Consider the following 288358-nt stretch of genomic DNA (forward strand, 5'->3'; position numbering starts at 1 on the left):
GCCACGAGCCCGTCGAGTCATGTGACTTCTTTCAATGTCCGGACCGCTAGTCCCCCTGCCCCCATCCCACCTGAGTCTCTTCCCTCTCTCTGGGCTCAGAGATCCGGCCTCTTCCCCTCCTGCCTGGCTATAAGCTGTCCAGCCCTTTACGGCACAATCAGAAGCGGGTGGAGAACAGCTTTTTACAAAACACTGAGTCAGGAAGTGCTTCATAGTACTAACAATGCTAAAGTCTGGGCTACAACCAGCTCTCCCTCCCGGTACAGAAATCAGCATCTGAGTGCACAGTGCACAAAATACACACACACACACACACACACACACACGTGCGCGCGCGCAAGTGCACATTCATACAAAGCAATGAACCCACGTGGCGCACCCCTGCCTCAATGCAGGGCAGCGCGGTGTGCAGGGCCTCTTGTTTGCTCAGAAAGCAGCATGGAGCCCCACTGTTCCGAAGAAAAGCTCCCGGGAAGCTGCTGCAGTTGCTGAGTTAAGCTGAAGTCAGAAACTCCAGGAAGATGCATATCGTGGGTCACACATGAAAGCACACCAGGAGACTCGTGAGCCACGCGGGAAGGCAGATCCCATGGCTGGTCTAGTGGGAGGAGGCAGAGAGGGAGAGGGGACACCAAGAACACACACACACACACACACACAGAGAGATGGAGTTGTGGATGAGTCCTTTTTATCCACAGCACACACCTGTAGCTCCTGGTGGTGGCAGCAGGTCACACTGTAAGCAAGTGCTGGGTCCCTGAGGGCAGGTCAGAGGAATCACCTCTGTGCTAGCTAACAGGGAGCCGACATGAGGTGACAAAAATAAAAAAGAGCGCCTCTTTACCACCCTGCCATCATCTACCCACGTCCACCTCAGGCTGCATCATTGGTGGTGGCAGCGGAGGGAGGAAGGGATGGGGGCCTATGGTTGTCTTCTTTCAAGGTAACTGACTCTTCTTTCCACCAACTCAGAGCGTGTGAGGGCAACGTGGGGACAGGGCCTCAGAATCGCAGCAGGCGGAGTCTGAGCAGTCCTTGAACGTTGACAGGTACTGACCCCTCACTTCTGTGTCATTCCTCGCAGGCAAAGCTCCAAAAAAGTGCTGATTGGCCAAACAAGGTCACGTGGCCCCTTCCTGGCCCGTGCTGATTGGCCAAACAAGGTAATAGAGGCTCTTGGGTAAAGAGGTTGGATATTAGATAAATCAGTGAGATGCAGCGATTACAGGGACTGCCCTTGAGTTTGAAGTGTTAAAGTGTTGAAGATATGTAAAATGTGCGGGGGGTTGATACACCATGGAAGACTGTCTTAGTTAGGGTTTTACTGCTGTGAAGAGACACCATGACCAAGGCAACTCTTATAAAGGGCAAACATGTAATTGAGGCTGGCTGATGGGTTCAGAGGTTCAGTCTGTTATCATCACGGTGGGAGGCACGGCAGGGTCCAGGCAGGCGTGATGCAGGAGAAAGGGCTGAGAATTCCGCATCTTGATCCAACCAGAAGAGAGACTCCCTTTAACAGGTAGCTGGGAGACTCTCACAGCCCACCCCCACTGTGACAAGGCCATACCTGTTCCAGCAAGGCCACACCTCCTAATAGTGCGGGCCTTCCCGCGGGCCAGGCATATTCAAACCACCACTGAGACTCTTAGAGAATTCTTCTTAAAGAACAAAGGAGGACTCAGCTTAATAAGATGGACAGCAGTGCAAAACTGTACTGAGCTGATGAACAGAAGGAAGATTCTAGATGCAGAGTGGTGCTTGCCACATAGGTTCGGATCCTGATATGGTCCTTGTGAACTCACAAGTGAAGAGATGGGCGGTGAAAGGGCAGAGAGTGAAGAGTAAATGAGTTGTGTCTGTTTTAAATGCTAAAACAGTGGCTCCACCCTCAGGACGCACCTCCACCCCCTGGACTCGGCTCCACCCCCAGGACGCAGCTCCACCCCCGGACTCGGCTCCACCTCCAGGACGCAGCTCCACCCCCGGACTCGGCTCCACCTCCAGGATGCAGCTGCACCTCCTGGATTCAGCTCCACACTCAGGACACAGCTCCACCCCCCATCCCCCCACCCTCCCCACCCCCGGACTCAGCTCCACCCCCAGGATTCAGCTGCACCTCCTGGATTCAGCTCCACCCTCAGGACACAGCTCCACCCCCCGGACTCGGCTCCACCCCCAGGATGCAGCTATACCCCCTGACCCCCACCCCCACCCCCACCCCCACCCCCATCCCCATCCCCGACTCCGCTCCACCCCCAGAGGACGCCGCCCTAACCTCTGGATGGCCTAGGATGCTCTAGGAAACCCTGGCTGTAGGTACTGTTAAAGCCATGTTAGTCCTTCCTTCCTACTGCGCCTCAGGCCACATCTCCTCTTGGATGTACAAATCATCTCTTAAATACTTCAGGGGGCACTGAGAGTTCTCAAGAGATGTGCTGCGCCCAGGTTACCTGACCCTCAGGAACCAAGGCTTTGCACAGGAAGAAGCAAGATCCACTGACATCCACATTTTTGTCACCTATGGGACCTCATCAGCACCCTCAGTCTGATAAAGAATTCACCGTGTTCTCCAAAGTTGCCCATTCAGAGGGACGGCCTCTGGACTCTGAGGCTGCTTCTTCTCCTAGCTGAATCACCCTGAGCAAGTGTCGTTGAGGTTCCACGGTAACTGTAAAAGAGAAACCCTGATTCCAGGGATTACAGTAACAATCACAGAGATGGCAGATTCAACCCCACTGAGCACGCAGTAGTTAGCGCTCAGGGTATCTGAGATCAGGATCTGACAGCTCTACCCAGTGGAGCCCAGCTCTCCACTAGATAAGTGGTTCAATCCCTGCACCATCCACACCGGAGCCCGCTGCAGGCCTCTCTGCCAGCTGTTAGCTCATGCGACAGCCTTGACTGTCGACTTGACAGGGCTAGGACAGGGTCAGCTGGGAAGCACTGCTCTGTTGTGGACATTTCTAGAGGATGAACTGAGCAGACAAGGCCTGTCTTCAGTATGGGTAGTAAAGGAAAAATAAAGAAATAGAAAGGAAGGACATGACTGCTCCTAGGTATAGTGGAGGAGAAAGCTTTCTATAGGTGTATGGGAGAGTCAGGAGAAGACGTGACCAGACTGAGCTGGACATGTGGAGAGGGAGGAGGGAAAGGGAGAGAGGAACCGGGTGCAGCCACCCAGAGGCCAAAGGTACAAAAGGGGCAGGTAGCCAAAATGGCTGGGTTCTATAGGGAAGAGCTTCTGTGGGAAGGGCAGCCAACCCCCTGGGATGGAGAGTTCGTGGGACATGGTGGGATATGTGAGCATCGGGTATGGACTGAGGGATTCTGGGAGAACCTAGAGGCCAGGCGTGGATATGTTTAGCAGGCACCTCAGCCTTACGTCCAGGTTTGAGATATAACAGGTAGCCCCACAAGCCAGTGAGCAGCACAGACAGATCGTGGCCCGAGGAAAGGCAGTGTGCGTGTCTACCTATGCGTCCTCTCGCCGAGCGAGCAGTCTGTGCTTGCTGCTGGCTGCTTCCAGTAACATCGGACCCCAGGTTCTTAGGCCTCCAACGTGTATTGAACACCAGGGAACCCCTAGACTTTCAGCACTGGATTTAGGCAGCATCTGACAGTGTTGCAGACTGACATGGTGGGGCTGACAAGCTCCTGTCATAGGAACCAATCTAATAAGCATCCGTAAATAAATGCACCGACGTCATGTTCCTCTTGAGGGCCCAGCCTAAAGCGAGGGCTGGGGTGGAGTGAGCCGGAGTTGGTCATGCACAGGGAAGATGCAAGCACACACGAAGTCTTCCGTAAGTGTGAGGTGCAGTCGTCGAGACCCTCCCTTTTACGGAGTGCCACCGGAGAAAGGGTCCGAGGCGCCCTCGCCTGATACGGTGTGTGGCTGGAGCTGGAGGAAGAGACGGAAGATGCTGGTGTCACTGAGTAGGGAGGAGGCAAAAGCAGAAGGAAGGGGACTCAAAGCACGTTTAGTGTATGGATATCTGATCTGGAAGATGGGCTCTCCAGTCATAGCCACGCCCCTGTGGTAATTCTAATACATTCCACCTAGGAGAGTTTGGGTTTTTTCCAGGTTTGTTTGTTCATCATTTTGGAGAAGGGGAAATCATGTGTTAACAATCCATGATGCCAACCTCCTATGGAGGTAATTTTCTCAGCCAAGATAGGACAAGTTCATCAGCTTCCTTTTACCAGTATGGATGAAGGTATCAATGAAGAGGTCAACTCAGAAACTTTGGAAAATTCCACCACACCCCTCCCCTCCAGAAGGGAGGCACTGAACTACATTCCTTAGACCACAGGGAGGAGGGACCAACAGACTGCCCCTTCACAGAGCCGACCATTGGCTACCTACCTCATTCCCTAGAGACCAATCAGTCTACAGTCACACTGTTCTGCCAATCACATTGTGCCTTATGGCAATGGCGGCTGCTCGCGGTCAGTCTCTCTCTCCATGTGCGGGGCGACCCCAGCATGCTGGAACAATAAATTCCTCTTGCTTTGTGCATCAATTCCCCAATCCGCGGTGTTCACTCAGGGGGTCCCCAGTAAGCTAAGGCTCTCCAGTGTCTTGCCTGTACAGACTAGTCCTCTCTTGAGAACTGACCTGACCTGGGAGAGAACCAGTTCAAGTGTGACAGGCGTAGCACACTCTGAGGATGTGGAGCAGCGATCCCAGGGGGCAGTAGACACTGATGTCTACAAACACGCTGTGGCAACAGTGGCTCAGCGTCACGGCTCCGCATGTCCTTCAGTCCTCAGCAACTTGGCTGGACCACCACTATGGGGTGGCTGTACCGTTCTCCTGTGGAGACAGGAGACATCACCGTCTCTCACCCAGTAAGGTCCACTACAGAGCACTGTCCAACCATCCAGATAGTTGCCCTCACCTCCTTCGCCAAAGGCACTCACTTCCTGGTTTCCAGGGAGCCGTGCAGTGAAGTGGTGGCAGTGCAGGTTCCCGTCCGTCCATGTGGTGTGTGTTTGTCGGGGGTCCCCTCTCACACAGTGGCAGTTTTCCTGTGCGCTCCAATGACTGCCGCAGCTCTCCACAGAGCTTACACCTGCCAGTGGCTGCTGCCCACTCCCTGAGATCTGAGTTTGGCTCTGTTCCATGTATGTCTTCATGGTGACTCCTCCTGGTCCCTCCATGTCGGGAGAGTGTTCTTAAAGTGACATCACCTACACGTGCCTGGCTTTCGGGGGAGACAGACTCTTCATGAGAGTCCGCGCAATGAGCACCGCCCTAGGAGCACAGGTAGGTGAAGTTTGAGAAAAGAGACCCGGCCTGGACAAGGGTGACCCAGGTGGTTATCGCTTACAGAAAACCATCTGTGTACGAGGTAGCCCCACCGGTGAAGCAAGCTTTAAACATTCTTCCACCGGCATACTCCTGTGTTCACAGTAAAAGGATAGAAAATAATACAGCCTAACTCTAATGACTCCAAGAAGTCAGAAGTTTAAAATGCTATCTTGCTTTGTTAGAAACTAGGTAAAAGGTCACATTCCAGAGCCTACCCTTTGTTTAGACCTAGCAGAAAGGCCTTGAATAGGTGATCCTGGCCCCATAAGGTAACTGGAAATGGGCTAAGCTTATCTTGCTTCTGTAAATTGCTTACACCATTACCCCTATGCAGGAGTTCACGCAGCTATAGACATTCAAGAAAATAGGAAACTAATTGGTCCACTGAGCGCGGGCTCCGGGCTTTGTCGTAAACTTATAAAAGCTGTCACAGTTCGGCACTCGTGGTCCACAGTCCTCTAACCCTGTACGGTGTACGGCTGTGGAACCCAGAACTCTGGAATAAAGAAACCCTCATGTTATTGCATCAAGACCGTTTCTCGAGAGTGATTTGGGTGTTACCTTCCAGAGTGTGGGGTGCTGGGGCACCCTCGGTTTTGGGGGGGCTTACATTTACTGGTGCATTGGCTGGGAAGTGCGATTTTCCTTCACATGCGAGAACCAACTTGGAGGTAAAGGGGATACCCTCTGGAATGTGTGTGTGCCGGCTGGTGTCGTGTCTGTGTCCTGAGCGTCTGTACTGCTCTGTTTTCTGTATCTGAGGAGACACGTGTTTTTGGTGGACAGTTGTCCTCTCGGGTTCATGAGAACCAGAGGACTGTGGTGGGAAGACGTGCTCTGTCCCATGGGCTGCGACCCGGGGAGATGTTACCGGGTATTTTGGGGGACTTCCAGAGACCCTGAAAGATTCCCGTCTGAATTTCGGAGAGGACACGGTAGTTCTACTGAATTGGAGAACTTATACGCCCTCCCGGCCGTCTGGTTTTCTGATCTGGTTATGTTCGTCTCAGTGGAGGTGAATACTTGTCAGTTTTGTGTGTCTTTGTCTACAATTTGACCACTAGACGGGTGCTGCAGTTTGTTTTCTGTCTGTCTCACTGTGTGTCAAAGTCTGAGTCTATAAGCCTTTCTGAAATTTTCGGTTTTGCTTGCAAGCTTCTGGTGTGGTGCGTTCGACTGGCAGTTCCTAGAGTTGAGACCATGAGGGTCTGGAGGAAGCTTTAGACCCAGGAGAGAGCTGAATAAGGCTCTCCTCCATCTGTAAACAGCAAGTCAGGAATGGTGGAAGCCATGCTTTGCTGAAATCTGTTTTATCTGATCCCTGCTATGTGTGCAGGGACGCCTGGTGTCTGAAACTGGGCCCCTTTAGGGGCAAATTGTGTGATTTTCTTTGCTCTGTGTTCTTGAATCTAGAGGCCTGACGATGGCAGGGTCATGCTATCTATGTGGTGTTGTTTTGTATCGTGTTTTGTGTTCTTGGACTTAGACGATATTGTTTTGACTTTGACTGAAAAGCAACTCTGTGGCGTCAAAGTCAGGTCACATGACTCAAGAGCACCTCAAACACGACAACTTAGAAGAAAAGGAGAGACAAAATACTTGGGCTCTGAAGCCCCCTGAAAAGGAAAATAAGTCTTAACAAGACGCTCAATGTGGCAGGTGCGAGAATTTTGGGTTTAAGTTGATAGAGATGGTTTATTTCTTTTATTTTAAATTGTTTAAATTACTATGATCGATGTGATGTTAAACTTTGTGATTATACTGTTCCTCTGGGGGAGAGGTCAAAATAAGGGAGACCTCCAGAAGACTACATTCTAAAATATTAAGTGAAAAAAAAATCTGTCCTTGTGATACTAAAATCTTTGTAATTGGTATTAAGTTCAAGGCATAAGTTCTTATTTGATAAAGGTTTTATTTTGATACAAAATCAAGGTTTTCATTGCTATAAACACTAAATTTAAAAGTACAGGATTTACACCCAGTTCTTTGTTGTTATTATTACCGATTTAAGATGTTTAAGCCTGTGAGTTTAGGGCTAAGTAGAAATATAAGGCTCTGAGTTTATTGTTAGGGTGTTTTCTAGGTTTTAATCAGAAATAGCTGAAGATAGTTTAATAGACAACAGTCCACATTACTTTACATAGATAGTTGGTTTTTAAAAACATCAAATCCATGGTATATGATGTTTATGTCTTAAAAGCTATGTTAAGCTTTCTCTATATTTTCAGTTAATATTGGTCACTCTTAGATTTCTGATGGGGTTGAAGACTGTTAGTCTCACAGACAGCCCAAGCTGTTTAATCTTGAGAAAGCTGATATAAATTTAAATAAATGATTTTCAGGTGACATAAAATTTAAAGCCAGAACATGAGTCAATTCTTACAATGTTAATTCTTAAGTGTTAATTCTCGCAGTCTTTTAAGATAATACAGATGAAAAGGGTTCTGTTTAATTGACAGGGATGATAAACTAGGTGTTATGTCTATCTTATAGTTTATAATTTACAAAATGGTAATAATTATGCTCAATTGATATTTAGAGAGGACCTGAGACCACCTATCCTGATACTATGGTAGCTCTCTCACTAAGGGTATATTTCCCAAGAGACTAATTAACCTCTTTGAGACTGTTTTATTTGTAATACAGGAAGCCAAAAAGATTACCCTCAGACAAAAGGTAAGAGGCATCTGACAGACCAACACCAGACTCCATTGGCAGGTCTCGAGGGCATGGCAGCCCACGAATTTGACCAAGGTATGTAAGGTTAATCAGGGACCAGATGAGTCACCTGCAGCTTTTCTAGAGCAGCTCATGGAGGCATTCTGCCAGTATACATGCTATGAATCCAGGAGCTTGGAATATAAAGCTACTATGACAATGGCTCTTATAGACAGGACTAGTAGAGATATCAGGAAAAAGCTTCAGAGTCTAGAGGGATTTGGTGCAGGTTGCTGAGGTCTGTAGGAGGATTTAGTAGTGTAGGTTATTGAGAAAGTCTGTAGAGAGGTTTAGTACAGTTTACTGAGACAAGGAGACAGAGGAGGAGAAGAAACGGAGAAAAAGAAAAAAAAAATGACAGAAGGAAGGAAGCTACAGAGAATCCTGGATATAATAGTTAAAAGCAGAAAAGGGAGACAGAAAAGGACCAGTGTGCATACTATAAAGAAAGAGGCCACTGAGCCAGAGTGTGCCCTAAGAAATAGAAGTCGGGAGCAGGTCTTGGGAAAAGTGCCCCCAAATGGCAAACCCAAGTGTTAGCCCTGGGTGAAGACAGCGACTAGGGCAGATGGGTTTTCTGACCACCTCCCCCAACCCAGGATAACTGTGGGAGTAAAAGAAAAACCCACTCAGTTCTTGGTGGACACAGGGGCTCAACACTCGGTCTTCCAAGCCAATGGCGCTGTTTCCAAGAAAAGATCTTGGATCCAAGAAGCCCCTGGCACCAAACTGTATTCATGGCTGTGGAACCCAGAATTCTGGAATAAAGAAATCCTCATGCTATTGCATCGAGACCGTTTCTCGAGAGTGATTTGGGTGTCGCCTTCTGTGGTGTGGGGTGCTGGGGCACCCTCGGCTTTTGGGGGTCTTACAACAGGAAAACAATATGGTCAACCCATAAGTGGACAAGGCTGGGATCAAGGCTGTTAAAAAAAGGCTTCCCGACAGATATGTAGGAAAAGAAAAGGGAATCACCGAAGCTTAAAGAGGGTTACCTTTAACATTGCAAGAGCTTGCAGGGAAACATCTGCTCATTGTTAAGGGGTCAGCACTCCTGCAGCAGGAGGCAAGGAGAGGAAAGAATAAGAAAACTGTTTGAACCAGGCAGTGGTGGCGCACACCTTTGACCCCTGGACTCAGGAGACAGAGGCAGGTGAATCTCTGTGAGTTTGAGGCCAGCCTGGTCTCCAGAATGAGTTCCAGGACAGCCAGGTCTACACAGAGAAACCCTGTCTTGAAAACAAAAACATAGGAAAAGAGAAAGTTGTTTGATTGATCTTCGGTTGATATGACTCACAAGCCTTCAAGTTGAAAACCTGAAAAGCCAGGATAAGCTTTGCCTTTTATGCTACAGTTCTATAAAGACACTCAGAAGTGTGATTGACTAAAACAGAGCTGTGAGAGGCAGCAGAGCCTGTCTGTTCAGATTCTTCCAGAACGCTGTGGAGCACACATTCCTTCTGGGCACAGGGCAGGATCCTTCCTGGAACATGTTAGCCGGGTAGGTTAGGTCATTTTGCAAGGAGCAGTGGTTAGGCAGAAAGTCAGGAAAGGCAGGGTCATGTTTAGGGGTTTATGTCTGGTTTTAGAGAAAGGGGTTCTGGTTGCTACTGTCACACTGCAGGAGCGGGAGCCTAGCTTCTGCAGCTCGTGGAGGGGGCGTGGTCAGAGAGGCTGGAGAAGCTTCATGGACAACCCTTGCTGCTGAGGGCTGCCCTACGGGCTGTCACTTTCCTGAGCCCCAACAATAACCCAAACCCAGGCATTTGCATATTTTTCAGGCATTTAAGTAAAGGGTGAAGGAGACACTTAGAAGCAGACAGTTGAAAGAAAAGAAGAAAAAAAAAGTTCCAGACAATGGCAAAAGTACTAAATGTATCCCAGATTCAAAATGGAGAGCATGCAAAAAAACATGTCATTTAGGAATCCTTGGGTGTCTGTTGTCTTGAAAGTCTGTGAGGGATTCAAGTAGACAGCAGGCTCCCAATCAACTCATCTCCACAAGCAGACTGATATTCAAAGAGGAGTGGAGCAGAAGTCTTTGTTAATCATAATAAAGAATTTGCTGCATTCAATGAAATACCACGAAGTGGAGGCGAGCCCAGGCGACACCAGTTTCCCCCCAGCAGGAATAAAGGCAGCTCGGGAAATTATAGAGCCTTCAGCTCAATGTCTGTAATTTGCAAACTAATGGAAACAATAGCAGGGTAAGTTTGCCAAATACATTTACAAATGAGGATCATTCCCTTTAATCAAGCTAGAGAGAACCAGCGAGGCTGCAGGGGGTGGGGGAGGGGTCACCCCCCCCCCCCACTTTCCCCTCCATAAAGCCTATGACACCATGAATACATTAGACTTGACTTGCTTGACTTTAGTGTCCAAATGAAGTCTCATCCAAATGTGATGGTTAATACACACCATCAGCTTCACTGGATATGGAATTACCTAGGAGACACACCCAGAGGCTGTGTCTGTGAGAGCGTGGAAGGCTTAAAGGACCAGGAAAGATCCACCCTGGGTATCTGTGCCTCCTTCCCACTCACTGAGATCCTGAAGGGAAGACAAAGGTTTCAAACCAGCAGCATAGTGAGTGGTACACTCACCTCCTCTGCTGTGGACTCCCTGTGTGACCAGCCTCCCCCTGCTCCTTCTCTGCACTGCGTGACAAACTGCACACTTCAAACCAGGAACCCAAGTCAACCCTTCCTTCTTTAAGTCTCTCTTGCCAAGTGTTTGTCACAGCAGTGACAGAAGCGAATGATTCACAATGATTCCTAGTGCAGCTGTTACAGATGAGGCTAAAACAGCAAGGAAAGAGCAAAATAGTCTCTGATAAATGAAGCCTCCCATGAGTGCTGTCTGTCTGTCTGTCTGTCTGTCTTTGTCTTTGTCTTTATCTCTGTGTGTGTCTCTGTCTATCTCTGTCTCTCTCTTTCCTTAGAGCCCAAATGAGACATAAAATTATAGGGGCATTTAAGTCACATAAACTTCCTAGAACTAACGTGGACGTGCTCGCAGGGTCGCCTGGCAGGCTCTCCTGCCAAGTCCAGCAGTGCCTCCCTCAGCAGCTGCTGCTCCAGCCTCTCTTCCTGCTCTTCTTCCGGGGAGCTGCAACTCCAGAGCGAGTCCCTTACAGGACTCTCACAGACATGATTTTTCCACACTTCTTGGATTGCATTTGATTTATGTAACTTGAATACTTAGTTCATAGAGGGACAGGGAATAGCAGACCTGGCCCCAGAACTGGAGTCAGGGAAAGATGATTGATCTTCCTAGATGCTGGGCCCCAGTGCCTGGGCTTACCTGTAGCTTCTGGGTGGTTCCAATGCCCTCAACTAGTTCCTCTCACAAGTTCAGTTCCATCACTGTCCATGTAGATTTAAGAGCCAGTGGCTCCTCTCCTCTGGTTTTCTCCTTTCTTGATTCTTCAACCTGAAATGCCGTTCATATTTCAGTAATCCAGGACAATGGGCTAAAGTCTCTCAGTTTTACACAGGAGACTCCTGTTTTCCTCCGCCGCTATTGTCACAGCTCGAGGCGTGTGTTCTTCCTTCTGTGATCAGTATCCCCAAGCCTGTGCTGGAATCCACACACTTCTGTCTCTGCGGAGACCACACATCCATCTACGCCAGATGCTTAACGTCCAAGCCAGCCCTTGAGTCCAGTGCTGCTTCTAGCTCACCCCATTTCTCCTACTGGCTTCAGACTTGACCTTCTGAATGGAACCACCTGCCAGGCCGGCTCCTCACTCCTTAAACCTCCCTCCTATTCCAACAGTACAGAAGATAGTGTCTTTCTAAAGGCTTCTAACAATTCCCTCATTTCTAAATCATTGCCTTGTTACTTCTCAAACCCTGGGACAGATGAGTGAGGTGCCTACTTCATATAGCAAATCAGACTTGACCTCCAGGTTCTCCCAGCATCCCTCAGTCCCATTACAAGGTGTGGGTGTGAATGGCATATTGTCCCCTACCCTAAACTTCAGCCCAGGGCCCAGGCTGCCCTTCCCCCAGCTGCCCTTTCCTGTATGATCATTTGGTTACCCATCCTCTAGGCTGCGGCACAGGTCCACCCTACCTTCTCCTCAGTCTGGACTTTCCCAGATGTCTCTGCCTCTGGCTATGCCCTCCCGCATATCCACAATAAACCTTCTTCCTCTCTCAGTAGCGACTAACCCTTTCACCAGTGTTCTCCATGCAAATTTCCTGTGAGCAAGTCACTGTCTGGTGACTTTCTTGACTTTCCGATAATCACTTTGCCCAAAGGAACCAACAAGGGCTGTGTTGTGTCTTGGTTTCTTCTGTATTCTCATGATTTGAGCCTCTCCCTTGGTTCAGACACTTAGAGATTTCCTGTTTGTGTTTCTGTTTTGCTTCTTTCTACTCAAGACAGACCCACCTTTCTTCTGAAAACTTCCCACTTACATGTCTAACTCTGCAGCCTGCTTCCCTGTTTCTCCTCTGTCCTTCTCCTTCTGTATTGGGAGTTGATGTTTTTTCATCATTTACCCAGCTTTCCTGAGGCAGAAAGCTGGGATCAATTCCAGACTTCCAGTGTGCATGTGCTTGTGTGTGTGCATGTGCTTGTGTGTGTGCATGTGCTTGTGTGTGTGCATGTGTTTGTGTGTGTGCATATGTGTGTGCATATGTGTGTGCATGTGCTTATGTGTGTGCATGTGCTTGTGTGTGTGCATGTGCTTATGTGTGTGTGCATGTGCTTGTGTGTGTGCATATGTGTGTGCATATGTGTGTGCATGTGCTTATGTGTGTGCATGTGCTTGTGTGTGTGCATGTGCTTATGTGTGTGTGCATGTGCTTGTGTGTGTGCATATGTGTGTGCATATGTGTGTGCATGTGCTTATGTGTGTGCATGTGCTTGTGTGTGTGCATGTGCTCGTGTGTGTGTGTGTGTGTGTGCATGTGCTTGTGTGTGTGCATGTGCTTGTGTGTGCATGTGCTTGTGTGTGTGCATGTGCTTGTGTGTGTGCATGTGCTTGTGTGTGTGCATGTGCTTATGTGTGTGCATGTGCTTGTGTGTACATGTGCTTGTGTGTGCATGTACTTGTGTGTGTGCATGTGCTTGTGTGTGTGCATGTGTGTACATATGTGTGTGCATGTGTTTGTATGTGCACATGTGTGTGCGCATGTGTGGGTATGGGTGTACACATTTTTACACTGTGCATATGAAGTCAATGTCAGGTATCTTCCTCAGTTGCTTCTCCATCTTATATTGGAGACAGGTCTCTCACGTAACCAGAAACTCACCAGTTCTGCTGGACAGTCTTGGCCAGTGTACATCAGGGACATTCCTAGCTTTCCTGGAACTCACTCTGTAGACCAGGCTGGCCTCCAACTCAGAAATCTGTCTGCCTCTGCCTCCCAGAATACTGGGATTGAAGGCATGTGCCACCACCGCCCTGCGGTAAAAGCATGTTTGGAGTAAAAGAAATGACAGCAAATTTCATGTAACAAAATGCTGGGGGAAAAAAAACAAAAACGGCAACTCTAGAAATGATAACTTCCTTAAAACTGTCAGCTCATAACATTAACCTATATTTTCTCCGAATCTTTTCTTCATTTAAAAAAATGAAAGTTGAAGAATATTAAGTTTACCATTTCAAAGTGTGCAGTCTAGTGTTTTTTCTATCACCTCAAAAGGAAACCCCATATCCACTCCACAGTTATACTGTTTCCCTCACAAGCACCACCTCACCTCCCATCCACTTCCTGTCTGTGTGGGAGGGCTTAGCGTTCCGTCCTCCGGTTTGGGGCGCCTTGTGTGTGGTGGTGAGTTTTCACATCACTGTCTCTCCTCTGGATGGACAGTCTCTGTCACCCTACCTTCAAATCACCAATTCTTCTACCTGATGAGATCCAGTGAGGTATGAGTTTTAGATAATACATATCTCAGCTCCAGAATGGCTATTGGACTTAAAAACAACCAAAAAACCAAAACCCAAAAAAGCAATCTGACTCAATATCAATACTCTGCACTTAGAAAGTCTGATGCTTTTCAAGTTTTTGATGAAGAAACTGAATATTTTATTATTTCCCTGTAAATCTGTTGCTTAACCAGTAAAACAGAGCCAGCAGATCTGGCGCACTGCATAATTAAGATAACATTGTTCAAGGGTCCCTATTCAACTAAAACACTTTCCTCCACACCCAGTTGTTCCAGCAGGATGATCATTAAATATCTTGACCTAGATCCAGAGATAAAAGTAAACAAGTTACAATATTATGTAAAGCTTCTAACAGGGGGCCATTGCTCCCTCGGACCACCACAAGCTGCAGGTGTAGCTAACCTCTGAGTCATTTCTCCAGCCTGCTCTCCTCATTTTTATTTTTAGACTTGGCTCTAGGCTCCTGTATTCAGAATTCATGGGATTATCTGAGATAAAACTGTTTTTAAGAAATGACACATTTCACAGATAACATTGTTCAGAACCTCTGAACTTGTAAGCCAGCCCTAAGTAAATGTCCCTTATAAGAGTTACCTTGGCCATGGTGTCTCTACTCAGGAATGGAAACCCTAAGACAATGCACTAACAAATGGTTAGCATCCTAAAGACCAACCTTCCCTACAGTATAATTTACATTGTGCTTTTGATCCAACACCTTGTGGGTCTTTCTAGTCAATCATGAGGAGATGGGGAGAAATACACTAAAAGAGAACTCCATTCCACAAAGATTTGGGAGGGGGAAAAAATAAAACCTTACTTCATGAATATGTATGACCATAGTTCATACATATTCATGAAGTGGCTTTAAAGTCCTCAACACGGAACCTGCTGTACTGTTTCCCTCTTTGGGTGCAGCCTACTCCAGTCTCTGGAATGCTTGTTTACTTGGCTAAATAAATTGCTTAAACTGTCTTTTGATTGGCATTTTCTTCAAGAACACACAGACCCCTGAAATAATCGAGTCATGTTTCTTTCTGACTTCACACACTTCAGACCCCACAGCGTGGGTCCCTGCAGTATTCGCACTCACATCCCAGCTCAGCAGCCTACACTGCGATGGACACGCCCTGCTAGGCACCTAGCTTGTCTGTGGGTTGCAGTCTAAGGCTTGCTGGCCCCTCCCACTCTGCCATGCGCACAGGAACCTAGAAGGTGGCCTGGCTCCGTGTTTATTTTCTTACGTCTGTTTTCCTTCCTTCCTTTTTTTTGTTTTTTGTTTTTTGTTTGGTTTTTTGAGACAGGGTTTCTCTGTATAGCTCAGGCTGTCCTGGAACTCACTCTGTAGACCAGGCTGGCCTCGAACTCAGAAATCCTCCTGCCTCTGCCTCCCAAGTGCTGATATTACAGGCGTGTGCCACCGCCGCCCAGCTCTTTTTTTTTTTTTAAATACTTCAGTTGTTTATTTAAGATAAGTGTCCAATCACTCCTCAAAGACACTCTGGTAATCTCTTCATCCCTGTAAATTAGATGCATCCCTCTTTGTTGCCTGTCCCATTAGACAGAAAGAGAGAGAGAGAGAGAGAGAGAGAGAGAGAGAGAGAGAGAGAGAGAGAGAGACCTATGCAGGATTGTATGACTTTAATCTCAGTACTTGAGGGAGGCAGATCTCTGATTTCGAGGCCAGCATGGTCTACAGAGCGAATTCAAGAACAGCCAGGGCTACACAGAGAAACTGTCTGTAAAACACACCTATACACAGAAAGAAAGAAAGAAGGAAGGAAGGAAGGAAGGAAGGAAGGAAGGAAGGAAGGTAGGTGTGGGAAGCCATAATGGACCCTCACTAACAGCCTGGAGGGCTGGCAGGGCAAAGGTCCTGAGTAAAACAAAGAAGAGCCTCTCCTCATGAACTGCCGGTGAAGGGAAGTTCTGAGATAACCGCAGGATGCTCCAGACTCTGCAAACATCAGATGTCTCCACCAGAGGACCCTTATCTCTTCCTGCTGAAACTGCCAAGAATGCTCCTCCCTCCTTTGTTCTTGCCTCGAGGCTAGCTCTTCCTCTGAAAGCTTAAAACCTGTGTACCCCGAAAATTAAACGAGATCTCGACAATTGAACCCCCCTTGCCTGGTCTCCTTTTTCTCTCCCCCCTTTGACCCTCAGGTAGCACCCCTTCGGAACCCTGAATAACTGGACCTGCTGGGCAGGTCAGGAAGGAAAGAAGGAAGGAAGAAAGGAAGGTAGGAAGGAAGAAAGGTAGGAAGGAAGGAAGGAAGAAAGGAAGGTAGGAAGGAAGGAAGGAAAAAAAGAAAGAAAAAAGGAAGGAAAGAGAAAGAGAAAGAAAAAAATTCACTCACTTCTCCCAGCTACCATTTGTAAATGCTATTTTTAATATAAATATATGTATTAAATTAATATGGTGCATGTATTTCTTTATCCTAGCAAGTTCCCAATAACAAGACAGAGAGACCAAGATTTGTTTTCAAACTTCAATTTCTGGTCAGTCTGTCTTAACCCCCTAATCTAGCTACTTCCAGCCATGATCCCAATAATACTCACATTACTGCTTTCCATTCTGCTGAACGCTGTGAACTCTTTACTCCCTCTTCTTCACCACATATCTTAATCTCCCTGCCCCCCCCCATTCTCTCTCTCTTCTTTTCCTAGCTAGTGGAAGTTCTGCCTAGCCAGTGGGCGATCAGCTTTTATTGACAATGCAAAAAAAAGAAAATGCTAAGAATTGTCTAAACAGGAGAGACAGGAGATTCTAGACATAATTATTACAGTGCTGTGTCTGGATTGAAACAAGATATGAGGACAGAGAAACCAGGACTAAAAGGGAGGGACCTTAAGTGAAATCCCTGACAGTAGAGAGAGGGAACTTACAGAGCCCCACCTCCAGCAGGAAGACAGGGCATCAAATGAGGTGGGGGCATCCCACAATCACAGTTCTGACCCATAATTGTTCCTGCCTGAAAGAATTACGGGTATGGAAATGGAGAGGAGCCTGAGGAAAAGAAGATCCAGCGACAGGCCCACAGTGGGATCCAGCTCAAGGGGAGGTCAAAGGCCTGACACTATTACTGACACTATTAGGCTCACAAAAATGGACTTAGCATGACTGTACTCCGGAAGACCCATCAGGCAGCTGAGAGAGTCAGATGCAGATATTTGCACCCAACCAATGGACAGAAGCAGCTGACTCCTGTTTTTGAATTAGGAAAGTCTGAATGAAGCTGAGGGCAACCCTGTAGGAGGACCAGCAGTCTCAATCTGGACCCCCGGGATCTCTCAAACACTGGTCCACCAAACAGGCAGCATGCACCAGATGATATGAGGCCCCCAACTCACATACAGCAGGGGACTGCAGGGTCTGTGTTCATTGAGATAATGCACCTAACCTTCAAGAGACTGGAGGCCTCAGGGAGTTTAGAGGTCAGGTGGGGGTGGGGGGCATCCACATGGAGACAGGGGAGGGGAGGAGGTATGAGATGTGGAACAGTCTGAGGCTGGGCAGAGGTTGGCGGGGTGGGGAATAAAATATGGAATGTATAAAAATAATAAAAGAAAATGGAAATACATTTTTTAAAAAAGAAAGAAAGGAAAAAAAGAAACCACGAAACAGATACTGTGTTGGGCCAAGCCTCCTTCTGATCTGCGGGCCGCCTCACCATCCTCTTCCTCCACGTCTGCAGGTGATTTCCCAGAATGACTGACCAGTAGAATAAATTATCACGCCGTGGCTAGAGAGCAGGAACAGAAACAAATGAACCATCTCCATGTGCACCCTGGACCTCCGTTCTTTCTTCTTTCCAGCCACAACAAAAGCAGTTCCTAGGTCAATGCAAGCAAAGCAGTCACAGACTAGAGATGCCAGCGACACCACGACCACAGGGCCGTGTCCACAACGCAATCTCCCTCCAAGGACGTACTTCATTGCATTTGACTTCAGTGCTTGCAGTTCTGCCTGTGGGGACTAGTGCATTTTTCACTGGTATCACAAAATAGCTGAGGCAAGGTTGAAATAGCACATCTAGCTATAGCCATATACCCTATGAAAAATAGCAGAAGTGTGTTTTGGAAAAATAACACCTTTAAACACAGGAAGTTAGAAAGCCTTGGTCCAGGAAATCTCTCCTAAGGGAGCATTTCCCAAGACCTAAGGATCGCCTATTGGCATCCCTATGGACCTAAGGATCACCTGTTGGCATCCACGTAGACCTAAGGATCACCTGTCGGCATCCCCGTGGACCTAAAGGATCGCCTGTCGGCATCCCTGTAGACCTAAGGATCGCTTGTGGGCATCCCCGTGGACCTAAAGATCGCCTGTCGGCATCCCTGTAGACCTAAGGATCACCTGCCTGCATCCCCGTGGACCTAAGGATCGCCTGTGGGCATCCCCATGGACCTAAGGATCGCCTGTGGGCATCCCCGTGGACCTAAGGATCGCCTATCGGCATCCCTGTAGACCTAAGGATCGCCCGAGTCTACCCTAAGGGCTAAGGCTCATCACATGACCCTTTGGGGCCATTTCCAATCCATCCCTTGTCTCTGCCGGCACACAGGCACTTTAGGTATTAAAATGAACTGCTGTGTAACAAGCTACCCCTAACTCCAGTGGTTTCAGTTAGCAGACACCTGTGGTGGCACGGTGAGCTGTGGTGGCAGAACTCAGGCATGGTGCAATCACGTGCCAGCCAGGACTGCGGCGCCCTCAGGGCACAGGCTGCCGGAGAACCCGGCACCCTTCACTCTCTGGTGGCTGGTGGCAGCCTTTCAGTCACTGACAGTCGTATGTCTGCAGGTCCCGAGTCTCTCCTGGGTGCTTGTGCCTGAGGTCACCGGCCAGTTGGTTCTCACCTTAGAGTAGATGGCAGCAGCATGGCTTCCCTCAGCGCCAAGGACACACAGCCAACCGCGGTGCTCAAGGCTACCCAAGGGGCGCTTTGGAGCCTAGTCTTAGGGTTCCCTTCCGTCACTGTGGCCGTGTTCTCACAGTCACGTTTGCTTAAAGCAAAGAAGAGATTACGAAAAGGGCATGGATGCCAGAATGCTGCCCAGTATATCACTTTACGTGACTTTTTATTCCAGATTTGTGGGCGAATTCACCCTTTAAAAGTCTTTAAAGCTGCATTGACCCTTATGGTGGCAACTAAAATTACATAAAGCTAAAAAAATCGATTTTAGGGCTAGAGAAGTGGCTTGGGAGTTAAGAGCACTCGCTGCTCTTACAGAGGAGCAAGGCAGCTACCAGCTGTCTGTGATTCCAGGTCTAGGCAGATCTGAAACAGCATTCTGACCTCCTCTGACACTGGCCATGCATGTGTACACATACATACATGATACATACAGGCAAAACATACACATACATGCACACAAAAATATATCTTGTTTGTTTGTTTGTTTAAGACTGGGTTTCTTAGTCTTAACTCACTTTGTAGACCAGGATGGCCTCAAACTCAGAGACCCACCTGTCTCTACTCATTAAGTACCGGGGATCAAAGGCGTGTACCACCACCATCTGTTATCTTCTTAAAAAAAAAGAAGAAAGAAAGAAAGAAAGAAAGAAAGAAAGAAAGAAAGAAAGTTCCTTGGTCGTACTGGCCATATTAATTAATTCAGTTATGTCTGGTAACCCCCATTTCTGAAAGGAGTAATTATACTTTACACTTAAGTTTCAAAAACTATCTTTTCTTTCTTTCTTTCTTTCCTTCTTTCTTTTGTTTTTTGTTTTGTCTGTTTGTTTTGTTTTTTTGGATTTGGTTTTTCGAGACAGGGTTTCTCCGTGTAGCCATGGCTGTCCTGGAACTCACTCTGTAGACCAGACTGGCCTCGAACTCAGAAACCCACCTGCCTCTGCCTCCCAGAGTGCTGGGACTACAGGCCTGCGCCACCACTGCCCTGCTAAAGACTATCTTTTCATCTCCTTATTTCTTCAAGTGTTTTCACTCCAGCAAGACGACAAGAATGAAATTCCAGCTGGAGAGATGGTGCGGCCATTAAGGCCATGGACGACTCTTGCAGAAGCCCGGGGTTCATAGTTCACAATTCCCTGAAACTCCAGTCTCGGGGAATCCAATACCTCTCACCTCAACCACTCACCTGTCTATTCACACATGGACACTGACAGACTTACACATATACAATTAAATTAAAATGGGGTTGAAGAGATGACTAGAGGTTTAAAAGCACTGCCTCCCCCTGGGGATCTGGATTCAATTCCAGCGCCCACATGCGGCTCCCAGACAGCTCTTACTCAAGCCCTCTTCTGGCCTCTGATGACATTAGCGCAGGCACACACATACACATACAGGAGAGAGAGGGAGAAGGTGAGGAAAAGGGAGGGGGAGGGGAAGGAGAGAGGAGGGGGAGGGGGAAGGAAGGGGAGGGGGAGGGAAAGGGAGGGGAGGAGGGGGAAGAGGGAGGAGAAGGAGAGGGGGAGGGGGAGGGACGGGGGAGGGGAAAGAGAAGAGGAGGGGAGGGGGAAGGGAGGGGAGGGAGGGGAGGGAGGGAAGGGAGGTGGAGGGAAGGAGGGAGGGGAGGGAGGGGAGGGAAGGGGAGAGAGGGGAGGGAAGGGAGGGAAGGGGAGGGGAGGGGAGGGAAGGGGAGGGAAGGGGAGGGAAGGGAGGGAAGGGAGGGAGTGGAGGGAAGGGAGGGAAGGGGAAGGGGAAGGGGGAGGGAGGGGGGAGGGAAGGGGAGAGAGGGGAGGGAAGGGAGGGAAGGGAGGGAAGGAAGGGAAGGGGAGAGAAGGGAGGGAAGGGGAGGGAGGGGAGGGAAGGGGAGAGAGGGGAGGGAGGGGAGGGAAGGGAGGGGAAGGGGAGGGGAGGGAAGGGGAGGGGAAGGGAGGGAAGGGGGAGGGAAGGGGGAGGGAAGGGAAGGAAGGGGAGGGAAGGGAGGGAGGGGGGGGAGGAGGAGGGAGGGGAGGGAAGGGAGGGGAGGGAAGGGAGGGAGGGGGAGGGAGGGGGAGGGAGGGGGAGGGAGGGGGAGGGAGGGGGAGGGAGAAGGAGAGGGGAAGGGAAGGGAGGGGGAGGGGAAAGAGAAGAGGAGGGAAGGGAGAAGGGAGGGGAGGGAGGGGGAGGGGAGATGGAAGGGGAGGAGAAGGGAAGCGTGAAGGAGGGGGGAGGAAGAAAGAGGTGGGGAAGGGAGAGGGGGAAAGAGGGGGAGAGAGGGGAGGAGGGAGAGAGGGAGAGGGGGAAGGAGAGGAGAGGGGGAAGGAGAGAGAACACATATAAAAGAATTAAATATTAAACAATTAAATTTTAACAGCAAGACTTGAGACATTCCCTCTGCTGTAACTTCAAGCCTCCAAAAGTGATGGGACTCACTTCTAACCTACCTGGCTTTGAAATTCAACTATGACTTTTCTCCAGGTGCTGTGTGACTGGGTATAAATGTGTTCCAGGCATCCTGGAGGTGGAAAATTAAACTAGGCCTGTGAGGTGGCTCTGCAGGTGCAGAGCTTGCTAAGACACCTGGGAAAACAGAGGACAGGCAGGCTGTTGAGCACGTGCACGCTACATAAATAAATGTTCCTTTTCTTCCCTAAAAAAAAAAGATTAAGCCAACAGCAGTAGAATTTGTTCATAATTAGGGTCTGCAAAACTGGGTAAACTGTTACACTACACAGTGCCAGAATTTCCCTCCTGGAACAAAGGAATCCGAGTTCTAACTCGGTCCAGGCGGAAGGTAGCCTTTCAGTCATGGACGGGAACAACTTTTCAGACAAGAGTGACAAGTGTCCTAAACGCCCTAGTTGCCAGCAGCAACCTGCTTCCCCCCTGCGCCAATGCTGTCCTGAGCATCTGTTGCACTCCGCGCTCCTTCCGGCTGCGCCTGTGTGGCTGGGGTGCGCACCCTGGGCAGCATTTTGGTTGTGCGGTAGCTGTGGCTGAAGGCAGCTCACAGACACTTGCCGAGGCTCTTTTCTGCCTGCCTGGGCGGGCGCGGGAGCAGAGCCAGTCAAACCTTGTTTTTGCTGTGAACAAAAGCCGCACTTCCAGTTGTGGCGCCAAATTCTAGCTCGCCCTACAGAAGATCTGGCAGCTCCGCGCTGGGCTGGGAAGCCAGGCTGGCTGGCTGCTCCCCGCTTGTTTACTGTGACCAGCAGACACGGGGAGCCCCCAAAACCCGGACACGGAGCGGCTACCGGGAAGAGCTCCAGCAGGAAAGAGAAAGCAGAAAGCATCGTACCACCCCAGCCAGAAGTTGCCCTGGCAACTTCCTCCTGACTTCTTGGCACCAGCTTTAATTGCAGACTGTGTTCCCTTATCCCCAGGCAGGGCTAGAGATGACCATTAAGTCCTCAATCCCCAGCCCGGTGCTCAGAAGTCACACAAAGGCACAAGAAATGGGCCGCCAGGATGCTTTGCTGGCTCCTGAGTCAGAGGCACGGATTCTTTCCTATAGATTCAAGGCAGCGGGTTTTTGAGCAGGAAGCAAAAGGGGGCAGCACTCACAGGGCAGCTGCTCACCTACACACTGTCACTGCCCTGCACACCTGGCTGTGTGACACCTCTCCAAAGTGCCCACAGATACAGTACACCCAGACTCACCGTGCTGATGCGGAAACCGTTCGCCGTGCCTGACGATTAGCAAGCACACAGCCAACAGGCAGTAAGTATGTCAAAATACGGTCAAGAGTCTTCTAGAGATAATCATATGCTGAGGAGAAGCTCAGGCCAGGGAGCTAACTTGTCTATCAAGTATAGGGCCTGTCTTACAACATAATGACATGAATCTGATTCCCAGAACACATCTTGCAATACCAGGCCTCAGAGGAAGAGACTGGGGAACCCTGGGAGTCACTGGGCAACTTGACTTACTAGGTGAGTCCCTCCAGTAAGAAACCCTGGGGAAGGGGGTGTACAGTGCTTGAGGAATGACACACGAGGTTATCCTCTGACCTACACACACACACACACACACACACACACATGCACCTTGCCACCCACAAACACACAGAGAGACTCCAGGGCAGTTTGCCATGCACAGGGTGAGCATTCAGTCTTGGCACTGATTCTGTTCCTGAACATATCAAGTACCGTTTCTGCTGGTTTCTAGTGTTTTCTTAAACCTCTCTGTGCCTTGCTCTCTTTGCGTAAACCGAGCGTCACAGCGGCACCTGTCCAAAGGACCATCAAGAGCATCCGCTGTGACAACAAGCAAAGAGACTGGCATGTGGCAGCACTTAATAAATACTAGCAACTGCTACTGCTGCTTTCAGCCTCTGGTCGATGATCCTGCAAGCATTTATGACTTGGTGAAAGAGGATGTTCTTCTGAAGGCATCGCGTTGGCCAGGAGGAACACGGCTTTCACACAGCGCTTCCCTGTCTTCTGTTCTTTGGAGAGAAAGGTAGGATCTCTAAACATGTGATGTCCGTCCACAGCCATCCAGAACCCAACAGTCTGGTAGCTACTGGGCTCAGCCCCTCTGCCGCACTTCCTTTCAGATGTACAAGTGCACTGTAGACCCTTAGGCACTTGTAAGAACACAGAGAGATCCTCTAGATTCTTAGCTTCAAAAGTGCCATCTTGCATAACTCTGGACCGTATTGTAAACGGGACTTTGGCATCCATACAGATTACTTTATTAACACTTTGTCAGCTTAACCTGCAGAGAGTGGATGGGGAAATAATTCTATGTGTTTCTCCTGCATAGGCTGTTCCACATCACCACCCCGGTCAAATACAGGACACCTGATGGTCCACGGCTTTTTTGACTTCTGAACCCGCGCGTTTTACTGACATACAGCCTGTTTCCTGTAAATGATTTTTCTCTTGGGTTAAAAACTTGCTAAGAACTTGCTTAGTGCATCATAAGTAAATTCCAGTGAGCAGTGACTGAAGAACAGGCCACGCCCCCAAGATGTCTGCTTTCTTAAGGCCAGCAGTAATGCTGTCATTGGAGAGTAACAGAAGACAGGGCGAGGAACACCCGGCCTTCATTGCCACTCCACTTTAAATGTGCATAAGAAGTTGGTGTAGCTGGGAAGTAACGGCCCACGCCTTTAATACCAGCATTGAGACAGAGACAAGCGGATCTCTGTGGAGACCAGCCTGGTCAACAGAGTGAGTTCCAGGACAACCAGGGCTACACAGAGAAACCTTGTCTCAGAAACACCAAAACAAACGAAATGAAACAGAGGTTTGTATAGCAAGAATTCCTAAAGGAAGTGGAGTTCTCTAATAAAAGTTAACACAGGCCTTGGAAAGGAGAAGCCGTTCTGAACTGTCCGCTCTTGACTCAGCCATGATCCACTGGAGGGAGCAAGAAGCCCCCTTTCTGTGGCTGGAGCCCTGGATCTTATTTCTTCTCCCTCTAAGTAGCCCAGGGCAGAAGTTCCACCTCAGCCAGTGCCCAGGCTCCCTGTTGCTGGGGCGAGCCCTGCTGAATTATCTGCGGCGAAGCACAGCCTTCCAGTGAGGAAGCCCCGACATGCTTTCTAAGCTGCAGAAAGCACAGGCCGGAAGCCTGGCAGAATATGAGGCTGAGACACGTTTTCTTAACAAACCCTGGCATTACCAAACTGTGATAGTCCAAACATTTCCCTAGTAAGCACACTTTTTTGGGAGGCCAGTAACTATGGAGTATTGCAGAATACAGGTTGGCCCTGGATTGCTTTGTAATCATTTCTCCTTGTGGTGAGGAACAACTAAAACTCAGGCCACTGGTTTCCTTAGACGCCACTGGGAAATAGGTAATGATGTGTCATGGTGTAGAGGTTTTTCCTCACCACCTTTGTGAAACTGCACTCCAAACCTGATGCTCCAACTCCACCCCAACGTTAGAGCATTTTATCAGGTTCTGACTGCTGAGATGCGGTCAGGGCCTTTGTCCTTGGCTCCTAGAATAATTAATGTCTTCCATCTATCAGTGCTCAAGAAGTTGTTGAGTTTAACTCAGTAATCCACCTCTGCTTCAATAAGAATGATTAACACTCCCAGCACGACAGCAGTCTGGGTTTTGCACCTTTTCGTTGGAGGGCCAGTGGCCCTTAGACTACACGTGCATCAGAGCCATCGGGGAGTCTGCGAAAACGCAAGTTAATGGCAGGAACACTGCGTTCTTTATTCTGAGATGTGGGGCGGAATTGCAGAATCTCCACTCTAACAGGTTGCATGCTGCTGCTGGTTTCCCAGGGCAGAAGCCCCACGTGTAACATTCAAGAGCACTGAGCCAAGTGCTGCGCTTGTTTTGTGTGCCTCTCTCTACACCATGACACATTGTTACCTATTTACTCAGAAATCAGGCAGAACGTGGGGAGCAAGGCTCCATAGCTTCACTTGTGAATGTCAGTTGGGTACTTGCAGACTCTTGTATCCCTGGGGCCAACCAGGTCTTGGGGGCTAGTATTTAGCACTACAATATAAGCAAAAGACCAAACCTCAGCACTCTGGAGCTAGTAAGACCATGAGAGCCAGGGGCAGGCGTTCAGGCAGAGGGCTCTGGAAGGAGACAGATCAAATTGGTATAGGAGACAGGTTGGTATGATCCTGGGAGATTGGGGTACCCACAGGAGGAGAGGGGGGCAGCCAGAGAGGATAAGGAGCGATTTCAGGGGCCTCTAGGCTGGGGAGAAGTTTCTATTTTCCATGAGTGTGATAGAAAGCTACTGGAAGCTCCTGTCACACAGTGTGGCTGCTGTGTAGACATTTTCCTGTGAAGGCAAGAGCTATAGGAAGACTAGTGAGAGGCTTGCCTGGCATCCTGTTGTCCACAGAGAAGGCGCAGGAAGTGGGCGTTTAATTAGCTTTAAATGGTTTTGAGCAGGCTGGGGATGTAGCTCAGTTGATAGAGTGCATGCCGAGCACAGGAAATGCCCAGTCCCATCTCCAGCACCACATAAAGAGACATGGTGGTGTGCATCTGTCTGTTACCCGAGCACCGACGTGGAGGCAGGAGAATCAGAGAAGTTGAAGGTCATTTTGCTACATGGTGAGTTCCAGGCCAGTCTGTGACACAAGAAACATTATTTCAAAACAAAAGAAATAAAAAGTTTTTTTTCTTTTTTTTTTTTTTGTTTTTGTTTTAAAGCAAATCCAGGGTGTGGGAGAAAAATAGGAGGTAGAAGCAGTTGTTAAGGTTCTATCCTCAGCTGCAGAGTTGTGTTGTCACGTGTTACAAGTCACTAAAATTGTGAACAAATCTCAAGAAGAAACCAGTGCTTGAATCATATTAAGTTTGAGATGCCCATCGACTATGCAGGTGTGTAATGGCTTATTCCGGAGTCCACAGCAGACTGAATTGAACTGTAATTCCCTACAGAATGGTTAACTGTGTGATGAACTATTCATTAAGAAGCTGTAGACCACTATTTAGGAGCAGTCATTTATGAGACCGTTTAGGCTTTGCTTCCTCTCTCCTGGAGCTCCCCGAGTCTGCCGAGCTCATCTTTGTACACGGACCTCTTCTCTCGGTCTCTTCCATCATTAGAACCCCTTCTCCAGTCGTCCAAGCCTCCAGCACAGTCACTGTTCCTGTTTGGAGTCCTTCTTCGATCTCCGTGTGTTGCCTCTGGATTCTTTATCTCAATCACAGGAGATCCATTTGTGCATGTGAGGTCTGCACCTCAATTCTTCACATTTTGGTTTTTGAGATGGATTTTACTTTCTAAATTATGTGTACGTGTGTCAGTAAGTGGGTGTGTAGTCATGAGAAATGGTGCCTTTGGAAGCCAGAGAGGGTGTCAGATGCACTAGAGCTGGAGTTACAGACTGCCGATGAATGGCTTGGTGTGGATATCTGACCCCAGATCCTCTGGAAGAGCAGGATATTTTCTTAACCACTGAGCTGTCTCTCCAGGTCTACATGATGCTTTGAAACATCATGTATGAAACAGGTTATGTACACAGTCTTATTTCCACTAACATCCAGTCTGGCTTCTGGATTGAGAGGAGAGAGTGACATGGACTGGGCTTTCTAACAGTTTCAAAGGGTAAGTCCATGGCCGTCATGAAGGAAGAATAGCGACAGACAGACATGGGATTGGAGCATTAGCTGAGCGCTTCCATCCTGAAACACAGGCAGGAGGAGGTGGGCAAACCGGGCCTGGCTTGGGCTTTTGAAACTCCAAAGCCCCACCTCCAGTGACACACCTTCTCCAACAAGGCCACTCCTCCACATCCTTCCTAAATAGTCCACTTACGTGGACCCAAACATTCAAATCCATGCACCTATTGGGCCATCCTCTTTCAAGCAACCATACTGAAAGTTAGGGCTAATCTTCAAATTGGAAACACCAGAAAGGATGGGTATTTTAACTAGCTAGATCCTGGTTTCCACCCTGGGGTAGGGTCCCCAAGCTCTCTCTGACACCCCACCCCTTTGCTCTCTTGGCTACCCCCCCCCCATGCACTTTCCTTATATCTCACTTTTTGCTAAATCTCCAGGGTCCCATCAGACAAGCACTCCTTGACTCCCTTTGGCTGTCGACATTCCACTTCTGTGATAAATGTCTTGGAGGAAAAAGGAAGGGACTGGAGAGATGCTTCTGCTGGTACAGTGTCCTCTGTGCAAGTATGGTGACTTTTGTCTGGGTCTGTAGCATCCTCATGGACTCTGGGCACAGTAGCATGCATCAATCCGCCCGGTGCTAGAGGCCAGAGGAGACAGGTGGATCCCTGGCGCTTAGTGGCCAGCCAACATTGCCAACCACTGAGCACCTGGTTCTGTGACAGACCCTGTCCTGAAAACTGAAGTGCAGAGTGATCAAGAAGATAGGCAGTGACACCCACCCATCATGCACATGCATGGGCACGCATGTGCATGTGCACCCCAAGGACATGTACACCAACCCACACAAACATGTCCATAAGCCACATAGACGTATACGTGCCCAAAATAAGAGAATCAAATCTAACCTGTCAGTTTTGAAGCTTGCAGTCTAGCTCCCTCACCATGGGGGAGGGGCATGGTGGAGCAGAGTTGCTTACCTCTAGGCAGCCATGAGGGAGGAGAGGGCACTAGAGAGGAAGGGGTGAGGGAAAGGGAGAAGGAGAAAGAGGGAGAGGAAGGGGGGAGTACAGTGGGAAGAATACAGACCCTTTAAAGTCAGGCCTATGCCCATGAGCCCACCATTGGATTAATCCATTGATTAGGCAGCACCCTCACGATCTAATTGATTGCCCCAAAGTCTTGCCCCTAAATTTTATATTGGAGAGTCTGATGATAATATGGATTGTCAATTTGACTGGATCTAAAGTCACCTAAGAGATACATCTCTAGACATGACTCTGAGGGATGTCTGAAGACCTACTCTAAATGTGGGTGTTGCCATTTCATGAGATGGGGTCTGGACTTAATAAAAAAGAAGACCTGCACCCCAGCATCCTCTCTATCTGTCTCTCTGTCTCTGTATGTGTCTCACTGTCTGACTGTCTCTATCTTTCTCTGTTTCTGTCTCTCTGTCTCTATCCCTCTGATCCCCCTTCCCCTTCCTAACTTTGGACACAATGTGACCAGCAGCTGCCTGGAGTTCCTGACGCCTTTTCTGCCACAATATACTGAACTACCAAATCACCAAACTGTGATAGAACCCTCCCTTCCTTAATTGCCTTTTGTCAGGGGTTTTGGTGATAGCAACAGAAATGAAGTGTCTACACTTCAGGAACTGGACCACAACACGAGCCTTCTGGGGAACACTTTATATCTAAACCATAATATTTGCCAGATGGCTCCTTTTTTTCCCTCCTTGACCCCTGACTTGCACATCAAGTCATGTCTGTTCGAGTCTTGTGTAATGTGTTTATCATCCGTGTCTTCTGTTGGATGGGAGAGTCCGAGCATGCTTTGGGCACCATCAGGAGGCAATCTGTGTTAAAACCGCAATGTGCTCAGAGGCAGCTCTGCAGGGAAGGTGTGTGAGGCACATCAGAGTCCTCCCAGGACCTTGGGACACACGGTGGACGCTCAGTCTTTGTGAAAGTACATACACAGCCACGTCTGTATTTTGTGCATTTTTAAACATAATTTTACATTTATATGCAATCTATTGGTCCTCTCATGAAATTTAGGTATAAATAAAGGAAAAGAAGCATGCATAATTAAGCAGTCTAAGCGAATGTATGGTCCCATCATTGACACATAGCTGTCTGGGCTCCGATCTGTCCTATAGGGTTGTCTGAGAAGTTGTCGGGACTGTGTTTTGTTGGGGGAATGAACGCATCAGAAGGTTGCTGTTATAAAAATGACCTGTAAAGGGTCCTGATGCTCCGTCTGAGGTTTCAGTCTGGTGTCAGCTCTCCAGTTTGCTGTCATTGTTCATGGTGTCTGTCTGTCTGTCTCCTCTTCAACAAACTGCCTTCATTTCTACTATGGTCCAAATGTCCCAGAACCAATTCTTTGTTCTGGGACACAAGAACCTGGCGATCTCAGTGGGGGCCTGCCAGACTCTGACCATATCTGTAACTATTGGAGAGGAGCTCCCCTTGGACTGGTCTAGGCTTCTAGCCCTTTTCTTCTCCCAGCATGAGAGTCCTGGGGAAGTTCTAAGCCCTCGAGAATCCATGGTATCAACAGTCTGAGAGCCAAAGACTGGAAGCACGAGCATCTTTAGAGGATCTTTATTCACTCCCTGGCCTCTGCACAAGTGGAAGCTCTTTCCCTCGAGGAGACAAACAGCATGTTCTATCTGCGCTCTGGACCGTGATCTACCACCTACCTGTTCCTCTCCGAGACCTGTTGCTTCACTTAGCATTAATTCCTGTTCTAGTTTTTTTTTTTTTGTTTTGTTTTTTTTTTTTTTTGTTTTGTTTTGTTTTTTTGAGACAGGGTTTCTCTGTGTAGCCCTGGCTGTCCTGGATCTCACTCTGTAGACCAGGCTGGCCTCGAACTCAGAGATCCACCTGCCTCTGCCTCCCAAGTGCTGGGATTACAGGCGTGTGCCACCATGCCCGGCTCCTGTTCTAGCTTTTAATGATATAGCCCATCTCCCCTTCTTCAAAACTTTCTCTCTGTCCTGCTCCATTGTTCCTTCCTTTAACCACCACACTTCTGGAGAATAGAAACAAGAGCCCTGAATGTGTGTTGGCTGCGTCCCGATTCTGTCATTTTCATGATCCACTGTCACCTGGTTCCGACGATGCCCATCTATCCCCCTTCCTACCGTCACTGCCACCTCGCCAACTTCACCAGCAAGCTTCAGCTCTCAGCTCCTTGAAGTGTTGTTTACAGTGTACATTGTGTGTGCACATGTGTGCCTATGCCCACATGCCCTGGCATGTGATTGGAGGTTAGAGAAAACTTGTGGGAGTTGCTTCTCCCCTCCCACCTTGTAGGTCCCAGGGGTTGAACTTGGGCTGTCAGGCTTGGTGGCAAGTGCCTCTCCCTGCTGAACCATCCAAATCCCTTACAGTCTTAACAATACCAACCCTCACTGCATGTTCATGTCAGTCATTATGCACATAGAACAAAAATGTGCCTAAAGATATAAGGAATTGAATCTCCATGGGTGATAGAAGAACAGAGAAGAGATCAGCTCAGAAACTAACAAGGACAGGAAGCTGCTTGTCTCCTAGGAAAGATAAAAGAAGAGGTGGGACCGCCATAGCCAATGGCTCTCTGACCTGTGGGAATGAGGCCCTGGTGTAGGCGGGGCTGAAGTCTGGGAGGAGATAAGAATTTGGGTGGGTACCCTACAGCACAAAGACAAGGAAACCTGCTTCCTCCCTTGAGCAGCCACTGAGGAGGAGCCCAGGAGAAGCCACCTCCTCATCTTGACGACCTGCTACAAGAGGCAGAGTTAAGGATCATTGCCTGTGGGCTGAGCACAGGGTCTCCTGCGTGTTAGGCGAGTGCCCTGTCCCTCAGCCGGATCTCTCTTTTAAACACTGGAACTGCTGGACAGTGGTGGTGCACACCTGTAATCCCAGCACTCTGGGAGGCAGAGGCAGGTGGATTTCTGAGTTCGAGGCCAGCCTGGTCTACAGAGTGAGTTCCAGGACAGCCAGGGCTACACAGAGAAACCCTGTCTCGAAAAAAAACAAAAAAAACAAAAAAAAAAACAAAAAAACAAAACAAAACAAAACAACAACAACAAAAAAAAAACAAAACACTGGAACTACAACAGGCCTCAGCTTGGATACTCAAAGGGATCTAGAGAGCTAACTTTTACCATCCCCTCCCCCAACCTGCTGCTTCCTGTTTAATGGCTGCTTAACAGTCTGATGAGCTCCAGTCAGACTGCCGTCCTGGGTTCACCTTTTCTTGTGTGGATGGTTGGGTTTGATGCTTAGGAAAGCAATGGAGAGTCTTCTGGTCTCTGCCGCAGCTTCAGTTCAAGCTCTCCCCGCCCACCTCACCTCAGGACGCTTGCTCTCCTGACTCCCGGACATTTCTTCCTTGTCTAACTTGTCGCATACAGCTGCCAGAAGGACCCATCTAAGTCTAATGGCGCACCACGGACCTTACCTGCTCAAAATTCTAGAGTTCCTTTAACAAAATTCAAAAGCCTCCTAGGACCAGTGGCTCCTGAATTCCCATGGCTGCTGTGTGACAAGAAGCAAAAGAACAGGCAGCTGGCAGCAAGGACTGTCACTAGGGAGTAGCTGGAGCTGGCTACCCAGGCTGTGAGAACAGTGGGGCTCACATGCAGAAGCTGCCCCCCCCCCCCCGCACCTACGCTGTGATTTCAGACGAAGAAGAACCATTGGTAAGTAACCTTTGCACACTCAGTGAGACATGGAGGTCACAAGGCTTGCTTCTCTTCCATCCTTGCACGTGTGGGCCAGGAAACCATCCAAGTTGAGGTAAGGACAATCTGCACTGCAGGAAGGCCTGTGAGCACCGAGGAGCTCTTACACGCTGGACAATGTTCCTCTCAGCCTTGCCTGCCCCCTTGCCTGTCCCCTTCCTCTTGTACAGGTATAACAACAAAAGGAACTCACAGCTCTCAAGAAAGCCCGGGAGCATCTGTGTCTGCATGTGCACACGCCTTGCTCTATTTCTTGGTTACTAGAATCAATTTAAGCTATCACCCCACCCCCAGCCCAGCATAACCTGAAAATAAGTAACAGAGGAACTAAAATGGTGTAGAAAAAAGTACCATCGAGGGCAAAACACAAAGACTGAGAGTTTCTGGTATCGTAGCCCCCTCAAACTGGACAGTAGCCTAACTGGGGGCCGTGCAGGTGATACGAGAATTGTTCAAAGTAGGCCACATTAAACTAAACCAAACTATCAACAAACCAAAAAAAAAACTCTTCAAAACAAACAAACAAACAAACAAACAACCAAACAACAGCCTTTCTTTTTTTTTTTTTTTTTTGGGTTTTTTGGGTTTGGTTTTTTTCAAGACAGGGTTTCTCTGCGTAGCTCTGGCTGTCCTGGAGTTCACTCTGTAGACCAGCTGACCTCCAACTCAGAAATCCGCCTGTCTCTGCCTCCCAGAGTGCTGGGATTACAGGCGTGTGCCACCACCACCTGCAAACAACAGCCTTTCAAGTATAGGTAGGTGTGAAAACCCAGTGATGGATATTCAGACTGACAGTTGCAGTAAAATATCCCAGGGTCATTACACAACTTAATTATCCCAGTTGGAGTTGTCTACAAATGGATCTGGGAAGTAAAAAGACCCTTGGAAGTCTATACTTGCATGGAGGTCCCTAGCCCCATGTAGCTCTTGGGCTTAGTGAAAATGAAATAAAATGTAAATTCAGTTGATTATTCATATTGGTTACAGTTCAAGTGCTCTATAACACCATGTGGCTGATGGCTGGCCACTGGAATTGTGGGTGGCCCTGATTCGGGCTGATTCCTTCACTGTGCAAAGACCTAGCAGGTGAGCCATCTCGCTGATGCTTTTAAATATACCAAAGGAGCTATGTTGGAAAGCATTGCTTATTAGAGATGTTATGATGATGATTATCAGGTTCCTTTTTGAGATTTATCTTTGTGTGTATGGATATCTTGCCTGTACATATATGTCTGTACCCTGTACATGCTAACACAAAAACATGGATTCCTTTGAACTGGAGTTGTGGGCAGTTCATGTGGGTTGTGGAAATCAAGTCTGGGTCCTCTGGAAGAACAGCCAGCCATCTTAACCACTGTCCATCTCTCCAGCCCTATAGTTGTTGTTATATAAGTATAAAAATACTTATATTGTGATGGAGGGTTATTTGCTAAAATATACAGGCAGGCATGTACCCAATAGCTAAGTGAGTAAGAACGCGTCTGGAAAGTGTAATCTGAGCATCCTTCCAGAGTGCCAGGTACACTGGGGCATACCTGTGATGACAGCGCTCAGGGGATGGAGGTTGGAGCACAGTGGCTACAAGGCCAGCCAGGACCACTTGGTAAGACCCTGCAGTCCTCACGTAACTGCTCTCTAGGGTATCCTGTTACTTTCTCATCACTGCGACCACATGTCTGACAAACACAGCATAAGGGGCAAGGGCTTGCTTTGATGCACAGTTTTTTTTTTTTTTGTTTTGTTTTGTTTTTTGGATTTGGTTTTCTCGAGGCAGGGTTTCTCTGTATAGCCCTGGCTGTCCTGGAACTCACTCTGTAGACCAAGCTGGCCTCGAACTCAGAAATCTGCCTGCCTCTGCCTCCCAGAGTGCTGGGATTACCGGCGTGCACCACCACCACCCGGCTTCTTGAACTTCTTTATACTGTTCTTTTCCATATTTTTGGAAATGTAATTACATCATTTCTCTCTTCCCTTTCTTCCATACACTCCTCCCTGCTCTTTCAAATTCATGACTTCTTTTTTCATTAATTACGTCGTTATTTGGTACATGGATGTCCTAACTGTAACTTGATCGGTCTGTATAACGGTGCTTGGATGTGTGGATGCAGGGCTGACCGCCGGTGCTGGAGAACCAGCTGGTGTGCTCTCCCCGGGGACAGCCTGTGCTCGCACCGCTGGCCGCCTTCCTTCATTGCATAGCTCCTTCTTGGTGCTCCTCAGGGAGCTGGCTGTCAGCTCAGCTCCAGAGGCTGGAAGGAGTTACAGTCCTTTGGGTCCTGTGTCTGAAGTGCCAGGTGCCTTAAGTAAGAGTGGCCTACCTTCCACCCCTGGGGGTGGGGGTTGGGAGAGTGGAGACTGAGGACAGTAGCAGTAGCCTGCATACGGTGGGGGCCTCTGTACAACCTTGACCAATGACACAAGGAGTCTCATGCCTAGTACTGTGGAAGGTTTGGTTGGATGTTCTTGGGCTCTTGGACTGAGTATTGGCTCAGATTTTGAGGGTGTGGTCCATCATGGTAGAGAACTCAAGGCAGATGCCACACTGTATACAGTGAGGCTGGAGAAGGCTGCTGCACTGTATCCAGTGAGGGGAAAGGCTGCTGCCCAGCTCCCACGCTTTTGATGCCTCTGAGAGCCACTCCAGCCCATGGCTTGGTACTGCATAGCATAGTGCTGCCCACCTTCAGGGAGGGGCTTCCGCCTCACTTAAACCTTTTTGGGAAAGTTCTCCAGACACACCCACAGGTGTTTCCATGGTGATTATAAACCTATCAAGCTGAGGAGCACACACACAGAATGGCACATCCTTGTATAAGGAAATTGTAATATTATATCAACATGATTGAAACACAAATCTTACTTAGGGGGGGAGGGGAAGAAAGGAAACAGGAGTTAAAAGTACAAAGGATACGTTTACACCCCACTACAAACACAGGGGAATAAGGGCAAGACTTTGTGGGGACAATCGGCAAAGGAGGGAAAGGAAGGCTGGAAGGTAAACCTAAAGACTGTGGGGAAAACATGACAACTTTTAAAGACAGGCAGCAAAGCTAAGGAAGCACACAGTAAAATAAATAAATAAATAAATAAATAAATAAATAAATAAATAAATAAATAAATAAATAAATAAATGTGAGCCCGGAGCCGAGCGCTTAGTAAATGTGAGCCTGGAGCCGAGCGCTTAGCGTAGCATGCGCATGCGCACACCTGTGGAGACAAGCCTTCACTCTGCTGGCCACAGGGACAGAGGTCAGTGGACCTGCAGCCCAGGAAGTAAAAGCTGGACTTGAAAGGGAAATTCTCCAGAGATCCAGGAATCGAGTGAAACAAGATGGGTTTGATGGGACACTGAGCACAGTAGACTGGCGGGAAGGGTCCCTTCAAAGACGGGAGTGTGTGGGAGAGCACGAACATGCGTGTGACACACACACTCACATGCACGCACATCACATGCACATATCAGGCCCTGAGTCCAGGCCGCTCTGTCAGGGATCCATATTGGATAAATACGTGGAGCAAACGTGCACACACTCCCACACACATTTCGTCCTGGCACTGACCACAGGAGAATCCCTAAGCAGTGTTCTGCTTCCTCTACGAAGCTGGCAGGGCTGGGCTTCAACCACAAGGCAGGGTGGGATCACAGCCCCACAGTGCGCCCTGTAGTAAAAACCCCACCCTAAGGAAGGATCTTCGCTCTGATTAAAACCGTATTTAATGTGCATGGGTCTTTTGCCTGCATGCATGCAGGGGTCATGGAGGGGCTGGAGTTACAGTGCGTGAGCCACCCTGCGGGTTGGTTCCACTGGGAGTGGAACCCTGGTCCTCTGGAAGAGAAGCCAATGCTCTTAACTGCAGAGCCATGTTGCCAGGCCCCTCTGTTAAAACATTGTACTGGTGCCATCTGGCATAAGGCTTAAGAGTTTGTGTGTGTGTGTGTGTGTGTGTGTGTGTGTTTAGCCTTTTGCTCTGGCTTCCTGTCAGGTTTTAAATGGTCATTTCTCAGAGTTTATGAAAACATATGTGTACTCTTCCTGACAACATTTTTGTGACTTTCTTTGTCACGGTACCTCTAGAACTCATCTTCGGGTTACACGTCCTCTGTGAGAATAAAGCTCACCAATACCAAGCTGGGTGAGTGAAAAGATGGTGGATGGAAACGAAAGCCAGCCTGGCAAAATAGCTGCTGCAGGTGGCCCTGGGAGGGGCATGACCTTCGTCCTAACGGCAGGCACGCTTCACATCGTAGCTAGAACCGTACTATGTTCCTGAGCGCTGGTGGCTTCATCTGCTCTTCCTTTGCCCAGTACGCAGCACTCTCCTCTTTGCCTGGTTGGGTGAAGGGCATCCCTGCACATGGCCACAAGTGTGGCCTAGGACGAAGACAGAACCCAAGCAGAGCAGCGGGACTTCTCTTAAGTACTCCAGACATCAGAAACTCCCCATCCCCTCATCACGGGACTAAGGGTGTGGTCCCAGATATCTGCAGACCCGGAGGAGCAGACAATGAGACCTGTGCAATCTGAGAGAGGCAACCACTTTGTCTTAGTTATTTTGTAGATTTGGTTCAAGAAAGGATTACCTGGGAGGAGGGAAAGAAACTCCTCTGTCACTGGGCCTGTAGACAAGTCTGTGGGGTGTGTTCTTGATAAAAGCTGGATGTGGGAGGGGCAGCCCTCTACAGATAGTACCGCCCTAGGCAGGTGTCCTAGATGTAAGAAGGCAGGCTAGAGCAAGCCATAAGCAGCAAGCCACTAAGCAGCGCCTCTCCTTGGTCCCTGTTGAATTCCTGCCTCCACATCCTCGCTTCTTACTTGAAAGCAAAGCAGGACAGACAGCAGTGTGGCCAGCCACACACCAGCTCCCTTCCTTCAAGCTCTCCCAGGCTCAGCTGACCTGTGGCTGAGTTCTCTGAACCGGTCTATCCTCCTCTCTCTTGCTCTGGAAGTCCCCAGTGGTAAAGATGTGCCTGTGTTAGACTAAGCACTCTCAGCCGGACAGTGGTGGCACACGCCTGTAGTCCCAGCACTCTGGGAGGCAGAGGCAGGCAGATTTCTGAGTTCGAGGCCAGCCTGGTTTACAGAGTGAGTTCCAGGACAGCCAGGGCACGGGAGAAAGGTGGGATGAAATGTCCCAATGACTCTGTGCAAAGCCACCAGGCATTTCAGCAGTGGACAACCAGTGACACAAGACTATAGCAGCCAAACCATAATTTCCCAAGTTCTGTGTCCCCAACCACACACGGAGGGCCATGAAAGGGAAAGTCAGTTTCCTAGACACAGAGGTAAGCGGGTGGCGTTAGAGAACACACAACCTCAAGTAAATGTAGGAGGTACATATTGTGGATACATATAGGGCTAATATGTGAGGGCTAATAGCGGGCAACTGCTCCATCTGAGCATGTGTCGTGTTGATACCACCCTCTGTGAAAGTGGGGAGCACATCTCAGCCACCCTGAGTTGGGAGCTCCTCAGAGAAGAGGGCTTTAATGAGCGTCACATGCAGAATCCAGGCTAGGCATCTAGAATCCTGCTCAGGTGTTCTTTGTACTGCCATCCAAATGGCAAACAAAGCTGCAGATCACACACACACACACACACACACACACACACACACACACGTACAACAAACATGGAGAGATGGGGAAAGGGAGAGTAATATATGCTCTCTGCCCCAATAGCAAGTCTCCAGGAGGTGTTACCTAGACCTACAGTAAAGTACAGTGTCTTTGCAGGGTTGAGCTGTTCACAGGAGAACTGTCACATCTTACTTTCATAACCTTTGTAAAGGCCAAAATATTACTTTTCATTTAAAAATAGTTTTAGAAGAAGCTACCATGGGGGCTGGAGAGATGGCTCAGGGGTTAAGAGCACTGACTGCTCTGACAGAGGTCATGAGTTCAGATCCCAGCAGTCACATGGTGGCTTACAACCATCTATAATGAGATCTGACACCCTCTTCTGGGGTGTGTGTCTGAAGGTAGAAGGAGCTACTACGATCAATAGACCTAACTTCTTAAGGTTGATAAAGATGCCAGACTGCTATAAGTGGTGGGTGAGGCTGTTGTGTTTCTGCACAGGATATGGTTAGACTTCATGATTTGGGGACCATGATTTCTATTTTTCTGAATCTTAAAAATATTTGAACAAAATGTCAAAGCCAGGCAGTGGTGGCGCATGCCTGTAATCCCAGCACTTGGGAGGCAGAGGCAGGTGGATTTCTGAGTTCAAGGCCAGCCTGGTCTACAGAGTGAGTTCCAGGACAGCCAGGGATACACAGAGAAACCCTGTCTCGAAAAACCAAAATAAATAAATTAATAAATTAATTAATTAATTAAAATAAAATAAAAAATGTCAAATTGAGCCTTGTTTTCTTCAATCATTTTTTAAACACATCCTTTTGCATCGTTGGTACCCAAATGTCAAAGGTTTAAGGATCACTGTGGATCACAAGAAACCAGACAGGAGATGGCAAACTGAAGTGGTCCCTGTGCATCAACACATCACCCTGCCCAGAGCAGAGCAGAGCAGACTGGAACAGCCTACAGGACAGAGACCTGGGCCATGGCATGTTCTGATTTGAGTCTCACCGTGTGTTCCAAGCCTTTCTTTAAGTTTGTTTTGATATAACACAACTTCTTGGTTTCTTTTATTGCGTTTATGCTGTGATGTGTAGACAGATTCTCCTTTGGTAGGCCAGCAGGCTGGCCTTGAACTTGTGGTGCTGTGATCTGCTATAGCCTTCACAGACCACCAAGCGGGGAGCACATCTCTGTATGTTAATGCACTGCCACTCTACTCCCTTCTGCCTTCTCTCTCGCACTCCCTCTACCTCTAAGCCACATTCACTTGCCTTTCCTGGTCATACTCTGCTTCCCACTCCAACAAGGGCCTCGCCTGGGGGAAAGATCAGAGGGATCGGAGTGTGATCACTATACCCCTGAGGGAGAGGTAGGTGTGGATGAGGGAGACAGGTTATTAGGTAAAGGTGCTAGCTGGGCAAGCCTCAGCCTCTAAGTTCCATCCCAGGAACCCATAGAATGCACAAAAAAGCAGGATGTGGTTTCCTACTAAACTGATTGCATATAAGACGCTAAAAATGATTGTATATATTAACTCGTTAGCCTATAAAATAAGAATTGAGACTTTCATGCAAGGTATTTTGATAATATTCACCCCCAACTCTCCTCCTGGACTCCTTCCAGATCTACCCACCTCTTAACTCCCTGACTTTGTGACCTGTTATGTCTGGAATAACCCACCAATGTTAGTCTTTGCTGTTCATATATTTACCCCTGGGTGTGAAGCTCGCCTCTCTAGAGTCACACCATTAAAGACAACTGCCTTTCCCTCTCTTAGAAGCTGTTACCTTTCGGTAGCTTTTTAGGGCTGCAAACTCATGACTCAGTTGAGTCAGCCATTCCTGCTCCTGTAAGAAACCCTTGCCCATATTCCTAGTGACCCAATAACACTCATTCACTAAGTTCACCAAGGTAGACTTTGGTGGTATCTCCACTTCAGTCTGTCACCGGCTCCTATCTGGGGTGAGTTGATACGTGTGTTTTGTCTCCCTAGGAAAAGTTTTGTCACATGACAAGATGATGAATGAAAGCACAGTCCCATTGAAGTCCCCTTAGGGAACCAGTGACTTTATTGGGCTTACTTACGAACAAGAGGGAGGAGTTACGGGAACAAGGGTGAGCCCAATGTAGTGGGTTGTACCACCAGAAAGTCTTCCCCCTGCATGAACGACCATTTACCCAAACTGCATAGATGGAGTCTCCTCTTCAGTTAGCCTTCCACACTCTGCAATCCAGCATCCGTGCGGGACAGAGCCAAGTGCGATTAGGGCAAACTTCCATCCAAGCAGCTAGGGAACAGCCGGAGTCTCCTGGGACAGGCTTTGTGCCCACTCTTCCTAAGGACAGCCAGCCAGTCTGACGTCATGCAAATACCAGCGATTCTGATGACCACGGCAGCTGTTATGTTAGTTGAAACAGTCTATAAGATCTCTTCTGCACCCCTACCACAGGTCCTTGAGCCAGCAGCTCACCTTTGCCAGAGACCCATATACTCAGCTGCCACTCTCCAAATCTTCTCCCAAGGTCTACAGGAGGAGAGCAGCCTAGATCCTTGCCTGTGGCTACCCTTCCTAGTTAGTGCTCACTAAAACAATTCACTTTCTTCTGGGAGGAACTGGCTACATCCAAGACACACCCATAAATTACAATGCTCCAATTACAATGTTTCCTCATTCTAAATTCCTGAACTGGATATTTGCAGATGAAAAGTTCACTAGAAACTGTGTGTTCTGAATGTGTTAGAGGGGGCTAAATCCTGGGGTGGTGTCTGAAGTGGGGTAGGGGGGAGGCGTGAGCGCACACCTCCTCTTCCTGAGTAGGCGCTTCCACTTTCACTGGGCTGAGGTGTTATCAGAGCTTTGGGAAGTGAAAGGAAGGGCTGCTTGGAAAGGCCTTTCAGAGAGAAGGAGGACAGGAGCTGTGGACTGGTTGGTGCCTTACTAAGAAGAGAGAACAGGGCGACTTTAAAGCACCCCACAATTTTTGAGTGTTACTTAAAACAGGCATTTTCTGGACCGTAATCAGTTTCTGGGAGGACAAAGTTCAATTTAGAATCTTTGTTTTCATCCCTATTTAGCGGTTGGAAGGCACCCCAAATAAACATTTAATGAGCGTCATCACGCGTCTAGCAAGGCACGTGACGGTCATTCTCCAACAACAATGGGCAGATCATGTGAACACCCTTTTACTCGACAGCTCCCAGCCCTAGGCAGAACCTGTAGAATTTAGGGGCACGGTTTGGATACAAAATTTTACTACAAAATACAAAAAATTTTACTACAAAATACAAAAATTTACTACACGGGCAGTAGTAAGGTGGCAGTCATTCATCACATGGCAAACTGGCCTTCTGCTAGCTTACATCATATAAAAAGCTGGAATAACAATCTTGGCCACTTGTGTGTTGCTTCTTCTAGACTGGGACAATGCCAGTAGGCCAAATCAAGATCAAAAGCTTTTTGGAATTACGCCGATCACCAGATCATCAGGTAAGGTCCTCAGGTGGAAACTGGAAGAAAAACGTTGGAGGGCCAAACTTGCACAGAGCAGAGAACATGAGGCAAGGCCTATAACCTGCTGCTCAAAGGAGCCTGGTAGAGAGGGTCATGAAAATGTTGCAGGACTATCGGTGACTGAGGATTCACGATGGAAACTGATCCCAAACCTCGGATTGCCACACCTGCTTGGACTCCACTTGAGAACCAGTCTGAGCGAATCTCTTAAGCAAACACCTTCCTGCAGGCTGAACCTACGCTCTTCCCACCAGAGGGAGATGTGGGCCCAGGGGCAATGGTGGCCTCAGTGTCCCGGCCAACGGCAAGGAAGCCGGCAGATTTTCAGAGAGCGCGGGTCTGGGAAATAAATCCAGTCCGGGTTTTGAGTGAACGGCAGACCGGGAAGGCTGCGAGGACGGGGAAGAGGGGGGGAGGCGGTGAAGACACGACACAAACAGCTCGCGCCCAGGACACGGCGGTAGGCCCTGAGCGCGCGGGCGCAGGGCCCGGAGAGGCGCGCGCCGGCCGGGCCGCCGGCCGCATGGAGCGCAGCGCAGCCCGCGGCTCCGGGGCGGCGCAGGCGGAGGTAGCGGCAGCGACAGCGGTAGCGGCGCGCTCGCTCACACCCACCCCCGCCCGCGGCCGGCGCGCCGCCCCGCCGTAGCCTCCGGCGTCCCCGCGGGCCGGGCCAGCGAAGGCGGCGTCCGCGCTTCTGCCAGCCAGCAGCCGCGGCCAGCCCGGGAGGCCGCCCCGCAGCCCGGCAGCCCCGCAGCCCCGCAGCCGCGCGTCTCCGGGCCCAGCCGCAGCCCGCGAGGAGCCCGGCGCCCCGGCCGGCGAGCCCGGCGCAGGCATGCAGGCCAGGCGTCTGGCCAAGCGCCCCAGCCTGGGCAGCCGCCGCGGGGGCGCTGCGCCCGCTCCCGCCCCCGAGGCCGCCGCTCTGGGGCTCCCGCCCCCCAGCCCCAGCCCGGCCGCCGCTCCGGGAAGCTGGAGGCCGCCGCTGCCGCCGCCGCCGCCGCCGCCGCGCGGGACCGGCCCCTCGCGCGCAGCCGCCGCCTCGTCGCCGGTCCTGCTGCTGCTGGGAGAGGAGGACGAGGACGAGGAGGGCGCGGGCCGGAGGCGCAGGACGCGCGGGCGGGTAACGGAGAAGCCCCGAGGGGGCGCGGAGGAGGAGGACGACGACGACGAAGAGGACGAAGAGGTGGTTGTCGAGGTGGTGGACGGCGACGAGGACGACGAGGACGCTGAGGAGCGCTTCGTGCCCCTCGGACCCGGCCGTGCGCTTCCCAAGGGCCCGGCCCGGGGCGCGGTGAAGGTGCGTGCGAGGTGCCGGGCTTCGGTGGGGGGCGCAGCGGGCTCGGCGGGGCGCCGGGGAGGCCGAGCGGAGCGGCGCGGCGCGGCGCGGGCCGGGAGGGGTGTGTCAGGCGGCTGTGGGCAGCGCGCGGAACTGCGGCTCAGCGGCGCCCGGCGGCCTGCGCTTGCTCAGAGGCCGGGTGCCTCCGCGGTCCCGGGTGCCGGTAGAGAAGGAAGGAACGCTTCTCCGGGGAGCGTGGGGAACTCGGGAGCTGGACGAGGTAGGCGTCCCTATCGATCGGCAAGGCATTGACATTGATTGTGCTCTGGGGACGCAGGAGTCTTCCTTCCCCTGTTCGAGCTTCTGGAAACTAGCCAGCAACCTGCAACACCTCCCTTCACCTGACAACAGTTGTTGGTCGGGTTCCAACACCGGCACTTGTGAGGAGCCGCGAGCCTGTGCAGCAGCAGCAAGACCTTGGTTTCCGCGTGCTTCTCTCCCCCACCTCCCAATCCCCGCGCTTTTCCTCGCCCTCCTTACACTGGGCATCCTAAGCACTGCCCACCCCCGAACATTACAAATGAGGAAAGAGGAAAACAGGAAAGGTGGCTGTGTTGGGGGAGGGATAGGGTGGCTTTTAAAATGAATGTGACTTTCAGCTGAGAATTCTCACCAAGTCCCCATCCGCGCTAAAGCAACCGAGCGATCTTGCTTTTTTGTATCTTCAGGAGATAAAGGGTTTATTATTACACAACTGTCTGGCTTAGCTTCCAAGCACGCTATTGGACAAAGCAAAGAGCGTCGAGGTTCATGCACCGTGTATGTTGCTAAGAAGTTTTGAGGGCGAGCGGCAAGTGGCAAGCGATGGAGAGTGGTTTCTCGCCAGTGTTTCTTAAGACAGCAGGGTAGCCAAAAATTCCTGGAGTGTTCAGAAGAAAATACATATAAACAAGTGATCTTGATAGAGGTTGTTGTTGTTGTTTAATATCTCTGTGGCCACTCTCAAAATCGTCTGGAAGCTTGTAATTATATTTACAAAGAAAAGTTAAACAGCCGTTAGCATTGCCCGGCAATAGATGTGGGAACGCGCGTTTCTTTCCTAGACCACCCTGAAGCACGACCAGCTCTCTGTCTGTCTTGAGCAAATGGTCATTTGGGTGATTGTTTTTGACAGCTGCTTGTTGGAATCCCGACTGTGCCCACACTCATTACTGCTGCCTGCTGAAAGGCCTGCTTTGTGCGGCAACAGGATATAGCCGGATTTGAATTAAGTTCCATAGCGTCAGTGACACTGAATAAGACAGGGCCCTCCGAGCAGTGTTGTTAATACACGCGCAACATGTGTCTGGGGGTTTGAACGGTGATTATACAAATTGAGATAGAAAAATTAATGTTATGCCCTGTGATCCAAGCAGGCCCTGTGTAGGAAAGAAAGCTGTTCTTTAAACTCAGAATATCTAGGGTGTGATTGTTAGCATTAGCAGAAAAGATTTTTCACATCTCCAAACCGAAATCTTTTCAGATTTCTAACACATTGCTTTGCTCACAACTTTCATAGCACATTGCTTACAACTTCTTAGCAGTAATGTGCTGACGATTCTGTGCTATGATTTATCCTTTTTCACCACGTTAGAAATATCCTGATACTGCATCTGAAGAAGAGCCGAAGAGATTATTTTTAATGGAACGTAACAAATAAATTTACATTTCTTTTTTTTTTTTTGGATTTGTTTTTTTCGAGACAGGGTTTCTCTGTATAGCCCTGGCTGTCCTGGAACTCACTCTGTAGACCAGGCTGGCCTCGAACTCAGAAATCCTCCTGCCTCTGCCTCCCAGAGTGCTGGGATTATAGGCGTGTGCCACCACCGCCTGGCTATAAGTGTACATTTCTATATGTTCATGTGTTCCACAGATACTTATTGAGCACCTACTTTGTGCCAGGTGCTAATCTAGAACACAGTAGGCCATGACTTTAGAACTCTCACACATAATGCACTTTGTCACAGCAGCTGACAAATGGGTAAGCGTGACTCCAGGGGCCATAATTTGTGCAGTTGCTATAGCCTCTCACCGGCCTTCCCGAGTGGGTCCAGTGACCACACCAGAGCTGATGAAGGCAGGCAGGCATTAGTGGCCGGCTCAGCAGGTCTCCTTTCTTCCCCTCCCCCACCCCCTTAACAAGTGACAGAACTGAGGCGCCCTGTCTCCGGCTGGGGAGAGTCCTGCAGATTGTCAGTGAGCGATACTTACAACCCTTAAGTGCGTGCGCGAGCCATGGAGCACTGTGGGCAGTCGGAGGACAACTTTGTGTGGTCTGTTTTGCATCCACCTTTCTGCTTCCCAGAGTTCAGACTCAGGTTGTCACGCTTGTATGGCAAGTGTCCTTGCCTGCCGGGGCGTCTCAGCTGGTCCCATGTACGACCTGCAGGGAAATACCTCCGAGAACCCTGCTTCTTTCCTGTATCACAGTGTTTGTGTGCCCTAGGAGCTGTCACAGAAACTGTCATGGAGCTGGTGTGTGGGCTATGGGTGTATTGCCGTGAGAGTGTCTGGGCGTGGAGGGCAGCCTGGTTCTTCTGCCCACTGCATCTGTCTTACAGGTCAAGTGTACTCGGTGCTGGAACTGATCCAGCTGAGGTGCTGGGATCAGGACTCAGAACCGGAAGTAAGGGTGGGGGATGGGAAAAGGAAAGACAGGATTGCCTGACAGGCCTTGGGTAACACCAGGAGGGAAACAGTGCTATTTTAGCTTTTAGAAAGAAAAGGCTTCTACGGGGGCGCCCTTCTTGGGAGGGGACATTTGATCTTCAAGCACAGGATCCGAGGCAGGCCAGGGTCAGTGAAGGAACCCGCCCTTAAACGGAGAGTCTTTGAGAACTTTCCACCAGGAAGGCCTGCCAGGCGTTGGTACTTCTCAAAGCCGGCGCATACATACTGCGGGGAGGATGGAGGCCGGCAGGGGGAGCTGGGGAGGCCGTGGGTACTGTAGTAGAGACCGCTCTCAGGGATGTGAGACCCACGCAGCATCAGCAGCTGGCGAGACGGGGGTCAGGACAGAGTGGACCACCACGTCCGAGAATCAGAGAATGGTTGATGGCCTGGATGAGGGCAGGGAAGGGAGAGGGGAATTCAGAGGATGGCCGAGTGTGCCATTTGCTGAGACTGGGGAATGACCCCGCTGAGCGCTCGGTTTGAACACACTAGGAATGAAGTGACGGGAAACTTTTACGTGGAGGTCGTTGTCGGCAGGCTTAGGGTGTGGATCAGAAGGGGGGACTTGAAAACCAGCAGCATGCTGAGGTCAGAGGTCATACAGTAGGCTCCTACAACAGCACGTTGGGCCAGGCTCAGAGGCACAGCACCAGCTCAGTGGGTCCTAGGAGACGCTGGTGGAGATAGTCGGAGCAGCATCAAATATGCACAATGTGAAGTTCTGAAACGCAGAGAAGAAATAGCTCCTACAACGGAGGACGAACAAGCAGGGACAAGTACTGGGACACGCCCTTAGTAGAGAGGCGCTCCTGCGTGCTGAAAATAAGGCACTCAGTGCTATTCTTTTAACGTCCATTCCTATTTTAAGTGTGTGGGTGCTTTGCTTGCATGCCTGTGTGTGTGTGTGTGTGTGTGTGTGTGTGTGTGTGTGTGTACTGTGTGTGCGGAGCCATGGAGGCCAGAAGGAGGTGTCGGCCCCTGGATGGCTGGTGGTACAGGTGGTTGTGAGCCATCCTGTGGCTTCTAGGAATTGACCCAGGATTTCTGAAAGAGCAACCAGTGCTCTTAACCACGGAGCCATCTCTCCACCCCCCACCCCCACTGTTATTCTTGATAGAATCTTAGTTAGTTAGTTAGTTAGTTAGTTAGTTAGTTAGTTAAGTGGACTGAGGTGTGAAGTGCAGGTTTGCTAAGTTTTGTTCAAGGAACCAGAAGAAAGGTCTATTTTGATTTTTCCAGATGAGATGCAGTGAGCTTTGGGATAGTAACCCCGATACCAGGCCTTTCCCCGGAAGAGGTCACACCTGCTAGTTTTCTGTTACTGTGTAACAAATTACCAGTCATTTCTCCCCTCAGAGACAGCAACGTCTTGTCTGAGTTAAGAGTCCGGTTTTAGCCTGACCTTTGTCTGTTGCTGAATCTCACAAAGCCCCTGGGTTAGATGGGTTAATTTCTCGTCTGGAGGTTGGCCAAGGAAGAATTCTCTTCTGGGTTCAGAATGGAGAACCGAGGAGCCCGAGAAGCCCGAGAAGCCCAAGCTTCCTGCTGACTGCATGCCCTGAGTGCTCCTGGAGGTCATTTGTCCAGGGCCCGCTTCCTACAGATGTTCCTCACGTAGGCCTCCTCAGCATGGCCTCTCGCATCATCAAACAAGCAGGGAGTCTTGGAGCCGCCAGTGGCATAGGGCTGTCTCCCACGGGGGAAAGAAATGAGCTCCGTTGCCATTGCCTTACTGTCTTAGTCAGGAACAAGATTCCATGTCCACCCTGTCTGAAAGGCAGCACTTGTACAAGGGCCAGAGTGTGTGAGGTGCGAGGATCCCTGGCATCCCTGGGTGCCCTGGGAAGTACGGAAGAGAGAAGGGGGTGGCTGCATAGGGCAAGTCCTGTGGTGTGGAGCCCAGGGGAAGAGGGCTGCCCTTCAACTCTTCCGATGATTTTAAGGTGGGAACGGGAGCCCAGCTGAGGTCCATTCTCTGTCCATATGATGTCAGGGATGCAGTGCATGCCTAATAGCCTCTTCTCCATGCAGCCGGAGAGCGGGGCGGAGGAGGGAGAGGGGGAGGAGGGAGAGGGGGCGGAGGAGGGGGGAGGAGGGAGAGGGGGCGGAGGAGAGCATTTGCAGGCGATGTGAAGACCTGCCCGCAGGTGTGAGTGATGTATGCAGGAAAGCCAGTGTGCTAGGGAGACAAAGTGGAGTTGCCAGATCTTAGAGAGCCCGTCTGGGGTTCGTGGTTCTGTGTTTATAGAGCACGCAGCCTCCCTGGGCGGGTGGTTTCCGGGCTTCCTGCTCCTGCACAGAATGCTAATCAAAGAAGGAGCCCTGGCCAGCACAGTGGGCTGATTCCCATGGCCAGTGCAGTTGCAAGGTGCACACTTGTTTTAGCCTTCCCATAGTCCCCGAAGCTATCTGTGACATGAACGTCAGATGTTACCATTCTTTTTATAGAAGGGACAAACAGCTAAGATGCACTGCTGCTCAGTGGTCGACCGGGGGCTGAAGTCCTGACCCTTGTCCCTGCTGAGCTGGCTGCCTGTGGGGAAGGAAGAGCAGGATTAAACAGGGTTGGGTTTCTGTGTAATGGAAAGAAGGAGAGGCACTGGTTCTGGCTGGTGCTGCCTGGGCTCTGACTGTAGGGAGGGACAAGGGGAGAGAGAGAGAGAGAGAGAGAGAGAGAGAGAGAGAGAGAGAGAGAGAGAGAGATCAGGAATAATAAGGGTGGAGGGGAGGGGAGGGCAGGGCGGGGAGTAAAAAAGTTGAGGAGGAAACTGGTTAAATCCATAAAGCTGTGACAATTGGATGCCAACATGACAACTGAGTGTTCACTGCATCCATTTGAAACAGGAGTTCTCAATATTTCATCTGAAGGAGGACTTCCTGAGAATGTAAGACTTGAATTAGTGGGCCCCCAGTCCCCTCCAGAGGATACCAACTTAGGCACTATCCTACTTCAAGATAGATGCTTGTAAATACAGTCATGGCTTCGCACCCATAGCCCTGGCTTTTAATCACACCTGCTCCCTGCGGTCTGCCTGGACCTGATGTTTCTAGGTTCTTAGCATTATATTCAAATAACTGGAAAAAATGCACATAAATAGTAAAGTAGCAAGAAGTCTTACTTAATTTATTTTTAGTTAAAAAGTATTATGGTGTGTAGTGGTGTGTGTGCGCGTGCACACACGCATAGGTGCACATGCTGCTGTGTGTACTTGTGGGAGTTGGAGAACAGCCTTGGGGAGTTGGCCCTCTCCACGGTGTTGTGGTAGGCCTCTTGTCGGTGTTGTGTGTGTGCTCTGGGCTAGCTGGTCTGTTGGCTTATAGGAGAGCCTCTTGTCTTTGCCTTTTGTCGTGTAGGAAGCATGTTATGTCCACCGCATTTATTTATTTTTAAAATCTTGATCCTGAGTATCAAACTCGGGCTTTGAGGCTTCTGCCCAAGTGCTTTCACCCACAGAACCTTCTCACCGCCCCAGTATGTTTTCTTAAGAGAATGTAGATAGACTACAAGGAACTATGGGCTCTTCAGCTAGAGTGGCTAAGAGGAACAGGTTCCTGTTCCTTTTATGGCTTCCAGGTTGCTAAGGGGAATAGTGTAGTGATTTCCTGTTTTGATTGACAGGCTTCAGATACTGTCTTTCTTTAGTGTGTATACCTTTCCCACGATGCATCTGCTTTTGATCATCATACGGTGGGAAAATAGGGGGTTTCCTCCCTAAAAGTTAACTTGGGGGGATATCGTTTGCCTTGCTGTACACGTAGTCTGAACTGGTTTAAACTGGACTGGCCCCCTGCTCAGAATTCCCATACATATACTAGGATATTTTTGAGTGGAAACTAAGCCCCAAAGGGGACAGCCAAGGATTTGCTAAAGAGTGGGAGACCCATTCCATTTTCCGCATTGGAAATCAGGGTGTGCGCGGCTCCCGGCAGGTAGGGTCCCAGCGCTGACTGGCTGCGTTGCTAGTAAAGGGGTGTGGTTGACGTCCAGCCTTCTAAGCTTTCCATTCACTCGGCTGTTCCAGCCTGAAACCTCCTAGTGTGCATCTGCAAACTACAAGGCCATTTTGTGCGGAATCGTTGAGAATGGAGAGAAATTGACGCTACTTAGCTGTCGGTGCTGTAGTCCTCTAGTACTATAGTGCCCCTCCCCCAGTTTAGTCTTTAATTGAAACAAGAGACATTTGTATTACATGCTGATTTCCCATCGGTCAGATGCCCTTGTGTACCTGGAACCCTAACAGCTCTCCCGAGAGAGTCTGTAAAGTACTAAGTGACACAGTGAACAATTCTTCAACTAGCGTCTTACTAACAAACAGTAGAAGGACAGTGTGAAGCAGAGAAGGAGTTAATAATATTTCAATATTTGGCAAAGACAGACCAGCTGGGAGCTTAGATAAGAAGGCCCAGGATGGTGCTTTTTAATGCTGCGTAGAAGTTTAACCAAGCAGAACCTAGAAAGATTGATAATTCACTGATCTAATAAATTCAAGAGGAACTTGGACACAAAAGATTGCTGCAAGTCCACCAAGATTTCCTGTATTGAAAAACTGGGGAGAGAACGCTTTCAAATGAGGTAATGTGTGTTGCTAGCATTGCAGTTCTCAGTGGCTGAAGTGTCCACTGGCCGTGGTATGTGGCTGCGTGCCAGCTCTCCAGGGGTGGCTAACACACCCTGCAGATTATCTGTTGACCATCAGATGATGCAAGGGGCCTTTAGCAGTGACCCTGTGCCCCACCCCACCTTCTAGTGTTCTAACAAGTGCATGCTTTGCACATTGTGTTGGCTCACACAGAAAGTGTGTGCTAAAGGTCCTACACAAAGTTGTCATTCACAGACCTGTAGACTGCTGCAGTTGGAAGGGGTGCAGATACTATCTAGTAATCTAACTCCCTGCCTTGTCTGTGCAGGATACAGACCTTGCAAGAAGAAATCCCTGCCCAGCTCTGGCTTCTGATACAGTGCCTCCTGCTGCCCACCCCAGCCACGCCCCTCCGTCTGGGATTGTTCCTTTATGCCCAGGGATGGTCTTCATCTTCACACCACTCTGTTGGAGTTGTGAATAGAAATGTCAGTTTTCCAAAGTAGTCTATCAATGCTGCTTGTTAGCATCCAGCTTTGAAAAGTTCTTCTCCTGTGGCACTGCAGGCGGGGTCTGCCTGGTTTCCCCGTTGGTATGAAGGGCGGAGCTCCTTCTCTGTGAATCCTGCCTGGGCCTGTCCTTGTCCCCTTAGAAGAATGATGACAAGCAGAAAGTGCACTGTGACCTTGTGCAGTGGGTGCTTGGGTACATGTGTGCTTGGGTGCAGTGTGTTCCCAGGAAGCTTGCCCAGAAAAGTAGTTACTAGCCACAGACTCGGTTTCCCCGTTAGCGCTTGACTGTGGTTGCATAGAATGGTCCACACCTCAGCACTAACAACAAAGGGGAAGAAACACGGTAACCCAGGTGACCCTGAACCCTCTCACCTCTTCATGGGGAGCCCGAGTGAGGCACACCCTTGCACAGGCCTGAGCTTTAAAGCCTGGGGCTGGATTCAGGCAGCGGCCCATCTCAGTCAGATGAGCATGCGTGGGGTGGGGTGGGGTGGAAGAGTGGGGGGCTGGAGATCAGAACGGGGAGGAATACCTGTCCTCCTCCCTCCCTGCCCTGCTGCACTTGCAACATAGAACTTCAGTCTTGACCCAGTGACACTGTACTGTTTGCCTAAGTCAGATCTTCAGCTGCCTCCTGCAGTATCATCGTGAGGCAAATACATGGTTCTGTCTGGGTTTGTTTCTGAAGAAGTTCACAGTACTGGAGAACTCTCACAGCCAGCCTCGTCACAGCCAGCCTTGCGGCTTAGCCACATCTGGTTGTAAGTAAGGACAGCTGCAGGGCATCGATGTTGTTGTCCCTCCTTAGGAGATGGTTGGTGTGCACTCGGAGCTAGCAGCACACAGGCTCACAGGCTGCCTCTGCTTCCAGAGAGCCTGCAGGGCCGCACGCCTACCAGACAGACACGTGCGGGGAGGTGTGAAGGCCCCTGTTCTCGCTCTTTCTAATAAGATCATGACTAGTTCTCCCAAGCCAACGTACTGAGTCACAGCTTGGCATGTAATTTTGATATATACCTTAAAACAATGGCAACCAAACAATTTATGTAAAGAAAATTATATGGTCTGGCCAGGAGGTAATTCCTGGACTGAATTTGGCAAGTAAGCTCAGTTGTTGCTCTTGAGTGGGTAAGCAGGAACAGAATTCTACTCTGAGTATGGGGTGGTACAATTAGAATGATTCAATTTTTCCGCTTCACTGAAGGCACTGTTTTGGAAAACCATGTTAGAATTTGTGGGAAAGATTTGATCTTGGAAGCTGTGTTTATGTGTATGTGTGTATTCATGTATATGCACATGAGTGTGTGTTCTGTGTGTTCAGGTCAGGTTAGGTATATTATTCACTATTAAGTCAATTAACTTTAAAAACGAATATATTTATTGTGGGTTTTTTTGGGTTTTTTTTGTATTGTGTATTTTTGGGGGTAGTGCATGTATGTCTGTATACCATCCACTCCGGGATGGGAGTGACAAACTATTGTGAGCTGCCATCTGGTGCTGGGAAACAAACCCAGGTTCCCGGAAAGAGCCGCCAGAGCTACAAAGCCCTAATCCCAGCGCTTTCTTTTTTGAAACAATGTATCTTACTGAAGGTTGAGCTCTTTGAGTCCGCTGAACTGATCCACATGTGAGCCCTGGCGTGACACGTGTACTGCCATGCCTGCCTTCCCGTGTAGGTCCCGTGTGTGTATGTGTGTGTGTGTGTGTGTGTGTCTGACACCCCATAGGTCCCTGAGTGTTAAGAAGGGCCGTCTGTGCTTGCCCTGTAAGGGCTCGGTTCCATGTGTGTACCAGGAGACTCTCGGGACATTTCCTGCTTCCCCTATGTGCAAGGACAGTACTGTTTCCAGTTTAAGAGACTGGGTAACCAATCAAAATGATGTGAATGCCAGATGTGACAGCATTTTAAACTTAATTCGTCTTCCCTTCCTCCCCTCCCTCTTCCCTCTTTTCTTTCTTTTTACAGACTGTATAGCATACAGTTTTATCTGCTAAATCTTGCAGTTGGGATTACTGAGCATCAGTGAGGCCTTCACTGTCCTTTTCTTAGTAAGACCCACAGGAGCAGGCTGGAGCCCGAGCAGAGGACCCTGCAGTGCTCCACCTGACTGCCTGCTCTTTCTCCCTAAGTCAGGACACATGCAGAACAGGGCTCTGGCTTCGAGTGTTGCCTTTGCTACGTGCTGTGCTGGGTGTGGCCTTTCCCAGTGGCATTACTGCTCTGGGCTTCAGAGTCCGGGTTGAACTTTTGGGGCAACATTAGCCCATCATTAGCAGTTGGTAAGGAATGCAGCTCCCGAGACCTCCCAGAGTGGGTGTGGATGGAAGTGTTATTTCTTTTATGGTGTTGTAAAGGGTCAGTTTGCAAGGTTTTTTAGAGTCCCAGTCCTGCCCTCGGTGTTCTGTGCTCCCAAGGTGTTCAAACTTCTTGTCCATCTGAGCTCCTGGTGACTTGGGTTTCCCTTCCAGCCCAGAAAGCTGCCAGTCAGTTATCCACGCATCTCCTGGCTGTGTGAACTATAGCTCTGTCCTGCAGACATCAGCAGTCCCGCAGGCTGGGGATCCCCCAAACAGCCTCTGTAGACGGCTAGTGATGTCACTTCCTCTTCTAATTGTCCTGGCTGAGAGTCTCTGGACTGTGGGCTTGCCCGTCCTAGGTTTCTGTGTTGGTCTCTTGCACTTGGTAAAGGAGTTATCCTTTGTTGATGGAGGAGACGGATAATTAGCCGAAAGCTTCCTGGTCCTGTCTCTTTTTCCTCTTGTGTGGGAGCTGCTCAGCAGGGGAGAAAGGACTCTGAGTGAATCATTTCTAGAAAATAGTAAAAAACAGATTTTTTTCCATTTACAAAATACTTCAAAGGAGAGACTGAGCGTGTGCACTGCTGATTCCAGTTTCTAGGATAAATACAGGGTGGGCCACTTGTATATTTATTGTATGTTTTCTTTAGACTGCCTGCTCCTTCTCCATTTCCAGAGCGCGGTTCCTTTGGGTGGGGTTTGGGAAATACTGATTTATAATTTCCCTTTTCAGTTGGAAAGCCAGAAGTAAGTGCCTATTGGCTTGAGATAAAGAGCTAAAAACCTGGGCCAGGGAGAAGATGGTTCTGCAGGTAAAATTGGATGCTTGTCTTAAGTTTGATGATCTGAGTTCAACTCCCAGAACCCATGTTAAAAAAAAGTCAAGTGTGTTGGTGCACATCTGTAATGCAGCCTCTCCGTGACGAGGTGAGAGGCAGACACAGAAGTCACTCGGAGCGGGGGGAGCTAACCTGGAGTGCACACTGTGCAGGGACAGGCACGAGAGACAAGCAGCAAGGGGAGAATGGCTCCCGGAAATTGTCCCCTGCCCCCCACATTCGCTATGGTACACATCCCACCCCCGTCATTCATACCTCACAGGACACTAAGCTTAAAGATTTGCTGCTGTTGTTGTGAGATGAGGTCTCACTGTATAAATAAACCTGGCTATCCTGGAACTCACTGTGTAGACCACAGTGGCCTTCAACTCACGGAGATCTGTCTGCCTCTGCCTCCCAAGTGCTGGGATTAAAGACCTGTACCACCACACCCTGCAGCCGTGTGTGTGTGTGTGTGTGTGTGTGTGTGTGTGTGTGTCGTGAATGGAGTTACCTGCAAAAGCCACAAAAGGATGTCAGATTCCCTGAAACTGGAGTCACAGGCATTTGTGAGTATCCTGACATGGGCGTTGGAAACTGAACTCAAGTCCTCTACAAGAGCAGTGAGTGCTTCTGACTAATGAACTCTTTCTCTGGTCCATTTTAAAAAGAGGATGAGAACCATCATTACCATCATCACAGTCACCATCATCATCATCATCATCATTTTGAGGCAAGGTCTCATATATAGATAGCCCTAGCTATCTAGAAACTCATAGAGATCCACCTGCCTGTGCTTCCTGAATGGTGGGATTTAAGGTATATACTCCCACACCCTGCTAAAACTGTGTTGTTAAGAAAGTAAATTGTTATCAGGCATGGTGGCACACACCTGTAGACCTGCCTACTCAGGAAGGTTGAGGCGGGAGGCTCACTTGAGCCTAGGAGCTGGGGACCAGCTTTGGCTAATATAGTGAGATCCCCTCACACACACTTCACAAGCACAAAGAAAACATGCGCGGGCCTGACAGACAGCTGATTCTGTAGTGAGTTTCTAAGGGAATTATTTCATCCGGTTCTTTTTGACTTTTAGAATGATAACCCCACCCTTACGTGCAATGTAGAGAACCTAACTTTCTTGGCCAGATGGGCTCAAAGATGTAGGATTTGACAGGGAGATTTGAGAACTACAGTTGAAATGGGATCTAAAATACTGAGAGAGCAAAACCACAAGGCACTTACATCTAGGAAGGTATAATTATTAGTTTGTGCTCATGTCCCCAAAGAAAATGATTGAAATTCCAGTGCAGCATAAATGGAGGGACTTGTGTTCACTGAGATACCGGCGGACAGCACTGCCAGCACTGACCGCTGAGCACTGTGGGTACAAACTCCGGGATGCTGTTTCTGTTCTCTCACACTCACCGCGTTATAGCTCTTCGCGTGGCTAGCCTCATCTGACCCTCTGATAAATGTGGAGCTTGATAGCATGTTTCTTGTTTTACGGATGTGGAAAACAAGAGAAATGGCAGCTTCTGTGGAAAGAAATGCACATGAGGTAATTTCATTTCAAAATACACGGATATTTGTCAAACATTTCAGAAAACAGTTGGGACCAACAGATTTAAAAAATAATTGGAATCGGTACCTAAGCAACGACGGGAATTCAAGGAGAGAGGAGGCTGTCTGAAGCGATGTGAGTTGCCGTGTTCATGAGTTGTCAAGCCACACGCGGCGGTGCCGTGCGAGTCAGCTCTGAGTCGCTCACTCAGCACCGACTTGGACGGTTTCTATTAATTTGGGTCATGATCCAAAGTTTAATTAAGAACATGTTCTTCAAATGCATGTTTTGGACAGTTTTTTTTTCAATTAGTAGATTCATGTTCTTCCAACTCAGAGTAAATCTAACAAAATATTAGAAGACTAGTAAAAAATCTGAATGACAGTCTTAAAACTTAAAAAAAAGTGAATTCTATTTGAAAGAAAAGTAGCCTTGTTTTTCATACATTGCTTGTAATAAAAAGTTCTCAGGGACACAGGGATAGCGTGTTGGGAAGGCGCTTGCCATGAAGGCGTGACCACTGACCCATCTGCAGACGGGGGTGGGGTGGGGTAGGGGGGAAGCTGGCGTGCTGATGTGTGCATACTGCCGTGCTGGGAATCAGAGACAGGTGCCCCCCCCCCCCCAGGCTAGCGCTCAGCCAGCTTTGCCTGAGTACCAGACCCCCCCCCTCCCGTGCCAAAGTGAGGGACTGGAAGCTCACTGAGTGAGAGCACCTGCAGTTCTGCTAGAGGACACAGGTTCAATCTAGCCTTCCACATGGTTTTCTAACAGGACTTATTTTTATTACGATTTCAAAACTGTGTGTGCAGGTTCCTGCAGCGGCCTGAAGAGGGCATCAGCTTCACCTGGCCTTGGTCATGGTCTGTCCAGTGTAGGTGCTGGCAACTGAATCTGAGTCCTCCGCAATAGAAGCAAGTCTTCTTAGCCCTCTGAGCCATCTCTCTAGCACTCAGATGACTTCCGGTTTAATTACACGTACACGCGTAGCATCTACACGAGTAACATGGATCTGTGTTATTCACGTTCGTGCTGGTGCCTATGAAGAGAAGAGTGGGTCCTTGGAAGCTAGAGTACTGGAACTCAAGTCCTATAACACAGCAGTAGCACTTTTTGTTGTTGTTGTTTTGAGACAGGATCTCACTACAGAGCTCATCTGTCCTGGAACTCACAGTGTAGGGAAGGCTCCACCTGTCTCTGCCTCCCTTGTACTGGTATTAAAGGGAGAGCATCACCCCGCCCCGCCTAGCCGGAAGCACGTTAGCTGCTGAGCTGTTCCTCCTGCCCGTCCACTTTTTGAGATAGTCTCTCACTGGGACCTGGGCATCTGCAGGCTAGGTTAGGCAGCTGGCCACGACTCTGGGACCCTCCTGTCTTCCCCGCATTGGGATTGCGCGGATGCCACCTTGACTCACTGTTTATGCGGGTGCTAGGGATCAAACTCAGGTTCTTAAACTCAGCAGTCAGACCTGTACCAAGTGAGCCTTGTCCCCGTGCCCAGCTCTCATGCAGATATAGTCCTGGGCTCTGAATCTGACTTGCAGCTGTGCCAGTCTGCACTGGAGTGTGCCACTGCACAGACACCAGCGCCCGTCTGCCACTGCACAGACAGACACCAGCGCCTGTCTGGAGTCACATTCAAGGTTCCTTGTAGCTGCCACCTAGGGATTCCTGTTGTGTTCAGTGCCACTAAGTCTTTATGATTTCTTAGGGAGAAAGATGGAGCGAGAAGAGAGTTAGATGTTAGAAAGCTCTAGGAACTGAGGGAAAAGGAGGCCGGGTAACAAAGCAAGCCATTCAGTAAGTGCCCAAGTGTTAGGTTGACCGGGACTTAGCGTCGAGGACGCATCAGATGGGTTCCCATCCTCTTCTTGTCTCTTCCTTGTTAATTTTGGTGTTGAGCAGTAACTGTAGAGTGGACTTACATCCAACTGCATTGCTTTTTGATCCTACTGTATAGCTTTAGGCTGGCCTCAGACCCTCGCTGCCTGCTGGGAGGGCTGGTAAGCACCTTGACACCTGCCTAGCTTGTTGGGAGTTCTTGTGGACGTGGGTTTCTTCTGGGTGGGTCAGGTAGACACTGGTCTTCCCTCCTCAGGTTTCTGTGTGGATGACCGACCCCTTCGCCCTTCATTCTCCATCCTGGAGGATTTGGGGTAACCCCACAGAGCAGGTCTGTAGCTCTAACAGTCTAATGCTTGCCACGGAGACAGTGAAGAACTGACTTTCCCCAGAGGGCAGTGGATGGGGAACAAAGGTAGAGAAGTCTAACTTCCTGTAGGGTTTCGCAGAACTCGGGCTGTATCACCCCCGGAGTTAAATATGTATGTGTGCTTTGTTGTAGGTTAGGGTTTTACTGCTGTGAACAGACACCATGACCAATGCAAGTTTTATTATTATTATTATTATTATTTTGTTTTTTCGAGATAGGGTCTCTCTGTGCAGCCCTGGCTGTCCTGGAACTCATTTTGTAGACCAGGCTGGCCTCGAACTCAGAAATCTGCCTGCCTCTGCCTCCCAAGTGCTGGGATTAAAGGTGTGTGCCACTACCGCCCGGCCCAATGCAAGTTTCTTTAAAGACAACATTTAATTGGGGCTGGCTTACAGGCTCAGAGGTTCAGTCCATTGTCATCAAGGCAGAAACATGGCAGCATCCAGGCAGATATGGTGCAGGAGGAGCTTAGAGTTCTACATATTCATCTGAAGGCCGCTAGTGGAAGACTGACTTCCAGGCAACTAGGGTGAGGGTCTTAAGGCCACACCCACAGTGACACACCTACTCCTACAAGGCCACACCTCCTTATAGGGTCACTCCCTGGGCCAATCATATACGAACCATCACATAAGGGGGCAGGAGCTTTGTGAGTGGTGAGAAAAGCCTTCACTGGTGACGAGTGCCCTGGCTTGCATTTCAGGTGCCTTGCCTTGCATAGGATTTCCTGACAAATGGTTTTTATTTGGGCTCGGTGGTTGAGGGAGCACTTGGTGGTTGAGGGAGCACTTGGTGGTTGAGGGAGCACTTGGTGGTTGAGGGAGCACTCGGTGGTTGAGGGAGCACTCGGTGGTTGAGGGAGCATGGCTGCTCCTGCAGAGGGTTCTCAGCACCCATGCAGTGGCTCACAACTGTCTGCAGATCCGATCAGAGGGGCTAGTGCATGCTTACATGCAGGCAAACATTCCTGCACACCAAATAAAAACAAACGAAACTTTTAGAATGCTCTTTATTTTTCTTTCAATACACGAAGAGGTTTGTAAAACCAAAACAGATGCCCTAAACCATGAAAAAAGAGCACTGTGTCACACACAGACACCAACTTGACGGCAGAGTGGGCACCTTGTCCCTTTGTGATGGAAAAGGCTGAGGTTAGGCGAATCACAGACCCGTAGCACGGGAGGCAAGGTCTGGGGAAGACGGAATGGGGTCATGGCTGTCTCATTTCAGTGTCTAGTGTGGGTAACAAGGCTGGTGTGCACCGGCCAAACACAGTGGCCAGAGACCCCTCCTTACTAGCCACCCAGAAGGGGGCCCTGGCATCCCAAGGAAGTTGTCATTTATACTTTAAGCCACGAGACGCTTAGAATTAGGTTTTGCTTTAAAAAAAAAAAAAAGTCCTAAGCAGCATTGGCATAAAAAAAAAGTCATTCTTAGACAATTGCTTACCCACAGCTCCTCGTGAGATTTCTATATGAACGAGTATGCATGCATGTATGTGCATATGCTAGACTTAGAGTGACAGTGTCCCCCAATTGAAGCATTTAGTAAGGAATTCTTACCATCATCTTCTTAAAAACATTGATTGATTGATTGATTGATTGATTGATTGATTGGTGTAGGGTATTGGATATACCAAGGCTTGCAAGTGAAGGTCAGAGGCCAGCCTGCAGGAGCCCACCTTCTCACTCACCGTTTGAGATCTGGGGATTGAACTCCGGCTATCATGATTGGTTGCAAGCACCATTAGCCACTGAGCCACCCCATTGGCTCCTTGTCACTGCTTTAACCTGTTTGTCACTTTCTTCCTCAAACTGATTTTCACTCGACTAGTCAAAAGAGGTGAGGTCAAAGTCATCGTGTGCGGTAAATATATTCCTGCTTTATAGCTGTGGAGTGCTGGTGGCTCCGTTATTAGATTGCTTATAAAGCTAAGAGCATAATAGATTCATTTCAGATTAATGTACTGAAAAAGATAAAATAAAAATATGCTAAGAGAAAGCCACAACAAAGCATTTTTATGTACCTGTGGCTCTTGGTGTGATATAGGACACACAGTCTAGGTCATAATGGGCCAGGACGGCATGGGAATGAACCCTCCAGGCAATGGATCTGCACTGCAGCCCCAGCACCCATCTTGCTGCTGCCAGGAGAGTTCTGGGTAGAGACAAAACAGGGAAGGACCTGGATCTGCTTGTGACGGATTCCCGTCTGCAGTGTTTGGAGTCTTATCAGTTTGCTTTCGAGATATGTCTTTTTATGTTACCACAGGAAACAAAGGTATTTCAAAAAGAAGAGTGCTGGTGGTGGCTGGTGCCCATGAGCTGGGGCCTGCATGCGCCATAGTGATCGCCTGAACGTGGGAACTGAGCCAGTAGCACGGCCCATACACAGCTTACAAACAGACACACCAGCCACACAGACACCACATACAACAGCTTCCTTATGAAGGTCACTTTCTTTTCTGCGAGCTTAAACCTGTGAGCAGAGATTTAATTTAAGAAAATTGGGTTTGGGGAGGAGAGAGCAATGCTAAGAGAGTTCTTTTAGCCAGGCATGGTGGCGGTGCACTCTTGGAAGAACAGGCAGGTAGATCTCTGTGAGTTCAAGACCAGCCTAGTCCTCACAATGTCCAGGGCTACACAGAGAAACCCTGTGTTTTCACAAACACCAAAAAAGAAAGCCAGACAAAGAGTCAGTTTAGAGGACAGTGAGCTGGGTCAGTGGGGCATGGTGCCTGCTGACCACCAGTTTCATCCCTGGGTACACCTGGGAGAGAAGGCCTCCCTTAGGCTGGCCTCTGCCCTCGCCCTCCGCCTGAGCACACACGCGTGCACACTCAGCATGAAAAACACAGATAATTTTACTGAACAAACATCATCCTAAATATTTGTTCACTTCACAGAGTTTAAAACTGTATGAAACAATAGCCAAAAAGAGAAATAGACAAATGAAGTGATTGTTCAATATCTTTTTTCTATTTTCTTTTTTTTCTATACTCTGTTTACATTCCAAATGATTTTCCTTTCCCAGTTCCCCCCTCCCCATAAGTCCCATAAGCCCTCTTCCCTCCGCCCATTCCCCAGTCAACCTCTCTGTCCTGGTAACCCCCTACAATGCTGCATCAAGTCTTTCCAGGACCAGGGCCCTCTCCTTCCTTCTTCTTGGGAATCATTTGATATGTGAATTGTGTCTTGGGTATTCAGAGCTTCTGGGCTAATATCCACTTATCAGTGACTGCATTCCATGTGTATTCTTTTGTAGTTGGGTTGCCTCACTTAGGATGATATTTTCCAGTATCAACTATTTGCCTAAGAATTTCATGAATTCATTGTTTTTAATTGCTGAGGAGTATTCCATTGTGTAAATATACCACATTTTCTGTATCTGTTCCTCCATTGAGGGACATCTGGGTTCTTTCCAGCTTCTGACTATTATAAATAGGGCTGCTATGAATATAGTGGAGCATGTGTCTTTACTGCATGCCGGGGAATCCTCTAAATATATGCCCAGGAGTGGTATAACAGGGTCCTCCGGAAGTGACATGCCCAGTTTTGTGAGGAACCGCCAGACTGATTTCCAGAGTGGTTGTACCAGCTTGCAATGCCACCAGCAGTGGAGGAGTGTTCCTCTTTCTCCACATCCTCGCCAACACCTGCTGTCTCCTGAGTTTTTAATCTTAGCCATTCTGACTGGTGTGAGCTGAAATCTCAGGGTTGTTTTGGTTTGCATTTCCCTAATGACTAATGATGTTGAACATTTCTTAAGGTGCTTCTCAACCATCTGAAGTTTTTCATGTGAAAATTCTTTGTTTAGCTCTGTACCCCATATTTTAATAGGGTTATTTGGCTCTCTGGAGTCTAACTTGTTGAGTTCTTTGTATATATTGGATATTAGCCTTCTGTCGGATGTAGGATTGGTGAAGATCGTTTCCCAATTTGTTGGTTGCTGTTTTTTCCTTTTGACAGTGTCCATTGATTTACAGAAACTTTGTAATTTTATGAGGCCCCATTTGTCAATTCTTGATCTTAGAGCATAAGCTATTGGTGTTCTGTTCAGGAAAATTTCCCCTGTGCCCATGTGCTCAAGGCTCTTCCCCAGTTTCTTTTCTGTTAGTTTCAGTGTGTTTGGTTTTATGTGGCGGTCCTTGATCCATTTGCAGTTGAGCTTAGTACAAGGATATAAGAATGGATCGATTTGCATTCTTCTGCATGCTGACCTCCAGTTGAACCAGCACCATTTGTTGAAAAGGCTATCTTTTTTCCATTGGATGGATTTAGCTCCTTTGTTGAAGATGAAGTGATCATAGGTGTGTGGGTTCATTTATGGGTCTTCAGTTCTATTCCATTGATCCACCTGCCTATCACTGTACCAATACCATGCAGTTTTTATCACGATTGCTCTGTAGTATTGCTTGAGGTCTGGAATACTGATTCCCCCAGAAGTTCTTTTACTGTTGAGAATAGTTTTAGCTATTCTGGGTTTTTTGTTATTCTAGATGAATTTGAGAATTGCTCTTTCTAACTCTATGAAGAACTGAGTTGGGATTTTGATGGGGATGGCATTGAATCTGTATATTGCTTTTGGCAAAATGGCCATTTTAACTATATTAATCCTGGCAATCCACGAGCATGGCAGATTTTTACATTTTCTGAGGTCTTCTTCCATTTCCTTCTTCAGTAATCTGAAGTTCTTGTCGTATAGATCTTTCACTTGTTTGGTAAGAGTCACACCAAGATACTTGATATTGTTTGTGGCTATTGTGAAGGGTGTCATTTCCCTAATTTCTTTCTCAGCCTGCTTATCCTTTGAGTATAGGAAGGCTATTGATTTGCTTGAGTTGATTTTATAACCAGCCACTTTGCTGAAGTTGTTTATCAGCTGTAGGAGTTCTCTGGTGGAGTTTTTTGGGTCACTTAAGTATACTATCATATCATCTGCAAATAGTGATAGTTTGACTTCTTCCTTTCCAATTTGTATCCCTTTGAACTCCTTATGTTGTCTAATACTCTAGTTAGAATCTCAAGTACTATATTGAAAAGATATGGAGAGAGGGGGTAGCCTTGTCTAGTCCCTGATTTTAGTGGGATTGCTTCAAGTTTCCTCCATTTAGTTTGATGTTTGCTACCGGTTTGCTGTATATTGCTTTTACTATGTTTAGATATGGGCCCTGAATTCCTGTTCTTTCCAAGACTTTTACTGTGAAAGGATGCTGAATTTTGTTACATGTTTTTTCAGCATCTAATGAAATGACCATGTGGTTTTTTTCTTTGAGTTTATTTATGTAGTGGATTGCATTGATGAGTTTCCTTATATTGAACCATCCCTGCATCCCTACTTGTAGAATGAAGCCTACTTGATCATGGTGAATGATCGTTTTGATGTGTTCTTGGATTCAGTTGGCAAGAATTTTATTGAGTATTTTTGCATCAGTTGGTCTGAAGTTCTCTTTCTTTGTTGGATCTTTGTGTAGTTTTGGCATCAGCGTAATTGTGGCTTCATAGAACGAGTTGGGTAGTGTTCCTTCTGTTTCTATTTGTGGAATAGTTTGAAGAGTATTTCTGCACTAAAACTATCTGGTCCTGTGATTTTTTTTCATTGGAAGACTTTCAATGACAACTTCTATTTCTTTAGGGGTTATGGGACTGTTTAGATGATTTATTTGATCCTGATTGAATTTTGGTATTTAGTATCTGTCTAGGAAATTGTCCATTTCCTCCAGATTTTCCAGTTGTGTTGAGTATAGGCTTTTGTAGTAGGATCTGATGATTTTTTGAATTTCCTCAGTTTCTGTTGTTATATCTCCCTTTTCATTTCTGATTTTGTTAATTTGGATACTGTCTCTGTGCCCTCTGGTTACTCTGGCTAAGGGTTTATCTCTCTTGTTGATCTTCTCAAAGAACCAGCTCCAGGTTTTGTTGATTCTTTGTATGGTTCTCTTTGTTTCTATTTGATTGATTTCAGCACTGAGTTTGATGATTTCTTGTCTTCTACTCCTCCTGGGTGAATTAGCTTCTGTTTGTTCCAGGGTTTTCAGGTGTGCCATTAAGCTGCTAGTGTATGCTCTCTCCAGTTTCTTTTTGGAGATACTCAGTGCTATGAGTTTTCCTCTTAGCACTGCTATCATTGTGTCTCATAAATTTGTGTATGTTGTGCCTTCATTTTCATTAAATTCTAAAAAGTCTTTGATTTCTTTCTTTATTTCTTCTTTGACCAAGGTATCATTGAGTAGAGTATTATTCAGCTTCCATGTGTATATGGGCTTTCTGTTGTTTTTGTTGCTATTGAAGACCACTCTTACTCCATAGTGATCTGATAGCAGGCATGGGATTAGTTAGATCTTCTTATATTTGTTGAGGTCTGTCTTGTGACCAATTATATGGTTGATTTTGGAGAAGGTACCATGAGGTGCTGAGAAAAAGGTATATTCTTTTGCTTTAGGATGAAATGTTTATATATATATATATATATGTATGTTAAGTCCAATTGGTCTAAAGCTTCAGTTAGTTTCACTGTGTCCCTGTTTAGTTTCTGTTTTCCTGGTTGGTCCATTGAGGAGAGTGGAGTGTTGAAGTCACCCACAATTATTAGGTGCAATGTGTGCTTTGAGCTTTAGTGAAGTTTCTCTTACAAATGAGGGTGCCCTTGCATTTGGAGCATATGTGTTCAGAATTGAGAGTTCTTCTTGGTGGATTTTTCCTTTGACCAGTAAGACGTGTCCTTCTGCCACTCACAATTATTGTGTTAGGTGAAATGTGTGCTTTGAGCTTTAGTGAAGTTTCTCTTATGAATGAGGGTGCCCTTGCATTTGGAGCATAGATGTTCAGAATTGAGAGTTCTTCTTGGTGTATTTTTCCTTTGACCAGTAAGAAGTGTCCTTCCGTGTCTCTTTTGATGACTTTAGGTTGAAAGTCAATTTTATCTGATATTAGAATGGCTACTCCAGCTTGTTTCCTGGGACCATTTGCTTGTAAAATTGTTTTCCAGCCTTTTACTCTGAGGTAGTGGTTGTCTTGACACTGGGGTGTGTTTCCTGTATGCAGCAAAATGTAGGGTCCTGTTTATGTATCCAGTCTGGTAGTCTATGTCTTTTTATTGGGGAATTGAGTCCATTGATGTTAAGAGATATTAAGGAATAGTGATTATTACTTCCTGTTAATTTTGATGTTATTTTTATGTTTGAGTGGTTATCTTCTTTTGGGTTTGAAAAAAGGTTACTATCTTGCTTTTTCCAGGGTGTAGTTTCCCTCCTTTTTTTTTTTAATTTTTAATTTTTTAATTTTTTAAAAAAATTTTTTTATCGATTTTTGGATTTGGCTTTTTCGAGACAGGGTTTCTCTGTATAGTCCTGGCTGTCCTGGAACTCACTGTAGACCAGGCTGGCCTTGAACTCAGAAATCCATGTGTCTCTGCCTCCCAGAGTGCTGGGATTACAGGTGTGCGCCACCATGGCCTGGCAGTTTCCTTCTTTGTATTGGCGTTTTCCACCTATTATCCTTAGTAGGACTGAGTTTGTGGAAAGATATTGTGTAAATTTGGTTTTATCATGGAATGTCCTGGTTTCTCCATCTATGGTGGTTGAGAGTTTTGCTGGGTATAGTAGTCTTGACTGGCATTTGTGTTCTCTTAGAATCTGTATGAGATCTACCCAGGATCTTCTAGCTTTCATGGTCTCTGGTGAGAAGTCTGGTGTAATTCTAATCGCTCTTCCTTTATATGTTACTTGGCCTTTTTCTCTTACTCCCTTTAATATTTCTTTGTTTAGTACATTTGGGGTTTTGATTATTATGTGACGGGAGGTATTTCTGTTCTGTTCCAGTCTGTTTGGAGTTCTGTAGGCTTCTTGTACATTCATGGGCATCCCTCTCTTTAGGTTAGGGATGTTTTCTTCCATAATTTTGTTGAAGATATTTGATGGCCCTTTAAGTTGTAAATCTTCACTTTCATCTATACCTATAATCCTTAGGTTTGGTCTTCTCATGGTGTCTTGGATTTCCTGGATGTTTTGGGTTACAAGCTTTTTGCATTTTGCATTTTCTTTGACAGTTGAGTCAGTGGTTTCTATGATATCTTCGGCATCTGAGATTCTTTCTTCTATCTCTTGTGTTCTGTTGTTGATATTTGCATATGGCCCCTGATTTCTTCTCAAGGTGTTCTATCTCCAAAGTTGTCTCCCTTTGTGCTTTCTTAGTTGTTTCTACTTCTGTTTTTAGATCCTGGATGGTTTTGCTCAGTTCTTTCACTTGTTTGTGTTTTCCTATAACTCATTAAGAGATTTTTGTGTTTCCTCTTTCATGACTTTTCTGCCTGTTGATCCAAGTTCTCCTGTATTTCTTTAAGTGATTTTTGCATTTCCTCTTTATTGGCTTCTATCTGTTGACCCATATTCTCCTGAATTTATTTAAGTGATTTTTGTGTTTCCTTTGTAAGGGCTTCTACCTTTTGATTCATGGTCTCCTGTATTACTTTAAGAGATTCATTTATGTCCTTCTTGTAATCCTCTAATATTATCAAGATATGTGCTTTTAAATCTAGATCTTGTTTTTCTGGTGTGATGGGGTATCCAGGACTTGCTGTTGTTGGAGAATTGGGTTCGGCTGCTGCCATATTGCCTTGATTCCTGTTAGTAACAGTCCTGTGTTTGCCTGTTGCTATCTGGTTATCTCTGGACTTAGTTGGTCCTATTGTCACTGGCTGGTGCTTGAACCTCCTGTGAGCCTGTAAGGCTATTTCCACACCTCTGGGTGACTGGGTTTCCCCTGGCACAAATTGTTGATGGTCTGCCCTACTCTTGGGTACCGTTGAAGCCCTGGTGTGCCTTGCCCCAAGCAATGTACCTGTGTACCTGGTGTTGCCTGTCTGGGCCATCTGAGAGTGAAGATGGCAGATGCTGTGGGGACCCCTTTCAAGTGCAGGTCATTCTGCAGGGCAAACGGCCCAGGTCTGGGCTGGCATACAGACTACCCGCAGAGCTGCCCAGGCCTTGGGCGCAGGCAGAAGCCTGGCAGGCAGTGTCCTGCGTAATGTTAAACTCGGGATATCTCTATGTATCTGGTGTTGCCTGCCTGCTCAATCCAGCGATTGTTCAATATCTTAATTATTGATAGACTTGGTAGTCAAAAATTAAGAAAATAGAGAATATTCCGAAAGCACTATTTATGAAATTAATCTAATGTTCATAAAATGTTTTGTCATAGGAAAAAACCTGAATGGCTTAAAAATAAACCTATTTATTATATTCATATCTATAAAATGACCTGTTTTTGCCTGGATTTGAAATGCTCCAGAAGGCCATGTGTTACAGGGTTGGTTGTCAGCTGAGAGGGGTAATGACTGGATCATGTGGGCTCTGATCTGATCAATGGATTAAGCTACTGATAAGTTTAGAACTTGAGGGTCTGGGTACAATGGGCTAATTCTTTGAGAAACATGAAATTAACAGAATCCATTGTATGAAGTAGCAAGATATTTATGCAACTATAGCTTTGAGAAGCAGAATTTATAGTTGCGATTCTTTCACATGGCTTGCTGGCCTCACCAGTGAGGTCTGCTAAATAAACACACTTCATGTGGTGGTTCGCATAGGTTCAGCCCTCATGGATTCATGTGTTTGAATGCTTGGCCAGAGGGAGTGGCACTTTTCAGAGCTGTGGTCTTATTGGAGGAAGTGTGCCACTGTGTAGGCGGGCTGTGAGGTCTCCAATGCTCAGGCTCCACCCAGTCCTGGCTGCGTGCAGGAGACGGTGTCATCCTGGCTAGCTCAGTACCAAGATGTAGAACTCTCAGCTCCTCCAGCACCACGTCTGTCTGCATGCCTCCAGGCTTTCTGCCATGATGATAATGGACCTCTGAAACTGTAAGCTACCCTCAATTAAAGGCTGCCCTTATAAGAGTTGCTTTGGTCACGGTGTCTCTTCACAGCATTGAGACCCTAAGACACACCACATCAGGATGTTTCAGGCAACATGGGCCACATTTCCTCCAGTGGTGGATCTAGACCTAGATTATGGCGTCTGGCTGTCTTTGTACACAGATACTCTAGGATGTTTGAATAGCTTTAAAACCACTGGGAAATGCATTCTTCAGAGTGTAACACATAAGAATACATGAAAGAAATAATACCAGTCTTACAAAAGTCCTCGTCAAAAAGAGTGAGATTTCCTTCCTAAGTGTATGAGTCTTCCACTGAAATTATACAGTGTTATTACAAATAAGGGATATTATAGACTTTCATATCTACAGATAAAAAATGCTAAAGATAGCAGTGAATAAAATCAAGTCATGGAAAATATCATTTTATGACTGGCTTCTTCTCTCCTTTACAAGTGTAAGGTTGGTTAAATATTTAAAAATCAGTAGGTGCAATTTACAATATTAGCAGATCGAAAGGGAGTATTAAACATCATCTGTGGTATACAAGATGCTTGGCAAACAGTAGACGTTCTCTAGGCCGACTTGTTAGGTATTGGAAACCTGTAGCTACCTTAATGCATGTGACGAAATACCATTCAGCGAATGACAGGAATCACTTAAAGATGTCTGATCTAACCCATTGGGGTAAAACTGTCATGGAGGCTTGAGCCATTGTGATTGATGGAAAGTAAGAAAAGAAAACGTATTAAGATTGGAGAAGAAGAAAACTGTTTGCTCATGGTTTATGCACAGAAAATCCCAAGGAGGTGGCAAAAAATGCTAAAATGAGACTTCAAAAAAAAAAAACAAAAAAAAATATGTTGACAATTGACACTAACAGCTTCGTAAAATAAACTTTCTGGAAACCTACTACAGTAGAAGCTTCTTAAGATACGCACTCATGTGAAGATTAAGTGGAGTTATACTGTAACAGAGTCACACCCCACAGGCCAGGAATCGGCTCCCTCTTTTGGAACTGTTGACCACTGGGTTTTAATAGACCAGGCCCCACCCCACCCCACAACCATTACAGGCTGTTACCATGGTTCTTGGCTACCCTCCAGAATTGACAGTAAACATTATCTATTGGTGAAGACCAAACATACTTAGTCATAAACATGGCGAAATCAAGCAGGTACTGACCTGGAAGGTTCTTCCCTACTGTCTAGCTTTCACTGTGTTTGATGCGCTATGCATATTATCCTGGAGGAAAAAAGTTATTGGTCTCAGTCTCACCCAGCCGCGAACCCTAAAAGCTACAGTGGTGACTGACCTGGTGCAATGCGGTATGACCATTGTGGGCAGGCACCAACCACTTCATTACTGGAGTTACGGCCAACACCACAAGATGGAACTTATCCCTGGCACTGCTAGAGACCAGGAGCTACGTGGGGCATGACTGGGTAGAGCACAGGCCCTGAGGGACAGTGCAGTATGATTCTGTTAAATGTACAAAGTGTTAAAATAACTCCTGATGACTTACTACGGTACCTAAGGATCAGTCCATTTTCAGTGATCATCAGAGAGGCTTCTTCTTGAAGTAGATGGCAGTTGACACAGAGGCCTAACGCTGGTCAGCACGCAGAGAATAAAAGACCGGCGGGCTCGGTGCTCAGTGAAATGTCTGTTCACTGCCTTCTCCTCAAGGCTTAGGGATCTTCAAAGAAGGAGGGCAGGAGAGAATGTAAGAGCGGTAGTGCTAGATGACACACCACGAAACAGCGCTCAGGTTAGAACTGAGCAGTGCGTGTACAAACCCACAGTGATTGAAGGCGCACACAACCTGGGCAAGCTCAAGCCGGCAAACTCCAGCAAATAGGTGCTGGGCCTGCAGTCCCGCCCCTAGCTGAGGAGCTATTGGTGTTTGTTTGCTCCTGGGAGAGGGAGGATCTTTCTTTAGTGCTATAATCCTTGGTATGTCAACCACATTTCAACACCCCAGGCCCTTCTTTCTCCTAAGGGTAATTGGACAATACAGACTAGACCTGCCCTGGGTTGGGGAAGAAAAGAGTCAACGTGAAGTTGGGTGAGAAGGATGGGGGTGGGGGGTGAGGGAGAATGTGATAAAAATGTTGTATGACATCCACAAAAAATAAATAAAACATTTAGAAAATGTACACTTGTGAATTTAATAAAGCCCTTTACTAAAGTGTTTTCTATTGTGGACTGCTGTTACCCACCAGCCGCCTAAGTAATGACGGGGACGTTTTATTAGTTCAAGCTCGGCCTTAGCTGGCTTGCTTCCAACCAGCTCCTGTAACCTGAATTAACCCTAACCCTGTTATTCTCCTTCAAGGTCTGCATGTGGCGGAACCACTCCGCAGGGCTAACACCTGTTTCTTCCTCCTTGTCTGCTGGCAAATCCCATGCTTGATTCTTCCCCAGAGTTCCTATGTCTGCCTGGAAGTCCCGCCTATCCTCTCCTGTTTTGCTATTGGCTGTTCAGCCCTTTATTAAACCAATCAGAAATGAGATGGGTGATATTTCATAAAAATAACTCTCTGCCAGTACAGAAATCAGCATTTGAATAATACAAAGACAACCTTTACACTGATCTGAAGACATTACCTCAACAGCTTTAATAATACCACGAAAAACTAAAGAAGTGTTGGTAAAATTAATGAAAACCTCAGACAATTTATGTATATTCTCTTGAGACATTGAGGACGGTACTTGAAGGAGATGTAGGGGAATACATGTGTCCAGTCAGAGACCCTGTGTGCTTGCACTAGCAGCTCTCCACAAGTTTTATAGACTCCACAGTGCCAATCAAAACCTCAGCAGTTAGCTTTGTTTGTTTGTTTGTTTGTTTGTTTTGTTTCCAGTTTGTTTTTTTGTTTCTTTTGATAGAGTCTGTATATACCTGACTGGCCTGGAACTTGCTCTGTAGACCAGGTTGGCCTCAAACCCATCAAGATCTGTCTGCTTCTGCTTCTGCTTCCAGAGTGCTAGGATTGAAGGTGTGCACTATGCCTTGCACAGCAGATTGGTTTTTTTTTTTAATAGAGATGAACAAGCTAGTTAAAGTATATACAGCACTTAAAATAATTTTGAAAAATAAAAGTTGCGTTATTTATTTCTAGACTAAATCAACAAAGACAATCAGTGAATCCTATATAAATCTATGTATAGTTACATATAATATACATATAATATTATAAATATATTATACACTATAAAATTATAATATAATAATTATATATAATAGGATTATATAAAACTATATAAGTAAATGTGCATACATGTAATTTCAGCTAACACACTTGGAAAGACTGTCCAGATGAAGGGTAGACCTGCCTGTACCTGGGTGCTATGGAGGGCATTTGTAAGGAAGTAAAGGAACCCATCTTGATAACCAAAAGTGTACTTTAGAGAAGACCCAGACATCCAAACAATACTAATTATAAAGCAGTTGTTAATTGTTACCAAAATGAAAAACTTTTGCTCAAGAAATACAATTAAGAAAACATTAAATAAATTACATTAAGGTGAATTAATAGATTAAACAAATTCTCTGTCTCTTTTGGGGTATATAAAAACAAGGTACTCAAGTACAACTTTCTGCTTCGCCACTTTGAAAAGGCTTTGGGAGCCGGGCGGTGGTGGCGCACGCCTGTAATCCCAGCACTCTGGGAGGCAGAGGCAGGTGGATTTCTGAGTTCGAGGCCAGCCTGGTCTGCAGAGTGAGTTCCAGGACAGCCAGAGCTATACAGAGAAACCGTGTCTCGAAAAAAATCAAATCCAAAAGAAAAGAAAAGAAAAGGTTCTGGGATTGTTATGCAAACAAGCAACTGTGCTCTGAGATGCAAGGCAGGGCATGGAGCACTGGTCGGGGAGCACTGGATGGGGAGTACAGGACAGGGGGGCACAGGGCATGGAGCACAGGATGGGGGCACAGGACAGGGGAGTACAGGTCATGGAGCACTGAACAGGGAGCACAGGACAGGGGAGCATCGGACAGGGGAGCACAGGGCATGGAGCACAGGAAAGGGAGGGAGCACTGTCTTCACCTTTGCAGCAGGGAAACCTGGCAGTGAGCAATTCCTTTCTGACTCAGACAGCTGCGCTCAGCTTGGACGTTTCCTACTTCCTGTCTTGTCTACCTACTGCTGTTGTATGGGCCTAGTTAGGGAGTTGCAAACACCCCCTAATCCCTTGTAGAGCCCAGCGTGGGAGCGCAGCTCAGGCTCCTGCCTGGGGCTTTGGTTTGTTTGTTTGTTTGTTTGTTTTGCATTGGAGGGTGGAGGGGAGGAGAGGACAGGAGAGAGAGAGAGAGATGGAAAGAGAGAGAGAGAAGCAGTCAGCAATGGTGGCAGGATGGCACTAGGGAGCAGAAGCTCAGGACTTCCCTTGATTGCCCTGCAGGAGGAGTGGTGTCTGCACTTGATTCTCTGTGGGTTCCTGAAGACAACACCGAGTGTTTCTTGACTTCCCCAGTGCTCTGTGTGTTGGCATCCTTTCTCAGTGCAGTATCACGTCTTCAAACCCTGCTGTCATGGCTCTATGGTAATGGCGAGCTGCATGGCCACAGTGTGGTAGTGGGTTATGTAAGGTGACAGCAGGCGGCCATTGATGGACCCACTCTCATTGTGTCCCTTTCTGTGTGACACGCCATACCTTTACGGTTTTCCCATTGACATCTTTCAGGATAACTTTTTTCCTTCGTTGCGTGTGCACACGTCTGACACCTATGACACCTTTTCTGGTGACTTCCAGGCCACCCCCTCGCTGTTGACACTAGCTGGTCCCTGCCCAGCAGCTGCCGGTGCTTGGAGGCATCCTCGCGGTTTCAGGAGCAGCGGTGGGAGAGCAGTGCATCCTCGCACACGATCGATCGATTGATCGATCGATTGCTGTTTAGTTCCCAGGCCTGCTTTACTCCAGTGTTTTCCTTCCTCAGCATTGATTCTTAACTCCAGCGGTTTCCTCTTCTCCTCCCTCCCTCCCTTCTCCCTCCCTCCCTCCCTCCCTCCCTCCCTCCCTCCCTCCCTCCCTCCCTCCTCCTTATTTAAGACTGTTCTACAGCACTGTTACAATCATCGGGGCTTTATGTAACCTTTTCTTATTATAGAAACTGTATTTGTAGAACACTCCAAGGTCCTGGTAAGAATAAAGGAGCTAATAATAATATGGGATTTCTCTTGTCTTCCAGCTCGGTCTATCCTGGGCTTCCAGAGCAGTGTCACAGGGATCACAGCAGAACACTTATTGGCTAACCTCTACTCTGTGATCCATCTTATAGCAAAGAAGGAAAGCTAACAACAGTGCTTGAACAACCAAAGCAGATGTCAAAACCCAGCACATGTACTCGCTTAATTCAAATAAGGGCGCTTTTGTTTGTCGATATGTTATGCAAAACTATTAAAAAAAACTATAAAAAAGTGCACACTACACAGTTGTACTCCCATTCAAGAACTGAGTATTTCTTGTAGGAATTTGTATCAGTTACTATTGCTGTGCTAAAGTGATCTGACAAAGAATGTAGGGGAAAGGGCTTTTGGTTTACAGGTCTGTAAGGATGGAGTTGTCACGGCTGGGAAGACATGCCAACAGGCAAGGAGGCATGGTGGCAGGGTAGATCACACTGCATGTGCATTCCTCAAATCAGAGTCCAGGAGTCAGGCCTGCCTGGACCCCAGAGCCCACCCACCCTCACCTCTTCCAGCAAGGCTCCACCTCCCAGAAATTCATGGTTTTCCCAAACATCGCCTCCATGTGTGGGCCAAGCACTCAAACACGTGAGCCTACAGACAGTTCATATTCAAACCACAACATAGATCTCAGCCTATTAGAAACACCAATGCAGTGTCCTAGTCTCTTACTGGGGACTCAGTTCTAGCATTACATATGTTGTTCGGCCCACAATACACGCAAAGTTGGACATTTTCAGGGAAGAAAGTAGATTTCTCTACTTAGGATCAACATCCTAAGAGTAACAAGCATGAAATTGGTGTTGATGGAAACTGTGTGTGATGTGCACACACACACACACACACACACACACACACACATACATTCAGGTCCATTTTATGTAGCATGCAACCCTGAGGTTGGGGTGGGACAGGCCTCATGTAGCCGTGCTGGCCCTAAGCTTGCTGTGTGGTGAAGACTGACTTGACCCTCATCCTTTGTCTCCTGTCTTAGTCAGGGTTTCTATTCCTGCACAAACATCATGACCATGAATCAAGTTGGGGAGGAAAGGGTTTATTGAGCTTACACTTCCACGTTGCAGTTTATCACCAAAGGAAGTCAGGACTGGAACTCAAGCAGGTCAGGAAGCAGGAGCTGATGCAGAGGCCATGGAGGAATGTTTCTTACTGGCTTGCTTCCCCTGGCTTGCTCAGCCTGCTCTCTTATAGAACCTAAGAGCACCAGCCCAGAGATGGCACCACCTACAAGGGGCCCTTCCCCCTTGATCACTAATTGAGAAAATGCCTCACAGTTGGATCTCATGGAGGCACTTCCCCAACTGTACCTCCTTTCTCTGTGATAATTCTAGCCTGTGTCAAGTTGACACACAAAACTAGCCAGTACATCTCCTGAGTGCTGGGATGAGAGGAAGATAGATGCTATGCTACTATATCTGGCCATGGTATTGTTTAAAGAATTATTTCTATTTTTATTTACTTGTATCTGAGCATCCTTGACACGGTCTTCTAACAGCAGCCTTAAATGTACACTGGGCATATAATCTAGAGCACTGTCTTCAGGGCATACAGGCTGCTGGGCCTGGACCTGCTTCCCTTTCTTATGTTGCTGTCAGGCTGTCTGGTAAGCTAAGCCTCACTGCTTGAGGCTATTGACACCCATGCTCCTGAGTGAGCTCAGCTGCCCTTGCACCTTTCTCTTGAAAGGGAAGAGCTGTCTGTTTTAGAGTCACTGGGGATGGGGGTCGCGACACTGTTCTAGCTTTTGTTGTTGACCTACAACTTTTCTCTAGACCATGGGAATAGATTGAGCTTCTGAAAACAAAATAGCTCTGTGCAGCAGGAATGGCGCGAGCTCTGTTGGTGACCTGCTCCTGCCAAGCACTGTCCCATGGTTCCTGCCCTAGGTGTTGGGGCAAAGATGGATGCAGATATTTGCAGCCCAGGCTTCTGGATTCTGTGGTAAGAAGCTCAAACTATCCTGGTGACCGATAGGAGAAAGCTAATTGTGGAGGGGAGGCCAGGAAGGCCGTGGAGTAGATAACTCTGTTAAAGGCTGACCACAGGTTGTAAAATACAGAATGGGGTGACACCCAGACACCGTGACTGACACCCAGCACCACAACCGAAAGCACAGACTGCAGAGAGCACAGGACGGGGCAGATGGGCAGGGACATGTGGCGGGATGGAGTGACGCAGCTGCTTGTGCCACTCCTGCATCAGTGTCTTCAATGGCGCTCACCATGCTTGCTTGTCCATCCCGTAAGGTGCGCTTCAGTGCCGAAAGGCCGTGCTGCTTGGGGGAGGCGGTCATTAGGTGCTGTGTCCAAAGCGGCTTCGAAAGCAGAATTAAAGGGAGATGCGCACGTGCAAACAAGGAGACATGGGAAGAGCAAACCCTTCAGTCTGTGGTGAGCTTAGTCCCACTCCATGCATGGGACACAATCACTGCAGTTGTAGTGTGAACCCGTATATAAATTGATTAGACATGTGTCTCTGCCCAGGACAGGAAAGACAGCAAATGTAAAGAAATGCTCTAGGCAGCAACAGTAAATCTGTGTAAACTCCTAAAGCAGACACCATTGCCTGTGAGTACAGGAAAATACTTAGCAAAATAGGCATGAAATATAGTAAAACAAATTGAGTCCCAGGGCTGGACATGGTGCAGTAACACCACATTTCATCGGGAACAACAGAACGTGGTACTCTAACGGAAATACAGGTGGATGACTGAGACGACTAAGATTTGAAAATGTAAAAATGTGTCCAAAAATAGAAAAATGTCTATCCTAAAGCTTTAAATGTTCCCTCTCAGACCTTAAAAATTATCCTCTCCAGGGCTTAAAACCCTCATTCTTGTCAGAGTCTTTCTGCAGGAACTCACGTGTCAGTGGCCCAGAGGGTAGACAAGGCTAGGCCTTTCATTTCTCTCAAGCAATATGAGTGATTGTTGGGTCTTATGGGAGGTGTAGGTGATGTGGTGGTTTGAATATGCTTGGCCCAGGGAGTGGCACTATTAGGAGGTGTGGCCTTGTTGGAAGAAGTGTGTCTGTGTGGGGGTGGGCAGTAAGACCCTCCTAACCATGTGGCAGGCCTTGAGATGAAGATGTAGAACTCTCAGCTCCTCCTGCACCATCACTGCCTTGACATTGCTTTGTTCCCACCTTGATGATAATGGACTAAACCTCTGAACCCATAAGCCACCCCCAATTAAATGTTCTTATAAGAGTTGCTTTGGTCATGGTGTCTGCTCACAGCAGTAAGACCCTGACTAAGACAGCAGGCTTACATTTTGTAAGAAGTTGCCACAGTTGGTTATACAGTAGCTGTGTTTTTTATCTTCATAGCAGCAGTGTGTCTTGGGTTAATTGTTATAAAGTATGTAAGGTTTATGTTCCTGTCCGTTGATGCCTAGTAAACAGTGCCTCTTGGTGAACAGGTGTCTTACCATCACTGAATCGCCTTCCTACCTCTGACAGAGCTCAGTTGGCTACTGCTGTGTGGGTCTGACCTCCGGTGGCACTGGCTTCAGCAGGCTCCTGGTGTACTAAGCCTCAATAGGGTGGAGCGACTCCGTTAGCTTTATTGTTTCAGTTATTTTGGTCATGTGCCTCTCCGTATACATTTTAAAATAAGCTATTTAAGCTCTACAGAAATCCTTTTATTGCTTTGTTCTCTGAGCCAGGGTTTCTCTGTGTAGCCCTGAGTGTCCTGGAACGCTCTGTAGACCAGGCTGGCCTCAGACTCACAGAGATACTCCTCCCAGTAAGCCCACAGGGTCCTTCAGCCCTTGTCTCCGTCCCTGGGATTATAGGCCTTGGTTGGGGTTACTGTTGCTGTGATGTAACACCATGACCAAAAGGAGCTTTGGGGAAGAAAGGGACCATTTCACTCACAACTCCATATGGCAATTCATTATTAAAAGCAAAGAGGGAAGAAACTGGAGCAGGGCAGGGGCCTGGAGGCAGGAGCTGGTGCGGAGGCCATGGAGGGTGCTGCTTACTGGCTTGCTTCCCCTGGCTTGCTCAGTCTGCTTTCCTATAGAACCCAGGACCACCGGCTCAGGGATGGCGCCACCCACAATGGACTGGGCCCTAGTTAATCACAGCACAGGCCTTGAGGCATTCTCTTAATTGAGACTTCCTCCTCTCCAGGGACTCCAGTTCAGGTTGGCACAGAGCCAGGCACACACAGGTGCAAGCCCAGCGCTGCTGTCTGGCTTTTGTATGGACGCTAGGGCTCTGAGCCCAGGCTGCCCGCTTGTTTATAAAGCACTGTTGCTCTCAGCTGTCATCTCAGTTCTCGTGCACGCTCCCACTTTATTCTCTCAGGAACATTTTTTAAAACTAAGAGAATTGATTGTCTGCACATGCACATTTGATAGCAGATTGTGTATGGATGTGTGCAAATACTTGTGTACATGTCTGTACGCTTGTGTATGGAGACCAGAAGTCAACCTCTGATGTCATTCCTGCCCACCTTGTTGTTTGGAGACAGGGCTTCTCTGCGTAGCCTTGGCTGTCTTGGAATTCCCTCTGTAGACCAGGCTGACCTTGAACTCAGAGATCTGCCTGCCTCAAATGCTGGGACTAGGTGTGCAGTACTACTGCCTACGACTCTCTGTCTGTCTGTCTGTCTATCCATATACTTATTTATTTGTGCTTGGGTGATTTGCCTGTATGAATATTTGCACACCAAATGAGTACAGTGTCCATGGAGGTCAGAAGAAGTTGTTGGATCCTCTAGAAATGGAAGGACAGACAGGTGTGGACCTCCATGAGCGTGCCGGGAACTTCTGCAAGAGCAAGGAGTGCTCTTAATGGTTGAGGTCTCTCAAGCCTATATATGTATGTATGTATATATGTATGTATGTATATATGTATGTATATGTGTATGTATGTATGTATGTATTATTTTCAAGGGAGCTTATCTATTATGCTAGGCTGGCTGGCTATCCAGCAAATCCGGGAGTCCATCCGTCTCTGTCTCCCCAGACCTGGCTTTACAGACACACCTGGCTTCTTACCTGACTGCCCCGGAGCTCACGTTGTCACGCCTGTGTGGCAAACCCTTCCCTGACTAAGCTGAATCCCCAGCCCTCCATAGCAAACTTTTAAACTTAAAATTTCCAAAATGAGATATAATATGAGATATGATAGTAGCTAATTTTATTTTCAAAACATGTTGGCTCTTGCCTCAGGGTTTTCAATAATGGCTGTATCCTGACACAACAGTAAATTCACTGCTGTCTCTATGCTGGAAAGGGTATGGGTGATATTTATAACACTGACAAGTTCATATGTGAAGCCTAATCCTCATGCTATGGTTATCTGGGGGTGGAGGAGTGGGGCTGGGGGAGGGGGAGAGAAGGGGGGAGGAAGAGAGGGAGGGAGGGAGAAGGGGCGAGAAAAACCACTTTCTCTGAGTCTGAAGCATTCTCTCCTGCAGGGAAGCTCCTTCAGCAGGAAGATAGACAACTCCAAAGAGCTTCAGGAAGTCCCTGAAACTGACCGTTTTCACTAGACCCTTCTCGCAGGTCAGCAGTCAAAGCTGAGTCCTTCTCATCAAAGGCAAGCTGCCCCGCAGACCCCCAGAAGCCCGCTGAGCTCCCGGAAGAGGTAGACCAGAGTTCTCTGGAAAGGACAGTTCAGTGTGTTGAGAGGCCTGCAGGCTGTGGTGTGCGCCAGGTTCCCGCTTTGTGAGCTGGGGTGGGCTTTAGTGATGCAGCTGTCTGTGAGTCACATCTGCTCCTGTAAGGAACCCCAGTGACACTCACCAGTTCCCCAAGGGCTCTAGCGGTATCCATACTTTGGTCTGTCACAGCCTGCCTTTCTGCAGTGGGTAGATGTGCTCTGTCGCCTCAGGAAAAGTTTTGTTACACATTGTTACACAACAGCAACTATTATACTATGTTGCCGACAATACCTACTGAAAATATTTGTTGAATGAATAACTTTGCAAGTGAACACTTTTTTCAAAGGCTTAAAAAAATCTTTATTCCTTATTATCTCTGGGAAAATGAAACTGGTGTATGTGTGGGTTGGAATAAATATTCAAGCTTTAGAATTTTTACCTTCTTTGAAATCTTCTTTATAATTCCTTTGATGGAGAATCCATTGAAAACGATCTTTAAATAAGAAAACTGAGAGGTGTTTTAGCTGGGAATTAATGTATTAACATATACCGTGGAGTCATGTGCTCCACAGAGATGCAGACGCTGTTTATATAGAGTCTGTCACTCCTGTTGGCCTCCTAGAAGGACGCACACGGTTCTGGCTGTACATAACTTATTTGCCTTTTGAAGCCAGACAGTAATGTTTGGCTTATGCATATCTTACTTCTGGTAGAATATCTTTCAGACAGCCAACGCATTTGTAAAAGGCTTCAACTTGTTTTAAACAAGTTTCGCGGCCTTTGACATTCATAAACACATTAATCATTCGCTCTGTAGAGGATATGTGGTGCGTGTTTGGCAGGCAGCCAACGGCCATTGAAATGCTTGGGCTATGAAGAGTCCGTGTTTATGCTTTTTAGAGTGCTGCTGTAGAAAGTCTGTACAGTTACCCTAGAAATCCCACTTCCAACAACTTCTGAATGAAATGGAGCCCTCCTGGAATCTCTCAGTGCATTCTGTTCAGTAGCTGAAAGAGACTACCACAGATGGATCACGTGTAATGAAATGAAATATATTTCTTACATCTCTGAGAGTCGAGAAGTAAACGGCGGAGGGACGCGTGTGTCGAGAGCCTGCTTGTTGTGTCATAGTGTGGGTGGAGATGACAAAACCAACCAGTTCCAGAGAGAGTGGCTTTCGTCACCCACAATCCGCTCATTACCCAGTACCTCACAGGGACCCTCGAGTTCAACATGTGTGGTGATGCACAGGTGAGGTGTATTTCTGTGGCTATGACGTCCAACGGTCTCTGGCTCTTGCGATGGAAGCAGGACTTAGCTGGTGCTAATGGAAACACTGCTTTCTAGCTGGTCGTGTGTCCTCTCTGGAGGACACTGACATATGGGCGCCCTGATTTGATAGCGGTGAAAAACGCAGGGGCAGAGGGCAGGCTTCTCCTCCTGGTTCTCAAACCTATGTCCACTGTAGAGCCTGATTCCCGTGTGCAGCTTGAACTCGGCAGTGGGAGGATGGATGGTGACCGAGGCACCTGGTGGCCTCTGTTGGGTTTCCTCAAGGCAAAAGCGGTTATGACTGTGAGGAGAGTTCTGCTCTCTCATCTGTGTGGGTTTTCATTAGTCTTCCTCTCTCTCCCCTACAAGCCTAATGCTACTATTCTTTGTGTTATGGTGGTGGATTTTTGTTTGTTTGTTTTATTTTGTTTTTCCCAGACAGGATCTCATGCTGTAGCGTTGGCTTTCATTGCTATTTCTGTTCAGTCAGAGCTCATGCCCAGGTTCTCGGAGGCCTCACCTACCTTCAGCTACTGCTGGTGGTGTGCACTGTGTGTGTCCTCTAAGCTGAGTCCCTGCTGTGTGTGATTCCTGTGACCTTTGAGCCTGTGTGAAATTGTACCCTCCCTTTTTCGACAGTCCTCATTGTTACAAAGTAATTCTTGGTAATTTATTGCAAAGAGTATTTGTTCACTGACTACCATTTAGTCCTTTAGCTTATTTACCATCCCTGTGGAATAGGAGAGGGCCTGACCTTGAAGTACAGAGATAATAAAACAAGAAGAGACCTTCCATACCAAGGATTTGATTCCAGCCTTATGTGCAGCAAATGGACTCCTTTCCATGAGATATTTATGGTTTAACCAGGCTGCTGGATTAATGGTATAACACCACCACTGACCTTCCTAGAATTATCCTAGACCATGGGATATATAGTTCTCCTAGTGCTCTTTCTAATACCTTAAATTCATATCAGGGCTTTCATGCCACAACTTAAATTGCGTGTTTAAGAGTTTTAGTACTTATAACAAAGAACAATAGTTTTGAGTAACAATATTCAGTTCAGTATGGAAGTTAAAAAGTCCTTTTCCTTTGATTGTCTCCGTAGCTTTCGGCTTGTGGGGGCTGAAGTGGGTGGATTAGCCAGGGGCTCCTGCAGCAGGTGGAGTAGGAGACTCTACATGATGGCGACATGAACCATCATGCAGAGGCGGGAAAGTGGACACAAGAGCTGCATACGAAAATCAGTCCAGATCATGTCAGGTGCAGAAGTAGCAGCTTGGTCATCCGACACTGCTGTCGTCTCTTCTGGAGCATATCCCCTCATTGCTGTAGCTAGAATTTCCCAGCATACCTTGCAACTAGAATGATATGGTGATTTAGGTTCTACCAAGACAGTGTACTTCCTGAAGCCTGTGACAAGATGCAGGTAAGGCAGTGAAGGCTTAGTGGTGTGCCGAGGAGTCTGCTTCAGGACTGTCCCTGCCTACCTGCTAGCTTTAGGTTCCGTTGCCATGGGAATTGAGTGGCGGGAGGTTTAGACTTGTGGTGGGTCCAGACTTGGCTCCTGGTCTGTGCAGTTCTGTTGCGCACCATGACGTGCTCTCTCAGGTTCTAGAGGGAGCTGCCAGGAGTCTTCATGGTTAAACTGGCTAGGTGATGGTGTCTGCACACCGGCACTGGAACGGCTTTGCTGGTTCAGAGCCCAGGAACTGAGGCTGCTTGGAAGCCAGTACTGACGAGAAGAGACTGAAAGGAGTTTGCTGTTGAACTGTTAATAATTGAAGTACCATCACAAGTGACTCAGGACGCTCGCAAAAATACACTTGCTAGTGGTGGTGTTGCTTTGGGAGGAGTAGGAATTGAACTGTTCTGAAGAGGAAATAGAAGCAGTGGAGAAAAGACAGCCTGAGGAGATGACTCTGGAAGCCCGATCGTGACAGGGACTGGGTCTGAGTCTGTGATCAGAATCAAGTCATATGAAGTCTTTATAAACCGTGGGCACACGTGTGCTTGCCAAGGAGAAGAGTCCAAAGGGGAGACCGTTAAGAGAGCACAAGGTGAGACAGATCTGAAACTGAAATTCTGCCACCAACCTGCCCTGTGCCTTGAAGGTCTCCTTAGCTGTGGCATTTGGGTAGAATGCGCCCCTTAGGAATTCTGGGATTGCTGTTCATGATGCATGTGAAGCAAATTTTAATACAGTGTCTTTGACAAAGACTTAGTAACTATAGCCAGACACCTGGCCCACCCTCCGAGTTCTTCAGGGCACTGTGGATGTAGGCTTGCAGTCACTTTGGACCCGTTCTTAACAGGTCTTTCTTTTTAACCTCTTTGTTATATAACCGTTATTTAATGACATTAAGCCAATGTTTATGAACTAGTGTGTGCTAGATAAAAATAGATGATGGGCCTCGGATGGAGCATTGAGGAAAACTCATTCTCTGTCACCAAGTTTTTAGGACGCTGAGGGAAGAAAGGGAAAATAAATACATTTTTTATCCCAACATTGTATCTGGTACCAGTCAGCTGTAGAGAGATGTGTGTGGGTTTGTATTTGTTCATTTATACCTCCATGCACACACATATGGACAAACACATTTGCATATTTAGTATAGTTTAGCAACTCAACGTCTACAGGAGGAGGAGGGTAAAACCTCCTGTACTGGCTGGTTTTGTGTGTCAACTTGACACAGGCTAGAGTTATCCCAGAGAAAGGAGCTTCAGGTGAGGAAATGCCTCCATGAGATCCAGCTCTAAGGCATTTTCTCAGTTAGTGATCAAGGGGGGGGAGGGCCCCTTGTGGGTGGTAGTCCTGGGTTCTATAAGAGCAGGCTGAGCAAGCCAGGGGAAGCAGGCCAGTAAGTAACATCCCTCCATGGCCTCTGCATCAGCTCCTGCTTCCTGACCTGCTTGAGTTCCAGTCCTGACTTCCTTTGGTGATGAACAGCAGTGTAAATGTAAATGATGGAAGTGGAAGCTGAATAATAAACCCTTTCCTCCCCAGCTTGCTTCTTGGTCATGATATGGGTACAGGGCTAGAGACCCTGACTAAGACAACTCCCATGTTTCTTATTTTTTTCCTTTGGCCGAGTTAGGGAGCACACAAGGCTCTCCGTTTTGCTCAGCCTCTGCTCTACCACAGAGCTCTCCTGTCCTGAGCCTTTGTCCACCAGTCAGCTCAGAGCAGGCAGCTCAGGCTTTAGGCCTTCCTCTTCATGAGGTCTGTTAAAGGGATGCTTCCTGCTCGTTTCCTATCTGTCTCCTCCACACGGTCAGACCTGTATTATAGAGAGTTACACTCATCATGAGCAGATGCACAAATTTATTCTAATGTGTATTGTTTAATTCTTTGAATTCCCTAGCTGCATTGATTAACAGATTTTATTTAGTCATCTGTTCAGCAAGTAAAGTGCTCAACGAACTGTGAATTAAGAGCACACTCTAAGCTGAAATGCGAATTCATTAGTTTTCAATTTGTTTTAAAATTCATTTGCTGTTTACTGCCCAGAAAGATGATAAATCATATTTAAAATGAAGTGTGTATTGAAAGAGGAAACTTTAGAAACCCACATTCTCTTTTACTAATTTTGGTTCTAATGTGGTCTGCAGGTTTAAAATGGTGTGTGAGGCTCTAAGAATCTTGGGTGGATTTGAGAGTCTATTTCTTGTTCTTTATGAGGATGGACACTGAAGCCAGCATCCTGAATGCTAGGGAAACACTCTACTACCAAACTAGGTGGCCTGCGCTCTTGGGCTAGGGGCTCGCTGTGTAGCCTGCCTGGTCTGCAGTACTCTGGAGACGGGACTGGCCCTGACTCGCTGGGATCTGCATTTTGAGAGCTGAGGTCAGAGATGGGTCGTCTAGATGCTTGGGCCTCTTTAAAAATAGAACAAACAGACAAACAAAAATCTTATTTTGAGAAACGATCTTTTGAAGTTACTCGGGAAGGTCTTGAACATACAATTTTCCTTTCTCAGCCTCTGAATGGCTGGGATTTTCAGGCCTGCACCACCAGGCCCGGCTTATTGCCAAGTAATTTAAGTTAGGCTAGGTAGTCCAGCTTTTGGGTAGAAGCTGAGACCAGCTCTCCCTCACTCACCCCACCCCTCTTTTGAGGGAGCCAATCTAAATTTTGATAAGGAGAGAGTCGTGTTTGAACCTAGACAGCAGCCTGTAGCCAGGGAGTCCAGTGTTGGGAGTCCGCCTGTCTATTTGTCTGGGTCCTGTGCCTCCTTTCCCAGGCCCTCTCCTCCTCCCTCCCCCTTCCTGGTCCCTGAGTAACGGTGTCCAAATAGCTTCAGCTGTCAGGTCGACATAAACCTGGAGTCACCCTGGAAGAAGCAGCCTCAGTTTGAATTATTGCCAAGGTCAGATTGGCCTGTGGCCATCTCTGTCTGGCATTTTCTTAATTACTAATTAGTACAGGAGGGTGTGGTCTGTTGTGGGCAGTGCAGTCCCTATGCAGGCAGTAAAAAGCGTTTCTCCGGAGTGTGGCTTCTTTCAGTCCTGTCAGTGCTCCTCTGACAGCTGGTGACCTAAGTAAGCCGCGCCAGCCAAATAGACGCTTCCTTCCCCTGCCTTGCTTGGGGTAATGTCTTCTGCTCTGTGTAAAGGTTGTCTTTGTCTTATTCAAATGCTGATTTCTGTACTGGCAGAGAGTTATTTTTATGAAGTATCACCCATCTCCTTTCTGACTGGCTTGATGAGGGGCAGGAAGGCAGCCCGGACATCCCTTCCTTCCGAGCACCCTTCTGCGGCCTCCTCTCCCTGACTGTTTCTGCTGCGGAGCCTTGCCTTGTCTTCTGTCTTCCGTCTGTATCTAAGATTGGAGCCTGAGTCTCTCCTTTCACTTGGAGCTGTCTATACCCAGGAAAACCTTGCTGTGTTCTTAGCAAGCCTGAGGCCCCAGGTGGGGCTTGCTTTGACCTTTTATTTTATGTATCAGAAGTAGATTTGTCCCTGGGTGTGGTGGTGCATGCCTTTAATCCCAGCACTTGGTAGGCAGAGGCAAGTGGATCTCTGTGAGTTTGAGGCCAGCCTGGTCTACAGAGCTAGTTCGAGGATAGTCAGGGCTACACAGAGAAACCCTATCTCACCCCCCACCCCCCAAGAAAAAACAACAAAGCCCCAAACAATACAAAAGTGCTATCTGTCAGTGTGTAGTTTAACCACGGCTCTGAAATGTGTGAGTTGGTGAAAGGTGTGTCTTGGTGATCTATGGCCAGCTGCAAATGTCTGTTTGGCGTTTGAAACTCTGGTCCTCCCTCAGTTCTAATAAACTTCCTTTCTGTCTGTGTTCATGCCTAGGATTGGACTGGACGCCACAGAGGAGTGCAGACTGGCAGCCAATGAGTAGGAAGGGCCCTGGGGAGACAGCGACTCTCCCAGGGGCTGTGGAAGCGTGTGCTCCACTGCTAGGGAGTTGTGCAGGCTCCTGGGAGAAGGAAGAGGTGCTGGGGTCCGGCGCCTCGGAAATGGCTGGGCTGCCAGCAAAGCTCTATATAGTCTGTGAACAGCACTCGGTAGACTAGCTGCCCCCCAGTTTCTAGAGAAACAGTGGCTCGGTTTCTCTAGAAAGACATCTACAAAAAATGTAAACCTTTAGGGCATTAAGTAGCTCCTACCATACAAATATCATAAACATACAGATGGCTTTTATTATCATTAAATTTATTGATTGCAAATGTTGGAACACATTTGGGGAATGAATGGGTCCAATTGACTGTTAACCACAGACAGGTGGGCAGAAGGGGAGGCCCGACCTGTGCCCCAGCTGGTCCCTATGCCCTCTGAGCACCTCACACTGGGTGGTGGGGTCGTTACCTCAGGGCTTCGACGTCTTTATTAACTGTGACTTGTTCTGAAATTCTGCCTTAATAATTCCCTAAAGGTTTGTCCTGGATTAACCTGCTGGGACTTGTGGAAAGAAGGTTGAGAATCCTGTAGCTTAACAACCAAACAATTGTATGTAGATTTTATTATTTATAAAAAAGAAGGCCAGCAGCCCCAATGATGAAGTTCTGCATAAAATGAAGCTGAAAAGTTACAGAAGGAAAGGTAAGATGGCGGACAGATGGCTCTCTCGGGTGAGTTCACTCTTCCTCACTTGGCAGCGTCAGCTGTTGCTTTGAGATGGAAGAATTCTGAGACCTTACACTTGTCCGCTGCATGACTGGGACTTTCATAGGCGGGCTGCTGGGTGATACTGCGGTCACCTGGAACTCTGCTTGCTTATCCCGTAGAAAGATGGCCCTGCTTCGGACATTCTTCTAGTTCTAGGCTATCATCTGCCCCTGAAGTTAAATACACATACCTACTGTCCTCTCTGCACAGAGCTCCTGTTCTGACAGAACAGCTCAGACTCTAGGCTATTATAAACGGAAACACTCGAATCCACAGGATGGGGCAGCATTGGGTATGTAACTGAGAATGAAGGACTGCAATTTTAAACAGGGTGTCAAGGCTGACATTCCCTGGAGAGATCTGAGTAAGGGCAGCAGGACAAGGGGGCAGCACTATATTCTGTGTTAGAAGGAGCGCCACCTCTGGGACAGTTGGAGCAGCATGCAGGTCCATGCAGTTCTGTGGCTGTGCTCAGGCCAGGGGCAACGCAGCCTGTTGGCCAACTTGCCATTGCTAACAAAGCACCTCAAGAGAGTCAGGTTCGTTTCTTTAAAATGGGCTCTTGCTATGTGACCTAGCTGTGCCTAGAACTCTCCGTTTTCCTGCGTGTCCTTCCCAGGGCCGAGGGCTCCAGAGTATCCAGTGAGGGAAGAGATTTATTTACTGTTAAGGTGGTATCAGTCCATGAGCGGTGATCCTCTAGTTTGGGTCATCGTGATGGTTTGAAAGATTGTGGCAAGTGTGCCCAACGGAGCCTTTTCCTGTCAGGCAGGAATGGGCAAGAGGCAGCAGGAGGAGGAGGCAGACCCGGACACCAGGTTGACCTTCAGAGGCTGCCTCCAGGGAAGGCCTTTCATGACACCCCATCTCTTAAAGTTTACACTTTCTCTGTGGTGCCTTTCAGGTATGGGCCTTTGTGTGACAGCACAGATCTAAATTACAGCAGGCTTAGAGGAGAGCAGGCAGGGGTCAGGTAAATGTCGGTTCATGTGACGGATGCCTTGTGCGAGTTTGGTGGTTATTCATTCTGGGACAGGGGTGGGAACAGTGCTCCGAGCAAGGGGAAAGGTCACCTGCCGTGTTTAGGGGTTAAGGGAAGAAAACTGGGGACACAGGGAGGGCACAGGTGGAGCAGAGACCCAGGGGGCAGCGTGCGTATCCAGGCGGGACACTGGCTGCGGGACTGAGCGCCGACTGCAGAGGTGGTGGGAACTACATTCTAGACTTGTTCTGAAGGCCAAGTGCGTAGGACCGCCACTCGAGCACCTGTGACCTGAGGCTGGTCCATTTAAACAGCAAGTTAAAGCAAGCAGAGCATCTATTTAATGTGGCAAGGTCAAATTTCTGCATTCCAGAGTCAAACAAGGTTGGCCTGTAATAATACCGATTTCCCCTTTGTCCTTATAGTTGGCTGGATAAGAGAAACAGATCAAGTTAGCCAAGTGTAAATTTAATGTTGGACTTTACAGAACTTTTTTTTTTCTTTTTAAGGCTTATCTAAAAGGAACTTAAAAAAAAACCAAAAAATCAAGTTGTGTGTTCTCACTTACATAATGTTAATAGAAGGCCTGAAACTTAGCCAAGAATTTTCCACTAGAAAGCTGTGTGGTAGCTTCCCATCCTAAGTATGTTGCTGACTAATCTCTGAGTGAGCCAAGTCATGCTCTACTGGATAGTAAACTGTCAGGATATTAATACGAGCACACGTGACAGTAAACTGGGACCTGGCTACACTAATTCCGGAGAGAGTGGCGTGCATGACTCCAGACCTAACACAGCTTCCAGCCTCACCCCTCAGTTTGACCTCTAACTCTGTGGACACCGGACCAAACCAGGCCGGTGGTCACAGGTCAGTTACGCTGTCTCCGTGTACAGCACGCAGCAGGACGCAGAGGGCCAAACGATTGATAGAAGCCAGGGCTACTCTGCAAGCAATTAGTTTTAAAAGTGCTTTTACAACAGATATTCATTAAAACTGGGTGAATTTGCCATCCGCAGCATAAACTTAAAAGAATTTAAAGTAGGAGATAGAGGTCTGTTAACTATTTTTAGCGGTAGCTTTTATCCATTCTCTCAAGACGGACAAATCTTACATCTTACAGTCGTGTGTATTTTCTTCCTCCTCCTCCTCATTCTTCTTTCTCCTCCTCCTCCTTTCTTTGTCGTTGCGTCGTCATCGTGTTTGAGTGTTTTGCTTGAATGTTGTATGATGAACGTCTGGTCCCTGCAACGAACAGGAGGAGGAAGTGGCGTTAAGGACAGTTGTTAGCTCCTGAGCTGGCATGGAGCCCTGAACCCAGGGCTACTGCAGGAGCAGCCCTAATTGCTCTGAACTGCTGAGCCATCTAGCTGGCCAGGCAGTAAACATTTTAAAGCAACAGCTTCATCGTCCGTCTTGTTAGTGGAAGCCTTTTGTGATCTATTTTTCACTCTTCAGGCTGATGACGGCTGCCACACAGTGTGTGATCTAGCCTCTTTAGATACCAAACATGTGAACTGTGTGTGTTAGGAAAGAAAGTTCTAGAAATAAATCCAAATGTACAACCTGAACCTGAGCTAGGAAGAACTCTCTTTAAGAAGCTGGCCAGGGGTCCTTGTGGCTTTCTGGAGGAAGGCGAGGCCCCCGAGGGCTGCCCGGGACCCACTCAGGCGCCCCCAGGCCTGGTCCCCAGCACTGCTCTCCTTGTGGCTTGAGCTGCACGCTGTGCCTCAGAATTCTGTAAGACATTTTATTGTGCGGAAAGCCTCCCAAGGCAGCTAGCTTTCTACAGATTATTCCTGGAAATGCTCCTGCTCTCGAGCCAGTGCCTCCCGTCTGACTGGGTGGGTGAGTAACATCATTTCAAGTCAGTGTTGACACATGCTTCTTGGCATCTTGGTTCTGTAAATGCGGAGGGGACAAACCTGTCTCAGAATGGGCGGGTCAGGGGCGTGGGCAGCGTTGGCAGCACCCCCTTGATGGTGTGGGCCGGAGCATTGCCCCAGAGTCCAGATGATTTGTTTTTAAATCAAGAAAGACTGATGTGCCAAACGGAGGACATCATTCACAGACATCCAACACGTAAACAGATGCTGTGAAGTTTTGTTTAAAGTTGTGATTTCTCCAAATGCATTATATTATACACGCACTGATTATTTTCTTTAGAACAACCAAAGCTGCTCATTGGAGTAAAGATTCGGAGTTTAATTTGTCAGTTGGTAATTGGTAATTGGTAGTATTTTCATATAATTGAACACTGAAGCTTTGTTCCCTTGTAAGACATTACCCTGGGTAATGTGTGTGCTGTGCATGGAGGAATTCTGTCTGAGGAGGGAGGGAGGGGCCGGACAGGCTTCTGTGGTACCAGGTAACTAAGGGGCGCTAATGGCCAGTGGGCCTCACCGCCAGCGGGCTCACTATTTGAAGTGATTTATTGTTCCCATTAATCATGGAAAACTAGTAGAAAAAAATATTGTATAAATGCCAGAGTATAAATATAAATATAAAAATCTCGTCTTCATTGTAGGTTAATACAAGTTTTAAAATACCAAATTGGGTGTTGATACTGAAAACTATAAACAAGATAGGAAACTTGGCCTATACAAACATCCGTTACTAATGAACACATTTGTTAGCATTTAAAGAGTCCTTTCAAAATAATTCCTCTTTTATCTATACATATTCCTCTTCTCTGAGCTCATATTACATAAAATCATTTGTGACGTCCTTTTTATTTTATATTTTCAAGTTCCATCCATTTGCCTGCAAATTAATAGCTAAGTAGTACTCCACTGTGCAAATGTACCACATTTTCTGTATCCATTCCTCCACTGAGGGACATCTGGGTTCTTTCAAGCTTCTGGCTATTATAAATAAGGCTGCCATGAACATAGTGGAGCATGTATCCTTATACATGCTGGGGCATCTTCTGGGTATATGCCCAGCAGTGCTATAGCTGGGTCCTCAGGTCCAGTTTTCTGAGGAACCACCAGACTGATTTCCAGAATGGTTGTACCATCTTGTACTGCCAGCATTGCTGTCACCTGAGTTTTTGATTTTAGCCATTCTGACTGGTGTGAGATGGAATCTTGGGGTTGTTTTGATTTGCATTTCCCTGATGACTAAGGATGTTGAACTTTTCTTTAGGTGCTTCTCAGCCATTCATGTTTCCTCCGTTGAGAATTCCTTGTTTAGCTCTGTACCCCATTTTTTAAATTGGGTTATTTGATTCTCTGGGGTCTAACTTCTTGAGTTCTTTGTACATATTGGCTATTAGCCCTCTATCAGATGTGGGGTTGGTAAAGATCTTTTCCTACTCTGTTGGTTGCCATTTTGTCCTATTGACATTGCCTTACAGAAGAAGCTTTGCAATTTTATGAGGTCCCATTTGTCGACTCTTGATCTCAGAGCATAAGCCATTGGTGTTCTATTCAGAAAAATTTCCCCTGTGCCCATGTGTTCCAGGCTCTTCCACACTTTTTCCTCCGTAAGTTTCAGTGTGTCTGGTTTTATGTGGAGGTCCTTGATCCACTTGGATTTGAGCTTTGCACAAGGAGATAAGAATGGGTTGACTTGCATTTTTCTACATGCTGACCACCAGTTGAACCTGCACCATTTGTTAAAAATGCTGTCTTTTTTCCACTGGATGGTTTTAGCTCCTTTGTCAAAGATAAGTGACCATAGGTGTGTGGGTTCATTTCTGGGTCTTCAATTCTATTCCATTGATCTTCCTGCCTGTCTCGGTACCGATACCATACAGTTTTTATCACTATTGTTCTGTAATACAGCTTGATGTCAGGAATGGTGATTTCCCCAGAAGTTCTTTTATTGTTGAGAATAGTTTTCACTATCCTGTGTTTTTTGTTATTCCAAATGAATTTGCAAATTGCTCTTTCTAGCTCTATGAAGGATTGATTTGGAATTTTGATAGGGATTGCATTGAATATGTAGATTGCTTTCAGACCATTTTTACTATATTAATCCTGCCAATCCATGAGCATGGAGATCTTTCCTTCTGAGATCTTCTTCAATTTCTTTCTTCAGAGACTTGAAGTTCTTGTCATACAGATATTTCACCAAGGTATGTAATATTATTTGTGACTATTGTAAAGAGTATTGTTTCCCAATTTCTTTCTCAGCCTGTTTATCCTTTGAGTTGAGGAGGGCTACTGATTGGAGTTAATTTTATATGCAACCACTTTGCTAAAGTTGTTTATCAGCTTTAGGAGTTCTCTGGAATTTTGGGGGTCACTTAAGTATATTATGATATCATCTGCAAATAATGATATTTTGACTTCTTCCTTTCCAATTTGTGTACCTTTGAACTACTTTTGTTGTTTAATTGCTAGAACTTCAAGTACTATATTGAATAGGTAGGGAGAGAGTGTCTAGACCCTGATTTTAGTGGGATTGCTTCAAGTTTCTCTCTCCGTTTAGTTTGATGTTGGCTATTGGTTTGCTGTATATTGATTTTACTATGTTTAGGTATGGGTCTTGAATTCCTGATCTTTCCAAGACTTTTATGAAGGGATGCTGAATTTTGTCAAATGCTTTTTCAGCATCTAATGAAATGATCATGTGTTTTTTCCTTTTAATTTGTTTATGTAGTGGATTACGTTAATGGATTTCCTTAAGTTGAAGCATCCCTGCATCCCTGGGATGAAGCCTACTTGATCGTGGTGAATTATCATTTTTATGTGTTCTTGGATTTGGTTGGCAAGAATTTTATTGGGTATTTTTGCATCAATGTTCATAAGGGATATTGGCCTGAAGTTCTTTTTCTTTGTTTAGTCTTTGTGTGGTTTAGGTATAAGTGTAATTGTGGCTTCATAGAATGAATTGGGTAGTGTTCCTTCTGTTTCTATTTTGTGGAATAGTTTGAAGAGTATTGGTATTAGGTCTTCTCTGAAGGTCTGAAAAAATTCTTCACTAAATCCATCTGGTCCTGGGCATTTTTTGGTTGGGAGACTATTAATGATTGCTTCTATTTCTTTAGGGGTTATGGAGCTGTTTAGATGATTTATCTGATCCTGATTTAACTTTGGTATTTGGTATCTGTCTAGGAAATTGTCCATTTCATCCAGATTTTCCATTTGTGTTGAGTATAGGCTTTTGTAGTATGATCTGATGATTTTTTTTTAATTCCTCAGTTTCTGTTGTTATATCTTCTTTTCATTTCTGATTTTGTTAATCTGGATACTGTCTCTGTGTCCTCTGGTTAGTCTGGCTAAGGGTTTATCTCTCTTTTTGATTTTCTCTTAAGAACAGCTCCTGGTTTGGCTGGTTCTTTGTATTGCTCTTTTTGTTTCTACTTGGTTGATTTCAGCCCTGAGTTTGATGATTTCCTGCTGTCTACTCGTCTTGGGTGTATTTGCTTCTTTCTGTTCTAGAGCTTTCAGGGGCACTGTCAAGCTGCTAGTGTATGCTCTCTGCAGTTTCTTTTTGGAGGCACTCAGAGCTATGAGTTTCCCTCTTAGTACTGCTTTCATTGTGTCCCTTAAGTTTTGGTATGATCTATCTTCATTTTCATTAAATTGGTCTTTAATTTCTTCCTTTATTTTTCCTTGACCAAGTTATCATTGAGTAGAGCGTTGTTCAGCTTCCATGTGTATGTGTGTTTTCCCTTGTTTTTGTTGGAATTTAAGACCAGCCTTAGTCTGTGGTGATTTGATAGGGTGCATGGGACTATTTCAGTCTTCTTGTATCTGTTGAGGTCTGCCTTGTGACCAATTATATGGTCATTTTGGAGAAGGTACCATGAGGTGCTGAGAAGAAGGTGTATTCTTTTGCTTTAGGATGAAATATTCAATAAATATGTTACATCCATTTGGTTCATAACTTCTGTTAGTTTCACTGTGTCTCTGTGTAGTTTCTGTTTCCATGATTTATTCATTGCTGAGAGTTGGGTATTGAAGTCTCCCTCTATTGTATGGGGTGCAATGTGTGCTTTGATCTTTAGTAAAGTTTCTTTTATGAATGTGTGTGCCTTTGCATTTGGAGCATAGATATTCAGGATTGAGAGCTCATATTGTTAGATTTTTCCTTTCACCAGTATGTAGTGCCCTTCTTTATCTTTTTGGATAGCTTTTGGTTGAAAGTCGATTTTTATTCGATATTAGAATGGCTATTCCAGCTTGTTTTTTGGGAACATTTGCTTGGAAAATTGTTTTTCAACCTTTTACTCTGAGGTAGAGTCTGTCGTTGTTACTGAGGTACGTTCCTATATGCAGCAAAATTCTGTGTCCTGTTTACATATCCATTCTGTTAGTCTATGTCTTTTTATTGGGGAATTGAGCCCATTGATGTTATGAGATATTAAGGAAAATGATTGTTACTTTCTGTTATTTTTGTTGTTAGAGGTGGAATTATGTTTGTGTGACTATTTTCTTTTGGGTTTGTTGAAAGATTACTTTCTTTTTCTAGGGTATAGTTTGCTGAGAGTTGGGTGTTGAAGTCTCTAAATTGTGTTGGTGGTTTCCATCTATTATCCTTTGTAGGGCTGGATTTGTGGAAAGATATTGTGTAAATTTGTTTTTGTCATGGAATATCTTGTTTTCTCCATCTCTGATAATTGAGAGTTTTGCTGGGTATAGTAGTAGCCTGGGCTGGCATTTGTGTTCTTTTAGGTTCCGTATGACATCTGCCCAGGATTTTCTAGCTTTCATGGTTTCTGGTGAGAAGTCTGGTGTAATTCTGATAAGTCTGCCTTTATAAGTTACTTGCCCTTTTTCCCTTACTGCTTTTAATATTCTTTCTTTGTTTAGTGCATTTTGTGTTTTGATTATTATGTGCCATGAGGAGTTTCTTTTCTGGTCCAGTCTATTTAGAGTTCTCTAGGCTTCTTGTATGTTCGTGGGTATCTCTTTCTTTAGGTTAGGGAAGTTTTCTTCTATAATTTTGTTGAAGATATTTACTGGCCCTTAAAGTTGGGAATCTTTGCTCTCTTCTATACCTGTTATCCTTAGGTTTGGTCTTCTCATTGTGTCCTGGGTTTCCTGGATGTTTTGGGTTAGGAGCTTTTTGCCTTTTGCCTTTTCTTTGACTATTGTGTCAATGTTTTCTACATTATCTTCTGCTCCTGAGATTATCTCTTCTATCTCTTGCATTCTGTTAGTGATACTTGCGTCTATGACTCCTGATCTCTTTTCTAGGTTTTCTATCTCCAGGGTTTTCTCCCTTTGCGATTTTATTGTTTCAATTTTCCATTTTTAGATCTTGGATGGTTTTGTTCATTTCCTTCACCTGTTTTTTGTTTTCCTGTAATTCTTTAAGGGATTTTTTGTGTTTCCTTTTTAAGGTCTTCTACCTGTTTACCTGTGTTCTCCTGTATTTCTTTAATGGGGTTATTTATGTCCTTCTTAATGTCCTCTGCCTTCATCCTGAGAAGCGATTTTAGATCTGATTCTTGCTTTTTCGTTGTGATGGTATCCAGGACTTGCTATGGTGAGAGAATTGGGTTCTGATGATGCCAAGTAACCTTGGTTTCTGTTGCTTATGTTCTTTTTTTGTTTTGTTTTTGTTTTGTTTTGTTTTGTTTGGGGGGGGGGTTGAGACAGGGTTTCTCTGTATAGCCCTGGCTGTCCTGGAACTCACTCTGTAGACCAGGCTGGCCTCGAACTCAGAAATCCACCTGCCTCTGCCTCCCAGAGTGCTGGGATTACAGGTGTGCGCCACCACCACCAGGCTTGTTGCTTATGTTCTTATGCTTACCTCCCGCCATCTGATTATCTCTAGTGCTACCTGCCCTCCCTATATCTGACTGGAACCCGTTCTTCCTGTGATCCTGGTTGTGTCAGAACTCCTCAGAGTCCAGCTGTCTCTGTGGTCCTGCAATTTCAGGATCCCGTGATCCTGATATCCTGGGTGTGTCAGAGCTCCTCGAGTCAAGCTGCCTCTGGGGCCCTGAGATATTGGTGTGACCAAGCTCCTGTGATCCTGTGATCCTGTGATCCTGTGATCCTGGCCTTGTTAGGGCACCTAGGAGTGGAGTTTCCTCTGGGTGTTGAGGTTTGGGCCCAAGGTAAACCAGCCCAACTGGAAGGTACCTGTGCCACTGGTTGGGTGGGATTCCTGTAACCCTTGATCCTGCTAGTCCCAGTTATGCCCTGTGGTGTTGGGACAGATATTGTGTCGTCCTCACCTCTGATCCTATGATCATGGGCATTTTAGAGTACCCCGAAGTGGAGCCTTCCCTGGGTGTTATGGGACTGACTGTAGAGTTCACGCCCAAGGTAAACCAGCCCAGATTGGAAGGTCATCGTTGTATGTTTTTATTTGTAGAACTGCTGTATTTATTTATACACTGATTTTGCTTCATTATTCTAGGTTCGCCTTCTAACGTTTGATGTTCCTATCAATGGTATTTAAGAATTCTACTTAACCCCTCACGTCAGAAAGAATAAAGAAGGGCTGGGATATAGTTTGGCAGTGTGCTCAGTCTTCCATGCTCAAAGCCGTGGGTTCAAGTCCTAGCAGCACATGAACTAGGTGTGGTGGTGCAGACCTGAAATCCTAGCTCTTGGGAGTGGGGGAGGACAATGGCAAGCTGGAGGTCATCCTTAGCTACATTACAAGCTGGAGGCCATCCTTAGCTACATTACAAGCTGGAGGCCAGCCTTAGCTACATTACAAGCTGGAGGCCAGCCTTAGCTACATTACAAGCTGGAGGCCAGCCTTCGCTACGTTACAAGCTGGAGGCCATCCTTAGCTACATTACAAGCTGGAGGCCATCCTTAGCTACATTACAAGCTGGAGGTCATCCTTAGCTACATTACAAGCTGGAGGCCATCCTTAGCTACATTACAAGCTGGAGGTCATCCTTAGCTACATTACAAGCTGGAGGCCATCCTTAGCTACATTACAAGCTGGAGGCCAGCCTTAGCTACATTACAAGCTGGAGGCCAGCCTTCGCTACATTACAAGCTGGAGGCCATCCTTAGCTACATTACAAGCTGGAGGCCATCCTTAGCTACATTACAAGCTGGAGGCCATCCTTAGCTACATTACAAGCTGGAGGCCATCCTTAGCTACATTACAAGCTGGAGGTCATCCTTAGCTACATTACAAGCTGGAGGTCATCCTTAGCTACATTACAAGCTGGAGGTCATCCTTAGCTACATTACAAGCTGGAGGCCATCCTTAGCTACATTACAAGCTGGAGGCCAGCCTTAGCTACATTACAAGCTGGAGGTCATCCTTAGCTACATTACAAGCTGGAGGTCATCCTTAGCTACATTATAAGCTGGAGGCCATCCTTAGCTACATTACAAACTGGAGGCCAGCCTTAGCTACATTACAAGCTGGAGGCCATCCTTATCTACATTACAAGCTGGAGGCCAGCCTTAGCTACATTACAAGCTGGAGGCCATCCTTAGCTACATTACAAGCTGGAGGCCAGCCTTAGCTACATTACAAGCTGGAGGCCAGCCTTAGCTACATTACAGGCTGGAGGCCAGCCTTAGCTACATTACAAGCTGGAGGCCAGCCTTAGCTGCATTACAAGCTGAAGGCCGGCCTGGGTCACATGATATCTAGTCTCAGAATACCAAACACAAAAAACTAAAACCAACCAGTCGCCCCTGAACCAAAGTGAAGCTATCCAAAGAGCAGAAACAATTATCATTTTTGTGAATTTCTTAAGCAAAAAAGCCAACTTCATCATTTAATTTTTCTTGTTTTTAATGTAAAAAAGAATTCTTACGATGTTATTAAATTATGTGTGTCTTTTTGTAGATGTGTGTGCTTTGCTATATATGAAATAAGTGAGCCCTCTAGGCCCATGGTCTTCAGGTCTGCAGGCTCTGTGACTTTAGACATACTGTTTTGATCTTTAAAGTCAGAGGAGTCATGTCCGTCGAGGGCTGTACCCTATGTGCGTCCAAACAGGAGAAAAGCCAACGTGTTCCCTTTAGAAAGAATGTGGGTGCATTGTGATGCCCACTGTGTGAGGGCGTGCTGTGTGAGGGGTGTGGTGTGAGGTGTGCTGTGTGAGGGGTGTGGTGTGAGGTGTGCTGTGTGAGGTGTGCTTGTTCACTGTCAAGGTTAGGTTGTTTGATTCAGCAATTCTCTTCAGAGAAATTTCCTACAAAATTTATAAGCACATAAAGATACTTGTATAGACTTGCTCATTAATTTTAATAATGAAAAAACTAAATAATGCATTGACAAAAAGATATTGTATGAAGTACAGTGTTGAAAATACAGAGATATAATGGATCCATCAGTCGTGCAGAACACATCCTCAACACCCACAGCAGCTTGTGCAGGCAGCCTGTGGCCTCACCCAGCTCTCCATGGAGTGCGTGTGGACACACAGTCACAAGCCTAGGCTTGTGGGTGAGGGGACGACTGGGGAGCGAGGAGCAGTCCCTTCTGTGCACTGTAATCGAAACCTTCACAAGCGCATGTTTGTGGGAACCAATCAAGGAAAGGTGCATCTCAGGGCTGCAGGAGCTTCGAGGAGTCAAGGGTTTCAGTGGCGAGAAGCTGTGGCCATGCCCTCAGCTTAGTGAGCTTCCGTCTTCCTAGGATCACAGTTGAATGTAAAGATTGATTGTAGGTTGAGGTGCTTTATTCACTCGGAGAGAGAATACAGTGGGGAGAGGAAGAAACAAGGAGGAAGCAGAGTCATCAAGAGGGGAAGGCTCAGGTGGGCTCCACAGGTCCAGGGAGAGAGGGGGGAGGGGAAGGGGGAGGGAGAGAGAAGGGGGAGAGAAGGGGGAGGGAGAGAGAAGGGGGAGGGGAGGGGAGGAGAAGGGGAAGGGAGAGAGAAGGGGTAGGGGAGGGGAGGAGAAGGGGGAGGGAGAGAGAAGGGGGAGGGGAGGGGAGGAGAAGGGGAGGGAGAGAGAAGGGGGAGGGGAGGGGAGGAGAAGGGGGAGGGAGAGAGAAGGGGGAGGGAGAGAGAAGGGGGAGGGGAAGGGGAGGGAGAAAAGGGGGAGGGGAAGGGAGGGAAAGGGGAAGGGAGAGAGAAGGGGGAGGAGAAGGGGAGGGAGAAAAGGGGGAGGGGAAGGGGGAGGTAGAGAGAGAATCCCAGCCAGCCCCAGACCCCCTGTCCTTCCAGGCAGGCCCTTGGCCACACTGTCTCCTTCTCCTTTCCCAGTTCATAGTGACATTTTAAGATGGCGCCCTGAATCAAATATTCCAGGTCGGTTGTCTCCCATCTGAAAGAAAGGCTCAGGGCTACAGGGGTTTTGGCTTTGGACTGGGAGGGGTTTCCAGTATTTGTGTATAAATAGTGAGATATCATAAGCAGACCTCCAGTCCAGACACAGCTCATCTACAGAACATTCTGGGGGTTGGATTCTGGGCTGCGGACGCCCACTCCGTTCATCCTCTGCTCCCACCTCGTCCCTGTGCAGCAAGCAGCCTGTAGCCCTCTCTTGTGCAGGAGAAACTGTCCCTAAACTTCTGCATGACAGTTCCCCCAGGGTCTCTGCTCTGTCTGCTGTGCCCCAACACTTGCTGCCTCTCAGGGTCCCAGTCCGGTAGCTTTACACAGACCCAGATGTCTCTCCCTTCAGCTCAGATGCGGGGCTAATTCTGATCGCAGGCCAGTGATGCCTTGCAGGAAAGCTCTTGTCCGCCTTGCATGGTTTCTGCAGCAGGCAAGCAGTGTATGGGTCTGTGTAGCGAATCAGATCGTTGCCTGTGTTGCCAGTCATAGCGTGTGACGCCTTCCTTTGCCTTTCAATTTTTCATATGCTAAAGGGGAAAAATTAATTCTGACAGCTTAGCTTTTCCTGGATGAGTATTTAAGGCTGCTCGGGTGATCATTAGTGCATTTCCTGTAGTTATCCATTCAGAGCTGCAGTGCTGAGGAACCAGGAGGCTTGGGAAATACTTAGACTCAGCAAGATAAACAGGCACATGGTTTTGAGGGGCTACAGCTGGTTCCTGCTAATTAGGACCCTTTCTGGAAGCAGCTGTCCTTTCTACCCATTGTGGTCACTACTGGATGCACAAGAGATTCTAGCTCACCCTTCTTGGCACATGCATGTGGATGCATGTGTATGTGCGCACGGGCGCACACACACACACACACACACACACACACACACCATTGATCCTGCTTCTTGCTTCTCTGCACTCACATTTTTTGTTACTTGTTGTCATAAAATCTCCATCCCAAATATTCCCTGGGCAAAGGAAACAGCTCAAATAATATGAATACAAGCTGTTGGCCTAGACTGGGCAGATTCCCCACTGCGCTGCCATCTTCCCATCTGTGAGTACCTTGATAACTTGCAGTATCTCCAGGCTCTCCCCAAACCTTCTCCTCCTGTCCTCTCTTCCTCTCCTTCTCACCTAAAACCTTCTCTCCCAAAACCACCTTCTCCTTCTGTTCCTCTCTTTCCTTCTCCCCCCAAACCTTCTCCTGCCCAATCACCAGCTCTAGCCTTTATTTATAAATTAAGTGGGAAGAAGGTTTACAGGAAATCACCTGAGTGCCGACTGCTCCTTGTTTGGAGCCCCTCACTGGAGAACAGAATTAACATCAAATACAATTAGCCCCAGGGCTATCTGCAGCAGTTCCTATTGTTTCTAGCTGTTGTCTGTCAAGCATTTGTCTGTTTAGAGCCTAGTATACTGTAGTTTCTCTGACTGCGCCATTGAGAGAATACAACTGGCTTGTATTTATGAATCACCTACTTGACCATAAATACATCGGCTTCAAAGAGTGAGACAGCCTAGACCTTGCAGATCTCCAGGAACACTAGGCTGAGAAAATATAATGGAGAAATGTGCCTTTGAACAGATGAAGCACAAAAAGTTCATTTCTGGGTGAATGAACCAGAAAACTGGTCTTCGTGCCCAGAAGAGGAACCTTGGAAAGGCGGGTTCAATGGCTCCAGATTTGAGCCCTGTTTTACCAATGCTGGACACAGCCATGCCTGGCGACGGCTTGGAGCAGTGTGTCAAAATATGCGTAGCAGGTGCCTGTGTTACATTTATGCCTACATCTTTGCCTCACAATTTCCAAATCCTTTCTAGGGGTTCTTGGGTACTTCCTCTACACAACAAAGTCACTGCTGGTTTGATTGTTTTCCTCTGTGGCCTTTTCCGTGTTAGATTGATGTCATTGTAAGTACAGTGGACTTCTATAAATTTACTGCCACGCAGATGCCGGTGTGGTCTGTGGTAGAGCATTCCCACCAGCTCCTGCACTCCCTCGCCCACTCCAGCTCCTGCGTCCCTCACGACCTGTCACTCTTAGCTGCTGCGCAGGAACTCTGGCCATTACAGGTTTGCTCCATGGCCCCGTGAATGGGACCCGTCTTTCCTCTGCTTCTCTTACATCACAGAAGGACCAGTTCATGCGCAGGGCTAAGGGTGACAGTGTCTCTTCCAATCAGCGATTCAACATCTCATTGCTCACTTTAGTGGTTATTTTTGGTCTTTTGATAATTTCTAGTCATTTTAAAATGAGGACTCCGTTGTCTCTGAAGTTCCTTCCTTTGCTGAAATGTCTGTTTCCTACGAGTGTTGCAACTTGGGAACAGGCCTCACAGAATGCAGATAGCAGCTTCCTGTCGCCCTTCATGTTGAAGCAAAAAGAGTTATGTAGAGTATTGATTAGTGATGTTTGGAATCTTTGTAATTTGTTTACTTTCCCAACTATAATCTTCTTAGAGAGTGTCTTACCTTTGGCAATAAATACACTCATTCTCTCTGTCCCCTGCAGAATGAGACTGTCTTCAGAACTTTAAATCAACACTCAGTTTTGTAGGGCCCTTGCTGAACATCACTAAATCACTTGAAAACCTGTGGTGACTTGTTGCAAGTAGACCAAGAATAGCTGGCCTGCTCCTCTGGAGCTGCGTGTGGACCTGCTGTGCAGGCCGGGCTCTATCCCTGAGAAGGCTGAGGAGAGGGTGGAGCGCCTTGGAGCCCTGGGAATTAATTACCTTATCAGAAAGACCCTGAGACTGGCATGTATACATTTAGCTGAGATTTTATTTGGTTTGGGAATCAACATTTTTATTTTATATGAAAATGTGTCATGCTGTGGAAAGTCTTCTGGTGAGGTTACTTTAAAATGTGCTCCATTGAGTGGTGAGATTCCAGATTAAGAATAGTCTGACCCTTCTCGCTGGACCTCAGTTAATTTGCTACTGAGTTGATTTGTAAATGCTAATTACCTTATAAAATTTTCTTTTTCTGGTCTCTCCAGAATTGGGAATAATGGGATTTTCTTCACTGAGTTTTGACTTCATATTTGTCTCAAACCTTATTCATTAAATCTAAGGTCAGCATTAATAGTCAAAAATAGATTGCCTTTATATATTAGCTGTCTTCTATTAAGTGTGTTAACAGCTTTAAAATATAAAAGTACATAGACTTAATGTGAGTTGGTGATATTTTGCTACTTTGACACAGGGTCTTGCTAGGTAACTGTGGCTGTCCTGGAACACTCCACATAGACCAGGCTGGCCTTGAACTAGCTTTGCAATGCTACTGTTTACTTGTGTGTTACATTTCTCCCAGTTAAACGATGAGAACACGAACAGGAGGAGTGAGTAGTCTCTGTTCACCACAGCCCTGCAGAAAGAAACGTAGACTCTGTGTTAAGAGTTTCTGTGTTGTGCTTTGCAGGTGGGGAGTTTTAAGCGGGAGATGACCTTCACGTTTCAATCAGAGGACTTCAGACGGGACTCCAGTAAGAAGCTGTCCCATCACCTGTTCCCACTGGCCATGGAGGAAGACGTGAGAACAGCAGACACCAAAAAAACCAGTCGGATCCTTGACCAAGAAAAGGAACCCCGGTCCATTTGTCTTCTTGAGCAGAAGCGGAAAGTAGTTTCCTCCAACATTGATGTCCCTCCTGCAAGGTAAGGCGGCATCACATCCCACTGCCGTGGGAGAGGGTGGAGAGCAGGCCCGCCCATCCTGTCTGTTTCACAGGGTCTAGACTTAGCAAGAGCTGTTGGCTCCATTCCTTGTGTGAGGCAGAACCAACTTTGAAGCTGCTATGGTTGAAATTGTTGTAGCTATAGAAAAAAATGACTGGATCTTTTTGACAGAAGTAAATGTGAAACCATGAACAGAATTGACCATTCTGTGTAAGGTTGATGGTGCGCGAGGGCAGATCCGCTCAGGTCCTAGGTGAGGGGTGGCAGATTCCAGCTGTAAGCTGATTGTAGGAAGCCTTGGCCTCTTTCCATGCAGACTATGAGGTAAGAGTTTACCAAGTCAAATGATACAAAAAAGGTGATTGTGACACAGGCCATTGGTGTCCTGTAAAGTCTTCAGTGTGTAAGTGTTGGGTGATGTCTAGTTGATGTCATTAATATCTTTATAAGATTTTTCTGGGCAAAGGAGATGGCTGAGTGGATAGAGAGCTTTCCCTGAAAGCATAAGGACCCGAGTTCAAATCCTCAGAGGCAAGTAAAGTTGGATGGGTGCTGTGACATCTGTAGTGCTGGCTCTCCCAGTGTGATTGACAATTGCCAGAAGTTCGTGGGCAGCCTGCCTGGTGAGTGTGTCAGTGACGTCAGAGAGGGTAAAGCGAGGCCCAGCACTCGGCTTGTCTTCTGGTGCACACATGCACTCTGTGGTGCACACATCCAGTCTGTGGTGCACACATGCACACACACACTTGCATGATTTATGGCAATTAGAACATAGTGGAGTTTATCACGTGATTCTCTTTCAACGTGTTTTCAATTGTTCTCTCATACAATGCATCCCAACTGCAGTTTCCCATCCTCGTCTCCCTCCCTTTCTTCCACCTCTTACCTAGCACTGCTGAAGGTAGCTCATGGCAGAACGGAAGCTGAGTAGACACACAGAGCCTGTCACTGGCTGTCCTCTATCAGGCCCCTGCAGGAAACCCCTCGCGTCTCCCGCCCCAGTCGCAGTGCCTAGAGTCCCTGTTCACGCATGCTCTGTCTCTGGCCTGGAACAGTGCCTTGCGCCCTTCCTGAGGGCCTGTGAGGAGGGCATGGGGGCTGTGAGGAGGGCGTGGGGGCTCTGTCTGCACGACAGCTTGCTTAGTTTATGTGCACTCCAATTTAATGCCAGAAATGATTATGATGAAACTTTATAAGCAGTTGATTCAGAAGTCTTGCATTTATTCACATGTTTCTGGCAGCTCGTGAGGGGACGTACCTGTCGGCCAGGAAGGGACGCCCCTTCCACCCCTGCTCACCGTAGTAAATCAGCACTGTCATTGTTTTCTCTGTTAAATAGAGGGACTCTCTTCTCCAGAAAATTACATGTTACTCTATTGGGCTGCCAAATTGTCAGGCTTTCTACAATTATAGGCCTCTGTCTCCCTTAACCTCTAGCTGCCAGTTTTGGATTTCTCTTATTTCTGTTCAACTCTTTGTCACTGTTTGCTCTTCTATGATTTTTGTATTAAATAATTAAATTATTAAGGATTAGTTGTTACCGTGGTTTCACTGTGAAATGCTTTAAAGCACCCTGAAGCAGGTAGACACATCCATTCATATGTGTAGTTTGGCTGATTCATAGGACAAATGTCCTGCTAGTGGCTTGGAAGGAGAGAGCTGTGCTGTGCTGTGCTGTTCTTCTCAGACCTCTGCGAAGCGGCGCGTCTGGGAGTCCAGTGCCGACGTGGAGTTCTGCAGGACCTACCGTACCCCCATTCCCGCGTCAGGACAGTCCTGCACTTACTATGTCCTCACAAATTGATGCAGGCTGTATCTTTGGCTTGGTGTTACCCAGGCTGGCCTAAAGCTCACTGGGTAGCCATCTGTGATCTTGAGCTTCTGGTCATCCTGCGATCCCTCCTACGCACAGGTCATAGGTCATAGGTATGCGCCGCCATGCCCAGCCCACGCCAGGGTGGACTAGAGCCTTGGCTCCGCGCACACTAGACAAGCCCTGCCCACCGAGCTGCGTCTGAGCCCTGTATACGCTGCCCTCGTCCGAGCACTGTATACGCTGCCCTCGTCCGAGCCCTGTATACGCTGCCCTCGTCCGAGCACTGTATACGCTGTCCTTTAGCATGACTTCGCCTCCAGAAACAGTGGAAACAGAGGGGAGGAAGACTATCTTCGCTTTTCTTTGTAATGATGCTGGTCTACAGAATATTTAATTCTTTGCAATCATTAGATACACACAGAAGCACACTGCTCAAGCCGGTGTTATTGTGAGCTTTTAAACAGTAGAGAGAAATTAATTGGGTTTGAAATCATCAATATGCAGGAGAAAATTCCCTACTGACACGGTATAATTTAGATGAATTAATGAGCTATGAGAAGGCTACCTAAAGTGTCGTTGTCTGGGCTCCGCACTAACACACTCATCTTCATTGTCACAGTAAAAATGTAATCTTCATAAACATGCTAACACTTGGAGAAACAAATTGCTTTTTTAATTAAATACTCATGAAGGAATCAAGTTATGCAGAATAATCTAATTTCCAACATTTTCTTCTGTTTGTTTACAGTCATTAGGTTATTTAGTAAATGCCAACTTTTGACTATCTAAGTAGATTGATATTTTGTTGTAAGGAAACTTTCAATCACATGGTAGGAAGGAACAAGATTTTTCTTTCTACTTACTAAAGGGAAATATAATTATAGCTGTCATCAATAAGCTGTTGTTGCTGTCTGAGTAAATCTGGAGTGTGGTGAAATGTATTAGAATAGGGAAGTCTAGATCTGTTATTAAATATGACCTGTAATTAAAGTGTCTATGTGTGTGTAATTCACACATGTACCTATATCCACACAATTTCCTACAACTTCCAGACTTTGTGTTTTAGGTACTCCTCAGAGGCAGGAGTCTGCTTTAGGCTGGTACTATCAGTCCACAGAGCTCCTGGGCACGTTAAAAATAAAAATCACCCCTAGGATTTCTCTCTCTCTCTCTCTCTCTTTCTCTCTCTCTCTCTCTTCCTCTCTCTCTCTCTAGATCTATTCATTTATTATATGTAATAAGTACACTGTAGCTGTCTTCAGACAGCCCAGAAGAAGGCGTCAGATCTCATTACGGATGGTTGTGAGCCACCATGTGGGTACTGGGATTTGAACTCGGGACCTTCTGAAGAACAGTCAGGGCTCTTAACCGCTGAGCCATCTCTGCTAAATAAGCAGGATTTCTTATTTAATCTTTTCCTTACTTTCTATAGTTTGTGAAGCTTGAAGTTCATTTCCTGTTGTCCATACAATACAGACAGTATGTGTATGTTAGTTGTTTTTCCATATCTCCAGGGGATCTGGGGATCCTGCCCTGCTGATCCCTGGGATCCACTATTTCACACCTGGGCCATCAGCAGGCAGCTGTTGAGTGCTTGCTGCTAGTGACCTTGACCTTGTTAAAGCAGGAATGGCAGAGGTCTCCCCCAGAAGCTGCGTGCAGTCAGACAGATGGACGCATACACAGCTAGTCCAAGAAACTGCTTAGTACTGTTTGCCTTCTCATCAGAACTAGGTGCGTCTATAACTAAAGGGAAGGCTTCGCTCTCAGGAGACTGACTGTTGAAGAGCCGGATTTTCTGTTCTCAGTGTCCCTCTGAAGCCACAGAAGCACAGAATGGGGAAGGAGACACTTCAAACCTCGGAGTTTATTTTACAAACTTACAAATGCCAGTTTTCTGGGGCCTGTTTGAAAGTTGCTGGTTTCAGAAAGGGAAATTGTATTGCTCCAATTTGGCCATGTGAGACGCAAGGGCCCAGACTCAATTAAGCATACAAGCAATTTATTGGGGGGAGTCCTTGAGATCGGGGAGCAGGGCAGTGCAAGGGAGGAGCAAGCCAGGGAAGGGGGGAGAATGAATGGGAGGGTGGGTGACACAGCCCATGAGGAGGACCGCCTTAGGTCATGAGGAGGACCGCCTCGGGCCTATGAGGAGGACCGCCTTAGGTCCATGAGGATGACTGCCTCGGGCCCATGAGGAGGACTGCCTTAGGTCCATGAGGAGGACTGCTTTGGCTCCATGAGGAGGACTGCCTTGGGTCCATGAGGAGGACTGCCTTAGGTCATGAGGAGGACTGCCTTAGGTCCATGAGGAGGACTGCCTTAGGTCCATGAGGAGGACTGCCTTAGGTCATGAGGAGGACTGCCTTAGGTCCATGAGGAGGACTGCCTTAGGTCCATGAGGATGACTGCCTTAGGTCCATGAGGAGGACCGCCTTAGGTCATGAGGAGGACTGCCTTAGGTCCATGAGGAGGACCGCCTCGGGCCCATGAGGAGGACCGCCTTAGGTCATGAGGAGGACCGCCTCGGGCCCATGAGGAGGACCGCCTTAGGCCTGTGTTGGGTGCTGCTCTCTGCTGGGAACAGCTTATGATACTTGGGATCTAGGCAAGTATTAGCAGATGCTTTTGAGTCCTAGCTCTGGTCCTGGACCAGTCAGCACTCTTCTTCTGGATGCCTCTCCTGCCTGGAACACAGTTCTGAGTGTTCCCTGCGGTGAGGCTGGGGCGGGGGCTGGGCTCTGGCAGCCTGAATTTTTAGTGCAGGCCCCTTGCAGGGCTCCTTATGGTAGAGAACCAGCTTCCTATGAACAAATGTCTGTTGCTTCAAGCATCCCAAGAGACTTGGAGCCACCTGCAGTGGGTAAAGGTGAGGTTAGTTTAGGAGAGTCCCCTTGCTGTGGGACCTTAACCAGTGTGGCCTGATTGGTTTCAGGAAGAAGCTGTGTTTCTTTGGGAGGACAAAGGAGGGTTAGAGTCGATTGAAAATGGAAGTCCTCTGAGTATTGGTCATTATTCTTCAGTGGATGAAGGTAACCTAGGACTGTGAGGGTAGGTGGAGACCGGGCTCAGTCCAGTCCGATGGTTTGCATCGGGACCAGCATGTGATGAGGTGAGGCAGCCATTGAAGGACTGATTCTGCAAACCTTCCCTCAGTTAGTGCATTCTCGTCACAGACATAAGACCGGGCCTCTTCCAAAAGCAGGGAAGAAGCAGCAGGGAATTAGCTAAGGATGCACTCCTAAATGTTTCGGGTTTCTCTGAGAGAAAGTACAAGCTTTGTTGATCTTTATGGAAAGCTGAAGAAAACAAGGGGGTAGAGAGATGGCTCAGCAGTTAAGAGCACTGACTGCTCTTCCAGAGGTCTTGAGTTCAATTCCCAGCACCCACATGGTGGCTCACAACCATCTGTATATTTCATTTATATGTATATTCTACACATGTAAATCTTACACTACAGACAGGACTTTATAGTCATGCTTTTGGGTTTCATCTGTACTGTAGCTTTGGCAGGGCTTTATTTTTGAGCATGAGGTAACTTCCTGTTCCATGGATGTAGCCCATTTTCCTTGTTGTTCAGCAGTGGCTGGGTACTTGAGACTAGAGAGTCAGGAACCAGGTCATATTGGGTTATATTAGTTATGCTACATTCTAAACTTATATTTTTAAGTGATCAATAGGTTTTTTTTTATAGGCCAGGTGGTGGTGGCGTGTGCTTGTAATCCCAGCACTCTGAGAGACAGAGGCAGGCAGATTTCTGAGTTTGAGGCCAGCCTGGTCTACAGAGTGAGTTCCAGGACAGCCAGAACTATACAGAGAAACCCTGTCTTCAAAACACACACAATCCCCCCCAAAAAGATTTTTTATAGATTTATTTATTTCATGTATGTGTGTACACTGTAGGTGTCTTCAGACACACCAGAAGAGGGCATCAGATCTCATTACAGATGGTTGTGAGCCACCATGTGGTTGCTGGGATTTGAATTCAGGAGCTCTGGAAGTGCAGTCAGTGCTCTTAACCACTGAGCCACCTCTTCAGCCCTGATCAAAATAGTGGGCAATGTTAGGCATTCTTTAGCAAAGGCCCCGTTAGTTGTGTAGAGTAGGTTCTCAACCTGCTGGTTTCTGTTTTTTGTTTTTGTTTTTGTTTTTTTGGTTTTTTGGATTTTGTTTTTTTGAGACCGGGTTTCTTGTGTAGCCCTGGCTGTCCTGGAACTCACTTTGTAGACCAGGCTGGCCTCGAACTCAAAAATCTGCCTGCCTCTGCCTCCCAGAGTGCTGAGATTACAGGCGTGCGCCACCACCGCCCGGCCATAAAATGATTTTATAACTGTGATTTTGCTACTGTTATGGATCATAATGTGAATATCTGCTGTGCAGGAAGTCTGACATGCAACCCCTGTGAATGAGTCATTTAACCCCCAAAGGGGTCGTGACCCACAGGGTGACAACCACTGATCTAGATGGTTGGACTGCAGGCGTTTGTTCGTCTGTTCCTCGTCAGACATTGCCTTTTCTGGAGTACTGTTGGACTTCACCCAAACAGCAATTACAGTTTGCTCTTGTAGAGTAATAACTGACTTCTAATTATAACTCCAGTGCCAAGGAACTCTGTTCCCAAGCCAGTCATACTAAGGAAAGGAGAAAAAACTGACCCCCCAAACTCGTAGACCTAAGCGCAGCGCTTCAGCATGTGACAGATCATTAGCTGCCATTGTAAAGAAACAAAAGTATCGTGGTGGTGATTGTTCTGGGGAGTTCTAAAAGCCAGCTATTTAATACTTGCTGTATAAAATGGAATAGCCCTATTAGATGGCAGTCTGAAAATGGTCTTCAGAAACTCGTTAGCCTTTGAAGATATAGTTCAGTATTTGACAAGTGGCCGTGTGTGTGTGTGTGTGTGTGTGTGTGTGTATGAGTGTGTGTTGTCTGTTTTATCTCTGAGAGACTGTGTGTGTATATGTATGTTGTTTCTGTGACAGTGTGTGAATGTATGTGTGTATGTAAATATAAGTGTGTGTGTTGCCTGTATGTGTCTGTGTATGTGTGTACATGTTGTCCTTTTCTGAGTGTATGTGTGTGAATATGAGTGTGTGTTATCTGTCTGTCTCTGAGGGAGTGTATGTATGTATATGTGCATGTGTGTATGTGTATGTATATACTTTTAAAAACGTGTCTCGCTTTGTAGACCAGGGTGGCCTCAAACTCCAGAGATCCTTGTGCTTCTGCCTCAGGAAGAGAGGGATCAAAGGCCTGGGCTGTCATATCCAGCTTCTCGGCCACCTTTGAGGTCAGAGTTAGAAAGTAACCTAAGCCATAAGCCGTGCTCCATGCATACAGAAAAGCGCAGAGCTAGTCTGGCTACCGTTTCTAGCACTGACAGGTGTAGTTTCTCCAGTGTCCCTTAGAGCACGGTCTCCTGTGGCAAGTCTGGCAGTAAATGAGATAAAGCGAGGTTCTGTCACGTGTGTGTTCTTTGAGATAGGGTCTTGCTCTGCAGCCCAGGCTGGTCTTGAACCTGCACTGTTCCTTCCACCACAGCGCCCCAGTCCTCATGTGAGTCACCATACCCGGCTTCAGAATTGCTGTCTTTTATTTCTGAATCTCAATTAAGATCACCAGTTCCTGGGTGAAATATGTAATATTTCATACACATCAGGGACTTGTCAGGTTCCCGACTTGGTAGCTAATATGAGACCACTGAGAAAGGCCACTTTGACATCCTAAATTGTTTTTAAACACATTTTCTTTAAAACACATGCCTAAGAATAATATAAATATACTCATTCATTTGTAGAAACACTAAGACTATGACGTGTGGCTCTCTTAGGCCACTGGCATGATGGCCATAAAGAGAAAAATATCTGTCCTAAGACACTCCTTCCTCCCTACTCTCTTGTCCTGCCGTCTGAGAAACTCCAGCCTGTGCGTGCCTGTAGCCTCTGGACGCTACACAGAAACCAGAAGGCTGCGTGGAATCTGCACACGCCTGCCTGATCGTGCTGGCCACTGAGCAGAGGGAGACCAGCTAGAGACAGTTGTGCTTTCTAAGAGTCTTCAGTCACCAGAGTCAACCTTCCAGGAAAGCCTAGAGGTCGGAAACCACACGGAAAGGGAAGTGATTCACAGCTCTCTTCTGACACAGGAACAAATCCCACTGACTGAGCGCAGGGCTTTCCATTGTTAGTTTAAATACCTCTTCCTGTCAGATGCTCTAGATGATTTCTGAGATTCACGTGTAGCGCGGCTGCCTCCACCGGTGCTCACAGGAAGCAGCGCCACAGAAGCCGGTGATGTAGAGGATCCTTCCTGCTCACACAGCCCTTTCTTCTCCCACAGTGACGGCACTGAGATGGCCTTCATTTTCTTATTTGTAACTTAAGAAAGCCTGTGCTTTGTGATCCAGATTGCCTTATGAAGTTTTGGGTAGACGCTGGCGGGTGTGTTTAAAGAGCTTTACACCGCCCTTATTGCTCATTGTAAATATAACTTACTAAAGCCACCGTTCTCCAGTAACTCTGTACTATAACCATTTGGTCTTGAATACAGATTGCTACCAAATTAGGATTTGCCACCTGCTGAGAATTGTGGTTTTGAGTCAAGAACATTAGGCTCTTCTCTCTGGATCAAACTGAATAGTTATGAAGCAAAATTCTGAGGAGTGGAACTCAGGAGATTTGCAGGCATCGTTTCCAAAATGAGTAACTAGTAAAGCCTTCTGTGCAATGTCTTTGGCGGTAACTATAACCATCCAAGCCTAGTGGACCAGGAGCCGGGGGCAGGCTGGGCCCTTGGCCTTTTGCAGATGCCAAATGGGAATACCCCACAGCTCAAGAACACCTCCACTCTCTGGTGCTCTGTCGTGGTCTTCATCTGCACATCCAGTTCACAGAAATTTGATGCAACATCTCTTATCTCCTTACCCAAGTTCAAATCTTGAATAATAAGGTGATAGTAATAATTGGATTCTTTTACCTCTATTCCCCACATAGCCTGGATAGCAGAAAGTTTGTAACACACACACACAGTACAAGTATAAATTGATATGTATTATTGATATTGTTTGGTTCTAGACCCCAGGACAAGACTGCAGTGCAGTTTTTACCTACCAACACAGACCTGGCCTCCAGGATCTCCCAGAATCCCTCAGTCTCTGCCTGACATTCCCTGCCCTCAACCCTGAACTGCAGAGGCTCCTCCCTATATCATCCCAACATTTTGTTCTCTCTCTCTCTCTCTCTCTCTCTCTCTCTCTCTCTCTCATTTTTTTTTTTTACTTACACTTGAAGAACTGGTGATATAACTGAGTAGTATCATGTTTGCCCTGGGTTCAGTATCTCAGAAAGAAAAACACAGTATTCAGTAACACTGGCCAAAAGAAATTTCACTTTCAAAGGAAGCACACACTTTCACAACTTGTAATCACTACATAAAAACAGGAAAAAAAATCAGCTAAAATAAACAGAAGTACTAAATTTAGTTAAACATGTCTCGAGAGTTGGAAGGATGTCTCAGTTGTTAAGAGCACTGACTGCTTTTTCAGAGGTCCTGAGTTCATGGTTGCTCGCAACCATCTGTAATGGGAAGTAGCTTCTCAACAGGTGATGACACTGTTAGAGGGACGCTCTGCTGTCCTCTACATGCTGTTCATTCAGAAACTGCCCTGTGGCCTATAGTACTTGTCAGCCATCAGTGCTGCGCACACGTGGCTGGTGGCGACTGGCAGCGGCGAGCCTCACGGGTAGAGCGGAGTGTTGGCATCTCATCCCGACTTACTGCCTCTCACCAGGGCACCAGTTTCTCCCTTTTCATCTCTTCTGCTCCCTCACACATGAGGAAACTGCCTCACCTCCTGTTAGGAGTAGAGTTCTCTCTTGGTGTCAGTGCATGAAGCCTGGTAAGTAGGGAGCAGAGGCAGCGCCATGAGTGTGTGGAGCTCGGGGGTGAGGGCCGTGGAATTACATAGCCTTGTTGGAAGTCTTCAGCTGACTGTGGCGTGGTCCCTAACAGGTTATAGTTTGTACATTTCTTACAAGGCTGTTTAAGTTCCATTTGAGTCCGATGGCTAGGAAGATGTCAGTCCAAGTTCGGTTCTTTAAAAACATAGAAGCAGGCTTGAGAGAACTTAGTTACCATGCATCCTGCTGTCCCCACAGTGGTGACCCTTACAGAAGTATTTATACATCCGGCTAAATTTAAGGCACCACGCTATGCGTGTATTTGTTTTTCCTTCATTTACAGCAGTAAGAAGAGTTAGTGACTGCGGATGCCTTTAGAACTGGGAGATGCAGCCTGTATATCCTCAAGCTCAGGGCTTCATGTTCTTACTGGCTTCAGCTGTTACTGTGCCTTTAAATGTCAGCTCCCCCTTCATTAGGGAATTAATTCATTAGCATTCTGGGGTGGGGAATTAAGGGATACAGGGCTGGAGAATTAGCATTAACTTGGGTTACTTAGAGAATTTGATGATGGTCTTTAGGTAGTGATGCATTTTAGCTGATACCACTTGATTGGCATCTTGTAGGGATGAGAAGGTGAGGAGGAAGAGCAGACATGTATTGTCATGAAAACGGCACCGATAGTTAAGAAGCACTCCTCCACTGCTGGTGGGGCTGTAAGACGGTACAACCACTTTGGAAATCAGTCTGGCGGTTCCTCAGAAAACTGGATATGAGACTTCCGGAGGACCCTGCTATACCTCTCCTGGGCATATACCCAGAGGATTCCCCAGCATGCAATAAGGACACATGCGCCACTATGTTCATAGCAGCCTTATTTATAATAGCCAGAAGCTGGAAAGAGCCCAGATGCCCCTCAAAGGAGGAATGGATACAGAAAACGTGGTATATTTACACGGTGGAATACTACTCAGCAATTAGAAACAATGAATTCACAAAATTTTTAGGCAAATGATTTGATCTGGAAAATATCATCCTAAGTGAGGTAACTCAATCACAAAAGAATACACATGGAATTCAATCTCTGATAAGTGGATATTAATTATCCCAGAAGCTCTGAATACCCAAGGCACAAATAGAATAAAAAATGACTCCCATGAAGAAGTATGGAGAGGGTCCTGATCCTGGAAATGATTGATCTAGCGTTGGGGGGGAATATACGGACAGAGAAAAAGGAGAGAAGTGATTGGAGAATGGGTGGAGAGAAGAAGGTTTATGGGACATATGGGGAGGGGAGAACTGGGAAAGGGGAAATCATTTGGAATGTAAACAAAGAATATAGAAAATAAAAATAGATATATTTGAAAAAAAAAAGCACGAGAGAAATCCAGGAGACGTAATTAAGAAGCCTTTATCAGAACAGAAACTCAAGAGGGGAGGTGGGACTGGGACGCTGCAGGAGAGATGGAGCGCCCTGTGAGGACGCTGCAGCCTGCTCAGAATGGCTCTAGAAACTCTAGCTCAAGCATCTCTTTGGACAAAGCAATCTGGGAGCAGTCCTTGAGAAAGTAGACATGGCTGGTGGGAACATGTTAGGGCTATGTAGTGTCTCAGCGTCTCCTAGCAAAAACGGATTGGGTGATGGTTTTCCACCAAGGCTTGAGGACTTTCTGTAAAAGTCAAATGGGAGTCCGTCTGTTTACAGACAGCAGTACGCAGACCACCTTAAGTAGTCAAATTGTAATGTAAATAATTGTACTTAGACGTGCTCGCCATTGTAACATATTTTGTTGAAAAGTAAATAGCCACCTGTCTGGAAGTCCGTGTTCAAGTGTTTGTCTTCATGTGAACTTTACACGCTTACCTCTGTCTCTATACAATGAGAAGATACGCCTCGTTCCTTCACACTCACACAGGGCTTTGTTTGACTGTGCTTGGCAAACATTTGCATCTTGATTGGAGATTGTGATGTCAGCTTTTAAAATTACCCCACCTCAAATAAAACCCATCTCGTAATAGATTTGGTTTGTTTTGTTGCCCCCTTCTTAGAAAGCACAGCTTGTAAGATCATATGCTTTTCCCTACATCCATTTTGCTGTTGCATTTAAAATACATAGAGTGGCTTTGTCTGTAGGATGTGAGAGTCCGTCAGGTGCAGTTAGAAACTTGTATCTGGGGCATACTGCACCGGGATAAGTAATCTTTAATGGTACTGAGTGTGTCACATTTAACTGAGTTCTTCTGAGGTTCCTGAATGAAACAGACTGTCTTGTACATTCTGGTAGCTGCACCCTGTTCTTTCTGGTCCCACTTGGTAAGCACATTAACTCCACGGCTCTCAAGATGTCACTCCAGCTCCCTGTGCATGCGTATAGTTTCAGAGGGCAGGTGGTGTTACCACAAGTTCTTAAGGCTGAGAGTGCGAGACAGCTGCATTTGTCAGGGCGGGCAGGCCTAGGTGCGGCGGCTGGTGAGCACCTGGTGTCTCTCCACATAATAAACAGGATCGTCACCCACTGAAGACTCCCACTGAGAACCTGCTCTCCCTTGTGCTTATCTCTCAAGCTTACACACTTTCCCTTTTGGTTTACTCCTGACACACAGTACAGTTGTGTTTTCCACATGCCTGCAGATGTTCCAACCTGAAAACTCACATTTGGAATTCATCCTACTTTGTTCCCATTGCTGTGATAAATATAGTGACCTAAAGCAGCCTTGGAGGAGGGGAGTCATTTGGCCTATACATTTGTCACTGAGAAAGCCAGGTCAGAGCTCAAGCAGGGTAGGAACTGACGCAGAAGTCACAGGAGACTGCTGCTTAATCACTCGCCTGCCTGCCATTGCTTGCCCAGCCAGCTTTCTTGTACAACCCAGAATTGTCTGCCCAAGGATGGCACCGCCCAGAGTGGGCTGGACCCTTCACTTCAATCATTAATCAAGAAGTTGCTTCACTGAGCCATGAAGACCAGTCTGATGATAGAGGCCTTCACCGAACTGTGCAGACCATTCTGATGATGGAGGCCTTCACTGAGCTGTGCAGACCATTCTGATGATGGAGGGCTTCACTGAGTTGTGCAGACTAGTCTGATGATGGAGGCCTTCACCAAGCTGTACAGACCAGTCTGATGATGGAGGGTCTTCACTGAGCTGTGCAGACCAGTCTGATGATGGAGGGTCTTCACTGAGCTGTGCAGACCAGTCTTATGATGGAGGCCTTCAATGAGCTGCACAGACTAGTCTGATGATGGAGGTTTTCACTGAGCTGTGCAGACTAGTCTGATGATGGAGGCCTTCAATGAGCTGTGCAGATCAGTCTGATGATGGAGGCCTTCAATGAGCTGCAGTTTGATGATGGAGGTTTTCACTGAGCTGTGCAGAACAGTCTGATGATGGAGGGTCTTCACTGAGCTGTGCAGACCAGTCTGATGATGGAGGCCTTCAATGAGCTGTGCAGACTAGTCTGATGATGGAGGGTCTTCACCGAGCTGTACAGACCAGTCTGATGGAGGCTTTCTCTCAGTTGAGGTTCTCTCTTCCCAGATGACTCCAGCTTGGGTCAAGTTAACAAGAATCTGATATAGAGCTGAAGGAAAGTGCTGCTGTGTGTCAGAAAGATGTATTTGCAATCAGCACCAGTGTGTTGGACCTCAAATCTGCCTCCTATTCAGTTACTAACTGGGCCTTCCTTTGCATACAGTATAAACAAAGCACAATCCACAGTGGAGAAAGTCCACTTGCATTGCAGAGGGATGCCATTTCAAAGTATAAGAGTACGTGCAGTGTGTCTACACCTGAGAAGAGATAGCTCAGGCAACAGCCGATGGCCAGGGGAGGCCCAGTGCCGGCTCTGCTGCTGTCTGCTCTCAGGTGTCTGCCTTTGTGTCTGCTTACGCTGTACCTGCAGGGAAGGCACTTCTCATGCCCTGCAGTGTGGGACCAATGTCAACCACGCCTGCCTGCTCTAGTTCACTACCAAGCCTCCTTTCCCACACGGCTGTGAGACTAAAGCCACTGGTTTCCCTCTCAGAATCACACTTGGTCTTAGAAAAAGATTAAAAAGCAAAAGGGCAGTGAGGGGCACACACTCCACAAGTGTGAGCCACCAGAGTGTGAATCTTAGCACTGTGATAGAGACTGGATACTTGCACAGATCCCTATGACCTTAGCTAGTGAGAGGGGGATGGGAAGGTCACCGCAGAGTGCTGTCTGCCAGCCTGGCTTCAGGCTCAGTGATAGAGCCGTTGTGAGGGAGAACAGTGCAGAGATGGACACCTAACCGCCGCCTCTGCCCTCCACATGTGTATTGTATACAGGTGTGTGCCACTGTGCGATAGACCACACCCTCACATGCAGACAGGCAGGCAGGCAGACACGAAAGCAAAACAGAAAAAATGCATGTTTGTAGAAACATTCACCCGTTTTCTTGGTGTTTGCTCCTTAAATGACAAAGTTAGTGAGTATATCTGGTTAGTACCTCTACGTAGGACACATAAGAAGAGGTTGTCTCTCATCAATATTAGGAGTTTTGTACCTCCGCTACTCTGAGAATGAAAATATACCAATCAGGACCGACCCTGTAGCTGAGTTCGCGCATGCATTTCCTGCTCCCAGTGCTGGCTTGTCAGCAGGCCAGGTCTTTATATTGCATGGTTCATTGGAGAAATCCATTGGATGTCCACATAGAAGTAAAAGTTGTGCTGTGCTGTCGAAGGCCTCTATATTTAAAATCTATGTTTCCTCATTATTTTAAAAAAAATTAAAACAAAAACCCTTCTCACTGGAGACGTGCTTACCTGTATGATGGACCAAGTTCTTGACTGGCACAAGAGACTTTGAGGGATTCCTGTCTTATTTATCTTTCGTATGAAAAACTTCACACAGCACTGGCCAACTAGTTGATAGACCACGGAGTGTGGCAGCTGGGTTGTCCTCTACCCCCTGGACAGGAGGAGGCCAGGCTGGCCCATCCCTAAGGAACAGGTTTGCAGACCTTGCCCCCGATATGGGCAGTGTCTGGGACTCAGAGTTTAGCATGAAGGCCCCTCGTGTTGCCATCTTTGGGAGTGGACGGATGTTCCTCCCTTGGCATTCCAGTGCTTGCTGTGGAGACGTGCCCAGTGAAGGCAAGCGGGCATGACTTCCTTTGCTCTCAGAAGTGAAGTGCACCAGTCTGGAAGTGTGCTTGATTGCTTAGCAGACCTGTAGCATGCGGTTTCTCAGTTCTTGGCATTCAGGGAACTGTGCAAAACTGGGAAACCATTGTTTTGTGTATGCACAGTGTCTGCCAGATGCCACACCTACAGTGACCCAGCAAAGGATGTTGCTGCCGGGTGCCGCTCCTATTCTGTGTCAGGCCAGCCAGCGTCGGGCAGAATTCTCTCACTCCTGTGTTGGTAGCTGGGCATGGGGGTTTTCTCTCCACATTGTTACAACTCCGTTTGCTCTAACTTAGCTTCAGAGGACCCAGCCTTCATGGGAGGGGAAAGGTGCATTTTCATCAAAACAGAAATGGTAAACACTTGATGTCCAAATGTTTGTTGTCTTTACTTCCCAAGCCCTGAGTTATTTAATGATATTAATCTTATTGTGTGTAAATACCTACATAAAAAACCCCACAACCATTCTCAACTTCCTCCACACTGGGCTGCAGGAACCGTGGGACTCCGTCTGTCTGTGTGCCGGGAGGTGCGTCATGGAGGTACTGTGTCCTGGCAGAGTGATGTGACCCGATGCAGCACTGTCCAAAGTCATCCTGGATCCCAGAGAAGAGAGCTTTGTGAGCGTCTTAAAGTCATCTGCATCACCCCTTTATTTAAAAGATGGGAAAACTGGTGTGAACAAAGTCTTTGCGGAATAATGGACTCAAATGTTTTTTCAAATGTTACTACACTGTGCATAACTCACTGTGCCAGTGTGCCCAGAGCCTCCCTTCTTGTTAGGACAGAAAAGCTGCCGTCTGCCACCTGCCTTGTGGGCTTTCTCCACTGAGAGGGACCCTTATCTGCAGCCAGAACGCGGCAGTGCTGTTTGACGGTGACAGTGACGACGGTGGCTAAGGATCAAGCAAAGGTGGAAGGAGTGGCAGACGGAACCTCGTGTGGTGCGTTGCCACGTGCAGACGCCTGAGAGCTGGGTGGGCCGTCTGGAAGGCCGGACAGCTACAAAGGAAAGCCAGCCTGTCTCCATGTCTCTCTGGCCATGAGGAAACCCAGCACTCTTGCTATAGTCAGATTCAAGTTTTGCCTTTTGGAATGTGATGCTTAATCTGAAGAATGCAACATCAACCCCCACTCCCAGAGAAACAGGAAGTTTGTTGTAAGATTGCATCTCCTTAGAGTGTCGGAGATGCTACTATACCCATGAAGTCTCTTCAACATGGCTGTCTAAACATGACTTGGACAAAGACACTAACACTAGACATTCTAACATGGGGAGAGTGGCTCTTGAGGCCTCAAAAGGACTACAGGCAACTAAGGAAACTGTGAGGGGGGGAAATGGTCTTACCCCGGGAAGAGCACGCCGATTGGTTTTATAATACCAAATGGTCAGCCCTGAACACATACATACAAGTGACATTATACAGCCTGAGCAAGTTGAGCTTATATATTTAGAACATGGACACATATATGAGTAACTAACAATTAAAGAAAAATAACCCACGAATATTCATGAAAAAGCAAAACACTGAGAAAGATGCTGTCTGGTTTTATGTTCAAGTCTAGACTCTCCGGGACTTGTTTTTTTTTTTTTTTTTTTTTCTGTAAAGTCAAATCGCTCACAGATGATGTCTCCCATGACTTACGTCGGGTCAGGCTTGGGGTCTCTTGATGGCCCAGTGCCTTGGCACCTGCAACAGAATTGGGCGGGGAGGGCTGAGCTGCCGAAGTGCCATGAAATCTCCGTGTTCCCCGAAAGCCTGAAGCCCAGAATGTCACCCAAGTGACAAAGCTGGAAACGTCCCCCTCCCGTGGACTGGCTGTAGAGTTTTATCTAGTTTGACCTACTTGAGTGTTATGCTATTTAACTTTATAGCTTGGTAACGTTATTTAGGGATACATCACTGTAGTACTTTGGGACTGTGGATAGGGATATGATCTTGGTGTATAGCCAAGGCTGGCTTGCATGGAGTCAGTAAACAGCCTGGCTTTGAACTCCTGACAGTCTTTCCAAGTGCTGGAATTGTAGGAATAAAGGTCTACCACGGGACCTGCGGCATCATCCTAAAAGTAACAATTATTGGCCCTTTTCACCTCGATATCGATAGTGGTGGCTAGAAATAAGGAGTATCCACAGCTTTAGAGCTCTGAACGTACCCAGTCTTGTCTGGTCTCCACGTTACTGTGCAGAAGGGAGAAATGAGTGAGTGGGAAATCCAGGAATCCGGTGCGGCTGCGCATGCCTGTGGTGGTGGTGTGGATGTGACACTGGGAAATCCAGGAATCCGGTGCAGCTGCGCATGCCTGTGGTGGTGGTGTGGATGTGACACTAGGAAATCCAGGAATCCGGTGCGGCTGCGCATGCCTGTGGTGGTGGTGTGGATGTGAACTCCCTCCGCAGGCTTGTGCATATGAATGCTTGGTCGTCAGCTCCTAATGCTGTCTTTAAGAAGGGCTGGAAGCAGACCCTAGCCTACCGCCTGGCACTGCACCCTGCCCTGTCTTTGCGTCTGGCCTGTTAGCCTCCCATTCTGCTGTGACCTCTGGGAACAATGCCTGCCTCCAGGTTTCCCCTCTGTAACAAACTGCAGCTTCAGACTGAGGGTAAAGTATGTCCATCCTCAGTTAAGTCGCTAAGAGAAGCATAGCATCTGTGCATTTGTGGGGTTGGCATGTTCCTGTCCTATGTGACACCATGGTGCCAGGTTATGGGCAACATAAAACATAGCAGCTTTCTATTGCTTCATAACTCGTTGGTATGTTGAAGGTCTCAAAATCCTAACATGTAGACATTAGAGGCAAAGACAGACCCTCCAATAAAAAGATGGGTTAAACTCTTCTTATGATATATTATTGGTAAAACCAGAAACACATCCTATGTTTCTGTTATTTATTTTGTGTTTGTCACTTACAACCGGCAAGCTTATAAAAGTGCTTGCATGTGTACAAATGAGACACCAGAATTCATCCCTAGCCATGGCACAGCCTTGAGAGAAAGCAGGACTCATTTGAAGGTCTGGATCCGTAAAGTAAATTTAGCTCTGAAATGGTTCAGCATTTAAAACTGCAGCATAGCACTGTGTTGATATTATTCCTTGAAACTTTTTGATATGAATTACTAGATAGCATCTGACAATCAGAAAGTCCCCACTTCCTGTATACGCTAATTAACTTTCTCTTTGTTGTGACAAAATAAATGGAGTGAATAACCTTGGTGAGAAAAGAGCTGTCTTTACTCATGCTTTGTGGTAGTCAGCCCCTCAGCCCCACCGCACACTCGGACAGAGCTGGCTGGTGGCTGGCTGGTGGCTGGCTGGTGGCGGGCTGGTGGCTGGCTGGTGGCGGGCTGGTGGCTGGCTGGTGGCGGGCTGGTGGCTGGCTGGTGGCGGGCTGGTGGCTGGCTGGTGGCGGGCTGGTGGCTGGCTGGTGGCAGGCTGGTGGCTGGCTGGTGGCTGGCTGGTGGCTGGCTGGTGGCGGGCTGGTGGCAGGCTGGTGGCTGGCTGGTGGCTGGCTGGTGGCAGAGGAGCTTCTTCAGTGGCACTGAGGCAGGTGGACAGGAAAAGAGGAGCCAGGACAAGGCAGAGTTTCCAAAGCCCCCTTTTTATAGTGACCCTCACGACAGGCTCCCATCTCCAAATGTTCCCAGGATGTCTCAAAGTAGTACCATCAGTTAGTAGGCCATTCAAGATTCAACACCTGGGCTAGAGGACAGATTCCGAGTTGGAACGATAACACCCGCTGGGTGTCAGTTTTTCCAAGGACCATCAGAGATGCAGCTTGCCATTTAAAGAGCACACGTTTTATAGCAGCCAAAATGAATAGTTTTCTGTGAATAGTAAGTGTTAACACTAACACCACACCCTGATCTGTCCGTGACCAGCATTCGGAGGTGTTTGGGGGCAAGCACTTCCACCCAAGTCCAGAGGACCCACTGAGAACAACTGCTTCCCTTCCTGTTTGTTTTTAAGCAGTGGGGTAGCCATTGGCTACAATTCCTTTATTGCATTAACTGCAAGCATTTATCCTTATCCTAGAGCTGGAGGCAGCATCTCTCAACGCAGGCTGAGCCGACCGACTGTGAGGCAGACACTCATTTGTGGCACTGCCTGCCTTCCTTAGGGTAACTTGATATAAAGTTGTGTCTTGAACAGTCCAGGCAGTGCCGGATGTATCTAGCCAGTACTTTGGAGACAAAACCTTCCTGCAGGCTCCAGTGATTAAAATAGAACCACCCACTCACTCACCTTGTTACATCCTGCGCAGCGTTTTTGAATGAAGGTCTAAATATTTTAATTGGACTCAAGCTGATTTATAACCCCTTGTTTTATGTTTCTCATTTTATATCTAAAATTTACAAGTTATGGTGCCATTTTTATTCAATGCCACTAAAACTGTACAGACAGCACTTGAAACAAAGCCAGGCTCTATTCAGAAACCCCAGGGCCGCTCTCGGACGCCAGGTGTCTTGTCTGACCTTCCTAGCTTCTTCCTGTCAGCTCTCTTTGGAGTGCAGTAGAGTATGGAGGAGGAGTCCCCCACATCTGTCAGCAAACAGGCTGCCACTCATCTCCTGGCTGGGACAGACTCAAAGTATTGTGTCCTTTGACCCCCATCAAGTGCTGCAACTTGAATATGAAGTGCTTCCTGTCGACTCACGGGGCCGAATGCTTACTGTAGAGTTGATTCGTTGCATACAGCATATGCCTACTCTGGCCTCGTCTGTGGAAAAGTTTCCCAGGGTCCCAGAAAGATGATGAGGAAAATAATTCTTGTTTCTCTCTCTAGCAGGCACTTCGCCTCAACTTTGGTTGCACATTAATCTTTCTGCATACCACCCATGGCTCCCTTTCTTCCCCGGCATTTGGGTGTGTCTAAAGAAACAGAGCCAGCAGAGAGCTGTTTGTTTGCAGAGGCAGGTTACTGTTGGATGCTCTCCTCAGAGAGGCTGGAGTCATGTTATACCACTTCCTCCCTGGAAATAAGTCAGACATGTGGAGCAGCTGAGACCGCTTTGTAGCTTGCTGCCCAGAAGAGAGGCTTGAGGGGTCTTGTACAGAGTGTCTTATACATGGGAGGGGCATCTGACATGGTGAGCTGCAGGGTGCGCTGCAGCTTCTCTGGTCATCCGTTGATCCAGTTGTTCTGTTTACTGAACTGTCACTGAAGTCGAACTGCAAATGACCACTCCAAGGCTTTCTCCCCACAGAGCCGGATAACTGCACCCGGGTTCTGCTCCTTTTCCTGCTTCTCCACAGAGCCAGTAGAACTGAAGTCTGGATTCATCCCTTCTTTTCCTTTTTGTATGTATGTGGTGTGTGTGCATATATTTGTATGTGGATGCACAGGTGTGTGCACATGCATGTGTATGCACATGTGTGGGAGACCCAGACGTGACATCTGTAGTCTCCTGATTTGACACGTCATTGAACTGAGTCAGGGTCTCTCAAATGAAACCAGAGCTCACCAGTTCGTCTAGTTTCAAGCTAGCCGGCTTACCCCATTAACCCCTCGTCTCTGCCTCCTGAGTGCTGAGGTCATAGGCAGGCTGCCCTGCCCACCAGGCTTTTACGTAGGCCCTGGGCATCCAAACTGTAATCCTCAAGGGTTTGTCTGCTGTGCCATTTCCCTAGTTCAAGGTGTCTATAGTCCCAAGAAATAGATTAACTAAGCAAATTACATCAAAACTATACTAAAATCTTTTAAAATAATGCATTTCTCTTCCCCTGCAGTGTATAGTGCATAGCTGATTTCAGTGCTTGTATAATCTCACTTGTGTAGCATTGTTATCTGAGTTTTGTTCAGTTAATGTGAATTGTCTCATTTGTAATGAGGTTATATTTTATGAGAGTGATGTGCTACCTACTGCCCTAGTGGGACACTTATGCCGTTGTAAACTTTAGATGCTGATCGGGCGGTGGGCTGGGTAGGACTATAAATGCACTTGTCACAGTGTTTTAAAACAATCTGTTTATATCAGATGTGCTTTTGCAGGTAGGGACAAATCACACACACACACACACACAGATAAACACACTAATGAAGAGACCGTGTGCTGTGTTAGGTAACTAGTTACTCAGTGACACATACACACATACACACACACACACACTAATGAAGAGACCGTGTGCTGTGTTAGGTAACCAGTTACTCAGTGACACACACACACACACACACACACACACAAACACACTAATGAAGAGATCGTGTGCTGTGTTAGGTAACCAGTTACCCAGTGACACACACACACACACACACACACACACACACACACACACACAAACACACTAATGAAGAGACCGTGTGTTGTGTTAGGTAACCAGTTACTCAGTGACACACACACATACACACACATACACAAATGAAAAGACCGTGTGCTGTGTTAGGTAACCAGTTACTCAGTCACACACACACACACACACACACACACACACACACACACTAATGAAGAGACCGTGTGCTGTGATAGGTAAGCAGTTACTCAGTGACACACACACACACACATAAACACACTAATGAAGAGACCGTGTGTTGTGTTAGGTAAGCAGTTACCCAGTGACACACACACACACACACACACACACTGATGAAGAGACCGTGTTCTGTGTTAGGTAACTAGTTACCCAGTAACACACACACACACACACACTGATGAAGAGACCATATGCTGTATTAAGTAACCAGTTACCCAGTAACACACACACACACACACACACACACACTGATGAAGAGACCGTGTGCCGTGTTAGGTAAGCAGTGTCTCTTTCTGGTGGATCATTCAAGCGTCTCTTCCTGCGTTCTTTCCCCTGGCACACAGGAAGCGAGCAAGAACCTGCAGGACAGGATCTGCTTGGCGAGCGCTGCACTCAGAGTTGTGGGGATCCCCTTTTCTATTTCCTTCATACATTTAAGTTTTCACCAAATGGAGCACTCTTACTTTCAACAATTGGCGAATTCAGATAAGCAGATGAACAGGAAGACAATAAGCCAGATATTTTCATGACAGTAGCCCTAATGCCACAATCTGAATTATTCATTTATATTTGCATGGACAGAGCATTCTTATTCCAAGCAATCAGTTACATGGCATATGTTTTGAGATTTTAAAAACAAAATCAATGTATTATGAACATATGCTATATTTATTCACTCTAGGATATAATTTTAATGTATAAAAATTTATATCATATGTGTATACACTGTATATTTAACAAATATCCCAGCAGACTTTTCTACTTCTGTTCCTATGTACACACACATACACACACATACACACACATATTAAAATAAACTACTCCATAGATATTACATTAAAGCAAATATATCATTTTCTGAAGGGCCAGGAGTCTGGGTATGGTCTCATTGGGTGCTGTGTTTTTCAGGATGTCTCAAATGATAGCAGTGCTGATTGGGTTAAGTTCTTAATCAGAGAGCCCAGCTAGGAATGGATCTGCTTCTAAACCTGTGCTTGCTATAGCATCATCCACCTAAAGGCTCAATATGGGGCCTCCACTATGAGATGTTGGCTGCAGGTAGCCATGTGGGGCGTCTACTACGAGGTGTTGGCTGCAGGTAGCCCTCAGTGCCTTGCCACAGGCCTTTGAATGTGCCATTTATTTCAGTACTGCTAGCAAGAGGAATCTTCTAGTGTTGATGTGTTGAGGCTGCCAAGGAGAAAGTCGACTAGGTAGATGAAAACTACAGTCCTCCGTATCATCGGGCAGGTCCCCACTCCAGGGGAGACACTGAGTGCCAGGAAGCAGGGGCCAGGGGTCCTTCTCAGTATGCTGTCCCGTGGAACATCCTGTAGGTGTAACTCATGAACATCCTTTTCTATTTCCAAAATGTGTTAAGTCTACATTTGCATTCCTTAAACTCCAGCAGTTCAGAGAGACCTATGCATTTCCCTTTCTATTGTTGTTGTTTAAAGTCCTTGCTCTAATAGGTGAAGTGAGACCCCCTGACTCTACTTCCTTTCGTGCCGCTGATCCCATCTTTTTCAGTGCTTTTGTTCTACTTGAGATGTAGTCCAGATTTCTGCCTCCTGTTTTCTTTCTCTCTGTGAACTTGCAGGCTCTTAGGGGTCAGCCATTCGAGTGTGTCTGAGCTGACTGCCCAGATTTCCCTGGTACGACGGCTCTCCCAGGCCTACCACAGTCCAGCCACCTGTACGTGTCTGGGGAGGTGGCTTAGAATCTCTCCAGTTTACTGTTTCTGTGTATATATGTGGGCGTGGGTGTGTACGTGCGCTTACGCACATGTATGTATGTGTATGTCCCAAGCACCTTCCAGCCTCACTGTAACCGTGTTTCTGTCTATCACCTACTCTGCCTAGTGTGGCCGCCTCCAGACCAGGTCCTTCATTTCCGCCAGGACAGCTACCTCGTACCTTTGAGACAACGTGCTATTTGTAACTTCTGGACCCTCACGTGGGCTTCTGCACGTCTACACTCCTGCTTGGTGGTGTCTTCAGCCAGAGGGGATGATGCAGCACCTGTTATGCCAGAGATCAGGAGAATCATAAATTTGAAGGGCTACATAATCAGACCCTATCTCTAGAATAAAGACAGGATTGGCGAGATAGCTTAGTGAGTACTTAGCATGAACAGTGAAGTGAGTTTCATCCTAAAAACTCCAATAATCAAAGAAAAGCTAGGTGTCGTGGTGACCACCTCCAGTCCGCGTGCTGGGGAGGAGGCACCCAGAAGGCTGGGCTGAGTTTCAGGACAGAGTGAGCCCCTGCCTCAGAAAGTTAAATGGGAGTAACAGCAGCGCAGCACACTTCAGTTCCAGAGCTTGGGAGGGGAGAGACAGGAAGATGGCTACAGCTCAGGCCAGCAGGCTAGCCAATCAGAGCTACGGCTCCAGAGTGTCTCAAAAACTGAAGTGGAGTCAGTGGGCTGGCTCACTTCTTAATCTCTCCCTCTCTAAGACTGAGGCTAGCTTGGTCTATTAAGGAGTTCCAAGTGGTCTTACTTAGGAGTTCCCACTGCTGTGATGGAACACCATGACTAGAGTAACTTGTGGGGGAGGGTTAATGGACTCCCATGCTGTTCGTCACTGACAGGAACCCGCAGCAGGGAGCTGGTCCCCACTGGCTTGACTCCCATGGCTCGCTCAGCCTGCTTTCTTGAAATACCTGGACACCAGCCCAGGGGTGTCACCCCCACAGTGCAGCTGCGGCTGAGGCGCCCGTGACCTGCAGCCTCACACAGCTGCCAGAGAAGCTTCTTTTGCTTTCTACTTGTGATTTTATTGAGTCTCTTTGAATGTAAATGCAGACAATTACATTTGCCCTGGTTACATTTCATCGTCATTTTGAGTCTTCCAGCTTGTCTTTCTGTCGTGGGTTTCTGTGGTGGCCTACGTGGAAGTGTCTTCGTGGAAGAGGAGGCGGTGAACAGTTGTATCTCAGCTGCTAGCTCACACTAGAGATACAGAAAGGAACCAGGTCATTTCCAGGAGTGGAAAAGACCACTGTCCATTCTCAGTGCCTAATGTTCTGAGTTGCAGCTCACAGGCCAACCTAAAGTCATTATTGTTAATTATATCTAACAAGCTGAAAAATGTTAAGGATGCGTTGACTGAATTGGAAACTGACGCTGTCACTCCCCTCTTACATGGGGATGTGACTCATCTGGACCCCTTGTGTTCTGGCAAGGGTTCGCTTTGAGTGTCCGGTGTGCCCAGAGAGCCCTGTCACTCCATGAGCCCCTCAGTGTGCTGGGCAGGTGCGCTGGAGGGTATCCTGATCCTCAGCCACCCACTCTTCCCTCCTCTCCTGCTGGTTTATACACCTCACCGGTGGGAAAAAGCCTGCTTCTCCACTGGAAGCTGTGAATTGTAAACAATACCTCAGGTTGACAAACTGTGGCCTGTGGGCCAAAGCTGGCTTCATCACCTGTTTTCTAAATTGTTTATGTTTGGTTTTGAGATGGTCTTACTGTGTAGATATAGCTTTGGCTGGCCTGGAACTCTCTGTTTAGACCAGGCTGGCCTTGAACTTACAGAGATCCCCTGTCTCTAGCTCCTGACTGCTGAGATTAAATATGAGCATCACCCTGCTTGGCTCTCTTAATTGGTAAATGGCTGGGGGCGGGGAATCAACAGAAGATGAATACTTCTGGTACATGAAAAATAAATGAAATTCAAATTTCAGAATGTGTCAAAATGTCATTGAAACCAAGCCTTTTCCTTTCTGTAGTGTCAAAGCTATTTTTGCTTCAGTAGCCCCAAGAAAACACTTCCTGTCTGGGTTTTTAGAGGAAGAGCTGGCCAGATAGTGCATCTCCTACAGACACGTGTGGGCAGCACACCTGTGTTCCTAAACCCTACTCTGAAGTGGAGGTCTCTAGTTTCTTTGGAGACTCAATTGTGTCATGTGATATTTTTTCTGGAAACTGTCATGAGAGGATGTTTTGCTGAGAACAGACATGCTGTCTTGGAAGAGAGCGTGTGACATTTTGCTGAAGCAGACATTTGAGAGGGCGTGTGATGTTTAGAAAGAATGTAAGTATGCCCCCACAGTCAATGAGGGGCTGCTCTCGCATTGGTTCGCCTTGCTAAGCTTGGCTGATCTCTCCGACTATGCTCTTGCAGTGGTTCACCTTGCAACACTTTGCTGGTCTTCACTGATCTTCGCGTGTCCTGAGTTAATAGAGAAAAACACGCCAGAGAACTTCTTGAGGTATTCCGTTTGCTTCTTGATGCTTCCATGGACATGTGCTAATTAAGTGGAGCCTCGTGGTTTCTTCTGGTACAAGCCATAGCTACTGATTCATGTTTGATGTTTTAAACTGGACTGTTGCTATTCTGACAATGAAGATTAGAATCACCCCAAAGATCTATTTCTAAGTAGGTCCACATCCGCCTTTTCCTATTGACCATCTTTCTCCCCTACCTTTGGTCAGTGGGCTGGAAGGGAGGTTAAAGTGTTTAAGAACCCTAATTAAAGTAGGTTTTGGAAAATCTATAATACCCCAGATGGCACTGTCAGAATCTTTGGAACTGTGCTTCAAGAATATGCATGTTAAGCAGACTCTTGAAACTCATGCCCAGATAAGCACTAAGACCTGTGTTTGTGACCCATGGACCGTGAAGGCAAAGCTGCCGCTATGTATTCCCGCACCTCTTAGCTGGTGCATGTGGTAGCTTGTCTACCCACTGGGGGGTTGGGTCAGACTCTAAGCACTATCTGCAGATCGTGGGAGAAGGTCACATTAGTTTCTTTGGCCCACTGTTAACATAATGAAATATTAGCAGAACACACAGGAATTTATTCTTCCTACAGTCCTGAAATCAGGAGTTCAGAGTCCTCCAGGGCTATGCAACCCTTCATGCCCGTGCATGCGTTCAGCACTTACCGAAGCCTCTTATCAATCAATCACACTATGGCCTCTTATCAATCAATCATACCGTAGCCTCTTATCCCAATTATGTCTCTCCCTGCTAAGGATGCTTCTCACTGGATTATCAATTCAAGATGACTTCCTTGAGATGCTTAAGAGTTACTACAACAGCAAAAACTCTTTTCCTAATAAGGTTATTACGGGTTTGGGAATTAGGATGTGACCATAGCTTTGGGACCACCACTCAGCTTGGAACTAATGCCATTATTCTTTATCCCTGTCTAGTTCCAAGTTGTAAGGATTCTGTGCCTCCATCTCTATTCCCTCTTGTACCATTTGGTTTCCTTCTGCAACTGAATCTTATTGCTAACAGGTAAAGTATTGTCCAAGGGCAGTAGGGCACCTAAGTGGCTTTGAGAAATTACTTAATTCTGTTTTTACACTGCAGTGACATATCTGTAAAGAAAATAAATAGTATGGGAGAATAATTCAAATCCTTTGTTTCTAATTAGAAGAACATTTGATAATAAAGTTGAAATACCAAGAAAAAAGAAAAAAAGAAATCCCTTACTTACATTCATGATGTTTTCCCACTTGGACAACTCTAGAATGTGTTTCTGAGGCAGGAATTGGGTTCTCTGCAGTAATGTTGCCTGCACGCTGTCCTTTCTGCCCCTCTTCTTCCCTTCCCCCCTGGCTGCACTGCTCTATGTGCCCTGCGGCTCGCGCCTTCTGCCTGAGCCTGCACACCGCCCTCCCTTCTGGAAGACTGGCTGTGCCTGCATCTTCATTACCTGCTCCTGCTGTTGCAATCTCCTGATGCGTGCTGTACCTGCCAGAGCTGGTTTAGCGATGGCCTTCCCATGAGACCTCCGATGCTTTTCTGTGTTGTGTGGGTCTCCGTGCGAGCCTTCTGCATCCTCGCCTGTCTCTGAATGCGCTATCCTAGCATCTGAAGTCAGGGACTGAGAGACACAGTGTCGCATGGTGGTCAAGAGCCTCCAAATCAAACCCTGAGACCTCGGCTAGATTAGTCAGCCCCTCAAACACATGTGTAAAGACCTGCAATATTTGTTATGTTACTATTGATTTACCTCCATTTCCTGATGGCTGATACAAAGGTTTTGTAAGTGTCACTAAGTAAATACTTGTATTTATTTACTATACTAACTTGTAACAAGCTATAATGTATTTATTTACTATGCTATTCTTGTATTTATTTACTTGTATTTATTTAGTACACTAAATAAATACTTTAAAACATCACCTTCAAACCCAGGACCACAAGGGGCCACAAAGCATTTTTCTGTTCTGATACTGTATTTAGAAGCTCCAATACTTTGGTCACCAGTAAGAATGGATATAAATCAACCAACTTTTCTCATTTGTTGGATGTTGGTATTGTTATGAATCCAATTTTGTCGGTTTTGATTATATTCCTTTTCATGAAGCCATGATTGAGAATATACTGCACTGGCTTTATATTTACTGCTTACTGTCATATGAATTAGCTATAGCCAAATACTCACCTCCCCGAGGTGGCCACTGAGTGCAGACTCTGATGCCCTTTGAGGGGAGCAAGAGTCTGGAGAGGAGCAAACTAGGAATCCTGCAGATGATAGTGATATTTCCACAGACGATTCCCCCGTGATAGATTCCACTGAGGTTGCCTCAGGGACAATCAATTCCCCTGTGACTTGTGATCTCACGAGCACCGCTGTGAGGCTGGGGCTTTTCCGAACTCACAGATGGCTTGTAGCATGTGCCCAGTTCTGTAAGGCTCAGGATGGAACCCCGAGGAGGCGGGCACCCTTGGGGTGCTAGGCCAGTGTTTGTAAAGATGAAAACACGTGACCCTCCTTCCTGGAGGCAAGTCCCATGGTCTGTGAGCTTTCAAGTCATCAGGCTGGATATCATGATGGAGTCAGGGCGCAGTCCTCACAGGAGCTGCCGTCCTGTGTCTGTCGTGCGCGAAGCAAGGGCTGACTCCACTGCAGAGACCTCGCTGCTGCTGAGCCTTGGCAGTCCCATTTTGGGCTTTCTCTCTTGAGTGCAGGCTGTGTTTTAAATGTCCTCTGGCTTCTTACTATGCACAAAGCCACAGCTAACGTGTGACCTCCTACCTTGGCTCCCGTGTACTCTGTCCTATAATGTTAGCCTCCAGGGAGTTTAGCTTGTGATCTAGTCCACCCACGTACTCTGCATCATCAATAAAAACAATTTTAAAGACACAATTGTCTTTAAAATGAGTCTTGTTTCGTCCCCAGCTATCCACAGGGTCGTCTTGGTACCAGCAGCCATCCTGCCTCACAGGCCCCACGACCTGTTGGCTGAAGGCTGCAGTGCCTGGATTGAGGGCTGCATGATGGAGACTTCTTTTAAAGCGGCCCAGCTTCTGGTAGATGTCATTGCTTGTTCATCTGATATGGGACCACCCATGCCGAAGTAACTACAGCAGCAGCAGCAGCAGCAGCAGCAGCAACTTTAGAAAGCAGAGCCAAGCCTGTTCCCACATGCACATTTCCAGACGACCTTGCCCCCTCTGTTTCTCTGGCACTCTTTTACCTGTTGTAAATTAGTCATCGTTTTGCTGTTTTTTATTTTTTTTAAGTTTGAACAAAACTTTCCCCTTTATCATTTTTGGTCATCTTACTAAACACTGGAATTACTGCTGTTGATTTCCTGTCGTTTTGTTAATTCCTCTAGGTAGGTATTCCAGATCGCTGGACATGTCTATACGGAGTTTCTGCTCTCCTTTTTAACATGAGCCAGCTCTGTGTCCATGTGCTGACTGCTGCTCGACAGCAGGACAGCCACTGCTGCTGGTGGCGTGTGGCTGGCCATAGGCCCAGGAGTTTGTCCTTCTTACTCTTCTAGAATTTCCTGAGTTAGTCTTTCCGAGTCTGGCTAATGACTGCGAGGAGATGCTGCTGCCACTTCCTGATTCACAGGAAGGACGGTTTTTATTTATTTATTTATTTATTGATGTATTGAGACAAGGTCTTGCTACATAACCCAGGAAGTGTTCAACCTTGACACCCCCAACCTAGCTGTTGCTGACAGACTCTGGAGTATACACACACACACACACACACACACAGTTTACCGTACCTAGACTGTGGCCCTGTAGTACTTTCTGTTCTAGCCATTGCATGTGTAAGGCGGCTCTAGAGCTCGGGAAACATCAGGACAAAAGGAGCAGCTCTGGGAAGGTGGACAGTGACAACAGACTCCAGTGTGTGCCAGGGCCACAGCGGCCAGCGGTGTGGACAGTGACAGCAGACTCCAGTGTGTGCGAGGGCCACAGAGGCCAGCGGTGTGGACAGTGACAGCAGACTCCAGTGTGAGCCGGGGCCACAGAGGCCAGCGGTGTGGACAGTGACAGCAGGCTCCAGTGTGCGCCAGGGCCACAGAGGCCAGCGGTGTGGACAGTGACAGCAGACTCCAGTGTGCGCCAGGGCCACAGAGGCCAGCGGTGTGGACAGTGACAGCAGGCTCCAGTGTGAGCCGGGGCCACAGCGGCCAGCAGCAGACCAAGCAGTGGAACGGCAGGTGATACTCAGCCCCTGAGAAGGGACCACATGTACAGCTTAGTTTCCTAAAGATAGAAATACGGCGAACGGGGGTCACTACAGCAGCGCATCAAAGCGGGCAGGGAAGAGTAAGTGTCTGGGGCTAGACAGCCTGGTTCGAACCTTACCTCCTGCTTGCTCTCGACCTGTCAGGTCTTTAGTGCTTTGGCTGCTTCATCTACAGATGACACATTCGGTTAGTGATCCCCAGTTACTTCTTTTAAGAGTTTAAGCTAGAAAGTGATGGTTGGGAATCTGAATGTTGGTAGTGACTTGGATAATAGTGTAGAAGAGGACAATGCTATCACAGTCAGACTTTGGTGAATTATATCATAAGATTATAGTAAGTTAAACAGACCACAAAAGACTCAGAAAGTACTTAACCATATAAAATTATAACATAATATCAGCAGATATTAAGATACTGATTTTGAATCTCATTTGCTGGGTATTAATTTTATTATCTTTTTTTTTATTCACAATTTTACTTTTTTAAGTCATCAAAATAATTTATAATATTTAAATACCCCTTAAATATACATATCTTCTGAAGCTAAAAGTAATAGGCACTCAACCAGTTTTTGAAATGTATTTGGAACATTAGACATGATAGAGAAGTAGGAAAAAAATCTCTATGAAGTCCTCTATGAAAGCATAATTTTATTATCTTAAGAGTCAATTTTCTGAAAATCCCAGAGAAGAAGTAGCCAAAAGTCAAGAGCAGGCAATTCAGCAGAGAAATAGAGAAACGTGGGTAAAGTCACTACAAATTACCTGTGCTGACTGGCTCAGTGCTCAGGCTTAAATAGTCTTAACACTTCCAAGGATAAATCATAGTAATCACTAACTCTAGAACTCTGCCTTACAGACTAAACTCCAAGTAAATGTAGGTGAAACCGTTGTTCAAAAGACTTGACAATTATGTTATTGATGAGAGAGAAACATTGCAATAACAGGCTACATAGAGAACTGTGATGTGATGACCCTTCCAAAGGACTGTCATGAAACCATTAACGGTGACAATGATGACTACGAAGACTGATGATGGGGACTCTGGCCATCAAGGGTGATGATACTCACAGACATGGCATGGAAAACGTGTTTTGAAATGTAAAGTTAAGAAGATGAAAATAAATGCATGTAATAACGCAAGGGATAAAGATTTTAAAACTAATGTTGTGATTTACTTGGTCGTTTATGGAAACACCTCTTGGGTCTGCTGCTCGGTGCTGTTAGCCGCCCTTGAGAAGCTAGGCAGAGTATGGTGTGCCCTTCAGGCCAATCTGGACCGGTTACGGTTACGTAGCAAGACACTGTCAAATAAACAATGACTAAGTAAATAACAAATACGGTATCTTTAATCTCCTTCAGCCTGCTGAAGTCTGCCTTCTGTCTCATGTCCCCACCCCAAGAGCAAAGATGGTTCTGTGCACTTTCCCTCCTAAGGAGTGTCTATGAATTATGCATTTCTCTGTAGAGTTGTTTACAAAGTATTGTCGTTGTGAATGCAGTGTTCTCCCCTCGTGTTTCCATTCTGTCATTATTACCACACTCTGAGTGCACCGTGAGGACAAGGACAGGAAGCAGTTTCCGCAAAGGAATCACTCAGGATATTTGGTGGCTGCTCTGAAATTTTCACCGGCCTTAATCTGACCCCTTCTCGTCACAGTGTGCACAGGTCTCCACATCTCAGTGCAGGGGAGCGTAGCTTGCCGGCTGCACTTTACCGTGTGCTTGGCCTCCAAGCCCTCCCCGGGGTTTCTCAGCGGTCACCATTATAGACGCAGCAGGCCTGGCCAGTGAGGTGGACAGCCACCAGCCTCCGTGCTGCTCCCCAGCTGCACGGAAAGAAAGCTATTGCTTATCTTCATGTAAACAGAAAATGAATCAAAATCACAAGATTCGTGATCTTACATACATTCTCAAAATTCTTTGCAGTTGATGTAGGCTGAATTTTTTTAAGGTTAGATATTTTATGCTTCATAATTATAGCAAGAATATCAACTGCTTTGTTTTTTCCCTCCCTTCCTCTGTCTGTCCCTCCCTCCCTCCCTCCTTCCCTTCTTCTTTATTATCTCTAAGATGACAGGGACATTCCATTCGGGGAGGCTGTGTAGACAGCTTCCTCTGTAGTCCTACTAACCTGAAGCTAAAGCCTCTAGAGACTGTGCATAACCACACTAGTGGGAGATGCAGAGAAGACCGCAGACTGGTCAGAAGCCTCGGTCCGTCGCAAGTTTCCTTTTGGGAAGTAAATTCCTGGCTTTTGATTTTGTTGCATAGTCTAAGCTGAAGAAGCTGCCCAGCTCCAGGGAAGCCTGTCTTTGCCAGGAGGTGAATTCTTGCAAGGCAAGCTCTTATACAGTGTCCACACCACAGAATGTGTGGGTCCATCCTGCCTGTGCCAGAAGAAAGTTTGTGGGGAGCCCAGATGTCTGCTCTGTGAAGCCGTGAGGACGCCTTCCAGCACTCCAAGGGCAAAGCGTAGTGTTTCCGCCCTGCTGGGAAGTGTGGCTCCATGGAGCTCACAGAACATTCAGGTAGGCCTCCTTGCCTGCTGCTGGCAAGCCTGGGGACCTGGCAGCTACAGGACAATATTCTCCACTCCACAGACAGCGGGCTCTGCTTCCTGCCGTAGTTACCTTTCTATTGCTGTGATAAGGTAAATTGCCATGACCAAGGCAACATTTGGAGTTCACAGTTTGAGAGGGTTAGAGGGCCCATACCATCATGGCGGCAGGCATGGTGCTGGACACAAGCTGAGAGCTCACATCCTGATCTGCATGCACAGGCCAAGAGCGATAACAGGAATGGCGTGGGCTTTTGACACCTCAGACCCCCATCCCACCCCTAACTCCACAAGGCCACACCTCCTGATCCTTCCCAGACAGTTCTACCCACAGGGAACAAGTATTTAAATACATGGCTCTGTATATGTCAATCACCACCACAGTGCCCATCAAACGATAAACGGTGGTATGTATGCACAACGAAATTGTCAAAGAAGAATAACATCATACCATTTGTAGGAAAGTGGATTAAGCAAAGTAAACCAAATACAAATACATCTTTTCTCTCATATGTAGAATCTAAATTAAGGGACAAATAGCGAGAGAATGCTGAGTCGTTTGGGAACAAAAAGTAGAGCAGTGGGAAGGAGAGGGGAGGCAGGAGATGAGGAAATAGTGCAAAGGACACGCATACATGAAAACTTAGAATGAAACTCACGATCTTGTACAATTAAGAGGCACTAGTGAAAGCCCCAAATAAAAAGTTTTCAATGACATTTAGTCTCACAACTGGATGTAAAAATGGTTTTAAATAAAAATCACTCACAATACAAAAAGCCAAGATGATCTCAGACTGACCAGTTTTGATCAGGACAAACCAACACTAAAAGAGATGTGTGAATTACCCAGTGTGTTTTAAAGGTGCTAAAAGGGTTTCAGTTAACAATTAGGAACATACTTGAAACAAAGGAAAGGTTGGCTCAGCAGGAAAATAACTTCTACTGAGAAACTGCGAGTCAGGAAAGAGCAAATATTCCTCATGTGCTCAAAGAACTGTCAATCGATCCTCCACAGCCAGAGAAGGACTGTCAGTCCGTCCTCCACAGCCAGAGAAGGACTGTCAGTCCGTCCTCCACAGCCAGAGAAGGACTGTCAGTCCGTCCTCCACAGCCAGAGAAGGACTGTCAGTCCGTCCTCCACAGCCAGACAAGGACTGTCAGTCCGTCCTCCACAGCCAGAGAAGGACTGTCAGTTCGTCCTCCACAGCCAGAGAAGGACTGTCAGTCCGTCCTCCACAGCCAGAGAACATAAGCTTCAGTGATGAGTCGAAAGTCAGGACAGCCTCAGATGGAGGAGTGTGTCCCACTAGATCTCTCTGAGGGTAATGCCTGAAAGCTAGCCTAACAAAGAAGAAACCTTGGAATGCCAGGAAAGATAGGCTGTGTGGCATGCAAAAAATGTGTGTAAATAAACCAGTTCCCCTCTCTTAAATGTACTAAATTATGTTTGGTTGAAACAAAAAGTATGGTATCTGATATACTAGGCTGCTCAGAGAAAACATCTGAAATACTTGAAGAAGTATTCAGAAGTCTTGAAGAAGAGCCAAGACTTCCATATTTCATTTAAACTAGGAGTAAGCCAGTAGATTCTGATAAAGTAGCATACAGTTAATGTAATAATCTAGATCAGCAAAATCTATACTAACTGAATAATTAAAATTAAGATTCTTAGCCAGGAGGTGATGGCACACCCCTTTAATCCTAGCCCTTGAGACAGAGGCAAGTGGATTTCCAAGTTCCAGGCCAGCCTGTTCTACAGATCAAGTTTCACAACAGCTACACAGAGAAAAAAACAAAAAGTAATAGTAGTGGTGGTGGTGGCAGCGGCGGCGGTAATTACATTATATTCTAGTCTGTAGGGACCCATATACCCATATAGGGATGGTGGGCTCCTGAGTACCCGTGGAGGGAAAGTTGCCTGGCTAATGGGGGGGGGGGGGGTCCTTGCTCAGAAGGTGGAGCCATTCTGGGGGTGGGGGTGCACCTGTAGAGGAAGTTGGCTGGGCAGGAGAGTCCTGGGTCCTTTCTGGCTGCTGGAGATGCCGAGGCCTGTTCCATTGCTCCTACACAGTGGGTTTTGTTAATAAGAAGAGGCAGTCCATGAATTCAAAGCTTTATTATAGAGAAGCAGGAAAAGAAAAAGAAGTAAAGGGAGAAAGAAAAAAGAGGGGTGAGAACTGGCCATGACCTCTTGGAAAGAGGGGGAAGAATGGAGAGGGGAGAACAAGGGGACAAGAGTGTAAGGGCAAGAGGGAGAAGCAAGAGAGCTGGGAGGGGCCGGCATCCCCTTTTATAGTGGGCTGGGTATTGCCAGGTAACTGTGGGGCGGGGAAAACCTGGCTGTAGCCAGGTGACTGCGGGGTGGAGTCCAGCAAGAACACCAGGGGCCTGTCCCTGCCTATGACTGATGGCCACAGGATTGTGGAGTTGAGGAGTCAGGAGTATGAAGTTGGTGTCAGGAGACTGAGTGTCTGGGAGCATGGCTCACGGTTCAGTCCCTTGTAGAATATTCTTCTGAGTCTCCGGAGTAAGCCTCGCTCAACAGACTGCCTTTCATAGTCTCACACTAGTCCATTAAACAAACCCCAAAATACTTTAAAGACTAAAATCACATACAGTATGTTTTGTGACCATAATAAAAGTGAATTATAAAAAATAGAAAACTGTTTTGATACTTGGAAACAATGGCTAACTCTCTTTTCTATAACCCGTGAACCCACGCGGGATCCTCTCGGGAAAGCTTAGAACGTATTACATTAAGTGAATGTGAAAATAGAGCATGTGAAAGTTTGCAGGGTACAGCTGATGCAGTGCTGGCAGGAAAGTTACTGTAGTGAGAGCATTGCTAGTGAGCCCAGTGCACAAGGGCTGGGGCACACCACAGTAAGGAGCTTGCCCTGCAGGCATGGGAGCCTGAGGCCAACCTCTAGAACCCACATTAAAAAGTAAAAATAAAAATCCGCACATGGTAGTGCATGCTTGTGATCCCTACATGGTAAAGATAATTTCACAACCAGCTGTTGTGCAAGCTGGCTTCTGCAGGGTCACCAATCACACGTTCCGGCTGTGTCTTGGTTCTGAGTTCTACTTCACTGTAGGCAGGGGCCCTAGCACACAAGCTAGTGTGTGCTGCTGGGGTAGGGGCGGGGGCTCTAGCATACAGGCCTAGTATGTGGTTAGCATGTAGAGACTATGCATTTCAATCTCCAGCAAAATAAAAACAAGAAAACGTTCCACTTAATTGTTTTCACAGAACTTACTGGAATCTAAGGTTCTAGCTTCATCACAGACATCTCATCTTGCTGGGAAAGAAATAGATTCAAGGTGGTTGATTGGTTCACATGTTTTAGAGACCTGAATTTTTATAACATGGAGTGCATGTTGTTCATGCAGTTGTAGGGCTTATCACAATGTCCAGCTAGAGGATGTTAGATTTCAGTAAAGACTTTAGATGGTAGGATGAGTGGGTGGGATAGTGGTGGGCTAGCAGATGTTTACAGCTCACTACCCAGAAGAGAACCCCAAACCTCCCGTTGTGTATATACACTGGGTAAGTGTCGTCTCAGCCGGTTAGCCCACTCTCCAGTTGGAAGGAGGTGGTAACCACTGCCTGCCAGGAACCAGTGTGCGCTGGCCACCACCAGCTGAGGATGGAACTGATTTAAGTAGCCATTAGCTCAAGTCTTTATTTTCTGACGCCAGACTTGTGTAGTCTACTTAAAACTATAAATGAAACATGGGCCTTGGGTTACTGCCCAGTCCCTTTCCGGTTGTATCGGTACAGAGATCTGGTGAGAATCAGGAGTTGGCATAAAATAAACTCATAGCTTTCCTAGATAATATGGTTTTTTGCCAGTGGAATGGCACAGGTGACAGTAACTTACTGCTGTCTGACTCAGGGTGAGCTGGTTAACTTTCCTTGATCAGTTATTGTATTTCCTCTTGAGGATGATTGCTTTTGAGAGATATACTGCAAAGGCCACCACATCGAAAGGAAGCCTTAGTTTTGTAAGGACGGGGGATCGTTTCCAGGGGTTTTACACCATGGCCTTACTTCTCAGTGTAGACATGTCGTTTTGATCCTGAGGACACAGAAAGCATTTTCCCCTCACTCTGCCCTCAGCTGCTACAGAACCAGCCTCAAAGCTGTGGCGCAGCGTGTGCCCTCGGGCCACAGTCCCCTCCTGCTTTGGCAGGGTTTATTTATTCCAAGGATTGCTGTGCAGTTTTGTTGCCATAGAGATCTCAGGTGAGCCAACCTGTACAAGAAACCCTCAGGGGATCCAGTCTATCTGCTAAAGCTCGGCGGGATCAGGAGTCCCATGTAGCCTTATGTGTTACTCTGTTAGTGAAGGGACCCAGGCAGCAGTGGTCAGGTGCGCCTGGCTCCAGAGTCTTGAAGCAAAGTAGTGTGGATAAAGGGCTGAGTGGAGGGGGAGGAGGGGCTGGGTTATTAGTTAACCTACTGAGGATTGTTTTCTTTGGGACATTAAATTGTAGCTTCTTAGTGACACTAACAAGTTTACAAAGAGCAGACAGCAAATTAAAATGAAAGCCGTCATTGATTCCCCCTCAGACGTGAAGGGCGATCGATCGCCTTCTGTCTCACTGTTTCCGTAGTGTCTGTGGGATGTATTGTCACTTTCACGACCAGGAGTCACACACGAGTGGGAAAATGAAGCAGTTTTTTTATATATATAATTTAATCACTTTTATGTAAATAGCAAATACTATGTAGTCTAGAACTTAAATTGAACCACAGTACAGTAGTGTCAACAAACACAGCCACCATAAATGGATTCACCTAACAGTAGTGACCATGTGTTTTAGTGTGGCTATGTTGAAAACAGACAAGCATTTCTATGTGTGAAATTGAATTAACTAGGCTTAATTATCATGAATTATTAGTCAACCAAGTTAATTACAGATCTTCGAGAAATGAAAGGTTTGTGAGAAATCATAACACAAAGGTCAAATTCTCTAAGCCTCTGGGATGTTCTGGAACCTTGGGGCTACTGGTATATGACAGTGGTCACTGGAATGAACCCAGAAGGCCAGGTTTCAGGAATCCTGGTGTCAACCTCCATCCTGGAAAAGGACTTCCCTCTGTATAGTACAGCCGCCTCACAAGTGACACTCAGGCCTCAGCACCCACGGGCCCTTCTCACTCCCACACTGAGTTTCAACAGTCAGCCGAGGGTGGTGTAATTTAGTAATTCAATGGTCATTTAAAACAACTGTAAGGGGCCAATGTAGTTAAATGTATCAGCGATGTAGGTCAAGAGTTATTAAGTCTGTTTAACTGGAGACACCTGAAGGTAAATTTCTTTCTTCAGTTCCAAAGGTAAGACACAGCAAGGCATGTGTGACCCCATAGTGGTGCAGGTCAAGGCCGATGGCCGACTGAGTGGGGGAGAACTGCCCTCTGCCTCTGCCTCTGCCTCTGCTTCCCCTCAGGATCCACAGATTCCTTACCTGGAGGGAGGCTCTTGGCACACAGCGGGGCTTTTGGCCGCAGAGACACTGTGTGACTCGCCCCAAGCATCATTCTGTCCAGCCATGAAGCCCTGGTGCAGGAGCCTGCTGCCTGTCTGGGTGGCCTTGGTCAGCGCTGTAAAGGAGTCTGGATCTTAGAAAAGGAAGACCCAGGGGAGAAGGTGACTGGCATTAGGGGAGCAGCCCACTGCTCGAGGGCAGCAGAACAGTAGTTGAACAATAAATAGCAAAGCCCACTGAACTTTTTTAAGTCACTAAATGAAACTGTTATTTAGTATCTCATGGGACTCGAATAGTTATACAAGTGATTTGTTACATGGCAAATGTGGCCATGATTTCACTAGTGTGTATCAGGATTTACCTGACCTCCAATGGACACTAAATAAATTATCATATCCATACTATACCTGAGAGGTTGAATTCACAATTAGAATGTTTAGTATGAACCGTTCAAGAGTTTCACAAATGTCTGTGACACACATACATCTTTTCTTTATCTCAGTGTGTCTGTGCTGCTATAACAAACACCTGGCAGTGGGCACCTTATCAGACTTCCCTGAAGGTCTGGGCATGGAGGATCCCAAGGTCAAGGCGCTGGCCATGTTCACTCACGAAGGCGACTGTATGCTCCCAGCTTGCCATGGTGTTTCTGTGTCCTTCTGTCACAGGACAGCAGCAGGGTGAGTGTGTGGTCGTCCTGCCTTGGCCTCCGTCTGATAGGACCACATGGTTCCAAGTCCCAGGCATAAGACGCCTGTCACAGGCCCCGAGTCTTAGTGCTCTTACAGTGTGCCTTAGTTCCAGCGTGTATATTGGGGACCACAATTTAAAGCCAGGTATATCATTCTTGAGTTTGGGGTATTTTCTTCTCTCTTTCTCTCTCTCTCTCTCTCTCTCTCTCTCTGTGTGTGTGTGTGTGTGTGTGTGTGTATGGAGAGTTATCCTTAATGTCTCTTCTCCTGTGTTCAGGGGATCTCTGATAAACTATTGCGAGTCTCCATCCCAGCTTGCTCTTGGGTTCCCCATCTCTGCCTCCTGAGGCTTGAGCTCAGCCAGGCCGCCATGCCCACCCAGTATTTCCCTGCGTTCTGGAAATCTAACCTCCAGTCCTCGCACTTGTGCGGCAAGCTCCTCTCCAGGACAGATGTATAGCTGTTAGCGCACAGCAAACTGTCATAGACACTTAACATATGTCTAGTGTCTTAGTTTCTCTGAGTCTAGAATCCAGGCGCAGGCTATCTCAGCCACCCACTCACTCAAGGGCTCCCTCATAACTCTGAGGAGAAGGTACATCCTGAGGCAGGCTTTCTCTGGTCGCCCACCTGGGGCGGGGTACTCCTCCAAGCTTATTTATTGATTATTGGAATGGTTCAGTTCTCGTTGGGTGGGTGATCTGAAGGTCACAGACAACCTCAATTTCTTGCTACTTGAGTTTCTCCAGAGTGGTCATGTGGTTTAGGAAGCCAACCTTGTCACAGGAGGATAGCCACAGTCTTCACCTCATCACAAAACTGACATCCTATCCTGTGAGTTCTTGCCCCCTGGGATTGATGGAGAGGAGTGTCATCAGGGGCAGTCTTACAGTCTGCTGCACTCTGACATATGGGACTATTTCACTAGAGGAAAGAAAACAAACTGCCCTTGAGTAGGGGCTCATGGGAACGCCACAGCGCATCGAAATCTGTAAGCTGAATACCACTCCTCAGTGCGTACCTGGGAACTCCAGGCCAGTGCGCACCGACGGCCTTCCTTCCACAGTAGCCAACTTGTGCGGTCAGGCCAGGTGTCCATCGGCGGAGGGGTCAGTAAAGCAGATTAGTTCTGTACGTTCTGGAGTATTACTGGGCCAAAAGAACAAAATCAGAACCTTTGCATGAATGTGGTCTGGAGTGTAGACCATGCTGAGGAAGGCTAAGCAAAATTCATATAGACGGACGCCACATTCCCTCTCCTGTGGAAATCTAGGCTTAAAGGAGGACAGACCAGAGGAAGAGGAAATATTGGGGTGGGAGAGGAAGGAGCCCAGTGGGAAGTAGGAAGTAGAAAGAGTAATGAGGGTTGGGGCAGGAAGTATGATCAAAGTAAAGAAACACGGGTAAGAAGACACGACGACAGTTCCTTGTGCAGTTACGTCAGTCACCTTGTGCAGTTAAGACAGTCACCTTGTACAGTTATGACAGTCACCTTGTACTGTTAAGACAATCACCTTGTATTGTTAGGACAGTCTCCTTGTACAGTTACGACAGTCACCTTGTGCAGTTACGACAGTCACCTTGTACAGTTAGGACAGTCACCTTGTACAGTTACGACAGTCTCCTTGTACAGTTAGGACAGTCACCTTGTACAGTGACAGTCACCTTGTACAGTTACGACAGTCACCTTGCACAGTTAGGACAGTCACCTTGTACAGTTAAGACAGTCACCTTGTACTGTTAAGACAATCACCTTGTATTGTTAGGACAGTCTCCTTGTACAGTTACGACAGTCACCTTGTGCAGTTACGACAGTCACCTTGTACAGTTAGGACAGTCACCTTGTACAGTTACGACAGTCTCCTTGTACAGTTAGGACAGTCACCTTGTACAGTGACAGTCACCTTGTACAGTTACGACAGTCACCTTGCACAGTTAGGATAGTCACCTTGCACAGTTAGTACAGTCACCTTGTACAGTTACGACAGTCACTTTGTACTGTTAAGACAATCACCTTGTATTGTTAGGACAGTCTCCTTGTACAGTTATGACAGTCACCTTGTGCAGTTACGACAGTCTCCTTGTACAGTTACGACAGTCTCCTTGTACAGTTACGACAGTCTCCTTGTACAGTTACAATATATCAGTAAAAGCTGAAGAAAGTCAACACGGCCCGACATTGCAGCTACTCAGGGACCCGAGGTCCCTAATGAGCTGGTTCTGAAGCCTTTGATACCCAGCATTCCAGGTTGAGGCGACTCACCATCATTGGATGTCGAGTACTGGATGGGTGAGGGTTTGTCTGTCGCGTGAAAGTGGACTGGACCAACTTCCAGCCAGAGGAATGCAGAGTCACACACGTGCTTTGGAGAAAAAGTCAGAATCTCCAGACGTGTCAACCATTATGAGGCTAAGGCACCATGAAATTTAAAATGGCACTGTTTTCCATATGACTCACAGAGAAAAACTAGCTGATTGCAGGAAGTGCAGGAAGCTGATTGGCTATAAGATGTACCCGTTTTTAAACAGATCAGAGACTGTTGTGTTTGTGACGTGTGATATGGATAACACCCAAGGATGACCTGCCTTAGCTGATTTGGATTTGAAATCCAAGGGAGATAGCATTCCCACAGTTCTGCGTGCACAGCGCCTTTCACACGGCCAGAGCAAAGCGAAGCCTGGCTGTTTTGTGATTGGCAGTTAATGGTGGTCATCCTGCACGTTCCTAAAATGAGCTATTATGGATTAGTTTTTTGTTTTTTTCTTTTATATATATATTTGAAACTGGATTTATGGAATGCATGCTCAGGGCTATTGTCAGTTTTGGTAAAGGACTGGGTTATCAGCAAAATGACTGTCTCAGACAGACGTAATGACTTGCAGTTCTCTCTGAAAGGCTTGACGAGGGTGACGCTTGACAAAGGCCCTTTGGTGGAGAGTGGGCAGCCGACTCCCTCAGGTGAGGGAGAATAACGCACAAATTGTGCTTCGTGGTCGGGCAGGTCCAGAGGCTTTGACAGCAGCTCTGTTCAGCTCGCCTGCGCCGGTGATAACTGATAATTTGGTGACTGGCTGAGCAATTGGTCTGCAGTGAACTGAGGGAGGGCCTTTATTCATGAGGCTGGCAGTACTTCAAAGGGCAGTGAAGAAGTATGTGAAGCAACATGATTCCCGCAGTCGCGCAAAGCTCGGTTAGACTAGAGCACTGTAGTAAGCCGGAATCTGCCAGGCAGGATCGCTGCTCACGGGGCCCAAAGCCCGGTGTGGTGAGGAAGGCCAGCCGGCCACTCGTGTGATCCCTGGGAGACCCGAGGGACTTGAAAACACCGTCCTGCCTTCCTCATCGCACGCCCTGACTGCTGTGTCATTGTGTGTGTGCCTTGTGACTTGAGCTGCCCTCTTCCCCTTTCGTCTGCAGAAACTAGTGCTTAGGAAGGAAGCCGCCGACTCCTCATTGATCAGTTGGAAGAATTCAGATTAGCCTTTGATGGAGAGATAGAACACTGTCAAACTCTAGAAATGATTTAACAAAAATTACCCTTTTTGCACTTGTCCATTATGAATAAGGCGGGCTCTTCTGGGTGGTAAAGTTGATTTCCAGTTCAGCATCATGGCGCTGGTAGAGACACAGGGACGTTGCCTAAGCCCGGAGTTCCTCGGTTTTACTGTACATCTGGGGCAGTGCGGGTCTTCTTTCTTTTTCGCTCTTTTCACACGCATAAGCATGTGTCCGAGCCAGGCTGTTACCCAGCCCGTGAGGCAGAAACAGCAGCAACGCCTCCTCCTGAGATTGCGCACGGAGAACAGGGACTGTATCTTTGCATCCTGATGATGTGCTTGTGCCCAATGAGTGGTAATAGTGCCATTAATTAGACATTCATGTGGTCATCTGCCAGGGTGCGGAGACCTGGCTTGCTCTTGGGAGCTGTGAGATGCCTAGGAACCTTTCTGTCTGGTACCTGAAAGACTTGAGTTTCTGACACAGCTGGGTGTGTCCTTGAAGGGGCCCCCAGGACACTGTAGCTATTCAGCTGCATTTTGCTACATGGCCTTGCTGATTAAGGGTACTGTTATGTGTGCATTTCTTCTTTGCCTAAAATAGTTTATGTTCTGGGACAGAATTTGGAAAGATAGTAACCCCATCAAAGAAGACACTGTTCTCAGAACTGTGCACTGCATCTCTGAGGGAGACAGGAAGCAGGCAGACACCTGCATTCCCCTGTCGAGGACAGACTGGGAGAGCACTCCATGTTGAGAGCCACAGGCTTAGAGAAGTTAGCTGTGCATCTCTTAGCAGTATCGTCTTTCCTTCCTTCCTTAGCTGGACCTGTTCTGTTCCGGGTTCGCCTGAAGTGTTCCGTGTGACAGCTTCAGGAGAGGTACTGAGAAGAACTGTGGAAATCAAGTAGATGAAAATCTCACACCTGCAGTGACTCACTCAAACTTCTGATGGGCATAATTATGTTTTGCTAATTATTACTATTGATTTTATTTTTAATTAATATTCATTATCAGCAGATTATACTGAGTTTGCTAAAGTGACCAGCATCCCCCAAATTTCAGAACTTGCCTTGTATCCGCTGAGAACTCAGGAAAATGAGGGAGATCATTGAGCACACAGTGGTCTCTTCTCACACCTCACTGACTGATGCGCACCATCTGGCCATGACTGACTTTGGCAGAGCTGAGCTGACAGTCCTACCTTAGATCCGGGTGCCAGTTTCTGTTGCTTTAACAAAACCTGAGTTAATTTATAAAGACAAGGCCTGCTTTGGTGTATGGTTTTAAAGGCTCGGTGCAGGGCCAGCTGGCTCCACGCTTTGGCCTGTGTGTGTGTGTGTGTGTGTGTGTGTGTGTGTGTGTGTGTGTGTGTGTGTGAACAGCTCAGATTCCCCAGCCAGGAGGCAAAGAGGGGAAAAAGGTAAGTAGGGCAGGGCCAGCATCTCCTAATTCCTGTCTAGGGCTGTCTCGAATTCCTCTTCCCTGTACTTCCCTGTAGTACCACCCGCTGGGCATAGACCTTCCAGCACAGCCAGGAGGGAGGGAACCTGTGAGCAGTTTCACATCTGGAGCACCAAGGCTGTTTTTTATTTTGCTCTTATATTGGCTAATTTACAAAATCCAGTACGGGAAGAAATATTGTACTCACTCCCCTGGAGCCCTCAGAGTCCATATTTCATGTCAGATGAGGTCACTTCACATCTATACAAAACCATTTAGTGTTTTCAAGTTTTGTGAAGATTTTTTAAAAAGAAGTAATCAAGTTAATTTTTTGCTATAATTTTATCATGGAAAGCGTGGCAGCAGACTGTAGATCCATTTGTTCTTTCGTTTTGTGTATTTCTTACACTGGTTAAAGGTGACTCTGCATTAGTTTGGAGGAAGTGCCCAGACCACTAAGTACCCACCCTGCTGGGTCCCACCTTCATGGGCAGCCTTGGCCATGGTTGGGAACACTTTGGCAGAAGTGTGCTGTAAGCACAAACCCTGGAAATAAAGAGTCCGGAGGACAGGTGTTGGGTGGGGAGTGGTCAGGAGACATTCGATTTGCTTGTTTCTGATAATGCGGTGTGGCTGGCGTTGCAGTGGCGAGGGAGACCTGCAGCAGTTTGCTTTAGGCTGCATTGCATCCGTGCCTCTGTGTGCCTCTTCTCTTCCTGATGCAGAGCCTGATGGATCCTGATTGCAGGAGAGCAAGGCCCTGCAGCCGGGAGAGGGCAGAGCTCCCCTGGTCTTCACAGGTTCCCATCAGCTCTGCAGCTAGTGTGGGGAGGAACTGTGTCCTGGGGTTACTCCCTCTGGGAATGCTGGCAGCCCCAGCGCGAATGGTATTATTTTTTAAAATTCCAAAACATTGTGGCCTCTGTTTCATTGCTTCCTTCTTTAGCAAATGCCTCCTTAGAGAGTGAAATGCATTTTCCTCCTTAGAGTGGGGGAAGAAAAACATTCTTCAGAGCTGCGTCCAGTCCCCGCTGCTTTTGAAGAAAGAGTGACCTTTGACACAGAAAGGCATCGAGAAGGAAAGCTACACTTAACATTTGTTGTTTGGACTAAGCACTGGAACAAGACCAAACCGGTTGTGTGTGTGTGTGTGTGTGTGTGTGTGTGTGTGTATGTGTGTGTGTGTGTGTGTGGTGTTTTGTCTGAGTGGCACTAAGCCCAGAAACATGTTTGCATTGCCAAGAGATGGCTCTAAATATAGTGTGCGGTGGGGAAGATTGTTTCCTCGTGCAGGCAACTGGTGTGCTTGCCGCCCCAGGAGGAAGCTTGGCTGGGCTGCAGACTGCACTGAGGGCTGTGGGAAACTGAGCCTGGGCAGGTCGGCTCTGCACACGTTGCTCTAGACAAAGTATGCAGATCAGCCTTGCAGGCTGTTTTGAGTCTTTCAGATTTAGGAGTGTAATTAAACACACAACAATGGCCAGCTTTGAGAGACTGGGAAAGAAGCACTGTATACCCTGCGTTTAAACACAGACTGTTTGTGAAGGTATAAAACACTCCCGCCATGCCTTGTGTTCGCAGCCTCCCAGCCAGCCGTGGAACTGGAGCCCTTCTCACCTGGCCTCGCAGGCGCAGACACACGCAGACACACGCAGCAAACAGACAGCAGTTTGTTCTTTACCTGTTTAATCTCCTGCAAGGATGCAGCTGAACAGCAAGGAGGCCGTGGGGCCTGTTTGAGAATGCTGACTTTAAAAGATTGCTTTCTCCAGAAGCAGAGCCAGGCAGCATCACAAAGAAAGAGGTTCAAAGCCCCTACTGTTCTCTTGCCTTTAGCAATTAAGTAAACTAGACTTTGAAAGCTCAGCTCGGAAATCTGCTTGCACCAAAGGTTGGATTGCAGTTTTGGGTTGGGTTTTTGGTTCACTTTATCTCAGTTTTTTCTTTTTATCTTTTTTCTTCGGCAGTGGACATCCAGTGACACCATTTGCAGATTAATGTTGATTTGGTTTTTGTGGTAAAAGCTTATTATGCCTCAGGAAATACTACAAAGTAGCCAGTCCACATTCCATAATGAAATCATCTGAGCTGAACATGTTCCTGAGGAGCAGTTAAACTCAGCAGGGAGGTGCTTCTAAACTCCAGCTTCAGAACAAGACTCTTGACTCGGTAACAGAGCTCCGGTGCGCACCAGCCAGCTGCAGAAACTTACAGTTCTGACCCCAAAGGGATGACGGCTTACTCTGTAGACAATGTGAATGGCCAGGGCCAAGGACACAGATTTAGGTTACCCCAAATTACATGCTCTCACATGGAAGCAGTTTAACCAAGCCTTTGTTCTAGCAGAACAAAGCAAGCCATAAATCAAGGCGCCTCTCACAGACATTGGTGGAAATGTTAGCTGGGCAGGTTGAGGCAAAGTGGAGGTCCTCCGCTGGAGGCCTCCGAAGTTAGTTAATGACCGACTAGCCTTTGGTCTGCCAGTGTCTTAGTCAGGGTTTCTAGTGCTGTGAAGAGACACCACAACCACAGCAACTCATAAAGGAGAACATTGACTTGGGGCTGGCTCACAGTTCAGAGAGTTAGCCCATTATCATCATGGGGCTAAGCACAGTGGTGCCCAGGCACACATGGTCCCGGAGGGGAGATAGCCAAGATCTACCTCTGCATCAGCAGGCAGCAGGAAAGCCCACCTCTGGTGACACGCCTCCTCCAGCAAGGCCACGCCTACTCCAGAAGAGCACACCTCCTAGCAGGGCTGTGCCCTGTGAGCCTGTGGGACCATTTTCATTTTCATAACTATCTTTGCAGCATGTTCAGTAGAAGCTTCAGCTTCTTTTCAAGAACCCTTCACATGCTGCATGAAGCAATATATCTGAGCATGGATGTCAGGGAGTCTTCACGTATACTACTATTATCTTCAAGACATAGTTGGAAAACAATAGAAGTACATTAAAGGCTCTTTCTCCATCCACAATGATTGTGTGATTTATTTTATTTGTTCCTTGGATCTATTGATATGCTTGTATTGACAAGTCATCCTGTATTCCTGATCTTTTCATGTTGTAAACTTTAGATTCAGTTTGTATTTTTACTGGTGTGTGTGTGTGTGTGTGTGTGTGTGTGTGTGTGTAGATCACAGGACACTTTGCAGGAGTGGTTTCTTGGAGATTGAGCATATTGGGGATCAAGTCCTAGACAGTAGACTAGACAGTAGACCAGACAGACAGTAGACTAGACAGTAGACTAGACAGACAGTAGACTAGACAGTAGACTAGACAGACAGTAGACTAGACAGTAGACTAGACAGTAGACTAGACAGTAGACTAGACAGTAGACTAGACAGTAGACCAGACAGTAGACCAGACAGTAGACTAGACAGTAGACTAGACAGTAGACCAGACAGTAGACTAGACAGTAGACTAGACAGTAGACTAGACAGTAGACCAGACAGTAGACTAGACAGTAGACTAGATAGACAGTAGACTAGACAGTAGACTAGACAGTAGACTAGACAGTAGACCAGACAGTAGACCAGACAGTAGACTAGACAGTAGACTAGACAGTAGACCAGACAGTAGACCAGACAGTAGACCAGACAGTAGACCAGACAGTAGACCAGACAGTAGACCAGACAGTAGACCAGACAGTAGGTGCCTTCAGCCCTCTCATCAGCCCTTCAGCTCCTCAGTTTATTCACATTTTGTTGAGGATTTTTGTATTTGTGTGCATCAAGGAAATTGGACTATAATTTCATACTGGTTTTCTTGTTAGGGTAGTACTGGCTTTGGAAAGTCAGTTTGGCAGTATCCCTTTGATAAAGCATACTATTATCTTCAAGACATAGTTGGAAAACAATAGAAGTACATTAAAGGCTCTTTCTCCATCCACAATGATTGTGTGATTTATTTTATTTGTTCCTTGGATCTATTGATATGCTTGTATTGACAAGTCATCCAAGTAGTATTATCAAACAGGCAGCCTTCCTGTTTGATAAAGCATTTTAAGAATTATGTCTACCAGTTCATTATCTAGAGTTTGCAATCTGAGTCAGCTAGGGTAAACGGTCCTTAGCTGAGGAACTGCCCAGATCAGATGGTCCGTGGCCCTGTCTGTGAGACTGACGGTTGGTATGGATGGACTTAGCTCACTGGGGCTGGCATCAGTCCTAAGCAGTGGGGCTGGGCGAAAGGCTAGCTGCACATAAGCCTTCTTACAGCAGGGGAATAGTATTCTTTCATATTTTCTGGTTTAGTTTCTGCCTTGATTTCACTCAGGATGAACTGTGACATGGAAATGTGACCAGATAAACTCTTTCCTGCCTCAAGTTGCTTTGGTCGTTATGTTTCTCACAGCAACAGAAAAGCAGACTAGAGCATGGTTGGTTGTTGTAAGTTCTTCCTACATGGTCTGATGACTAGTAGTCAGTCTATCAGACCTAGGGGGCAGCCTGACCCAGGGTCTGTGGCTCTGAAGAGGGCACGGTGTCCCAGCCACCCACTGTACCTTTGTGATGTGACCAGAGGGGAGAACTTAAAAGTCCTGCTTCCCCACCCTCAACCCCTTCCCTTCCACTGTACATTAGTAGTAAGATCTGAGGAAGCAAAGCTTCTCTCATAGTTACACGTTGTGACATAAATATTTTCTCATGTGGGATTTGTTGGTTGATAATTTGCCAGTACTACAGTATTTTTCGTGGATTATTTTCAGAAGGTTTATTTTGGGACAGTCACCCAAAATGTTCTCAGAGATTCCACTTAGCCCCTCAAGGGTACATTGGCCTACAGGTGCATAGCTGCCCGCTACATGTAGCTGTTAAGACTTGGCTTATAATTGGGATATGATTAAGTTTAGGGTATGAGATAGGTTTTGACAATGTGGAGAAAGTGAAGTAAAATATATTGTTAGTACTTTCATATTAATTCCACACAAAAATGAAAATTTCCATGTCTTGTGCTCTGTGAGATGCACTGTTAATGTTTCCTGATCTTTCTTGTTTCTTGTGCAGTGTCTGCAAGAGCCTGCAAGGCTTGCTGTGCCGTGGCTTCAGTGATTTCTCTTAGGCAGGACTGTGGGATCTTCTTCCTGGGTCACGAGTGAGAAACAGCCCTGGCCAACTCTATTGGCAGTGCCTGTCTTCTGAGCAGACGGTTCTGTTGATGTCCCAGCTGCCTGGGAACTGTGCCTAGAAGAATCTCTTAGGTGGGCCTAGTCTACGTGGGAAAGGATACCCAGACCCATGGTTGGAGTGTACTTGCCCACCCAGGGGCATCAACTGTAAGGTCTTAGACTGTTCATGGAGTTTTAAGGCATGTAAATTAAGTGGCGGGGACCCCCGGGTGGCTCAGAGGCAAAGGTGCTCGCCACAACCTAGGTGTCAGCTTGACAAACCTAAGCTTCAGCCTCAGAGGCTCCGTCAGGGCAGAAAGAGAAAGTTACCCACACACACGAGTGCACACATGCACACATACAGTGGGGAACACATACACACACATACACACATACACACACAAGTGCACACATGTAAACACATACACACATGCACACACATACACACATATGGTGAGGGACACATACACATACATGTACACATGCATACATGCACACACGCACACACACGAGTGCACACATGCACACACGCACACATGTACACACATACACACATTTGGTGGGGGACACATACACACTCACACATACACACACACTCACACACATGTACACACATGCACACACACGTGAGTGCACGCATACACATACACACATGCACACACACATACATGCACACACATACACACATGCACACATACGGTGGGGGACACACACATACTCACACATACACACACACAAGTGCACAATGCACACACACATACACACATATAAACACACCATACACATATCAAACATTTTAACAAATTCAGACACCACAGAACTAATGTGAGCTGAGCGCTGTTTGTGCTGAAATCTCTATTTAAGTCTCACAAACAGAACTTTTCAATTAAACTGAAAACAAAATATTATGAAAGCATTGGCATGTTCCAGAGTAGCAAACATCTTGCTTCCTTTGGGAGGTCTGGTTCATGCTCTGAGGCCAGTGAGGCCTACCACAGAGCTAGGCCATAAACTGGATTTAGCAAGTCCCAAAACTTAACTAGATGTCAGAATTGGCCCCAGGTGACTAAAAGCAATTCAGTCAATGACCCGCTTTCTTCAGGCAGAACCTGAGCAGGACTGGCATGAGGAAGCAGATGTGGGAAACCCAGCGCCAGCATGTGTGTTATGAGGACAGACGAGGATTCTGGCACACTGATGTCCTGAGCCAGATGCGCTCCAAGCTCTTCCTCAGGAAACCTTCCCTCCCTCACTCCTGTGACCACTCTCAGGCCCGCGCCTGCTGTGCACTGCCCCTTGGATATGACAGCAGACTGTCCCCAGTGTGACTCGGTGTGTCAGAAGTGCAGAACTGACTGGAGTGACAGGCAGAGCCAGGCTCAGAAGCATCAGCGTCTTGCTAAAGGCTCTAAACTGCTCAAAGCTAGGGCAGCAGCATGTCCAGGCTTAGACGGTGCTTAGCTCAGCAGGTCTCCGGAGAGTTGAAAGGGGTAAGTGAGCTCACTGTAGAGCTGTGGCGGGAACCAGGGCTCAGCTGGGCAGTGCTCGCTGGTGAAGTGCCTGCCACTGTAAGAAAAAACTAGGTGTGGCACTCGGTGTCTGGGGACTAAACAGGGCAATCCCTGGGGCCTCTGGCTAGGTGCTCTAGCCGGAATGGTAAACCCTAGGTTCAAGGAAAGACTGTCTCAAAGCACTGAGGTAGAAGTTGATCCAGGAAAATAACTGGTGTCTACCTGTTCTACACACAGTCGTGTGCCTGTGTACACACCGCCATCCCTACCGTGTGTGTACGCGTGAAATCCCATGGTCTATCATACTTAACATGAAAGAAGATCACATTTCACTTCCTGTTCCCGGGTGCACAGTTCTTCCAGCCACTGTGGTGCTCCAGGACCCTGCTGAATCTTCATGCCTTCCTGGGCGCACGCTTATGTGAGCTACAGTCCTCCTGAGGGAAACCCCAGGAGCCTAGGGTTGGTCTGCTCTGAGTGACGGGAGGCTGCCAAGTCATATCCCAGCGTCATTGCCCAATTTACAGTCGTCGCCCAGGCCTCAGAAAGCTCAAGTTAGCAAAGTGAGGTACAAAGAAATTAAATCTGCTTTCCCTGGGCAGAAACACATTTGTGATGCTTTCTGCCTCTTTCCCCAGGGCTGACTGGTTCTGCTCTGGGGGCCGGTCTCCTGTCAGTGAGGAGCCCAGCAGGGCGTGCCCGCAGTCTCAGCACTTGCACTTCCACATGCTCCTGTGTGTCTGCCAGAATCCAGAAGCGAAAACACAGCTTACAGAAAGAGATCTGCACAGTGGGTGCTTTGGAGGGCACCCTCTCATTCCGGTTCTGATGTGATATGCATACTTGCTGACAAAACTGATTATGAATTTTATGTGTTCTTTTTTTTCTTAACAGTCTTAAGATGCATCGTTTATTTAAAACATTATTGGAGATAGGTGGCCAGTCTGTTGATCCTGGATGTTCAATCCCAGCCTCTAAAATTACTTCAGCAAGATGCCAAGTCCCAGCCTGGTTAAATCTCTCTCTGCAGAGGTCTTTCTAGACCTGGGGATTCAGCTGTGCAGTTGGCCTAGCCGCTCTAACCCAAACTAAGGAAGTTCTCTCTGCCTGGCAATTCTGAGAGTAAACACATACATACTCTCTCTAGCCCACCCCCCACCTGTCTTGACTGTCTTTATACAGTAGAAAATAGCAGGAGAAGCAGGAGCTGCCATCAAAACTATGTTTTAACATGGCTTGAAAACTCCATAGGACCAGGGCCTCAGGAGAACAAGGCAGAAGAAGGATCATGAGTTCAAGGCCAGCCTGGGTTACACACCAAGACCCCTAACTGAAAGAAACGAAGTATAGAATAAAGTTTAAGATTGCCCACACACCTATGGTCACTTGATCTTCGACAAAGGAGCTGAAAGCATCCAGTGGAAAAAAGATAGTCTTTTCAACAAATGGTGCTGGTTCAAATGGTGCTGGTGGAGGTCAGCATGCAGAAGAATGCGAATCGATCCATTCTTATCTCCTTGTACTAAGCTCAACTCCAAATGGATCAAGGACCTCCACATAAAACCTGACACACTGAAACTAATAGAAAAGAAACTGGGGAAGACCCTTGAGGACATGGGCACAGGGGAAAAGTTCCTGAATAGAACACCAATAGCTTACCCTCTAAGATCAAGAATTGACAAATGGGACCTCATGAAACTACAAAGTTTCTGTAAGGCAAAGGACACTGTCAAAAGGACAAAACGTTAACCAACAGATTGGGAAAGGATCTTCACCAACCCTAAATCCAACAGAGGGCTAATATATACAAAGAACTCAAGAAGGTAGAACCCAGAGAACCAAATCCCATTAAAAAATGGGATACAGAGCTAAACAAAGAATTTTCACATGAAGAACTTCGGAGAGCTGAGAAACACCTTAAGAAATGTTTAGCATCATTAATCATTAGGGAAATGCAAATCAAAACAACCCTGAGATTTCACCTCACACCAGTCAGAATGGCTAAGGTCAAAAACTCAGGAGACAGCAGGTGTTGGCGAGGATGTGGAGAAAGAGGAACACTCCTCCACTGCTGGTGGGATTTCAAGATGGTGCAACCACTTTGGAAATCAGTCTGGCGGTTCCTCAGAAAACTGGACATGACACTTCCTGAGGACCCCGTTATACCACTCCTGGGCATATATCCAGAGGATTCTTCAGCATGCAATAAGGACACATGCTCCACTACGTTCATAGCAGCCCTATTTGTAGTAGCCAGAAGCTGGAATGAACCCAGGTGTCCTTCAATGGAGGAATGGATACAAAAATGGATACAATGGAGTACTATTCAGCCATTAGAAACAATGAATTCATGACATTCTTAGACAAATGGATGGAGCTGGAGAACATCATACTAAGTGAGGTAACCCAGTTTCAAAAGATCAATCATGGTATGCACTCACTGATAAGTGGATATTAGCCTAGAAACTTTGAATACCCAGGACATAATCCACAAATTAAATGATGTCCAGAAAGAATGGAGGAGTGGCCCCTGGTTCTGGAAAGACTCAGTGCAAGAGTATAGGGGAATTCCAGAACAGGGAAGTGGGAAGGGGTAGATGGAGAAACAGGGGGAGGGAAGAGGGCTTATGGGACTTGCAGGGAATGGGGACCCAGAAAAGGGGAAATCATTTGAAATGTAAATTAAAAATATATCAATAAAAAAATAAATTAAAAAAAAAGATTACATTTTTAAAAACTCCATGGAAGTTCCAAAATATAAAAATAATTTAGTTCTTAACTTGTGAAATTTGGAATATCAAGTTTTTATGTCATGTATATTGAATTTTGCTATACATATTACAACTATATATACATATGCATAAAGTCAGAGTAGAAAAGGAATGTGACAGAAATAAAAACAAGTGCCCTCTCTAGAGGCCCTGGGTCACCTGAAGGCTCGATGTCCCCAGTATTGGGGACACATGAAGGCTCAATGTCCCCAGTGTGGGGGAATGTCAGGACAGGGAAGCTGGAGTGGGTGGGTGGGTGAGCAGGGGGAGGGGAGGGGATAACATTTGAAAAAAGATTAAAGCAGCTCAGGAAGAAACGAGGCCCTCTCTGCACTGAAGTTTATCGGCACGGGGCTGTTTATTTTCATCTATTTGTTCGTTTATTTAGTTTGTTTGAAACAGAGTTTCTGTGTAGAACAACCCTGGCTGTCTTGGCACTTACTCGAAACCACAGAGATCCACCTGCCTCCGCCTCTACCTCCCAAGCAGTGGGAATACAAGGCATGGGCTACCGCATGGCTTTTTATTTATTTATTTTTATAGTTTAGATTTCTTTTAATAGAAACTGGCTATTGCTATGGAATAAGTAAAAATTTAGAAGCTACTCAGCTCAGAAGACTGTAAGAAACTAAAGTAGCATCTGCGTGTCTCCGAGATTAAACCAACCATCTAATTAGCTACTTGAGTCTTGAGTATTGGTTAGTTTGTACGTGTCTTCTCATTACTGCGGGCCAATGTGATAATCCATCAGTTAAGCACATTAGCGAGCAAAGAGCACCCCCCACCACCCACCCACCCCCCCCCAACCCCCCACCCCCCCACCCCCACCCCCCCACCCCCCACTCCCCCACCTCCGTGAATACATCAGGGTATTTGTGCCAGTTGACTGAATTCCTGAATTGTGAGAAACACCGGACATTAACACTGCACCCAGATTAGATCATGACGTATTAGGCAGGGGTGAGAAGATTCCTTGAATGGTGTTTGAAGTTTGCCCAAAGGCCCCCCCCCCCCCCAGCACTTTGCTTCCGTAAAGGATTACAACCCAGGACGGGGGACTGTCCTTAATGGTGTGATTAGCTGTTTGTGACACGCTTTGCTTTGTGTTCTCAGTAGTATCTTGGGGAGACACATTAGCGCTTTCAGAGTCCTGAGACGAAATGCAGTGAAGCGATTGTCTTCCACTTCAACAGTCTATAAGAGTAAAGTCTAAAAAATACTGAGACTCATGTAACTACGGTTCCTAGTATTCATACTTTAGAAAGCGAAAACAAACTGGTGATGCTGACTTCCTGTGTGTGGCACTGGGGACTAAACGAAGCGCCTACTGCGCGCTCCCCAGTGCTCTGACGCTGGGGTACACCCCAGCCCTGCTCATAGGAAGTTTAGTGATAGAATTTATTTAACTTGTTTCTGTATGAAAACATTTCAAAATGATCAGTATTTTAAAATATTAATGATTTATTTTATGTTCCCTTTTAAATAAATTTTACAAATCTCTAAAATCTGACACTTCAGAACCAGCCAGTATACACGCATGTATGTGTAGTGGCTATTCCTGGTTGTCAACTTGACTATATCTGGAATGAACTACAATCTAGAATTGGAAGGCTCACCTATGACCCTAATCTGGAGGCTCAGAGATACAAGTTTCTGACCTGGATCTTGGCATGGAGATCTTGAAGCATAGTGGCTATGAATTCCAGAAGATTAAGACATAGAAAGCTCTGAGTTCAAGGTCATCTGAGATTAAAGGCGTGGAGGCATGTGTAATCTGGGCCACACCCTCTGCTGGAGACCCACACACCTTTAATCTGGGCCACACCCTCTACTGGAGACCTACAGCCTTTAATCTGGGCCACATCCTCTGCTGGAGACCCACACGCCTTTAATCTGGGCTATACACTCTGCTGGAGATCTATATAAGGACATTGGAAGAAGGAAGATTTACTCAGTCTTCCTTGCCTGCTTGCCTCGAGGGACTGAACAACTGCTAGATCCTTGGACTTCCATCCACAGCTGCTGCTGCCCATTTTTGGGGAGTTGTACTACAGGCTGTAAGTCATTGACAAATTCCCTAACTATATAGAGACCGCCCATACATTCTATGACTCTAGAGAACCCAAACTAATACAGTATGTGTATGCATATATTCGGTCTGTAAGTTCCTCGTATGTATCTTTTCAGGGCTAACCGTTTGGTGTGCTCTCCCTGGGAGGCCGAGTTCTCCACTCTCAGTATCCCTAGTTGCTTGGAGTTTTCTGTTAGTGTTGGGGCATTGTGGGCATAATTATTTTAAAGATTTCTACATGCATGATCCATACCCAGCTAATAACCGAGATCACAAAGAGGACAGAATAAAATGGAAAGGGGGTGTTGGGAATTATAGATAATAGGAATATAACTTTCTATAATAGAAAAATTGAGTTTCATATCATTTATGAGGCAGATGTTTTAAAAATTAGTACTTTCTATAAGATATTTTGGAAGACTAGGCATTTACAAGTGAATTGGTAGCTATCCAAATGAGCTACCTGAGACCTTAAAGAACAGAAAGGAAACCTTACTGTGAGAGGCAGAGACCCCACAGCTCCCACCCACTCGCGTTCCTGCGAGTCAGGAATTCAGATGCTGGGTTTGTTTAGTTCGTACTGGCCGTCCCTCTAGGCTTCGGTCACAGCTAAGCAGAGGACGGTCGGTCACAGAACGATTTTACTCACTGGAGCCAGCCAAGGAAGCCCATGGGCACGGGTGTGTCAGGCTGGCATCTGGCGCTACCCCAGCACAGGCCCAGGGTGAGGCTACGCAGTCCCAAACTCAGCGTTCCACACTAAGACAAACAGTGAAACAAAATGTTTTCTCGTTAGGAGCCGATTGTCTTTGGGATTTTATTATAATGACACAAAGGCTGACTGGCCTCATGAAAATATTTTAAGTCCCTTCTAGTCATCAAATTATGATGCTTTTTGTTTCTTCGGAGTTTACTCAAAACTGGAGCACGTGAGATACTGATGTCACATCCTTTGTTACGTGAGATACTGATGTCACATCCTTTGTTACGTGAGATACCGATGTCACATCCTTTGTTACGTGAGATACTGATGTCACATCCTTTGTTACGTGTTTGCTGGAGTGATTTCTCCATGATTAACTTTGCCAAGACAAGGCTCGGCATCGGAGCTGTTGGAGGATAAATCTCCTAGAAACTTAGCTGTGGTCCTGGTGGTGATGTTCTGTCACCACTAGGTAGGTGCACAGTGTGAGGCGAGTGGAACCGTGCTGTTCACAACCGTCTTTTCTGGACGTTCACTTCTCCTTGTCTTTACAAGAAGAAATCGTTTCACAGGAATTGTCCTTTTTAGTCTAGTTCCTTGACGTGTGACTGGAGTTTGGCACTTCTTTCTTGGTACCATATAACCTGTCTTCTGGTGTGATCTGCACCTAGCATTTGTGTCTTGTCAGTTTGCTTTGTAGGTGTGAGAACTGGGCGTGGGGATGTGTCCCAGCACTCTAGCTCAAGGGCAGCCGGACCTCGTGACAGGGCCCTGTTGACAAATGCCAAGAGCTGGATGGGCTGGAGGTGTTCCCTGGGTTAAGAGCCTGTATGTCTCTTACTGAGGCCAGTTCCCAGCACCCCTGTCAGGTGGCTCAAAATCACCTATAACTCCAAATCTAACTCCCCAGACACATAAAGGCACATAATTTAAAAAAATCTCAAAAATGTTTTAAAAAAAGAAAATAGAAAAATATTGAGAATCAGAATATAGCTTAGTCATAGGGCCACTTGCCTGACGTGTGAATCTCTGGACTTGGTTGCCGTTATTGAAAATAAATAAGTAAACTGAACACTTTATGGACAGATAGCAAGCACAGGAATGATAATGATTTTATCCCCCTGCGTGTTACCGTCAGCGTGTGGCCTTACCACAGGCCCAAAGTACGGGAAGCAAACACTGGACTACATATCTAGCCTTTACCTGTCCCTGTCTGGGAGCTTCTCTGTGGTGAAGCCAATCAAAAATCTGGTCCTGGCCAGACATTGTGGCACATGCCTTTAATCCCAGCACGCGGGAGGCAGAGGCTGGTAGATCTCTGAGAGTATGAGGCCGGCCTGTTCTACAAATGACTCCCAGGACAGCCCGAGCTACACAGAGAAACCCTGTTCTGACCAATGAATGAGTGAATGAATGAATGAAGTCGGGCCCTGGTTCCCGAGGGTTCCAGAAGCAATCAAATACTGTTCTGTATGGGTCAGCTGTTACTATACCAGACACCTTTAATGAAATCTCACATACGGAGGACAGTCTGTCTCCAAACGGTATTCCTCAGAGCTTAGGTCGTGCACTCCTGACCATCAACACTGGAGCTGCCGATGGAAGGGACTCAGCTACTTAGCCACGCTCTACACCCCTAGTCTGTGACCAGGCCTGGATCTAACATGCTCCAGAGAGACTCAGGAGAGGCCAGGCCGTGCTGGGAAGTTCAGGATGAACACGGAGCGTGGGCTCTGACTCACTGCAGCGAACCTGCTGTATCCTGTGTGAGTTGGGGATGCCAGGTTCAGAGGCAGGCATGGGTTTGAGGTCCCCAGTTCCTGTTCCATCCAGGCTCCCCGTGTACCACACACTAGGTCAGAACTGCTCTCTCTCTGATTGCAGTTTCCCTGTGGTGCGGTGAGGATTTGTTATCGATCACCCATTTGCCTGAGGCGACCCCACTTCTGAGCTTGCCCCCACTCTCCCCTCTTCTGCCCACCCTTTCTTTCCCTTTGTTCACGTTCTCTCCTTTTTGCAGAAGCCCCAGTTCCGGTTCTGAGTTTGACAAAGGCCATTTGAAATGATAGGGTGGGAATGTTGGAAAGGCAGGCTGTTCATGTCGGCCGGTCTGTCTTCAGGTGTGTCACAAGGTAGTTTCTGTTTGTGCAAAGGAGGGTGAAGATCTTACCACGTAGTGGGCTTGGGGCCTGCTGTGTTCCTAGGCGCTCAGTGGCTGATGTCTGCATCCCTTTGTTATTTCCACTTCTCTGGTGAGAAAGCTGAGATTCCCGGTGACTAAAGACATCTCCAACATTATAAAGCAGTCCTGGGGCAGCAGGTAGATGGTGCATGTGTGTAACAGCAGCCAGCGGGGAGATCTGGGGGCAAAGTTCAAATAGTGAGTGAGAGGCTGTTTCAAAAAACCAGGGCTCAGGCCATAGCTCACTAACATAACGTTTGTCTCTGTTTGTAGAACCCTCAGTTCTGTTGCCCAGTATCAAAAGAAAAGGAAAAACCCCTAAACTTAGAAGCAAAATAACTCCAAAGCTCAGCGTGCTGTACCACGCACGGCAAGCTGCCCTGGGTCAGTTACTTTTAGGCAGTTACTTCTTTGATTTTTGTTTTATTTTGTTTGTTTAGTTTTGAGACAAGGTCACACTATGTAGTCCTTTCGACATGGAACTCAAAGAGATCTAGGTACCTCTGACTCCCAAGTAGTGGAGTTAAAACTGTGCACCACCATACTCAGCTTGGTTAATTGTGTCTGTAAGCTAGGATAATTGGTGACTACATTTATGTCAAATGGCTGCACGGTGCACAATCCCTGGCTCGTAGTCAGCCTTAGGAACCGTGCTCCCTCCACCCGTCCTCACCGGCGCAGAGTGCTCTCACTCTCATGATCTGTGAATTCACAATCAAATGGTCCTTTTTTCGGTATTTTATTTTACTTGTGAGACAGGGGCTTACTCTATAGCCAAGATGGCCTCAGACTTGAAGCAAGGCTCCTGCCTCAAGCTCCTCCAGTGTTGGAATGTCTGACTTGTAGCTTAGTTCCGGTTATTTGAGTTATCAGTAACCGGAGCCACGTGGCCCACAGAGGAGTGTGGCGTATTGATCCACAGCTGTGCGCTGTCGGCCAGGGAGCCTGGCGTTGTCCTAGTGTCCTGTCTGTAAGGTCTGTGCCCGTGTGCAGATGGCAGTGCTGCTGCTTAGCCTAAGAAAAGGAGTAAGCTAGACAATGTATGTTCTGCATTTAGCATAGTTCCCAGCTTAAAGCAAATGCTAAATAAGGGCCTAGAGGAGGCGCTCGGGTGACTTCTAGCCCCGGAACATGAGAAACTGGGTTTGGCTGCCCACACCTGTAACCCTAACACTAGAGAGGTGGAGACAGGAGAAGGATTTCAAGGTCATCTGCTGCCACATAGAAAGTTTGAAGCCAGCCTTGGGTTCACAAAGACCCCTGTCCCCAAACAAAGGAGATGTGCATAAATAATGATCAGCACTGTGTCCTAATAGTATTGGTGTGGAGATTCTTTATACTCTTGGGATAACGTCTGTGAAGGAACACGGCTTGGACTGCAGCATTGAAGAGGGCCTTTCCTTTTGAGCCTGTAAGGACGGCGTTTGCCGTTTGCGAGTTGCTCTGATAGGCTGGGAGCTGATAGTAAAACAGGCGATGGATTCTGCACCCCACCGCACACTGAAATAACATGCCATTTCCTTAGGAACAGCTAGAAATACTGATGCTAATTTTTCCTGTGCTCAGGAAAAGCAAGCACGCGCACCACTGCAGTGGGCCAGCAAGAGCTCTCCAGAAACATGATGTCATCCTAATCTGTGCCGCCAAGGGATGAGCTCATCCGGGCGGGGCCTCTCCTCCTGGCTGCAGCTGTGCCAGCTCCTCACTTGTGATGTTCCTCTTCCAGGCCTCCCTCCCTCCCTCCCCCCCTACACCGCCCCCGGCCTGCCGGTGCCAAAGAGACGCTGAAAGATGAATTATTTAAGACCCAAGGTGAACTCCTGCAAAAGATAACCAGTCTTCAGAAGGCACTCAAAAAAAGAGTTGAACTGCATGGTCTTAGAAAGAGACGTGGTAAAGCGGTTTGTAGAACGGCTGGCTGTCGTGAGTGAGAGGACAGTTATGTTGGTTACCTTTGCCTCGACTTGATCTACTTAAATAATAGCTGGGTCTGCTGCTGGATCTGAGCCAGCACAGAGCTGACCCTGAGCCACACAGCTTCCTAGATTCCTGTTATGCATCGCAGTGACCTTGGTTTATATGCCTGCTGTCGTGGTACAAGGAAATGTAGGTCACCATGGGAGCAGTGTACTCTGTGTGACCCTGAAAACTGTCACCTCTACAGACCTTAGTTTCTCCATCTATATAGTATGGTAATGCAGCCAAGCCAAGATCTAAAAGTGACTGTAAGCATGAGGTGAAGGTTGGGTGGCTATCATCCAGCATGGTGCCTGGTCCATACCCTGTCCTGAAGCAACCAGTGCTCATTAATCAAATACCCATATTCTCAAACAGTGCTCATTAATCAAACACCTATATTCTCAAGTGCTGGGGGGGGGGGGGCATTAAAAGGAGACTATAAAGCAGTCATATAGTATATTTTTCAGGAAATTATTTACACGTAAGAAAGTCTGTTTTGTTTTAGATTTTATGGAAATTTCAAGCCAACAGTGAAGTAGAGGCAGCCCGCACTCCCACGCCCGCCCGCCCTCCCACAGTCCCAGCTCAGCTCAGGCGCTGTTTTCCTCTGCTTCCCTTTTTTAAGTGCAGTATTTTAAGAGCAGATTCCAGACATTATATCATTGTTCTCATAATCCTTGAGTGTGTTCTACCAAAGAAAAGCAAGCCTAACCACTGTCGAGATGAATCCCCGGCCCTGGAATGGGTACCCACTATTTTCTTTTCTCGTTTTTGTTTTTATTTCTATATTTTTCCAAGACAAGGTTTCTCTGTTTAGCCCTGGCTGTCCCGGATCTCCCTTATACACCAGGCTGGCCTTGAACTTGCAGAAATCCTTCTGCCTCTCTGCCTCCCGAGTGCTGAGAGTACCGAGATTAAAGGTGTGGGCTTCCATGGTCTGCTCCTCCGTATTTTCTGTTCTGATAATCCCCAGCATTGAAATGAGTCCACACTGCCATCTTGTATGATGAGACCCCACACTGAAATGGGTTCCCACTTCATCCGGTAACCCCACATACACTAAAATGGGGCCGAGTTATTATCTGCTGTCCTTCTGCATCTTCAGACAGTTCTAGTTGCTTAAAAGTATGTATTAATAACTTTTTTTCAAAATAATCACAGATAGAAATATTCCTCAGCACTTAAACTTTTATAAAAGTGGTTTGTAAACATATCACTTGAATTTTTGTTTTTTTCAGAGCAGAATGTCAACTGATTAAAAATAAAATATGCTTTTATTTATGTAAAATTGCTAATTTGCTTTGTCACTGCTTATTTGAATGATTGTTTAAAAGCAAAAAGCTTCATTAAGATCATGAATAATAAGGATGTTCATTTTTAACTATAAAACTGTAGTTTTATATCTATACTTTAGATGGCATTTTAATGTTCTTTTTGTATGAACACATTTATATAAATAAGATGATAATTCATCGATTTGTTTCTTGCTATATTTATTATCTTATTTTTATCTTATACTTGCTGATTGTAAATCACAATTTTGGAACTTTTTCTAGAAAAATGATTACTCTGTAGTATTGTCAAGAGTATCTTTTGTTTAGGTGTAAACATTTATTATATATAACATATAATTTATATATTATATAATATATTTTATATATATATATAATTTAATTTTTAGAAATATATTTCCTCATTCTTAAGCCTCTGTAAGGCTCCAGATGAAGCCACAACTCCTGTGATCAGAGTTAACAGCACGGCCCCAGAGAGACAGGAGTTAGGACTATGAAACCGTAGCCACACCCTCTGAAAAATGGCGCTGCTTCTTTAATTGTTGAATGTTTCAGGATGGCATCATGTCATTCTGTGACACACAGGGTCATTCGGAAGCCAGCCTGTCTGACAGGGCTTTCTGGTCCCTGTCCCAGCCGTGTCCTGGGCCGTGTCTCCTGGCTCCGAGCGCCCACCCCTCAGCCACCTCGCCTTCTTCTTATGTCCCAGCCGTCCTATACACTTAGAGTGCTGCTGCTACATTTGTAAAGAAAATTGCAGAAGGTATCCAGACATGGTGCCACATGTCTATAATCTCAGTACTTGGGAGGTAGAGGGAGGAGTTCAGGAACTCAGCACACATGTGCATATGTGTACACGTATACACACACACACACACACACACACACACACACGACAGGGTTAAATGTGAATTTCCCATGAACTGACTATAATCTGTCCAGATACTGCACGGACCATTGTGTACCATAGACACCACAGCCTATATCCAGAGCCTTAGGATCTAGCATTTGCACACGAGTAAAGATGGCTTCTTAAAGCTGGCGGAAAGGGAGTGCTGTGTCTACTAGTTGTGCTTAGAAGTGAAAATTTCAGTGATAAACACTGGAGGATGATGGGAAGTTTTCAGACCTGGGATAGCATGATTTCCCTGAGCTTCTGGGGGGCCTGCATACATGGTGTTGTAGTACATACTTGTCTGGAGTTGTGGGAAGGGCGACTTCTCCAGTAAAGAGGTTAGGGCTTCCGGAGGCAGTACCCATCAGAGATGCTGAGAACTCAGAATGCAGCAGATGAGGTTATTTCCCACACAGTCTTTGGGCTTTTGCTTGGCTGTGTTTGGAGCAGAGATGAGTGAGGCGCCTAGATGCCTCCTCAGCTGCGTCTCTGGCTTCTATAAAGCTGTCGAGTGAAGGTTCCCACTTTGGAAAGGTCTGGGCAGCAGAGTTGAGCCAGACATCATAGAATATTCAAAGTTAAAACCACAGCAAATAGTGAAGCAATCCAGAGGTAGAGAATAAAATTAAAAGTAGAGAGGGCCTTGGATGGTATCACCATACAGATTCAGTCACAAGGAGGCTGAAGACACTCATTGAATGTCTTTAACTGGACACCAGCTTGGGAATAGAGTCGGACTCATTAGGAAGATCTGTTACTCTTAGTTACTGTACCCCGGATGTTTCCATGAATAGGGCTGCCTGTCAGCTCTGTTGGTGTCATCTGTGACCGACTTGTTTTGTGGCCCCCTTCTGATCACCTCCTTCACATTTCACTGGCATTTAATGAAGATGAATTGAGGATACTGGGTAGAATTGTAGGAAAAGGAACGTGAGAAACCCCCCTGCATGACCAGATCCCTTGATGGCGGCACCCTACTCTGGCGGTCCCGTCCCCACCCTTCCGACAGGCTCCCTTTGCCCTTGCTCCTGTAAAGATAACCAGGTCCTTCCTGGAGACATGGGTTGGTTTAAAAAGCCACTCATCAGACTCTCTGAAACCAGGGCCGTATTCTTTTTTAGTTTTATCATTTATTTTATGCTGAATGTATTCCCATGCCATGGGTTTTTGTTTCTTTAGTTTCTTCTGGAATATCATTTTGTTCTGCGCGACCTCCTCTTCTGGCTTTGGAACGATCTGTTCCTTCTCAGGGAGGATCCTCTCTGGGTGGCGGGGGGGGGGGGGGGGGGGGGGGGGGGGGGCTCAGGTCTGGGTAACCCAGCCGTGAGCTCTGTAGGCGAGTCTCCGGTGCCTTGGTCACCTGGATGTGCTCAGTGACTGGAGAATCCCGTCTGAACCCTTGAGTTCTCTCTCTGCATTTTTAAACATGTGCAGCAGAAACTCAGCACTTGTCTTTGGCCACCATCCTGGTGTCCAGATCCACTGTTTGTTTGCCCTTGGCACACTTACTGACTCCGCTAATATACTACCTGAGTGTGGGGTGGCACACACTACCTTTTTAAAGTGACAGCCCTCAGGTCCATAGGTGGCTTTGTGGTTTATAAAGGGAACACAAAGGTTTAAACCTCTGTATTTTCATGATTTTGTGTGGTGTCAAGAGAATATCAAACCATCTTCACAGGTCACCTCTGGCCGCTTACAAGAAGAGCTTCCTTGCATTCTTTACTGATCTTCCCAGCCCCTGATCTGAGCCTGGTTGGACTCTGTTCTCCACTGTGGCCTGGAACGAGCCAGCCCTCAACCTCCCGAGCGCTAGGATTACAGGCCTGAGCCACTACACCTACATCCCCAATAAGTAAACACAAAGACATTGGCCTTAATTAGATTTGTACATTGAGTTTAAAGTAGATAAAGTCAGGACTGGAAGATAATCAGTAAGTGCTTGATGGGCAGGCACAAGACCCCAAGTTTGTCCCCAGCACCCACATAAACAGCCAGGCCCGTTGGCAGGTGCTTGTAGGCCCAGAACTGGGGAGGTGGAGACACATTGGCCTCTGGTACTTGCTTACCACTTGGACTAGAAGAATTAATAGTCCCCAGGTCCCAGTGAAAAGATCCTCTAAGAACACAAGGCAAATAAATGGATGGCCTACATTTGCATGCACACAGGCATTTACCAGCACCTGTGGACACATATGCCTGTACACACACACACACACACACACACACAAGGGAAAACCAATATATTTAACATTCTGATTGTTTTCCTCTTTAAAAAGCTTTGTTAATAAACAAGCAGGCTAATTAAACTAGTCAAGCAAATGTGTAATGAGCTCTCTACTGGACCACAGAATTTCAATAATAGAAACCATAGGCCAGAAATATCTTATATAATTATCTTTTATTCTCCAAAATGTGCTTGGTTGGTTTGGTTATGAAAGCATAGTAAGTCATTTTTGATATACTGTAGAAATGGATACTGAAAAGCTTTTAAGGAGATCCAAACAGGTTTTTCTAACCAATTAAAATCTCTGCTCATGAAAAACAATTCCCAAATACTTATAATATACCTCAAACTGATGGTAGACATGGTGGGACAGGCCTCTAATCCCAGCTCTCAGGACACAGAGTCAGGCAGCTCTCTGAGTTCCGGGCCAGCCAGGTCTACATAGCAAGTTCCAGGACAGCCAGGGCTACACAGAAAGACCCTGTCTCAAAACAACAACAAAACCAACACCAGCACAAAGTAGAGTAACATTATATAAATACCAGTTTTAAAATTGTTCATGTGTATAGGTGTTTTGCTTACATGTATGTCTATGTGCCACATGCGTGCCTGGTGCTCATGGAGGCCACAAAAGGGTGCCAATCCTGTGGAGCTATAGCTGAGATGCTCCCGTTAGTGCTGGACTCAAACGTGAGGACTCTGCAACAGCAGCCAGTGCTTTTAACACCTTAGCCATTTCCCTAGCCCCAGAATCAGTCTATTTTAATCCTGTGCAGCATCTCAGGTAGAGAATCTGTCCACACATCTCCTCAGCCTAGTGCCCAACCCCTTCCAGTTTCCTGTGCTTATTCAGCACTGCTGAGACAGTGACCCTGGTCATCTTTGACCTCTCTTCCTTTATATAAAGCAGTCTGAAGCTGTCCCCCACCACATTATTCTAAAGTATGCCCAGTTGTCTGGGGACTTACTGTTACAGAGGCCTGTCCCTGTTAACACAGCCAGTGCAGACAGAACTGGGTTACCTGTGAGAGCGGAGTAGCTCAGAGTTCCTTTCCTCACACCCCGAAGAGCTTGGAGGGGGCCACCAAGCCCAGCATGCTGAATAAGGGGGAAGGGTGATGGCACAGCAGGGACACAGAGGGCTGGGATTCACACAGGCCTAAGGCCTTGGTGAGGGGCCGGGGAAGAGCCTACCCTGTCAGGTGCTTCAAGTCCTTGACCTCTCTTTTGTTGGTTGATTGACTTCTTGGCCGCCCATGGGATACATTGCTAACCATCAGGCAGCTGTGTTGGTTTACCTTCTGAGAGGCTGTGGCAGACTCCTAGGGTGTTTTGTTTTGTTTTGTTTTTTAAACATTTTCCCCTTTTTGATGAAAACAAGCTGTTTTCTCATATAATATAGTACATCCTGATTACGTTCCTTCTCCCTCGACTCCTGCCAGTCCCTCCCCACCCACCCCCTTCCATCAGGATCCACTCCTTTCTATCGCTCATAAGAAAAGAACAGGCTTCTAAGGGATAATGAGAAAATATGAGAAAATAAAGTATAAAGACAAGACAAACAGAAGGAAAAGAGCCCAAGAGAAGACACAAGAATCAGAGACCCACTTGTTTGCACATGGAAGAATCCCATACAAACACTAAACCGGAATCCATAATACCCACTCAGAGGACCAGGTGCAAACAAGGCAGGCCTCAGTCCCTGAGCTCATAGGAGCTGTGCTCACACGGATTCACAGCACCTGTTTTCCCGTGCCCTCCATCCCCTCTGGATCTGATTCCATTCCTTCTTCCTTGGGTTCCGTGAGGCCTGAGGGGAGGGATTTGGTGAATACATCCCATTTAGGGCTGCGTGTTCCAAGGCCTCTTGCTGTCTTCACAGGTCAGGCCGTGGGTCTCTCTGTTCCCATCTACTGCCAGAGAAAGCCTCTCTGTGGATGGCTGAACAGGCGCTGCGCTATGGGGATACATATAGGAATATCATTAGGAGTCATTTTATCACTGTTTTTTACATCAGCATCATCATAATCATTATTATTTAGACCAGTATTATTTGGATTTATTCTAGGTCTCTGGACTATCTAGTGTCATTTTTTTGGTCACCCAAGCACTGTTGGGTATGGGCTCCTTCCTGGGGATGTGATCCGTAAGTTAAGTCAGATATCGGTCAGTCACTCCAGAAGCCTTGTGCCGCCATTGCACTAGAATACATCACAGGCAGCTTTATGCCACAGAAGTGTGGCCTGTGGAAATCCAGGCTTTTGCCTGGGTGTTCCTCATTCGTCTTACTGGGGAATGACTGAAGCTGTCTGTTGGTTTTCTCTTCCCTGGTGGCCTTTGGCAGCTCCTGCTGCTGGTGAGACCATAGCTTGGAATGAAAAAGGGCCCACCCCCAGCATTCCGAGTCAGGCGGCGCTTACAGGAAGGACTCAGTAGAAACAGCACTTAGTCAGGAAGATTCACCTCATACCAGTTTAGCATTTCTCATTTATAAATACTGTGGAGTCCAAGTTAAGTTCTCAAATGCCGGATGGTGGTGTTGCACGCCTTTAATCCCAGCACTTGAGAGGCAGAGGCAGAGGCAGAGGCAGGCGGATTTCTGAGTTCAAGGACAGCCAGGGCTACACAGAGAAACCCTGTCTGGGGGTGGGGATGGGGGGGGGGGACAAAAAAAAAAAGAGGAAGTTCTCGACTTAGCCTTGACCTTGGCTGTGGACCGGGAGAACGGGAGGAGATGATCTGACCTTCCACAGAGGGTGGCTCAGAAATAGAGCTGGGAGCAGTGGGCGTGGCCAGCAGTTGGCAGTAAAGGAGAAATCCCAGGCATCAGAGACTCTGCAGGAGTTGGCAGAGGGAGAGACAGTGGTGCCCTGGGAAATGTATGGCTCTGACATGGAATTTAAATTCTGGCTTTACCACTTAATGGCTCTGTGACTTGGCCACATTGATATCTTGAAAGCCCCGGCTGTTCTCCCGACATGCGTGGAGTATCAGGCGGCCTCTGCGTGTCCTCAGTCCAGGGCCGTTAACGGATGTCCTGAGGATACACCACTGGTGCGGTGAGACCAGACCACCACGGATGGAGAGCAGATTCAGGTCTGCGTGGAGCACTCTCCTTTCTCAGCACTTAGTAACCTGCTTAGTGACTGTAGTGGAGACCTGTGTCCTGCCAGCCGCAGCTCCCAACACATCTAAGAGCCCACTGACACACCCTGGTAAACAACCACTAAGTAGCTGAGATCCTCAGTAGCCAGGCAGAAAATACTCCTTAGAAAGACGGGTGGGAACAAGAGTCCCTCTGAACCTACAGGACAGGCCCGAGCTCTGCTGTTCACCAGAAGAAAACACTTTTGTCCTAGCTCTTTTTGGCTAATTGACCTGTGTCACATTTGAAAAGTGTAACCTGCCATTATCGCCTAGTGACTAATAGTTATTTGCACAGTGCTCCGTGGTTATTGTTACTTCAATTTTGCTGGAAGCTTTTCAGGAAGCCTGTCAGCTCGTGTTGATGTTCTCGTGGGAGGCACAGGAAGTAGATTTGGGATAATCAAGCCATCACTGACTAGCGACCTCCCTTGGGGATCACACCTCAGTAAATTATTACCCGAGTACAGCCAGCACAAATATATATTGCGTTCATGCTATGCAAGCAAGGACTAAGTCACTGCAGGACAAAGATACAGTGTGTCTCTGCGCACCAGTCATTTACAGTGGGTGGAGCAGGTTAGTCACGTGCAAGGGAGCTCAAAAGAACACGAGCGCCCATTGGTTAGCCGCGTGCACAGTAGTGCTAGGTCTAGGAACACCCCAAACATGGGGAATTAAAACAAGATTTATGTGCCATCCCCTGTTCTCCTGCAGGCCAGCTGCAGGTCAGCTGATCTCGACCAGACCCGGCAGGTCTATAGTAGGCAGGGTTCAGGTTTCTGTCGCCTGAGTGGCATGTGCCTGGGATCAGCAGGCAAAGTCAGTGTGTGTCAAGTGCCAGTGTGTGTTCTCCTTGTGGTAGTACCGCAAAGCAAGACAGACAGACACACCTGCTGTGAACACAGGACAGCTGCCGCCTGAGGGATATGCCTAGGTTCAGTGATTAGATCAGCTTACACTGTCATAGGCAACGACAGCGTGGTGAGGATGATCCTCTCTTTCTAAGGTGTGACGCTGAAATTCCAGCTGATGGAGATCATGAACACAGAGTGTGATGCTAGTGATGTCACCAAACCTCAAAGTGTCGAGAGGTGTAATATAGACATTAATTCATTCTGATGGGAGAATCTGTTAGCTTGTGGAGAACATGGAATTTGAGATAACCTTGAATGACCGAAATAAAACAAGCTGAGGTTTTGTTTCCATTAGAGCAAACGATGCTTCCATGAGGTAATGGATATCCCATTAGGGTTCGAGTGACCGAGGGCCTCAGGCTGGGATCTTTGGAAAATGGGAGCAAAGGCCAGGAAGAAGCATGCTAGTTGCTTGAGAATTTGTTGAATGCTTCGACGCCATCATGGGAGAATGCATGTGCATACATACACTTGAACATGTGTTTATATGTTCAAACCCCACTGGTGAAGGAGAGGAAACGGTTTGAATGCCCTTGACTGCACACCCAGGGGGTTAGACTTCATTTCTTCTGTAATATGGAGTCATCAAAAATTTCTGGCTTAGAAATGTAGAAATGATGAAAATGTAGTCTTTGCACTATCTCAGAAGAAACAGCGTGAAGGGTTAAGAGGTAAAAAATTGGGACGCAAAATGGCGTCCAGGCAGCCATTAACTATTGCAACAGGAAGGCCTCCCTGAAAAAGGAGGCAGGGAAAAGATGGGAAAGACAGTTCAGGTTAACCAAGAGTAAAGAGGAGCACAGGGGGAACTGAGCGCTTGGTCACCTCACGCCGCCCCAAGAGGCGGGTACCTCTGTTGTCAGTTACAGTTGATAAAGTTGAGTTACACCCTCACTCCAGCCTGTGCAGCGTGGGCGTTCTGTTCTACTCCACCCCGCTCAGGAACACTCTCACGAGTGTGACCTGCTGTTCACTGTGCCCTCGGTGCCTAGGAGAAACCTTGTACGCTAGGCATAAACGTGTAGAGAAACCTTATGAGACTCGCACGTGGGTGTGCGTTCCTCGTGCGTTACAGAGCTACCTTGCAGAATGGGACACAGGAAGTCATTGTAGTCTAGGCTTCCCTGCGCAGGCTTCCTGCCAAGAACGTTCTCCGTTGGCTAACGTGTCAGAAAGGCTTTAAATACTGGCACTGTTTTAAGAGTCCAGTGTGTCCTTGCAATTCAGGATGGAGAGTGTGGTAGAGTTTAAGCATTTTTTCATTGGCCTTTCCTAGTTCCCCTAAGGCAGATAAGCCTAGTTCCCCTAACGTGCGGATGATGCAGCGCTGGGAGCAGATCTTGCTGCCTGATACTCAGGGACAGTTCTGCCGTCACACATCCTCCATGTGAATCCAATATGGAGCCGCACAGGTACATCAAGGCTGATCAACACAATGTGAACAGATTCCTGAGTTGTGTTTCAGACTCTGGGCGTATTCTGTATCGTAGGATAGAAAATGGAGACCAGTGCCCCAAATCTGGCTGGCTTGCTTGAAATTGCTAGCTTATGAATAGATGAGCTAATGACTCCGGTCACAGTAGACGGACATCTTCGGGCCTCATGGTTGGCGCGTCTGCAGACACTGCCAGTTGGTCTGTATCTGAACCATAGGTCCCTGGCACGAAGCGTAGATTTTAGAAAGCAGGGGTCTTCCTGGGTGTGGCCTGCGCTGTGTGCAGCTCTGGGAGGATGGCCTTGAGTGACTAAGGCTCCTTCCTGGGGCGTCCATCTCTTTGCACGGTCCCTGCTGCCTCGAGCCCTCATAATGAGAAAGAGGTGGATTGGCGCACAGGCCCTGAGAGGAACTGCTCTTACTGGGGGTGCTGGAGAGAATCTCGAAAGGATCTTAACAGGAAAGCACCAGGACCTGTGAGTTAACCCCTGCTGTACTCATAGGTTGTGTGCTGTGGCGAATGCTCCTCACCACAGCAGCAGTAACGAGGCTTGGACATGGGCCTCACGGAGAGCCCCTCCCCAGTCTGGTCAGGGTCACTCAGAGTTCACTCTGGAGCTCCATAGTTGCCATCAGAAACTGGGGGGGCTTTAGAAACGTCAGTGCCCCAGCTCTACCCCGAAGACTCATGCTTAACAGGTCTCAGGTCTGTTACCGGATAGGGGTCTTGGCATACAGATGGCTTTGAAGACTGAGACTCAACAGTCCTACAGGCCAGACACTGGATGGTAGATCTGGGGAGCACCTGTTCCCACACCAGCTGTGGGCCTCACTCCCCTCTGTTTCTCCACATCTCCAAAGCAGAAACCTGGGGGTTTGGAGCATGCACTCTGGTTCTGACAGCAAGTTACCCTGTGTTTGTAGCCATTGCTGAGGAAGCTGCCTCAAAGCATCAGAGGTGCCTGTAGCCTTACCCCAGGTCTCCAGAGGTTCCCTAGGGAAGTCAGTCTGGAGGAAGAAAAGAATAAGATGCTCACTTTCGGAGCTGTGCACACATCCACCCCAGATACTCTAGCTGGGAACAGAGGCGAGAACCTGTAATACTCATCTCGTGTAGGCTTCAGACAGTAATAGTGAACCCAGAGTGTGCAGTGTGAGTTGATTCAGTAGGTCAAGGTGCTTGCTGCTCAGTCTGACCTGAGTTATTCCAAGAACCGACATGGCCAAAGGAGAGAGCAGACTTCTGCACAATCTGTACTGAGCTCCAACACATGGCTTTTCTCTCTCTCTCTCTCTCTCTCTCTCTCTCTCTCTCTCTCACACACACACACACACACACACACAATAAATGTAAAAATTTAAAGAAATTCTTAGAAATTAGTGATTCTAGCTATATCTGGTTTCTGTGGGGGGGAAGGGCTGGGGGGGGGCAGGGGGGGGCAGGGGGGGCAGGGGGGGGCGGGGCTCCAGCGATCCCACTGCAGCATTACCTCATCTCTGTCTGGCGGCTTCAGTACCTAAATGCATAGTAGAGTTGCCTCACTTGGACCTTAATGAGTAATTTAATTTGATGAGTCAGAGTTTTGATTTTTACAGCCAAGAAACAAAACCAGCGTGCATCCATCCGTTATTCTTTTCATCTTAAAACTCACTGTTGTTGCCATGGAGTCTGTTCAGCTGATGAATATTAATTAAGCCTGACTTCTGTTGGAGGCAATTGGCAGAATAGAAAGGCAGTTATAATAGATTTGTTGTTATTGTTGAGCAAAAGATTTATGCTGAAATACCAGAGTCCAGGCACTGTCCCCTTCCCGGCGCTGCCCAGTGTGACCTGCAGCAGGTCCAGTGTGCTGCCCGCGCACTCAGGAGGAACTGACAATCCAGCGGAATGCACTGCTCCCGGGGAAAACTTCAAGTTTTGGAGGAATCTTTTTTTTTTAAGAATACAGAGAGCTGGCTAGAGGGGTCCATTAAGGTGGCTGTGACTCAAGCTTGTGCAGAGGTACCCCAAGTTCATAACACTTGTTGATAAGTCTTAGTCAATGGCTTATCGATCATGAAAGAATTAAAGCAAGATCAAACAACAACCACAAAACTCAGTTTGGTACCCCAGCATATCATGCCTTCTGCATAACTCACACTTTCTCTCTCTGTCTCTGTCTTACACACACACACACACACACACACACACACCACCTATAAAAATCCTATAAGAGAAATAAAGTTTTGAAGGGTGCAGAATTTGCATTGATTTGCCTGTTCGTTACCCAAACCCTTGTTGGTTCCCCATGTCAGCTTCTGGTTTGGGCGCTAGCGACAGGACTGTTCTCACCCACGTCAATCCATTTTCTTCTCGGCTGAAAAGAAAAGATTTTCTTCTGGCACATTTCAAATAATCAAACATTTATCTCCTCCGGCTGATCAAACCTGCAGACGTCAGTTCTTAAGGAGGGGACGAGATGGATCTGACTGTGGCAGCTCTCAGCAGCGTGGACCCAAACACCAGCAGTTAGCATCATTTACACGGGGGAAGTCATAGCAATGCTAGGGGCCTCTTTTTAATCCGTGTTTTTAGTGATTCTTAGAGAATCTCGCACATTGTATTGTACTCGTAGTCACCCATCGCTCCTCCCAGATGGAGGCCACCTTCCAGTCTCACCCTGCCACTTGGCATTCTTTTTTAAAACAATGACTCATTGAGCCCAATTTGTGCCGCCTTTGGCTGGGAGTAGGCCTCAGTAGTGTAACAAATGATCAGTTGGAGTTTGTCTGGGGTCTTAGTCTGTGTTCTGTTGCCGTGAAGAGACACTGAGACATCGAGACCACGGCAGCTCTTCTAAAGGAAAGCGTTTCATTGGGGCTGGCTTACAGTTTCAGAGCTTTAGTCCGTTTTCATCATGGCAGATGTAGGCAGACATGGTAGCTGAGAGGTCTACATCAGGATCCACAGACAGCAGGAGAGAGAGAGAGAGAGAGAGAGAGAGAGAGAGAGAGAGAGAGAGAGAGAGAGAGTGTCACCATGCCTGGCTTGGGCTTCCAAATCCTGAAGCTACTCCCCTTATGACACTCTTCCTCCGACAAGGCCACACCTCCTAATCCTTCCCAATAATGTTACTCCCTGAGGACTAAGGTCTCAAATATGTGAGCCTGTGGGGAGTGTTCTTATTCACACCACCACTTCACGCCTTTCACCAAAGCCTCAGGGCAAGACCACCATTGGCTGAGGCCCACGGCCCTCACAGAGCACAGCCCTCTCAGCAGTACTGAAGGGGTGACCTCCTTGATGTCACTATCAGATGTAAGGAGGCTCCCTGGAGTACAGGCCTCACTGAAGTAAATCTTAAACAACGATCTGTAGACTCATCTAAGGCGACAGTGAAGACATAAATGCTGTTACTGACAGGACTTTAATGGGACTCCTCGACGTGACGCCTGACAGTCTGAAACCGTCTTGCCCATGGCTTAGCATTGTATCATCTGTCATCTCCATGTCCGCCTCACGGTGGCAGGCATGGGATCTAATTCTCCAGTTCCTACTTGGGTAGTCTGACACGAAGTTGACTGGTATCCTGTGACTGATGGGGTGATGGAGAATACAGAGGATGGAGTCTTAGAATGCTGGACTTTAACCCTTCTGACGACAAGGTGATATTCAGCAGTAATGAAAGTGAAAGCAGTGAACCGGGCCCCAATTACCTGTACAAGGGCAGAATGGATGGAAACCTGTTTAACAGAGACACCTTTAAACATTTAAGAGACCCAGGGTACCACAGTCAGCACGAGCCAGCAGCTCAGGAAACAAATGTATAATATCCTTATTAGAAACGGGTCACCTGTCACAGTTCCTGTTAACAAGGAACTGTCCCTTAATGGGTGGTGCTGAGGCCATTGGCGAGCTATAGACGAATGAACAAGGTCTCCTGTGTGGAACTGTACACTGAAGTAACTCAAAATACACCAAACGCCTAAAGGTAAAAGATAGAACTATTCAGCTCTAAGAGCAAAATGGTAGTAAATTTAATGACCTCGGAATTGCTTGTGGCATCTTAAATATGGTCTAGAAGCTTAAGCAACAATGGGAAGACAACAGAAACTTTACTTTATTCAAGCTTAAAACTTAATTCAGGAAAGAAAATAAAGGTAGGCCATAGGCAGACACAGAGAGTATGTGTAACATCCAGAATATTTAAAAACACCCAAAACGTTAAAAAAACAACCCAATTTTAAGAAATGAGTGAAAGACTTAAGTAGCTTTTCTGTTAAAGATAAGCAGTTAGGAATGAGGCCGCCCGGCCGGCGTGGAGGTGCCCAGCACTAGCAGTCGTCAGGTCAGGGCTGGGACCGATGATGGAGCCCAGCAAACGTTGGAAAAGATGGCGTGGGACTGGAACCCTCCCGCACACTACCGGGAAGAAGTGCGGCTGCTGTGGGAAGTAGTTGAACAGTTCTCCGAACGATTGAACTCAGAGTTACAATGTGACCCAGCAATTCTACTTACATTTGCCCCACGCAGATTTCTACACATTCACAAAGTACAAGTAGAAGTAGCTCCGATGTCCACCACCAACGTAGGGGTGAATAAATAAAGCATGGCTTGCATATGGGAGGGCGTTGTGTGGCCATGATATAAGTGAGGTACTTGCATATGGGAGGGCGTTGTGTGGCCATGACACAAGTGAGGCACTTGCATATGGGAGGGCGTTGTGTGGCCATGATACAAGTGAGGCACTTGCATATGGGAGGGCATTGTGTGGCCATGACACAAGTGAGGTACTTGCATATGGGAGGGCGTTGTGTGGCCATGATATAAGTGAGGCACTTGCTTCAGCACAACGGACCCCAGAAACTGATCACAGGTTATCTTATGCTAAGAATTCGTGGAAGAATGCTAAGACTGCATTCTTGAGAACTATCCGGAGTAGGCAAATCTGTAGAGACCGTGAGTGGATGGAGTTCACAGAGGCTGGAGGATGGGCGGCCTTTCTGGGATGATGGAGATGTCTTAGAAGAGGTGACAGTTGCAGCACTCTGTCAGTATGCTACAAGCCACTGACTTCTGTGCTCTAAAGTTGTTGATGTTTATCTGTATAAATTATACATAGATCTCAATAAGTCTATTGTTAAAAACTTATATCCCACATGCACACAAACCTTGATTGAATAGAGGCTCCTTCATAGAGCCTAGGCCCTGTCATGTTAGCAATACTGGGTTCCATTCTGCGTATAAGACAGAAGTAGAGTGTATTTCACCCATAGAAATCCAACACGACTCTTAGACATTTAGACTGTTCGGGAAAAACATTCAAGACATGGGGTGGTTAGCACATTCGAGAAAGAGAAGGGTGTACAGGCATTCTGCTGTCATTTTTGAGCGGTGCTTTCTATGGAAAAGGGATTCAAGCTGGTCTCTGTCATCCTGGACTATACGGAAGACAGTGGTGTCCTAATGCAGAGAACTTTCTAAACAGCGGATCATCTAAGAAAGGAGGGCCTCTCAGGGAATAGTGAGGCCACAGACTCCTCGAGGCCAGCGGCAGAGCGAGCGGAAGGCTCCGGCGCCTTGGAGCCAGGCCAGTCCTGATGACTCTTCTGACTTCTCTCATTCAGCTCTCGCTCGCTCGCTCGCTCGTGCCTGGACCTTCACGACACCTGTCTCCTTTCATGACATCGAGCCTCCCAACAGTAAAATACATCAGTATTTTTGTCATTTAGAAAGTGGCTATCACAGGGAAGAGTTGCCGATGGGGCCGTTACTTTTACTGTTCCTTTGACTGCCTCCTGGTAATCTGCATGCCTGTTTATCCCAAATGACTATTGCACGTGAGCCAGCCCATTTACCTGAGCAGACGTCACAGAGTTTACATCGTGCTCTGGGGCCATGCCTGTTTAATTTGTCCTGCACAGAACTGGTAGTGAGTCTGCTGTATCTGCTGTTGCCATATGGCCACGCCCATCAGAGCATCAGGATTGTCATCAGCATCCCACTGCCCAGTCCCTGCTTAGCTGTGCTCTCTGGTGTCTTTCACTGGGAGGCTAGAACACGAACACCTGGTGAATTTGAATTGACCAGAAATGTACTAAGAGCCACTGCTGGGTGATGTCAGAGTGGCAGCCTCTGCTGGGGACTGGACACCTGTCACAGTGCTGTCTGAGCTCCCAGGCGTGGGAGGCAGTCTTTCTTGATGCACACCTTGATCCAGATTGCTAAGGGCGTGACACTGTATCCAGCCTGCATGTTCCAGTCTCTGGGAAGAAGCTGCTCTCTGCTCAAGGGCCGCTCACGTGCAAGTCTATCAGCCACACACTTACCTGACACTTGTCAACCCTCCTTCCCTACCAGGCTGCTGAACACGTTGTCTTAGAGTTTTGTACTGCTGTAACAAAAGGCCACAAACTGGTGGCTTAAACAGTAGACAGTCACGCTATCGGTTCTCCAGGCTTGGGTCTTGGTGGGATCTCTCCCGTGTTGGCTTGCAGATGGCAGCTCTGCGGGACTGAAGGCAGAGTCTGCACAGATTCTACCAGAGGGGCTCCGCTCTCATGACCCCATCACAGACCGCTCAGCTTCTAAACACCACCTCCATCTGCTAGGGCCAACTCGTGAGTCCTGAGGAGGTTAATACGTCACTCCATCACAAACAGACCCTGGTGTCAAACTGCCTGGATGGAATTCCTTACTCACTGTACTCTGGACTCAGATTCCTCCTCTTTAAAAATGAGGCTAATGCTACTGTTGACCTCACAGGTGCTCAACACTGATCAAGTTCATGACCAGTGGGTCCCCAAGGCTAGCTCTGCAATTAAAATATAGAAACTCAAGTTAAATGCTGACTCTTCAACTTACCTAAAGAGGCTTGAGCAGGTCGGTAAAGATGATTCTGATTGCCCTTTAGAGAGAAGCCCTCAAAGTGGTTTGGAGTTAGAGTGAGAGTCCTTGCAAGCATTATGTATGATTAGCAAGGAAATGATTCAAGGTTCATTGGATCTTAACTGAGGTTAAGCATGATCCCCCTAGCAAAGCATCTGTGACCTTTTCTACAAGAGCGCATTCTCGTTGACAGAGAAACAGTTCAGGAGAAGGGCCTGCGGAGGAAGAGTTGGAAAGAAGCGTAAGGATAGTTCTGCTGACTGAGAACGGGAAGCCAGTGAGCAGCCGGCTTCAGGTCCCCTGCATCACATCCTGCCTTCTGGGCAGGGACCTCTTCTGTCACTGAGACAAAGCTCAGAGTCAGGCCCATGGGGTGGGGGATCCTGGTGAACCCCACTTCAGAGACCAGCAGGTCACAGGCTGCTAGACAGCATCCAGCCCAGCGTTCTGATGAACCGGGGTCACTGCCTCCCTTGAGGAAAAAGACCTGAGTGTTTAACAGTTCTGAGTTCTCTAGTGCCTTCTGTGAGCTGTGTCGTCTACAATAGACAGTCGCAGGTCGCCAACCATCCTACTCTTCTCTACCATGAACCACAGGAAACCTGGGTATTCTAAATAGGGTTTCAATGCTGTGAAAGCACCATTACCACAACCACCTTGGGGAGAAAAGGGTTTATTTCACTGAGCATATCCTGAATCATAATCCATCAAGAGAAGCCAAGGCAGGAACTCAAACCAGGAAGGAACTTGAAGGCAGGGTGTGACGCAGGGGCCCTGAAGCCTGCTGCTCACTGGCTTACTCCCCATGGGCTGCTTTTTTGCCTTCTTACAGCACCCAGGACCACCAGCCCAGGGCTGGCACTAGTATCTTCCTATATCACTAATTACGAAAATGTCCCACAAGCTGCCTAGAGGCAGATCTCATGGAGGCATTTTCTCAAGTGAGACTCCTCCTTTCAGATGGCCATAGCTTTGTGTCAACTTGACATAAAAACTAGCCATCACACTAGGCCTGGCCAGGGGAGGAAAAACAGGCAAAAAACAAACAAACAAACAAACAAACAAAAAACTGGTCCTCAGTGTATATCTCCGAAAAGCTGAGACTCTGTCCCATTTGGGAATTTTTTTTAAGCTGAGGTCCTAAGGTCCCAGAGATAAAACTGCTTGACCAGCCGAAGGGATTGCCCTTTCAGAGGACGTGGACACTCCTGCCTACATCTGTTGGGTTCATGGCCACTGCAACTTCATGCTTTCTCTGTGCTTCTGATTTCAAGAACTTGGCTAAGAAAGACTGCTAGAGCTAGCCCATTCAGACACTGCAGGGTCCTCGAACGGGCAGGTCTTGCCCAGAGATTGAACTACTCAGTATGTTCTCCTTCTTCCAGCCTTCCTCCCTATCTTAGTTAGGGTTTCCATTGCTGTGACGAGACCGTGTGACCAAGACAGCTCTCATAAAGAAAAGCATTTAACTGGGGCTGTCTTACAGTTTCAGAGGTTCAGTCCATTATCATCATGGTGGGAAGCACGGTGCTGGAGAAGGAGCTGAGAGTTCTACATCTTGATCTGAAGGCAGCCAGGAGACTTGAGTAGTCCTCAAAGCTGCCTACACAGTGACACACTTCCTCCAACAAGGCCACACCCGCCAGTAGTGCCACTTCCTGTGGGCCAAGCAGATCCAGGCCACCACACTCCCCGTCGGGAACAGAGCTGCAGGCTCTTCCTGCTTTGCCGTGCTCCCAACCCTCCATCCTTGATGGATGGTTTTTCTCACTGAACCGAGTTCATCTTTGTACTTACTTCCTGGAGAAGTCAAACTGCACCTTCTTCCTCTTAACTTTTAGACATGTCACCTGTCACAGGCAGGCGCCTCCTGACTGTGTAGATGAACCTGCAGAGAGAGCACCGCAAGTTGGGAGATGCAAGCGGAGTTAGTGAGAGGTCACATCACAGCTTTCTTTCTCCGTGCTCCCATGATCATCCGAAGTAGCTCATTTTCCAGTCAAATTTCAAGTAAAGCCAGATTCTACAGTTTTTATACCACATGGTAAGGTGACAGGTACACTGGAAGTCTGTGGAAAGTCTCTGAAAGAATCAAAAAACGGAAGAGAAGACAGGCAAGCACTGAGCTTCACACTAATAGAGACCTGTTTGCGTTTCAGATATCTGGAACTTTCTAATGGCATAGAATGGAAAGCTAGGTGGGGTGGGCAAGGTCAGTACAGTGCAATCAACATCATTACAGCAAGTGCTTTAGACTCTGCTTCCGCAGGGGCGTAATGGCCTACAGGGGTGAAGATTGTCAGCACAGGTGGAAACAACGTGGTACCCGAGAGCCATCCAGCTATTCATAGTGATGCTTTTATATTAAATATTAACCCGGTGCCCTAAGCTTACCAGCCACATGTATTGTTCTCAGAGGAAATAGGAAACCGTAGCTGTGGTGCTTTCTTCTCCGTAGGCTGTGTCCTTCCCTTGCCTTTAGTGTAAATCCTGTTTAGCATTACTAACCTGTATCATCTACCTCTTATTTCTGGGAACTGGATATGGTCTGGCCCAGGGCCACTGGGCTGTGTTACTGATTGGCTGTGTGGCCAGCCATAACCTTTCTGTTTTGTTTCTGATGGCGTTAGAGCCTTCTGCAACCACTTGCTCTGGGGAAGTCATGCTTGGTAGGCACAGCTAGATGTGCAATGGTTCTGTCTTTGGCGGGGGTGGTTTCATAGCATTCAAGTGATGCTATTCTGATCAAATATAAAGAATGATAGAATTGCCATTTTCATTGAGGCACATAGATTTACCGTCAAATTGATTCGCTGTCAAAAATGGCTGTATGAATTAGTGTAAGTGTATGATATAGTAACATGATTAAAATAAAAATAGGAACCACAGAAAATAGACCCACCATGAGAATCCTGGGAAGCAGGTGCTTTCCTAGATGGGATGTTCCAGCACCATATGAGAAACATTGATAACTGCGGTACTTTGCACATGATCAGTACAGGCAAACTGAGGCCTTGAGACTTGCTAATAGCAGGTTATCTTCAAATAAAAGCCAGAAATAAAATAACTCGTAATTCAAACCTGAGAAAAGAGCACCATTTTTTGCACTGTTTGGCCAAGCCTCAGTCAGGGTTTTATTTCTATGATAAATGTCATGACCCAAATGCAGCACGGGGGGGAAAAGATTCATTTCAGCTCACAATTCCCAGGGCATGCCTCGTCACTAAGGGAAGCCAGGACTCAAGGTCGGAAGCTGGAGGCAGAGGCCATGGTGGGTGCTGCTTGCTGGTTTGACCAGTTCCTGAGACCACCAGCCCAGGGCTAGGGATGCCTCCTGAGCTGGACCTGCCCACACCAATCATCAAACTGCAAGATGCCTCACAGGCTTGCACAGGGACAACCTGGCAAAGCGATGTTTTTCAGCTGAGGTTCCCTTTGTCAAATGGCACTAGCTAGCGTATGTCATGTTGACATAAAACTGTTCAGCCCAGACTCCTTGGTCTCAACCAAAGGCAAACATTTCAAGTAGCACAGCTAATCAGACTTAAGAGCTGGAAAGAGGTTCAGTCAGAAGAGTGCTCGCCTTGTAAGCACGCGTTTGATTCCTAGAGCCCATGTAAATAGTATGGCAGGTTCGCAGGTAAGCCAGTCGCTGGGGGGAGGGGTTACGTGAAGCTGACAAGCCCCAGCTGGGTGGACTTTCATGGACTGTGGTTCCTGGGCTTGCTGCCCACCAGAGCCTGCCTGGGAATCTGCAGGCCAGGAAGAAACCCTGCCTCAAAAAGGAAGGCGTGGGGCTCCTGAGGAATGGCCCGGCAAAGGTTGTCCTCTAGCCGCCAGATGCACATGCAGTACACATGTGTGCTCCCCAAAACATGTACTTGTGCACACACAAAAACACATGAAAATCATCAGGTTCAGCCTTATGAACTAACATAGAACTAACTGTATAGAGATTATTACGTCCCGGCAATCTCATACGGGTCAACTAAATAGCATAAGTCAAGTATCAGGGCGTGTGGGCACAGGAGGCGGGCTGAAATGCCATCGTGCAAGCATGCTTTAGGTCCTCTTGTGTGTCCTTTGGCCTTCACACCACTGTTTGTCATCTGACTTGACCCTCTCTGGGTCTCCTCTCCAAGCGTTTAGACTTCCCCATGCTTACACCTGCCTGTAAGGTGTGTGTATGTATTAGGTATTAGGTATGCATGTATCCCTGATAGGCCAGGATCTGCATATGAGGGGATGTGCGGATGTAGGTGTCTGGGTGTTGAGGGTCAGGCAGCGCCTCTGCGCCCTCAGCCCACACGTGGCCTTCTGCTGAGGCCGACTGAAAGTTAGACTCTCCTCGCACTTCCACTGACAGGCAGTGCGCTAGGAAGCAGTCAGGGCTAGCCCCTGAATGTGTTTGTTACCTAAACCCATTTACTAAAGGAGATTTTAAAACTTTGTTTTGAGGGAGGGGCTTTATAGTTTGAAAGTTTCCCCCTTCTGTCTAAAGCTCTATTAAGGTATTCTATTATGGTGTTATTTCACAGGTAAAGTCTGTTGTTCTACCTAAAATAAAGTGCGGCTTTAAAGAATAAAAATATGTTACGTACATTGTGAGAATACTATGGAGAATGATTTTAAAAGTAAATACCAGCTGACCACCACCTTTAATCCTAGAACTTGGGAGGTAAAGGCAGGGGACATCTGTGAGTTTGAGGCCAGCCTGGTCTACCAGGGCTGCGTAGTGATAGTTTGTCTCAAAGGGGGAGGGCTTCATAATGGGTGGTCAGCCTATAGCTTAGTCTATTTATTGTTGACTTCTTTGTTTCCTTAGGGTTTTTTATTTTTTTGAGACAGAGTTTCTCTGTGTATCCCTGGCTGTCCGAAGCCTCTCTGTAGGACCAGGCTGGCCTCGAACTCAGAGATCCACTGCCGCTAAGTTCTGGGGTTAGAGGTGTGGGCTGGCTACCATCCAGCTTGAGTCCAACATTTAAATACTGTGCTCTCAGTAACATAGACCAAGCCACATACATATAATAAAAAGAAATTCTTTTCATTGTAACAGAATTTTAAATTGATACCAAAATTAAAAATAGAATCTGAAATAAATTGCATTTCAGTTCACATAAATATTTCAATCACAGAAAACTATGTCCATGCTTCCAGTTGAAAACCAGGCTGTGAGCATGGGAAGATGGCACCTGCCTGTGATTCTGGTACTCAGAGGTAGAAGCAGACCGCTGAGCTCAGAACGAGCCGGGACTGCAGAGCACCCAGGTCAGCCACAGCCACATAACGAGAGCCTGTCCTCAAACAGGAAAGGCCAGAAGCAGGCAGGGAGGTGGGCAGGAAAGGCAGCAGTGCCGTGGCCAAGGATCACACTGGGTGATCTAAGATTATACTTTTCCTTTTGGAAGCCAGATATGGAAGTTATGTGCCTTGGGAGGGTCTGGTTCTGGCACCCTCACCCCAGGACATGTGACAGAGTGAGGGACTGGCTCCCGCACCCCAGCCCAGGGCGTGTGAGGGGGTGAGGGTCTGGCTCCGACACCCCCAGCCCAGGGCGTGTGAGGGGGTGAGGGTCTGGCTCCGACACCCCCAGCCCAGGGCGTGTGAGGGGGTGAGGGTCTGGCTCCGACACCCCCAGCCCAGGGCGTGTGAGGAGGTGCCCATTTGACTGCAGCTTTACCCAGTTCTCTCCCCGGCTCAGGAGGCCACTCTGAAGGGCAGTGCCTCAGCAATGGAGCACATTCCCCGTCCCTTCCTGACACCTGGGCAACCATGGCTGCAGAATGGCCTTTTGGATGGAGTGGGAGGCCCGCTCAGACTCCTTGGATGCTGGTTGGCGGAGCATAGTTGGGAAAATGATTGGTCTCTTTACACAGCCAGAAAGAGAAATGGCCGCTAACCATGGCTAGGAGAGGCCTCAGTTTGTTGTCTGCATAGACGTTACCGTTACAGGTAGAGGAAGTGGCAGAAATGAGAAAAGCTGTCTTGCTAAAAGTTGTTTGTTTTTGTCTAGGAAACAGGGACTTTATCCATAGTTCTTAAGTTGGCAAACCAGTAAACACTAGACTTGTTTTCTCCCAATTTCCTGCATAAAATAATTATCATCGTAATGGTGGCCAGCAGCTCTTTGCATCAGTTGGGCACCCATGGATTTGAGGCCTCCAGGTAATGACGTAATGAGCCGCACAGTACGTCAGGGATGGCCCGCCATGCGCGTATGTCGGGGATGGCCCTCCATGCACATACGTCAGGGATGGCCCGCCATGCGCGCACGTCAGGGATGGCCCGCCATGCGCGTACGTCAGGTCAGGGATGACCCACCATGCGCATACGTCAGGGATGGCCCGCCATGCGCGTATGTCGGGGATGGCCCTCCATGCACATACGTCAGGGATGACCCACCATGCGCGCACGTCAGGGATGGCCCGCCATGCGCGTACGTCAGGTCAGGGATGACCCACCATGCGCATACGTCAGGGATGGCCCGCCATGCGCGTATGTCGGGGATGGCCCTCCATGCACATACGTCAGGGATGACCCTCCATGCGCGTACGTCAGGTCAGGGATGACCCGCCATGCGCGTACGTCAGGTCAGGGATGACCCGCCATGCGCGTACGTCAGGGATGGCCCGCCATACGTGTGAGTGACGGCTGCAAGGTTGACTTGGACGGTTTTCTCCTCGAGGGTAACTGGGACATTCCTGAGCAAGCAGACTGATAATATCAGGGTTCCTGAATGACAAAGGTCCCATTACAGTGGACCCTGCTGTCCCTGACTGAGAGGCAGGCCCCGCTGACAAGGCAGGACTGTGGGACAGCTGGCTGACAGCCAGGACAGACAGCAGCCTGGTCAGAGACAGCCCAGCCAAGAGGTTCCTGGAAAGAGGTGGCCTTTTGTGGCCTTTTGTGGATAGCGGACACACCCTCAATGGGATGGAGAGAAACTAGAAAGGAAGGACACAGCTGGCTGCTCCCAGAAACAGAACCAGGCACGATAATGTCTCCACAGAACAGAATAGGAGCGCAGACTCACATAGATACTGGATTCAAACACATGTCCACACCCAGATACTCAACACAGGCCACCAACTCATATAAGATACACAACTTACACACAGACATATGCACAAGTACACATGGGACCCAGATACGCATGCTTGCTACCCAGTTGCAAGCACTGCGAAACGCAGGACACCAACCCACACAGACAAAGATACAGAGACCCAGAGACCCACAAAGTATAGCTGTCAAAATAAATCCAGCAATTTGCCACATTCTCTGGTCTTTCTTGTCACTGCATGACGTGTGAGCGCAGCCCCGTTGTGATTACATGTTCAGGGAGCACGGTTTAAGACCGCCCGCGACTCCTGGAAGACAGTGTTGGCTGTTAGATCGCTTCAGGCCTACACAGTGAGAGAGGCTCTGAGGAATGCTGGAGATGCTTCTCCTAGCTCTGCTCTCTGACGCTCCCCACTCATCAAGAAGCCAGTCCAGCTAATAACACGGAAGGAATTGTTTTCAGGGGATTTTAGACTTCTGATTTAAGAATGTTCTTGCTGAGATTCTAGAGCTTACCAATGAATCCATGAGGCTTTGTAGATATAGAAAAATTATCACAGACATTGGAGAAAAATCAATTTTGCCTAAATAGGCCAGCTTGCTTTGTTTGTTTGTTTGTTTGTTTGTGCCAGTAGAAAACTATTGGCAGGGATGATCTGTTTAAAAGCTAAAAAACCTGTGCTTTTCACAAGACGGAAGTAAAGAATCCCCCGAGTCCAACAAGGTGACAATGTGTGGATAACCACGAGAGCTTTTTAGATGTTTGGGTCTCTGTGCCTGTCACCCTCAGTGACTGTCACTAGCACTGTCCCCAAAACCTTCATGAAGAACTTACCTAAGCAAGAAGAGACTTTGGGGTTGTCTCTTTGGGGGTGTCAAAGCTGGAGAGGTGCAGGTTGGGGTGAGGCCTGGCCTTTGCAGGGCAGAGAGCAAATACTAGAAATGTGGCGTGTTTCTCTGCTCCGTGAAGACGCTGGCACAGCACGGAGCAGCTGGTAAAGGGAAGCTTCTAGCAGTGGTGCGGAACTGAGTCCTGAGGGCGGGCGGGCGTGGGGACAGGAGGGGGGCTAGTTCCCAGCAGAGGGGAGAGCTGGAGTCAAGTCTAGGCAAGAGGGAGCCCGACTGCAAAGGCAGGACTGTCGAACTCTGGGAAAAGCATCATGCACTGCACTGCAACTGATTCAGGTCACAGGGACCAAGGTCTGTCATGGACTCCATCTGAAAGCAAGAGAGACTCCAGAGAAGGCGTTTCTCTGTCCCAGAACTGATTGTTCATTATTGTTGGTAATTTGAATTTGGGTCTCTCAACTTCCAGCTGAGAGACTATCTTAGAAAAACTAGGTGGACAGTCCCTATGTTAGTGATGTTAATATTTTTCTTAGTCTTGTTCTGTTGCTGTGGAGAGACCATTACCACAGCAACTTTTATAAAAAGCATATAATTAGAGCTTGTGTAAAGTTCCTGAGGTTAGTTCATTATTATCGTGGAAGAGGAACATGGTGGCATGCGGGTGGACATGACACTGGAGAAGTACCTGAGAGTTCTGCATCCAGATCCACACACAGCAGGAAGAGAGCTCCTGGCCTGCTGTGGGCTTCTGAAACCTCAAAGCCCACACCTGCTCCAGCAAGGCCACACCCACCCCAGCAAGGCCACACCCACCCCAGCAGGCCACACCCACCCTAGCAAGGCCACACCTACCCCAGCAAGGCTACACCCACTCCAGCAAGGCCACACCCACTCCAGCAAGGCCACACCCACCCCAGTAAGGCCACACCCACCCCAGCAAGGCCACACCCACTCCAGCAAGGCCACGCCTCCTGGTCCTCCTCAAGTAGAGCTAGCCCTGATGAGAGAGCACTCAGATATGTGCACTATGGGGGCCATGTTTATTCAAACCACCACAATGCCCATTATGTGTCTTAGAAGATTCCTATAGAAAAGGAAGCTTTTGTGATTAATCGCATGGTTACCAAATCTGATTTCCCAAACTCTTAGTTAAACCTTCCTGGATCCCAAGGCTGGGTGGAGTTCTTCAGCTTCCCTAGAAGTAGGGATTTGAGTTCTAGGCCTTGTTTCCAGGTGCTCACGAGGCTCTGTGAACTCTTCTCTCACATGGAGAGGCTCTGGGTTTGAGCCCAGCATTGTAAGCAAAAGAAGTCATTGACTTCAGTCTAGACAACTAGATTCGTACTAATTTAAGGACAGTGTTATTCATCTTTATTTCTAGTTCTTACTACAACATTTTATTTGTATGTAAGTGTTGTCCATGACACTTTAGTGTGTAACTCTTCTTCCCTTGTCCTGGATGATGTATAAAATAGCACTGAAGATTACTCTTCCTTTAACAATGATTCTAAGTATGACTAAGTTCCATAAAACCCAAGTTGAGTGTGGAGGAGAAATTATCTTTCAGTTAGGTCTCTGTCTTTAGCAAATCTGGGAGCGTGTGGCTTGTAATAGTCAATTCAATTTTAAATTAAGAGAAGGTATTTATTAGGACTGCAGGGCCCCTCCCAGCCACTCTAAGTCTACCAGAAGTCTTTGCAGCCATTTTCTCCAAGTGTAGCGGAACCTACTTCATGTATTATCTCTTAGTGTTAATTATAAGGCTTTGATCTGCAGCAGTAATTAATCAGTAATTAGATAGTACAGTACAAAAAGAAATTAACAACGATAAAAACAAAAACACCACTCAGCACAAGTGTAGCATCCGATAACTTGATCCCACATCTTGTTGAGAAGTCTGGTTAAGTGCTCCTTAGCCACATGCTCCTTTGATTTCGGTGGTGGTGGCGACTCCAGTAACTAATGGAATACATGAAGGTAGTCCAGATAAATAAGCACTCTGGTCAGCTAGGGGCAGTGGTATCCGCCTGTGATCCCTGTATTCTGGAGGCAGAGGCAGGAGGATTGCTGTAATGTTCAAGGCCAGCCCATCTGCACAATAAGTTTCAAGCTGGCAAGGAAAACATAGTGAAACCCTGTGTCCAAAATCTGCAAAAGTTAAGCAAGCATAAAAAATGCTTGCCTACACTAATTTGTCTTCTTCCTCTTCCTCTTCTTCTTCCTCCTCCCCCTCTTCCTCTTCCTCCTCCTCCTCATCATCATCAGAAATCTGATTATGAGGGCCAGCGATCATTTTGAAATGTACTAGCAGTTTTGGAAATGTAAAAAATAAATGCATAGTTTAAAGAGATGTGTAAAATAAATTCATAGTTTATAGTGGTGTGCTCTCTATTGTTTTTATTTTAAAATCCACACAAACCAGCTTTTGTTTTCTTGATTTTTAATGTTTTATTAGCACTTAGTAGTTACACAGATAACAGACTTCATTATAACATTTTCATCCATGTATACAGTGTATTTGGATCACGTTTACGCCATACCGCCTTCTCCATCCCTGTCTCCTTGATGCATTCTCCCAGACAGTTCCACTTCTGCTGTAATGTCTTCTTTGTCCTTTTCTAGATTTAAACTTTACGCATGTATTATATTTTGGTGAGGCAATCATTTGGGGAACTTAAGAGACATGAGGTCATTGACAGGAACATGAGGGTCTTACCAGTGGTCTAACAGTCTCTCCTCCAGCGACCGGTAGATCCTTGGATGGGTGAGGCTTGCCGGCCCCTCCCTCTCCTGCCTTGTATGCAGGTGCTCCTGGCTGCCAACCTCGCCCATCTGCCCACCCTTGTCCTCTCTTTCCAGTGTTCTCTGAGCCTTGGAGGGAGTGACAGAGACGGCCATCTGTGACTGAGCATTCAGCAGTCACTCATTCCCAGCCCTTCCCTGGTTGGTTCTCCACAGTTCCTGCTGTCCACCACCAAGGGTGCTGGCAGGGCGGTGTCTATGGACGTCACAGACAGTGTCAGAGATGGTCCGCTCAGTCGCTCAGAAGCAGCAGCTGTCGCCTCCCCACTGGTGTCCCTGACCTCCTCAGCCATAGGATTTTAGCCAGGCTTACAGTACCAGAAATGAGGGCCTTCCAGTGGGGAGGAGCGCAGTTCTGACAGAAAGTGGCTGGTTGCTCCCGTAAGACGTTGTGATCCTGTACTGTGCTCGTGGGCACATCCTGCCCTGCCCGTCAGCAGTGTAGACTTCAGTCTGCACAGGGGTGAGGCTGCTGACAGCTCTCCCGTCCAGCACACTGGGGAGCTAGCTGGCACAAAAGAAGCTTCCAGCCTGGGCCTCACCAACCTGGTCTGTAAGCGTGGCGTGTGCCTGACCAGGACCTCGCTAGCCTGGTCTGTAAGCGCGGCATGGCGTGTACCTGACCAGGACCTCGCCAGCCTGGTCTGTAAGCGCGGCATGGCGTGTGCCTGACCAGGACCTCGCCAACCTGGTCTGTAAGCGTGTGTGGCATGTGCCTGAGCAGGGCACTTGGCATCCCTCCCATCAGAGTCATTGATTAAATTATTTAAACTGTCAGCTAGACCTCTAAAACAAAATGTTTACCTTACGTTAAAAATTACAAACAAGCACCTCTGAAAATGATGCAAGGAGAATTAGTCGAAAGGGACTCTGAAACCCAGATGGATGTGGACAGATGTCTAACGAGTATTGTTGGGGACTGAGGAGTGTTGTGATACCTGCCCATCCTCAGGCACGCCCTTCCCATGTGCCAGGTGCCTGCTCCTCTGCTCCTGGCTTTAGAACTTCTGTACATAATGATGTAGTGGTTGTGTATTTTCTCACTGCTATGATCAGGTACCTGACAGAAGCCACATAAGACTCCATTACGTCTCAGGACGAGCTAGACTCAGTAGGCAGACAGGTAAGGAGAGAGGCCATGGCGAGCTGTCCAGGATGGGCAGCTCCTTCCTCAGCCTCCTGACCTGAGACAGAGCCTGGCAGCTCTGTCTCCCGCCCCTAGGCCCCTGGCGACCGACTGGCTCTGCAAGTTCAAGGCCTGAGCAGGACATCTTGCTTCACACGTGGTTACGCCACAGTTGCAGACCAGTTGAGCGAGCGCCATGCCTGTCTTCAGACTGACCAACCTTGGGGTAGGGAGGAAGCCCTGCGCGGCTCTAACACCCCCTTCCTCCTGTTCCTACCCTCTGTAATCACGACTGCATAGGGAATCTGAGCCTGCACAACCCTGGGGAGGAGCATGAGTGCTCCCGGGTGCAGCTGCTCCGGAGGGAGCTGGCGTCTCCTCTCTGCCTGTGATGGGCAGAAAGCGAGTGCGGCCGCAGCTGAGTGCGCATGCTCATACGGGGTTTCTGCCCCGGGGCTTGTGCCTCAGTCTTGCAAGTTTCCAGGGAAGCAGTTTTGTGGTCCCGGCTTCTGCCTGCTTATAGAAGTATTTTTATTTGCCAGGCACTGAAAGAAATAACTTACCTGTTGATGGAGCAGTTGAAGGGCCAAGCACATAGCAACACGGAGAAGACTCTTACAGGAAAAAACCAGAGGTTTCCATCCTCTGGTACCTTGGGCAGAGAGAACTATAATGCACATAATAATTTAGCATCATTGTGGCTATCGGACGTCAGACTCATTTTCTGTAACTTCATGATGAAACTATTAGCACCGTGTTAGTTGCTTATCTCGTCGCTATGACAAATGTACCCCAGGAGCACAGGCGAGAGGAGGGTTTATTCTGGCCCCGGTTGGAGGGCACAGCTGCGGAGGAGTCGTGCAGGGGAGCCAGGGACAGAGCCCCACCGCGTCTGAGACTGTGCTCAGCAAGCCTCTCCCTTTGGTGAAGTCCTCCCTCCAAGCATAGAATGCCTCAGCCCACGTTGAAGGTAGTAATTTCCTCTCAGGCAGGCTTAGCGGCTGTTACCATGGGGGTTCTAAACCCCAGCGTCTCAGGTGAACACGCGCACCCCTCCTGTGCAGTGAAGAGCCTTCCTCAGCACACCCCTGAAAAAGCCACATTCATCAAAAAAATGACCGTCCGTCTGCAGGCGTGGCCCACCCGTCCTCCGCTGGGCTCCGTCGACTGTTCCTGATTGGAAGATGCTCGTCCCGGGAGGGGGCATTTATCTTACGTCAGTGTGCTACATAAATGCTTGCCTCTCGGATTCATTTTCTCCATAGAAACACTCTTACACAAGCCGGCTTGTCGCCATGATGGCTACCTTACACATCCATGGTTAACTGGCCAGAATCAAAGGAGAGCAGCCTCCTGGTCTCACTCGGTAATCACAGCTGTTCCCAGGCCCCATGGCCCTGGAGTAGGATGTGAAAGTAAATGGAGAACCAGGCATGAGAGCTGAGGAGATGGCTCAGTGGTGAGAGCCAGAGTTCAGCGCTGAGGAGATGGCTCAGTGGTTAGAGCGCCAGAGTTCAGAGCTGAGGAGATAGCACAGTGGTTAGAGCCCCAGAGTTCAGAGCTGAGGAGATGGCACAGTGGTTAGAGCCCCAGAGTTCAGAGCTGAGGAGATAGCACAGTGGTTAGAGCCCCAGAGTTCAGAACTGAGGAGATAGCACAGTGGTTAGAGCCCCAGAGTTCAGAGCTGAGTACACACAGCGCACACACATGCACACAGCACACACACATGCACACAGCACACAGCACACATGCACACAGCACACACACATGCACACACAGCATACACACAGCGCACACAGCACATACATGCACACACAGCGCACACACATGCACACACAGTGTAAAGAGCAGTGGACGACTCTTGGTTTAAACAAGAGTTTAATGCTTCTCTTGCCCTGTTGCTGTCCTGTCCTTGGAGGCTCTTGGGAGTGCTCGTGCTGATACCAGAGCCATTCAGATGCCACGCCTCCCCACCAGCCCCAAGGCCACGACCCCACCCAGTCCCATCTGTATCCTGTCAATGGTGTCACCACCTCCTTTTTTGTTCTGTTTTCCTAAACTCCATCCTACATGATGCCACCCTGTCTGCCAGCGCTGACCGTGTTGTGTGCGTGGGCTGTTGAAAGTGTCCAGTGACCCGCATCTCCACACAGGATAAAGGAGAAACATTCCATTGGCACAGGGCCCAGTGGGAACAGCTCTGTGCCTCTCCTCTCTGTAGCAGACCTCAGGCTACCACTGCTGTAGAAATAAACTTCTCTCCACTCCCAGGTCTCAGTCCTCCTTACCTTCACATCACCTCAGAAGTCTCCTCAGTGACCTTTAGGCCCTGTGGTGGCCTCTGCGGATCCCCTTCATAGCACTTGCCACTGTCAGAGTGTCTTGTGTTCCTGTTGGTCTGTCTGTGTCACCCAGCATCACTGGCACCTGCAGCAGCGTCCTTCTGGCTAGGTCGTTGTTGGATGAGCAATGAATAATTGTACCCTCTCCTTCCTGGTGCATATGGCTTCAGTCGGATCACTTGGCCTCTTATCCATAAGTCAACTGGCAGAACGTTGGGTTTTCCTGAGGATTCATTAGAACGTAAATGTGGCAGCCGGTAATGGCTTGCTTGTCTGCTGTCCATAGAGTGAGCCCAGACAGACAGCACTTCTTCCTGTTTTACAGAAAATCTTCAGAGGAACTGGACATGGACAAGGTGACTGCAGCCATGGTGCTGACCAGCCTGTCAACCAGCCCTTTGGTCCGAAGCCCCCCTGTGCGGCCTAACGGTGAGTGGAGTATGGACTTTGGGAACGTACCCATTAGCACCAAGAGCAAGGCCTCTCTCCTAGGAATCTTATTTCTCTCAATAAACAGTTGGTTTCAAATCGATGAATATGTGGGAAATGGAGACCCTGGGCCATCAGCCTCCCTCTCCTCCTCTCCTAAACACCCCAGGATCCTGATGTGCTCAACGTGGGCAGCTCACAGATACTGAGTCCCCCCACTTGTTTACTCTGCTTCAGGACATATCTGTGCAGTACTTGTGTGCCTTTTTCAGGTAACTGGAGAAAGGTCCAACAAACTTCTTTTCCCAGCATCATTTCCTTTTGATTGGACCAGTGAACACACTGACGGTTGAGTAGTTTGTAGAAGCATTACCACACACTTCATAACCAAAGAGAAGTACTTAGTACATTCATGAACTCACTGTATACTTCTCAGATACCACCTAGAAGATTTGAATGTATCAACAGAATATAAATAGCGGCCATGCTCCTAGAGAGCGCAGCCTCTGAGGAAGACTGTCAGTCGCGGCCTTGTTAATCGCTAGCACGGTGACTGAGCACTGACTTGCTCTCTGCACTGCTTGCTCTGTGTCATCGTATTTCTACCAACAAGTGCATGAGATGCTGCTATTGCTGCTTTACAGTGAGTAAGCCAAGGCGTGTGTGGCTTGACTACGCACAGCAGCAGAACTACATCCCTAGTTGCCGTCATCATCCTTCCAGATCTGCCTTGCTAATCATGCTTCATTTAATCTGCATGATAAATCAGGGACGCAGACAGTGGAGATGGAGTTGGACGGGCCGTACTAGGCACTTCTTCATGACAGGTCCTGTATGCCTGGCTAGAAGTCTGTGTTCTGAAACTGTGACAGAGCTTCTGAAGTGATCCACACACAGTGGAGAGTCGGGATTAGGGTAACAGGCAGCAGACACACATGCATGTGTGTAAGTGTGTGCATATAAGTACATATACACACACACATGCACACATACTCACACACACACATACATACACACTCACACACACATGCACACGCACACTCACACACATACACACACACTCACACACACATACACACACACTCACACACATACAGATACACATACACACACACATGCACACACACATACACACACACACACACATACACACACTCACACACACACGTGAACTTACATGTGTTGCACAAGCACAGCATTGACATGAAGTACTTAGTGGGAACCTCCTGACAGACACCCAGATGTGCCTTTCTCCTCCAGGCAGCGTGGCTGGAGGTAAAACTGCGGCACCCCAAACCATTCCAGGAGTGAGTTCGAATACTTAGAGGGAAAAGGATATTTTAAAATTAATCATTATTTTTACGATACAATTCTTTTTATTTTAATTGAGAACATTTCTATTGTTACTTTGTACTTAAAGGTTAAACTTAAACCTTTTGATTCTTCAATTGCACATTTCTGTTAGCCAGCAACAAGAGTGTGCCAGTGTTCATTTGTGGTTTAAAAAGCAACTACTCACCTAGGTGTGGTGGCACAGGCCTCTGATCTCAGCTCTGAAGGGGCAGAGGCAGCTGGGTCTCTGTGAATTGGTGAGTCCAGCCTGGCCTACACAGAGACCCTGCCTCAGAATAAGCAGATAAATACAAACTTCCGAAAATAATTAACTACAAAATTTGGTGTCTCCCTCTGGTTTGCAAAAGGAAGCAAATTTCTAAGCAAGAGAAGCAATTTATAACAAAATGCTGGTGTGGTGTGGGGGATGGTCGTTCTCCAGAATTATGGTGTGTCTTGAGTTTGGGGTCTCTTCCTGTGCCTGCCTGAGAGGGACGCCCCCACTTGGAGGCAGCTTTGCACATAGGTGAGGGCCCACCTGGGCCCAGCTGTGCCTTTGACTCCCACTCCCTTAGCACCCGGGGTGCCGCAGCCCATACGGAGGCTTCCCTCAGCTGACGCACTGGCGGAGCGTGCCGTGAGAATGGTGATGAATCCGTTGTGACATGGCAGCACGTGTGTCCAGCACTGTCACCCTGACGTCACTGTACAGGTGTGTGGCAGGGTCTGCGAGCAAGCTGCCGGCCTTCACGCCTCGTGCTAGTTTCAGGAGGTCACCACATCCACCCATCTCTCCCGTCAGTCTGCGAAGTCACTTTGTGACGAGCAAGGTGCCGGTGTGCATAGACGACCATTCAGTTCCGGCAGAGGTTTACCTCCATGGAACGGCAGCCTCTGGAGACGCCAGCCCCAAACTTCGTGACTTCTCAACTTTTGGCTTGGTGTAGTTGAGGAATCTGGTGGAAATTTATAATTAATTAGGCAAGGGTCATGATTTCCCACAATTTCTGGTCTACTGGTTGTCTTTGCTGCATTAGTAATTACACAGACATTAATAGTATTTTTTAATGAGGCATTTTGGGACTTTTTTCCTCCTCCCCCCTCATAATTAGTTTTAATATATTCACAGTGCACATAAATATGGAAGAGAAACTATCTAGAAAGTAAGTAGAGTTTACATAAATGCTAATTAAGTTTGGGCATCTTGAAAGAGAAAGTAAATCTATAGTGACTAAAGCTCCCTCCTCTGACATTAACAGGAAGAAATCTCTGCCTCAGACTCCCTATGGTTTGGTTGGGCACCAGTCTGGTTAGTAGGCATTGCCAGTAAATGCCATGGCCCTCCCGCTCTGCCACAGAGATAGAGGGTGCTCACAGTGCAGGACCTACGTGCCCGGCAAGACCCAGGGCCACTATCGAACCTTAGCCCTGGCCAGCCAGGGTTGTCTCCTGGTAGAGAGCAGGCAGATGAGCTTCCGGTGCCAGTGTCGCATGGGGGTGCACTTTCCCCTGTGTGACAGGGTAGCAGTGCTGGCCACTGCTGATGAGCCCCTAAGGGCGGTGTAAGGGGGGTGGAACCTGCGTGCAGGCAGAAACGGGACTGAGAAGTGTGAAGGAGGAGATGAGTGAGCCGAGGCCCGAGGGAGGTCGTGACCCTGATATATGGAAATGCCACCACAAAGCCCGGGACCATATGCACTGACTTTGAAAATTAAGTTTAAAGGGATATAAAAGCAGTCAGAATACAAGGCCCTATTATCTGCTTTAATCAGCAGTGGGAACTTGCTTTAGATGCCTATCTAGAAATTACCATTTCTCACATCGGATTTCTCATGTGTACATCCCAAGAGTCACTGTCTTATGTGTCATGCCATTTTTAAATGGTAGCATTGGAATGGGGAGGTGCCGGGTGGAGATTGGTGGCCAGATAGTTTGGGACGCTGTCAGGGGCAGTCTCTACTCAGAAGCACTTCTGCCAGCAAACCACAGTTGGTGAACAAGAAGTGACGATTCTTTTCCTGATCTCGGATAACCTCCTCCGATTCCAAGGGAGGAGCTGCACGATAGAACGCTGACTGACACGGCGTGCTGCATGTGGCTAGGACAGCTGCTTAGACAGAACCGTGGGCCGGGCTGGGGGAAGGGAGGGCAGACCCCTTCCCCGAGGTGCTCACTTGCTGTCCCCTGTGCTCACAGAGGGTCTCAGCGGGTCCTGGAAGGAAGGGGCTCCGTCCAGCAGCAGCAGCAGCGGCTACTGGAGCTGGAGTGCTCCTAGTGACCACTCGAACCCATCCACGCCCTCGCCACCACTGTCCGCCGACAGCTTCAAGCCCTTCCGAAGCCCTGCCCCGCCCGATGATGGCATTGACGAGGCGGACGCCAGCAGCCTGCTCTTTGACGAGCCCATTCCCAGGAAGAGAAAGGTAGGTGGGCTGTGCTGTGCTGTGCTGTGCTGTGCTGTGCTGTGCTGTGCTGTGCACCCCATACCTGGCCTTAGTGGTCATGGACATTGCAGATTTCCCTAGTTAAAGACAAAAGTGCCTGAAGCCCCCATGTCTGCGTCCCGTTCTGCATGTGTGCTGCGTGTGTGTCTACATTGCTCCGTGTGTGTCTGCGTCCCGTTCTGCATGTGTGCTGCGTGTGTGTCTACATTGTCTAACACCCTTACCTTTCATGGAAGCTGAAATGCCGGACGGAGGCTTCCTGTGTGTGCATGCTCTTAAATATAATATTTTTTCTTTTCTGCTTCTGTTTGTTCATTTGTATACAGATAGATAGGAAGGATACATAAAAGTTGACACGTAAACATGTCTACCTCATCCTAAACGTGTTTACCAAACAAAAATGCAAAGTAGAGCTGAGGAGATGAATGGATTAGCGCTCGTTAGACGGGCTGACTATGCACGTGATGGACCTCACAGAACTCTGTAGAGATCGAGGTCCCAGGATGCATTTGTTCCGTGGCCCTGCGTCCACCAGAGCCGCCATCCACGCCCACAGACTTTCCATTCTCTTCAGGAATCTTTCATTTATTATCACCATTTTCTGGGTTTCTATTTTTTGACATTTACTTATGCTGTGTGTTGTGTGTTTGGTTGTGTATATAGAGGTACGACAACAGTTTGTCGGAGTTGGTCTCTCTTTCCCCATGTGCATTCTGGGAATTGAACTCAGGCTTTGCAGCAGCGCCTTTACCGACTTCTGCCATTCTCGCTGACCGTCGCCCTCTGTTTTATAGAAGCATTTTTATTTCATAGACTGCAGCGCTGCCACTAATCTAGAGAACATCTTAGCATTGTTTGGAAATTATGTGAAACTGTGATTTTTTTTTTACACTGGTTTTTAAATTTTACATGTGTGCCATCATTCTTAAATACGGCTCATAAACAAGGCCACCTGTGGCCTTGAGGGTGCGGCCAGCCTTGTCCTTCCCTGGATGTGCGTGGAGACAGCAGAGAGGTGGCGTTGGTCCAGCACCCTCTGCCTCTCTCAGAATCCAGTGCAGCAGTGAGCACAGTGGCGCCCTCTGGGCGTGCCCCGAGGATAGGGCCCAGAAAGGAGGGCCTCTGTGTGCCATCCTGTCCTTCCTGGAAGCAGGGTCCTGAAGAGCCCATTTTATGCAAGGGTCACTCACTGAGTGGACCCCTGACTAGCTGCAGAGAGGACAGGCAGCAATGTGGGGCTGAACTCTGGTTGGCCTGCCGTTCCCAGGGTGTCCGTGCAGGCAGTCCTGACTCAGGAGCGTGGCCAGCGTTGTGGCAAGATCCTCTGCTGCTTCCAAAGTACACTGATGAATTAATCAATCAGTCCCCTAGCAGAGAGAAGTTTGTACGTGGTATAGAACCTAAAGCCGTGCTCTTCCCTGGTTAGGCTGCATTGGTCTGGCACAGGGAGGCTGTCCGATACTTCAGCAAAATTAGCAAACACTTGTATCACCAGAGGAAAGAGTGGGAGCTTCAGTACAGCATGGGTAAAGTACTTGGCACGAAAGTGTGTGGCCTGGAGTTCAGATCGTCAGCGCCCCTTGAAGATGGACACAGCAGTGTGCTTCAGAGTCCCAGTGATAGAGATAGGAGACTCCCCAAAACCTCACAGGCCAGATACTCTGGTGTACACAGCAGCACAGCAACTAACAAGAGGCCTGGTGTCTCAAACATGATGGAAGGCAGGGACCGACACCCAGGATATCCTGTGATATCTCAGGAGATCCTCTGCTGGTACACATCTGACATGATGTGTATACATCATGGTGTACACATGCACGCGTGCGCGTGTGCGCACATATTCTCTCTCTCTCTCTCTCTCTCTCTCTCTCTCTCTCTCTCTCTCTCTCTCTCTCTCTCTCTCTCTCTCTTCAGCACTTATTTGAAGACCATAGGCTTCATTCACAAAATGCTAGGTGTAGACACAAATGGGCCAGTTAGAACTAGGTGTTTTCTTCCTCTAGACTCAGCCTTCCCCACAGTGATGAAGGAACTGATGGCCATGGTGTTGTGCAGCCTTGGCCATTTATATTTAAAATTACTTTTAGTAGTAAAAAAAAAAATAGCAAGAAAATAGGACAGCTGTTGTTCACCCTGTCATTTACTCCTTGAGCTGATATTTATTGAGCACCGTGGGCAGAGCACTGAACAGAGGCAGGCAGGGGACAAGAGCTGTGTCAGTCACCGAGAGCCGGGCGGGCACAGGGTGCTGTGTGGAGGCGCTGGAGTAGTTTCAAACGCTGTCTTCCGATGTCGCCGGGTACAAGCTTCGCTATTTCAGTCACCGTGCATTTCAAACCATGTCTCAAATGTCTCTGCGGAAGTCACTGAAGCACCTGCCATGCCACTTCTTCTGCCTCAGTCTCTCATACCTTTCCTTTCCGGGCTGCATGGCTCCCAGCAAAGGGGGCTGTTCTGTCATCAATGCATTGGTGACTTAAAAACATACATCAGCATTTGCACGCGCATCCAGGGAGTCGGCGCCAAGAAATGTACCTCTTGGACATCAAAAAAATCTCAGAATTTGCCATAAAAGATGGGAATTCACTGTACACACTGTACACACTGACAACCAGGCTAGCAACGCCATCTTGGAGAGCAGAAAAGGACTCTTCCATAACACATCTCTGTCGGAGGATGCATGTTAGAACCCATGTCCACTACAGCCAGATGTCTATACCGTGAGGGATGAGAACTGACTACCAAGTGTCAAAGTTGTAAACCTAAGAAATTACTAATTTGTCTGGGTGGACTGTCTGTTCTTGTTGATGGAACTCCCTAATTTCCTGTCTGTTCTTTGGGATCCTTCCTTTCCATTTGAAATCGGAAGTCCTTTGCAGTGGTCACGATTCTCCCAGAGCGGAGGTTGTGTGAGACCCTTCTAGACCAGATTCTCCCAGATTGACTGTGAGCCACTCTAATGAGAGGTGAGCGGGAGAGGATGCGCTGGATGTGGGGTCAGCATTGCCCTCTCCGGGGCCCCGCCTCGGCTGTGTCCTGACGTGTGAGTGGGCTCTGTGCCGTGGCCTGCCACTCAGAACGGTTCGGAGCACCCGAGCCCCATTGAATGACCGCATTCCTTCCTCCGTGCCGCTGCTCTGAGACCCTAAGAAAGCCACCCTGACCCTCCAGCTGTCACCTTTTTGTAAACCTGGCGATGTGTGTATCACACCTTGAGGGACAGTTGTGAAGTTGTTAAATGTGATTCCACGTGTGAGAGCATGCACGCTTTTAGCAGACATTCATTCCACAGGCAGTAAACACAGCAGGAGAAGCGTTCACTGCACGTAGACGGACACATCCGCTCTTTCTGACCTGCAGACACTCACTCACGTCAGGAAGTTAAATGTGTGAGGTGCTCTGCACAGACACGTGCTATCTGAGAAGTATTTTCTGATAATCACTATATTTATCTGCTTTGTCACAGTTTATCAGATGCTCACAAATGCAGCCTTTTATATAATCGTAACCACAGTTTTTGGTACAACCTGATTCCCACTTCACAAAAGCGGCTGGTTGAATTCGTATGGATTGCCCAACGTTGTTTATATTGTGACAGAAATACGGCAAGCTTAGCGTAAATAACAGAGGATGCTGTGAAGCAACATGACTTACAGAATCCACCGACCCCTCGGCCCACCGAGGAGAATGGCACGGGGGCAGCAGGGTCACCCGACACCAGTGGGGCACTGCTCACAGCTCGGCCCAGTGGGCGCAAAGCACTGACAGACAGCTCAGAACGGAGCGAGGCAGGAGAGGGACTCGGTACTCACTCCTCAGCCACAGCAGTGAGAGTGTGAGAGACGTACCAGGCTGTCCTGGCTCTGCAGGCCAGCTGGCCAGCTGTGGGCGGGCAGAATCTAGCAGACTTCCCTCTGGCTTCAAGCAGATTGATAACCATAGAACGTGATTGTGACTCTGAGAAGATGCAGTCCCTGTCATGACCACAAGGTGATGCAATGTCCCAAAGTATGGGCACTCTGGTACTCTCCTGAGAAAACCAATTCTGTAGAAGGCTAAAAGTTAACTACAGTTCCACAGGACCTTCTGGAAAACCCAAAGTGCTAATAAGTAAGACAAAGGTCAGATTCCTGGTTCCGTCACATCTGGATGGGATGTTTCAGCCTGCTATCTGAAAAATAAAAATGGAGGTGCCATCCTGATGGGGCTGTTGTGAGGATTCCTTGAAAAGAGGAGAGAGCAGAAGCATGCACCCCATAGGGCTGCACTGTGCTGTGCTGTGCTGTGCTGTGCTGTGCTGTGCTGGGCTGGGCTGGGCTGGGCTGGGCTGGGCTGGGCTGGGCTGGGCTGGGCTGGACTGGACTGGGCTGGACTGGGCTGTGCTGGGCTGTGCTGGGCTGGGCTGGGCTGGGCTTTTGTACTTGGATGCTGAGTGGGTTGGGAACTTAGGAACCCTAGGCATAGAGTCACGAGGCCGCGTGCTTCCATCCTGATGCTGTATTGATCGATCAGTGCTGACCATCCTGATCCCGTATTGATCGATCAGTGCTGACCCAGTGGCTCAGAGTGACTGAGAGCCCCCCAATCGCCCAGTGCACCTTTACGGTTAACGTGAGAAACTCCCTGCAGTGTAGTGAGTTTGGGTAGCTCTGGCAGAAATTGGGAGTGCACAAGGAAACCTGACTCAGGAGTCTGTATTCTGGACCAGCAACAGCATCCCAGAGGCACTTAGAAATCCTGGTTTCCATCACTCTCGCTTGGTTCATAGGTGTGGTGAGCATGGGTAATTTTACTGTGGGGAGGCGGAGGAGAGCTTGAATCCAAGCAGGAAGCTGTGAGCTAACACAGGCACCTCGGTAGCTGGATGGTCTTAACCCACCGGGGAAGCATTTGCTGCACTCTGCCCTTTATATCTTTGGGGGTTATACTTATCCCCCAAAACACACAGATCCACAAAACTCATGAGTATGGTGTGTTGTTTTTAACAAAATCCTAGTTGTTCAGTTTTACCAATGAAGACGTGGGAGCCAGATGCTGCAGATGCTAGGGTTACAGCCTGGTGCCTCAGACGGGTAGAGAAAGCACCCACTGACCTTCCTCCTAGTGGACCTCCCAAAAGAATGCCTCCAAACCCCTCAAACTGAATGTCCCTCCCTTCTACTTCCGGTGTATCTGTCTATCAGGAGTCCTCCTGACTCCCTCTTTCTATGGTTTCTTGTTAATAATCATATATCCGCTCCCTGTCAAATGCCTCTTGACCTACGGCTGATTTTATTTAATCTTGTTTACAGTATTCAAGCAGAAAGTTCCTGGATTAAAAGTGTGTGTTAGGGCTGAGCTACACCACAACTAGAAATAGGTTTTTCCAATAAATAACACAATCTTGGGGTCCACGGTGTGGTCACGTGTCCTGCAGCAATGGTGCCCTCCTGCATCGTGAACTCTGCAGCATTCATTCCTAATCTGCTTATCAGCAGCAGGGTGGTCTCCCCAGGAGTGCCGTGCAGTAGTCCCGATGAGGATAGCAGCCAGGGCATCGACCCCAAAGGTACACTGGGCAGCTGAGGAGCTCACGGTCACCCTGGCACTGACGCATCAGGGCGGAGGCAAGTGCTGTCTTGTCTCCATGCCTAGGGTGCCCTAGCCCCTCCCCCACCTGCCAGCATCCAAGGGCAAAAGCACAGCAAAGCGTGAGCGAGCGTTTGCGGTCTGGGGTGACACCTCATCAGGAAGAGCAGTTAGCCCAGGAGAGGACAAGCGCAGGCTCCAGGCTCCAGGGTGGGCAGCCACATGGTCCCTAGGCTAGGGTGCCGGAGCCCCGAGGGCCGAGGACGACATCTACAGTCATCCCAACCCTCCCACATTCGAGAACCATCCAGTCTCACCTAGGAGCCAGCAGGACAAATGTACGTCTAGAATCCAATGGATTAAGAAAATAGTTGACTAGGGCTTCCTGTTAACTCGGAACCCTCAGGCCGCACATTTACCTCTGTCCTGGACAGGCCGCCTCCAGTAAATTCCTGTCACTACGGCCGGCTCTGTCAGGACTAAGGGGAAGAAGAAGGATGCTGTTGTGATCATAAGAAGAGAAACAGGCGTGAGAATGTGTTCTGTGGTGGTGTGGGAAAGGGGCACCTCAGCCGGCCATGCCAAGGTATCCCTCCCCCTGAGGGACCACACACATGACGGTATAGCATAGAAGAGAGTTTAGTCACTGAATGGAGGGTAGTAGAGTCAGAGAGAGGGAGAGAGTACAGAAGAGGGGCCAGTCATGACCACGTGGAGGGAGGCGGGAAGGGAGGAGAGCCCAAGAGGGCAAGAAGGAAGCTGAGAGAGAGAGAGGGAGAGAGAGAGAGGAGAGGGGGGGAGAGAGAGAGAGAGGGAGGAGAGAGAGAAAGAGAGGGAGAGGGAGGAGAGAGAGAGAAGGAGAGGGAGGAGAGAGAGAGGAGAGAGAGAAGGGGAGGGAGGAGAGAGAGAAGGAGAGGGAGGAGAGAGAGGGGGGGAGAGAGAGAGAGAGAGAGGAGAGAGGAGAGACCGAGCAGCCCTTTGATAGTAGGCCAGGCCTGCCTGGCTGTTGCCAGGTAACTGTGGGGTGGAGCTTAGACAGAATCCTAACATTCCCCTGTTATGGTTTAAGCAAAAAGGAAAAATTAAAAGGAGGTGATGGAGAAGCAGGAATAGTGTCTTTGTGACATCTGGCTGCTTCATGCTGACGTTGGGGGCGACGTGTCTCTGGGGAACCTAGAGTATGGGCCTGGGGGACATTCATCCAGTCTTAGGTGGGTTGGCTGCTTCCTTGCCATCCAGGGTCTATGGAGCCATCTGAGGATAGGTCAGAAGAACAGGTCCAGTAGAAGCGTCTGTGTCTGAGAGGAGATTGGAGCAGCTGAAGCTTGCTTCTCTGGAGCTGTCCTGGGCGTGTCCTGGACTTGACAAGATGTTGAAACACATTAGTAAAGGTAGGGAATAAGATTAAGTACACTTAGGAGAAAGAAAATTTTTTCTTAAGATGTGCAATTGAAACCCAGAGGAACCCTTTGGAATAGGTAGTAAGTGGGAACTCTGGGCAGATGCACTTCTCTGGATGGAGCCTATTTGGTCCATGAGAGGTAGATCTGGGTAGGTCTCCTGTAGCTAACAAGTTTACTAAAGAACTAACAACATGAGTTAACCATGTGGACAGTCTTTAAGATGAGCCTTTTGGGGAGCAAAAGGAACAAGATTAAAAGTTGGATCATATAGTGGAATGTATTATTATTAGAGTTAGGCAAATTTATAGGAACTCAGATAATGTTAGGACAGTGACAGCAAGAAGAGGAAATATGAAGCATTTAATAGAAACAGAGTCTAGGTAAGGAGATAACTGTCTAGCTGTCAATGTAGTCAGAAGTCTGAGGAATAAACAATAGTTTAGAAGTTAATATTATTTAAAAATGACAGATTCTAGTAGCCACACCAGCTTGGGCTGTCTGTCTTCTAAGCGCAGAAAACACAGGGCTTTTTCTCTGTGGAATGGATATGCATGACCTGAGAAATGGCTTACCCTGGTCTAGCTAAGTCATTTGACTCAAAGTATCCAGTCTTGTCCACTGCATTCTTCAGTGATTATCATGTCGCACACAATCTAGGCAGCATCCTGTAGTGGTGTCCATATCCTCTAAGACATCGTGGGAGAAACTGTTAGAGGCTTTTGGGAATTCTGTCTGTCATAAATTTAATAATTAACAAACTTCTGAAAAGATTGAGTGTGAGGTAGAATAGTAGTAGTCAAGACAGGATAGGAATGAGAATCTTAAGCTTTGACAGGTTGTGTAGGTAGAGAAAAGTGTACTGTTGTATTAGCAAAGAGGAGGACCAGAATAAGACAGTGGGCAGTAGTAGCATAAAATCATGGTGACAAAAATGAGTTTGTCCAGGCAGATTTAGACCTGTGACACAAACTGAGCACGCAGGCTATGGGAACCAGTCACAGGTGTAGGAGCACGGATGGGTGAGGCTTGGGCCTTTTTTTATTTACCAGACTGCTGGCAGTATGTGTGAAGATCCCCTAAACTATACGGTCGAAGACAATTTAGCACCCATTGGGTGAGAGGGGACTGGGAGGGAAGTTACTGAATAATCCATACAGCATCCTAGAGGACTTTAGCAACAGGGTTACGGCCAAGCTAGAAATTCAGGTGTCACGAGTAATTTCTAGGGTCTCCAGTGCATACGAAACAAAACAAAACAAAACAAAACAAAAGAAACAAACCCATTATGATACTCTAGGCTGTGATCATGGCCTTCCTTATGTCTGCCCGGGGAGGTTTATCCTCATTTACAGTGGTTTTGGCCTTAGTTTAGGTTTGCTTTCTAACTAATTTAATCCAGTTATGCTATTCTGCGCCTGCCACGTGGCGGGTTACCTCTCCTCGTTTGCTATGTCCTACTTCCTCCAAGTCTGAGTCGGCAATCTCCCATACCTCCTCGAGTCCTCTATCTGTCTGGAAGTCCCACCTTACTCTTTTGCCCTTTGCTATAGGCCACAGGCTTCTCATTTTAACCAATCAGAAGGTGCCTCAGGCAGACAGGGCGGACAGAACTACATCTCCACACAGTGTACAAAACTCTCGCAACACTAGGCTACGGTGCTACAGTGGTGTTCCTATAACTTCTAGACTGTTAACTCAGGGCAGCCCTGAGCATGGCCTACCCACTTCAAAACCAGGCCACGCCCCTCCGCCTGAACCGGAAAGCTACCTCCAGCCATGCGGTTAGTCTTGGGCATCAGTCTCGGCTGTCTCGGGAAATTAGAAGGCACTCTGTGTACCCCAAGAAGGAAACCATTTTAAAATAGTACTGTGTAGGGTGTGGAACTCAAGCCTTTCATCTCCGTGCAGGCTGGTGGGCACACGGGCAGACTGCTCTGTGAGATGCTGGGCTACACGGTGAGTTTCAGGACAGGCAGAGCTGCATGGTGAGACCCTGTCTAGAGACTGGAAAATAGGACTGTGAGCGAGGATTTGTGGCACAGGCCTGTGCTGCCAGTACTCATAGGCTGAGGCAGGAGGATCTCAAGTTCAAGACCAGCCTGGGCTATGTAGCAAATTACTAACTCAAAAAGAAAAATAAATAAATAGAAAAAAAAAGATGATTGAGAGCTGAGGTCAAAGGGTGTCACCTGGGCGCTTAGGTAAGGAATCTCCACAATTTCTCTATAACTCATGAGCAGATAACCTAAGAGCCTGGCAGGAAACATCTACACACTTCACATGTGACAGTTTTCGAATTCCGGGTTTGCAGTGGTCTGGAATGCCTGCCTGTCCTGGAGGTGTGATGTTAGCAGAGGCGGGGGTGGACGTCCCCACTACGGAGGTCTCCTCTGCCCCTCCTCTGTCCTTCAGCTGCTCCCTGGGAAGAGGGCCTGTCTCTGAGCCTTCAGGCCAGCTGACATGGCTTTGATGTTCTACAAAACTGCCTTCGGCTAGGGCTGGGTCTTCAGCTGTCGCCTGTGCCTTTGTGGGCAGCACATCTGCTGGAGCTGAGGAGGACCAGAGCTGAGCGGGATGGGCCGGGACCTGGCCGGGAGCTGCTTGGTTTGGCTTCCTCCAGACAGCTTGGACCACGCAGCTATTTGCGCGTTATTTATTTAGCTATTTTTTCCCTCCTCCTGTGGCTTGCTTTGCTCTGGCAGAGCAGCAAATAGTCAGTTTGTGGATGGAGGGTGATTTCGGCTGGATATAGCGAATATAATGAAAAGAATTACGCTTCCATTAAGTGGCTCTGGCCTTGAGGGAAGAGGGCCCTTGGCTTGCGGAGAGCGACACTGCTCACGCCCAGTGAAGCTGCGACAAACCTCCTCTCATGTTTGCTTCTCTCCAAATTTAGGCCGGCTCTGCTAGTCACAGCGGGGTCGGGCGGCTTGGTTGTGTTGGCAGGTTCTCACTGTGTAGTCCTGCCTGGCCTGGAACTGTGTGGAGCAGCGTGGCTTCAAACTCCCGGAGAGTCACTACCTCTGCCTCTGAGTGCTGGGACTAAAGGAGCATGCCAGGTTGCCCAGACCAGACATAATTTTTAAAAGTTAAAAATGGGTAGCTTTGGATCACAATGTAGACTGCTCACCAGGCACACGCAGGACCCCCAGTACAAATCTCAGTGCCAGGAAAAACCAAGAAAGATACAGCAAAAAACCAAAAATAGGATATTTTTAAATTTAAAAATTAAAATAAAATATGTTTCCAATTTTTTTTTTTTTTATTGGTGGGGGTTTGTTTGAGACAGGGTCTCTCTCCATAGCTCTAGCTGTCCTGGGCTCACTATGTAGACCAGGCTGGCCTCATGAGTGCTGGGATTAAAGGCTCAGTATTTGCTTTATAAACTTTTAGTATTTTAAAAGAAACTTACAAATAACTAAAAACATCACATTATCACTTTCTCTCTCCCACAAACAATATTATTCATGTTCTTTGATAACCTGTATTCTTTTTACTTGTTCAAGTCCTGGCAGAGGGCCAGGGACACTCAGTTATACTTAGAGTTTAGTCTTCCAAAGGGAGGGCAGTCGTGGTGCGAGAACCCAGGGTCTCATAACCCGGCAAGCCCACCCCACTACCACCACGGCATGAGGAGGCACAGTACCAGGGGGACTCCCAGAACCCTGAAATAGCCACATCCACCCAAGGTGTGGCCAGAGGGGAGCCAGGGGAGCCGGGATTTTCTCCAGCCTTCTGAGTCCTCCCCTTACCTGCCATCGGCCACACCCAACCCCAGACCCACGAGCCGTTGGTCTACACTTGGCCTCACGTGGGTACTGGGCAGGGTAGAGGACAGAGCAGAATGGCCGCGAAGCCAAGCAGGGCAGATCAGGAATTCCCTCGGGCTGTGGGAGCTTTGGAAGCTGAGAAGATCACCTCCTCAGTCCCACAGAATAAAGAAAGTTAATTGAAATAAAAGAAAGTTCTGGGGCAGAGAGGCGACTCTGCAGTTATGGGCACTCGCTGCTGGGTTCTTCTCTGAGCACCAGAGTCACGGCGGCAGCTGTGGCGGCTGTCGGAGAGCCAGTGCCTTTTTCTGGCTTCATCGGGGCCCTGCACAGCCGTCGAACACGCAGGCAAGCAAGCCCACGTGGATAAAGAAGGCTAAATTATTTTCAAAAAGAAATTAAAGAATGAAAAAGTAAATTATAGCTTCATTTTTAGTATGCTCAGTGTATATGAATGGTGTCAGCTACATTGTAGCATGCTCAGCGAGTATGGGATGCTGTCCGCTACATTGTAGCATGCTCAGCGAGTATGGGATGCTGTCCGCTACATTGTAGCATGCTCAGTGTATATGGGAAGCTGTCCACTGCTTTTCTCCTGCTGTCATAGAACACCATGACTAAGGCAGCTTCCTGCAGCGCTGACCTGGGCTAAGGGTTCCAGGGAGTTGAGCCCATGATAGTGAAACAAAGGCAGGGGCAAGAAGCTGTGAGCTCACGAGAGGGCACCAGGCTTTGAAGACTCACAAGCTCCCCCTCCGTGCCCCAGTGACATACTTCCTCCACCAGGCAGGGCCATACCTCCTGTCGCCATACCTCCTGTCTTAGGTAGGGTTTGACTGCTGCCAACACACACCAGGACCAAAGCAACTCTTTGTTTGTTTATTATTATTTATATTAATTATTAGTTATTTTATTGACATCCCAAATGTTGTCCCCTCCCAGAGTTCTTCCCTCCAACCTCCCTCCCCTTCCTTCGCCCATGCGAGGGTTCCCCCTCCTCCCCCCCTCAGGCATTCCTGCTCCCTGGGGCATCCAGTCTCTACAGGATTAAGTGCATTCTCTCCTACTGACAAGGCGACTCTTACAAGAACAGCATTGATTGGGGCTGGCTTATGGTTCAGAGGTTCAGTCCATTGTCGTCAGGGCAGGACAGAGGACAGGTCGAGGCAGGCGCGGTGCAGGAGGAGCTGAGGGCTCTACATCTTGATGGGAAGGCAGTTAGAGGACTGAGTCTTCTGCACTGGGCAGAGCTTCAGAGCCCACCCCACAGTGATGCATCCCCACAAGGCCACACCTCCTAACAGTGAGCCAACTTTCCATGGACCAACATATTTAAACCACCACCTCCCAAGCCTATCCTGACAGCTCAGTCACCCGAGGAGCCGAGTGTGTGAACACCTGACCTGTGGGCATTTTCACTCTTAGGGCCGCAGGGATTAATTCAGCTAATCCCCATGACCAACCTAAGGACTGGCATGATGGCTGTCTGCGTGTACGTCACAGTTTGAGTGTGAGGCTCTCAGCCCGCTCCACACACCCTTTCCCAAGGAGCTTGTGTGTGAAGACTTGCTCTGCATTCAGAAGCCTTTTTTTAAAATTTATAATCGACACAGTCTAATTAGCTTTGCCCATTAGCACGGGTGTGGGACCACCTACTGTAGTGTGGTTGCATCCACCAGAAGCACAGACTGAAGAAGGCAGACCCGCCCCCAGCCTGCAGCCTGCAGCCGTCGGGAGCTGCTCTTACAGAGGTAGGACACCTCTAACTGTTTATGCTGCAGTGTTGACTGGACTGATCTCACGCACATCTTAGACAGCAACCTCACAGCTCTGACTTGGTGAGCGCAGCAGTGTGACCTGGTTTAGCTGTGGTCCTCCCAGCCTCTGGCTCCTACAGCCGTGCCCTCTCCCACCGCAGAGCCGGTCCCTGAGCGTCACGGGGAGGGGTGTGATATAGATGCCTGACTTCAGCGGAGCAAGGCACGGACTCTTGGACCCATCGTCAGTCTCTGTATTAACTTCCGTCAGCTGATGAGGTCTGAGAGCTGCAGTAGTCAGCGCTTTGATACAGTATAATCAAAAGGCACACTAATTTGATACTTATATGCTAAGGAATAAGAATAGGAAAATTTTGCTTTACATAATTAAGCCATGTATATTTCTGTAAGAGCAGAAAACTTTCTATGTACTGTAAAACACTGCAATTTATGACATACAGTAGGCCTGAAGTCTGCATGTAGGTGTTCAGGAGTGTCGGCATTGGGTGGTGTGACAGCATGTGCTATGCAGAGTGTGGAGTGGGTGGGTGGAGTGTGGATGTGGTGTGTGTGTGTGTGTGTGTGCATAGTGTGGGGGTGTATTATGTGTGTGTGTTGTGTATGTGTGGGTGGGTGGTGTGTTTATATGTGTATATGTGTGTGTATGGGATATATATGTGTGGTGTATGTATGTGTAGTGTGTGTGTGTGGTGTGTATGTGTGAGATATGTGTGGTGTATGTGTGTGGTTGTATGTGTGATATGTGTGGTATATGTGTGTGTGGTTTGTGGTGTATGTAGTGTATATATATGTAGTGTTCATATATGTGGTGTGTGTGTGTGTATGTGTGTAATGTGTGGTATATGTGTGTAATGTGTAGTATATATGTGTGTGTGGTTTGTGTGTGGTGTATATGTATATGTGGTGTACGTGTGTGAGATATGTGTGGTGTAAATGTGTGTGTGTGGTGTGTGTGGTATGTTTGTGTATGTAGTGTACGTATGTGTATATAGTATGCATGCGTGTATGTGGTATATATGTATATGCATGTGTGTACATGAGATGTATGGTATGTATGTGTGTGTATGTAGTATGTGTGCATATGTGTGTGGTGTATATGAGTGTGTGTGGCATGTATGTATGGGGGGGTGTATGTGTATGGTGTATATGAGTGTGTGTGTGGTGTGTATGTGTGGGATGTGTGTGTGCATGTATATGTGGTGTGTATGTAGTGTGGGTGTGGGTGTGTATGCATGTGTATGTGGTGTGTATGTAGTGTGTGTGTGTGTGTGTGTGTGTGTGTGTGTGTGTGTGTGTGTGTTGCGAACAAAGCCTACAGTGAAGTTAGGCAGTACACCATGGGCCAGGGCTCCCAGAAACACCTTACAGTTACTGTGCTTTTAGTATTGAATGAATTGTGGTCATTGTTGTTTAGAAACTGTTTGCTGGGCAGAGAAGGTAGCTCAGTTGGTGGAGTGCTTAAGAGGACATTAGCTCAGTCCCCCAGATGGAACTAGATGTGTGGACAGTGTGTCCAAGCTAAGCTCCACCGCATAACTGTCACCCCAGAGCTGCGGTGGCTGTGGCAGTTCCGGGGCTTGCTGGCCGGTAAGACCGTGCATCAGAAGACAAGTGGGTGATGCCTGAGAAACAGCTCCCAAGGCTGTGCTCTGCCCTCTGTTCACGTGCCCATGTCCCCTCCCTCACACAGGAACAGCCACAAACAGGAAAACTATCGCTAAGTTCTTCCAAACTGAGTTATCTTGCATGTTACATGACTGCAGCAAAAGGCTATAAATTAATCAAGGTGTTTTAATGTCCTGAGACTTTAGTCTACAGGCAGTATACATAGCTCAGCAGGTAAGACACTTGCCCGCATGAGCCTGAAGACAGAGTTTGAGTCCTAGGACCCACATGGTAAAACAAGACATCTGACCCCTGCCCTCCGTGGCACAGGTACGGCCTCTGGCACAGTCACTGTTCTAGTCTGTGAAGAGATACCATGGCCTAGGCAGCTCTTATCAGAAAAGACATTTAATTGGGGGCTTGCTTATAGTTTCAGAGGTTATCTTATTATCATCCTGGCAGACAGAATAGCAGCAGACAGACAGACATGGTACTGCAGGCCTAAATCTTGATCCACAAGCAAATAGAGGCTGGGCCTGATGTGGGCTTCTGAAACCTCAGTTCCCAGTTTCAGTGATGCCACACCTCCTCCAGTAAGGCCACACCTCCTCCAGCAAGGCCACACCTCCTACAGCAAGGCCACACCTCCTACAGCAAGGCCACACCTTCTCCAGCAAGGCCACACATCCTCCAGCAAGGCCACACCTCCTCCAGCAAGGCCACATCTCCTACAGCAAGGCCACACCTCCTACAGCAAGGCCACACCTTCTCCAGCAAGGCCACACCTCCTCCAGCAAGGCCACACCTCCTAATTCTTCTCAAACAGAGCCAGTCCCTGGTGACTAAGTATTCAAATCTATGACCCTAAGAGAGCCATTCTCATTCAACCACTACACCCCTCACACACATGTACACATGTAAACATACAAATTGAATAAAACCTTATTCCAGCGGAACTGGCTATGTGGTTCAATGGCAGAGTAATTGATTAGCATGTCCAAGTCCCTGAGTCCCATCCAAGCCCTGCAAAAATTTAAAAACGCAGTCCAGGGCTTGGACTGTAATTCCATGGCAGCTGCTCTAGTGGGCGATTGCCCCTAATGCCTCTCTGCTGGGTCCTGCTATGGCGTCATGGAGGACACTCGTATGTAAGAGGTTACGTTACCATAGCTGTTTTGTGATCAAGAGTGCTGTGGTGGACAGGACAGGTTCACATGGAGGGCTCAGTCGCTGCTCTGAGGCACTTGGGAAACTTTCTACCCTCATTGAAGAGTGTTGTGTGACTGTGTGCTGGGGCGCAGTCTGGCTCCGCAGATCCCAGCTTAGCTGCTTGACTCTCTGTAACACAGGCCACTAGTGGCACCCAACAGCACGTCCCCCTACTAAGCACTTAGTTTAATCACTGTCAGGGCATCGCCAGTGCCCGTGGGGACTCTGTGAATGTGACGGAAATAAGCAGTAAGGTTCTTAGGAAGAACTGGAACTGGTCTGGGCTTACCCAGCTCTCAGCAGCCGGGAGCGCCCGGGAGCAGAGTTTGGTCATCAGGATACTTTTTCCAGCCAAGGAAATAACGAGCTGTGGGAACGGGAGGAGACGGGATGGCTTTGCTTGCATTGTGACGCCGTCTTTCCTCCTTCCTGTAGAACTCCATGAAGGTGATGTTCAAATGCCTTTGGAAAAACTGTGGCAAGGTGCTGAACACAGCAGCCGGCATCCAGAAGCACATCCGGGCCGTCCACCTCGGGTAAGGCAGGCCGCCCCTCCCCTCCAGGGCTGTGGAAGCTCCCAGCACAGCCCCACACAAGCACCAGGCCTCAGGGCCTCAGATGCTCACCACACTGCCTCAGGCTCTTCCTGGTTCCTGCGAGTCAGCCACCAGGTCTCCAGGCCGCAGAGCCTCCCTAAACCACCGAGTCTTTCCTCACTGTGAGCCCTAGGTCTGTCTAACATGGACAGTGTCACCTGTGAGGGTCAGGATTAAACTATGTGCAAGAGACACAAAGTATAACACACCCACAAGGGCTCCAGGCCGGGAGCTGTGAATGTACTTCAAAGAGTCCTTGAGTGTCTTGTGCCTCGAGTAAAATGAAATGTGCCTTTATTTTTGCAGTAATTGATATTCATGACTTAGAACCTCAAAAGCTACTGTCACTCTCCGAGAGTTCTCAGAATGAGCACCACCACTCCGGAGACAAGGGAGAAAGTCATCCCACCTCCGATAAGAGAGCCTGACGCGATGGCGTGGCTCAGCCTGTTCCTCAGATGATGTGTGTTTCCTTCATAGGCTGTAACAGCCTTCCTACAGACAGACGGACGGACGTGATTAGGATCACTCAGCTGGGCTCACAGCCAGGGGCAGTGGGGAGCTAACTGCCCCTGCCGTAGTCCTGAGTCTGTCTCGTCCATGTATCTGGTGTTTACAAGGGACCCTGTGTGACCATAGTGGTCACCGGTGTGCAGAAAGCACACATCACCACCTAGGCGGGTGGGCGTGCTCTGCACACAGGGGTCCTTTTGACAAAAGGGCTGTGGAGGATCGGCCCGGGCCTGCCTTAGCCAGAAAGAAGCACGCGTGCAAAGTGTGTACTCTGAAAGCTGGTATAGGCAGGCCACAAGAAAGTGTGCAGGCTGCCAGAATCACACCCAGACTGTGTCAGACCCAGACTGTGTGGTCCCAGCCACCATGCCACACCCGCCTCTGCAGCCCTTAGTCACACTGTGCTTCGAAGGCGCCTGCCCCATGCTACATATGCTGATTACATGTGCAGGGGTTCAGAGAGCCACAAAAGACACGGCCCTGGAGAATCAGAGTCCTGAGAAGGCAAAGAGGCCTTCAGAGCTGCAGAAGCAGCCGCAGAGACGGCCCAGAGGTGAGGGTGTTCAACACCAGCACTGATACCCAGGAAATCAAGGTCCCCTCTTGAGTTCTAGGTCTCATTATTAAAATAATTTAGAAACAAACTCAAATGGAAGCTTGGGAACAAATTCATTAGAATGTAAAAGACCCCAGGACAAGCAAGCTATAAACCTCAGCACCTGCCAGAGAAAGAGAACTGAGATTAAGGATTAAAAAACAAACAGAAACCTTTGCTTTAAGTTGCAGGGGGGGGGGAGGGAAGGGGGAGGGGGACAGCCACGTGGCTGTAGGCTGCGCTTAGTGGGCCTGGGGCTGTGGAGGAAGGGGGGAGGTCGTAGCATGGGCAATTGCATGCTTAGTCTCGGCAGCTAAAGAAAGAGGCAGAAAAAAGTGAGTGAAAGTCAGGAGTCAGAAGAGCGGGCAGACCCTACTGAAGCTCACAGTGGTGGGTGGGAATTCTGGGAAGGAGAAACAGCGTTCTGTTAAAGGGCTGGCTGCAGTGCGGCACACTTTTAATTCTAGCACTCAGGAAACAGAGGCAGATGGAACTCTGATTTTTGAGTTGAATTCCAGGACGGCCAGAGCTGAAGAAATACACCCTGTGGTAAATAAAATTAATCATTCTATCCACCCATAAAAAAGACACACAGTCCAGGTATTTTATTTACAAGCTGTCAGCCTAGATTGGGCAGGTTTGGAGCTGTTGTAACTCATTTCCAGGCCATAACGCCCTTGTTCCCTGCTGGTTCTCCTGCCTAGGTGCTCCTGGTCCATCTCCTCTCACGGTGACCTCCTTCCTTTCTTCTTCTCTCCTGCCCCCCTTCCTGAATCCCCTCACTGGATCCTTAAGTCCCATATTCTCCCTCCACCGTCCTATCACAGGCTCTAGCCTTTTATTGCCCGGTTGAATTGGGGAGCGAGGTTTACACAGCACCACTCGGTGTCCGTGAGGACCTGGCTGGGGGACCAGCTCTGGAGAGCCAGCGCTTAGCATTAGCATACAAGCAGCAGCAGACCGACCCACTACACCCTGTGTCCCGCCAACTCCCAAAAATGTCCAAAGGAATAATTATCCCATTTATGTGTTTCCAGTTATAATGTGGCTGAACCTCCGTTGCTAGGAGATTGTACCTTCCTGCGGGCGTGGTTTCTGATTGACCCCCAGTTGTGCTCTGAGGTTGATTCTCCACCCAGCTAAAGATTTCATGTTCTTGGCCAGAGGAAGTCCTTTTCTCTTGAATGTTGCTGTGTCAGTGAGGGCTATACTTGGACCGCCCAGATCCCTCTAAACCCCAGCACACACCAACACACAGCACATACAGAAACTAAAAATAATTTTTTAAAAAGAAATGTGAAAAATTACAAAAGTACAGTAAGGCAGGGGCAGGCGTCCTGTGAGAGGACATGGAACCCTAACTCACAGGTGGCCCGCCTTTGAGACACAGCGGGCTGTGTCTGCTCATCCCTCTGTCCTGTCACCACGCCGATGCTCTCCAGGACCACAGGCTGCAAGGCCCTTCCTCCTGCGCGTGCTCTCCTTGGTCAACATTCGTACCAGAACTTTAAAATAATGTCCCTTTCGTAAACTTCCCAGGGACTTCTGTAAGCTCCACAACAAAAACTAAAGCCGTGACCGAGGGCAGCCAGGCCCCGCCTGATCGGGCCTCAGCCTTCATTCCAGAGGCCCAGCCCTGGCGTATCAGCTACTTTTCTGTTACCGTAATAGAACACTATGACCAAAGGAACTTATAGAAGGAAGGGTTTACTTTGGTTTACAGCTGCAGAGGGCTGGAGTCCACACCAGAGAGGAAGGCGTGGCAGCAGGCGGCAGAGAGAGCAAGCAGGAAGTGGCTGAGCTGTAACACTCTGACAGACCACCCCAGTGACAGACTTCCCACAGCGAGGCCCTGCTTCCCGAAAGTTATATAGCCTCTCCAAACAGCACCGCCAGCTGGGGAGCAGGGTTCAGATACAGGAGCCTGTGAGGGACATTTCTCAGCAAAAGCACCATCCTCACCACCTGCAGGGTCTGATGCGTCCTGTCTCTTCTTCTAAACAGCCTATCAATACTACTCCCAGCCATGGGCCTCTCTCTTAAGGGCTCTCAAATATTGCTTAATCTTTTTACTGGGACTTAATCAAGCCTCACTACTAAATAGCTGTTTATTAGGGATTTCTTGTCTGCCTCCAGCCTGTAAAAGTTCCATCAAGCTGGGTGGTGATGTCACACTCAGGAGGCAGAGACAGTTGGATCTCCGAGCTTGAAACTAGCCTGGTCTACAGAGCAAGTTCTAGGACAGCCAGGGCCATACAGAGAAACCCTGTCTCAGAAAACCAAAACAAATAACAAAAACAAAAATAAACCCATAAAAACAATAGTTATCACCGAGGCACAGGCTTTGTTTTGTTCCCATTAGGAAGTAGAATGTTTTCTGTGTAATGTATTCTCCGTAAGTTATTCTCAGAATGGATGACAGGTAGGTAGGCAGATGGGTCGATGGCTTTAAGAAGTCTTACTCTAGTTCTTGTTGCTGTAGGATAATACTGGATGCCAGGGAAGTTAGGGGCGTGTACGGTAGTTTATTTGGCTCATACTTCTGGATACTGGGTCATGCTGCACTATGACCAGACCCTCTTCTTGCCATCGTGCCCCACCCCGTCTTCTTGCCTTCGTGCCCCGCCCACCCCTTCTTGCCATCGTGCCTGCCTCCCTTCCCCAATCCTCTTGACCTCTCCTAATTCTGATTGCTTTTCAAAGACCCTCTTCCCAAACACCATTAACATAAGGATTTGGAAATTAAGCACCTAACAAACAGTGCTGGTGGGGCGGGGCGGGAGGCACATTTAAACCAGAGCAGAGGCTGATGAAAACCTTCTTCAGTGGGGTGGTTGAGTGTCAGTCACAGGGTAGTGTAAGGTTGCCAGGCCGGCAGAGAGGAGGCAATTCCGAGCGGAGAGAACGGTCTGTGCGATTGGAGGCAGGAGGACAGATCGCTGAGCATCTGCTCTGCTCTTTCTGCCCTAGGCGAACTGGGGAATCTGACTGCAGTGATGGAGAAGAGGACTTCTACTACACCGAGATCAAGCTCAACACGGACGCGGTGGCTGAAGGGCTCAACAGTGTGGCTCCGGTTTCGCCCTCCCAGTCCCTCGCTTCACCCCCTGCGTTTCCCATCCCAGACTCCAGCCGATCAGAAACTTCTTGTGCCAAAACAGACGCTAAGCTGGGGACGCCGCTCAGCCGCTCAGCCCCCACCACCCTCTACCTCGTGCACACTGACCATGCTTACCAGGTGCGTGCAAAGGGCCGCGCGCAGAGCGATCGACCGCTGTGCGCAGAGCCATAGCCGTGCGTGTGCAAGAGCTACAGCCACGCGCAGAGCCATAGCCGTGCCGTGCATGTGCAAGAGCCATAGCGGCGCACAGAACCATAGCCGTGCATGCTCAAGAGCTACAGCCACGCGCAGAGCCATAGCCGTGCACAGAACCATAGCCTTGCATGCGCAAGAGCTACAGCCGTGTACAAGAGCCATAGCCAGCAGACCTGGGGCTGCAAGTTAACACAGTTAACTTATTTGGTTTTCCTCTTAGCCAGGATCTCAGGCTATAAGTGCTGGCCCGTGATCCCAGCCCTCAAGGAGTTAAGGCAAAAGGCTCATGAATTTGAGGCCAGGGCTGGGCTATCGAGTTTAAGGGCAGCTTATGACCAAGCCTCTAAAGCCAAGCCAACAACAAAAAGGGTCTGGTGGCCCAGGGCTATACTCTTGGTCACTTCGGAGGCCAGGTGGGAAACTACTGTAACTAACTAAAATATTTGTAATTAGAAACAAACAAAAACAAAAGAACTTAGCCGGAAGAGGAAAAATACTCTACAGACTTGAGTCATGGCGTCTCAGCTATGTTTATTTTTTCAATTTTAAGGTTTTAAATTTTTCTTGCATTTTAATTTTGTGTTATGTACTTGTATATGCACATACACCTGACACATTGTATATGTACAGGTTGTGGGGGAACCCTTCCTCTCTGGTCTTAAGGATTGAACTCGGATCTTCAGGCTTGTCTGAAGACTCCTTTCCCTGCTAAGCTATCTCACTGGTCAAGTCTTTAAGCATATTCATAGACATGCTGTGCAGAGACCGTCATTGTGTCCATTTTCTTAGACCTTACATGTGAGATCCTAAAATATTTATATCTTAGAGGTACCCATTTGCAAATTTATTGTTTAAGTTATTTACTAATATGGTAGTCATATTTTTACATATGTCCAAAAACAGGTATATGTGATTAATTTTCAGACACTGACATCCCAACTCCATCCCCCACGCCTCAGGTAGATTGCTTATCTGAACCGCTTCTTTCTGGCTACTCTTTGACCCTGTTTAGTCCCTACTTTTAGCATATGTAACTAGAGTAGCCCTGTCTGCTCCTACAGCCCAGCTTTAGAAATGAGAACTCTAGATGCTGTAGGCAGACACTCTTGCAAACAGCTTTTGCTGCTTCCTGTCTCTCAGGCCACGCCCCCGGTGGCTAGTCCAATCACTCACAGCTTTCTCTGCTCCCTCCCTCAGGCCACGCCCCCGGTGGCTAGTCCAATCACTCAACAGCTTTCTCTGCTCCCTCTGTCCCTCAGTCCACGCCCCCGGTGGCTAGTCCAATCACAGCTTTCTCTGCTCCCTGTCTCTCAGGCCATGCCCCCGGTGGCTAGTCCAATCACTCACAGCTTTCTCTGACCTGTCTTTCAGGCCACGCCCCCAGTGGCTAGTCCAATCACACAGTTTTTTCTCTCCCTGTCTCTCAGGCCACGCCCCCGGTGACTATTCCGGGATCTGCCAAGTTCACCCCCAATGGCAGCAGCTTCAGCATTTCCTGGCAGTCTCCTCCAGTCACTTTCACGGGCGTTCCGGTAAGTATGCAGAGCGTGACAAGGTGAGCCAGGTCAAATGTACACCTACAGAACAAACTGAAACACACACGAAAAAGATGGAGGCCGTGCCCAAAAGCGCTACTACATTTTGATTCTTCTCTTTCTTAAGGTAATATGTCAAGTGGCCTAGGCTGGCCTTGAACTCTATATAGTATAGGATGACCTTTGAACTGCTCCACCACCCAAATGCTGACATTACAGGCGTCCACCATCCTATCTACATTCCGAAGGCATCTGCTTCTTTTTTTTTTTTTAAGATTTTTTAAATTATGTGTATGTGTTTGGCTTGCTTATATTTCTGTGCACCACATGCATAAACTGCCTGTGGAAACCAGAAGAGAATATCAGATCCCCTGGAACTGGAGTTACAGATAGCTGTGAGCCGCCATGTGGGTGCCGGAAGTCAAACCCAGGTCATCTGGAAGAGCAGGAGTGCTCCTACTGGCGCAGCCAGTACACATACAGTCCACGTACATATTTCCTAAGTGGCACATAGATTTACCTGCAAGGCACCTTGTGATTCAGGGGAAGATGTCTTGACCTATATTTTGGAAACCTAGAAGAAACTATTGGCTGTTGGTGCTGGAAATGATTTTTGTGTTGGTGCTATAGTTATGCGTCCAAACGATGATTGAGTTAGTACCTTGATTCACACCTCTTACAGAAAAGTTGGCTCTTCTCATTACGAATCCATAAATTTTATTAGTTTGATTAGTCTTGGAGGTATGCTATTTGAAAACACAAAAATTAAATAAATTGAAATCACAGTTTTCTTTCGAAGCCTAAGCAATTCATGTCTGATGGGTAATTTGAAAGTAAATGAAAGCTAAAATATGCAGCAGTGATTTATGTGGTAAATAAAAATTAATTCCATAGATTAAGTGATTCTGGTAAATCACCATGAATTAACATGGTTCCTAACAGTTCATTTTAAAGCTCACTGGGTCTTCCATAGTTTTGCACAGAGTACCAAGAGGCCTCCCTGCACAACAGCCATGCTCACGGGCGAGACTCCTGAGAAGGGTCAGAATTAGGCTCACTATAGCAGATAGACTTATTTCCTCTTCCATACCTGACCCAGCCCTGGCAAGTCCCCAAGGTTCCCAGCAAGTCTGGAAGCCTTCTGTGGAACTTCTGCGCAACTGGTACACGGTGTCATGCTCCTGGTACGCGGTGTCATGCTCCTGGTATGCAGTGTCATGCTCCTGGTACACTGTGTCATGCTCCTGGTACACGGTGTCATGCTCCTGGTACGCGGTGTCATGCTCCTGGTACACGGTGTCATGCTCCTGGTACACGGTGTCATGCTCCACTCATGCATATTTACCAAACTCCGCAAAGGGAGTCAGTAACGGCCCCCTGCTGACAGCCTTGGGAGGAGGGCTTTCCAGAAAATATTCTTGGGTTGTGGTTTTTAAGCACTATCATAAATATGGAATAATTTCAAAAGCCACTGGACGATGGTGGCCCCTGTCCACTCTCAAAGGGTGGCTCGACGTGTTCTTGTTATTTTTACTTTGACCCAAACACTGACCTGCCCATGTGGCCATCAGGAGCTGTGAAGCATTTCCTCTGGGAGACTTTTTCCTTGGTAGACGTACAAGCCCAGAGTGATTTGTTGTCTGACACGACCTGTCTGTGATGGTTAGTGTTGTCAATCTGACAGAAATCTAACATTACCTGGGAGACGGGCCTCTGGACATACCCTGGGGAGGTTATCTTGTGTGAGTTGAAATGGAAAGATGGGGCCACCATGGTTGGCATTAATTCCTGGCAGAGTATCTAGACAATACCAATGGAGACCAGTACCTAGCAATAGGAACTGAAGGAAGGGCTACTGGTCCACAGTGGTGGGGAAGGCGTGGCAGTGGGTGTATCCGTGGCCTGGAGCAGAAAGGTGAATAGCGGTGCTCCTCTTCGGGATGCTCCGTCCTTTGGTTTTTCCGACCAGGGCCCAGGCCACAGAAGGTTCATAATGAAGATTAGCTACCACCACGCCTACAGTGAATCCCGGCTACAGGATGGGAGCGCAACCGTTTCTCCACGCCTCGCTTTAACTTAGGACAACATCCAAGCACATAGGCCTTGCGCCGGCTCGGTATAAGATGAGCTTGCCGTGACCACCACACTGCGTTTGGAATTCAGACCTGAGCACCAGGCCTCGGGCTGGGCAGTGGCAGCTCTCTTTGCTTGGTGCTTTGATACACAAACTCAGTTCGTTCTTCCAGTTGGCCTTAGACTCATGCTGCAGCCCAAGCACACAGCTGAGGAAGTGCTGTCCTCCAGTGCGCTGTCTCCAGACCCAGTTTGAGACAGGGTCTCTCTGTGTAGCCCTGGCTGTCCTGGAACTCACTCTGCAGACCAGGCTGGCCTTGAATCCAGTGATCTACCTACCTCTGCCTCCCAAGTGATGGGGTTAAAGGTGGCGTGCACCGCCAGCCGGCTCCGCTGTGCTCTTTTTAATTAGGCCATCTAGAGACATGGTTCTGGGTTTTACCAGCTGTCTCTTCTCCTGGTTCCTAAGAGTCTGTAGGATGCCAGGCACGATTCCTTATGTTGTTTGTTTTCCAACAGCAGAATCTTAGAACTCTTCCTTCCATGGGCACTAGAACTGTCAATAGCCTCAGTCTCGAAGCCCCCTCCCTATTCTTCATTTCTGCTTTGGTTTCCAGGGGCATCCTAGCAGGGAGATTGCACAGAAGATAGATGTAGTGTCTGGGTCATCTGGAAAGTCTACCATCTGCGGCTGTTTCCCATTTATTCTTTTCATTTTGTTTTGTGAGTGCGGGAGGGGGGTGTTCTTTTGTGGGTATGTGTGTTTAGACCCACATAGGTGACATAGATCGTCTTCTCAGCCTCTGCCCTGTCCTGTTGAGGCAGGGCCTCTGAATCCAGAGCACACATTAGTTAAACCTCTGGCTGGTACCGAAGCTCCCGGGACGGGCCTGGCTCCCACCTCCCCACCAGAGTCACGCATGTACTGCATGTCACTTTGTCCATTCTGTGTGACTGTGTTCTACACTCACGCCCCCGACTTACACAGCGGGAGCGTTAACAACTGAGCCTTCTCCTAGCCTCTGCCTCCCATGTCTAATTTATTCTTGGAGGAGAGAATTTCTTGTCTTTCTGGTTTGTAATCTGCTTTGGCCAAGACTTAAGATAAACACTTCAATGGTCAAGCTTGCTGTTCCTATTTTAAGGTTGCGGGTATATTTTTTAAAGCTTTGCTTGACTCTAGAAAGGCAGGAATGTAGCTCTAAAATTATTCCTTATGCTCCTGAACTCCCTATCAGCGCTTTCAAAGAAAACAGAGGCGATGCTCCTGTCCTGTGTGGGCTCACTTCTCTACCCTGCAGTCCCGTGGCTTTGGCATTGGCTTGTGCCAGTCAGTGTGCTAGCCCTGAGCCCTGTGAAACAGGGAGCCAGGCAGGGTCTAGGCATACGAAGCCCCCCACTCACACGGCATGATAGCTTCAGATAGCAACTCTCAAAATTTTAAATTATAAAGAACATTAAGAATGGGTTTGTCTGAAGATTCCGCACAGAATGGTTGCTATTTAATGAAAATCTCTCCTGTCTTTGTACTCCCAAATGCCCTGAGGTGGTTGTCCTGGGTTCACCTTGTCTTTCCTCCCTCATCCCTGAGATCTAGTGTTGAGAGAAGCCTTGGGACACTCCCTAAAGAAAGCCCCTTCGGAGTGTGCTCAGGTCTCCCAACTTTGCTTTTGTGCCGGACCGGCTTCAGTGAGCCCAGCGTCAGAGCCCTTCCCAATGTGTAGCTGTGCAGACGCATGTCTGCAGATACCGCTGCCTGCCTCGTGCCCGCTGTTCTAGCCTGAGGCTGAGGAGCGAGCAGGAGTCCCTCACTGCTCATCTAAGCTACAGCCGCAGCACTGTATTTCCGGGAAGCTGCAAGACCAGCATCACGGTGCCGACTGTTTACCTCTGCTGAGGGCTCTCCCCTGGTTTGTAGCTGTCCCCCATTATAGCTGTGTCTTCACCTGATGTGTACAGTCAATAGTGAGAGAGGTGGAAGTGGGGCTGAGAGAGAAGTACGCATGCGTACCGGTCTCTTCTTGTTGAGGTGCGCGCATGTGCGCTGTCTGGTATCTCCTCTTATAACACTAATCCTACTGGTGCAGGCTCTAGTCTTATAACCTCATCTAACTTTAATTCCACGAAGGGCCTATCTTTTAATAGAGCCAGGCTCGGGATTTAAAATTTCAGCATAAAATTTTAGGGGAAGCAGGGAAGCCAGGCATGGTGGTATCTGCCTCTAGTCACAGCACTTGAGAGGTAAAGACAGAAAGATCAAGAGTTCGAGGCTAACGTCCACCACATAGTTAAAAAAAAGGGGGGGGGGGCTGGAGAGATGGTTCAGTGGGTAAGAGCACCGACTGCTCTTCCGAAGGTCCTGAGTTCAAATGCCATCACCCACATGGTGGCTCACAGCCATCTATAAAGAGATCTGATGCCCTCTTCTGGTGTCTGAAGACAGCTACAGTGTACTTACATATAATAATAAATAAATTTTAAAAAAAAGAAAAATTTAGAAGGTGGAGTCTAAAGTTAGTGGAGCCTAGATGAAGGAAGTGGGTGGAGTCCTGAAGGAAGTGGGAGGAGCCTAACTGAAGAAGTGGGTGGGGTCTAGCTCAAAGAAGTGAGTGGGGTCTAGCTGAAGGAAGTGGGTGGGGTCTAGCTGAAGGAAGTGGGTGGGGTCTAGCTGAAGGAAGTGGGTGGGGTCTAGCTGAAGGAAGTGGGTCGCTGTGGGTGTGTCTCACAATTCATGTCTGCTTCCAACCTGACCTGCTTGACCTGCTTTGCAAACCCAAGAGTTGATCAGGCAGTGCCCAAGCTCCCACCACGCCCTCTCTCAACATAGTACACAACATTCCTTGAGCTGTGAACCAAGATAAACATCTCCTGGGAGTCATTCCTGTCATATATTCCGTCTTAACCACAAGAAAAGTAACTGCTGAAGACACTTGGGTTTTATTTTTAATTGCCTAGAAGCGGGTCTAAAATGCTACTGAAAGATTCTTTTAGTCAAAAGTCTTTTCTAGTCCATATGACAGAAGATCACAACGAAAATTCTCTAAAACATATACAGAAGTGCATTGCAAATCTGAATCTGGGCCGCAGCGCCCATCAACTCTGACCTCAAGGCAATCAGATCCACTTTCTGAACCAATTTCCTCCGCTCCAAAACAGCCCTGGAGAGCTGCTCTGCACAGCGGCCAGGGAGCTGCTCATTGTGGGATGCCCACTGCTCCTGCTGTCAGTCAGATCTGTGTAAAACGCGTTCCCAGGACCTCAACTGTCTCACTATCTAGAGAGGTTAGCCATGATGGAAAAACTACAAGTTAGAGTCCTTTAAGCTCACTGGAAGTCATACATACTCAGTAAGCATGGTGTGGTCACACAGCATGATAATTGTGTTTATTTGTAAATAATAGCATATGGTACTTTCCAGAGCGAGACAAGATGTACTTTATATTTAGTAAAGTTTACTTCAAGGTAGACTTGGAAAAGTTTGAGATACAAGACAAAAACTAGGAGGAAGGAGGGGGCTGGCGAGATGGTCCCTGGGTAAATGGCCACCGCACAAACCTGGCAAGCTCCAGTTCTGTGCCTGAGCCCACAGAGGGTGGCACAAGACGGGGCTGTGGCCGCGGTCGACTGCCAGGTTGGTTTGCAGAATATGACTGTGGAAGTGCCTGGAGCTGGAAAAGCCATTGTTTGCTCAGAACTTAATGGCTTTTCTGTGGGAGTTTGGAAGATAATGACTGTGAGAGAAACATTGCCATCAGGAGCGTGCCCACTCCCACACTGTCTGGGGTCTGAGGTGAGTGCAATAGCAGTCACACGTAGTCAGCACAAGTCCTGTCTGCTCGGCATAGCCGTCTTGTACCAGCTGCGAGCCCAGAGTTCCTAACCCTGCCAGTTTACCCTGATGTTCATTTTACTCTGCGGTTGAGAACAAAACCTTTCTGCTTTGGGTTTACACTCAAGGCAAGGAGGAAAGGCTCTGCTCCATCAGCCTGACTGTCCTTGTTTCCCAGGTGTCTCCAACACATCATCACGCAGCGGGCTCAGGAGAGCAGAGACCGCACGTCCACACAACCCTGTCCTCCCCGCCCAGAGGGACAGTCACGCTAAGGTATGGCTGCTTGATGCTACCTACTTGTCTTAGTCAGGGTTTCTATTCCTGGACAACATCATGACCAAGAAGCAAGTTGGAGAGGAAAAGGTTTATTGAGCTTACACTTCTGCGTTGCTGTTCATCACTAAAGGAAGTCAGGACTGGAACTCAAGCAGGTCAGGAAGCAGGAGCTGATGCAGAGGCCATGGAGGGATGTTTCTTACTGGCTTGCTTCCCCTGGCTTGCTCAGCCTGCTCTCTTATAGAACCCAAGAGCACCAGCCCAAAGGTGGAACCACCCAGAAGGGGCCCTCCCCCCTTGATCACTAACTGAGAAAATGCCCCACAGCTGGATCACATGGGGGCACTTCCCCAACTGAAGCTCCTTTCTCTATGATAACTCCAGCCTGTGTCAAGTTGACACACAAAACCAGCTAGCACACTACTTCACCTCACAGGGATTTCCTAAGAAATGGAGAAGTAGCAAAACGGAAGCAAAATATGACCCACTGTAAAATGTCTTCCCAGTCCTTCCCGTGCTTTCCCATCCCATCTAGTTTCGGGACTTGTAGCTTGCAGGATAGATAGCTGTAGTCATCGTCCTGGGTTAACTTCTAAATGGTATGAATGATGGTAAGTTAGTCCACACCCAGAGTCTCCCAAGAAACCTCAACCGGAATCCTGAACACTGGGAAGACACACTAAAAATTTGGAAGAGCAGTGTTGTTCTCTGCCGTTGTGTTTTGTGTACTTTTGTTGTTTGTTTGTTTTGTAGTAGGCAGGGTATTTGGGGGCGGGGGACAGAAAATGCTTATGGATGCATGCTGTGGCGCACATGGGATGCATGCTGTGGCGCACATGGGATGCATGCTGTGGCGCACATGGGATGCATGCTGTGGCGCACATGGGATGCATGCTGTGGCGCACATGGGATGCATGCTGTGGCGCACATGGGATGCATGCTGTGGCGCACATGGGATGCATGCTGTGGCGCACGCACGTGTGGAGTTTGTCTTGGCGGGCCTCTCGCTCACCCTCTGCAGGTGAGCTGCAGAGTCCTCTGCTGGTCCAAAGGCCTGCGAGGATCTCCTTGTCAGCCCCTCCCACCTTGCCGGGGAAACCCCGGGACTGCAGGCAACTGCAGACTCGGCTATTGCACCCAGCTCAGGTTCCCAATGTCCATCTCGTGCCTGCCGAGCAGGTGCTGCCCCAGATCGACCTCCACGGCCCCCATCTGTTGTGTTTACTCCTACACCAAAGCCAAGGAAACATTTCCATGAATGGGATTCAGAAACAGCTTAAGTACGGTGGCGGGAGAGATGCCCAATCCTGCGAAGAGCTCCTACTCCATCGTGGGTGGGGCTTCTTCTGTTCTCCGCCCCCCCCCCCCCCCCCCCGTTTCCTCCGGACTCCCCCCAGAAGGCCCACCCAGTTCCTGTCTCTGTGCTGAGCCTGCCTGTGTGCTGTCTTTCTACAGGAAGCCCAGAGGAGAAGGCAAGAAGTGCCGCAAGGTTTATGGCATGGAAAACAGGGACATGTGGTGCACCGCCTGCCGCTGGAAGAAGGCCTGTCAGCGGTTCATCGACTGAGCCATTCTCGCCTCTCCTCCAAAGGAAGCTACTCAAGGCCCAGGGAAGGCCCATCGTGGAATTCCACGAACGTAATTCCCTGGTGGAATTAAAGCAAAAAAAGAGAAGCAAAAAAACAAAAAACAAAAAAAAGACCCCAGCCCTGCGCCGCTCTGAAAAGCTGGCCCGAGCACCAAGGACCTTTTCCGCGAAGGAAAAGCTGCTTCTGTTGCCCGCCGCCGGGTCTTAAAGCTGCTGTGCGGTAGCAGCCTAGCTGGCCAGGCCATTTCACCCAGAGAGAAGGCAGATTTTGATACGCTTTCTGAACTCTGGCATGTTTTTGAGGGTTTTTGACACGGAAAACAATACGCCCACAAGCTACGCACGCAGTGTGAGGTAGCATTGTATAAAGGATAGTACCTACCTTGTGACTAGACATCTCCCTGTTTTCCGTCGGCTCCTTGGAGCAGTCCGGATCATGATGTATTTCAAGAAAGGGATTTTCTATATCTGTTTTGTTTTCAAGAAGGACCCCAAGTAGAACCATTGTAAAGATGTTAGCTTGGAGGCCCTGGGTAACATAAGGCCAAAGTGACTGGCACAGGGATTCACTTCAGCCATCACCTGAGGTCAGGACACAGGAGGCACTGCAGGAAGCATCTGGGAGTGGTCCTCGGATCCCAATGGTGGCACGGCTAAGCCTCTGCCTGCCACGGCCCAGACAAGAGCTGGCTGGCGCTGGTGGCCATCTGGTAAGCCCTGATGCTTCGTTCAGGGATCTCACACACACTGCAGCTCGGATGGTGTGTCCTGCGTGGTCCGGCCAAGTCGGTAGCCAGGACTCGGGGTTAGGATCTCGCTCTCCAACTGCGCCCAGGTAGAAAACTCCAGAGCAGCCTGCAGGATTGCTCCCCGCAGAGCACAGCTGACATGTCCCTGCCTGTGCGAAAGTCCCACCAGGGCATCAAGCCAGCTTCCACTGTGAGTGCATTCTAGATGCCCTGCTTCACACCCTAGGGAATCAGTCAGTGGGCTCGGTGACATATATGGACAATGGAAAGCTAAACTTGGTTGTCTTATAAAAATATTGAAACTATGAATTAAAGATTTGCGTAGAAACTAACTTCCAGGATGGCCAAAGGCAAATGCATCTTGGTACAGGACTCTCCATTCAGCAGGGCCAAGGCTTAGGCTGGGCAGCAGCTGCTGGAATGTCTGCGGTGTGGACTTGGCTGTTGGGAGGGTAGAGCTTGGACCAGACGTCAAGCCTTGTCAGGACGCTTATTCTCTGTCTGCACTGCTTAAGAGAGAGGGGTGTCCTGAACCTGTGCACGGTTAGAGCACCTTACAGAAGCCACTGGGTAGCGACAGGAACATGGTGTCAGCCATATGAATGTTAAATGAAATTGCACAGAGGAAAGCTTAATATATGTTTAAAGATTGTACATAGTGCTTTTTTACAGAGAGAAGTCGTGTAGGAATCAGAGACGCCTCTTTTATGTAAGGGGTATATATGGAGGTTCTGCAGTGGAACACCCTTAACCGGTGCGTTCATGTATTTTGGCAATTTTATTTTTTAAATTCATGTGGCTTTTCATCACAGAAATCGAGGAGAACAGGAAAGAGGTTCTGATCTTTTCCTTTGGATACTTAAAAGGAAAACAAAACACTTCCTTCAAGAGAAAAGAGAAAGCTTTATCTGCTTTCTCCATAGGTTGATAATCACCATCAGCCCTACCAGCTGTTCCAGATGTTTTGACCTGCAACCAGGATGCAGCATTTTGTTTTTAAAGTCCAGAGCTAGATTTCTTTCCCCTGGGCATGTCCTCTCTCCCATCTCGATCATGACACCAAATGCACCTGACCCGGACCCCTTGAGTTCTCGAAAGCCTTCATTTCATCTTACCAGCTCTTGTGCGGCCCCGCCCCGTCTTGCCCCACCCAGGGCCCTGGTCTCCAGGCCAGCCCTAGGCACTAAATCTTTTCTTATCTGGCTTCCAAGGTGCAAACCAATCCTGAGTTTGCCCATCCCTTGTGGAAGGGTGCAGCCCCAGGGGACCAAAACGCTCTGAATTGCAACATAGTTACCGATTCTATGAGTTACCTGTTTTATGCGTTACATTTTTAAGTAGTTATTTTGTTATTTGGGGAACCAAGAAGTGCCAAACGAAGCCTGACGTTTCATTTCATGCCGTCTCCATGAAACTAAGTTCTTTTTGTGTCTTCATTTTGTGGAGAACCAGAGAAAAGAGTGGAAGAGTTGGCCCTGAAGCTCTGCGCCCCCAGGCTGGCAGCCCTGTGTATCAAGGAGCTCTGATGGAATGCATTCTTGTCCATGGAAATGGCTAATTCTTCTTCCATGATGCCCTTTCTTACGAAAAAGGTTTCTCATTTCTCCTTGAAAAAGTATGTCACGGTGCCTGGCAGGACATTCTCTGGCCAGATAGAAAGCAATGTGTGCAACAGGCAATAGCTTCCAGCCTTAGCCTTCCTGGAATATGGACAGTTAGTTTGTGAAAATCGGTGAGACAACATGGAGAACCCCCCCCCCCCAGGTAGCACATGTGTCGAGGGGGCCATGCAGGAGACCTACGCACTCTGTCTTCTGCTCATCTTCCTGGGCTGTTCAGCCAGGAATCGTCCATGTCTGCTGCAGATGTCCAAGGCAAGACAGGAGCTGCCCATCGGGCTCACCTGCCACCTTAGCTCTGGGAACTTAGGTTTTCCGGGTTGGCAAAAGTCAGCGCCAGGAAGAAAACGATGAGTTTCCAAACCAGAGTGGACCTGCAGTGCCCGTTGATAGCACCATGTCCGAGAGGTTCCTTATGAAGAAACTCCTTGCCTCCTTATGAAGAAACCAAGCTGCAAACGAAGGTCATCCGTAGAGGAAAGCCCGGTGTTGGGCTCTCCAAAACCTTCAGAGGTGGGTGTGCTGGATTTTTTCCAATTTGAAGCCAAATTGTTCCCCATTGCAATTCAAGACGCAGTGAGTTGGAATCTGCCTTCTCTGGTACCCGAGAGCGTCACTTTCTTCAGAAGCCCTGGGCTTTAAGTGAACGAGCCCAGCAGAGTCCACTTCATCTCTCACTTCAGCTGCACTGCAAAACAAAGGTGGCATTCACTGGAGAAGGTTCTGAGAAAAGAGGTGAGAACTATGCCCACAAGAATCTGCCTGGCGGGCATAGGAGCAGAATACTGTAAATACCACTCACTTCCTCAGGGAAACAAGGGCAACGTGGGGAGAGACCTGGAGAACCCCCGAGACCAGGAAGATCTTTATCACCTCAAGTCTTTCGTTACGTAAACTCTCAGTATCATTTCAAGACAAATCCGTTTTCCACTGGGCAGGCAGGCAGGCAGGCGACTTCCGGGAGGCGTGTCTCGTTGTAGCTGGCCTGAAGCCAACTGGTGTTTGAGCCACAGGTGAAGAGCCTGCTGGGTGTCCACAGACATGGTGAGACTTCCTCTGAATGTAATTGTGAACAAAAAGCCTTGTAATCTCCTGGCTTGGGCAACTGTTTATTAGCGATCACAGCATCCTCTAAGTGAGAAGAGGCTGTGAGACGCGGGGTGCTTCAGTGGCATGGACTCTTACGGACAAGGTCTCATATCCGTAGGATTTCCACCGCCCACACCAGCTGTGGCGCTGACCTGTGTCAGTAAGTGCAGTTGAGTGGAGCCAGCACGGCCCGTGAGTGTGACAGATAGAATTGGGAGTGTGGGTCACTTTGAAGGCATGTTAAGCACATGAGTCAACTGGCAATTTTATTTCTGTAAGAAAGAAACCTAAGCAGCAGCACCCAGGCGCCCCGAGCCTCTTCCCTGTAGGGACTCCTCCGCATTACAACCATTTCATCCTGTCTTTTCTGCATTGAAAGTAGCCACATGGGAAGTTAGTAAATAAAATGAGGTTAGTAGCATTTTTAGGTACAAGTTGTCCTGAGTAACTGTACTCCAACAGAGCGAGGAACCATGGCGTGTAGTCGGGGCTTGCTTCTGAGGACGGACTTGGGGAAGGCCCGTTTCCAATGATACACATGCTTTAAAGAGTGCCCCTGTCACAGGGCCAGGAGACTCAACGGGAAGTGTATCTCCTGCCCTGTTTTGTAAATAGCTCCTCTTTTTCCTAAGACAATCTCATGTTTTATAACTTCTGTTGTGTGTGTGTCTGAGAATCATGATGGTAATGTGTTACGGTAAATGTACTCTTCCGTAATAATTGCAATTTCAATTTCCAAATGGAAGAAATGTCCTGCTTAGGCTTCTGCAAGAGACATGACACTTTTATAATAAGTTAGTACTTCTCAAGTTTAACAGAACTGGAAATATTTTACAAGATACCGACTTTTATAATCACAAAGAACATGAACACTTTGTGGGAAATGACCTTGGTTTTATACATTGTAGCTTATTTTTTAAAATGCAGTATTTTAACTGGCAGGAAGTGTAGATGGGACACACAGTTCCTGCTCACCAACCCAAGGGCTATGCCTCTTTTAAGCAAGTGTTTTGATGCATATCTTTTCAATTAACCCTCTGAGCAAGGGTAGAAATGCAGAACAGATAGAAAGGTCATTTGCAAGAGAATCAGTGAAGCAGAAACTATTCCCTCATCATGACCAGTGTGTGTGCAAAGCATCTCTGACGGGGTTGGGGAGAGCACATGAAGATTTACCTTCTAGATTTCAAACCTAAGAAAAGATGCTAGCACACAGGCTTCTAGGCCATGGAAGACATTTTCCTTTAGTGTGGTATGAATTCTCTCACCAGTTTTCACCTATCAGAAATCAGAACAACACGCCTGCATTTAATAAGCAAACATCATTTGGTGGCAAAACCATAGGATATATGCCCAAAGAACCTTTAAGCAGTCAGCAGTGTGTTTGATTTTGTTCTTACTGCCACCAACTGAGGAATTTCCTCATCAGGACCATTTGACTTTTGTTTTTCACTATGAAAACCTCACAGGCACACAAGGCTGTGAGCAGAAAGTGACAGTGCTCCCCTGGGTCGTAAGAAATGGGAGCACACAAACAGTTGTGAGCATTGCCAAGGCTATTTTAAGCTGTTCCACACCCTCAGACCCGCTCACTGTTAAAGAAAACATCTTCCCAAGAGTTTATTGACTCAAAAAGCTAGCCCGGCTTAGCCAAGTATGCAGACAGCTTCAAAACAGAGGCTGAGGCAGGAGGGCTGTACAGCTGTTGCCGAGTCCTGAGCAGGCCATTCTGCCTTTGGTTCCATGTAAGGTTTACAGTCTGTTCAACGGGAACTGTAAAGGCACCGTGGGAGGGAACCCCTTGTGCAGCTAGCTCGCACCCAGTGCCTGAGTGGGCTAGCCTGCAGCTAGCTTCTGTTGCCACCCCTTGGATAGCACCACTGATGACATTTGGGTGCCCAGCAAGTTTTCACTGCCACGTGATTTGAACTGTGCGCATCTTAGTCCACCTGTGCATGGAAGTTTTTTTTCCAGAAACTGTACATTTAGACACCTCAGAACAGCTGGAAAAGGACTGCAGATGTTCAGGGCATGTCAGGACCGACAGTGGAAGTGGTGTTGGACTAGGCAGCTGACATCTACTGAAAAGGAAGGACCCTCACTCAGCTTTGGACAATCAGGCCAGGGTGCCAGGTCCTAACTGGAGACGTGGCACCACCTGGTGGTTCAGCGCTGACCACTAGCTACGTTCTCAGCCGCACTGCACCAAAGAAAAACTGTATGGGGCAGAGGCGTCCTGTGGCCACTGTCGTCAGCTGTGGAAATCAGTTCCACACTCCTTAGCTAACAGGCCCAGATTCCTCCATGCACACCTAACACTCGTGTGCTGGCACAGTCTGCACAGCAGACATTGCAGAAGAGGAGAGAAGCTATTTCTCCCTTGAGACTATCCCCACAGAAGACAAAAATAGAAATGTCATCTCTTTAGGTTAGCCCCGCCCCTGATCAGAATGCACTGAGTTGTCACCCAGCTCTTGCAAGAGCTGCCTCCTGGCATACCCAGGCCACATCCCAAAGTACTGACTAGCTGTAATCTGACTCTTACTGTGTCTGCTACCGTGACCACTGTGATGAAGTGCTAGGGGAAGGAAGGAAGGAAGGAAGGAAGGAAGGAAGTCCTGTGCCTTTGTGGAGGCAGCTGTTGCCCTAAGGCTCTGTGGTGGCGGCCTGTGGGACCTCCTATGCTGGGGTCCGCCCTCTGCCTCTCCCCAAGCCCCCGAGGCCCCCCTCTCTCTCTCTGTTCCACTATAAATATATGTAAATGTCACCTCTGATCAGGCAAGGCCCTGGCTTCAGAGCTAGTAGGCACTTAGGTGTTTTCAGGGGTCCATTTACCTTAAAGGAAGCTTTTCCACATAGGAAACCGTAGTCTCTTTCTCGACGAAATAAAACTGAGGATAACTTTGTCACATGAGTGGAGGGGTGCACAGGTTAGATTTTCATTGTTCTGAGAAAGTGCATTATTTTAAACTCTGCGTTCTATTGAAGTCGTGATGTTACAGGGATAATTCTATATGGTAAAGTGTGTCTTATTCAGATGTTATTTCCTTTGATCTTCATATGAATCTAGTATAGAAAACATCCTGAGGTCACTCCCACAGCCAGGCCAAGACCCTGCCTCAAACCTCTAAGTCAAGTCAGCACCATCGTTACCTGCAGAGAGGGAGAGAGGCCTGGCCCCACTGTCCTCCATGGTGACTCAGAGCCATGGAGTCCCAGGACCCCCCATGTGCTCAGTCTAGAATTAAGGAGCACACATTCCTGTCACTGAGTGCAAATTTAACCCTCTTCAGATGTCATCCTGTGAAATGGTAATGAAATTACCATTTCATTAGCTAAAGCAATATTCTAATAAAAATGTTGACTTCTTAGGAAAAAAATAGTTTGCTGCCTCTAGCTTTTCCGACTCTGTAAGTTTAAATTGATTCTAGAGAGTGGTTAAAAACCAGCTCAAAATTACAGTTTGTAGCACCAAATCAAAAAGACCTGTAAGCATGCTAGGAGTGCCCAGATCAGTTGTGTAAATTTGAACGCAATTTAGATGATCCTGGCGAGTTTTGAGATTGCGTCTATTATGGATGATTGTAAGGCTGTCCACTATATGAATGCACCCACCCAAGGCTTCCAGGTGCAGGGGAGTGTCCTGAGTTCAGAGGAAAGCACGCACAAGGAATCTTGTCATAGGACCAGAAGGAACCCCAGAGAGCCAGGTTGGCCAGTTACGAGTTCACGAGCAGGTATCTGTTTTATTATCATTGGTGATGCGACTGTGTTTTAAGTTATTCAGTGCTGGGAGGCAGAGCTGGTTCGCCCCTTTCTACTCTCACAAAAAGGCAGCCGGTTATATGGTGTGTCCTCACTGGCAGTACACAGGAAGGGACTGTCTTAGCAAAAGCAAAACAAGTAACTAGATTTTGAAGAATCAGGTTAGAGTCAAATAGTAGTTTGTTAGTTTGTTCTTTTTTTTGTTTTGTTTTGTTCTTTTTTTTTTTTTTTTTTTTTTGGATGTTCTTTTTCAGTGGAGATCATTGAATTGTGAACCTCCAAAGAGAATAACCCTTTTATGCTACAAGGCCACTACAAGCAATCCTTAAGACTGTTTAACTATTTCACTTTTTTATTACAATCTCCCCAAAATTTTCCTTTAAAAAATTAGCCAAAGCAGAACATAGGGGTTGCCAGAAGAGGTGTGTTAAAGAAGGAGCCGTTGGGGGACACAGATGCCTCCCGCCACTTCCGCTTTGTCTCTGCCCGTGACTGAAACAAGCCAACACTCTGGAGAAGACATAAGGTTAAGAGAGAGTCTGAAAGCAGAGTCCCTGTCTAAATGCCATTTCCACCATCTTGGCAGTGTTGGGTAGACACTTCTTTCCCTTCTTGGTCCTCATCTCCTCACCCAGATCCAGAGGTGAGCCATTATTACCTGGTTACTTACCGAGTGCCTGCTCTGAAGTCAGCACCCCAGGGTGCGCGTGCTGACCCTGGGGACGCTCAGTTTGCTCAGTGAGTGGCCACAGGCCCTGCAAGAAGAGATGGTCTCGCTCTCTGTCTGAGCAGATGTAGCCTCTGGGCTGTGAGGAGAGGCTCTGCATTGGCACCACCCTGCCACACTCAGCCCACTGAGAAGCACCAGCTACTCCTTTCCATGTCCCTTCAGGCCCCCAGTGTGGTAACCTAGCCAGAGCTAGAGTCAGCAAGTCACCCAACCTGCGCTGGGGTGGCAGGGAATCCATGGCTTCAGGATTCTAAATTCTTTCAGGCTCTGCCCTCCCCCGAGCCTGCTCGATGGGATTGACCTTCATCTTGTGAAGATGGAGTGCGATTGTTCCTGCTGGAAAGCAAAAGCTATTCCACCTGCTCACCGTGTCAAACATTCATCCCGTGGCCCAGGACAGCCCCAGCCCTCATCTCAGGCACAGACAAGGCAGAGGAAAGCGGGGGGTCACCGAGGGGGCTTACCGAGCGAGCGGTGTGTGGTTGTTCTTGGGTTTGAGCTACCCGCAAAGATTCATCCCTGAAGGGGGCCTAGTTTGGCGGCAGCTGTGACAACCCCTGTATGACAGCACGGCTTCAACCTCTGGTGTCCCACGGGGGTTGGGGGGAACTGATCACGGGGAGAAGGCTTCAGAGGAAGTCTAGATGTTTGAGAAAGCACGTGGCTCTCCGAAGGCATGCTATTTCCACGACTTATGTAACTAAAATAGGCCCGGGGATCATCTGTAGTATAAACACACCATCACTCATGCCTTCCTACAGCACACCCCAAATTCCTATTTTTGTAATTAATGAGTAGACTGTTATCAGTCACTTAAACACTTATAAATTAACTGGTATACCCTAGTATAGTTTCCAAAATATATCGTGTCATATAGTCCTATATGCGTGGAAGAACTCAGGGGAAGAAAGTATGTGCTAGGTCCCAAAGGGTTCAAGACTATCATCAAAAGCAAACGCCGGGTACACAGGCCACTGCTTGTAAACGAGGAGCTGGGAGGGGGAGACTGGCAGCAGGTCCTCAGCTGCCCTGGTGGTGGGCAGCGGCACGTTCTGCTGTTACAGGTAAGCCATCTTTTGAATTTTTCAACACCAAATCTTAAAGTATCAAAAGTTACCGAATGTTAAACGTGGGGTCATTAGTGGAGATGCTGCCGTAGGGTGCTTTGCTCACAGGGTCTGATACCAACAAAAGCCAAACTGAAGTCCAGGAGGTGTCCTCTGGGGACACTGGCCTTGGGGCGGCAAGTGGGAGGAGCGTGGGCAGTGGTGAGCAGGACACCACACCGCAGTGCTATCCAGCACGCAGCGGTACAATCATTCCATCATTTCAGGGGTAAGTACTTCCTTACAAATTCTTTAATAATGAATGAATGTATAAAATTATAAACTATGCATTTTCAAAGAGAAACGTGTATTTTGTATCAAATCCAAGTCCTTTTTTTTTTCACATAGAGATTTATCACGGCTACAGATTATTCAAAATAAATGAGAATGCCAATCCTCAGAAGGGTGTGGGTGCCTTTGTTTCTCACTCTGAAGGTTTCAAGACCATGCATCCGGACTTTCGTGTGGAAAGTTAGCCAGTAAAGTAGGCGAGGAGGATACGCCTTCTCCCAGAGGGGACCGCTCACACACACACACACCGCCCACCACCGCCCACTTCTTAGAGATGGATAATTTAATAACGCTGCATTAGCAGGTAAAGGGCCGTGTGTGGCTTAGGGGAAGAGCCTGGTGTGCGGGAAGACCTGGGCTCAGTCTCAGCACCGCAGGCTGGAGTCGTAACAAACAGACAGGCAAAACTGAGGAAAGTTACTGTCGCATTGGCTGAAGATGGCCCAGCTTAGGCGGTTGTGGCTAACTGTCAATCCAACCATGGGTGAGGAAGAGTTTAGGTTATAGTTTTCAAAGAACAAAATATACAGATATTGTCTGACAAGGCAAATAATCTTTTTTTCAAAATTACATGGAGGTGATGACTTACATTTTGAAAAGTCTGTATAGAATGTCCCCAGATGTCCCCAGCTGTGCTGATAGGGCTTCCCACTGAGCCTGTCCCACTGGTGATCGATCATTCTTTCCCCCTTGGTCAGTGCTTACCGCAGTACCCCAGCTCCGCCCCCCACCGCCCGACAAGGAGGAAATGAACCCCATTTCCCTGCTGTTCCGGTTCTCTTTCTGTGTCTGTTGAGGAGGTTTCTTGGCTGTTTATAAAATATGGGGAAACATTTCTAACCCTGGTAACGTAAGGTCATACAAGATACGTTTGCTACCTAAGTGTGAGCTAGAGGGGAGGGCGATGCGTCTTTTTACATGATTTTTAGCCAAATCCAGATGTTCTGATACTACATTTCTGAATACTTTTCTAACTGTAAATACTGCCTGCAGAGGTTCCGGTTGGCCAACCTCTCTGCGACTGTTTCTCAGCCGTGCTCCTCGCGGCTCTCGGCACACTGTACATAGGCGCGTCGGGTGTTTCAATGATGGTGTTTTTCTAAATGCTGTTCTCTAACACGTTTTTTGAAAGGAGAATTTTTGTCTCTGTTGTTCTGGACTTTGTGTGTTAGTTTTACAAAAACATTTCCTAAGATTTAACACCAGGAAAAATATTTTAAAATAAACTGGTGCTAATTGAAAAAGAAAAAAAATTTCAGCTTCAAGATTTACAAAAGAAAATGTTCACACCAGTTGACTGCACTTTCCCAAGGGGGTGGCCGCTGTCCACTTACAATGGGCATCAAGAGGGCCAACAAAAGTTTACAGTATTGATGGCCCATTGATGTGTCGTAGAGCAAGGAGTCCTTGTCCCCGAGAGGAGGACTTGCTGGGCAGTCCTCAAAGCATGTAGTAGGAGGAGGGGTGTAGCGTTAACCCTTTAGAAATAGTCTTCTGGTCTTTGGACTTTCATGTTCTGTAATGCTTAGCTGTAACAATGAATATGCTGTTGTCAACCTAGTCTGACTTCATCGTCAACCTGTACTGACTCTGTGTATGGTTTACCCTTGGCTTGCACTGGCACACACCAAGCCAGAACACAAGTCTTTCAGAAAGACCATTCTGATTTCTATGATGTTCACACACATGAATTTAGATGCACTTGTAACTGGTTATTACCATGAAGTAAGTCTAACGTCCACTTAATAAAAGGTTTTTTGTGTATCTGCTTCTATTTGAGAGCCATTCATTTAAGTAAAGCTTAACGTTTCTATCAAGGGCTGTTGGTGTGGTGGTCGCTTGTTCAGTTCTTCAGAAGAATGTCAAAAGCAGCTTGAGGGGGGATGGGTTTGTTTTGGCTCATAGTTTATGGAACTAAATCCACCATGGTGAGGGACCCTGCGGCAAAGTCTCGTGTCCATGACGATCAGCTACGTTCATCTTGGTAGACCAAAACTTAGAGTCTCCAGTGAGAAGCTGTACCAGTCTCCAGGGACCCACTGCCTCCATCTGGACCCAGTCTCCTACACCTTCCCAAACCAGGGCCACCAGCTAAGGCCTCCATGTGTAGACATGTAAGCCTGTGATGCACATCCAAACTCAATAGAAGGTTTGGAGTTTAATGCAGGCCTGTACAATCTACTTAAAAGTAAAAATGTGGGGGCTGGAGAGATGGCTCTGCGGTTAAGAGCACTGACTGCTCTTCTGGAGGTCCTAAGTTCAAATCCCAGCAACCACATGGAGGCTCACAACCATCCGTAATGAGATCTGACGCCTTCTTCTGGTGTGTCTGAAGACAGCTACAGTGTATTCACATATAATAAATAAATAAATCTTTAAAAAAGAAAAAAGTAAAGACGCATGCCCCTTCTCACGCGCTGCTGTCTGTCAGGCCTTCCCCAGCTCATCCAGATGCACAGCCCCTGTGCCCAGCCCTGCGCCCACTGAGCCGCTCGCTGCCTGTGCCAAGCAGGCACTCTGGCTCCTGCCTTCCTCTGTTTTCCACTGGAACTCACTACGTCCACCTCCAGAAGCACACATGCAGCGATGGGCCTCAGATGTCAGTTTGCCCGGAGATGGGAGTTTTGCCTCTGGCTAGATGAACTATTAGACTTTTTAATGCTTAAAACTTTAAGTATTGTGATGGTCCAGAAGAGATGAGCCTGGCGTAGACAGTTTATCTTTCTCGTCCAGTCAAGCACAGTGAGTGAAGCATTTGACTCCTCAGCTCTTGGGGGTGAAGAGCAGTTCTTACCCAGCTATTGGTGGACTTAGTGTGCATGCTTTAGCCACAGAGGAATGGGTAAAATAAGGCTTTCCTGAGCCCTCCCACGTCCAGGCACACCCACCCATGAAGGTCCAAATTCTCTGCTGTGCAGAGCCCTCTGACACTCAGGATCATTCACATCAAATACCAAATTTTCTTGTTCCAACTTCATATGATTCCTTCTAAAACAAAACACAGTCTGGTTACATAGCACGTGTACATTAGGATGTGACTGTTATTTGTGTCACTAGAGTGACTACCCTACCGAGGTTCATGTCTACCCTATTGCGGGGAGGACTAGTGGTGAGCCCTGCAGGTGGAGACCTAGCTTACCCCAAGCCCAGTCGACGTCCTACCAGAGAGCCTCCATGCTTGCCTTGTCTTCGGCACAGGGGGCCTGGGGTATGACAACCACTCCTGAGACGCCAGGTGCAGGAGAAGGGACTGAGGTTGCTTCTTTCTTCCCATGTACAGGCAAAAGGGCTAGATGCTCTCGCCCAGTTCTATAGAACCGGGGTGGGACCTCCATCTGGAGTTTGCTACTGTGATTTCGGGGAATGCCATGGCTTAGTCGCGATCCTTAACATAATCATGAGATCAGTGGTAGCCAAGCACTGTATCACAACGCCTGTGGCGTTTGCTGGTCCGTCACATGAGCAGTGTAGCATCCCACATCACGAGGACGAGATTGGTACCGTGCGATGTTCAGAGAGGTGCTGGAGAAATAGCTCGGTTGTTAAGAGCATTTGCTGCCCTTCTAGATGATCTGAATATGGTCCCCAGCATCCGAGTCACGCTGCTGGCAACCTCCTAATAACTCCAGCCCCAGAGGCTCTGACTCCCTCTGAACTTCTGCACTCACATGCATACTCCCACACATAAATTTATACATATACACCTAATTAAAAATTAAATATTTGTAAGACTCTGAAAGAGACCAACCACATTGACATATTACAATATATTACGATGATCTATTATAAATCTGAAAGCACTTTATATATTAGACTATCACAGGTATGAAGGAAACAACATATATTCAGTGGATAGAGTTTGCTCCTATTCAACAATAGGGCAACTGTGTCACCTGTATCCAAGAGTCATAAAAGTTAATAGTTCAAATCCACAGAGCCTGGGGGCATTGGGGTTCTCCTATCTATGAGTTCACCCAATAGTCATTCTGTGCTTGTAGGGCCTACTTCCATAAGAAAGTCTGTGCTTGCTGGGCAGTGTGGCGCACGCCTATAATCCCAGCACTTGGGAGGCAGAGGCAGGCATATTTCTGAGTTCAAGGCCAGCCTGGTCTACAGAGTGAGTTCCAGGACAGCCAGGGCTATATATAGAAACCCTGTCTTGAAAAACCAAAAAAAATTAAAAAAAAGAAAGTCTGCGCTTTTAGAGCCTATTTCTGTCTATGCATGGTAGTCATACAGGCCTGCTCACTGCTTCCCTGCTGCTCCGAAACCGTCTGGGCTGCTCTGCAGAACACTAGTGCTTCGCATCTTTACCACGCTGTTCCACTTCTGCCTAGCTGCTCTGTCTCACCTTACACACAGACACACAGCCAAACCCACGCAAGGAAAGCTTGGGGCTACATCCGTAGCCAACAACTAGAGGTTTCTTTGTTCTAAGCCACGGCATAACCCAGACCCACTTTGACGCCCGCTCTCCTTTACCAGAGTTGTCACGCGTGTGCGTGGGCCTCATGCTCTGGAAGGGCAGCTCCTGGGCCTCTGACTTAGTGCCTGTGTTCCAGCCACGAGGGACATATAAGAACACTGGTGAACACAGCTCGGTCTACCCATGTGGGCCTCCAGGATGCTCTCCTGGGCAGATGGCGGCTGCAGGAGGCTGGGAGCCTTAATGAGAAGCAGGAAAACTAGGGAGCGTCTAGGCCACAAGCAATGTGGAGTCAGACACATCCAGGCCTTTATATCCAAGGGTTCCGCACAAGAGTTCAACCAACCACAGGCTGGAAATATCTGAAGTGGGGGAGTCATTTTGGTACTGACAGTGCATAGAACTTTTTCTCTTTATTCAGATAATATCTACATTAGATACTAGCTACTGTAAATAATTTTGAGGTGGTTTGAAGTATCCCAGAAGATGTGTGTAGGTCACCTGCAGATATGACATGACTTTATAGAAGGGACAGAAGTATGCGAATCTGTGTGCCTAAGGCGTCCCTAGAACCCGCCCCTCAGTGGTTCAGAGGAACAGTTATATTCGCTGAACAAGTTCCTGTCAGATACTTGCTGTCCCAATGGGGACTGCGGTGAACACATGGGGACATAACAGATTCCACTAGTATAAACTTTTAAGCTGCTGAGCCTCAAGAAGTCCCATCCAAGACTTTCCTCAGGGGTGCAGGCTAGTGAGAGGGGTGGCCTTCTCACTGTGGCCATCATAGTGCTACATTACCAAGTGAGCTACATGGTTTTAAATGCATAAACAATTTACTTATGCAGATACACTCTCTGCTTTCAATCAACCATTCCCTGGCCCAAGCCAAAAGCACAGAAGCGGCATTTTGAAGACAGTCACAGACAGCTGTTGGCTCTCGGGGCTTTGAACGTTGTTTAGAATATGTGCATTCTCAGAATCGCCAACTATCAATGGCTATCAATTACATAACAGTCATCCAACACATGAGACAAAATGGACGACCATTTAATATAGAAATGCTTTGTACATAGCAAGGACTTAATAAGTGGGGGAAATGAATGCTTCTAAATGAAATAAATCACAGCACTGGTCATCTATGCTATTGAAGGCACACAGAGTAAATGGAATGAGGTCACAAGGAAATGTGTGTCACTAGCACAGGAGAGAGGCTAGGCTGGCAGTGGGATATAACACCCTTCCAAGAGTGGAGGCTGGGTGTCCTCTAGCTACATCTGCGCAGCAGGTAGCTGTAGTTTTAAAGAGGAAGGAGAGAGCGACATGCTCAGAGTAGAAGCAGGCCCCTTCTGCCTCCACCCCATCGCCCTGCCAGCCTGCTGGTGCTTTCCACTCAAGTAACTGCTGCTTCTTGCATACAATGCATCACTTTAACTTGATTCCAGGTGAATATCGCTGGGCCGGCAGAACAGAAGCCCCTGAGAACCCAGCACTATCAAGTATGGGCACACGGGGACCAGTGAATGTCCTCTGTGAACAGTGCTCTCCAAGCATCAAGACACTGGTCTAATGGCTGACTCCTGAGTCTCCTAAGATTGTTCCCCCAAAAGATGCTACGCCCTGGGACCTGGAAACAATCAGCTGTTCTCACCACAAGTAAAAGTTACACACTGGCCATAAGCCCGAGACCAAATCCTTCAGGCAGCCCGGGGTCAGCAGGCCTGGCCTCACCTCTTTTAATGCCACTAAAGCCCGTGGTGTGCAGTCCATTCATTTCCTTGACCGCACTGTCATGCCAAGGTCAACACAAGAAAACAGGCCAAGTTGGGTATTGTAATATAGCTCATTGCTGGCCCTGTTTGCAATGGCTAGAGCTGCGCAGAGCCGACTGCGCACATGCAGCTGGTAGTAAGGAACAACCCCACTCAGATAAGATTAAGCACACACGACTAGGGAGTTGGCCAGAAGGACGAACGCCTTTGGAGGAACCAAAGTCAGACAGTATCGCCAGGCCACATGCCTGGACAGGGGTAAGACCTTGGGAAACAAACCGGCTTCCAGCACTGTCTTCCATGGCTTTGGGCTTTCCAGCCTGATTGGCCTTCAGATCAGGACACCTGCTGCCAAGAGACAAGCTAAAGATCTCCCGCACTCCAAGAGCCCTCCTTTACCTCATCTGGAGGTGCAGTCCGATTTCCCGCAGGAATCGGGGCCAACGCCCAGCCACACTGTAACTCCTTTCTTAGGCTGTTGACTCAGGCACCTGAAGCCCTCAGTGGCCAGGGTGATGTCTTAGCTTCCGGTCCAATGGGATGTTTGTTGTGTCTCTTGCCAGAAGCACTTTCTGCTCTGAGTCAGGGCTTCTAAGTCAGCCACAAAGCCAGAGGACAGGAAGCCAAACATTTGATTATGGCATAGTAGCATGTCTTTTAATTCCACACTCAGGAGGCTAGCCTGATCTACATAGTGAGTTCCAGGACAACCTGGGCTGCGCAGAGAGACACTGTCTTGAAAACTTATACTAGCAACAACAACAGTAATAATAGCAGCTAATGGGTCAGTAGAGTGAGAGTGATTGGTAGGTACCATTCCCATTTCCACCTCTTGAGTCCTAAACCTGTGAATCCTGGCTCCTGCAGAAACCATATTCTGCATTGATTCAGAGCACACCCAGCCTTCTGCACAGCTCTGCCCAAGCCTGCAGGCTGTCGCCACCTAGTTGGCATAGAAACTGTATTATAGAAAGGTCACTCCACTGTTCTGCCAACCAACTGCTTGAGGCCAGTGGGAGCACGGCAAGAGCAGTGAGTCCCATGACCTGAGCTCAGTGCTGTTCTCACTGGCTGAGCAGTCCTGTCAGGAGCAACGCCGCCCGCGTAGACTACTGTGACATCGGATAAAGCATTCAACGAGTCCCCCGGCGGCAATCCTGGTGGAAGCATTGGGTGAGGAAAAGCAAATCTATAACCAAGCATGGTCCTTTCCATGATGGAGATAGTCCGATGCATTCCGTTTACTATGACGTCACTGGCTGGTGACTCCATAGATAATGATGCTTTAGGAGCTCTGCGCTGGCAGATCTGGCACTCAGCAACAGCCACAGCCAGGCCAGCCTTGGTGTGCAGAAGTAATTTATTTCCTTTTCTCAAATAAGCAAACATTTTAACAAAGAGGCCCATGATGGTTGCTACCTCCTGCTTATTTGGTCCAGTCATCATAAGATAATCAATAGTAAGGCCCTGTGTTAGACCTTGTGGAAGAAGCAGGTGATCCAGACCCTGAGAACTCAGTAATGACACAGTAGTAGAGACGTAATAGCTATCTTAGTGAGGCCAGCAGAGTGATGCGCCTACACCACATCCACCCTCCAGGCCCACCCTGGCCTGCACACTTTGCTCCGGCCCAGCGTGCTGAGCCCACCCTGGGAACACTAAGCCCGCTGCCTTCCTGCATCCTAACCCTCAGACTGAGCCTGTACCCCATACCCAGGGCTCCAGCTCAGTCTGAAGACCTTTGCCTGTGGTTCCCAACCTCCATGATACACACAGTCTAAAAGAATTCATATCCACCAAGCCAGCCCCACAGAGAAAAACGATAAGCAATACTTGAGACAGAAGAGAGGCGTTGAGCATGGCCAAGAGACTCTAGAAAGAAAATGAGTGGAACTATAATTACTAAACCACGGAACACAAACCACAACACTAACTACGCAGGCTTCTCAATAATAACGTTAAATATTAAAGGCCTCAGTTGTCCACTCGAAAGTCAAAGGCTGAATAAACAGGTTAAGTTTATCTTACTGGTGATGTCTACAAGGAACTCAGCTGTAAAGGTTGGCAGCTTCCTAAGTCGGCAGTTCTTAACCTGCGGGTCACGGTGCCTTTGAAGTTGAATGATGCTCTCACAGGAGTCGCCTAAGACCATTAGAAAGCACAGATATTTCTATTATAATTCATACCAGTAGCAAAATATAGCTCTATAGTAGCAACAAACATAATTTTATGGTTGGAGGTATTAAGGGAGGTATTAAGAAGGTTTGAGAGCCACTGTCTTAAGTAAAAACATGAAGAAAAAGTATTCTAAGCAAACAGGAAGAGGAGGCAAGCAGGCACTGCTATCCTAACCGTGACAAAACAGACCAAACTAAAACTAATCTAAAGAGTTACATATGATACTTCATTCTGATCAAGGGGACAATTAACAATGAAGAATCCTAGGCATCCGTGTCCATGCATGTGCGTGTGTGTATATATATATCCAATTTTATAAAAAGTACACTACTGGAACTAAAGATACAGATCTGCATCAACCCAGTAATAGTAGATGACTTCAATACCCCACTTTCTCTAATAGATCATTTGGACAAAAGTAGGCAAGCATTAGAATTAAATGACATCATACATGAAATGGACCAAGCAGAAAGGAACAAAATATCCACCCAAACACCAAAAATATATATTCTACCAATGGCCTAGGAATGTCTCTGAAAATGGACTACATCCTGGAACACAAAACAAGTCTTAACAAATTCATAACATTACAATAATTTCATGGAATCACACATGATCTGACCCTCCAAACTGCCTTCCTCCCATCCATCACCATCCCAGCCCCCAGCTGTGTCAGGCATCCCCTGGGAACCCACAGCACAGTCCAGGGAGACAGGGAGACCAACTTCTCCCTTTACTCCTCCCTCCTTCTCTCTAGCCCCAATCCCCTGCTGTCACCCTGCTCTGGGCCTGTCCAGACCTCTTCTCATTCTCTGTCCCCATTCCTAGAGGATAAGCAGGTCTTGGTAGAACACCGGCTTTCCTTCTCCTGTGACTCCTTCAGTCACCCAGCCTCCTAGCCCGTCCCCATCCCTGCATGTCAGCTCCTGACCCCTTCAGCCACACACATCATAATCCTAGAATTTCCTACCAAGCAACACGCACACCATTCCCTCCATTAAATTACAACAGAACCAGAGAGAGCAACAGAAACTAAGGAACAAAACATCAACATCCCCAAAAAAGACAAGACCAGATATCATATATGGAATTACAGTCTTTCCAAGCCCAGATGACTAGACACCAGTGCAAACACACAAGCAGGACACAGGCAGGACAGTACATCTCCACCAGAGCCTAACACACAATCAGGACACAGGCAGGACAGTGCACCTCCACCAGAGCCTAACACACAATCAGGACACAGGCAGGACAGTGCACCTCCACCAGAGCCTAACACACAATCAGGACACAGGCAGGACAGTGCACCTCCACCGGAGCCTAACACACAATCAGGATACAGGCAGGACAGTGCACCTCCACCGGAGCCTAACACACAATCAGGACACAGGCAGGACAGTGCACCTCCACCGGAGCCTAACAACCCTACCAGAGAGTCGCAACACAGCTGAAAAACAAAGACCTTAAAGTAGCCTTTATGAATAGCACAGGAGCCCTTAAAGAAAAAAATAATAAATCCCTCAAAGAAATCTATGAAAACACAAATAAACAGTGGAAGAAAATAAATGAAACGGTTCAAGTCCTGAATGTAGAAATAGGCTCAACAATGAAAACCTAAAGAGATGGAAATCTAAAAATGAAAATTTGAGGAACTTACGCAGCACTCTCAGGGGCAAGCCTCAGCAACAGACTATAGAAGACAGAAGAGAGAGTCTCAGATATTAAAGACCTGATAGAAGATTTTAACCAAAAGTGGATATTTTGGTCAAAAAAAATATTAAATCTGGAAAAAAAATCTGGCCCAAAACATCCAGGAAATCTGGGTTATAAAAAGATTAACTCTAAGAACACCAGACACCCAAGAAGGAAGACAAACCTGTGTCCAAGACACAGGAACTATTTTTAAATAAAAATGTCCGACATAAAGAAGATGCCTCTTAAGGTGCAAGAACTATGCAGAACACTAGACAGACTGGATCAAAAAAAAAGAAATCCCCCCAAAAAAGAAAAGAAAAGAAATTCCCCTTGGAACATAATAATCAAAATACTAAACATAAAGAACAAAAAAACAACATCACAAGCCAGAAGGGGGGAAGAGTGAGTAACGGATAAAGTCAGACTCACGGGAAAACATCGGGCTTTTCAACCGACTCCAGAAGGGCCGGGACTGATAGTCTACAAACTAAAAGAATACAGGTGCCAGCCCAGACTACCATACCAGCAAAACTTTCAATTGCAATAAATGGAAAAGTAGGATATTCTATGATAAAGGACAAATTAAAGCACGATCTATCTACAAATCGAGCCCTACTGAAGTCGCTAGAAGGAAAACTCCAGCCTAAAGAGGGTAACCGCATCCGAGAAAAGGAAAGGAATAAATAATTCCATGCCAGGAAATCAAACACACACACACACACACACACAGAAGCAGAGTCCTACAGCCAAATGTAGGTGGAGGTTGGGGAGACTTGCAGAGGAGGGAGAGGATAGACTGCGGAACCAGAGGGTTCAGGGATACCACGAGATCAAGTGACTGGGACTCATGGGGACTCGCAAAGATCAGGGGTCGTGGAGGGCTCTGACCTAGGTCCTCTGCGTATCCTTGATGGCTGTGTATCTCCGTGCACTTGTAGGAATCCTAACAGTGAGAACGGGGACTGTCCCTGACCCTTTTTGCCTTCTTGTGGGGCCCTTTCTTCTCCTACCGGGTTGCCTTGTCCACTGCAGGCTGATAAATCAATGCAACAAAACAGAAGACCCAAACATGAATAAGCGTAACTAAAGCCTCTTGATATTTGACAAAAATGCCAAAACACTCCCTGGAGCAAAGACAGCTTCTTCAGTGAATGATGCCACGAGAACTGGTGTCTGCATGTAGGGGAGTGGAAGAGGACCTGCATCTGTCGCTCTGCGTGGACCTGCATCTGTCGCTCTGCGTGGACCTGCGTCTGTCGCTCTGCGTGGACCTGCGTCTGTCGCTCTGCGTGGACCTGCGTCTGTCGCTCTGCGTGGACCTGCATCTGTCGCTCTGCATGGACCTGCATCTGTTGCTCTGTGTGGACCTGCATCTGTCGCTCTGCGTGGACCTGCGTCTGTCGCTCTGCGTGGACCTGCGTCTGTCGCTCTGTGTGGACCTGCGTCTGTCGCTCTGCGTGGACCTGCGTCTGTCACTCTGCATAGTCACACTCACCTCCAGCTGAGTCGGGGCCCCAGTGTGAGCCTGAAACCCTGGGAGGCATGGCAGTGCCTGCAAGAGTCACTGAGTTGAAGAGAATTCTTCCCAGCTGTATATTAGAGGACGGATTGCTATCCAGAATACATAAAGAACTCAGAAGAGCTAACAGTCAAGAAATAAACAACCTAATGTAAAAAACCTAATGAAAAAGATTTATGCATCTGGACAGATCTCAAGAGAAAAATAACAATGACTAAGACACATCTCAAAAACTGTTCATTTCCAAAGCAATTAGGAAAATGCAAATTAAGACAGCATTGAGCTTGCCTCATTCCAGTTGGAACTGGCTGAGGTCAAGAATCCAGCTGACAACAAATACTGGCAAGACTGAGAGAGAACCCCCCACTCCAAAAACCTCCACAGCTCCTGACTGTGCCAAACCAACACGTTTATATATGCAACAATGATTAAAGGAAAGGAAGCTATGGATTTGGGGGAGGGGAATGGGAGAGATGGAGGAACCAGGGGGAGGGCTGAAATTATGTATTTTAATTATTTCTTTTCATTAGTAAAAAGAACCGAATCATCATACATTTTACAAAATCATCCGTCATTCTCCAGAATCCATCTGTTTTCTTCAGAGGACAAACAGGAAAATGCCTTGGGAACCGCTACCTCAGCCCCGCGTCTTTCAAGTCCCTGATGGTGGCACTAATTTCTGCAATCCCTCTAGGCATGCCTTATTGGTTTTTTGTTCACTACTTTCCCTGGCAACTCCAGTGGCTTCTGTGTGTCTTTTCCGACCATGAGAGTCTTCACTCCATAGATCAGGGAACCAGTATGGAGAGTCTCCCAACCTAGACACACACCTATTACAACTGTGAATTCTTGGTCTAGAGAAATCAGACAAGATGTACTGAAGGACCTATTGGCACAGATTTTAGTTAGCGCTCCATCAATCACCTGACTGCCACAGTTTCTAGTTTGCCTGGAGGGCCACGCATGCTGTTTATGACTCCTGGAATCAGTGTCAATTCGGAGAGAGTGTCCTCTAGGCCACAAACATCTTACCATTTCTTTTTGTCCAGTGTACAGTTACCCTGGTAAAAAGATGATAAGTTATATCTTACTTTTCTATTGCTGTCAAATGACTCAATAACCAAGGCAACTCATAAAAGAAAGCATTTGATTAGGGGCTTGCTCACAGTTTAGAGGGTCGCATGGCCTTTGCGGCAGGGAGCCCGGCAGGAAGCAAGCAGGCACTGAACTGTAGCTGAGAGCTTCCGTCTTAACCACAAATCAGAGGCAGATGGAGAGACTGGGCTGTGGTCAGGGGAGCACACAGCCAGGCACACTGGCACCCAGGTCCAAGGCAGCTTTGGTACAGTCCCACAGTAACTAAAATCCTCCCCGGTGCAGCATCTCTGTGACCCCTGTCACAAGGGCCTGGCTTTCTTACACGTGGCCTATAGCACAGCTCATGTAATAACTAAGCCTGTGTCCTTGTAAGGAAGCAGAACATCCTGCTCCTTTATGAACGTTTAAGGGTAGACTCCATGGGCTGGAGAGATGGCTCGGTGGTTAAGAGTGCTGACTGCTCTTTCGAAGGTCATGAGTTCAAATCCCAGCAACCACATGGTGACTCACAACCATCTGTGATGAGATCTGATGCCCTCTTCTGGGGTGTCTGAAGACAGCTACATCGAGTGGGCGTGGCTGGAGTGAGAAGAAAAAGTGTCTGGAGACAGCTTCAGTGTACTTACATATTCTAAATTAATAAATCTTAAGAGAGAGAGAGTAGACTCCATTTTGTCTGGCAAGACTGAAGCCTTCTGCTTCCAATGCCTACTGCGACTCGCTCACCTGAAGACTGCAGCTTATCTTCCTCCCGGAGCCTCCCTTATCTCTCCTCCTCCACAAGGTCTCCTCTCACAGATCTATTCCTCCTGCTATCAGGGAAGGAAGGGCACAGCTTCTGGACTCTTACACAGTGCAAGAAGAAGCTGACGGCAAAGCCACGGTGGTACTCCACCTTTGAGCTTCTGGGTGTCTCCACCAACATGAAGCACGGGGATACCAGGCAGCCCCACCTCAGAGAAGCCCGTCCTCTGACCTGTACGCAGATCCACTGCCCCGGGGCCATAGCTTTCTACTCAGTGAGGCTAGTTATGTGATGTGTCTCCCGGCATTCTCCCACTCTTAAAACTCATTCCAACATGCAGCCACTTCTACGAATGAGAAGATCAAGTTGTTAGGATAGCACAGGTCTCACGAGACACTGGGTGACTTCACTTCTAACTGCTGAGACTTGAGTCCGGTTATAGGGTCTCGAGGCACAGTTGAGTGGTACGGGCAGGTCCTGGGGTGGTATCACCTTTAATCTCTTAGGAAAGGTCATTGCTGGATCCATAGATGATATAGAATCGGTTCCTTCTGGCAGGGGAAGAGAGGAGTGAGTTTGGGGATACATCCAGTACCCCTAAGGTGAGCAAATTTTTTCTCAGGTGAACTAAACTCATCAGACTCTTATAGCTTGGGATCGTGTGCCCCATCAAGGCCCTCCAGAATATCTCCATCCCTTACAGAATCACACTCTTTCTAATCACGTCTTCACTCTAACTCCAGACAGCCTTAAAGGCAGAGACTTACACTTATATTGGAAGTCTTATGATGAGCTTGGTGTCAGCAACTTCAGCCTTATGGCTGCAGGAGTCACTCTGTCTGAGGACACACTCAGGAGCCATGATGGTGGCGTTCTAGTCTTCAGTGGTTAATCTGTGCCCGGTGCTCACTCTGCGTGTGCCGCTTACCAGGGGCCACCAAGGTCCTGAGTCGGTGCAGCACCATCATGTAAATAGCTTAATGAACGTGCCTTAAGCACTGGAGCAGAGGCCATTAGCTAAGTTGCAGAGATCTAAGTATATATTCCTTACAAAATTGTTTTATTTTTCATTTCTGCACTACACAAGTAATTAAAAGTAAAACAAAAACAAAATCACTAACAATTACAACATACAAACTTAACCACTGATATAGATATATTACATTTAACTATTGCCATGCATATTTATCACATATCTGTGATCACACTGCATATATAATTCAGCATATTGCTTTTAATCACTTAGCACGATAGCATATGCATCTCCCCATATCATTAAATATTTCCTAACGCCTACATGTGAATAGCCGTGTACAGCACACGCGTAGTGGTTTCCTTAAGTATTGTATTTGAAAAATGTATGCTATTTCCAAATTTATACTCTCCCTTCCTCCTTCCCTTCCCTTCCCTCCCCCTCCCTCCCCGCCCCCCTCCTGAGATAGTCCTCACATCGTGCCCCTGGCTGGCCTAGAACTTGCTGTGTAGAGCAGGCAGACCTCAGACTCACTGAGATCCTGCTGCTTCTGCTTTTCAAGTTCCGGGGTTAAAGACACACTACCTTAGGTGGCCCAAGCTGACACTCTTAAATTGCTCTTACAGATTGCTAACTTGCTACTCATAAGATGTGACTCATTTCCTCTTGGCCATAAACTGAGTTGCATTTTCTCTTGGTGTGTAGCAGGGAGTGACTTCTGTACAAATGGCTACACTCTTTCCTCAAATGGGCCCTAAATTGGTAACTGTTTCAAAAGAAGCATAGCATTCTTGTTTTCAGTTTCACTTCTTGGATGTGATGTGAAGTAAGGATGACAGGTCCCTGTGAGTGGTCCACATTTTGCCACTCACTCTCCACATCCTTTGCCTGTCTCAGGAGGACTTCCTCTTGCCTGCCTGTTAGCACAGGATCTTTATGATCTGGGCTTTGACTTCCTGTTGGGTTTACTGTGGCTGTTTTCCCAATTTTTACTTCAAATGCTAGATATTTGTCTGTAAATTTCAAAACCTTCATATGATCAAATGTACCCTTAAACCTCACATCTGGGAGTTTAAATAGAATTCTCAGGGCCTCACTGTAGAAGAATTCCCCATAATTATCTGATTGGCTAATAAAGATGACAAATAGCCAATCGCTGGGTGAAAATGGGGTGGCAGGTTTTTGGGCAAACAGGAAGCGAAGGGAGGAGGAGGAATTGGGGGAGACCACGGGAGAAGGACAGAGGGAGGGAAGTGGGAAGATGGAGCAGAAGGGCAAGGCCTGGAAATGCTGCAGGTAGCAGGGATTTCATAGCTGGGGAAGAGAGTGGTCTCGAGGTGCACCTGCCCACTATAGCCCTGCAGTTTATAAATATATAACCGAGTTGCGTTGTCCTTGCCTGGACTTATTGGGTTTGGAGATTTACCGCAACACCTCACAGAGTCATTCTGGAGCCAAGATGGCCCCTCTTCTAGTGTGCAGTCTGAAAAGCTGGGCCCAGCCCCTCTGCATGTGTGGGGTTCCCACTTCCAAGCCCAACAACCCCTGTGGTAAGACCTCAGGGGCGGCTGGCTTGGGGCTTTGCTGCCTGCATCTCTAGAATTCTTCCTCCTCTCAGTCTCCCAACCAGACTCCACCTTAAAGAATCACAGGCTGTGTAAGATGTGACGCCTCTGACGCCGCCCTCTGCTTCACGAGTGGCGCCACGTTTACAGGGCTCTACCCGCTGAAGACTCTGAAATAGACCAGTGCCCCTGGCAAGCAGAGGATGGTGGGCTACAGTGGCGCCTTCCAGGACTCCCCCAATTCCTGAGGCTGCAGATGCTCTCCAGGGACAGGAAATAGCAAAGCCCAGGACTGGGTGATGAGGGAGTCAGTGTGAGAACTGCTTTAGAAAGAACTTCACCAACAAATGTTGGTTTGTCTCCTATCTGCTTGCTGTGCAAGTACTGCCTGCTGTTTAGCATCTCCTTGCTATATTTATATTCACAATAAAACCAGAGAGGAGTCGGGGTACGCGGTAGACAATGACTTGTGCGCCTTTCCTACGCACTCTTCATGCAGAGGCCGCTGAGCCCTCGAGAGCACAAGTCTGTTTTGTGCTCGGCAGGAATTCCCTCCACGTTTAGATTAAGACCCCAAATCCTGCTGAGCCCACACACTGCCTGATGATGTGAGTCTCCTTTTCTGACTGGGGGCCTCCAGTCCTCGCGTCCATCCTTTCTCCTGTCAGCTCTTCTGCCCTCACCCCAGCAAGCGCCTCCTGCTTCTCCCAGGCCTTTCTCTCTGCCTTCTTTCACCTAAACATCTCATCTGGTCAGCTCAGGCTTCTGGTCTCTTAGAGAAACCTTGCTGCGCTCCTCCCCTCAAATTCCCACCACCAGGACTTCCCCCACAAGGATGTGCCCTTGAACTGTGAGCCAAAATAAAACTTTCCTCCTGTAAGCTGTAAAGTGTTGTAACAACAGGAATAGATACTCGAGCTCCTTACTACAGACACAAAGGGAATACATTCCAAACAAAGGCTCAGAGCTAAGGCCAGAAGGACAGGGACATCAAATGTGCTTGGAAGTTGTTAAACGGGTGAGCAGACTGTGGCGCGAGGGACAGACCACAGTCACATGGGCTCTTGAGCAGGGCAGGGCCTGGGCTAGGGCTGAAGAGAAAAGTCTCCTGGAAGCTTCCTATCACACAGTAGCAACAGAAGGTTTCCCTTGTTTGTTTTCAGGTTTCTGTTCTTGAGAAAACCCCAGGAATAAATGTCTGAGAGGACAGGTTGCAGCCACAGGTTTCTACAGTCTAATGTTCAACCAGAAATCCTGGATTATAAACACAGAACATGTCATTATTTGGACAAGACAACCTCTTCTTAATGGCCAGCTCTCATCAGCGTCTGTATAGACCTAAGTTTTAGCTTACTTCACAACACAAAGCCACAGACCTCAGCATGCAATTGTTCCTTTGAAATCATAGATGGAGGGGGTTCTTGTTTTTATTATCTTATCTTAAGTAGATGGGTATTTTGCCTGCATGTAGGTCTGCACACCTGGCCTGGTGTCTGAGGACGCATGCCACAAGGCGGCATCAAAGCCCCAGGAACTGGAGTTGCAAATGGTCCCGAGAGGCCATGCAGGCTCTAGGGACAGGACCCAGGTCCTCCGTAAGAGCAGCAAATGCTCACAACAGCCAAACCGTCTTTCCAGCCACGTAGGTAATTTATTTTTGGAGTAAAGGGACCACGCGTCTGGCCCACATGCCGCTGTTCACTTGTTTGGATGGCCGTCTGGCAAACTATTCTACACAGGGCAGACGGACTGTTCCTCAGTACAAGTCAAATACTTTCTATTTAAAAGTTGATGTTATGCCTAAGGCTGAGCTGTAGCTCTTTTAAAATTTTCTTCCCTTTGCTTTTTATAGCCAAATAAACAAGGGACTTGACTCAGAACTTCTGGTACTTCGGTATCTGCTACACGGTGATGAGGTCATAAGGCTGCCTCCATGGGCCACATCTGAAAATTAAGTGTCATGATTTTGGAGAAACATGAACAAACTTTGGATCCTGTGTCTGTGAGGAGCAAGAGAAGACTCTTCAAGGAAGACGGGCTTTTGGTTTTTAGGAAAACATCAAATATGTTTCCGGTTCTCTTTTTATGGAAAGAATGGAGACCTCTGGGTACCGCCTGAAGAGCTAGGGGTTTTTTGCGTGATAAACTCATGGAATTTGGACTGTGTGTGCACGCATGTGAGTTTATGGTATGTATGTGGTGTGTGTGTGCACACACCTGTGGCCTGTGCACACGTGTGGTGTGTGTGTGTATGTATGTGTGTGGGTACGCACGACTGAGTGAGGGGGCGGGGCTAGGGGCTGGGGAGGAAACGGAGATCTGAAGAGGTTACAATGCCACAGGCCTTCCCGCAGAGCCGCCGCACTGGCCAGTACAGTGGCACGAGCCACACTGCTACTCAGTACTTGATGTGTGGCCGAAATGACCGAGAAGTTGAAATTTCAAGTTTAGTCGTTTTAATCACACATAGCTGACGGCTACTCTACTGGACAGTGTAGAACAACCACAGAGCTTTGACACTGACCCTGTCTCCCCACCCCAGACTGGAGCACAGCTACAGGGAGAGCCTCTGGGGCACGGACACTAGCAGACTGTGGAGGCCCATGACGGGGCTGGGGCCAGCAAGTGTGAGGATTAGAGGCTGGCCACTAGAACTCATGTGAGCAAAATCCAAGCATGGCAGCACACACCTGTAATCACAGGGTGGAGACAGGAGGATTCCTGTGCTCACCCGCCAGCCAGCTCAGCCTATTCTACAGTTCCAGGCCAGTGAGGCCTTCTCTCAAAAAGTATGGCCTGAAGGAATGACCCCAGAACATATCCTTATGCTATGGTTTATAAAGTAAGTGTTTACACAAAGGAAGATAAATATTTATTTTTAAAGTGGCCAGGCATGAGGACACACACCTTTAATTCCAGATTTGAGAGGCAGAAGCAGATAGATCTCTATGAGTTCTAGTCTAGGCTGATCTACTTAGTGAGCTCCAGGTCCGACAGGGCTGCATAGCGAGGCTATGCAAGGGGGTGGAAGGGGGGGTGGGGGGAGGGCTGCATAGCAAGGCTTGTCTCTTGGGGGGGTGGGCAAACCCAAAGTCTTTCTCAAATGCATATGAAAATATGTGTGTGTGTGTGTGTGTGTGTGTGTCTTCCACACATACAAATCAAGTTTTTTTAAAGCCGTGATCAACTCCGTGTTTCCCTTCTAGGTTCCAGCAAGTCTCACACATGGCCTTCAGCTCAGCTTGCTGACGCTATCATTCTGCCAGCTGTCCTGAAATAATTACTAAAAGTCCCCGCTTTGCTCCCAAGGACAAAATAGCACACGGCCTGCCTGCTTAAGCGCCCTGCCTTGTATTGGAGGTGAGTATGAATCTGGGACAGGGACTAGGGGCAAAGCTCAGCCACGCCCCACGCCACGCCCCCCACGCCACGCCCCCAGGCGAGGGACTGGCAGAACCAAGCCTGCAGCCCACAGGTGATGTCAAAACAGACAGCGATGGGCGGCGCCCTGGGTGCGAGCCAGAGGACCGCTACAGCCCCAGACCAGAAATAAAGTTTGTCTGGAATCTTGAGACGATTCCAAGCAAAACTGGACAGCTTAAATAGCTTTCTGCTTCCCTGTGCTTCATACAATTCAGAGTTTTTAAAAATCTGCAGAACATTCTCTTTCAAGACATGAAGTTCAAAATAAAATTTCTAAGATTTTTCCAAAAGAATGGAATAAAATGAAGCTTGCACACATTCACTGAAGTTAAAAGAAGTCCCATTAGCAGCGTTTTAACTGGAATATGTTAGATATTGATTTCTAAACTTAGGTCTACTGGTCTGTTTATTAATGTGCATCTTTAAAGTCCTGTACGGAAGGAACATTTTGTAACTTCTATATAGTCCATTTCCAAGTGAGACATTTATTGTTACGACATCTGACCTAAATGCACAGTATATATAACACATTTGAAGAATTCCTCTTATGTCCGGGCAGATACAAGACACAGCTGAGTAACTTTTTACGGCCCAGGCATATGAAAACCCACAGGGACCTCGCACTCCACCCGAATGTCACCAAAGTGATGGCACGAAGGGGCAGAACAGGCAGAGAGTGCATGCCAGACTCAGACACCCAGGTCTGAATCCTGTTGGTACAAACTTGGCATTTGCATCTGTAAAATGGGGGCAATTTTTGGTGATTTGGTAAATTTATCTAAATAAAGTGTTTATGACAGTTCTCAGAAAAGGCTGTGAACTATGGTGACATTACTCACCATGACGACACTGGAAGTGATGACGATGATGATAATTACGGAGTAGGCAGAAGATGACCTGACGAGAGTGGTTGGCCATGAGCTTGTGGAGAAACAAATGAACACTTTATATATGGCGGCCCCTGACAGAGGAACCATCCGTTCAGCCTTCCTCTCCCTTACAAAACGGCAAAGTCCTCAGGGGTTCCTGTCCAGTCAGATGCAGATAGCTTGAAGGAAGGCTTGTATCTGCCCAGCTAACTCACAGGATGCTTGAAATAAGGTAATTGGATATTTACTGATATCAGCTTTCCAATAGTTGTTGATGAAGCCCTGGATGCTAAGGGCGTGTGTTGGCTGACTGGTAGGGTCATCACATCACACCAGGGTATTGTCTTTAACAAGTACATAGAGATCTCTGCATTTTTCTTGGTCTGTTTGTTGGGTCTCTTGCCCATAATAAGTGATCCCAGTAATTTTTCTTCTTACAGTGTCTACTCTTCACAGACTTAGTCTCAGCTAGAAAGATCTTTCAGAATCTGAGAAGCCTCGCCCAGTGATAGCTCCCCTGAACAATGTAGAGGAAATGGCAGGAAGAGTCCCAGAGACCAAGGACTCATTTTCAGAGCCAAATCAATGGTCAAGGGTGAGGACTAAGGCGTCGGAAGATTCAGAAGACTCCTCGAGCTCCTCACAGCCAGAACTTCTTGGCTTCATCAAGGGAAGCGCCCAGTGACGTCACAGCACGGAGGGCACCCAGGGGGCATCATACCAGCTACATTTCTTCACGACCCCCAAGTTCACGTGCGGCTGGCCAGTCAGTCATAGGTCATTCTCTCCATGTGCCCTGTTGCCTGGCAACACAGCTCACATCTATTTCTATCAGCTTTCCAGGCAAACAGGAAGCCCAAGACCGTTTCACTTGTTTTTTAAAAGAAGGAAACATACTTTGTTCCCCTTTTCCTGGCATATCCCTGGTACATCTTAGATTGGGACTGGGAGACCTCCTCGTAGTCAATTCTTCTCACTGCCCAGCCACCCAACGCTGCCTGCCTTGTTATCATGGTCATTCTCACAAGTTTTTGCACAGTTTCCACCCCCCGACTCCAGAGCATGACAATTGGATAATTGTCAGAGTCTAAACACAGTTGGCCTCCAATCTCTCCTAAACACATCTGCTTTGCAGTCCCAGATAAGTGTTCATCATTGTTTGTTGAGGCCGGGAGCATCCTTCTAATGATGGTATCTAACCAACCGCAGGCCTGGAACTTAAAAAGCAAAACAAAAAAGCCCACCGCTCCCACGTCTGAGAAATTACATATTAACCCCTAGCATGAAGTGATGGGGCCCTCAGTTTAGCGCCGTGGCACTGTCAAGGACCCGGCTGAAGCTCATGCTGTTCCCAAGTCCACGGTGCCTACTCACCACGAGCTGCGTGCCACAGAGAGGCACTCACGTCCCATTCCAGCTGCTTCTCCAGAGCCAGAGATCTCTCTCCATCTCGGCGATCAGACAGTATGCCAACTGCCAGCGTAAACACCAGCGATTGTACTGGACTGAGTTTCAAGACCCTAGCACCACCGAGGAAAACAAGGACGAAGGCTCAGCAGCGGAAAAGCTGAAGATGCTGGGAACTCAGCTTTGGCTGACACGGGAGCACCTGGAGGAAGTGGCTAATGCAGGTTTTCTGTGATCTAGTTCCAACAGAAGGCGCTGCCTTCCTGCAGCGGAAATGGCCAATAGCCCACTGTGGAAATATCCAAAGACTAAAGAGAGTTTGGTTGATTGAATCACGGTCCAGGCTCCAGAACTTTCTAAGAGATAAGGTGCATGAATCTTTGGGGGAACCAAAAGGATTTCTCAATTCAAGACTATAAAAGCCTTTACATTAAAAGGGTTTAATGTAAAAAGTACAGCAATTTTCCCATAGGATTTTTTATGTGCAATTTCAGCTACATTGATCCACAGTTGGGAGCTTGTTTGGGATTATTCTATTTGGTTTTCTGCTAATGGTATAAAACACTGACTAAACCCACGTGGATGGGGAGAGTATTTCAACTTAGAGTTTATAGTCTATCATGTGGGAGGCCAAGACTCAAGGCCTGGGGGCAGGAACGGAAGTTAAAACCACAAAGGAAATGCAAATCAAAACAACCCTGAGATTTCACCTTACACCAGTCAGAATGGCTAAGATAAAAAATTCAGGAGACAGCAGGTGTTGGCAAGGATGTGGAGAAAGAGGAACATTTCTCGACTGCTGGTAGGGTTGCAAATTGGTACAACCACTCTGGAAATCAGTCTGGCGGTTCCTCAGAAAACTGGGCACCTCACTTCCAGAAGATCCTGCTATACCACTCCTGGGCATATACCCAGAGGATTCCCCACCATGTAATAAGGATACATGCTCTACTATGTTCATAGCAGCCCTATTTATAATTGCCAGATGCTGGAAAGAACCCAGGTATCCCTCAACAGAAGAGTGGATGCAAAAAATGTGGTATATCTACACAATGGAGTACTATTCAGCAATTAGAAACAATGAATTCATGAAATTCTTAGGCAAATGGATGGAGCTAGAGAACATCATACTAAGTGAGGTAACCCAGACTCAAAAGGTGAATCTCATGGTATGCACTCACTAATAAGTGGATATCAACCTAGAAAATTGGAATACCCAAAACATAATCCACACATCAAATGAGGTACAAGAAGAAAGGAGGAGTGGCCCCTTGTTCTGGAAAGACTCAGTGAAGCAGTATTTGACAAAACCAGAACGGGGAAGTGGGAAGGGGCGGGTGGGAGGACAAGGGGAGAGAAGGGGGCTTATGGGACTTTCGGGGAGTGGGGGGCTAGAAAAGGGGAAATCATTTGAAATGTAAATAAAAATATATCGAATTAAAAAAAAAAACCACAAAGGAATACTCATTGCTAGCTTACTTACCGTCCTGGGCTGCTACAGCGCAGGTCCTCCTGCCTAGGGATGGCACCGCCCACAGTGGGCTGGGCCCTCCCACATCGAGAAACATTATAAATATGTTTCACAGACATGCTGCTCTGATGGAGAGTTTCTCAACTGAGACTCCCCTTTTCCAGGTCAGCCAACAATAACTGACCGGCACAGAGGCCCAAGCACAGCCGTTCACACACCCTGCCCTGAGGGACAGACCTCTGCTGGGAGAGTTGTCAGGCGTCAGAAGAGGAGACCATGGAGCAGCCAAGAAAGGGCTGGGCCCGCCCCAGCCAGCCAAATCAGTCATAGCAACCCTGTGATCAGTGAGGTGACAAATGTCACAGCCACATAACTCACAGCCAACACTACACACGTTTTTCAATGAAGGGAAGCCACCAGAGGCTTGCAGTATGAAAGTACTGGACCCATCGTCGGAACTCCTGTGTGCTCTGAGGAGGCCTTCATCTCTGTCTTCCCGGAGATGCCAGTCATTTGCAATGAAATCCTGAAGAACTGACCAGTCCGAAGGTTCCGAAGGACAGTGAAAGGAGCAGAGCTGTTCAGTTAGATATCCACTGCTGTCACAAATGGCTTTGAGAAAAGCCACTTAGAGCAGAAGAAATTTCCTTTGTCGCAGAGGGTTGGGCCTAGGTCCCACTGCCCCCTGCCGGGCCTGTGATGAGGAAGCTGAGGAACTCCACTCCTGTCAGGCAGGCTCTCTGCCTGCAGCCTGGAGGGTAACACTGCCCTCACTGACATACTGTCCCACAGGCCAGGCCCTGCGCAGACACGCCCAGAAGCGGGCTTTACTGGGGAGTCTTTTAGTCTAACCAAGCTGACCACCAAGATAAACCCTCAGGCCAGGCATTGTACATACCTTTAATCCAGGCAGAGGCAGGTGGCGCTATCTGAGTTAGAGGCCAGCCTGTCTACACAGTGAGTTCTAAGACACCCAGGAGCACTTGGGGAGACCCTGTCTCAAAACAAAACAAGCCAGACTGACCATCACAGCGGACACGCTACGGACCAGAGCAGGGAAAGCATTTGAAGTTCAGAAACACATTAGCTGAAACCCAGAACGTTCTTTCCAGTTCTCATTTCTCTGCAGCGGAATAGATAAATAAATAGACAGATAAACATCCAAATAAACATTCTACAACACAGAGGCATCCCCTTTCCTCCTTTGTTTTGTGTCAGAGCAGCCTGACACACTTCGAATGGTTATGAAATACATGTGCTAACAGTGCTCTCCTTGACTCTGGGAAGCAACTGGGAAAAGAAACCCCAGTTGGGGTCCCTGGAATGAAGCCATGTTACTTTGAGAAAATAAAATGGAAAAAGCTAAGCAGTAAGAAATGTTCCCAGGATGTATGTACATACACACACACACACAAAGACACGCAGACACACCAAAGTATACACATATGTCCGCTTCTATGAATATCTACCAAGGACAGACAGGCTTCAGCCTGAACTTGGCTGTCTTCACCTGGATGCAGATCCGCGTGGGACGCGGGCCACCCCGTGCCGGCTTGTAGTCTTTGCTTGCCGCAAGCTGTGCTGCTTTTCCTCCCCCCTTGTAAATACTAGAAAGAAAAGTTAAGCCCCACCGCCAGGAAGCAGCTACCTGGCCTGCGGATAGAAGACGCTGACATTTGCTTATTGAGGGTCCAGGCGGTTGACCCTGCCATGTCCGACAGGGACTGCCCCACGGGTGTGGCAGTGATGCCCCCCCCCCCCGCCCCTGGAGAACTGAAACCCCTCTCTGCCTCACTCAAACCCAGGACTGGCTCTGGCCCTGGTCTTTTTTTCTAGCATCTGGAATGCAGCCAAACTGGGATGTTTCCCAGGAAGGGCAAACAGCGCTTTGGAGATTGAATTAGAACAACTGCGCTATTTTTTTGGTGATCCATGGGCTCTATCCAGGCTATAAAGTGCCACGTAATAACTCTGAGTTCCTTTGCTTCTTTTATCTTAAAAACTATAAAACATTTTTTTTTAATCTCAAGATGCACCACTTGAAAAACTATTTGTGCCCTGCAGGAGTGAATCAAGCCCAGTTCCCCCTCTGAAACGATATGGATGGAAGGAAACTCTCTCCACTAACCACACTGTTGATACAATAAATGAAGCATATATAATTTCTATGAGTGATGTGTTATTATCAAACCTTTGTCAAATACTGCCCTCTGCTGGACCACTCAATTATATTTTCTGCTATTTTTATTTTATTTTATTTTATTTTATTTTAGACAGGGTTCAATTATCTCAGGCTGATCTCTGCAGAGCTAAAGACAGCCTCAAACTCCGGACCCCCTGCCTTTCAGCCCCAGAATGCTGACATTACAGGTATGCACCACCGTGTTTCTATGACTCTGGGGGTTGGACTTGGCTTCACAGATGCTAGGCAAGCGCGCTACCGGATGAAGTAGATCCCCGGGCCTAATATATATTTTTTTAAAACCTGAGTTGGGGACTGGACAGATGCCTCGGGGTTAAGGACGTTCACGTCACCCCGAGGGCCTTGGCACCCACTTCGCACAGCTCACAATTCCCGAGCTAGGGAAGTCTACACCTTTTTTAAGCCCCCACTGGCATCTACATATGAAGCCTGTGTATAAACATAAAACAAAAATAAAGCACAAGGCTTGTCATGCCAGCCGCCTTTTAGCCACGCCCTGAAGGCGGAGGCAGGCAGAGCTCTGAGTGTGAGGCCAGCCTGGTCTACAGAGCAAGTGTGGAGACAGCCAGGGCTGCACAGCGAAACCCTGTCCTGGGGGTCGGGGGAGTTGTCATTCTAAGACTGCAAGATTAAGTCTCGTGTTTTGGAAGTAAATAAACCTACATCTAAGTTTTCAAATCAGTAGATCCAACATCTGATGCCTTCTGGTTACTTTTTGCATAAAACTGAGACATTGTACTTTTCCTAAATAATGGTCTCACTGGGACTTGTACATGCAGCACTGTCAAGGCAAGCGAGTTGACTTCTCAAACACTACAATTTTTTTTTCAAATTTCATAAAAGTTACTCCTGCAAGTATTTGGACAGGCATATTCATTTTAAAATCATTTCCCGGGCCCATGGGATCGATCAGCAGGTAAAGGAGCAGGCCTCTGAGCCTGGGGACCTGAGTCTGACCCCCAGGACTTGCCTGGTGGAAGGAGGGAAACACAGCTGTCCTCTGACCTCACATATGCACACACTCTCCCCACCCCGGCCCCGCCCCACCCCGGCCCGCCACGCCCCAGCCCCGCCCCCACCCCAGCCCCGCCCCATCCCGCCGCACCCCACACAACACCCCAGCCCCGCCCCATCCCGCCGCACCCCACACAAAATGAATGCTTTTTAAAAGCTGAAATAATTTCCTATTTAACTATGCTCTGAATTTTAGTTACCTTAATGCCAAATTTTAAAAAGAAGCAACTTATGACATAAGGGCGGGAAAGGAGCCTGGGGGCTGGGTTTCCAGAGCTTGGCTCTAGACCAGCAGTTCTCAACCTTGGGTCAAGATCTCTTCGGGGTCACAAATCAGACATCTCGTATAATATTGTATATTTACATTATGATTCGTAACTATCAAAATTAGAGTTGTGAAACAGCCACAAAATAATTTTACGGTTGGGGTAGCAGTCGCTCATCACTTGGTTTAAGGTCACTGGCAGGCCTAGCGCGGCCGGCCAGGTTTCCTAAGCTAGAAAGTAGCCTTTCCCGCCTGGTCAGTCTGGATTCACAGGACACTTGTTTTTTCTCCCTAGGAAGGCAGGATGTTCTACCCAGAGCTTCGCGGGATGGCGGTGCACCCCATCTTCCTTACATCCTGTGAGTGGGGACACAGTGCGCCACAGCACTGCCCGCCTCTGTGTACTGACCCGGGCGGCTGCCAAGCTTCTTGGGCGAAGACTTCTCTCCCTGGTGGCTGAGGGAGGGACAGGAGCATTCCTTCCAGAGCAGGCCACACCCTCCCGGCATGCTCTCCTGGGCCCTGGGGACACTTCTTCCCCTCTGCAGGGTACAGTCATGGTGACTAAGTGGCCGACATGGTGACCCAGCTAAGCTCAGCCAGCCTCCCAAGGTGACTCTGGAGAGCTTGTCTCGTGTTTGGCTGTCTCATGCTCCGAGCACTGGGCTGTGCCTCGTGCCTTCCACAGTTAAAATGACCAAAGCCTAAGTGTGTGCCCAGTAGGACATTTTTGCTGGTTTTGTCTGGATCGGGGTCTAGTCGGCTAGGCTAGCCTGGAACTAACTCTAGGAACTCGGCCTCAGGAATGGGACCACAGGTCTGAGCCACCGACCAGGCTCCCAGTAACTCACCTTGTGTAAGAGGCAGGACGTTAACACACAGGAGGGAGGGAGGAACGGCTCGGAGAGAATTAAAAGCTTGAGAAAGATTCCTCCACGCAGCCCTCCCAGACAGCCTGCCCCGCCCAGACAGCCTGCCCCGCCCACCCTTCCCCAGGCACCCAGAGACGTCGCTCTGCTCTGCAGCAGCTAAAGTGCCTGTTATCGCTTCTCTCATTTACCGGGCAGTTTAGTCCCGTGGTCTTCACTGAGGGCCCTGAGCTGACCTCCCTGGCTGCCCCAAAGCCCCCCTCAGCCACGCTCCCTTAAGCACTGCTCCTCGGTCTGCACGTGGTGACGGGAGAAATACTTTCTTTGAACAGTTTTTTTTTTTAATGACCACCTATGATAGGGTATGACCTTTAAAAAACGTAACAGAGAAAGCATCGCCTTGCACAAGTTTAGCTTAAGCCGGTGGAAGCGGGAAAGAGAAAAAGAAGGAAGAAGAGGCAGGAAGAAAGACGTCTCTTGTCAGGCCACGCCAAAGGAAACCAGAATTTCTCACATGATTTGTGGACTGACTGCATAAAACACAGTACCTGCCGCTCTGTGAGTGTGTGCGCACGAGGGGCCTTTGTCCAGAAGTCGCTAAGGGTTTCAAGTGATGTCAGAGACCAAACAGCCAAGTCCAGCCTCCATCAGAATACAGGGCCATGTGAGTATTTGACACTAGTCCACACCTATCTGACTTCTGACCACTGTTGTCTCTCAGAATGGCCATGATGAGCGAAAGCCAGGTAGTGGCATAGGTCTAGACACCAGCATTTGGGGCTGAGACAGGTGTGGGGGTTCAAGGCCACGCTTGGCCACATATCAGGAGTCTGCCTCAAAAACAGAATGGCCAGCAGGGCATGGTGGCACATACCTTTAATCCAGCACTGGGGGGGGGGGGGGGAGGGCAGAGACGCTCGATCTCTGAGTTCAGGGCCAGCCTAGTCTACAGATTGAGTTCTAGACCAGGCAATGCTACACAGGGAAAACCATGTCTAGAAAAATTAAACGAAGAGGGGGGAGGGGAAGGGAGGAGAGAAGGGGTGGACAGGGGAGGAGAGGAGAGATACACAGAGAGAGACAGAGACAGAGAGAGACGGAGAAAGACAGAGACAGAGAGAGACAGACAGAGAGACAGAGAGACAGACGGGGGGGGGGGGGGGGAAACACTGCAATTCAGCTTGATACACCATGCATCTTGCAGGCCTTGTGCACTGAGGCTCTAAGGAACCCTAACAGTCATTAGCTGAGTTTGGTGTGCAACTTAGTGGTAGAGCATGAGGACATGGGTGAGGCCCAGCGTCCCACCTCAGCACCAGAAGTCGACTGCTAATAACAATCCCCTGTTGTACAGCCTCCCCCTGTGAAGCACAGTGTGAAGAGGCTGAGAGTGAGCTCGGCCTTGCGCATCTGAGAACAGCCAAGCGACTGCACTGCCGCTAAGCTGGACCCACACCCTGACAAATTCTGTTCTCGCCTGCCCTCCGGATTCACTCCCTCTCTGCCTATCATTAGAAAAGTGCAGGTTGTTATCTCTAGAAAACAACCAAACCTGACAAAATACAATACAGCAAGATGAAGGAAAAGCCACTTTGGAATCAGGGATGGTGATTTCTCCAACGGTTCGCTTATTGTGCAGGAGTCTTTCCGCTATCCTGGGGGTTGGTTTGGTTTCTTCCATGTGAAGTTGAGAATTGTCCTTTCAAGGCTTGCAAACAATTGTGTTGAACTTCTTTTTTTCCGGTATAGAATAAAGTTTATTCAGGGCATGGGGGGGGGGGGGAGTTAAGAGGGTAGTAGAGGCAGAGAAAGGACATGAGCACTAGGAGAGGGGGGAGGGAATGGGGAGGGGAAGGGACAAGCAAGAGGGCGAGAGAGCAAGATGAACAACTGTGTTGAACTTTTATAGTGATTGCATTACATTGAAGATGGCTTTTGGCGGATGGCTAGTTGTACTATATTAACCCTACTGGCCAATGAGCACGGGAGATCTTTTCATCTTCCGATTGTTATGAAATATGATACAGCAGCGGGCAGGGGTACCTGGTCGTCCATGCTGAGGCATCCCCCTGAGAAATCACGCCCTGTGACAGAACTGGTATAATGGAGGGTTATTTGGGAAATAGGAGGGAAAGAGGCAGACAGAAACAGATCAGAAAGGACAGAAAGATAAGTCAGCCAGGACCGTGTGGGAACAGAGAGAGAAAGGGAGAGAGAGGGAGAGAGAGAGAGAGAGAGAGAGAGAGAGAGAGAGAGAGAGAGAGGGAAAGAGAGAGAGAGTGCTGGGGTAGCAAGCACCCTCCTTACACGCTGCCCGGCCACACCTGGCTCTCACTGGTGGCGCCAGGCAATGGCGCAGACGATTTAAGCTTGTGTGGGTCCCTGGGAGGAGGAGTCTGGCAGAATTGCTTGTAAGCCAGTTGATATCTACTTCAGTTTCTTTCTTCAAAAACTTGAAGTTTTTCTCATGCAGATCTTTCACTTGCTTGGCTAGAGATACCCCAAGATATTTTATATTATTTGGGGCTATTGTGAAAGATCTGGTTTCCCTGATTTGTGTTTCTCAGATTGGAGTTTGTGTATTGGAAGGCGACAGATTCTTGTGAGTTAGTTAATCTTGTATCCTGCGCCGAAGCTGTTTGTCAGCTGTAGGAGTTCTCCAGTAGAATTTTTATCATCACTTATGTATACTATCATAACATCAGCAAATAATGGTATTTTGACTTCTTCTGTCAGCTTTGAATCCCTTTGATCTCCTCCAGTTGTCTTATTGCTCTAGCTAAAACTTCAACTAATATATTGAATAGATATGGAGAAAGTGGACAGCCTTGTCTTGTTTATGAATTTAGTGGAATTTCTTTGAGTTTCTCTCCATTCAATTTGATATTGGCTATAGGTTTGCTGTATATTACTGTCTTAGTTAGGGTTTTACTGCTGTGAACAGATACCATGACCAAGGCAAGTCTTATAAGGACAACACTTAACTGGGGTTGGCTTACAGGTTCAGAGGTTTGGTCTGTCATCATCAAGGTGGGAGCAGGGCAGCATCTAGGCAGGCATGATGCAGGCAGAGTTGAGAGTTCTACATCTTCATCTGAAGGCTGCTAGCAGAATACTGAATTCCACGCAGCTAGGGTGAGGGTCTTAAGCCCATGCCTACAGTGACACACCTACTCCAACAAGGCCACTCCTCCTAATAGTGCTACTCCATGGCCCAAGCATATTCAAACCATCACAATTGCCTTTATTATTACCTTGTATCTCTAATCTCTCCAAGACCCTTTTGTTGTTGTTGTTGTTGTTGTTGTTGTTTGGTTGGTTGGTGGTTTGCTTGTCTGAGACAGGGTTTCTTTGTGTCTGAATGAAAGGATGTTAGATTTTGCCAAAGGGCTTTCCTGGATCTAATGAGATGATCGTGTGGGTTTTTTTTCTTTCAGTTTCTTTATATAATGGATTAAGTTTATTAATTTTAGTACATTGAATCAGTCCTGTATCTCTGGGATGAAGCCTACTTGATCATGGTGGATAATATTTTTGATGTGTTCTTGGACTCAGTTTGCAAGTATTTGAGTACTTTTGCATCAATGTTCATAAGGAAATTGGTCTAGAGTTCTGTTTCTGGGTTGGGTCTCTTTGTGGTTTGGATATCAGGGTAACTGTGGCCTCATAACATGATTTGGGCAATGTTCCTTCTTTCTATATGAAATTGAGTATTGGCACTAACTCTTCTTTAAGAGTCCAGTAGAATTCTGGACTAAAACCATGTGGACTTGGGCTTTTTGGGTTGGGAGACTTTCAATGACTGTTTATATTTTACGAGAAATAGAAGAGGTTCTCAACCTTCCTAATGCTGTGGCCCTTTAATACCGTTCCTCATGTTGTGGTGACCCCCAACCATAGCATTATTTTCATGTGACTACTTCATAACTGTAATTGTGCTACTGCTCTGAATTGTAATGTAAATGTCTGTGTTCTCCGATGCTCTTAGATGACCCACGTGCAGGATCAGGGCCACTGGCTGAGAGCCACTGTCCGGGAGCGGCTGGTCTGTTTAAACTGCTTATGTGATCTTAACTTTGGTAATTGTTATCTATCAAGAAAATGATCCGTTTCTTTTAGGTTTCCCAATTTGTTGGAGAACAGGTTTTTAAAAGTGTGCCCTTGCGAGCCGGGCGGTGGTGGCGCACGCCTGTAATCCCAGCACTCTGGGAGGCAGAGGCAGGGGATTTCTGAGTTCGAGGCCAGCCTGGTCTACAAAGTGAGTTCCAGGACAGCCAGGGCTATACAGAGAAACCCTGTCTCAAAAAAACCAAATCCAAAAAAACAAAAACAAAACAACAAAAAAAAAAAAAACCAAAAAAACCAAAAGTGTGTCCTTGCGATTCTTTGGATTTCCTTGGTGCCTGTTGTTATGTCCTCTTTTCATTTCTGGTTTTGTTAATTTGGATTTCTCTCTCTGCCTTTTATTTTATTTGGATAAGGGTTTGTCTATATTACTGATTTTCTCAAAAAACCAACTTTCTGTTTTATTGATTCATTGTATGCTTCTCTTTGTTTCTATTTATTGATTTCAGCCCTCAGTTTGATTATTTCTTGCCATCTAATCTTCTTGCATGCGATTACTTCCTTTTATTCTTTTGGTCTCAGGTTTGCTATTAGGTTGATAGTACGAGATCTCTCCAGTCTCCTTATGAAGCCACTTAGTGCTATGGACTTGTTTCCTTGAACCACGTTCATTGTGTTCCTTGAGTTTGAATATGATTTATACTCATCTTCATTGAAGTCTAGAAAGTCTTTAATTTCTTAATTTCTGTCTTGACCCTTTTTGTTGTTGTTCTATTGCTGTAAGTTTTTAAGCTTTCTGCTGCTGTCGATTTCCAGCTTTATCTGTGGTGGTCTGATAGATGCAAGGATTATTTCAATTTTCTTGCATCTGTTGAGACTCGCTTTGTGTCAAAGCATGTGGCCAATTTTGGGAAAAGTTCCGTGTGGTGCTGGTTAGGCGTGTGTGTGTGTGTGTGTGTGTGTGTGTTTGGATGAAATATTATAGAAATATCTGTTAGGTGAATTTAGTTTGTAATGTATGTTACCTCCAGCATTTCTCTGTTTAGTTTTTGTCTGAATGACCTGTCCATTGGTGAGAGTGGGATACTAATGTCTTCTACTCTCAGTGTATGAGGGCCAATATGTAATTTAAGCTGTGGGATAGTGCTTCTTTTGCTAACTTGGGTGCCCATGTGTTTGGAATATAGATGATAAGAATTGAAATAATGTCTCTGTACTCAAATCCCACCCAGAGAGAGCTGGTCTCCCAGGAGTACTGTCACTCCTAAGTTCACAGGTGAGACCACCACTATTGCTCCAATAACTGGCCAAAGAGGAACCTGCCAGGAGCCCACAGGACACAGGAATCTTGGGTCAGCCGGGACAGGATCCTTCTCGTTTCCAGTTGCACCCTGAAGCTAACCCTGTGCCACAGCTCTCCACACACAAATCCTACCTGGTGAGAGCTGGTCTCCCAGGAATGCTGACACACCTAAGATAACAGGCTCACAGGCTCACAGGAGGAACAAGTGCCAGTCAGAGACAGGAAGACCAAAGATGACCAGATGGCAAGAGGCAAGCGCAAGAACCTAAGCAACAGGAACCAAGGCTACTTGGCACCATCAGAACCAGTTCTCCCACCACAGCAAGTCCTGGACTCCTCAACACACTACAAAAGCAAGACTCTGATTTAAAATAGTATCTCATGATGGTGATAGAAGACTTTAAGAAGGACATAAATAACTCCCCTAAAGAAATACAAGAGAACACAGGTAAACAGGTAAAAGCTCTTAAAGAGGAAACAAAAATAAATCCCTTAAAGAAATAAAGGAAAACACAACCAAGCAGGTGAAGGAATTGAACAAAACCATCCAGAATAAAAAATGGAAACAGAAACAATAAAGAAACACATAGAGAGACAACCCTGGAGATAGAAAACCTAGTAAGGAGATCAGGAGTCATAGATACAAGCATCATCAACAAAATAACAGAGATAGAAGAAAGAATTTCAGGTACAGAAGATCCTTAGAAAACATTGACACAACAAAGAAAATGCAAAATACATAAAGCTCCTAACCCAAAACATCCAGGAAATCCAGGACACAATGAGAAGACCAAACCTAAGGATTATAGGTATAGAAGAGAACAAAGATTCCCAACTTAAAGGGCCAGTAAATATCTTCAACAAAGTTATAGAAGAAAATTCCCTAACCTAAAGAGAGAGATGCCCATGAACATACAAGAAGCCTACAGAACTCCAAATAGATTGGACCAAAAAAGAAATTACTCTCATTGTATAATAGTCAAAACACCAAATGCACAAAACAAAGAATATTAAAAGCAGCAAGGGTCAAGTAACATAAAGGTAAACCTATCAGAACTACACCAGACTTCTCAGCAAAGACTGTGAAAGCTAGAAGATCCTGGGCAGATCTCATACAGACCCTAAGAGAATAGATGGAAAACTCCAACACAAGGAAGGAAACTACACCCTAAAAAAGCAAGAAAGTAATCTTTCAACAAACCCAAGATAGCCACAAAAACATAATTCCACCTCTAACAACAAAAATAATTGGAAGCTTTTAACCACTTTTCCTTAATATCTCTTAACATCAATGGACTCAATTCCCCAATAAAAAGACATAGACTAACAGGCTGGATATATAAACAGGATCCAGCATTTTTCTGCAAACAGGAAAAGCACCTCATAAAGACTACCTCAGAGTAAAAGACTAAAAACAATTTTCTAAGCAAATGGTCCCAAGAAACAAGCTGGAGTAGCCATTCTAATATACAATAAAATCAACTTTAAACCAAAAGTTATCAAAAAAAGACAAAGAAGGATACTTCATATTCATCAAAGGAAAAATCTACCAATAAAAACTCTCAATTCTGAACATCTATGCTCCAAATGCAAGGGCACCCACATTCATAAAAAAAATGTTTACTAAAGCTCAAAGCACACATTGCATGTCACACAATAATAGTGGGAGACTTCAACAGCCCACTCTCACCAATGGACAGATCAGGGAAACAAAAAGTAAACACAGACACAGTGAAACTAACAGATGTTATAAACCAAATGAATTCAACAGATATCTATAGAACATTTCATCCTAAAACAAAAGAATATACCTACATATCAGCACCTCGTGGTACCTTCTCCAAAACTGATCATATAATGGTCACAAAACAGGTCTCAACAGATACAAGAAGATTGAAATAATCCCATGAGGTCAGATTACCTCGGACTAAGGCTGGTCTTCGATAACAACCAAAACAACAGAAAGCCCACATACACATGGAAGCTGAACAATGCCCTACTCAATGATAATTTGGTCAGGAAAGAAACAAAGAAATTAAAGACTTTTTGAATTTAATGAAAATGAAGGTACAACAAACCCAAACTTATGGGGCACAATGAAAGCAGTGCTAAGAGGAAAACTCATAGCCCTGAGTGCCTCCAAAAAGAAACTGGAGAGAGCAGACACTAGCAGCTTAACAGCACATCTGAAAGTTCTAGAACAAAAAGAAGCAAATACACCCAAGAGGAGTAGACAGCAGGAAATAATGGAAATGATGAAATTCAGGGCTGAAATCAACCAAGTAGAAGCAAAAAGAACTAGACTAAGAATCAACAAAACCAGGAGCTGGTTCTTTGAGAAAATCAACAAGATAGATAAACCCTTAGCCAGACTAACCAGAGGGCACAGAGATAGTATCCAATTTACAAAATCAGAGATGAAAAGGGAGACATAAAAACAGAAACCAAGAAAATTCCAAAAGCCAGTAGATTCTACTACAATACCCAATACACAACAAAACTGAAATATCTGGATGAAATGAACAATTTTCTAGACAGATACCAAATACCAAAGTTAAATCAGGATCAGATAGATCATCTAAACAGTCCCATAAGGCCTAAAGAATTAGAAGCAGTCATTAAAAGTCTCCCAGCCAGAAAAGCACAGGACCAGATGGTTTTAGTGCAGAATTCTATCAGACCTTCAAAGAAGACCTAATACCAACAATCTTCAAACTATTCCACAAAATAGAAATAGAAGGAACACTACCCAACTCATTTTATGAAGCCATAATTACACTTATACCTAAACCACACAATGACCCAACAAAGAAAAAGAACTTCAGACCAATTTCTGTTGTGAATATTGATGCAAAAATACTCAATAAAATTCTCACAAATTGAATCCAAGAACTCATCAAAATGATCATTCACCACAATCAAGTAGGCTTTATCCCAGGGATTCAGGGATGGTTCAATATACAGAAATTCATCAATGTAATCAGTTATATAAACAAACTCAAAGATAAAAAACACATGATCATCTCATTAGATGCTGAAAAAGCTTTTGACAAAATTCAGCATCCCTTCATGGTAAAAAGTCTTGGGAAGATCAGAAATTCAAGGCCCATACCTAAACATAGTAAAAGCAATATACAGCAAACCAGTAACCTACACCAACCTAAATGGAAAGAAACTTGAAGCAATCCCACTAAAATCAGGGACTAGACAATGCTGCCTCCTCTCTTCCTATATATTCAATACAGTAGTCAAAGTCCTAGCCAGAGCAATTAGGCAGCAAAAGGAGGTTAAAGAGATACAAATTGGAAAGGAAGAAGTCAAAATATCACATTTGCAGATGATATGATAGTATACTTAAGTGACCCCAAAAATTCTACCAGAGAACTCCTACAGCTGATAAACAACTTCAGCAAAGTGACTGGATATAAAATTAAATCAGTAGCCTTCCTCTATTCAAAGGATTAACATATTGAGAAACAACACTCTTCACAATAGTCACAAATAATATAAAATACCTTAATGTGACTCTAACTAAGCAAGTAAAAGATCTGTATGACAAGAACTTCAAGTCTCTGAAGAAAGAAATTGAAGAACTCAGAAGATGGAAAGATATCCCATGCTCACGGATTGGCAGGATTAATATAGTAAAAATGGCCATCTTGCCAAAAGCAATATACATATTTAATGCAATCTCCATCAAAATTCCAACTCAATTCCTTATAGAGTTAGAAAGAACAATTTGCAAATTCATCTGGAATAACCCAAACCCCAGGATATCAAAAACTATTCTCAATAATAAAAGAACTTCTGGAAGAATCAACATCCCTGACCTCAAGCTGTATTATAGAGCAATAGTGATAAATAAAAAAAAAACAAAAACAAAAACTGCATGGTATTGGTACAGAAACAGACAGGTAGATCAATGGAATAGAATTGAAGACCCAGAAATGAACCCACACACCTATGGTCACTTGATCTTTGACAATGGAGTTAAAATTATCCAGTGGAAAAAAGACAACATTTTCAATAAACAGTGCTGGTTCAACTGGTGGTCAGCATGGAGAAGAATGCACATTGATCCATTCTTATCTCCCTATACAAATCTCAAGTCCAAGTGGATCAAGGACCTCCACATAAAACCAGATACACTGAATCTAATAGAAGAGAAAGTGGGGGAAATTCTGCAACACATGGGCACAGGGGAAATTTTCCTGATCAGAACAATCAATGGCTTATCCTCTAAGATCAAGAATTAACAAATGGGACCTCATAAAATTGCAAAGCTTCTGTAAGGTTAAGGACACTGTCAATAGGACAAAATGACAACCAACAGATTAGAAAAGATCTTTACCAACCCCACATCTGATAGAGGGCTAATATCCAATATATACAAAGAACTCAAGAAGTTAGACTCCAGAGAACCAAATAACCCTATTAAAAATGGTGTACAAAGCTAAACAAAGAATTCTCAACTGAGGAATATTGAATAGCTGAGAAGCACCCAAAGAAATGTTCAGCATCCTTAGTCATCAGGAAAATGCAAATCAAAACAACCCTGAGATTCCACCTCTCATCGGTCAGAATGGCTAGGATCAAAAACTCAGGGGACAGCAGATGCTGGAGAGGATGTGGAGAAAGAGGAACATTCCTCCACTGCTGGTGGGATTGCAAGCTGGTACAGCCACTCTGGAAATCAGTTTGGCAGTTCCTCAGAAATCTGGATATAGTACTCCCTGAGCTATCTCTCTCCTCGGCAAATACCCAAAAGATGCTCAAACATATAATAAGGACACATGCTCCACTATGTTCATAGCAACCTTATTTATAATAACCAAAAACTGGAAAGAACCCAGATATCTTTCAACAGAGGAATGGATACAGAAAATATGGTACATTTATACAATGGATTACTACTCAGCCATTAAAAACAATGACTTCATGAAATTCTTAGGTAGATGGATGGGCCTAGAAAATATCATTCTGAGTGATGTAACTCAGTCACAAAAGAACACAAATGGTGCCAGGCAGTGGTGACGCACACCTTTAAGCCCAACACTTGGAAGGCAGAGGCAGGTGGATTTCTGTGTTCGAGGCCAGCCTGGTCTACAGAGTGAGTTCCAGGACAGCCAGGGCTACACAAAGAAACCCTGTCTCAAAAAAAAAAACAAAACAAAACAAAAACTAAACAAAACAAAAAACCAAAACCAAAACAAAACAAGAACAACAAAACTAGAACACACATGGTATGCACTCAATGATAAGTGAATATTAGGCAAAGAGCATGGAATACCACGATACAAGTCTCAGACCACGTGAAGCTCAAGAAGAAGGAAGACTAACGTGTGGATGATTTATGGAACAAAATACCCATGGGAGGAAATATGGAGACAAAGTGCAGAGCAGAGACTGAAGGAAAGGACATCCAGAGACTGCCCCACCTGGGGATCCGTCCCATATACAGTCACCAAACCCAGGCACTATTGCAGATGCCAAGAAGTGCTTGCTGACAGGAGCCTGGTATGGCTGTCTCCTGAGAGGCTCTGCCAGAGCCTGACAAATACAGATGTGGCTGCTCGCAGCCAACCATTGGACTGAGCATGGGGTCCCCAATGGAGGAGTTAGAGGAAGGACTGAAGGAACTGAAGGGGTTGCAACCCCATTGGAATAACAACAATATCAACCAGCCAGACCCCGCAGTGCTCCCAGGGACTATACCACCAACCAAAGGGTACAAATAGAGAGACTCATGGCTCCAGCTCCATATGTAACTGAGGATGGCCTTGTCTGGCATCAATGGGAGGAGAGGCCCTTGGTCCTGTGAAGGAGAGAGGCCCCAGCGCAGGGGAATGCCAGGGATGTGATGTGGGAGTGTGTGGGTAGGTGGGAGAGCACCCTCATAGAAGCAGGAGGAGGGGGCGATGTGATAGGAGGCTTGTGGAAGGGAAACCAGGATAGGGGATAACATTTGAAATGTACATAAATAAAATATCCAATAAAAATAAATAAATAAAATAAAAGAATTTAAATGTCATCTTGGTGGATTTTTTTCCTTTGATAAATATGAAGTGTCCTTCCCTGTGTCTTCTGATTCATTTTTGGATTGGAGTTTATTTTGTTAGATAATAAAACGGCTACACAAGCTTGGTGGTGGTTGTGTGTATGTTTCCCTTCAGTTGATTTTTCTGGTGTAAGATTATTTATTTCCTGTATTTTCAAGGGTATAGTTAACCTTCATAGGTTAGAGATTTCCTTCTAGAACCTTCTGTGGGCTGGATTTGTAGATAGATATTATTCAAATTTGGCTTTATTATGGATTTTATTATGGATTATATTATTTTTCTATCTACAGTGATTAAAGCTTTGTTGGTTATAGTACAGTAGGTGGGCATCTGTCCACAATCTTTTGAGTCTCCACTGAGAAATCAGGTGTAATTGTAACAGGTCTGCTTTTATATATTAGTTTTGTCTCTTGCAGTTTTTAATACTCTTTCTTCTGTGTGTTTAGTGTTTTTATTATTATGTGCTGTCTTAGGGTGTCTATTGCTGTGAAGAGACACCGTGACCACAGCATCTCTTATAGAGGAAAGCATTTAACTGGGACTGCCTTACAGTTCAAAGGTTCAGTCCATTGTCATGGAGGAAGAACGGCACACACTCGGACATGATGCTGGAGGGGTAGCTGAGAATTCTACGTCCAGATCGGCAAGCACCGGGAGGAGAGAGCAACACTGGGCCTAGACGGAGCTTCTGAAACCTCAAAGCCCACCCCAGTGCAGCGAGGCCTAGCCTCCTGATAGTGCCACCCCCCGCGAGCCGATGGTGGCCATTTTCAAACCACCACAAGTTCCGAGTGGATTTTCTTTGGTCCCATCTATTTGGTGTTCTGTATGCATCCTGTACAGATGTTATAAGCATCCCCTTCTTTAGGTTAGGAAATTTTTCTTTTATAATTTCATTGAAAATTTTTCTGGGCCTGTGGGTTGGGATTCTTCTCCTCCTTCCTCTACTCCTACTGTTCTTGGGTTTGGTTTTTTCATAATGACCCAGATTCCCTGGACGTTTTGTGTCAGAAATGTTTTATATTTCACATTTTTCTTGACTGATGTATCCATTTCTTCTATTGTACCTTTAATGCCTGAGATCCTCCTTTCCATCTCTTGTGTCTGTTGATGATGCTTGCCTCTCTAGTTCCTGTTCGGATTCCTAACTCTTTCATTTCCAGAATTCCCCTAATTTGAATTGTCTTTGTTGATTCCATCTCTGTTTTTAGCTCTTGAACAGTTTTATTCATTTCCTTGCACCGTTAGTGTTTGTGTTTCTCTTTGTTTCCTTAAGAAATGTGTTCATTTCCTCTTCGAAGACGTCTGTCATCTTCATACAGTTGGGCTTAAGATCTTTTACTTGTGTTTCTGCTATCTTGGAATATTCATGGCCTGCTGTGCTAAGATGGTGTGGCTCTTGTGGAGACATACTGCCGTGGCTGTTATTGTGTTTTTATGTTAGTGTCTTGGCATCTGAGTTTGGGATGATTTTAGGTTTGGGTGCTAATTTCTAGATTTATCTTTATTGGGTGGTGTTTGGTTGCCTGGTTTCTGATTCCTCTCTGGATTGTGTGTTTTCCTGGCCTCCTCAGCTAGTGTGTTCACAGGGAGATGCCTGCTGGTGAGGCCATACTAGGATGAGTTGAGGGAAGGAAGGCAGGAGGAGAAAGTCTTTGTGCTCCATTGGGGATGAGGTCAAAGAAGAAAGGGAGACACAGCAGGTTTCCTGATACAGAGCTAGGAGGACATGTGGGAGCAGTAGGAGAGGTGTGGCTTTGCCTTCAGCCTACCTGTTGTCTAGGGAGAAGCAGCCCTTGGGTTGGCAGTGGGTGCCTGCTGGGGCTGGAGGCTGGCTCAAGTGGGGGGGGGGGAGAGGAGGGAGGGGTTAGAAAGGAAGATCTGTGGGATCCTCAGGAGATGGAGCAGCAGCAGCTGCTGGACAGGCCAGACTCCGCGCGGTGTGTGTGTGTGTGTGTGTGTGAAAGCTGATGATGTGTTCTAGGGAACAGTTTAAGCCAGACATTGAACCCCACCCACACATACTGTTATCTGTGAGCAGGGCCCTCTGCAACAATTTGCCCTGTGAACTTTCAAACAGACCCTGAGCTGCTCCGGGTGGTTGGACGTCCTCTGTAACATGCTGATGCATGGAGTGTGTTAAGTGCCAAAGGACTTCCCCAGCTGTGCCTGCAACTGTCCCCCATTCCCAGACTCCCTCACAGTGGACAGTGAACACTTCTTGTAATAGTCCTGCATGTTCCGCTCTAAGAAACTAGGAGCCACTGGATAGGAGTTTCTGCCTCCTCTTCAAATCAAATGAAACAACCTCTGCTGGCCACTTCCTGAAGGCCACAGTGTTGAGGCCCCTGTAGAGCCCCACCCCCTCAGATGGTCTGCAGAACATCTGCTTTTGACTATTCAAGGACCTGTCTTCTACAGCCACTGCTTAGAGGGAAAGAGGCTGTCTCTGCAATCACTCCACATTATTTTGGTTTCTTTTGAGGCAGGTTCTCTTTGTGCACCTAGAATTCACCTAGATTAGGCCAGGCTGACTAGTCAACAAGGCCTAAGGACTCTCCTGCCTCTGCCTCTCTAGCCCTGAGAGTACAGGTACACACTGTCAACTTGCTTTTGACATGAGAGCTGGGGGCTCAAATTCAATCTTGCACTTTACCGACTGAGTTATTCTGTTTCTGTGTCCCTTCTCCTGCTTCACTCTCCTTCTAAGAAGAGGCTTGCCTAAGTGTGGACCTCGGATGACGGGCATCAGCATCTCGCCTGAGACTTTCTAGACTTGGGGCTCACCCACACGTGCTAAGTCTGAGATCCTGGAGATGAGGCCCAGCAGTGCAAGGGGACACTGCTTCCAGGCAGTCTCAAGAGGCCTGAGACCCACTGGTCTCTAGCAAACACCCTTTCAGCTCTCGGCAGAAACCCGCTGGGTCCCAGACCACAGTGGATAGATCCTGGTGCATGAGTGAGCGCTCCCTGGAGAAGGCTGGAGGCTGCTGTATGGAGCCTTTCAGGCCCGATTTCTATTCATGTCTTGGATGGAAACACAGACAACACACTGATTTCATTAACAAATGGCAGGGAGCTGATGGGAGATGAGAGATACTGAATGATGACCTCGGGACCCACAGGCACAAAGTAACGGTTCAAATTCACCAAGATGGAACTTAATGGGACATAATAATGAAGAGCAGATTCAGCTTTGTGGGACAGAAAGCCCGACATAGCACTGGCTCCCTAAGACAGAGTTTCATTTCCTAGTTATATAAGTGAAATATGACCAAGTAAGAGACTGGGTAATGGTGGCCCTGCTCCATAACTCACCTGATCCTTCCTGATACCAAAGACAGCCGACCTAAGTTCGGATGCACGTGGGGAGGAATGGAGAAGAACACACACTCTTGTTACCTGCAGATGCCACCTCATGTCTCTGCTTATATCCTCTTGGCCATAAGCTGCATCTGCAGGGGACACTGGGAATTGTAGTCTTTTTGGAGACAGCTATTGCCGTACAGAGGTCTCACACTGACACCTCAGCCTCTCAAGTGTCGAGATTACAGGAATGTACCACATGCACACACACACACACACAGACACACTGGTTAAGGTTTTATTGCTGTGACAAGACACCTTGACCAAGGAAACTCTGATAAAGGAAAACATTTATTCAGGGCTGGCTTACAGTTTCAGAGGTTCAGTCCATTGTGATTATGTCGGAAAGCATGATAGCATGCAGGCAGACACGGTTCTGAAGAAGGAGCTAAGAGTTCTAAATTTTGATCTGCAGGCTGCAGAAGGGGATTGTGTTTCACACTGGGTATAGCTTGAACATATATGATATCAAAGCCTGCCTTTACAACGATAGACTTCCTCCAATAAGGCCACACCTACAACAACAAAGCCACAGCTCCGAATAGTGCCACTCCCCGTGGGCCAAGCATTCAAACACACGAGTCTATTGGAGACCATACTTAAACCAACACACACTCACACACACGCACACACACACACACACACACACGTGAGCACTCATGTGTGTCTGTGTGTCTGTGTGTGTGTGTCACATATGGATGAAAGAGAGAAGAGATATTGAAATGGAATGAGAAGTCTGACAAACAAAGCCATACGAAAGCCCTTCATTTACGACCTGGAGCTGGATCGGCGCTCAGAGGCTGTGCCGCCCGGGCTGATCCCGAGTGGCCGTGGCCAGCAGCTCCCCACGGTCTGTAGCTCCAGCTCCCAGGGGTCCGACAGTCTTCTGCACTCAGGTGCACAGACCTACACTGCTTTCTACAGATACAGAGAACTAAAAATAAAGATAAGTAGTTTTAAGAGTATTTTGCAGTGCTGAGTGCGCTCAACAGCAGAGACGGTGACTGCGGTGCTGACCCCGGGGCTGATTCCTGACACTACGAAGCTGACGAAGCTGACAAGCTGACAGCTGACGTGGCGGTGCCTGTCTGTAATCCCGGAACGGACTGCTAGAGGCACAAGAATCTGAAGTTCAAGGCATTTCCGGCTATTTAGCAAGTTCAAGGCCAGCCTAGGACAAAGGACCCTGCTTTAAAAGGACAAGGAGCAGGGTCCAGCTGGAGAGACTGCTCCACAGTTAAGGACACTTGTTCTTCTGGCAGAGGACCTGGGTTCGGTTCCCAGCACCCACAAAGGGGCTCAGAACGGCTTGTTAGCTCCAGTTCTAGGGGGTCTAGCCCCCTCTTCTGACCCCCGTGGGCACCAGGCACAATAAGGTGCACATGCAGCCATGCCAGCAAAAAAACTCACGAAATAAAATAAATACATCTAAAGTATAAGAACTTGAGGTCTCTCGCTCTGTTTCATGTCTGCCTTGTTGAGTTCACTTCCACGTGAGCACGGTGAAAGTCGGTGTCCGCAGACAGGCTAGGTCTCTGCCCCCCACACCCGTGGCTGATCAGGGAGCGGCTGCCTGCTAGCCTCCCTTCCCCCTTCTTCATGGGGTCCCTCCTTCTCTTTCTGGATTCCCCCCCCAAAGGGCCAGAAAGCTGAGGAGGTGAGCCGGACTGCCCAGCCCTCCTCATTCCCCTGCCAATGCTGATTTCTTTTACTGAAAAACTTTCAAAAAGAAACACTAGTGATAATTTCAAAGTGAAAGTTTTGAAACTTTATAATCAGCTCATCAACAACCACGAGAAAACAAGAAAAAAGCCATACATTTTGTCAGTAATTCAAGACATTAGGACCATACCCAAGCAGCCACAGCAAATGGGGAGAGCCCATACTTCTACCTGCCCCTGCCCCAAACCTTGGTTAAACTGCTACATGAGTAGGAGCCCAGTAACACCTCCCCCATAGCTACTGGCCTTGAGTCATCCTCACCTGACCCAAAGCCAGCGTGGAAGGTAAGAGCAAAGGCAGAACCAAGCTCTCACTGGATATCAGCGCTCAAGAAAGTTATCAGAGACAACCCAAACTGCAGATGCCCAGGACCCATCACAAATACACAAGCAATATGAAAAGGCAAGACAGTATGTCCCACAAAGACCATCTCTTCTACAGTAATGGATCCCAACAAGATGACCTAGATTTTTATGTCGGCCTAAGTGGGGCTGGAGAGATGGCTTGGAGTTAGGAGCACCAGCGTCTCTTCCAGAGGGCCCGGGTTTGGTTCCTAGCACAGAAGCTCACAACCCTCTGTAACTCCAGTTCCAGTAGATATAATGCCCTTGTCTGACCAGTATTACAGGTATACGGTACACAGGCATACATGCAGGCCAAACACTGACACACACACACACACACACACACACACACACACACACACACACACACACGCACGCATAAAATAAAAACAATATAGAGGAAAAAAGAGAGATCACCTTAAATACAACTCAAGACACAGATCTTCAAAGAACAATTGAAGGGATGTCGGAGGAGGACACAAGCAAATGAACTTAAAGAGAACAGGAATAAACTCCAGAATGACGTCCAGGACATCTAAAAGGCTGCCTGAAATAAGCTAGACAAGCCAGGACATGAAAAGTGCACTCAATAAAGAAAGAAAAAGGATGGGCACCCAGCTTAGTTAGGGTTTCCATTGCTGTGAAGACACCACAGCTAAGTCAACTCGTATAAAGGAAAACATTTAATTGGGCTGGCTTTCAGTTTCAGAGGTCCAGTCTATTATCATAATAGCGGGGAGCATGGCAGCGTCCAGGCAGGCATGGTGCTGGAGAAGGTACCAAGAGTTCTGTGTCTTGATCCAAAGGCAGCCAGGAGGAGACCGGGTGTGCCACAGTGGGCATAGCTTGAGCATGGAAGACCTCAAAGCCCATCCTCACAGTGATACACTTCCTTCAAAAAGGCCACACCTACTCCAACAGGGCCACACCTTCTAATAGTGCCACTACCTATAGTCCAAGCATTCAAACACGTGAGTCTATGAAGGCCAAACCTATTCAAACCACCACATTCCACTCCCTGTCCCTAATAGGCTTGTAGCCAGAACATAATTCAAAATGCATTTGGTCCAATATCAAAAGTCCCTGTAGTCTTAACAATTTCAACACTGTCTAAAACAGTTGAAAGTCTCTTTTGAGATTCATACAATCTCTTACCTGTAATCTCATATAATATCAAAATAAAAAGACTGATCACATACTTCCCACACATCATTTTACATTAGCATTCCAAGATGTAGGGAAGGGAAATATTGGACCAAAGCAAGACTGAAAACCTTCTAGGCAAACTCCAAACTCTGCATCTTCATGTCTGGTGTCAAAGCAGTCTCCAGCTCTCCAATTTCTCTCATCTTTGTTGACTGCAACCGACCTCTTTCTCTTGGCCTGGCTCCTCCCACTCTCCTCAGCAGGTATCTATCTCACGGCTCTGACATTTCTAACCACTTGGCATCTCCAAGGCGATCCAGGCTTCACCTCCACAGCTTCTGGAGACAGCTTCTGCTGAGGCCACCCATGGTAGTGACATCTCCAAAGTGATGGTGTCTTCAGCTGCAGCTGTCACCAGGAACTTATCATAGGCTCTCGTCATGGTGCCAAACCTCAGTTTCTTTGCATGACCCCTCCCTTCAGACTTGGGCCTTCCACAGGCACTAAAGCTGCACCTTCACCAATGGCCTCTCCTGGCCTCTCCAAATGCCAAGCCCGAGCTGCTGTCCATGACCCCTTCAATGCCTTCAAAACCAGTACCACCTGGGTGATTCTTACACAGTACCAAGCCTGGCTGCCAGCACAAGTTACAAGCCTGTCTGCCTGGCTGAGAGCCTTTCTGGGACTCCATGCAGGAGTATTCCTGATTGGTTCATTTCTGGGACTCCATGCAGGAATATTCCTGATTGGTTCATGGCTTCAGTGTCTTTCCTTAGTCACAGAGGGAAACCCACCCTTGATTCTAAAGCCAGAACCACATGGCCAAACCTGCCAAGTTCTATGGCTTGCTGGGGCTGGACCACGGCCTCTTGTTCAACTCCATCTTTACTCGCTGTCTGTTCTCACTGGTTTCCTTCACTGCCTAGGCTTGGCTGTTCTGGAACTTGCTCAATAGACCAAGCTGGCCTTAAACTCCAAGATCTACATGCCTCTGTCTCCTAAATGTTGGGATTAAAGTTGTGCACCACCACACCTGGACCTAAGCTTTCCTTTAATTCCTTTTCATTATACATCTTTATAAGCATGGCCACTATGCCCCAGGTTCTGGATTACAGGCATGTTCTGATCCAGATCAAAAGCATGTTTCAACCCACCTCAAGATTCAGATCAAAAGCTTGTATCTTCCAGTCTTAAGATCTGGATGAGGTGCTCCCTCCGTTTCTGGACTGTAGTTCTTTCCAGATATAGTCAAGTTGACACCTGAGAACAGCCATCACAAGCCACCCCTTGTCAACTTGATACAAATATATCTCCTTATATCCAAATGAAAACAATAACCAGGTCCTGATAATATCCCTCATACAACAAGTTTATCTAGGTAGAACCTTGCCCGAGGTTACCACTCCCTTAATTCCACTTAATATCTTTAATTTGTTTATCTCCTTGGACACAGGGTTTAGTTTCATCCCACTTCCTGGTGCCCTTTCAACTCTTGGATGATATATTTTGTGTTTTTCCTTTCTCAGCTTGCTGTTTCATCAAAATGTTCCTCATAAGAGTGAACCAGAGGACAGAGTCTATGTTAGGCTGTTTTGAGATTTCCTTTGTTGATGCAATTAATCTAAATCTCATTACTTTAGCCTCAGACAAGAGCAAAAAGCAGTCACATTCTTCACCAGAATATCACAAAAATAATCTCTAGGCAACATACTAAAATTTTTCTCTTCTGAATGCTCTTGAACTAGACTCCCACAATTCAAATCACCCTCAGCACCACTGTCTTCCATGTTTCTACTAGGATGGTCCATCAAGCCACACTTAAAGCATTCCATTGCTTTCCTAATCCAAAGTTCCCAAATCCACATTCCTCCCAACAAAAGCATGGTCAGACCTGTCACGGCAATAACCCCAGTCTCTGCTACCAACTTCCGTCTTAGTATTTCCATTGCTGTGAAGAGGCACAGCGGTAAGGCGACAATGGTAATTGGGTCCGGCTTACAGATTTAGAGGTTTAGGACATTATCATCATGGTGGGAAGTATGGCAGCATACAGGCAGACACAGTGATGGAGGGGCTGAGGGTTCTACATCTTGATCTGAAGGCAGCCAGGAGGAGACTGGAGTCCATACTGGGCAGAGTTTGAGCATGAGTGACCTCAAAGCCTTCCCTCACAGTGACACACTTCCACCAACAAGGTCACACCTACTCCAATAAGGCCACACCCCCTAATATTGACACTCCCTGCGGCCAAGCATTCAAACACACTAATCCAGGGGGGCAAAACCTATTCAAACCATCATGGCGCCCAAGTTGTTAAAAATCCAATAAGTCAAGTAAGAAAATACTCAATAGAGGGCTGGAGAGAGGACTCTGAAGGGGATGAGAGACCCGTTAGTGATCTTTGTGGTACCAGGCAAACACGTGGTGCACATACATACCGGCAGGCAAAACACTCAGACACATAAAGCAAAATAGGTAAGTCTTATGCACATGTATGTGTGTGTTGTGTGTGTGTGTGTGTGTGTGTGTGTGAGAGAGAGAGAGAGAGAGAGAGAGAGAGAGAGAGAGAGAGAGAGAGAGAAGCTAACCAATTGGATTAAGTAACAGGATCTTTCTTTTTGTTGTTATGAGAAACACACCTTCCCTTAAAGAACGGATAATCCTGTCTTAGAGTAAAAAGATCGAGGGAGAAAAGTATTCCAAGTGGATGGGACAGGAAGCAAATGGGACCAGGCTTCATCCTAAAGTGCAAAAATGTAAACTTCAAACCAGACTAATCAAAGAGGAGGGAGTTCTCCTCATTCTGCCCAGTGGAACATCTCATCAAGGAAACTGCAATCTTAAACATATACACATAAAATTCAGGTGCACACACATACTTTTTCTGTTTTTCTTTTTGTTTTGTATTTTGGTGTGTGTGTGTGTGTGTGTGTGTGTTTAGTTTTTGTTGTTGTTGTTGGCAGTTTTCTTTGTTTTTGTTTTTGAGAAGGGTTTCTCTGTGTAGTGTTGGCTGTCCTGTAGACCAGGTTGGCCTGGAACTCGGAGATCTGCCTGCCTCTGCCTTCCAAGTGCTGGGATTAAAGAAGTGTGGCAGCTTGCCTGACCCAATGTTGTGAAGCAAATGCTATTAGGCTTTAAGCTGCAGATTGATCAACAACTCAGTAATAGTAAGTTATTTCACTATGTCACTCTCACCAACTGACGCCATCCTAACAAAAATAAAGAAATAAACATCAGAACTGAATGATATCATACGTGAGAGGGACCTAACATATGTCTACTCTTGGGCATTGGATCATGAGAGGTAGCCTGGTCCTCACAGAAGCTAAAGGTTTTGAAGCCTTGGAGACCCTGAAGGGACAGTAGGAGCTTCGCCTGCTCCCAGGCACCAGGCCCCTGTCACTAGCTGCAGCCCTCCACAGATTTGTGTCCATCAGTCACATAAGGGCAACACCCCAAGCCCCTCCACATGTAGATGAGGCATCCCTAACATCCCAGACCAAGACAACCGGAAAAGAGCTGTGACTTGTGGTCATGTAGGCTTAAGACCGGGATCTCCATGCTAATGCGGTCCCTAGAGGCCTGGACACTCACCCAATAAGCTTTCTATCCCAGGCTTTCCTCCCTACATGTCCATAATATATTTCTCCTCAACACCACAGAACACACATTTTTTTCCAGCAGCCCATGAAAGGTTCTCTAAAATAAACCACATACCAGGATACAAAGCAAATTTCAACAAAGAAGAAAATTGAAGTAAGTCCTTATGACCTATGTGACCATAATGGAGTAAAGTTCAAAGGCCGAAGCAAATGGGTCATTAGAAAATATACGGACTCACGGAGCTGAGGTGACACGCTGCTGTAAGACGAGTGGGTCATTAACTAAACATAGAAATAACGATATTCTAATATTTATAATAAACAGAAATCAATACATTATAACCTCTGAGATACATTGGAGGAGGTCCTAAGAGTGAAACGCGTAGTCCTCTGTACTTACAGAAAGAGCACATACAACTTAATGATCAAGCTTGCGAGCTTGGAAAAGCAAGAACAATCCAAGTCCAGAAGTAGTCGGCAGAGCGGGGAGTCAAAGCCAGGGAGGAATCAAGGAGAGAACAAACAAAGCCAGTGCGAAGAATCAGTATGCTGAGGAGTTGGTTCTTTGAAAAGATGCGCAAGCTTGACAGACACTTAGCTGGGTTAATCCAAAGACAGAGCAATGAGACCTAAATTAATAAAATTGGTGCTGAATAGGAGACATCTCAAAATATACTAAGGAATTCAAAAACGTATAAATAAATACTTAAAAAACCTATATCCACTCATTCGTAAAACCAGGGGGAAAAAGGAACAAAAAAGAAAGGCTTTCTAGATACATCTGACCACCAAAGTTAAACCAAACAAGACCAGTAATTAAAACAGAACTTACAAACTGAAAATCTTCCAATCATAAAAGCACATGTTCAGATGAATTCACAGCAGAAATCTACAGGACATTTCAAGAAGAACTAAAATGTATATTTCTCAAATTATTCCACTGGATAGAAATAAGTACTTTTTTTCTTTTTTTTTTCTTTTTTCTTTTTCTTTTTTTCTTTTTTTTCTTTCTTTCTTTCTTTCTTTCTTTTTTTTTTTTTTTTTTTTTTACAAAATCCAATGTACTCTAGTCCAAAACCAAGAAAGATACAACAAGAAGAAATGAGCTACAAACCAACACCCCTGGTGGACACAGATGTAGAAATTCTCAGCAGAAAAAAAAAAAAAAAAATTCTCAGCAGAATACTTGCAAAGGAAATGCAGATACACAGACACCAAAAAGGTCATTCATCATAATCAATTTGACTTTATTTTGGATAGAGGAATGGGTGAGGACACAAATCAATAAATATAATAAATTGCATAAGTGGACTTAACGGCAAAAATCACACAATCATCTGATAGAAGCAAAAAGGCCTTTGACAAAATCTAATATCCCTTTATGAGAACTAAAGAACTTATACCTCAACATAATGAAATCTATGTATGTATGTATGTATGTATGTATGTATAATTTATCAATTCATAGCTATCATCTTAAATTTAGGAAAACTCTAACCAAAACCAGAAGCAAGATGGGAGTGTCTCCTGTCTCAGCGCTATAGTCTTGTCCAGAGAAGTAAGACAAGAGAAGAAAATAGGACGGATACAAACAGGAAGAGCAAAGTCAAATCATTTCTGACTGCAGATAAACTCTACCAGAAAACTCCTAAAACTGAGCAGCACTTTCAGGATACAAAATTAGCATACAAAAATCAGGGGCTTTCCCATATACACACTGAGAAGAAAATCAGGGCACAGTGTCACTCACAATAATCCTAAAAGCAAAACTAGAAAACCTTAGGTCGGAAGGGTGCACAGTGCATAAAGGTGCTTGCTGCCAAGCCTGGCAGCCTGACCGCATGATGTGGAGAGAGAACCAGCTCAGGCCAGTTGTCCTGTGACCTCACACTTGATCTATAGCAGCACACACAATCACAGCCCAGCCTTGTCCCATAACTAGAATCTTTCTGTAAGGATGCTGGACGCTCTGGGAGGCAGAGGCAGGCAGATTTCTGAGTTCGAGGCCAGCCTGGTCTAGAGAGTGAGTTCCAGGACAGCCAGGGCTATACAGAGAAACCCTGTCTCCAAAAGGCCAAATCCAAAAAACCAAAAACAACAACAACAACAACAACAAAAAAAAAAAAAAAACCCCAAACAAACAAAAAGGGATGCTGGAAAATGTAGAGAGAATATAGACATCTAGTGATCACCAATTTCTCCACAATCTACTTGGTTACAGGGCGTCAAGAGAGGTTATAAGTTAATTCGAGGAAGTGAAGGTAGGGTTGAAATGGGGTCTCACGATGGAGCCCAGGCTGACCACGACTCATCAGCGACCTCCTTCGGTCTCCCAAGGGCGAGGATCATAGGCATTTACAGGTGAGAGTGAATTCACTAACCTACCTCGCCTTTCCTCAGAATTGTGCGTTGAGGACTACTGTGTCGGGTTTAGACAGACAGCAATTCCAAGGTAGTAAGGAAAAGTTCCTGAAAAGGCAGGCAACTCGGCACATCTGTCAATAATGCAAGCGTTAAGTGGCTTACCTTTCTGGGTGGCTGACATTACACCACATGGTGAGAAACAACCGCAGATTGAAACATGAATGTCATATTTTAAAATGCTCTTGTATTGTTTGTCCTCTTCAGTACTTTGTAAATGCGGACGAGTCATAGAGAAGCTATTTGTTGTCGTTGACCCCTCCCTCCATCTATGATTGGATTTTAGTTGTCAGTGGCCCCTCCCTCCGTCTATGATTGGTTTTTAGTTGTCAGTGGCCCCTCCCTCCATCTATGATTGGCTTTTAGTTGTCAGTGGCCCCTCCCTCCGTCTATGATTGGCTTTTAGTTGTCAGTGGCTCCTCCCTCCATCTATGATTGGATTTTAGTTGTCAGTGACCCCTCCCTCCATCTATTATTGGCTTTTAGTTGTCAGTGACCCCTCCCTCTGTCTATGATTGGATTTCAGTGTTGAATTCTGACCAAATGTTAGAGATGAAAATTTTGCCAAAATTTGTTCAATTAAAATTTAGACTTTGGGTTGGGCAGCTCTCAACCACCTAAAACTGCAGCCCCGGGAGGGATCCTATACATCCGGCCTCTGTCAGCACCGGCCCCAATGTCCCTCATGTGCACAGACCCATCCCCGAACACATAAACGTTCAAATAATTTAAAATGATAAAAATTATCTTTTTTAAATTTTAAGTTAAAATATTACACAAAGGACTAGACTGTTCAAGAGCACGCATAGGTCCATGCATTAATATGTTAACACAACAACGCCAGGAAAATTAGGGAAGGTATCTCATGCCTTTTAATCCCAGAATTTTAATCCCAGAACTCGGAGGCAGAGGCAGGCAGGAAGTGTAAGAGCCCGGGGCCAGCCTGTGCTATATAGTTTCAGGCCAGCCAGGGTTACATAATGAGACTCTGTCTCCAAAACATTGAGATTGTACATAATTTTTCTTTTTTCTTTTTCTTTTTTTTTTTTTTTGGATTGTTTTGTTTTGTTTTGTTTTGTTTTTTGAGACAGGGTTTCTCTGTGTAGCCCTGGCTGTCCTGGAGCTCACTCTGTAGACCAGGCTGGCCTCGAACTCAGATATCCACCTGCCTCTGCCTCCCAGAGTGCTGGGATTACAGGCATGCGCCACCACCGCATAATTTTTCTTTATTGAGAATTTATGTATGTATGCAGTAAACAGTGGATATCAATATAAATGGGGGTCTAAGGTTTAGGAGTAGTAAAGTGCTTGGCTAGTGTCCACAAGACCCTTGGTTCAATTCCTACTACCATACACACAGACATGGGCTAGAGGGCTAAATAATACGTAGGTTAAATAAATTATCCCAGGAAAACAACGGTGTCTTTATTTTTCCAGTTTGTTCTTGGGCGAGGCAATAATGTACCGAATTTGGACCACGTGATGATGTTCAGACAGTGTTTCCCTAGGTGAACAGGTGAGGTGGGCTTTCTAGAAAAGAAACGAGATCACAGTGGGATGCTGGATGGAGAGACGACACCCTGCTGTGTGAGGTCGCTCTCCTCGGAATGCACGCTGCACAATGCCACCAGCCCTTGAAAGGTTGCTGTACACTCACCGCGGCCCAGCTCCAGTGGGCGGAGCTGCCTTCTGCGCGGCCACGCCTCCCAGCCAGGCCTGGCCACGCCCGGCCCGGCTAGACTGAGTGGAGCTTGGTCCCAGGAGAAAGTCCTCCATACCACTGCACATGTAAACAGAGGCGCAGAGGGCAGTGGGGCAGTGGTCCTCTAAATCACTGTCATCACGGTGTTTCACAAACTCTTGTTGCCAGTACACCATGGTAGTTGACAAAAGTGACCCTGTCGCAGGATTTTCCCTGTCCAACTACATTAGTACAGAGGAGGTCTGTGATTGGACAGGGAAAAGGGACAGGGAGCGTCTCAGGGTAGGAGGAGATGGCTGCGGACCTGAACCCATGGGGCGTTTACCAGCCACACGTAGTTGTGGTATTGTAAGGTTAGATGAATTGGGATAAAGCTTTTATCATTATCAATTGGCTCTGAAATTATTATATTGGTATCTTATAAATTGTGATATTATTAATACATAAATCTGATTGGTTAATTAAGCTTTAAAAATCTTGATTTTACCGGGTTGCTGGTAGAATTGCGGTTTTGTGATATGCAACCGCTGGTGGTTTCATTTAGTTAATGAAGTGTGGGACCACCCGTTACAA

The 288358-nt window shown here is 47.3% G+C and overlaps 1 protein-coding gene across 1 annotated transcript; it reads left to right on the forward strand.

Moving 5' to 3' along the window:
- The first annotated feature begins 41160 nt into the window (after positions 1 to 41160).
- Znf704 (zinc finger protein 704) lies at positions 41161 to 236327 on the forward strand. The gene is made up of 9 exons (XM_052180886.1): positions 41161 to 42013; positions 100349 to 100584; positions 191678 to 191781; positions 195310 to 195536; positions 211326 to 211426; positions 215565 to 215832; positions 217338 to 217442; positions 223526 to 223623; positions 225082 to 236327. Exons 1-9 carry the CDS (start codon positions 41552 to 41554, stop codon positions 225191 to 225193), a joined length of 1713 nt encoding a protein of 570 aa, XP_052036846.1. The 5' UTR covers positions 41161 to 41551; the 3' UTR covers positions 225194 to 236327.
- Positions 236328 to 288358: the final 52031 nt, after the last annotated feature.

This window comes from Apodemus sylvaticus, chromosome 4, assembly GCF_947179515.1.
Source record: "Apodemus sylvaticus chromosome 4, mApoSyl1.1, whole genome shotgun sequence".
Taxonomy (NCBI): Eukaryota; Metazoa; Chordata; class Mammalia; order Rodentia; family Muridae; genus Apodemus; species Apodemus sylvaticus.

What these genes read in the sequence shown, in the direction of transcription:
- Znf704 (XM_052180886.1), top strand. Translation starts at nt 41,552, where the DNA reads ATGCAGGCCAGGCGTCTGGCCAAGCGCCCCAGCCTGGGCAGCCGCCGC. An exon ending in CGGCCCGGGGCGCGGTGAAG is followed by an intron (nt 42,014 to 100,348) that starts GTGCGTGCGAGG and finishes TGTGCTTTGCAG; the next exon opens with GTGGGGAGTTTTAAGCGGGA. An exon ending in ACACTGACCATGCTTACCAG is followed by an intron (nt 215,833 to 217,337) that starts GTGCGTGCAAAG and finishes CCTGTCTCTCAG; the next exon opens with GCCACGCCCCCGGTGACTAT.